The sequence below is a fragment of the Peromyscus leucopus genome, chromosome 7, assembly GCF_004664715.2.
Source record: "Peromyscus leucopus breed LL Stock chromosome 7, UCI_PerLeu_2.1, whole genome shotgun sequence".
NCBI lineage: Eukaryota > Metazoa > Chordata > Mammalia > Rodentia > Cricetidae > Peromyscus > Peromyscus leucopus.
Window position 1 is genome coordinate 70,107,855 of NC_051069.1, and position 288,358 is coordinate 70,396,212.

Genomic DNA, 288,358 nt, shown 5'->3' on the forward strand with positions numbered 1-288,358 from the left:
CCCCAATTCTCCTCTCTCCTTGTCCTGCCTATACTTCCTGTCTGGTCACTGGCAATCAGTGTTTTATTTATATAGAGTGATATTCACAGCAAGGAGTCCAGATGAAGAAAGGGAAGAAGGATTCTATGAGCAAGGGGCATCAAGATCATGATGGGGAAATCTACAGAGACAACCAAACCAAGCTAGTGGGAACTCAGGATCAACAGCCATGGAGCCTACATGGGACTGGACTAGGCCCTCTGCATAAGCAAGACAGTTGTGGAGCTTGGACATTTAGGGGACCCCTGGCAATGGGAGCAGGATCTGTCCCTGGTGCATGAGCTGGCTTTTTGGAGTCCATTACCTGTGGTGGGGCACCTAGCACAGCCTTGATGCAGGGGGAGGGGCTTGGGCCTGTCTCAGTTGAATGTACCAGACTTTGCTGACTCCCTAAGGGACGCCTTACCTTTTCCAAGGAGGAGATAGTGGTGGTTTGGGGTGGAAGGTGAGGAGTAGGGAGAGGGAGGAGGGAAGACTGTGGGATCTGTGGTTGGTATGTAAAATGAATAAAAAGTTTCTTAATGAATAAAAAATAAAATATCATTAAATGTAGGCGATATTTTAGCTTTTGTAGAATTTGGGTAAATTAGTAATAAGGCAATTAATACAATAGATATGAAACACACAATGGAAAAACATAATATGAAAGAAATTTGCTTTCAAGATGATTTGGGAATATAACTCAGAATGCCTGAAACACTAATACTTTGAGTCCTTTGAGCAGAGAAATTGGAGATGAACAGGCCAGGGGTGGGACATGGAATCAGGAAAATGATTTGATGAGAGCTAAAGATGAGGCTGTGTGGTAGTTACTGTTTTGCAAGTTAATTGAGTCTACAGAGAAGGGCTGAAACATAAATTTTATGTATTGAAAACAATGTCTTTTTCGGAAACCATTTCAATAAAAGGGAATGTGAGAATTTGGGACATTGAAGGGTAGAAAAGTGGATGACCAGTGAAGAATTGAACCTAGGAATATAATCCAGTTACTGCGGCTGAGCATAGAGGAAAGAGTATAATAGCTGGAGTGGAGTAATCTATTAAAATGAAATGTGGAAGACAATCACATGTTTAACTGATGCCGATAAGATGTTACCAATTGTGGCAAAATTAAGGACACAGGGATCTTGCTCTTTTCTGCCCTTACCAATATCTGTCTCATTCCCTAAGTTCATTTTAAACAACAAAACTAAAGAAAAGGTTTCCAATACCCTTACCCTAAACATCTTGAGTTAAAGTTACAAAGAAGGACATTATGGTATTGTATTATCATTCCTGCTCACAGAGAATTAAAAACAACCATAAATATACAGTGCAAAGAGTTCTAAATGAACCTGAATATTAAATTCCAAAACAATCCAGTAGCGGCATCCAGGTTCTTTGTCTTGGGGGGTGTTATCAAAAGAAAACTATTGCATTTGATAATAATCTACTTCCAGCCTTTTTTTTTTTACCCTCGATAACATCATTTAATGAATCGTACTGTTCATGTCATTGTTCTTTTTATGCCTTTTTATGACTCTCCCCCTAACTGCCCATACTTGCCAATCCCATTTTCCTCTCTTTTCTGCAGAATTTGTAAACCCTTATTGTACCTAATCAGGTCACAATTCTGCTCCATCCAGTAGTCTGGCAAAACAATAAAAGGAGAGATCACGTCCACCTTTGCTCTTCCAGGACCCATCAACGATCCCAAAAATTCTTCCCCCAGGCTTAATAAATATTTTGAAATGAGTAAATGGTTAGTATTTTGAGAAAACTTTTTCTGTTTTTCCAAAATTGTTACATTTTGCAGGGATTTGTTTTCATCTCTAATATAACTTAAATCCCAGACAAAAATCCCTTAATAAGCTATGTTTATACAGTCAGAAAGCTTAGAGATTACAATGAAGACATTACACATTGAATTCACAAGCCTATAAATTAATTAATTTACTCAGTTTTATAATTGAGAAAAAAACCTAAGGGGAAGTAGCCTGACATTTTGTCAACCAATAAGTGATACAGTTAGAGATTACTAGAGACACAGAAAAATGCCAATATGGTAGCCTTAATTTTCCAGGTTTTAAATGTTGTCTTATTGTTAGGAATTTTAACCATTACCTGCTGATACTTTTAATGTGAGATTGCCTGTAAAGATAGACAAAATCCATCCATGGAGAGGTGGAACCTCTACAACCACACCCTTGAGCCTGGGCTTGTGTCTGTGCATTCGATCAAGAGAATAGAGGAGGAGTACTGCTGCTGTGTCGCTTCAGACTTAACGGCTTCTTCCTCCTGTCTCTCTGAGTTCTGAGCTACTCTTGAAAACTCCAGACTCGGCTGGGGCTGACTGGGGTGATGGCCCACACCTTTTAGTCCAGCATGGAGAGGCAGAGGCAGGTAGACCTCTGAGTTTGAGGCCAGCCAGATCTACAGAATCAGTTCCAAGACAGCCAAGGTTATACAGAAAAACCCTGTCTTGGAAAACAAACAAACAAACAAAAACAAAGAAAAGAAAACTTTAGAGTAGAGAGAAAGGCTGCCTGCATGGGAATCTTCAGGTATGTGAGTGAAGCTATTTTGGACAACTCTACCTGCAAGTGAGACCACAAATGAGATCCCTCCTTTAACTCATGAAACCACAGAATCCTTAGAGGCAGAAATAAACTATTTTTTGAAGTCCTGTTATTTTTATTTTAATACAATTTTTAAATATAGTTGGATCATAGCCTTCCCCTCTCCCAGGTACGTCAGATCCCCTCCTCCTACCCAACTTAAATTTCTTTCTCCAAAACTCAATACAGTAACAAAACCTGCAAAACCTAAAAAACAAAATACAGCAAAAGAAAACAAACAAAGAACCAAAAGGCAAAATACATCAAACTGTAACCAAATAAAACACACACTCAAAATCTGTGGAATCTGTTATTTGTTGGTCAGTTACTCCTGAACATGAGGTCTGTTCTGGAGTAGTTGATATATTCAGTGTCATTCCATTGGAGAAAGTTGATATTTCCTCTCCTGGTAGGTATAAATGACAGTTCCATTGTTAACCCTTACACCCCTGTGGCTAGGTCACTGTTAATTTAGTCATTCATTTTTAAAAAAATGTAAAAAAATAAAATACAACAAGATAAAACAAAAATCATCACATTAAAGATGGACAAGGTAAACCAACAGAAGGAAAAGAGTCCAAGAGAAGGCACAAGAATCAGAGACATACTTGTTTGCTCAACCAGGAATCCCATAAAAGCACTAAACTGGAAGCTGTAATACATACACTGTGAATTTCTTTTCAACCATAGAATTTCATCCATTAAAAGCTACTTTACTTTTAAGAAATGTCTATAATACTATCTTAAAAGTGACGAGAATAATAATATTTTATCAGCTAGAACGATATAAAATTGCCACTATTCAGTGATTTTTACCTACAAAAGTGGAAATTACATTGTATTATATTGGAGGGATACTTTTATTCAAGCCTTTCAGCAACTGCAGGAAGCAAGGCAGGCATAGATACTCTTTCACTGAGGAGAGAAACCTAAATGCTAAGTGACATACTTGCTTTAAAGCTAGAAAGTAACAAGTAGGATTTGGATTCTGGAGTACTAACACTGTGTTTACTAATTTACACCTTGTTTTCTACAGTAACTAAGTATTATTACCTGCCTCATAATCTAAGCTTATCTTCCATTGCTATGGGGTTATTGCAATTAATATGTCACAGTTAATGCTATCAATTAATCTGTTACTTCTAAAAGCTGTTTGGACATAAAAAAGACAGTGACATGAAAGTTCCAGAAGCATAGTATCTGATCAACACTTCTTGTTTTCCTATTCATTGTACTTGTAATCATGTTTTCTCATTAGGTCTGGGTGTCTCCATCTGATAATAGACACACTTGGAAGAAAGCAAGAATTGTAGAAATTAAACACAGGTCAATTTGAGGGAGTTAACAAAAAGCAGTTCATTGGTGAGTTTGTAATTAAGCCAAGAAGACTGAACATCTAATGCAAATTTAGAGAATAAAATTTGGGATATGTGGGGAGGAGGCTTTTCAGTGTAGTGTTTGAACACGGGTCGCTGTCACAATGCTGTGGGTACCTGCAACACTTGTCCCAATTGGCTAGGTATCACAGCCAGTCAAAAGGAGACAAAGAAAAGTACAAGATCCATTTAAAACCTCAAACAGGCGTCTGTGATTGTCACAGGAGGGTTCTCTAGGGGAACTGCTGCTGTAGGAGGTTCCTGCAAGAGTGTACAGTGACGGGGCATTGCTGTTCCATATGAGACGATGTTGAAGACTGGAGCAGAGGGAGCAATGTGGGGAGGAAAAAACTTCCCATCGGTGAGTAATGACAGCAACTGCTAACATTTTTTGATGTTTTCCTAATCTAAGAGATTTATCATCTTTGAATATGACAACACTCAAATGAAGTAGCCCTGATCAGGACCTCTCAGTCAAAGATGATGTGGCTTTATCACACTATGTACTAAAGGCTCATATTCATTCCTATTTCCAGTGTCTGATTTATTTAGTCCCCCTTCATAAGTTGTATCTGCAAGATGCACTTACACAGTGTGCCCAGAAAAATCTTCAAGCTTTCCCATTTGTCCAGGCACTAGAACTCATCAATATCAGAGAAAAGTCTCGATTTGTTTTCTGTCCACCTTCAATTTAGTTGATGTGTCTGTAGTATTCGGAGATTACTGCATTATGGATGGATACTCTCTTCCTCCCTCTTTTCTCTTTTGCATCTAAGATTATTTTGTTCTTTAAAAAATTAATTTAGTCTTTGAAAATATCATATTTGTGACCCCTAAAACAATGCAAGCTGATGCCATTACTCTTGGTTGTCCACCAGAACTTGATGATAAGATTCTATGGTTGAAGATAGCACACATTTTGGTCAATGGACATGGAGAAACCAAGCTGGTACTGACCTGGAAAATTCCTGCTGGTTAGCTAGCTTTTATGGGGCTTGAAGTTACTATGTAGCCTACTAGTTAAGAAAAAGCAACAAGAGTCTTACCCAGATGTTAACTCGGAAAGCTATACTAAGAACCAGCCTGGCAAGATATCCCTACTGGAGCAATGTAGAATGACTGTTAGGGGAGTAACCAACCATGTTCTGATTAGATCTAACTCATGCCTGGTGTTAGCTCCTCTTCCACTGTTGTGAAGAGACACAGTGACCAAGGCAACTTATAAAAGAAAGATTTTTTTTCTTAATTGGAACTTGCTTACAGTTTCAGAGGGTTAGCCCAGAATTATGACAGAAAGCATGGTTGCAGGCAGAACTGGTGCTTGAGCAAAGCTGGGAGTTTACATCTGTAAACTAATGTAAATTACTCCGAAAAGACAGAGGCAAAGGTAGAAAGGGTGAGACTGGTCCTGGTATGGGCTTTGGACACCTCAAAACCTACCCCTGGTGATATAACTACTCCATCAGGGCCATACTCTTAATCCTTCCTAAACAGTTTGCTAACTGAGAACCAGACATTCAAATACTTTAGTCTACGGGGGCTATTTTTATTCAAACCACCATATCTGGCTTTTTAAACCTAGCCCCAAATCCATGGCTTGGGGAGCTCTGGGACTTGGGGAGAACCTATTGTTATTACTTGGGTAAATGGACTTAGTACCAGCTATATTCTAAATACCCATAGGTTTGTGCAGCTCCCAATCCCGTCTAGAGAAGGGTCTTTTTATGTCGTGGTCAGCAGTTAATATAAAGACTCACAACTGGTCAAAGCACAAAGAAAAAGTGAATGGGGAGTGTTTGTCCCATTTCTAAATGTGACTTCCATATTACACACTGTTCCCTACACTTTTCACTCAGGGCTTGTGGTACATCACAGAACTGAGTGTAAAGAGATTATAAGAACAATAGGTTGGGGAAGACTGTTGTGAAATTGTCTTCTTAACAAGACATGCCTGATACAATCATGAGCTCACAGCATCTGTAATTACCTGTATAAACCCTGTATAACATTGGGGCTGTCAACTTTTCATCACTGAAGGGAGGAGAATTCATAAGGACCCACCTTGCCCAGAAGCTCTATCAACTATCAGAAGTTGAAGATTGCTAAAGGAGTGTTTTTTTGTTCAGTGCTGTGCCCACTGATGAGTTACCTATTCTCCAGCAGCAACTTGCCTCCCATGCTCGTATATGAAATCCTATTTAAAACTCGGTAGTCCACATACACTCAACTGATTTTATACAGGAAGGAGACTTGGATTTTATTCAAGAAAGACAGAATGAGACAGGGAAATAGAGGGTTAAACAGACTATATTCATTATAAGGATGTATGAAACTGTAAAATCACACACACACACACACACACACACACACACATACACACACACACATCCAATCCTCCTTTATACTCCCTTAACCCCCTAAAATCTTGACTTTTGGTCTTCAGAATTAGTAAACAAATTTTTCTCTACAATTCTGTAAATTTTAGGAACCTATCCATATTGTGACATTGCTCATCTTTTTCTCCAATTCAGTTTTCCTCCATACCACTGAGCCTCTCTTTACACAGAACACATTTATTCATTTTGCTCCTTGCCTTTTTATGTTCTGGGATTGTTACAATGACAGCTACAGAAGAGTGGATATCTTTGTTTATTCACTACTCTATTATCAATGTCAACATATGGGAAGTCCACAATAAATGTTTGCTTAATCAATCAACACAAGGACTTCTGTTTCTTCACGTGGAAAAATTTAATAATGAAAGTATAGGATACTCTTATTAGCCAAATTGTCTTCATTTGGCCAAGAATGCTTGTTAGTGACTTCCTGGACAATGAAAGCTTGAAGCTCATAGTTTTTCATAGGAGAAAAATATAAGCTGACATCCAATGACCAATAAAACGTCAATAAAATAGTCTTTCATATCTAACAATTCACAAATGAATCTTTCATGACATAAAGCATTCAAACTATGAACTACTAAGTAAAGTCATTGGTGAGGGTGATTATATGCAGCATATAATACTACTTTCAGCTTTCTTTTTCTACTGCAATGAGTGTGCACGCTAATGCAAATAAATAATGAGATAAGGTGTAGAATATAGAAAAGAATCAAATTAAGTTAGAACTTATTGATAGTGTCCTGGGTGCCTGATAGAAGCAAACAGTCATACATGGCAAGATACAGTTCTAGGTAAAGGGTACAGAAGACAGTAGCAATTATACATGATAGATTTAGAAAGATTTAATAAAGCTCATCATCCCATCAAGAGAACAGCAGAGATAGTTACACAGTTGGTATAGTTTCTCAGGACCAGCATCCACACAGATATGTGTGTTGGTTTACAAGTGTATTTAGGGATCGTATTTATTTTGATATTGATTCCTTATAAACCATTTTGCAAGTCACTACAGCAAACAGAAGGTCAGGAATTGAAACGCAAAAGTTTAATTGTACATACATTGAGGATTTTTTTCTTTTTTACCTGGTTTAACTTCCCTCTCCTCCTCCTGGTTGCTCCCCACCACCTCCTCTCCCATCTGTATCTACTCTGTTTCTGTCTCTCAAAAAAAAAGCAGGCTTCTAATGATATTCTGCTATATTCATAGATTGGTGTCTAGCCCAATTATCATCAGAGAGGCTTCCTCTGGCAACTGGTGGGAACAGATGCAGAGACTCATAGCCAAACATTAGGCCAAGCTGGGGGAATCCTGCTGAAGAGAAGGAGGAAGGTTTGTAGGAGCCAGAGGAGTCAAGGACATCACAAGAAAACCTGGCTGGCTCATAAGAGCTCACAAAGACTGAAGAGGCAACTAAGGAGCCTGCATGGAACTGACCTAGGCCCTCTGCAAGTATGTGACAGTTGTATAGCTTAGTCTTCTTGTGTGACTCCAAACAATGGGAGCTGGGACTGTCTCTGACTCTTTTACTGGCTTTTGGGACACGATTCCTCATACTGGGTTGCCTTGCCCAGCCTTGATGCAAGGTGAGGTGGTTAGTCTTACTACAACTTGATATGCCATGTTTTATTGATATCCATAGGAGGCCTGCCTTTTTCTGAATAGAAATGGTGAAGGAGTGGATGGAGGTAGGGCACAAGGAAAGTAGAGGAAGGGACTAAGAGAGAGGAGGGAGGGAAAACTGCAGTCAGAATGGGAAATAAATAATAAATAAATAATAAAATGAAAGAGCAGGCTTCTAGGAGATAACAAAACAAAACAAAATATCATAAGATAAATTAAAAACCATCATACTGAAGTTGGACAACCTAAGCCAACAGAATAATAAAAGAGTCCCAAGAGAAGGCACAAGAACCAGAGACTCATTCATGTACACATTCAGGAGTCCCATAAAAGTACCAAACTGAACTCTATAGTATATATGCAGAGGACCTGGTGCAGACCTGTATAGGCCCTGTGCATGTTGCTACAGTCTCTTTGGGTTCTAATGAGCTTTTCTCAGTTGTTTTAGAGGGCCTTGTTCCCCTGGTGTTCTCCATCTCCTCATTATTTGGAGGCATCATTGGGACTACCTTTGTATATTATAGCAAATTTCAACTGCACTAGGATTCCATATGGCCTTCAAATCCTCCCCAAATGCTCTTTAATTCTAACTGCCTCTTTCCTCATTCCCTCCATCAATTCCATCTTCCCTCCCCCTTCCCACCTGATCCTCCTATTCTTGTCCCTGCTCCAGTTCCAATCTACTCACAAAATCTGTGCTGTTTTCCCCTCCAATGGACATCCATGTGTCTCCTCTAGCCCATTCCTCTATGCCTGCCCTCTCTGGGTCTGCGGATTGTGGCTTTGATGTCATTTATTTAATAGATAATATCCAGATATAAGTGGATACATACCTATTTATCTTTCTGGGTGCGGGTTATCTCACCCAGAATGACTTTTTTTCTAGTTCCATCCATTTGCTTGCAAGTTTCATTATGTCATTTTTTTTCAAGAGCTGAGTAATGCTCCATTGCATAAATGTACATTTTTTTTTACCCATTCTTCTGTTGAGGAACATGTAGATTGTTTACAATTTCTGGCTATTATGAATAGAGTAACAACGAACATGGTTGAGCAACTGTCCCTGTCGTAGGATGAAGTGCCCTTTGAGTATATGCCCCAGAATGGTATAGCTGGATCTTGAGGTAGACCAATTCCCATTTTCTGTGGAACAGAAATATTGATTTCCATAGCGGCTGTACAAATGTGCACCCCATCATCAGTGGAGGAGTGCTTCTTTTGCTCCAAATCCTTGCCAGCATGAACTGTTGCTTATATTATTGATTTTAGATATTCTGACAGGTGTAAGATAGAATCTCTAAGTAGTTTTGATTTGCATTTCCCTGATGGCTAAGAATGCTGAACATTTCTGTAAGTGTTTCACAACCATTTAAGTTTCCCCTATTGAGAATTCTCTGTTTAAATCTGTATCTCATTTTTAATTGTGTTATTTGGTTTTTTGATATCAAGTTTCTTGAGTTCTTATATATTTGGATACCAGCTCTCTATCAGATGTGGGGTTGGTGAAGATCTTGTCCCATTATGTAGGCTGCTGTTTTGTCTTTTTGACAATGCCCTTTGTCTCACAGAAGCTTTTCAGTTCCATGAAGTCCCATTTATTAATTGTCAGTCCTAGTGTCTGCACTATCAGTGTTCTGTTCAGAGTCTTCTCCAGTGCCAATGTGTTCAAGACTATTCTCTACTTTCTCTTCTATCATGTTCAGTGTATCTGGTTTTATGTTGAGGTCTTTGATTCATTTGGAGCTGAGTTTTGTGAAAGGTGATTAGTTTGGATCTATTTGCCTTCTTTCTCTCCCCCACACTGTGAGAGAGTTTCTAGACTGTGTTAACTGAAGTGGGAAGACACATCGAAACTGTGGACAACTTCATCCCATGGGCTGGTGACAATAAAGGAGGAAGCTGTTAATCACACACACACATCTTTACATTTTGATTACAGTTGCTTCACAATCTTGTAATCAGGCCTTCCTCACCTGGATGCACTATATCCACTACCAGTAGAAGCTAAAAATAAATTGACTTTGTCTTTAAGTTGCTTCTGGTCAGGTATTTTGGTCACATCAATGAAAGAAAAGGAACTGTGACTAGCTGCTCTCACTTAGAATAACATCTTCCATTGTTACTTTCTGTGTCTTCCCGTGTTTAAGTGATTAATTGCTTCTTTTGCTACTTTCAAAATCATCTTTGACAATTTATGTTTAGTCTATTTTGGTACAAAATTGCTTGACTATTCCTGTTTGTGAAATCTTTGACTTCCCTTTTCTGAATATCTATTTTTCTCTTAGATTTGGTATCTATATGTCTGTCTGTCTATTATTATTATTATTATTTTCTTCTTCTTCTTCTTCTTCTTCTTCTTCTTCTTCTTCTTCTTCTTCTTCTTCTTCTTCATTAAAATGCTTTCTGTAACTTTATCTTTTTTCCTTCTCTAGTGGATTTGTTTGGCCATATTACATACATACCTTGAGATTTTAATATTTTTGTTCCATATAAATTTCTCGCTGATTTGATAATTTCATATGACTAGTCTTCAAACTTATTTTTTTAATTCAGTTTTTGTATTATTGTATTATATTCTTTGTTCCAGCACTTATATTTGATTCTTTTTAAAGTGTCGATATCTTTGTTAATGTTCTAATTTGAGATATTCTTTTCCTCACTTTTGACTTGTATCTTTGCATTATTTTATAATTCATTAAGCCTTTTAACATAATTATGTAGACCCTTCGTTTTGGGGGTGTTCCATTACCACTTTCGGTTGAGTCATATTTCTTTCATTCTTTGCAGTCCTAGTAGTTTTGAGTTGTTACGTGTACATTTGCACACAGATATCTTCTCCAATATCAGCACACTGAGAAAACTTACATCAAACATACCAAGTACACTGTGATGCCTTCCCAGAAACTCTGTGCTCCATTAAAATATTCCTTATGTGGGTGTGTCTCCTCTAATTTAGAAAAGCCATAGGTCAGGACCTTGGAGAAGTTCTATACCCTTAAGTTCTATGCCTCAACTGATGGTATTGAGCTTAGGTAGGAATGGCAGGGACATTATTTGCTGTGGTAGTATTGTGATCCCCAAAATATTATGCACCCTAATAAACTTACCTGGGGTAAGAGAACAGAACAGCCACTAGATACAGAGGCTAGAAAATGGTAGCACTCACGCCTTTAATCCTAGCATTCCAGGGGCAGAGATCTACCTGGATCTCTGTGTGTTCAAGGATACAGCCAAGCATGGTGACTCATGCCTTTAATCCCAGAAAATGAGTCTTTAATCCCAAGGAGTGATGGTAGAAAGCAGAAAGGTATATAAGGCGTGAAGACCCGAAACTAGAAGCATTTGGCTGGTTAAGCTTTTAGGCTTTCGAGCAGCAGTTCAGCTGAGATCCATTTGGATAAGGACTCAGAAACTTCCAGTCTGAGGAAACAGGATCAACTGAGGAATTGGCAAGGTGAGGTGGCTGTGGCTTGTTCTGTCTCTCTGATCTTTCAGCGTTCACCCAAATATCTGGCTCAGGTTTGTTTTTATTAAGACCTTCTAACAATTCATGCTACAATTTGCTTGTAGCTATCTTCACAAAGTTGTGAAGACTTTTACCAATGCTACAGGTGAAACAAAAATCATAGCAAATGCAGTGCACTGAAAATTGAGACAGAGGGGAACTGCTGAACCACTCCCACATCCCCTAGGGGCAGTAGCCTGGGCTTTTGCATATTTTCTCCAATTTATAGAGCCTTGCTGGCCACAGTAATATTCCCACCTATTTCTCCATTTGAGCCTTGCTGGATACATTAATATTGCCATCTATTTCTGCATTTCTATCTGCCTTAAACCATTTGGTTCAGCCGACACTTGATTTCACTCTTCTACCAAGTCAGAAACGGCAGAAGATTCCCCATCTCCAAGTCTCTAAATCATTAAAAATCATTATGAGAAAAAAAAACACACATATATATTTTTCAGTCATATACTAGATCCCAAAGAAGAATATTAGCATACAGCATCTAATATGTATTAAACTATCATCATGTTAGGTATGTTTCATATATGAAGGAATAGTTCTTTTTAGGAAAAAACACCCTGGTCCAATATCTAGCTCTTCAGAACAAACCTATTGAAATAAATTTCTAATTGATTATTGATACCATAAATACTACCTATCTCTCTCTCTCTCTCTCTCTCTATCTCTCTCTCTCTCTCTCTCTCTCTCTCTCTCTCTCTCTCTCTCTCTCACACACACACACACACACACACACACACACACACAGAGAGAGAGAGAGAGAGAGAGAGAGAGAGAGAGAGAGAGAGAGAGAGTTATTTACCACTAATCTTCAAGGCATAACAGGTAGTGATCCACTCATTGTCTATTGTATATCATCATTTTTCTTGTTTTTCTGTTTGTTTCCTAAGAGAGAATTTGACTGCATATTCAGGCGGCCACTGAATATGCTGTGTAGCCATGCTGTAGACATGATGTACACATCATGTGTGTCATCCCTAGCAGCTTTGCTTTTAAAAAGTTTTGTTTTAAATGACTTTTCATATTAAAAATACTGTGATGAAATTGGGTTACGTTTTCCTACTCATTATTTCACTTGTTATGTGTATGTATGTTTTTGTGCTTGTACATACATGTGTGTACACATGTGAAGGTCAGAGGACAATTTGTGGGAGTAAGTTCTCTCCTTCCACCATGTGAGTTCCAAGGACTGAACAACACAGGGCTCCAGGTTTGGTGGAGAGCATCTTTGCTCCCTCTACCATCTCATTGGTCCCCCTAGTATATTAAATTTCAGATCATACAACCCTGAGGACACTAGGAAAAATGTAAAAAATACTACATAGTAGTAAAGAAAACATGGCTAGAGGTCTAACTTAAAGTCATTGCACATGCCCTGGGACTGATCTTTCTTATGAACAAGTGCAGCTTCGATCTCTCTTGACGATATTAATTTTTTGCTTTTGCTTATTTTGCTCTGTCATTGTTTTTCAGCCTCAAAGAGACATTGGATTACCACAGTGACACTTTTCAAAAGGTTAAAAAATTAAGCCCAACTATGTAACTGTTTAATTTGACTACTTAATTACTCTTTTTGAAATAATAAGTCTCAGGTAAGAAAATTTTTTTAATATAGGCTTTCATTATATAACAGTAGCTGCTCTGGAACTTGCTATGTAGACCAAGTTGGCCTTGATCTTATAAAGATTAACAGCCTGCTCTTCCATGCCTGTCCTCAGATAAATTCCACAGAAGGTAGGGAGGTTAGGGAATGAATATTTCAAATGACAAAAGAAAAGTCTAGAATATGAATACTTCATTTCATTTTAAAAGACTATTTTTTTTCTGTCTTTCAAGTTCTTTGGGTGTAGAAAAACATATTCAAAGATATTAGACTTCTCATATATTTCAGGTAATTATGAAGGAATTGAAATACATGTTAAACAATAATATTAGACATTGAAATTTTAAGTTGTTCTTTAAAATATCTAATTACCAGTGCCATATAAAAGAAAGTATACATATATATGGAAATGACAAAGCATATTGCTGCATAACAGTGGAATGCAAGAATGGATTTTTATTAATTCAGTTTCTAACATTAATAGATCAACCAAGCATGATATGGGAACCTTTCCATTTGGTAGAACTGGAACAAAATTTGAATATTACAGCAGATATTTATACAGAAGACAGATATGAACAACAAAAGGTACTTGTTATTTTGTTTGTGAAAAAGCAATTTAATAAAAATGTGACTAATGAATTAACATTAGATGAATAAAGAATTGATTTCAGTCAATGGTTTTATATACCTCCCACATATGTATTATATATGAGGGTTTGAACTTATTCAGTAGATAACAAAATCAGATAAATACTGCAGATAATTTTTGTTGACCACTGGTAAAATCTGAATCTGACCAATGACAATAGAAGGGAATAAAACAATACAAACAAAATAAACAAAGAAGATATTCACTAACACAAAATGACCTATGCCATTTTATATGTCTTGATTTGTAAATGTTTAATTTTTCTTAAGGATAAACATCATTAAAAGCCATTTTGATACCACTGATTTTTTGTGGGGGTGGATATTTTGTTCTGCAACTATCTCTTTCATCCTCAAAAATCATTGGATCATGGAGGTTATGAAATCTTTAACCATGGCATTGACTGATTATTATTCACAGTGCATCTAATTTTTAGAGAGTGTAGATTCTGACATAAATGCTGGAAGTCTACGTTCTGCTTTCTTATACTGGAGTCTCATGTTGTTTTGTTCCACTTTCCCAAGGTTTGTCGCCTCTAGAATGTACCTTGCCACTGTACAACTGATTAGTTTTTATTCTGGGTTTACATTGAAGAAATATTGTATTGAGTAAGAAAGAATATTCAAATCTGTGAGCTGGAGAATAAAATCACTTCTAGTCAGAATGTGCAGGTGAGCTATGAGACTTGGAGGAGAATGGGGAGAAAAGTATTTCCCACTGGGTGAGATTGGCATAGGCACCCACCCCTGGAGAGCTTAGGGGTTCAGGGACACAGGCTGGCATGTCAGGCCCTGCTTCACATAGGAATGCACGCTTACGTATTTTGATTGCTCAAATAACACATATTTGGTCACAAAAGATATAAGAAGCAGCCAAGGAAGCTACTTACTTATCATCTTAATTGGACATATGTTTTAATCTCCAATTACATCCTTAAATACATTGAAGACAAAAGGGGAGTTTGTCTCCTTCCTGGATAGAAAACAGGACAAATGCAACAAATGGTAAGAGAGCTGTGTTGCAAGCTGAGGTGAAAGGTCGGGTTCTTCAAACCTAAATCCATCAGCGCCTGTGTGAGCCCACTGGAATGGAAGAAGCAGAAAACTGTGTCTTAGCTTCAGTCTTCCTTTTTAGCTCAACCAAATCAGAGCAAGACTGTGAGATTTCCACATGAAATATATATATATATTATATATATTTACATATATACATTCACACACACACATGCACACACACATACACATATATAAGCTGTATATAGAGTAATTAAAGAATCAGGCAGAATGCAAAACTATGGAGGGAGAGAGCTGCTGAGAGCATGGTTCTGCGCACTGCCTGAGGTGTTTCAGTTTGATTTTTCTAAAAAAACACTGCATTTGCCAGAGACATTTTGTGGAACAGCCATATGCAGACTGCTCTACCTTAATTTGAAACCCAACCTTTAGAGATAAATGCAGATCTCCTTATGATCTGCAGCCTAAAACTTATCAAGAAAAGGCAAAAATCAGTTAACTGGGTCCCTGAATCCACATGAATTGTGTGTGTGTGTGTGTGTGTGTGTGTGTGTGTGTGTGGACTCGTGTGTACACACATGCAGAATAGACAAGACATCAGCAACATGGAAAACAACTTTTGAGCCCAGTGATTGCTTTCTCTCAGGCAGTGTTCACATGGCCCTAGATGCCCTCTGCCAGCCTGCTGCACCGTGAAGCCAGGTGACACCCTTAGTTGTTTTGCTCTGTTGCCTGCCTCATTCCCTCACATTTTCCCTTGGTCACCCTCTGGCTCCTGAAACAAGATAATATAGGTAATTTACTTGAGAGAACAGCAGAGGTTAAGTAAGGACACGAGATGATTAAATCTGCCGGTAAAAGCTTGGACCAAAGACTCCCATTTCCATATACCTCTCCATCACTGTTTTCAAACACAATTTAGTCTTCCCCCCTCCCCATGTGCCTGATAGCTTCTTATCACTTTCTAATTGACTGAGTGTCTAGTGAGTTTAGTTTCTGTTCAGACTGAGCCTGCAGCAAAAAAGCAATAAAAGAGAAATGGAAAAACCAAAGCAGAGGCTGGAAGCGGAGGAGACTGCTGTCCTAAGTAGCATCACAATGAAGCAGGAGAAGAATTATGGAAGATGAAAGGACTGATGCCTCCTAACTGAGGCATCAGAAATGGGGCCAGGCAAGGGGACCCGTGGGAGGGTTGTTTTCTGTGACTGATGTCATCCTACTTCTAATACAAGGACAGGAAAGCTCCAGGTGGCTTTGACAACCACGCACCTGTTCATGACCTTTGGTCAATTTTTTTCTTTAATAAATTTACCATTCCTTTTAATGTTTTCAGTCTTTACATACAAGTATGCTTGGTGCCAAATAGGAAAATGGTGTTTTTGTAAAATGCCTGATTTTAATTGTCCATTTTAGAGAACTAAAAAGGAAGTCTAAAGAGCAGCTTCCATTTCACAAAGGAAAGGCAGAGCAGGCCTTGTTGAAGGTGTGTTCAGTAAATGAACAGTCTGTTTTCTCAACCGGTAACGGAAGCACTGGGAGGTAGATGTAGAAAATAATTTATTATAATTAGTCAGTTCTTCATTTAGGGGACAATACAGTGACTGACTGTTTTGTAAGCCCTGCTGACAAAGTATTTGCTGTTGTCTAGTTGCTCCCACTTTATTTCTGCTTCTTTTGTGCAGAGAAGCATTGTGTTAAAAGACATTGTTCTAGGCTGCATTGCCTCAGCATCATGAATAACACAATCCTTGTTTTCAGAGCATGCTTTACCACACCTGGGTATACTATAATTAGAGAAAACGGTATGGCGGTGATGTGGTTAAAGGGCATCACTAAGGTCAGGCGGGATTTTCAGCACCCGAGACTGCAAGATGTTTTTAGAGTATTCCTCATTTACTTTACAGATAAGATCAGAATGAGTCTCTTTGGTTAAAGAATCTCTTAACATAAAAAAAATACTTGGAAAAGTATGACTCTGTACAATGCAAATCAGATCAACATGCAGTTCTTCCCAAAAGAGTGATCATAGGACCTAATTTTTATGACACTATGGTAAGATTAATTTAATAAAAATTAACACACACAATCGGTTTCTCACCTAATTATTTGCCTTTCTTTGTTTGTATTTGCTCTACCTGCCTTTTCCTTGAACATTTTTTTTGTCAGTTGTTATCAGCATTTAATTTGTTACCTGAGATGGACCAGCACTCTGGTTTCTGTACAGACTTACTTCCATGAGTGTGTGAGTGTGTGTGTGTGTGTGTGTGTGTGTGTGTGTGTGATATAAAGTTAAGCAATCTTATAATGTGACAATCTGATTTCAATATTGTTAATACATGTGTTAGATGTGACAAGTTTTATAAGAATGTTTACATACTTAATAAACATAATCAAAATTGTTTTAACTTGAAGTTTTATTTATCTCACCCAGATACATGCCTCTGGGCCTGTAGCATTAATATACTGAATCTTTCTCTCTCTCCCCTTCCCCTCTCACTTTCCCCCTCCTGCTGGGTCCTGGCTTGAGTGGGGGTGCTTTACCATTATACATGCATTTTATTGCTTTAACTAAACATTAATATAGGTGGGAGAAAGCCCTTGTCAATATCCAGAACTATGTGCTGCCTTTTAAAAAACATCCACAGATACCTCTTAGGGAGAAATAGCTTATTTTATCTCCATGCATTCATCCTTATTTCCCTCACATCAGTTCTCAAAAAAGTCTCCACAGAGATGCTACAAGGAAAGGCACATTGGTTCATCAGCTGAAACCCTCAATTGCTGCCCAATATTGCAATTTTAACAGCCTGTATTTCTCCTGTAGCATTCTCTAGGTTCTCTCCCTCCAACCACCTCGTGGGCTCATTCTCTGCAGCATTCACCTTCCCTCAGTCCTTTTTAGCATCACAGACCTCCTCCTTGTCTCCAGATCATAGCACACCCAAATTGCACTGTCTTCACTCATTCATTCATTCATTCATTCATTCATTCATTCATTCATTCACATCTGTTAACTCAGGAAGACCACACTAGCTAAAATTGCACTTTTTTTTTTATTTGACAGATTCTGTGATCTCTATTTCTTGTTTTATTTCTCCTTTTAATATCTTCATGGCTTATTTTCTTAATTATGGTCTTTGCCTTCTGAAAAAAAAAGTATCTATAAGAATGGAGAGTTGCTTATATTATTTACTGTTGTAACCTGATTTCTGAGGAGAATATCCACACAAGAAGAAATAATTTATTTACTAATTAAACTAATATAAATCACCATCTTCTTTCTAATTTAAGTATATATATTTAACCAAAGGATCTAGGCTAAATGATAGATGAAAACAAGACTAAAGCCTGGGAAGGTAAATTAACAATTCAGAGTTCATTCCATATGTGCAAACAGCCCACAAAGGTGGCAATGTATTTATGCCAGTGTTCGACTGTTCACATTAGCAGCTCAGTAGTATTTACTAGAGCATATTCTAGTCCCTATCACAGATGCTGACATCTGACAGTGAGCTCAGTGGGCAAGAAACCTGTCTACTTGAAACTTGTCTTCTAGTTGAGGAAGACAATGAAGTGAAGCCACCAGGTAGGGAACATCATCATAAGCCATGATAGTGTCATATTGCTGTTTGGTCTGAGTATGAGGGGAAGATGCATTTCAAGTTTAGTAGATTATTCTTTGGGGAAAGGAAATGTAGCTCAAGTTCTTCACAGGAAGGGTTTGATAGTCTGCAAAGAATCTGGGCAATGGCCATACAGAAGATAGAAGGAATAGCTAGTATACAGGTTTGTAGTTGGAAGGAGCTTAGAACACTGGAATAATGGAATATATTTGGAACATGACCAAAAGGACTATGTTATGAGACAGGCAGAAGTTAGTCCATGTGTGGTCTTTTAAATCAAGTGACATAGGACTGGATTTTTTTTAAAAAAGTGATTTTCCTGATCAGACTCATTGGGCATACATCATCTCTTTGTTCCCTAGTCTGGGTATTAGGGAGTAATAAGGATTATATTACAGTAGTCAAAGATAATTATGATAATGTTTTAAAGAAGGTATGAGGCAATGGAGATGGAGAAGAGTGTAGTCATCACAGAAACAATTTGAAGTTTGAATTGCCTGGGATTGCTAATATATGAAGAGGGGAAAGGCAATGAAAAATGTAAAGGTAGGACTTGGGTATAAGATTAAGATACTTTGAATGGTGGTGTTATGAAGAACAAAGTGTGGAAGATTGTTAGGAGGAGAAAAGAAAACCTCTGTTTTGATTATGTAAACATTGAAATCCTTCTCTGAAGTCAGTTTTCAAAGATGTTGAACCTATAGGTGAAAATTTGAGTCTCAGCTGATGGACCAATGGGATCTAAGCACCATAGAGATATAAGGAAATCCATGAGAAGGAGTCACTTAGGAAGAAGGGCTAGAAAAGAGATTGAGACAGCAAGAAATACTTATAAATGTATTTAAACCCATAGCCACCAGGGAATATAGATTAAACTTTCAGATTCTATTTCACTCTTGTCAGAATGTCGAATGTGAAGAAACATAATACCAAATGCTGGCAAGGAAGTGGATAAAGAGGAAGCCTTATTTCCTTCATGTGAAATGTGAATTATTGCAGCTATTAAGCAAATCAGTATGGTGGGTCCTCACAAAAATACAATGGAGTTTTACTCAGCCATGAAGAAAAATGAAACCATGACATTTGCAGGAAAATGGATACAATGAGGAAAGATTATGATAGATGATATAGATCAGGGGCTTGAAAGATGGCTCATTGTTTAATAACATGAGTTGCCATTTCAGAGAGCCACATCTGGATTTCCAGAACCAATTTTGGGTGGCTCAAAATTGTCTGTAATTCTAGCTCCAGGAAGATCCAATTCTCTGTCTTCCATAGTCACTTGTACATAAGTGCATACATACACATAATTAAAATAAACAATAAAGTAAATTCCTTAATTCGAAAAAAGAATAGAAATGTCAACTTCGGGGAAACAAATAGCATTTGTTCTAATTTTAATGTGTGTGTGTGGGGGGGGTGGTATAAAATTAGAAAGGGGAACATTTGAGGGGGAAAGAAATCTTAAAGGGATGGTGATGTTAAATCAAGAATAATGGAATGCATATAACATGTAAGTAGAAAAAGTGCTATTGTGGGGGAGGATGGGGACCAGAAAGAAAAAAGTGGGGATGTGAGAGGGGGCTGGGGAAGAAGGACCAATAGAAGCAAAATATAGTTGATAATGCCATAATGAAACTTATTGTTTATATGTTAACTTCAATTAAGAACAAAAGAAAAATAAAAGAGGCCATGAATCTGAAAGAGAACAAGGGAGTTTATATGAGAGAGTTTGGTGGGAGGAAAAGGAAGGGAGAAATGATGGAATTATGTTATAATCCCAAAGACTAAAAAAATTTTTAAAAGAAAATAAAAACAAATTGAAGAATACTGCCTAGGAGACAGAAGTCTTTATATCCAGAGATTAATGTTTAAAATGTGTTAACTGTGAAAATTGAAAAAAATGAATAGACAAATATGAATATATTGGTGTTGTTGGAATAGGGGAAGTGACTCCAGGCGTTTGGGAATTAATGGCTAATGAAACAGCAGGTAAATAAGAAGCATGATGATGTTAGAGTTCATGGGGAAGAAGTGGTTAACTTTAGTGCACATTGCAAGGTGCTCCATGGAAACAAGAAGCCATTATCACTGGGTTTCAGTTGACATGGAAGTAACTGATGACCCTGACAAAAACAGTGGTACTTGGAGTGATAAAGAGAAATCCAACAGCTAGAGATTTGCAAATATCACTTGAAAAACAGTGGCTATTGAAGTTGAAATCTGTTAATAAATCCTATGACTCTGAAATTTGTTTATGGATGTTGTTCTCAGTTTTGTTTTTCCATGGAAATTCAATGTTTGTATTCATAATGCTTTTTAATTATGCATATTTTAGTTGTAAAAACAAACTGGCTTCCTAAAGTAGGAGAAAACATGAAACATAAGTTAAACATTACTTAGCTGTAAAATTCAGAAATAAGAAGCCAATTACATTTGAAAGCAAATCAGATTGAAAGAGGGTTTTTTTTCCTTCTGATGGGTTTCATTAGCACATATGTTGATATGTGTAATGGAATACCAAATAGTTAATTTTAAAGACCCTATGAAGTTATAATATCTGGAGGGAATACTTGTGGTTTACTCTTTCAAAACTTGGCTGATGGCAAATTTCAGCAAATATTTTTGCCTTTCTTCAACAGCATGTTTTTTTTTTTTTTTTTTTTTTTAAATTGAGATCAGATTAAATCTCCCACCTGTTATGATTACAAGGTCCCTCTACTTTCTATGGATAAAGATCAAGGGAAGAGCATCAACAAAATGCACAGTGATGCTCTGAGAAATGAATATTTAGTGTTTAACTGAGGGAAAGACACTCAGGTTTCAAACTCATCCTGGTAGGTCAACACCTCTTTATCAAATGACAAGAGATGAGAGAAAGCCATCATATATTAATTTAGCCGATTAAATCCCTGTGACATACCTATGCACAATAAAACCTGCTGTTGCAAATGTATGCTATATCCTTGCTTGCAGTCTTACATCTGTTTAGGGAAGGCTCTTTAAGCAGAGAAAAAGAATATGTCAGCACACTTTCTGAAAGTTTCCTTTGAAGTCTTGTGGACTGTATAGCGGTATTCAACATAATATATTGGAAACAAGGACTTTATAAACAAACCTCATTTTCTGTTTTTGTCTTTTAAACATCACAGCTTGAAAATGTTCAGAACATAGAGAAATACAGCATAAAGTGCTTTATGGAAATGAATTGTGTAGGTGGCAAAATACCCCTTGCATCATGGGGGGCAGATGACTGCTGAGGACCAGCCAAATATAATTACCATTCATCTCTCAATTATAAATATGTTATTTTTTCTCAAAGGGGATATGTTTGTAATGTGTTTTTAAATATCTTAAGAACAAACACATCTTTTCAATAGTGAACAATGCTTTTCAAAGTGTGAATTATAGCACTAAGCATATAACACAAATTAGAGGGGGACAGACAAACGCTAGTGTTCTACAAGCACAGATTGCACATGCAGTGATTTCTAAACAATTTAATAAGTAATTTCCTTTTTTTCTCCAAATAGAACATGTCGTTATAAAGCAGGGTATGTTTAAATTAATTCCCCAAAGCATCCATGTAAAACTTAGTGTTTAGCTAGCAGAGATTTGTATGCAAAAGCAATTTGCCCACTACAATTACCTTCTTCCTTCCATTTAATTTCTTTTTTTAAGGTACGTTTTATTTTATTTATTATGAGTTGTTTTTTGTGCATGCTCTATGTGTACATGGTGAGTGTCTTTAAGGCTGTAGTCCATGCACATGTGTCAACATGAGGAGGCAGGAAAGGTTGTCAAAGATGTCTTCAGGTACCTTCTTTATCAATTTCTCCTTTATTACCATGAGAAAGGGGTTCTGTGGTAGTTTGAATGTAATTGGCCCCTATAAGCTCATAGGTAATGGCAATATTAGGAGGTGTGGCTTTGTTGGAGTAGGTATGGCCATTTTGGAGGAAGTGTGCTACTGTGGAGGCAGGCTTTGAGGTCTCATATATGCTCACACCATGCCCAGTGTTTCAGTTCTCTTCCTGTTACCTGTGCAAGATGTAGAACTCTTAGCTACCTTTCTCGAGCACCATGTCTGACTGCACATCACCATGTCCCACCATGACAATAACGGACTGAACCTCTGAACTGTAAGCAATACACCACAATTAAATGTTTTTCTTTGTAAGAGTTGCTGTGGTCCTGGTGTCTCTTCACAGCTACAGAAACCCTAACTAAGACAGGTTCTCTCTAAACTGGATTAAATTGGATGCTTGTTATTTCAACTAGTCTGGCTACCCAGGAAGTTTTGGGAATCTAATCATCTCTGTTCCTCATTACTGAGGTGACAGAAGTGCACAGCCCTTCCCATAAAAGTATGCATGTGGCGTTTTGAACTCAAGTCCTCATGGTTGCATAAGAACTCTTAGCCACTAAGCCATGTCCCCAGTCACTCATCCACTTAATTTCTACAAACACTCTCAGAAAGCTATTTGGTAGAACCCTACACTGTCTCTGGGCTAGGTTGCACATATTAAAATTAACAGACAACGCAGGGAAATTTCCTCGGAAGAGCTGTCAGTGTTTCACTGGGATCTATTATTCCTGCCAAACATGCTTATATAATGTAAAAGTTATTGCAAAAAGTATACAAACTATTTCAAAGGCATTTTCAACAGGATGTGACTCTCAAGGGTTTTTTCTTTTTTCTTATCTGTATGTCCCTTTTAGTGTTTTTTTTTCGAAGCTTCTAGCTGTTTGATTGTCTGCAATCTCATTCCCTGATCCTCTCCAGTAGAAGTAGTCCAAAGTAATGAAATAATTAATTATATTTGTTTTCGACACAAAGTGATTCATGAAGTCACACAGTTATGTCTTTTTGAAATGTCACTGTAAAAAGAAAAAAGAAGAGAAAGTTGTGGTTAATTTGTAAACAAATTACATGGATTTGGTAAAATGGAATATACTGAGAATAATGATTTATATCAGCAAAGATAAAAAGTATCCTATGCTAAGGAGAAAAAGAAACCCTAATCCTTTCGTAATGGAAAACCTACAACAATCTTCTGATAATATGAGTGTCTGTCTCAGCATAGAATTGCATTTCCTTAATCCTAAGTTTATTTCTATTTCTTTTAAACAGTTTTCCGTTTGGACATCTATTTAATATATGTGCCACTTGAAGAACAGATTTACAAATTTTCAGTACCCATAATGTCTAGAAATTTTTGAAGATGACCAACCACCTACAATTCTAGGATCAGGGGATCTGACACCCTCTTCTGGCCTCCCCAGACACCTGTACTCATGTGGACATACATAGTCCCATAAGATAAAATAAGCAAGTCCATTTTTTTAAAGAGTAGATCAATATAGAGATTCACCAAAGACTGAAAAGTGCAAAGAAAAAAAGGGCGACCCATTGATGAAGGGCAATGTGGCTTCCTGGTGATGGGATGGGACATAGGAGCCTCCTGCAAAAGATAAACCAGGAGGTCCTGATGGGCTACCTGACAGAGATAGCCACAGGATAAGCCAACTGTTCTGCAAACCCCCAATTCAGATGGAGAGATTATTGAGATATAGATTCCTCCAGTATGAATAAATAGTGAAGAACAAGTATATTTTGTCACGCTCCATGTTTTGTAGGTGTGTGGCTGGGTGCCATTCTGAGAGGGAATCTACCACTAAAGACTTAATTATCCTGTGTTGTGGAATATTACTTTAACTATGTAAAGGTGTGTTACATTTGTTTATGCTATATTTGTTTAATTATGTAAAGGTGTGTTGCTGTTTCATCTTGCCTGCTTAAGGTACCTGATTGGTCTAATAAAAAGTTGAATGGCCAATAGGTAGGCAGTAGAGAGATTGGGGGGAGCTGGTGGGTAAAGAGAATGAGTAGGAGCAGGAATCTAGGAATAAGAGGAAAAGAGAACTAGGAAGAAAGAAAGGGAGATTCCTGGGGTCAGCCAGGCAGCCACTGTCAGCTAGTCAGACATGGAGTAGGACATATAGAATGAAAGGTAAAAAGCTCCAAGGCAAAATAAAAGAAAACAGGTTAAGTTATAAGAGCTAGTGTGACAAGCATAAGATAAGGCTGAGCACCCATAACTAATAATAAGTCTCTGTGTCATAATTTGGGAGCTGGTTGTTGGCCCAAAAGAAAGTCTGCTGCAGCTCTCGGGTCAATTACAGTCAGGGAACCTGGAGTCAGACTCCCCCAGTTCTTGTGTGGCAGGTGATTGAACAAGGCAATTATGGATTAGCAAAAGCACAAATGGAGACATACAACAAAGCTCAGGTGACAAGAAGTTTAGCTGATCAAAGGCTCAGTTGTGATCTCCCCAATCCCCCTCACACCTTTTGCAAGGAGATAGATTACCTTGGAGACTGATGACATTAACTTCAGAGTGTTTTGTAAAACTATTTCTGGGGCCATGTGAACAAACAGTCTACTCATCCCAGATATGGAACCAGTGATAGACCAAAGTAAAGGTACCACCAAAATCTAACTTCACCCAATGCATTTTATCAGAGTAATTTATAGGAATATGGGTGAAGAGTTACTTACAGAAGTAGGAATGACTCAAATACAGCTGCATCATCAAAAGCTAACCCCACGATGGGTATTAGCTCATGAAAGCCAGAAATCTTGAATGTACTGTACATCTACAGGCAGTTCATCAGTTAGACAGTGTCATTTCCAGGTAGCTCAATTGGTCTGAGCCTCTTTCAGATCATCCATTCGGTATCTACTTCAGACAGCTTCGCAGCTCTCTGTTTCTTCCAGGTGACTCAGCTAATCTGCTAAACTATTCCAGCTCTGATCATCTGTATCTGTCTTTCAGCAATCCTTGCATCTTATATTTGCTTGAGTACAGAGGGGGCCTAGTGTATCTGGTCAGTTTCAGGGACTTCCTGAGACCTTTGAGTTGTTCAATTCCCAAGCTTAAGGAATGCTCCTCCAGGACAGAATGTTTCATCTCCCCTTAGAACATCCTGTAGTTTCATCCAATATTCCATGTTTTAATGAGCTCCCATTCAAAGTGGAAGGTTTTAATCTCAGAGAAAACTGCTATACAACACAAAGCCAAAGGTCAGAAGGTAAATTAAACTCCATGAAAAGCCACCAAGTTTTCCCTTCACAGGCATGGCAACACTAAGATCACATCTATTAAACTTTTCTCACAGTCTCCTCCTTCCTTCAAGGTGTTTAATACTGAATAGGATAAGGAAGAACTGAGACAGACCTTTAAATTACAGACCTCATTTTCTGACTGCCTTTCTCAAACCTCAGTATACTTGGGAGACACCCCTTTTAAACTAACAATTGCAAGGTAGAAAATGAGATAGTGTATGGAACAACTGAGAATCTTGTGGGCCCACACAGAGAAGGAAAGACCCCCAAAGTCATTGTAGGACTTTGAGCAACTGAACCGTGACCATTCTGGCCTCAGTCCCACTTTGTAAAGGCTGGAAACAAGTGTATTCTAAACTATTAATCATGATTGCTATATGTAGCAAAGTTGTCATTAAAATTATCACAGAAATAAACATATCTCAAGACTAAGTAGACTAAAGCACAAACTATAATGATTTCTGATTCCTAAGTCTACAGTACTTAAGAAAACATGTAGTTATATTGAGATTGAACTATGCACTCACAAATGACCAGTAGGTCTTTAAAGAATCAGGGAAGAAATGTAAAAATTCTTAGAATTAAATGAAAATCTAAGTACAACTTTTGGAGTATATCAAATGAAGTTGTAACAGGCAAGTTTATAGCTATGAGAGATTATATTAAAAAATTGGAAAGATCCTAAATAAATAACCTAAATGATGCAACTAATAATCCTAGAAAAATAAAAACAAGCCAAATCCCGAAGTGTTACACACAAATAGTAAAGACTGGGATATAGATTAATGAGATAGGAGCTAAAGGGAAATAATTTAAAAACAACAAGAAACAGAGATGGTGATTTGAAAAATAATAATAATATAGCCAAACTTTTTGCAAACTAACCAAATGAAAGATAGACAAAAACAAAATTTAGCCAGGTGGTGGTGGCACACGCCTTTAATCCCAGCACTCGGGAGGCAGAGCCAGGCGAATCTTTGTGAGTTTGAGGCCAGCCTGGGCTACCAAGTGAGTTCCAGGAAAGGTGCAAAGCTACACAGAGAAACCCTGTCTCGAAAAACCAAAAAGAAAAAAAAATTTAGTAAACTAGAGATAAAAAAGTTGTTACAACAAACTTCAATGAAATTTGGAATATTGTGAATGGATACGTTGAAACATGTGGGAGCCCGTTCTCAGGTTCCTCGTGGCTTTACCCAGCAGGTCCACATGGAGGATGATCAGGACCACGGGCCTGAGTGCAGGTGTCTGAGATGGTCTGCACTTGGCTGTGCTGGGGGAGGAGGTCTTTTGCTCCACCCCTTGGCGTCTCTATAAAAACCCTGGGCCAGAGACAGTCAGGGCCCGTTGGAATAGGTTCCAGGCCCTCTCGAGGCCATCCTTTATTTTCTATCTGTTTATCTCCGCAAGATTCTCCACTATAAATCCTTCTATCTAATATTTCCTGCTGCTCGCACTCAAGAAAACTCTGGGAAGCTGTGGGGGTGGTGGGTAAACGCCCCACAGAAACCAAACATCTGAAAATCTTGAAGAAATTTCTCTACTTATATAACTGATAAGAATCTAATCAATATGGTATAAATGACCGAGTCATACCTTCATGAATGAGACAGTACTAAAGAGTTTTCCAAAAAGAAAACCCATGATGAATTCAATGCAGAGTTTTGCCAAATTTTGAAGGAAGGCTTAAACTAAATACTTCTGGAACGCTTTCACAAAAAGAGGGAGGGAAGCACTGCCATCAAACTCATTCTCTGAAACCACGATTATTATATACCACAACCAGATAAAGACACAAGAATGAAAACTGTGGTCCAACACAGATCTGAAATTTCTGAACAAACTACTTGCAATCTGAACTCAAGAGCACATTAGAATCATATATCATGACCGATTTGATTTAGACTTAGAGATGTAAGGTTGTATGCAACATGGAAATCAATGTAATATAACAGAAATAGATTGAAGAGCAGGGAAAAAAATCACATCATCTTCTCAAAGGAAAGAAAAAGGCAATTGACAACACTCAATATTCCTTCATTAAAATAAAGCCTAAAGAAGCTAAGAGCAGACGGATATATACCAACATAATAAAAGCTATAGACAACATTATACTAAATGGAGAAAAACAGAAAATTTCCTATAAAATCTGAAATAAAACAAGGGTACTATTCTCCACACTTTATATAGTATTTGAAGCTTTAGCTATAGCAATAAGGTAAGAGAAACAAATAAAGAAATAGACAGTATACAAATAGAGAAATTATAATTATGCCTAGTTTTAGATGACATTCTTTTAAGTTTAAAAGATCCTCTGGATTCCACTAGAAATTATATCTGTAGCAGGAATCTTAGATGGTTTTATTAATAAAATCAAACCTGAGGCCAAGTATTGGGGTGAACACTGGAAGATCAGAGAGACAGAACAAGCCACAGCTAACCTCATCTGGCCAACTTCTCAGCTGATCTTGTTTCCTCAGACTGGAAGCCTCTGTGTCCTCATATCCGAATGATTCTCAGCTGAACTGTGCTGCTCAAAACCTAAAAGCTTAACCAGTCAAATGCTTCTAGTTTCTGGTCTTCATGCCTTATATATCTTTCCTTTCTGCCATCACTCCCTGAGATTAAAGGCTCACTTTTTGGGATTAAAGGCGTGTGTCACCATGCCTGGCTGTTTCCAATGTGGCCTTGAACTAACAGAGATCCAGAGGGATTTCTACCTCTGGAATGCTAGGATTAAAGGTGTGAGTGCCACCATTTTCTAGCCTTTGTATCTAGTGGCTGTTCTGTCTCTGACTCCAGAAAAGTTTACTAGGGTGCCCAATATTTTGGGGAACACAATGCCACCACATTTCCCCTTATTTTGTCTAAAATAAAAAAAAAATCTTATAACTAATACAAGAAAAACTATCCAATAAGTATATACAATATATACAGTCAAAAATTACATTAACAATGTCTACTCCATTAACATTTGACAGATTAGATTCAGACAAAAAACTCCATTATATACATTCACGATGTCTAGTCCATTAACATTTGACAAATTCAGATAAAAAAATTTTCATTACTTATCCTATGTAAAACAAGTAGTTCCTTTTTAAAAGTATTTTTCTTTTCATAATAGATTCAGTAATCTACCTTTTTTCATTTTTGTATCTTCCCCTTTTTCTTCTTAGAGTGGATTCAATTATCTACCCATTTATCTTATTATTTCTTTATCTTTTTTCTCAGGGTAGATTCAGTGATCTACCTCATATCTATATTCTCTTCTTTATTTTTTCTTTTTTTAAAAAACAAAACCTCTGAATCTAATCTCCATGATCAGTTTTTTTCCTGACCATTAACAATTAACAACTTGTAACCAACTGTCATAAACAATGATAATATTCATAACTCATAAAACAACCAAAAACCTCCCATCCTACCTCTTGGAAATGTGGGTGTTGTTTCCTTAAAATTACTTCCTGCTTTCTAGGGGTGAAGATATCTTTAGGGAATCCTGAAAAGAAAATTTTTGGGTTAATTCTCAAGTCCTTTGTTTAATTCAAAAGTCCATCATTTGTTCAGTCACTGCATAATGAGAAAGTGCAGGACTTGTTTCAAGTCCTTGTTCAAGTAGTCTGTCAGGCTGGATCATCTCAGCTAGTCATCTCAAAATTGTCCTGAGCAGTTTGAGTTCAAAGCAGATCTTTCTGTGGTGTTAATCAGCTTAATGGCTTTACCATAGTCCATGTGGAAATCAACTTTGTGGAGTCCCATCATGCTTTTGAAGATTTCAAACTTGCTGTTAGGCGTAGTCCTGGTTCCCTGCAGATTTTTTTTTTTGTACCTCCTCTGTGGTTTGGAGTAATCACAGTCTGATAAATGTCTGTCTCTCTCGAAACCATGAACGTTCTTCCCTAGAAGAGAAAATCTTCACAGCAATTTCTCCCCACCATTTGTCTTGCCAAACTTTTCTAAACTGACCTTTGCCAATGCTTTTTTGTAACATGATGGTCCTGGCAATTCTTCTCTGAACAAGCAGCAATAAACTCTTCATACCATGAACGAACATTGGCGACAGATGTAGATGTTACCATCTTGTTAAGTAAGAAGCACAGAGCCAATGCAGAGATGAAAGCCCAAGAGGTCACAGCGATAGCTAAGAGCTAAAAACCTTACCCTTCACTGCCGCTACTGTCCTCCTCAGCAAGAGACCTACATCCTGTGTGTTTGTCCTTTTTATTGGCTTTCTATTCTGCCTTCTCATTGGCTGTAAACCCAACCACATGACCTCCTCATCACTGCCCATCTATACAGACCTCCAGGTCTTCTATGGTTGGTATTGAGATTAAAGGCGTGTGTCTCCATGCTGGCTGTATCCTTGAACACACAGAGATCTGCCTACCTCTGCCTCCCAAGTGCTGGGATGAAAGGCATGCACCACCACCGCCCAGCTTTTGCTATGGCTTGCTATGGCTCTGACCCTCAGGCAACTTTATTTATTAACATACAAATAAAATCACATTTCAGTACAAATAAAATATCACCATATATATCTAACAAATATATTTAGAAAAAATGTAAGTTACAATGAAACATACAAAAATCAGTGGCACTTATACATACCAATAATAAACTTTCTGAGATAGAAAAAAAATAAGTGAGAATAAAATATAAAATTCCCATTGAGCCGGGCGGTGGTGGCGCACGCCTTTAATCCCAGCACTCGGGAGGCAGAGCCAGGCGGATCTCTGTGAGTTCGAGGCCAGCCTGGACTACCAAGTGAGTTCCAGGAAAAAGGCGCAAAGCTACACAGAGAAACCCTGTCTCGAAAAACCAAAAATAAAATAAAATAAAATAAAATAAAATAAAATAAAAAATAAATAAAATTCCCATTGAAACTCAAAAGATGCTGAATAACCAAAGCATTATTAAACAGAAAAGAACAATGTCAGAATTATCATATTTCCTGTTCTCATATTATAGTCTGGTACCATGGTGACAAAGACAATATGGTTCTGATATTAATAATAGATGTAGATCAATGGGTAACACTAAAGAAATCATAAAAGAAATCTACACTATGACAGTCACCTAATTTTATTTCTTATAATTTTTTAAAATTTTAGTTAAAATATGATTACATCATTCCCCTCAGTAGTTTTCTGCCCTCCAACTCCTCTCAACCCATCCTTACCCCTTCTCAAATTAATGGCTTTTTTTTTGGTAATTGCTGTATACACACACACACACACACACACACACACACACACACAAGTATGTATGTTATGTTCACACACCCATTCATAACTCACAAAAATATATAAATGCAACTTGCTCAATTTGTTTAGTGTTGCTTGTATGTATATTATTTCAGGCCTGATAACTAATTAGAGGACCTCATCCTTGAGGGGATGAATATTTCACTTTCTCTTGGGGGTCTTTAGTTGCCCTGTAGTTCTTTGTCCAAGGGTTTCTGGCTGGGCGTGGGTTGGGGGTGGAGGGTTGAGATGGACTCCTTTCACATAGATGTGTCTATTAATACTGTGGTTGCTTACCATAGGTAGCTGGTTGGTTTCCAGTACCTGACATAATTTTCCTCTTATTGATCAGGCCTTGAATCCAGTTGGACATCTGTTAGTTACAACCAAGATATGGATGCCACTATTTCACCTTTAGAGGTGTCTTTCCATGGTGGTCATTGTAATGGTTTATAGATATCACAGCTGGGTAGGGATATTTAGTGCTTCCCCACTGGGGCAGCTTACATGGCACTTTCTCATACTAAGAAAGCTAGTCATCAGGTTGGAGGCTTTCAGGTCAGATCCAGCTTGAATTTTCTGAGTTCTATTACAGAAGGATACTTGAAAACCTTAGGGAGACATTTTATATTCTATTTACTTAAAATACACATACACACATATGGCACATGAAGTTCTGCCACTTAGGCTTGCAATATGCCCACCCCTCAAAAGCCAAAGGCCATCTAAACAAATCCAGCAATGAGGCATGTGTTTTTGGTCAGCATGGTTGAAGAGACTCCCAAAAGAGTGTAGCCATTGCTGTTATTCTCTGTTGTCTCAGACATCAAGGTATAGCCATACTCTGCAGTATTAGCAATAGCAAAGCTATGAAACCAGCCCCAACATTTATCAACAGGTGAATGGAGGAAGTAGTATAGATAAACAGTAGAACTTTATTCAGCAGTAAAGAATAAATAAAATTATGACGTTTGAAGGGAAATGGATGCAACTGTAAATTATCATCTTAACTGAAATAAATCAGACTCAGATAAGTATCATTTTTTTTTAATTTGTAAAATATAGATCTCTTTCCATATGCATGTGTGTATGAGAATCTCTTTCTCTTTGTGTGCGTGTGTGTGTGTGTGTGTGTGTGTGTGTGTGTGTGTGTGTGTGTACATATGGCATGGGAGCAGACTCAGACTGTCTGGATAGAGGACGGAAACCATTGAAATGTGTGAGAAGGAGCAGGGTAGAGAGGGAAGAGCAAATATGAGCAAAGTACAACATTCATACATACATATATATGTATATATATGCAAATATCAAATGAAACTCATTGTTTTGTATGCCAACTTGTAGGGTGGTATGGATGTTAGGGATTTTATTACTGTTTTGTTTGTTTGCTTTTGTTTTTGAGTTTTTAGTAACTTTACAGGGATTTGGAGAACTTGGGGTGTATGGACAATTTCAGTCGCTTAGCCTCTCCCGCTCTCAAGGTAGCAGTGGCAACGCTGGGCTCTTCTACTGTCCACATATCATCTATGAGTCTGGAAGACAAAGTCTGTTCCCATGTGTGCAAGAAAGCAAGCTTACAAAGTGAAATTGAGAGTTTATTTTTTTTAAAAAAAAATATTTTTATTTTTGTTGTTGCACCAATTGCTGAGCTTCTGAAAGGAATGGCAATAAAACAACAGTACTGTGGCTGTGCGCTCACACTTTACAGCCATTGTCTCTATTTCCTTTGTGTTTGGCTCCATCTTATAGTATCTTTAAAGGAAACCTTGGGATAATCTCGTATTTAATCACTGTGGAAACTGAATTTTCTTTCTCCCTTTATGGAGGAAAAAAATGCATTGGTTTGCATCCTTCACACTGTAGTCAAGTTCTCATTTAACCCACATAACACAGGGAAGTCAACTACAAGTTGGCTTGTCTTAATAATAAAGGCTTATTATCATTCTCTGTATAACGCTCTTTTTTTTTTTTTGCATCTTGCATCACATGGAGAAATAAGCAGGGTGGGTGTATTTTACTATTCTTAGTGGTGTGACTCACTAATAGACCCTTGAAAGCCTTGCATTTTGAATTCAATGAATCCTCCTCATCTTCCTCAAATACACACACACACACACACACACACACACACACACACACACACACACGAATACACACAGAATATGTCACTTAAGACTGTCACTAAAATACAAATAATATAAGTATTGGAGATTTTTCTTACATAACACTCAGTATATTTTGAGAGCTCAACTGGACTCAAAGGGTCTCAGGAGGACACATAAAACTTGTTAAAAGGAAGGCTCATACTAACTGCACCTTTTATCTTATTCCTTATCATAGTGTACTTGTATCACTTCCCAAGGCTACAAGAACATACTGTTACTGTGACTTTTCTTCAATGATTTCTGTATACTATAATCTACCTACCCACATGTAGGATTTTTCAGGGATGGAAATTTGGGAGAAGATACCTAACACAGTGGAGATTTGCACTCAGCAATCTGTTTATGTTATGAAACTGGTTTTCAGGTTTTGATGTTTCTAAACATACTGAGATTTATCTTTGGCTTTGCCTGCAAAATAAGCAATGCTGACAACAACTTTTTTTTTGATTATGGGATTTTTTTTTTGTCAGACAACTCCTGTGAGATCTGCTAAACAGGAGCAGCTCATTTCTTTTACATATGATCTTGGGAGAAGATCTCATTTAGCTGTCAGAATCCTAGGGATGTGGTAGTGTCGCTGTTCTCTTTTGTTTTTTGTATCAGTAAAATATCACATTAACAAAGCATTCTATTATATTCACTCGAGAGAGAGAGAGAGAGAGAGAGAGAGAGAGAGAGAGAGAGAGAGAGAGAGAGAGAGAGAGAGCTTCAGGTGGCCATGGCATCATTAACAGCTGAGACTGCCAGTTTGTTCTCTGTGAGAAAGAAGGGGCTGGGTCTGTTATGCAGGTCATAGCACAGCTCAGCTGTCTTGATAGAGGGGATGGGATCACTCTACAGGAGTCAGGTTGGTAATGTGATCCACAGCTTAGCTTCCATACTTAGATTTATGAGGATTTACTTTTTATCTCTGTGACTTGCTACATAGGCCAGCATGCTCAAGCTACCGGACTTCTCTAAGTACTGTTGGATGTACACACACATACATACCTGCACACATACCCACCCCCACACATTAAAAACTAAGAGGTCATGTACTCATATGTTTTAATAATTAAAGAACTGTAAAATCATAAAATTTCCCCGGTGGTAGTGGTGGCGCATGCCTTTAATCCCAGCACTCAGGAGGCAGAGCCAGGCGATCTCTGTGAGTTCGAGGCCAGCCTGGTCTACAGATCGAGATCCAGGACAGTCACCAAAACTATACAGAGAAACCTTGTCTCGAACACACACACCCCCAAAAAAATTATAAAATTTAGAAATTGTGTCTTTAACATCCCCTCTCGTTGCATTTAAAACATAATGCTGTATATTTTAGGCTTCCTGTTGCAAACGAATATTCAAATAAATTTTATCTTCCCAGTTTCCTGCTAATGTTATCCAGTTTGATCAGCAGATTGAACAGTCATAATTTTTACTTAAAGTGTCTTTAAAAATGTGATATGGAAGAGTCTGTGACATGGTGAAAAGAATGGTGTAGACTTTAGAGGCTGTATCACACAGGGGCTGATGTTTCCTTCTCATTCTGTGATAAACTGCCCTTGGCCTCATTTGATATATTGAGGAAGCTTAGGACTCTGAATGGAGAGGAACTCAGGGGCTCATCACTGGAGACTTTAGTGGCTGGTAGATGACATTGGTAACGCCAACCTGCCAGTGTTTGAATAAGTCAGATGCAAGTGGCTACCTAACTTGCATGAGTCAAAATGATTTGCTCTTGCTGTTATTTAATGGAGCCGCACTGATCCATTTTTACAGATTGATATGAAAATTAGAAGCAAAGTGAGCATGGTGATTCACCTTTCTCTCTTTCCTAGCTGAAGATTCACTGTGACAAGTTGCCTTTGTTGTGTCTATAAGTGCAATCTCTTGAACCCATTTGGTGTTGATTGTGTGTATATGACTTCATGGCTGACCAGTTTGTATTGGATTACGAATAATGTGACTCATCCATTGTAGAGACTAACCCTCCCTTTCTAAGCAGTTGTCTGTCAATTTTTGTCTAAGTGTTGAGTCCTGTGAAATTTCCCTCTTCCATGTTAGCATGTTTTTTTTTTTTTTTTTTTTTTTGTCAACTTGACACAAACCTAGACATACTGGGAAATGGGAATCTTCCTTGAGAGAATGCCTCAATTCTAAGGCATTCTCAACCACAAGATTGACCTATAGGCAAGCCTGTAGGTTGTTAGGTGGTCCTGGGTATAGAAGAAAAGGAACTGAGTAAGCTAGTAGGAACAAGCCAGTATTAGCATTCCTCTATAGCTTCCAACTCAGTTCTGTCTCTAGGTTCCTGCCTTGAGTTCTTGCCCTGACTTCCCTTCATGAGAGGCTATACTATGATTGGGACACATAAGCTGAAATAAAGACTTTCCTCCCATGTTGTCTTTGATCATGGTGTTTTATCATAGCAATAGAAATACTAAGCCCAACCCACCTCTACCTGCTTGAGACTTGGCCTCTTGGTGCAGACCCAGGGTCTGTCAGTTTATACCTACTGCCCCTTTCAGCTTTTCCATCTAGCACATCTCCATTCCTTTGTGAATCCCACCAACCTGCATAACAGCTCTCTACTTGGGACCTTACAGAAAGCACATTTGACTGGTACCCTGGGACCCCACAAGCACCATACTTGACTGGATCTAAAAATAGGCAAAAGCAGCCAAAGAACAGAACACCTATCTAACAAAGAAAACATCAGTTATCTATACCAGGGAACACTTTAAACACCATAGCTCCCAGTGCCTAGATCTCAGCACAAAAACATAAGCATGAACAGCAAAGACAATATGCCTTCACAAGAACCAGTAACTCTGTTGTGTTAGGCCTTTTGAAAACATTTTAGCTGAAGCATAAGACAAGGATTTCAAAAAAATAAGTTATGAAAATATTCAAAGATCTTAATGAATAAGTGCCTTAATGAAGATCATGAAAACAGTGAAATGAGGAATGAATGAAATAGAGAAAACAACTCAAGATATCCAAACAGTCTTTTGAACCCCCTTTTTACAATGTTCCTGAGCTTTAGGAATTGGGTTGTAGATGTATCTGTTGGGGCTGGCCTCCTAATATCAGTTGATCTCTGATCTCATAAGTGAATAACAGTGTAAATCTCTGTGGTTATAGAATGAGGGTGTGCCATGTCTTTCCCACAGCTATTCTTCATTTGAAAAGCAGCTTCTAATAGTACCTTACTCTTCAACCATGACTTATTTTATAAATATGCCACCTTATCACTTCATCTGGACTGGCTATTAAATAGATTCCCTAGAGTATCAGTCTGCTTATACTCAGAGCAGTACCTAACTTGTGGCTCAGGTATTTGTATAGAATATGTGATAAGAGTGAAGAACTGGCTGTAAAATGTCATTCACACATATTGTATCATTCCTCAGTACCAACATTTTCCTCTTGGTCTCATATTTTACTTTAAATATTAGATCCATATGTACTCCTTATAAAAAGTAAAAGAGGACAAATGAGCAACTAATAAATTATAATGTTTTACATTAATGACCTCTTCTATATTTTTCTTATCAGTACCACATACAGAAGGCAGAGAGGACATTGGATATGGTCTTAGTTACTTTAAATTTTTGTGAAGAAGCAGGTTCACGAAAAACTTACAAAAGAAAGCATTCTTCTTCCACATTAAAATCGTTTAATTTGAATGTGGAAGAAGAAGGCCATCAGAGAAGAAATGGCTATAGCTTCTGGAAATTATTAACATTAAAAAAGGAACCTTCCGGTGCAAGTCCTCCGAGAGACTTCACCCCGGGTACCCGTGTATCTAATAAACCCTCTTGCTTTTGCATCTGATCTGTGGTTTCGGTGTGTTCCTTGGGTTTGGGGTCTCTCCTGAAGGAAGATCTCCCCTGGGGGTCTTTCATTTGGTGGCCTGTATGGGGAAAGAGACCCCTCCCTGGGACCACCGACCCACCGTCAGGAGCCCTACCTTAGAGGCGCACCTCCAAGCCCTCCATTTGGTGCAAAAGACGGTGTGGAAACCCCTGCCTACCGGGAGCAACTGAACCGCCCGGTGGTGCCTCACCCATTCAAGATTGGGGACTCTGTCTGGGTCCGACGCCATCAATCCAGGAACCTAGAGCTGAGATGGAAAGGACCATACACCGTCCTGTTAACTACTCCCACAGCACTCAAGGTTGACGGGATAGCAGCTTGGGTCCACGCGTCACATGTGAAGGCTGCCAAGGAACCCGACGAAGCTGAGAGCACCGAGACATCTAGTTCAACGCTCTCCAAACCCACTAAAGATAAGACTCACCCGGGGGTCCCCTTGATCCCCCTAATAGTCCTCCTGACATTAGGAGGGGCATCATCAGAGAGCCTGTTCCCCTGACGCTGGCCCTGTTACTGGGAGGAATTACCATGGGCAGAATAGCTGCCGGGGTAGGTACAGGGACCGAAGCCCTTATGGAGACCGGCCAATTCAGACAGCTCCAAGTAGCCATGAATACAGACATCAAAGCCCTAGAGGAATCGGTTAGTGCATTAGAAAAATCCTTAACATCCCTATCAGAAGTAGTACTGCAAAATAGGAGAGGGCTGGACATACTCTTCCTGCAAGAGGGCGGGTTATGTGCTGCCCTCAAAGAAGAATGCTGCTTCTATGCAGATCATACTGGAGTAGCCAGGGATAACATGGCTAAATTAAGAGAAAGATTAAAACAGAGACAGCAATTATTTGAGTCTCAACAGGGATGGTTTGAAGAATGGTTCCAAAGGTCACCATGGTTTACGACCCTTGTCTCCACCATTATGGGCCCCCTAATCATCCTCCTGCTCGTTTTATTGTTCGGGCCATGCATCCTCAACAGATTGGTGCAATTCATCAAGGATAGGGTTTCTGTTGTCCAGGCTTTGATCCTCACCCAGCAATATCAGAGGCTCAGACAGTCAGAAATGGAGCTGACCCCTTATTCTCCATCCTAAAATGAAAGATTCCATTTGGTACAAAAGAAAATGGGGGAATGAAAGACCCCCACTCCATTATGAGGACATGGGGCGTTGGGCCGATGAAATGCCCCCCCCCCCCCCCCCCGGTCCCAATAACTTAGCCTAAGAAACGCCATTCTGAAGGAATCAGAAAAACAGGAGTTCACAGCTGTGGCTAGCCATCTGGCCTTGAGAGAGAGATAACTATGGCCAGCCATCCGGCCTTGAGAGAGAGATAACTATGGCCAGCCATCCGGCCTTGGGAGAGAGATAACTGTGGTCGGCGGCCTTGGGAGAAAAACAGTTGAGTCAAATCAGGATATTTTATGGCTGGCCCCCTGGCCTTGAGGAATAAGCAGCTGGGCTGGAAAAACACCCACTATACCCTGGGCAAGGCCAAGTCAGCCACACACATACGACCCCAAGTTCACCCTGGCCTTCTTTGAAACAACCAATAGGGACCCTGTAACTATGCTCCTCACTTCTGTAACCGCGCCTCTGCTCCTGGGATCCCATAAAAAGTTCCCCTTGCCCTAGGAAGGGGCGCAAGTCCTCCGAGAGACTTCGCCCCGGGTACCCATGTATCTAATAAACCCTCTTGCTTTTGCATCTGAAAAAAAAAAAGGAACCTTCCTTTGGAGTCTAAAATGAATGCAACCATTTGGTATATCTTGATTTAGCTTCAAGCAAACTATGATGGAATTCTAACTTACAGGTTTGCTAAAAAAAAAAAAAAAAAAAAAAAAAAAAAAAAAAAAAAAAAAAAAAAAAAAAAAAACCCTAACTTAGGCTCCTGTTTTTCAAGACAGGGTAGCCTAAACTGATAGAAAACTAATTGGTATAGTCCCATTTCCAATAAATGAGCTGACTGTGTTTTTCAGTAGAAACGTTTCTCTTCTAAGGAATATGTACTCCAAACCCACTGGCCCTAGGTTGCAAGGAACAAATACAGATTTGCTCTATCTCTTAGTTCCCAGATCCATGCACTGTAGATTTGAGAGACTAGTGCTTCTCCAGTACTGCCTCTCAGTAGTGTTTTTTGGGTGCTAACTTAAATGGTTCTCTAATTCTATTATATAACGTTTTGGCTTCTCAGTGTTGTTTTCTAGCTGACAACTGATTTCCTTGTGATTCTATTGTTTCTTTTAGCCTAATTGTTTTTAGTATTGGTTCTCACATGACCAGTTAACACTGTAGTCATGAGCCCATGATGAGATTTTCCTCATTATAAAACTATTCTTATTTAGTTGTAACCTTGCCATAGCATGCAAAAGAATTACATAAATATGGAAATGGTGGTGTTGTCATAATATGCTGATGATAAACCAAGGCACTTTCCTGTAAAAGGAACTCAGTTTCATTAACATTTTCTTAAAGTCTCTTGTTATTTTGGACCTGGAATGCCTCCAGAGCAGATGCTCTATAGTGAGTGTCCTTTGCATTGAGTAGCTTTGGCACTTACCAGATTTTATTTTATTTTTTATATGTATGAGTGTTTTGCCTATGTACATGTATGTGTACCACATACAGAGGGCAGAGAGGACATTGGATATGGTCTTAGTTACTTTAAATTGCTGTGAAGACGAAGCAAGTTCATGAAAATCTTACAAAAGAAAGCATTTAGTTGGGGGGTCTTCCTTACAGCTTCCTAAGTGAGTCCATAGTCATCATGTTGGTGAGTGTGGCAGCAGCTTTCATCTCTGCGTGTGTCTACTGATTATCTTGAGACCAGGAGGGAAATGATGGTACTGAGGAATGATACAATATGTGTGAATGACATTTTACAGCCCGTTCTTCACTCTTATCACATACTCTAAACAAATACCTGAGCCACAAGTTAGGTACTGCTCTGAGTATAAGCAGACTGATACTCTAGGGAATCTATTTAATAGCCAGTCCAGATGAAGTGATAAGGTGGCATATTTATAAAATAAGTCATGGTTGAAGAGTAAGGTACTATTAGAAGCTGCTTTTCAAATGAAGAATAGCTGTGGGAAAGACATGGCACAGCCTCATTCTATAACCACAGAGATTTACACTGTTATTCACTTATGAGAACTTAAAGGGTTTTAATAAATGTTATCTGTGCCAGATGCTTTACACACCCCTCTGTCTGTATGGTGTGGGAATTGGAGAAGCTTTCCACAGTAGTCTGTACCTTATTGCCTGTTTTCCCCCAAATAGCTGCCTTATAAGTTATTCAGTAAAGTACCAATATATGAATCTTTTGTTTGCACAATTTGTTTACAGTTTGACAGGCCCTTATAAAAGGTCTTGTGCTTCAGAGGTAGCTGATCATAGTTGTGAGATTATCTAACTTCTAGTCTTAAATTGATATTTTCAGATGTAAAAGTCTATATTTCTAATAGATTTTATAGTAAGAGGTCATTAGAGTTAATATTTAGATGAAATGGGACATTGAGACTATATTGCTATTACTCACATTAGAAGACAAGGCTACAGAATGAGAAAAGAAAGAATTTCCTATGTGTGTATGCATGTGTGTGTGTGTGTGTGTGTGTGTGTGTGTGTGTGTGTGTGTGTGGATGGCTGTGCATGTGGAGGCAAGAAGTCAACAATGACTATCTTCCCTCATCATTTGTCACCTCATTTTTTTGAGAGAGGGCCTCTGGGTGACTCTGGATTTCATTGGCTAGCTAGAAAGTCTGTCCAGTGAGCATCCTGGCATCCTCCTGCCTCTTCCAGCACTGGGATTTCAGGCACATGTTCATGTTCTGCCTTTTATGTGGAGTCCAAACTCAGATCCTCGGGCTTACACACCACCCACTTTGCCCCCAAACCAGCTCCCCACTTTTGTTACATGGCTCCAGTTACCATCATTACCTTAGTACAGTATCGGTTTTTCAGTAGTCAGTTAATTGCCACTTTTATATCCTGTGAACTCGATGACACCGTTCTCTTCAGTTCCCACGGAAATGCAGTCTTGTGCTGGCCTACTGTGCCAGTGATGTAGGTGAAGATGAATTCTTCAGACATCCTTCTGACTCTTCCTTTGAAATAATCACTACTCAGTTGGTTCCGGACTCTTTCTGTTACTAAATGTATCTATTCTCATCAGTAATGTCTAGGGTAATAACACCCGGAATCCTGCAGTTCCACTGAACAGACTCCATCTAATTCCCATAAGCCCTGACCCTGACCTGTATCTTTTGATAGGTTTTTGTTTTCTCTGGATATTAGAATCTGTTCACAGCCAATATCTAATATATCTTAAAAAGTTTGTTTTTACCATCCTGTAATGTTCAGTCACCTTGACAAATATCAGTTTTTTTTTTTTCTGGAGGAAATCCGTAAGAAGCCTTGAAGGATATATATTGCAGAGCCATTCATCAAATAGACATGGCCTCTTTTTCATTAAAGGGGCTTTTGGTTTGTGAACTGTAGAAAACTTCACGAGTCTCAACAATTGCAGCTAAACTTTGATTTCGGTCTTCTGAATTTATATTTGCTCAACTAATTCATTTTTTTTTTGAGAAATGCTTTCACAATCTAGGTTATCTAATAAGTCATTCTTAAGACATTCTGATTATGAGCTATTGCCACAGCTTCAACTATTCTAACTGTTCTGATGACTACTCTCCCTGTATCTCTAGCCAGTGTTTTAGGATATGATGGTGACAACTGTTCTCTGCCATCTGCCATTTTAGGATATTATTACCTTCACTGACATCAAAACCTTTGTTTTCAGGGTACACCCCATTATCACCACCACCACCGTGATCTGTAGTTTATAGATCTCTTCAAAGACCCTGGTGGTCCCTCAGTTATATGTTTCTTAATGTCTTAGCATGGTTAGTGTCTGTGGGCCCTTTGAGAGGGATATGGTTTAGGAGGTGGCTAATTAAATTCACATAATTTATCCATTCTGTTTTCTAAATCTTTGAATTCCCATTCCTGAGATGTTAAGGGAATTATGGCATCTCAGTTGACTGTGAGCTCCACTGAATTCAAATTTCATTCACTCAACACAACAGAACAGTTTATTGACATACTGGGGTCTGGCAATAGCATAGTAAGCTCAGAGTTATAAGGGAGTGTGGTCTAATTCAATATTTTGTCTTTCTTACTCTACTACCTGAGGAATATATTGCTGCAATTATTCTCTATACATCTATTTTTTCACGTTGACAAGTCTTTGGTAATTTTCTTTTCTTATGTTATTTTTAAAGAACTTATCTTGTATATTTCTTTATGCGGTATGGTAGTGTCAAATTCTGTTTATGGACCTGGAAGCATGATATTGAAAGGGAGACTCCTGAGGAGATTAGATATTACCTTAAAGATAAGTTCTCCAAGTGAAATTAGTAAATGCTTTCTTCTCACATGTGGAGGAAGAGCTGTTTTCTCCAGCAAAAACGTGCCATTCTATGCCAAAGAGGCACTGAAAATTAATTTTTTTTGCTGCAACTATGTAATTCCTTTAATAGACACCTGAACTGGGTTCTTCCTATTATTATTGGTAATACATAGTCTGTTAAAGATAATATAGTTTCTCTTGAACTTTTAATTTTGAAATAAGGCTTTACTAAAAAGTTTCACCTTGTGCTTTATAAAGAGCAGTCATGGTGACCAGCTCACCCTCTAGTCTTGACATCGCTATCGTAACCTTCATAAGCTACACCCCAAGTGGTGAGCCACTGCAAGCTTGTGCATTCCACAGATCCCATCGTCTCATTGCTTCCAGAAAACAGTCATCAAAGGCAAGTGCAAAGAAACTCCAGATTACATTTTAACAGCCACTTCTATTTAGTTAGAAGAGCATAAGGAGAGAAATGACACACTCCCAGGTCATTACAATCATATAGGGGGACAATGATCAAATGGTACACTTTATTTTTTATTTGTAAGATGAACACATTCTAGGGAGTTACTGTTTGCATGGATGGCAATTGATATGTTAATTATGTTGTCACAATCATTACAGAGTGTATCCGTATATCAAATCACTGTAGTGGGTAGCCATTCCAGCTTTGGTCTGGAAGTTCCAACTCCCACTGAGGCTTCAGTAACTATCATGCCTACAAGGCATGGCAAAGGGAGGGCTCTGAAGACCCGAGATCGGGATACACCACTCTCTTCCTTCTTGGACGTGGTCGCTAGATGTAGACAGTGGGGAGTTCTCCAGAGAACACCGCCGGACTGCACTGTGTCTTTCACAGAACCCGCAACCTACCTATCCCTTCATTTGTAAGTTACGCCATTAAATAAATCTCCCTTTTAACTACGTGGAGTGGCCTTAATAATTTCACCAATAAATCACCATGTTGTACACCATAAATATGTAAAATATTTGTCAACCCAGTGTTGAAAAATAAAATATACAAAAAGTAAGGAAACAACCAGAAATTAGAATTCATGTAATGGAATCCATTAGCAAACTTTAGCTCAAGTCAAATGGTGGGAAGCTGCTGTGGGAGCTTAATGCCTAGGGAGATTTGTAATTACAGAAAGTCTATCTTAGGTGAAGGCATGCCTTCCATTAGACTATCAAAGAGATACGTACACTAAGTTCTCCCTTCTTAACTGTTGTTTCTAGATATTCCTTTCTAAAGCACTTTATTAGAAACCAGGAGAAAGAAAGCCCAGACAGAACACACACTGTCCAGAACTAGGGAGAGGTTTCTATTCAGTGGGAATGGATGTTGAGCAAAGAATATGAGAATTTTTACTAATCTAAGACACCAATTGAAGGGAACATTCATTTTAGCACCAGACATATGAAAATGGAGAAAAAAGTCTTTTTAAATGTGCCTTTTAAGATTAATGAAGTACAGTAATAAAAACATAGGTAACAAAGTAAAAAAAAAAGTAGGAAGATAAAAGAAATAGAGCAGACCCTTGAGGTAGTTATTTATTTTAATGGAACATTAAATGTAATCTATCTTATGAGAGCAGCCACTGTTCAGTGCTATTGTTTTAAGACAACAAAAGGAAAACTCATGAGTAATAAAAATCTAATTGTTTGATAAAATGTAGCAAACCTATTAATCTAGATTTTTGGCCAATTTCATAAAGACTGTAGCCTATAAATCTTTGTTTCAAACTGTAATAACTCTAGTTCTGATATGAATGAAATTCTTGTACATAGAAATTTAAAGATGGGAATCTTTTCATTAGGAAAATCTTGGTCCTGAGCAGGGTGAGGAAGGGGGTTCTCACTTGTGACTTTACACATTTTCATACAAATAGCGATTGCTTTGCATCTTCATTTTTAAGTCCAGATGAAGAGGAAATTGAGAAGAACCTGTAGTTTATACTTGAGATCCAGCTTTTTCTTTTTTTTTCCTTCAAAATATTCCATAAGTGTATATTCATTGTATAACATGGTAGTTTTCATAAAGATATTCTTATCCAAGTACATCATGTACTTTTGCCTCATCCACTCCAACTATCTACTCCTGTTTCTCCTCTCCAATCCCACAGCTTTTCTTAATTTTGCTTTTCTTCTTTCCACATGACATTTGTATTCAAATGAAAAACAGTAAAAACAAAGGTCGATTTTTACATCAAAATTCAAAACTCCCTAAAAAAATAATAGCAAAAGTACTTTATATATCAAGTAAACATCATATTCTGGCTAAACTCAATTAGTAAAATTAAGAATTTATTTTTAAAAAATGCACTAGTGGACAGCGGTCTAAGCAGATATTCAGTGGGTTACAAAACCCACACCTACTAATAGATGAGTCAAGACATTCATGCTAAACAACTGTCTCACTTATCCAGAGGGCCTAGTCCAGTACCATGGGGGCTCCTCAGCTATTGGTTCATAGTTCATGTGGGAAAAATAATCTTGAACATTTATCAAAAGATGTAAACGAATAATAAATATTTTTAACTCCTTTTTTTAATGTTAATAATTTCCAGAAGCTATAGCCATTTCTTCTCTGATGGCCTTCTTCTTCCACATTCAAATTAAACGATTTCCAGGATCTGTCCTTAGTGCATGAGCCAGCTTTTTGGAACCTAGTGCCTATGCTGAGACAATTTGCTCAGCCTTGGTGCAGGGAGAAGGGACTTGGACCTCCCTCAACTGAATATACCAGGCTGACTCCCCAGGGTGGACCTTGCCTTGGAGGAGGTGGGAATGGGGAGTGGGTTGGGGGGAGGCTGGGGAGTGGGAGGAGGGAGGACAGGGGAATCTATGGTTGATATGTAAAATGAATAGAAAAATCTCTTAATTAAAAGATTATTTTTTCCATTTTAATTAGATTACTTGTATTTTTGTTGGTGATTTTTGGATTTTTTGTTTTTGTTGTTGCACTTTTTATACTCTGAAACTTGGGTCTCTGACAGATGATGATGTTTTCTCTTGCCCTATAGGTTGGTTCTTTATTCTAAATCAGAAGTTTTAATATCTTCATTTCTTTAGTATTATGATATTATCTAAAATACAATTAAGATAGGCAGTTGGGATTCTCATTATTTCTTCAGTGATTGTTTTTCCTTTGTATTGCCAATAAACAGAAATAAGTAACATATACTTTAAATATATATGCATATATACTATTTAGATATATATTAAATTAATACTGATACTTCAAATTTAAATTTGATTATTCATTTTTACTTGAGTCCACTAATTCTTATTTCTATCAAGACATAATATTTTATCAAGATACATACATTATAAGCATTTATTTGTCTCACCAATATATACATTAGATATAATGCAACTTCAAGTATATCATTTTTAGATATGGTCTTCTAGCTTCATGGAAATGATGAAATTAATGGTTATTCTTCTAACCCTTCTTACAGGAAAAGAGGGAATTTGTCATTGGTGTTTTCCTAGGAGAAATTTACCCTTGGTTGCTACCACTGGTCTCATCTGTAAGCCCTGGTGACTTTGGACCAGTGAGATGGAAAAGGCAGACCTTATCCCCAGGTAACTCTTACTACAATGTTATCATTGTTTACTAACTATACTCTTCCCATTCTTCCAACTGCATATTATAATTATTCTGCCTCATTTTGTGTATCAGCCGGTTAACTTGTTACTATTTTTATGGTTAAATCTATAAAAGGAAAAAAAAACTCAAATGTAGTGAAACATTAACAGCAGATTCTAATTGCTTTGCACAGGCAAAGAGTAGAGAGAGACTGGCCTTGATATTTATTAGAAAAATTTCAAGCACAAACTACTGTACTTAGTGTGATGAATTCTATATTAGGTCAGACATAGGAAGAAGTAGGATGTTCTTTTAAGTTTATGATAGCTATAATAGTGAAATGATGATATGTTTCTTAAAATATGAACTAAATGTTTCCTGCAATTAATTCTCAACCCATGGCTTTATTTCCTCAATGCAATATACATCAGAACTGACGAAGCTAGGCAAGATGTTCCATTAAGCTACCCCAGGGCCATTATTTTGATTTTAGGATGGCTTTTCTTTTTGGGTGGTTTTGAATTAGCAATTATACAACCAAGGATAATGATTGCTGTTTAATCTTAGGGGCCATCATTATGAAATTAACAATCTGTTTCACTGCTTTGCTGTTGAACACTCTGCTAAACTTCTTGAGGGAGAAAATAAAATCACAGTGTGCCCAGTACTTTCTTGTCTTCAACATTCTATTTTTCTCTTCATGATAAAGAATAAGTGCATTGGCATAACCTCACTCAATTTTGACTTTCTGGTAATTACACATTTAGTACTGAGCTAAGAATGTTCTTTAGTATTCTTTCATTATGTATGACTTTCCTCATGAGACTCTGGAAACCTGGAGTATCACATGACTACTGTAGGATATAGGAAAATAACAGTAGGTAGACAGTCTTCTTGTTGCCACTGATGATTCTTTTGACCTTATTTTATCAAGTAGAATTGAGCTCTAGATTTTTCTTTGCAGAAGAATGATGGAAGCAGGTTGACTAACTGTATAGGTAAGCTAAAGTATTTCAAATATTTACATTGGTAGTATAGGTAATAACTATTATTCTTCATGACTCCAAAACAGAAATACCCACTATTTCAAAATTAGTAGATCACATTATCTGTCTAGTTCTAAGTAACACCATGAAGTTCTTCAAAACACTGATTTGTTACCCAAAAGACCATAACTTAAAATTAACTCAAAATAATTATCTAGAAGTGGCACTAGAATAGTGAGGGTGCCATACAATGGAATACAAATAGGAAATATTTTCTTTTAGTAGAGGATAAAATTGTATCTAAATGGAATTCTCATTTCGGAATTTAGGACAGACACCTGTAAGTGAGAGTCTACTCAGTTGCCCATTGATGTAATCTCAGTACCAAGGAAAGGTACCTCTTTCTGGGAATGACCGATTTTGGAAAATTTTATCTCATTTAAATAAACATTGTAAAGTATTCTTTGTTTCATTCATTTAAAATAATATGTTAATCAGCTGGATTTAATCACCTTATAATGTACACACATATACAATAAAATCTCACACTGTACCATGAATAGAAACAGTTATTATTTACCAATTAAATTAAAAAATAAGTACATAATAATAAAGAGTAGGGATAAGAAGAAAGTATCCTTCTTGCCCAGGCTTGTGTCACTCTTAGGAATTGAAAGAAAATTTGGTATGAGGATATAACTAATCCATTTTATTAGAAATGTGAAATAATTATTCAACTTTTCTTTCTTCTGCGTGGACACATTTGATGATTTAAATAAAGAAAAATCTTCCTTCAAATAGTTCAGAAGATTGTGGTTAAAGCTCACATGGCTGGTGGGAAAGTTGGTGATGCTGCATGGTGCTTGGAGGTGAAGATAGAGCTGTGGCACCATGTGAAGTAGATCAGATTATGGTCTTTAGAGTACAAGTATGGAGTATGTGATAAGAATGAGGAGATGTGATTTTTTTTTTCTGGACACAAATTTTAGATGAGATGGAGCTATGGAATCTGTTCATGTCAACAGAAACAGAAAAAGCACATTATTGTCCAATGAATGAAAGCATGGAACCCTGGAAAAGAAAGTCAATGTGATCTGTTAGGACAATTCAGAAAATAAAATTGCACTTATATTGAATCAAAAAAAATCTCATGAATTAATTTAAAAAAATACATTGGGATAATTCATAAGTCATACATTGGAAGCTATAAAACACTGAGGACAGAAATTAAAGAAGATTGAAACAAGCCAAAAGACATTTTATGTAAACATCTCAGAATAATTAACATTGCCAGCATGTCCATACTATCTTGTATGACCTATCATGTTTTTTCAACATTTATAACAACCTCAATGACATATTTTTCCACAGAAAGAGAAAAAATAGTTCTAAAATACTTATGGACATTCAAGAGCCCCCAAAACCCTAAGCTTTCATGTGTGAAATGAGCCAAGCTGGACACGATGGTGTCTAATCTCAAACTCTCCAAGGGTCTGTGGAAATCCAAGCATAATGGGCCTAGGACAAAACAAGTTCAGGCCAATGAATCATTACAGACCCAGAAATAAATATACTTGTTTACATACTTCCAACACACAGTGGCATAGAATATACACCCCCATTCCAATAGAGAGGAAGTAGACAAGAGCAAGGACACATTTGATGGGGGGTTACAATTCAGGGACTGTCTCAAATCTCAGAAAGGACTTTAGAGTTTTAGAAATGGTTGATAGTGTGACAGACTATGGAGACTTTTGAAATTGGTTAAATGAATTTTGCATTGTGATATGGTTATGCAACTATGGGGGCCATGGAATAGAACACAGTCATTTGAATAAAAACATCTTTCCTACAGATTCATGTACTTGAACACTTGGACCTGCTTGGGGAAGCTGCAGGGAGGTGCAGTTTTTTTTATTTTATTTAAAAAAAAATTTAAACTTTTTTCTTTTTAAAAATTTTCTATTCATTTTCATACCAACAACAGATTCCCCCTCTCCTCTCTTTTCCCACCCCCAGCCTTTCTCCCCAACGCACCCCCATTCCCACCTCCCCCAAGGCAAGGCCTTCCATAGGGAGGTGCAGTTTTGCTAAAGGAAGTACATCAACGGGACAGACTTTGAGAGTTCATGGCCCTGTCCTGATTCCAGTTCACTCTCTGCTTTCTATATGTGGATGGACATGTGATTTCTAAGCTTCTGGATCCTGCTACCATGACTGCTACTTGCTGCCATACATCCCTGCTATGATGAACTCTTTTATCCCTTGAATCATTTTAGTCAAACTAAACTCTTCCTTTTCTAAGTTACTTTTGTTCATGGTGTTTTGTCACAACAGCAGAATGGTAACTAAGAGAGCAGTTTTTAAGAGAGCAGAGTACATATCGTCATACTTGAAACTGTATAACATTATGCCATATGAAATAAGACAGGCACTGAGTGCTGAACAGTATGTAATTTTACTTATTTATTGCATCTAAGAAACAGTAAACTTGAAATTAGAATGCAGAATGATTAAGGAACTGAAGAGATGGCAAAGTTGGTGAGGATTTTGGTCAAAGAATGTAAAATGTAAGTTACAGGGGAGAAAGAATTTTAAGTGATTCACTGTGTAGCATGAAGGCTGTTCTTAACCACAGTATGCTGTGTACATGGCAGTGCCAAGTAGCATAGTGAAATTATCTTGTTATAGAAAAGTGTCAGGTAATGGACATTCTATTTATGTTGATTTATCCAACCTCCTCTTATATAAGCATTAAAATATATTGTATGCCACAAATATATATAATTTTAAATTGTTAACTAAGGGTTGTATGGTGATATTTTTATCTGTGTACCCCAATAAAGCTTATCTGAGGATCAGAGGAAAAACTCAGCCACTATAGTAAACATAGAAGTCAGGCAATGGTAGCACACACCTTTTAATCCTAGCATTCTGGAGGCTGAGATCCATCCAGAATTCTGTGAGTTCAAGGCCACACTAGGAACAGAGCCAGGCATGGTGGCACACACCTTTAATTCCAACACTAGTTAACCATAAAGGTCTGGAGGTTTGTATAGACAGACAGGAAGTGACAGAGCTGGGCAGAAAGAGGAAGTGATGTAGCTGGGCAGAGAGAGGAAGTCAGATGGCAGGGACAGAAAGGCATATAGGCATGGGCATATAGGAAGGAGGTCTCTTTGGAGGCTGAGGAGTCAGTAAGATAAGGTTGGCTGTGGCTTGTCCTTTTCCTCTGATCTCTCAGTTTTCACCCCAATATCTGGCTCTGGATTTTTTTATTATTATTAATAAGACCATTTAGCAATTTGTCTTACAGGGTTGCTTAAAAGTTATTTATTTGTAAAGATGGAAAAAGCCAAATGTCAAAAATATAAACACCTCTTCTCAGATCTCAGGGAATCCCATGGAGATTGAAAAAGCTGGAGGGGATGGAGGATACCAGAAGAACAAGACCCTCTGAATCCACTAAGCAGGGTACTTATGAGCTCATGGAGACTGAAGCAGCAAGCAGAGGACCTACATGGGTCTGCACCAGGTCTCTGTGTATACATTAGAGCTTGTAACTTAACATTTTTTATGGGAATCCCTACTGGGAGAACAAGTGGGTCTCTGACTCTTGTGCCTGCTCTTGGGACTCTTTTCCTCCTGTTGGGTTGCTGTGTCCAACTTCAATATGAATGTTTTTGCTTCATCTTATTATATTTTATTTTTGTCATGTTTGGGTATTATCTCTCAGAAGACTGTTCTTTTCAAATGAGAGACAGAAAGAGAGTGGACCTGGACAGGAGTATTGGAACTGGGAAAAAGAGAGGGACAGAAAACTGAAACCAGGATATATTATATTAAAAAATCTATTTCAACAAAAAGGGAAAAAAAGTGAAAAAGAAAAATAAAGCACAGCCCTAGAAAAAAGTAGCCAATTTTCAACATAATCAGACTACACAGATATTAGGTCCAAACTGCCATAGTTTGGAATTGTTTGGGTTTTTTTGGGGATGAGTTAAGAGTGAAGGCTTGAAGTTTACTCATGGTGTATGATATACCAGTATTTGAGGTTCAACTGGATGAGAGCTACAAAAGGTTTTTAAAAAGTAAGATTGAGGGCTGGAATGATGGCTCAGAGGTTAAGAGCACTGAGTGCTGTTCCAGAGGTTCTGAGTTTAATTCCTAGCAACCACATGGTGGCTCACAACCATCTGTAATGAGATCTGGTGCCCTCTTCTAGCCTGCAGTCATATATGCTGTATACATAATAAATAAATCTAAAAAAAAGAAAAAGAAAAAAAAAGTAAGATTGAAATCTGTGCAGACATTGATGTAATTTTTTCTGGATGTCTTATTTGGGGACCAGCAGTGTGTCTGAGGGACAGATATGTTTCTTCTTTCAGCAGATTTAAACTATTCATGAAATATTGGATTTGAGAACTAACATTCTCCAAGGAGGCAAATGCTAATATTTGGATTTGAAAGTGGGACAAGAAATATCAAACTTTTATCCTTCTGGAAGTTTCTTCAGTCATCCTAAAATAATCTCTGTTTGTGGGTTGAAGCTAGGTAAATATTCTTTAAACAGAGAACAACGTTGCAATTCACAGTTCAACATTAAAAAATATCCCACCACAGAAACAGTAAAAATACAATTAACATGACAGTAAAGAGATTTTTGTAAATACAGATTGTGTGTGTGTGTGTGTGTGTGTGTGTGTGTGTGTGTGTGTGTGTGTACTTGAATCTTTCACAGCTGGATATGAAATTTGTCTGTGTTTAACCAAGAAATATTGATGGGGCCAGAGAGGAAAAAAAGAAACTGAGAGAACTGTGTCTTCACACATGAGCTGTCTAACACACAGTACCTGCCAAGCCCATGGATATGTTCAAGAAATGTCTGACAGAAGGATGATGCAATAAGGAAGCACAACACTTTTTTTTTTTTTTTTTGCCAAATCCGATGGTTCATTTGTTACTCTGAACAACTTGCTTTTATCTGGACCCGGAAGTAGAAGCTCTCACTAAGAAGAGCCTATATGTCTTTTGGCCATGAGTTCCTCATGTTTTTCTTTGGCTTCTTTCATTCTTTTGCCAAAAGTTTACCACATTCTGTAGCCTCTTTCTTGTTTTTCTTAGTGCATTGTTTATTTGAGAGAAACGTGGGCATTTATGTTGCAGGACAGTGAAATAAGGTGATGCTGGATGATGGCGCTTTAGTCCCAGGTTGCTGACCTTCTTTGTTTCAGGGATTTTTGACAACATATTGACTGACATTATTTTCTTCAGCGAGACTGGAAAATGTGAGGATTCTGAGAGCTCTTCTGGGATCCAACTGCCAGTACACAGTAGAATCTCTCAGTCTAGGAATGTTCATCCATAATGTGTCCCCAAGCTGACCTGCAATTTCTCTCTCCATTTCTCATTGGTCTATAACAAGAATGTCCCTTACTCACCAGCTGACATCCTATGCTGTGGATCACGACATCTTGCTTCATGGGAAAGCCTTGTTTATTGTTTCCACAACTGATTCAGGCCACACAACCCTTCCACCTTTTACCCAGAGCACCAGCAGCAACTTCTGTGGCCATGTGCTTCTCATAAGGAGTATCAAGTTAGCATGTATTGTTCACTTCAATAAGTTTCTGACAGTGTCTGGGAAGGAGATATTTAGCCTCATCTTGATGCAAGCTAATCACCTAGGAAACACAACCAAACAAAAAAAAGCCATGAAACTATTTTTAAATGAAAAAAAAAAAATGGTCTTGGCAATTACGTTAATGCTTTTCTCTTCTTGTCTGTACTAGGAAATGGGGCATCTTTTGCTTCATCTTCTTACTGTTTGTGAAGTCCGTACTCAACATCATCTATGCCAGACAAGTGTCTTTCTTACGATAGGCATTATTTATTACAAATATCTTTTGTTATTTAAATTCATTCAGTTCCTTGATTCACTGGTTCTAGAGTGAATAGTGTGTTCATAACCTGAGGGCAGACATGATGTCTAAAACTATTTGCCTTTCCGGTTTTAGAGTGATGATACTTTAGGCAAAGAAGTTTATCTGAAATTTTATTTGAACCTATTTGGTTCCTTTAAACACATAGTTCAGATACTAAGAAGTTGTAGAGAATGCTTAGCCTCTTTGTCAGAAATGTCCCAAAGCTCATAGCAAGTTTGCCACAGCATTACTTGAAAACATTGAGCTTGGAGCTCAGTTGTATTCTTATCAAATAAAGGCTGAAGTTTATTTAAAAGCATAAAAATGTGCTGCATGGGTTTTCTTACTGTGTGTAAGTGCTTACCAATCTACATGCTGTCTATTCCATCATAAGATTCCAATTCAGCTAAATGCCAAGTTCTGGCTTGTGATGTTTCTGTTTAGCAAGCCACCAGGGACTGACTTCTGTTTTCTGCACCATGGCTGTTACCTTCCTTGCCCATCTTCCCCTGAAAACATTCTGAAAATGTATTTGTGACACAGGAAAAGAAAATAAGAATTCTCAAAAGGCAAGACTATAGCAAAAAGCCATGTATCCAGAGAGGTTAGTGACAGAATTTCAAGCTCACACAAAGGAAATCCTCTTGTCCATAACTTTGCTCTGTTTGTTTTGTGTTCTAGGACTGTTAAGAGTAAAAAGACACAGCTTATGCCCAACTTATCCCTAAAATTTAGACCCTCCACATAAATCCTCATCAGGACTAGTGGTACCCTCTTTGAAAGAGTCCATAAGGAATAAATACCCTTTGTGAAGGTCATGTGTAACCAAAGAAAATTGTAACCTCCATTGAGACAATCTAACTAGAAACTGATTTCTGTGGGGATTTGTATTTAAACCTGAGTCCTCATATTAATCTCCGAGCTCATCAAGACAAAAACCAAAATATTTGAAACATTCAAAGATGAATATCCAGTTAAATATAGGAAACAAGCAACATTTAGATACCTGAACTGCTTCTAAGCCTTAATAACAGATCCAGAAGACTTTGGATTAGCATTTTCAATGTGTGATAGGAAACTAAGTGTTAAACTAGAACAATTTAACTGTAAAGAGGAAGTAAAGGAAGTTTCAGAAAACTCCAAGCTGCAATGGCTTGCTAATATTAGCTTTTCACCAAAAAAGTATTTAATGACACACTCAAGAAGTCTAGACAACTAGCTCACGATCAAGGGAATTCAGCAGATTGCTTGCTAAAGATGACTATATATTTCAGGCCACCTCGATGGCTCAGAGTGTAAAGGCACTTGTCACCAAGCCAACTGTCATGAATTGCATCCCCTAGACTCACCTGACTGAAGGAGAAAACTGACTCTTGCCACTGGTTCCTTGACCTATATACACAGGCCACACGTGTGCTCACCACACAAAAAACAAATGTAACAAAATACAGTTAAAGACTGAACCACTAATCATCATTAAATCTCAGAAGACACTGTCTGCAAACCAAAAAGAAAGTAAATATGATTTTAGAGTAATTTGTAAAATATTTGAGAAAATGTTATATAAGTTAGTATTGAGATGCTACAATCAGCTAATTTGTTTTGGAATAATTAAATATTTTTAACATGTTATGCTAAACATTAAAAATTACTTTGAAGATTGCAAGAGAGGTAAAACTGAATATGAAAAATCATTCTCAATCAAATATAATGAATGGAAAATAGAATGTCTAGGTGTATAAAACCCATACTGCAATGTAGTGGCTCTTCCTCTTGCTGATAATCACCTTGTCCTATATCCTTGGTGCTGGGTTTGGTCTTGCAACTTGCTGTGATAAATGATATGTTAGTATAGTGGTTTTCTGGTTCAGGTAAGTGCCAAGAAGCTCCCTTTCCCTCTGCTGTGAGACTGGTGGAGGATGTTTCTGAGTTCTGCAAGAAAGTGACATGGATGCCAGTATCACCCAACATGAACTTAAAGGATTAGTGAAGAACAGGCTCCTGAGAATTCATATAGTAAATATTTCTAGAAACACAATCAAACGTATCTTTACTGCTATAAAAAATAGGGCTGACATAAAACATGTGGGTAACAGCTATTAGCCTTCTTGAATTTTAATTTTTGTTTCTATGAAAAAGTGGTGTATTATGGAGAAGAAAATCTCCTAAGGACTTAAGGTGAAAAGGCACATCAGAAAGTGCATAAGAGAGAGCACAGAAGAAAACAAACCGAATTGCTCGTTGTACTCATAGTGAAGTGGGGAGAAGATCGAGCAGGGGATATTTACTTTTTATTTTACACAGTAAGTTTTTGGAGTTTTAAAACTGGCTTTTACATGGTCAACCAGAAGTCCAGCCACAAAGTCAATAAAACAGGTAATAGTGAAAAAGAAAGAGAGAAAGGAAAAGGGAATGGCAGAGCGAAGAGGGGGTTGGGGGGGTGGAAGAAGGAAGGGCAGGGGGAACGGGGAAGAGAGAAAGGCTGAAAGAGATAGAGGAGGTATCAGGATAGAGCTTTGAACTTGACATGAAACCAATCTGCAGTCCAAAATGGACAATATCTACTTTTAAAAAGTTCAAGTGCAGCCAGGCCTAGGTGACATGTTGACTTTGAGAAATGTTACCCAAAAGAATGTGCATGGCTATTTCACAAGAGAAGCATATGGCCATTGGGAAGTATTTTGAATGCACCCAAGTCTACAACCATATCAGAGTAAGTCTGTGCTAAGATCATTCGAAATACATAGAAGGATATCCATTCCATAAGAGATTCTCCTTCGTCATCTTTTCCTTAGAAGTATATTAATCTTAATGGAAGAGGCCCCACATAACCACATTATTAATGACAATAATTTGACTTGTGGTCATCCTTAAAAACTCAGCTTCTACTTGATACAAATAAACAAGCAAATGAGCAAAAAACAACAAAACAAAGCAAAAATAGTGATATTTTGTAAATGGATTTAGACCTTCTAAACATACTATAAATTGCAGAGGAAGACACAGAGATTTCATCTCTCTTTTGATAGCATTTTTCCATTAGTGATTTCCATGATCTGAGTCCACTACATGTACCCCTGACTAGTTTATGTAGATACTGATCTTTTTGCATATACTGATCTAAATGAAGAAGAATTGAATGGCCATTGTCTTCTTTCTTTTACCAGTCATAGGTTTCTCAAGCACACCTTAAGATTGAAAAAATCATACTATATTTAGCTTCTTACTTATTAATTCTTCTCGTATTTATTTAACCTTGTGGGGGTCATTGAGTAACAGAAATTTTACATAGCCCAATGAAAAAAAATACTTTCACAAGTTTACATTTGAGATACCTCTCTAATGTCACCATTGATCAAAGCCTTTTAAGAGTCATGACTCACTGGGTACTGTCCCAGAATTTGAGTATTGATGACACAAATTTCTGTGGTGATTGGCAGAAGATGAAAAAGGAAGCCAACATTCAAAATGCATAGACACATAGAAAAATAGTGTGGTTAAAGGGAAGTCATGGTATGACAACTAAGACAGTTTAGCAACTCTGTTACTCTTATCCTCATGAGTCAATGTCATACCTACAGGTCCAGGACCTGAATACAATAAAAACTGTTATCAGATTAGCGTTAAGCACAAGACTGAAAAAGTGTTCCTGGAATTTGTGTAAATGGGAATTATGGAAGAGAGAAGTCATTAAAGGGTACAATGACTGCAAGATCAGAGGGACTGGCAGCAAGGGAGTCCAGAAAATTCTCTCTCCCTCTGTCTTCAGATTTTCTCATCACTCTTCCGCTAGTTAAAAATCAAATGGATGGCAGAGGGAACAGATTTCATTTGGTATGCTCAGTATCTGGGAGTCACAGAGACCCAAGAGGAGGGTGAAGAATGTTACCAGATGTGTTTGTACAGGGCATTAAAAGTGTGGGAGTGTCTGCTTCTCATGATTGGCTACAATTTTAAGTGAGACTGTGTATGTTGAAGTCTTCTGAAAACCATGGTAGATGTAGCAAACTCATATGTGATTCTAACACATGCAACCAGCATCCAAATGTTTTGCGTCCACAGTCATCAGAAGACAGTTGGGACCACTCTTCTGTTTTCTATACTCTATTTTACTTCCTTCCTGAGGTTTTCTTCTTCAAAGCTCCTCTTTAAGATTTTTAAAACACACTTACACTAAAAATATTGACTATGAGAAGGAAAAGATTTGGACCCATCTTAGCCCTGAAACAACCCTAGGTATAAATAAATAGTGAATTACCACAAAATATTCACAAGATATTTATCATTAGCTACATTGTATTTTCTCCATTGTATCTCTGGAAAGAATATTATCCAACAAAATAGCCTCATAATATGTCATCTATTTATCATTGTCTTAGTGGTGGTGTAAGTTCTATTCAGCTTTAAAACATTGACGTGTAATAGCAAGCAGAAAGCTTGGGGGAAACTGTTCCTATTACAGAAGGGTTTTAAATCTTGAGTTCTCTCATGTCAATCACTACAAGTCCATTGCTTTTTTGTGGAATGTGTCACGGCAAACCTTCTGGACACTGCTTGAGCCCTGATTAGTGTCTACTCCCTTCACAGCCATCTCTTGGGCTGCCTTGTAAACAATGTGGCGATCTCAAACACAGTAGGACAATGACTTGTATGCAGAATAAATGTGTCAATAAACTGTCCCATTCCATTGTTGAAAAAGAACAGGAGCTAACATTTTACTTAGATTTTCAGAATTCTGTATGAGCAAACATATTCAAACATAAAGTCACCCTATGGAAAACATTGCCCATTCTAATGTGTTTATGTCTTCTCCCCAAACTCAACCTATGGAATTAAGTTGTGGACCCATAATCTATGCCTGAACTTGCCTCTTAATTTCCCCCATAGAACCCTGGAATGCTTTTAAAATTTTATTTAAAGATTTTCTTTTCACTTGTGTGTGTGTGTGTGTGTGTGTGTGTGTGTGTGTGTGTGTGTGTGTGTGTGTTTGTGTGTGTGCATATGAATGTGGGTATTGCAGGCCAGAAAGGTCAGACCTCCCTGCAGCTGGAGTTACAGGTGAGATGTATTCTTTGAGAACTCAACTCAGGTCCTTTGCAAGAATAGTGTGCATTCTTAAATAATGGACCATTTTCCCATCTCCTGATCCTGGGACTCTTGATTTTGGGTGCTATGCTCAAGTTACAGGAACCAGTTAAAATGCTTGAGGCTGAAAGTACAAATTCCCCAGTTAACAGCAGCTTAAACAATTATGTTAGATAATAAATTCATGAGAAGGTGATTCCAGGGCTTGCTCAATAACCCAGTGAAGTCATTAGAGATCCAAATGTTTTCTGTCTTCCTACTTTGCCATTTGTGTGAATGACAGCTCCCCTGTGTTCACAGATGGCAACAGAAACTTTCAGGGAAGAAAACAATTCTCTCTTTTCTTTCTATCAATAAGGAAAATGTATTATTCTATATACTCTCAGTTGATTTTTTTCCCTTAGGTCTCATAGGCTAAATCTAAGGATCAGATAAGTGGCCCTATTCCACTATGGTGAGGGTTTTGTGGTTTTGAAATGAAACGTGATTTACCTGAGGTTTTCTAGCTTCTGGGAGCACAAGGCTCCAGATTTCCTAGCAAAGGAAATGTAAAGAAGATGGAGTGGCTCCCTGCTGAGTAGACAGACAGAGCTGTAAGACACCAGTACTCCTGTGATGCTTGCTGCCCTGTGGCTTTTTTATTGTCATGATCCCTTTGTCGTGACTTTTTTTTTTCACATTCTATTCTCTGGTCACATAGAACAAGTATCTTCCTGGCTGTTAAAGTGGCCTTTAACATGACAACAGCCATCTGCTGCTCTCAGTGCTTCTGAATATAAATTCTCAGAGAGAGCAGCTGGGAGTGGAAAAAGCACACAGAGAGTGAGGGAGACGAGTCTGTGCTCCTCCAGGTGCTTTTGAGTCCAGCGGTTGGTGCACACTGGGGGCTCCTCCCATTGAATTGTCTGCCTTTGTCTTCTGTATTAGAGCTAACAGTGAATTCGATTTCCATTTGCCAGGGCTGTGAGTAATCACAGGACATATTTCCAGTGAGCAGGTGTGAGCACAAATATCTGTGAACAACTTTCTGAATAGGAAGACAAAACAAGCAGGAGTCTTCCCTTTACCGTCATTCTTGTGCTTTGAATCTGCTCAGATACCAATGCAGGACTGCAGGTCCAGCTGGCAGCTTGCTTACAGGCTGTGGGTGACAAATAGAATGAGCCCCTGAGAAAGGGCAGAGCTTGGGGCTTCTGACAAATGTTCAAAGGAAATGCACAGCAAACAAACAATTGTGTTACCACTTAAGTCATTAGCAGTAGAGCTTATTTGTGCCTAGCTGCTAACTGATATGCTAATAATCTAGTGTATTTGTTTCTGAGCTGGGTCTTCTTTTCAGAAAATGTGTGATTTTATTTTCAAAGATTGGCCTATTATTGCATCTTCCTGGGACCAGGTACAATTAGAGATAGTAAGCCATTCCTGTGCCTAAAATGATCCCAAGACAATTTAGCATCTCAGGTTTCTGACTCGTGGACCACCTGCTTAAGGGGTCAGATTTACCTCTGCCTTCTCCCTACTCAGAAAGCAGCAGCCTATGCTTTTTCTGCTGCTCTTCTCATTGGTTCTCCTTGCGCAGAACATCTTTCAATGTCTTTTATATCTGTTTCCTTTTTTCTATCCTCGTGACCCATTTCAGGTGCTGTCGTCTATATACAAGCCTTTTTTGTGTCTACAGTACATACTGCACAGTAGGTGTCATATTTTCATATGTAATTACTTCCCAGACGAGATGTAAAACTTTCTGAGGATATATTTAACCAACATTACAGATGTTCAGTTGAAAAACTACATTCTACTTTGTCGTGGCTTGGATAGTATCACTATGATGGGTTTTTATTTGGGGAAGAAGATTGAAATAAATTTCCAATGTAGGAATTATTAGCAGGTTGTCCATGATGAGATTAATCTCAAACCATTTTTTACATAAAGGTATATAATTATGCATAATTTCGTCTCTTTGGGTACACCTTTAGGATTCTGTTTCCTTTGACTTTTCCAGTTGCCTGTGGTTCTTTTTCCAGAGTTTTTGTTCTGGGTTATAAAGTGTATCAATTCCAAGGATCTTAGATAGTATTTATTTTGAGGTCAATTTACTGAAATAACAGTGATAACTATGATTAACTCCTGGAACTGGTGGGTTACTTATGGTAAAAAAAATACTGTATTTATTAACTGGCAGTCACATATACATTCATAACAGCACTAATTTGGAGAGTTACTAATGAATTTGTACTTACTAGTCATCAATAACCTAGAGTAAAGACTATAGATTATATTTTAAATGTTTTTAATTTTATTTCCTTGCCTGTGAATGTGTATATGGTACCCAACATACATATTTAATGGAAACCATTTGGGATGACACATTTGTTAATTAATGAGTTGTTTTCTAGGTGGGCATGATGAAACAAACCTGTGATGCCATTACTTAGGAAGCAAAGTTCAAGGCCACGTTGATCTACAGAGTGAGATTCTGTCTCAAGAAACCAAAACAAGGATGAGGGACAAATAACACAAAGGTTGTTTGATACAGCCTCAAGAATTCATACTACTTTGTACTTACCTGAAATTATTCTCTCTCTCTCTCTCTCTCTCTCTCTCTCTCTCTCTCTCTGGTTTGTGTGTGTGTGTGTGTGTGTGTGTGTGTGTGTGTGTGTAAAGGAAGTTAAGCCACTTGGAATGACAGTGTTCCCCACAAGAAACATGGACTTATGCAAACCCCAGCACCAGGCACCATAAACCCTCCTTTTTGAATGGTTGGTCAGAGGAGTCCAAGTGATTCTCAAAACAACATAGAGTACTGACATAACACTTAGTTACCTCTCAGAGATTGAGGGTAGGCCCCTAAAGCTAAAGACACCACACATTTGAGACACAGGAACTGAATGACTTGAATAGGATTTGGCCTGAAAGCCAAGGATAGCAAGATGTACATAAAGGAACAGTAAGTGGTATTCACATGTCAGTGGCAACAAACAGTTGCCTAATTAGACTTAAGACCCACTCAACAGGAGGGAAATTATACCTGGTACTGGAAAAATATCGAACTCCCTGGGGCAAGTAAGAACCTTAGAGAAAAATCTACTAACACCATCTTGCTAGACCAGCATAATTCCATACTACATTCTAGATCTTAGCCTATACTCACAGATAAGTGTAGCTACCAACCCTTAGCAAACAAACCTCTTACCAAAAATGGAGACCATCCAATAAAAACACAACTGGACACAATGCAAAGATTAACATATTGTGGGGATCCAAGCTCCAATAAAAACATATAAACACACATTACAGTTCCTGCTTCTGTGTCACAGAGATGATCACAGAAGAGGGGATGGAAAGATTATAGGAGCCAGAATACCTAGAAGTCTGATGTGAAACAGTCTCTCTTAGAAATGACAGGAAAAACAAAAACAAAAACAAAACAAAACAAAAAACCTGAACAAGCCGGGTGGTGGTGGTGGTGGTGGTGGTGGTGGTGGTGGTGGTGGTGGTGCACACCTTTAATCCCAGCATTCGAGAGGCAGAGTCAGGTGGATCTCTGTGAGTTCAAGGCCAGCCTGGGCTATGGAGTGAGTTCCAGGAAAGGTGCCAAAGCTACACATAGAAACCCTGTCTCGAAAAACCAAAGAAAGAAAAACAAAAACAAAAAACAACAACAACAACACAAAAACCCAAAACCTGACCAATGGCAAGATCAAAAGATCAATAGCATGTTAACATGGAAGAGGTAAAATTATATGGGGACCCACTCCTAACAAAGAATTGCAGGAGATGATGCCTGCTGGGAGAAGGAGAATCAGCATGTCCCAGGGATGATACTATTTGTTCAATGAAGAGTGGTCATCCCTGAAACCATATACACTCAACCAAAAAAATAATTCAGCAAGTTTGTATTGTATTGTATCTATATGCATATTTGTGTGGGTGTAACAATAATAACCAAAGAAAAAGAGACTATTAACTTGAGAGTGGCGTGGACATGGATGGAAGGAATTGGAGGAAGGGGATTAGGCGAGGCTGGTTGGAGGAAAAGGAGGATGGAAAGGGATATAATTCTACTGAAATTTAAACCATATTTCAGAAAAAGAAGGAGGAGAGGAGGAGGAGGAGGAGAAGGAGGAGGAGGAGGAGGAGGAGGAGGAGGAGGAGGAGAAGAAGAAGAAGAAAATGATGACCAAAAACCATAATAAAGAAAACAGCTGTTCTGTATCTCCTGTGATAATAAAACTTACTGTCTTGATTTCATAAATCAATAATGAGGGTGATATCATCACAAAGACAAATATTTACATGGTTTATGGACATGTACATAATAGTCATATGTTTTTTCATTAATACTGTATTCTGTATGTAGCAGAGTGTAAACTCTATGTTGTTTATGTGTAGAGGCACTGACCTAAAAGTTTAGGTTGAGTGACACATACATTTCTTCTTTGTCCTAATAGTATAGCTGGATCACAACATTGGAGGATATTATTACCTGTAAAAACTGGAATCTATTATGAGAGTTGGTGAGGTCTTAAAGCAAGGCCATGCCTTTCCAGAGGGCAGACAAATGCTGTTCTCCAGAAACCTGACCTGGTTTCCTCCTTAGTAGGTTAGAATCCATCGTGATATTCTGTACTCTATTCAGCAGTGCTTAGGTAGCTACTGTCACCCAAAAGCTGTATGGCAAATGTAAACCCCTATACTGATTCAACACCAAATTGAAGTAACCTGAAAGTACCCTTCCAACTTACTTCCTGGCTCTCAGTGACTACCAACAACATCTCCCTCAAAGCCCCCATGTTTACATTCCACTCATTTTGGGATGGGTTTAAGTTCTTTGCAGAGCTCACTGCCATGTGATCCCTCCACTCAGGAATAGAACCTTTGCTTAATCCCATTTTTTTTTTTTTTTTTTTTTTTTTTTGTAAGCCTCCGATTCCTGCTAGTTGCTTTCTAAGGCTTGGTGGCTGGTATTCTTGCTATAATAAGCTCTCCCACACTGTTCCTGCCTCCCACAGGCATTGAGATTTTTTTAAAAAGTGTTCTGGATTTCCAAGTTTACCTAGGTCCCATATTACTTATGAAATACTGACCAAGACTATATCAAACCAGTCATGTTTAGCCTTTATCTGTATCTTTTTCCATCTGTCTCAACTAAGAAAATAATCAGAAATCCAAATACTTTTCTTCCCTATACATTTATTGTGAGACCGTTCTTGTCTGACTTCTGCCTAGTGGCTCTGATGATGCTGGAGAATTTATGGAGATCAATTTCTCTTTCAATTATTTCAGATTTATTTTATTTCTAATTATGTGTATCAGCATATGCAAATGAATGCAAGTGCTTCTGAGTTCCAGGAATTCGATCTCCTGATACTGGAGTTACAGGTCATTTTGAGCTGCCCAGTATGAACAATGGAACCAGACTCACATCTTTTGCCATCTCTTCCTTCCCATGTATGTTTCAGGATTCAAGTTGAAGTAGATACAAAGCATAAAGAAAAGCAGTTATTGAACTCCTGGTCCCTTTCCCCCTAAGAAACATCACCCTTTCTCATTGAATTAGCTGAAAATTCTTAGTAATAAAAAGACCAGAAAAAGGAACAAAAATACTCTCATAGAACAGCAACAATAAAAAATGCCCTATACATTAGCCATATCTATTTTATTAAATTGGAGATCATTAGATACATACTTGGATAGGGGTAAACTAATAAGTTGTATCTCCTTTCAAATTTCTTTGCATAGAATTAGATTATGGGCATAATCTAGTACTCGACAGTTTCTGGTTAAATTTATTTTAGTACAGAGTTAAAGTATGGATCTCTATGAAACTATGACATTTGGGATCTTTGATTCTGTACCAAAGGGTTTATTGAATAGTTCTTCCCATTCATTATGAAGAGGGCAATATTCACTCTCCATATAAACAGATAGACGTATCATCTGTTCATCAGCTTTCTGAGCTTTGTCTAGTTGACATATGGTGCAATAGAATTGTCAGTGCTCAATTATCCCCAGCTTTATACTTTTCGTTGGATATTTTTGTAAATGTGTGATAGCCAAAGGGTCTTCTGGTATGATCCAGCCAAACATTTGATGGTCAATGCTAAGCAGGAAGAACTTGGAGAGCTCTCCAAGATGCTGAAGACATTTTCCCTCCTATTTGTAGACATGATATATACCTAATGGCCTTGATTATGTAGAAAAATATGCTGGAGCCCTCTCTAATTTTATCCTGATGCCAGAATAAATATTGATTGTGGTCAATGAATTATTAGAATTAATGGGATGATTTTCTAATGATTTCTTCTTTCCACATTCTATTCCATCCTCTTTCCTTCCCACATTCCCTCCTTTATGATTCCCTCCCCCTCCTCTACTTTTCCCCTTCCCTTCCTTCCTTTCCATTTATTCTTTCCCCTTCCTCCTTCATTTTTTTCATTTTTAAGTTTAAAGTGAGCCACACTGACACTCAGATATTACTGAAAACATCTTATAATAAAGTTGCCATGACAATACTTTCAACAATAACACAGGTTTTTCTCTATTTCAACTGTCTTTGTCATAAGGTCTTCCCAAAAGTTTAGATTTTTGTCTTTGACAATGTTCTAATGAGAATAATTATATTCATCAAGAGCAACTAAAATCGTGTGGTGATATTGTGTTCCTCAATATATTGTGCCCTTTAATAAACTTATCTGGGGTCAGAGAACAGAACAGCTGCTAGATAAACATAGAGGCCAGAAAATGGTGGCACACACACCTTTAATCCTAGCATTCTTGAAGCAGAGATCCATCTGGATCTCTGTGAGTTCAAAGCCACACTGGCATGATGACACATGCCTTTAATCCCAGGAAGTGATGGCAGGAAGCAGAAAGGTATATAAGGTGTGAGGACCAGGAACTAGAGCCTGGTTAAGCTTTTAGGCATTTGAGCAGTAATTTAGCTGAGATCCATTTGGATGAGGACTCAGAGGCTTCCAGTTTGAGGAAACAGGGTCAGCTGAAGAAATTGTGAGGCGAGGAAGCTGTGGCTTGTTCTGCTTCTCTGATCTTCCAGCATTCACCCTAATACCTGGCTTCAGATTTGTTTTTATTAAGACCCTTTAAGATTCGTGCTACAATCACGGACCTGTATAACTTTTAAAACATGTAAATAAAGGTTATCATTCGTGTCATGGGTTTTCAACCTAGGGATTGTGACCTCTTTGGGGGTCAATGATCCTTTCATAGTGGTCAGATATCAGATACCCTGCATATCAGATATTTACATTATGATTCATAACAGTAGCACAAAATTATAGTTATGAAGTAGCAACAAAAACCATTTTATGATTGGAGGTCACCACAACATGAGGAACTTTACCAAAGAGTCACAGCATTAGGAAGGTTGAGAACCACTGGCTATGGAGCCTCCTGTAATAGTTAATTTCAATTGTTGATTTGATGTGGTCAAGAATGACCTGGGGGGGGCTGGAAAGATGGCTCAGAGGTTAAGAGCACTGACTGCACCTCCAGAGGTCCTGAGTTCAATTCCCAGCAACCACATGGTGGCTCACAGCCATCCATAATGAGATCTGGTGCCCTCTTCTGTCCTACAGGGGTACATGCAGGTAGAACACTGTATACATAATAAATAAATCTTTAAAAAAAAAGAATGACCTGGGTGACAAGTGTGTGGGCATAACTGTGAACAATTATCTTGATTAGGTTAGGTGAGTTGAGAACAGTCATCCACTGTGGGCAATACCATTCCCTGGTTTGGAATCCTGAGCAGTATACAAAGGAGACAATAAGCCAAACACAAGTATTGATCCCTATGCTTTTTCATTATAGATGCAACAGCTGTTGCAAGGTCCTGCTGCTGTGACTGTCCTACCTTGATGAACTATAATCTCAAACTATGATTAAAATTAACCCTTTCTCCCTACTGTTGCTTTTGTCAGAACATTTTGATTGCAGAAAAAGGAAAAGAAATTCACAGAGAGTTTATACTTCATACATAACATATGCTCAAGCAGAAAAAAATCATATTGTTAGTATCTTTATTTATATTAGTAATACATGTTTTACCTAGAAAGAAAATACAGAAGTAAAAGTTCCCCATCGTTCCAGCAGATTTCTGTGTGTTTTCCCATGTTACATTTCTCTAGCTAGCTCTAATTGAATTTCAGATTATGATAACTTAACTAAATTACATATTTTAGCCCAATAATATACTGGAAGCACTTTTCTGTTTTAAATATTTTATGGACTGTAACAATGACAATTTTATTTTATTGAAGTTTTATTTTTACAGAACATATTCTTAGTAAGAAAATTATTCTAAAAAACAAACAATGTGATACATATGTTTATTGAATTTTCCAAAATTTTATACCTGCTTATAATCTTTGCAGTACAACCTCAGACCACATTCTGACAGATCACTCCATATTATTGGGAACTATTGTTTATGATTATCCTGTCTCCAGATAGCATGTCAGACCACACAGACTTCTGTTACAATGAATTGCCTGTGGGTTTATGTTAACAATGGTAGTCAAATAGGTATAGTGGTTTTCTACTTTGATTTTTATTATATCCTGATAGAATTTAAGACTGTGCCTTTTGAACTGAAAGCTGTTATAGGGATGTTCCAATAATGCACAAAAGTTAAAGTCTGCTTGAGGACCTTTATTATGCAAAGGTTAATATATTTACTTTTATCTTGAAGCCAAACCACAGAGCTAGGCTGCTGATGTGACAGCCAGATTAGCACCTATCCTCCTTTGTGCAAGATGGAACTTTGACCTACTTTCAGTCATCCTTATTCTTTTTATCATATGCAAACTCATCTCGGCCAAACTAGTACTTTTAGACTTTTCCAATGAACTTCAACATCACATAGTAGCAGTTGTACAAAGGTTAACTGGAGTAAATTAGTACCCTCAGGTCATTTCTTCCAAGTTCAGGGACTGGTGACTCAGAGGACAATGTCAATCATCAACCGTTGCCTTCTGCAACTGTGAGCTGCCCAATGAAGTTTCAAGTTACCTACCTTCCCTTTCTACTCCCCAAAGACAGGCCAGACAATTAGCTTTCTACTTGCCAAAGACAGAAAAACTCCAAAACATTTTTAAATATTCAGAAGCATTTGTCTGGTATCTGAATTGTCTTAAGGAAAATTTCTGCCACAGCATTTGAAAACTAAAAGAGAAGAAAGAAGAGACCCATTCTCTGACAAATGAAAATAAAACTAATAAAGTTTAGACTTTTGATGCCTGCAAGATTCTTCTCTTGGAAGGTTTGGATCCTTTAGCAAAATTATTTGAATATTATTTTTCTTATTCAGCTGAACAAATGTGATACAGTTATCACAGACTGCACATGATTTTGATTCTCAATCCCAGTTCTCCTGGATAATTGGCCACCTCTTTCTCCTCACCTCTGAGATCCTTCTCTGTGGGTATCTAAGTAGCTCCCCCCTTTCCTAGTTTCCATATCACCAGTCAGATTGTTTGCGGTTTACAAATGGAGGCATCTGGACAGGAGGGGCTTGGATACAATGTCTCCTGAGTTATATAAAGAACACAGCACACAGGGGTGTTTATTCCTCTTTGCTGCCTCCTGTTTTCATTATTTGTTCAGCACAAGAAGTATATTAGTATCCTCCACCTTTCTCCGCATACATATGCTTAAGCTCTCATTTTTGTTCCCTACACATCAAGACTGCTTGAGAAGGCATCTTTTGGTGCTAGAAGCTTTTTCCCATCTCAAATAGACTCGATGTGTTTTGTCCCTTTAATTTTCTGCTGTAACCAAAGCATAAATTCAAACTGAGTGCTTGTTTTGGGTGCTCCTCTCCTTGTTAATGGGATGGTACCCTTTATCCTCTGTTCCACCAGCTGTTCCCACTGGGATGATGTCTGTCCTCTGTCATCTTTTTACTTCTAATTTTTTTTATCCTCTGAGAATACCTGAGATTTTCCTCTATGTTATGAAGAGTATAATCTTGGATCGCACATTCCAAAGGACAGTCCTCTTTGTCACATGGGCAGCCATGTTGACTAACCGTCTGAGAGAATCATTAGCTGTCTGTGAACAGTTCCCCTGGCTCCCCTTTCTTCTGCTGCCTACACCCACAACGTTTTTTCTTCTACTAAGAAAACTTTCATGATTTTTACCACTCTATGTAACATGAATTTCACCCTATAAACTATGCTTAGTCACTATATTATGAATAATAACCTTTATTTAACACTGCATATCCCTAAAGAAGTAGATTACTTGTGGGTACTTGGCATTTTGCTACAACTGCTTGAGGCTTTTTAAAGACTTTAGTTGGAACTGTATGAAAAACATATTTCAGAATCAGGAGAAGCCAAATTGATCTTCATAATGTTTTTCCTATAAGGGTAGGTATATCTGAAACAGTAACCCAGTAATCCCCAGTAATCATCCTTATCCTCAGGTATTTATGTTATTTTCTTTATATGAAGAACAGTGCTAGACAACAAGGAGAAAATAAACCCTACCAGAGTCTGCCTCCCCCCTCTCATCTGTCTATCTGCCTGTCTATCTATTATCTATTATCCAACTGTCTGTCTATCTATCTATCTATCTATCTATCTATCTATCTATCTATCTATCACCTCTCTTTGCTTCCCCTTTTCTCTTTTTCATCTCTTGTGTGTATATACAAAGTATTTCATATATATATGTGAAATATATATATTTCAAAGTTCAAATGCAGTAGCTTCTCCTCGAAGAGAAGGATCTTAATCAATATGCTAAGTGACAAATTTAGGAGTGTGAACTACTAAATGTTTGGCCAATAATTGCAAATTATTTGATATATTAACAAAAGTAGATAGTGTAATCCCCAGTGGTATTGCTAAGAATCATTGTGAGTTATAAGGAGTGCTCCCAGAACAGTCAATTCTCTCTGCACCTTCCAGTCATGGTCCACCATGTCCACTCTTGGTCTGATAGGACAAGTGGCTTACTGGCCATTCTTGTACATACAGTGACTTAGGGGGAAGACATCTTAATAACCCAATATTTACATGATAAGAAGATACTATGACAAACATATGGCCATCTAGACTCACCTTCCTGAGTTATTGATGAAATGTTCCAGAAAGGTGGAATGACTTGTTCAAAAGCATAATGGACTCAGAATCAAATACTGTTTGGTTTATTTTGACTTGAGATGGAGGAGCAGGAAGAAACAAAATACTTAGTTTTTGAAACATGTTACCTGAAGTGTTTGTGGCAGATGTCCAGCTGTTGTCCAGACAATAAGGAAGTGTTCAGTTCCAGGGATGATTTCAGACCTATTGAATTCAGATAAGCATGAAAGAACATCCCTAGGAAGAACAATTCAGTCATAAATATGACTAAAAGGAGACTGTTCCACAAATCATGTGAGCTGTGCCTTGACTATTGCCATCATATCACTTTCTACAAGGTCTGTCCACCCATGTCTGTCTGTCCCACTGCTGTGATCTGAATGTTTACACCTCCCAAACTCCAAAATTGAAACCTAGTCACCAATACGATGGTATTAGAAGGAGGGAGTTTGAAAGGAAATTAGGTCATAAAACTTCCTTATTTGCCTTCATTTGTTCCCATGTGAAAAAATACCCCAGAGAGATAGCTTGTCTCTTCCACCATGTTACGACTTAGATGCATCTATGTGGGAACCAGAGAAGTCTTCCCGACCTGCTCACACCTTGATTTTTGATTTCCCTACCATTGGAACTATGAGGAAAGTATTTCATTACAGCAGACTGAAAAAGTCCCCCATCATCATAAAACACATTCCACAAGGCAGCTTATACCACTCATCTGTTCACCCTTTTAGAGATACTCACTGCCAGATCCTATACATTAGGGAGTAAAATGATGATCAAAGTGAGTAACGTTTCTAGTTTCAGGTAGTTAATGTCAGTATAGAAGACAAATTGAATAATTCCAAGTAGAAAAAAAATTTACAAAGCAGATTCAGAATGTGTTAAATATTCTGAAAAGTATAAAATGCAATGACATGACAAAGGGATCTTGTGTTCACGCCAATACTAAGGAGCCAGGGAAAGTCTCCCTGACAGATATCACTGGCAGTGACACCGGATAGCCTGGAAGAAACATGTTCTAAGCCTAGCAAAAGAAAATGAAAGATCCCAAACTGGTGATGAATATAAACCACGTAAAAGTAGGCTACCAGCTACCATGGAGCCAGTGAGGTAGAGTCAAAGAGACTGATAGGGGCTGAATTTTCGGGGCCCCTCCTACCATGGTTAGAGATTGGGTGATTATTCCATTTACAAAGCAAAACCCCTTGTGATTTAAAGCTATGGAGTGATCCGGTCTGGTTTGCATTTTTAAGATGACTTTGCTACTGAGGTAACAGAGGACTGTAGGCAGCATGAGAGGAAGCACAAAGATCACCTGAAGCCATGGACTATAATCCTGCAGCTACACTGGTCACCTGGGAGATGACAAGAGGTACTGGAATCCAGCTTTGTTTTGGAAGAAGAAGCAGTTCAGTTTCATCAGTTCAGTTAGTGAAAGGGGTTTAGAGAGGCAGATGATGAATGACAGGTATTGAGGGACAATCCTGAAACTTTACTCCAGAAATCTTGTATATAGCAGTGACAGAAATGAAAATGAGAAAGCCTCAGGGTAAGAAGGCCAGGACAGGGTGGTACCCACTGTTTGTGTAATGCTTGTGCTCGCTCTAGACTGTAGAGATGTCAACCAGGCAACTCAAGAACCTTACTGGAGTTTTGGTCTTAAATGCCCCTTACAGCTGATATGATGAAGGCTTTGCCACCAGTATGTGGTACTATTAACAGGTGCTAAAACTGTTAGCAGATGGCATCTAGTAGAAGGAAGGTAGGTCATTGAGGGCAAGGGTACTGGGATAGTAGCCCCTTCCTTTCTGTCTCCTTGCTTGCTAGCAGCTGCTAAGTGAGAAGAATTGTTCCACCACACACCCACCCCTGCCATGATGCTAAAATGTTTTGCCATGAACTAAAATGCTTGAAACTGAAACCCAAGCTGTTTTAATTTCAGAGATTATTTTTTCCCTCAGGTATTTTGTCATTACTGGAAAATCGGGATAACACAAGCCAGCTGTGTGGGAAAATGGTAACAGAAAGTGTCAGAAGCCATGTGGTTGAATGAGCTGTGCTAGGGATCCAGTGCCACCACAAAAACAAACAAACAAACAAACGAACAAACAAAATGATAGGTCAAAGTTTAAGGCTAAAGGAGCAGAGGAAAGCAGAAAGAGCAGACGAACCCTTCACCACTAAAAAAAGATGACATAGATCAATTTTAACATGAGTTATTAACTAGGAGACACGACCATAGATCTTTGACATTTTTTCTTTAAGGGAAAGTTACCCAATATGTCTGTAGAGTGGTTTGCTCTACAGCCATCTAAGGTATCAGCTGTGTAGCTAATTCAATGTATGGACACTTGCACAATATTATGGGCTATAAAGTGTTCTTCTGAAATACCTATGTTGAAATCCTAACCTCCTGGTACCAGAGTATCTGATGATATCCAGGGATGGGGTCTTTACAGATGTATTTGGGTTAAAATGGACTCTGATACAGCATGGTTGCTGTCCTCATTTGGATGGGAGACTAGGACACAGATGTACACACTCACAGACGGAAGCCTTTCTGAGGATGGAGTGAGAAGACAGTCATTTTGGAGGCAGGAAGCCAGAACTTGGGAGAAACTAAGCCTGCTTGCATGAAGGTCTTGGGCTACTAGTCTCTATAGCTAGAAGAATAAACTTTGCGTAGAAATCGCCTGTCTCTGGTATTTGTTATAAAAGGTAGCCATGTTGCTATATGCTTTCTGTCTTCAATTTTCTGCAGCATCTGAAACCAACTATTCATTTAAAAAATGTCAAATTGTGTTAGTTCAGGTATAATTTGAGCTCGAGTCTTAAGATGGCAAAGGTGAGGTAGAAGCGTGTTATACAGAAAAGTCTGCACTTGGTTTGAGGACTAATTGGTTACCCCCTGAGGTGGAGTGCCCAAGTTGGTGCTATCATTTTGTTCTGCTACCTTAGGGACTTTGTTTTATTTACATGGTCCAAAAGATGACCTGAGAACTGGACATCTTGTTGCTCCAACATATTTTAGCCAGGTCTTAGTCATATAGCCATGGTTGCCTTGAGGGAAAACAGACCAACTTACCACCACTTGAAAATGGAGATTCCAGTACTGAAGATAAGAGGAGAATCATTTTCCAGAAAAGCTTATATATAGTACACAGTAAATAGATGAACTTAATATGGTACTTTGATTTTTATCTTATTATTTTCATTTTTATACTTCTAAAATGCTGGGAGTATCTATGGTTTCTAATTTCTAAGGTCATTTGCCTTATACTTTCTATTTTCTTTTTCTTACTTAACTGATGATGATGTTGTGGAAAACAAAATAAGAAGTTTTGTTATTTGTCTATTTTTCACAAAGATTAAAATACATGACTAGATAATTTCTTTTTTACCCTGTATGATAAACACTCTGTGCCTCATGCTATAAATTGTATGCATTCATTTCTGTGTAAGTAACTGAAATGAGGTCCACAAGTGTAGCTGCTATGTATGATAAGCTCTCTGCTGATTATTAAGTCATGTTATCCCTATATTATTCTCCTTTTAAAAGAAAAAGATCAAACATTAGAGTTATGACATTTTCAAGTTTGGTCACACATATTAAACCACAAGGTGGCAGCAGGAGAGAAAATTCTCTGTATTCTCAAGATAAAAAAAGAAGAAAAGAAAAAGAAAAAATAAAGAGACCTGTTTAGAGAAATGGCCCAAGTGGGTAATATTTTTCATCCTTTAATTTCACATACACGTTTTCTCTATCCTTATAGAGAAAGAATGACATGGTATTGGTTTTCATGTACTTACATTTTAAAACAAAGAGAAAGAAAGCTCCCTATATTTGTGTAATTTTTATATCAAATTTAGAATATCTCAATGCTACAGAAATATGCAAAAGTTATAAGCTGATGTTTATGTATTCATAAAAAAACCTTCAAATATTCTCATTTCTAATACTAATGGTTAACACACCTTGATAGTTTAGCAGCCCCAAACTACATCCTTGTTCTTTCCAAATATTGTAGTTTTATAAGCAAGTGGTGACTCCATTTATTATTTCGCCTGAGTTGGAATGATTTTCATAACATATACACAGCATGTATTATAAAGTATAGCGGTAAAATACTTTTTCTTTCAGAGAATTAAAACCATGTTCTTGTTGAGATAAAGCAGAAAAAATAAATTTTTCTTTTCTGTTGTGAAGAAGTGAGCAGTTTCAAGAAGTCTATGACCAAATAGTGACAACTGTGAGACATCAACCAACTTCAAGTTTTGGGGTGTTAATGTTTATATCATATAAATAAGGATTAAAATTTAAGGTGTGTTATGTCATTAACAACATATGCAGTCAAAATATGAGAAAGATGATTTCACTGATAGTTAAAACTGCTCTTGAATGATAAAGAGCTCACTCTCTCACTGCCACCGACTTTCTTTCCACTGTCAGAGGCATGTGTACTCACTGAGTAGGAAATGACTTTGTGATTGCCCAATAAATCTCCATGTGGGCAAACACCCTCACTTCCCATTCTGCTGTGCCGTTGCCTTGGCTGCTAAGTTCTGGACCTCAGTTGCTTTTTGTTTGTTGGTTGGTTGGTTTGGCAAAGAGAGTTACTTAGGAACTGAAGCCTGGTCAGCCAGTGTGCCTTTCCCTGAAATATATGCTCTCTGATGGAGGCATCTGACCACACTGGTGATTGCTTTTATGTGTTATGAACGTGATTCCTGTTCATGATGCTCCCACTTCTGCTGACACAAGATCTTTTCTTTCTCCCCATTAGTGGTTTCTCATTTTCTACTAAAAGGCCCATCCAAATCCATTATTTTGAAGTACCTCCCTCTGGTTTTGAGAGTCACCACTGGTTTTTTTCAGTGTAGGTGAGGAATTACACATCAACTCTCTTTGTGGACACCTTGCAGGAAGAACTAGTATTATTAGGTTCTAAGCAAACTCATTTCTTCAGTTTCACATTTCTAAGGCATATCTGTTGGGATGAAAAGTTATTACCTGACCAGACTTAGGGAGTTCCTACACTAAAACTCTCCTGTGAATGCCAAACACTCACTTCCTCATGTCTTGTAGCTTCTATTCTTCAGTTTCTCTAATGATAATCAGTTATTTGGTTCCCAAATGACCCAAGGGCATCCATTTTTCCATTCTGTTTAACATCTTTGTCCAGCATAGACTTACTTCCCACTTCACATCAAATTTAATGGAAACTGTGCCTTTTCATTTTCCTTTGCAAGACATCCAAGTACATTAAATACATTGCTTTAGTTGCCCATTATTCTATATCAAACCACTTACAGTGGCATTGTCCTATGTTAACATATCAAAGCTGAAAAACTGTATTTCCCACATTGTTCTGGTTGAGTCCATGTGCTAAAAGTTATCTACTTGGGATTGGGGAAGACTGAAGGATGGCAGCCATCACTGTGTTGTCAAGGTTGGCTTCAGGGGCTGCCTGAAGATCACTGTTGTACACTCTCTGCTTCAGCCTCAAGCTCTTGGTGGCAAGGCAGCAGCTGAGTAGCAAAGCTTCATGACAGAGGGCATCATGGTCTCCTACGTTCTACTCACATTTAAAAGGCACAGAAAATATGAATATCTGAAGCAGATTCTAGACTATCCTTGTAGATATCTCATTCAAATATATTCTTGTTTGTTCTCAATCCCCCTCCTCCTTCATCTCTGCTCTAACAAAGCTGTATATGTTTGTCTTTAAACCCATTTGCCCTTCTCAACTTGAGACTCTGTATCTCATGTGCAGAAACAATAAGCATGTATGAAAACTAAGTTCTCACAATAGCAAAAGGCCAACCCTCACAATAAACCCATTATTTCATATCATTTATTATTAATAGCCTTACTTTTGATTGAATACTGACCAATCAATGAACTGATACAACAAAAGAATCCAGAGAAAACTAACATGGAATATGAGCTCTCTGGATTATCTCTTGACCATCTGGAATTAGTTCTCTGAATGGCCAGACTTCATTGCATACATGACATTTTTCTAGTGGGAAAGGTAACAGTGGAGTCTATGTCATGCAATGGAAAATTATGACACTCAATGACCATCTTCAGACACTTGTAGTTGAATACACATACCTGTTTTACGTTAAAGTTAGAACTTTAACTAAGAAGTAAAAGGGTCTTGATAATTGGAAAGGGGTTACATGATTATATTTTGATGAAGCCGATAGCCTTAAACATTTTTTTTTATTTTTCCTTGCTAGAAAAAGAGACCATTTCTTTCCTGTATAAATGTGATAGTCTCCCTTTGGAGAAATCCTTTCCTGAGACAGATGATGCAAGAAACTCCTCCAACTGTCCTACACTCATTGTTTATATTTATATAATTTTTAACTCATTTTAACATATACTAATCATATAAAAAATGGTTTCATTATGAGATTTTCATATATGTATATAATGTACTTCGTTTGTATTTCCCAAATTAATCTTTTACGTTCTTCCACTGATTTTCTTCCTCTCCCCCATTAGCCCTTCTTTTCCATACATACGAAATCTAATTTTGAATTTCTCAATGCTTCTAAACCTATATTTATGCTTGATATCAATGTGTTTCAGAGGATGATGGCCAAGATATGTGTGAAAATAGACAAACACACACAAATACACACATACCACTACTTTTCAATCTTGTTGCATACATGTAGATGAACAGTCTTATTAAATAAGAAACACAGAGCCAATTGCAGAGTTAAAAGCCCAAGAGGTCAGAGCATCAGCTAAGAGATAAAAACCCTTCCTTAGCCTTCACTGCCACTGCTGTCCTTCCCCTCAGTAAGAGACCTACTTCCTGTGTCTGTCCTTTTATCGACTTTCTGTTCTGCCTTCTCATTGGTTGTAAACCCAACCACATGATGTCCTTGTCACTGCCTGTCTATACAAACCTCCAAGTCTTCTATGGTTGGTATTGAGATTAAAGGCATGTGTCTCCATGCTGGCTGTATCCTTGAACACACAGAGATCCGCCTAACTCTTCCTCCCAAGTGCTGGGATGAAAGGCGTATGCCACCACTGCCCAGCTTCTGGTATGGCTTGCTATTACCTCTGACCCCTAGGCAACTTTATTTATTAACATACAAATAAAATCACATTTCAGTACAAATAATATCACCATACATACATTTTATGAGAACAAAAAATGTGAGAATTATCCCAAGTGTATATACTCAAAGAAGGCTACAGAGATGGCTCCATGATGAGGAGCTTTGTTGCTCTTCTGCAGGATCCAGGTTCATTTCTCATCATCCACATGGTGACACACAATCATGTGTAGGTCTACATCTGATCTTCAGCACCCTCTTTTGATCTCCATGGGCACTAGGCATGAACATGTAGGTAAAATGTTCATAGAGATAAGTGAAATTAATAAATCTAAAAATTAAATTTAACCCTAACAAATCAAGGTTGGAAGAAAATTAAATTTGATTCTGCCAACTTCATTAAAATTGTTTCACCAGGAATTTTAAACATTAATTTCATATACTAATTTAAAGAGCTTGGAATTGTTCCCAGTGTTGATACAGTTGCTGGTTTTTGAAACTTGAACTTGTTGGTTTCCTGAACTAACAGAGATCAAAAATCTAGTCTTCCTTGTCATACTGGATAAAGTGATATCCTAAAGCTTAAGAACATTGTGATACTAGATAGATTAATTATACAAGATAAGTTTTCTTTTTCTAAGTATTTCCCTCAGAGCATATCCTTCCCTAAGCCTCTGGGAAATATGTTCTTAAAGATTTATGTGGTAGATATTCTCCACAAGCAAGAAGTAAGAAATATAGCATTGATCTGAATGGGCAAATCGGTGGATGCTGATAATCTGGTTGGCTATGATCTCCTTGGAAGAGGAACAGTTGCACAGCCAACCAAACTCTTCAGTGATTTGTACATACAAAAAAGTTCTGGATCTGGTGATCTGAGTCAGAGCTCCTAGCAAATTTTCAGATTGAGCCAATGAACATTCCCAGAGGTACTGGGTAGACCCCTCACTGAAAGACAGGCCATTTCCTTCTACTTGACATGACAGTGGTTCAGGATCCATGTAAGTTGCAAGAATTTGGGCTATGTGAGCCAATAGACACACATGATAGATAGCAAAATGATTTACAGGAGAGAGAGGTTTGCTTATGACCCTTACCAACACTACAACATGAGGAATGCCCTGTGACCACCTGATTGAAGAAGACCATGCTTCAGCACAATATGGTGTTGGATGGTAGCAGCACTGTAGCGCCTCTGTGTGTTATTAACTATGACATGCTAAGGTTAAGGCAAATATTTAGTGTAGTAAGGAAATTCACACAGTGGACTTTTGCTTCATTTTACCTGAGAGGAAAGCTAGCTAGAAATGTACATAAAAAGGAATTTGTGATCAATAGGTAATGGTTTTGTTCATAGCCACCTGGTCTATTTTCCCTTTCCCTTGCATCTTTTATTAACCTTTCCCTCCTCTCTGTACCCTCACTCCTTTCTGCCTGCTAAAACCATAGCCACATATGACTCCCAGGCCTTAGCATTTTTGTTAAATGTTATCAAACACACTCTCAAAAACCTGTCTGTCCCAACATAGCAAATGACATGCACTAAGACACAGTATAGATGTATATAGAAATGAAAGAAGAACAAAGTTTTGAGTGTTTCTGTCTGTGCTTCCATGTCTGGGAGGTTGGTGGTTTATTTGCAGAATGCTTCTCATACATTCTGAGCTAGACATCCAATAGTTTTAGCTTTGTGATAAAGGTAATAATAATAATAATAATAATAATAATAATAATAATGTTGGGAAATGTTCCTCAATTCTGTCTGAGATGAAGTTATTTCTCAGGTTCCTATGTGTATTGTGGACTCTATGACTTCCTTGGGTTTGCTGATTCACTGTAAAGTTGGAGGAATCAGAAGACAGAAGACACAAGCTTTTTGGGTATCTCCTCTCACTATACTGAGTTACATATATACATATACATGTATATATGTAATTGGTAATTGTGTGTGCCAACCAGGAAGTTCACACAGCATTGATACCAAGAGCTTTTATTATAATCAATCGTAAAAGTAGCAGTACCTAGCTGACTGACTTCAAGTGCTTAATCCTACCTCCCAATTTATCATAAATCATATTGGTCCCCACAAAATATATGGCCAGATTGGTATAGCATGGCCTGAACCTAAGATATACAAAGCCAAGGCAGAACATAACAAGGTCTCATGTTTCAGCTGTCTAGAATCTGTAAGGGCCTGGTTCTGAAAACAGACCTTCCTTGAGAATACGGACATTTGAGGAACGGAGGCTTGGCGAATTAATGCTTTCTGCATGCCATTGATGGACAGATGTTAATAACTAGCTTGAAGGTCTCCTTTGGCAGCAAGAGAGTTCATGAAAAGGAAAATCATTGAACAGGAGGTAAAAGAAAGTGATTAAGAGCTCCAGCTTTGATTCTAGAGATGTATTGTGTCATTTTTTTTTTTCTGCTTAGCTAGGGAGAAATTGCTGGACTTCTCTGATGCTACTTCTATTCTTGTGGAACTGGATAGTTAGGAATATCTATACCAAAGACTTGTTGTAAGGATAAAATGACCTAAGTATGTAAGTATGGTTATGAGCAAGCATTCATCCTTAACAGGAGTGAAAATGACCATGAAGATTAATTACAAACCCACCAGTGCCTTTACCATAGAGTCTGCAATTTTTCACAGCAGGTTGCACAGTGCTTCTGCTCAATGCAATCTAAAGAATGATGTGTGACAAAATGACAGACTTAGGAAACACTGCTCTCCTAAGGATCTCCGTGTCTGTAAATTCAAGGTCTCTACAAGCCCATGTTCAGTCATTATTTTTTTTTTCTGGAATGCCTGTGAACTTTTTATCAGGGTGCTGCATTCCTGATCAACGCCATTGAGAATAGGGAAAAGTGGACATGTACAGTCATCTCAGAGGACAGTTCAACCAACTATCACTGATTGTGGAGTTGGCATGGTTCTATTGAATTGCCTAAGCTGGAGCAAGGGAGGCATGCTTTTGTGCCCTTCAGTGTCAATTCAGTTATTGAATTTTGTCCACTCAAGGAAAGGCCATAGTCTGGATGAGGCAGTTCTTCTCTGCTAAGATCATGATGGCAAGTGATTGACAGGTAGAAGCAGGCTTGCTGATGTACAAGGTCTGAACTTGTTTTTTACTGTCATAACTTACAAAATGTTAATAATATTTGAACAAAAATGCCCCTTACTAATTGTCATTGGAATCCATAAATTCTGTGTCTTGACTATTAGCCATCCGCTGGCAGTACTGACAGTAGCTATGGTTCCAGGGCTTTTTTCATTAAGAGGATTGGATTGTGCAGCTATGTCTTTATGGGAGTAGGGAGTAACATTTGATTAAAAATGTGAGCAAATAAGTAATCAAATAGGACAATTAAACTAATTAGAAAGAAAATTCAATTCTATTATAATACATCAATTTCTGTTTAATTTCCTGGCTTCTTGACAAGTAAAATCTGATCTTTTAGGTTACAATGAACCTGTTTGAATTACTGGGTAGAGCTTAGAACTTCAGCAAACAGGAACAAGAAGTAAAGATTTTGTACATCCTAGAGTCTCTGCTAGGAAGACTGTAGCCTTGAGCTAATCAGTAGTTTGGCTGGAGGTCAGCATCGGAGAAAGCCAACACTGATGTGCCTTTTAATGTTCTTGATGGTCAACTTGCTGGGAACGATTATACATCCCCAAGTATGAGAAGAATACACACAATAAAAGGAATATTCCTCCTTATCAGGAAAGAATGTTTTTTCCAGATTCAACTTTGAATTGAGTTTGACTTTTGATATTTCTGTTTTCCTCAGAATAATTTGCTGAAAAGTGCTACCGATTTAAGATATTAGCTGTGTTGTTCAGCAGAAAGAAACGGGGCAAAAAAAATTCCCCTAAGTCTTTTTTCAGCAAATAAATATTCTGCAACTTGATATATAGAAAACCTACTAAAATATACAAAAGTGGAAATCGTGAACATACCTGTATTTTTATAGTTTCTTGTTTATAATGAGTAAAGATCATGATATAGATGTTTATAATAAGAAAATACCTTTCTTCATTTATACTAAATCCTTTATTTAACATCTGTTTCAAATATGTGTATTTCTTTTTTTTTTTTTTTTTTTTTTTTTTTTTTTTTGTTTTTTGAGACAGGGTTTCTCTGTGTAGCTTTGCGCCTTTCCTGGGACTCACTTGGTAGCCCAGGCTGGCCTCAAACTCACAGAGATCCGCCTAGCTCTGCCTCCCGAGTGCTGGGATTAAAGGCGTGCGCCACCACCGCCCGGCCTTAATATTTGTATTTCTTTCAAGATTGAAACAGAGTTTCTGATTGTATGTGGTATACAAGTGTGTATACATACATGCTTATGTGTGCAGGTACATAAGTGTGTGCTGGTGAATGTTCGTGTGGTGTGTGTGTGTGTGTGTGTGTGTGTGTGTGTGTACACATGTGGAGGCCCAAGGTTGATGTTGGGTGTCTCCATTGATCACTCTTCACCTTATATATTATAGGACAGTTTCTTGTTGAACCCAGAGCTTACCATTCCAGCTAATCAGCTTACTCCTGCCTATTGCTCTATGCCTCTGTGTTCTGGTGCTACAGGTGGCTACCAATTTGACTTTTACATGCATTGAGGGAATCAGAACTCCAGTCCTCAACCTAGCGTAGCAAGCACTTTACCTAGCAAGATGAGTCATCTCCCTAGCCTGAGACAAGGTTTAGATAAATGTTACTAAACAGATTATTTTTATTCTCTCTCTCTCTCTCTCTCTCTCTCTCTCTCTCTCTTATAAAATAATGTAATATGTTAACTGTTTTTAAAAAGACACTTGATGTTAAATAATCATTTGGCATTTGAAAGCAAATGCTAGGTAACTGGTGATATTCTGGCTGGCAAATAATTAGGGATAGAAAATAAAACACAGTACCATGCCTCAGTAGTAAAGCAGATCTGGTCTCTGGGATCAGGATGCATGGACTCAAATCTCAGCCTAAGGGCTGGGGAGATGGGTCAGTGGACAACATGCTTTCATGGGTCTGAATATGCATCCTCAACAGCCATGTAAAAGTCTGAATAATGGTGGGCATCTATAATCTCAGTGTTGGCAGGGCTCCCTAGATATTTAGTCCAGCTAAATTACCAAGCTCCAGGTTAAACTAAAGACCTTGCCTCAGAAGATAAGATGGAGAGAAAGGAAGACATCTGAAAATGGAGTCTAGCTTTCATATGCACATAAATAAGTGTGCACACATGCAAATGCATATACTACAGAATGCATGCACGCACACACACACACACACAGTTTTAAATACAACAAATCTCAGCTCAGTCTCTTTGTGATGCTAACCATTTAATGACCTTTTTCCCCACCCGACCTTGGTTGTCTCTGTATAAGCAAGAATGAGATTTACCTCATGGATATTAAGAGTATAAATTGTTATATAGGCATGAAGGACTCAGAACACTTGGCATAGAATTGCTATATTAGAATATAAAACATTTTCAATGGGATTAAAGGTATTAAACATATATCAGGTACTTTATTCACATAGTTTGTTGAAGTTCAATGACTGTAATATACTCATTGTTATTGTCTCTCAATATATGAGGAAACTGAGAGAATTAGGTACATTGCCTCCAAGTAACACCACTGCAACTCATAATCAATTCTTGAGTGACTCCCATTTGACAAGGAGAGGATCAAGTGCAGCTATCTCAAGAATATTAAATCCCACTCAAGACTCATTAAAGAACAGGAATAATTCTCTCCCTGATCCAGTACTTGAGGTTACATGAGGCAATTATACATTTTTTTTCCCATTGGCATTATGGCCACATATCTCTTTTGGAAAACTGAAAAGTGAGTAAAGGAGGAAGCATTTGTTGATGGTGCCTACCTATTTACATTGCTTTTCATGGAATCACATGATAAGATAGAGATGGAATAAGATAGAAACAACTTGGATCACTGGGCCAAAACCTGGAGGAGAGCTGTCCTAGGAAGATGCTGGAAGCTCTAGTAGACTTTGCAAGAGCAGCAAATGAGGTGGTGTCCAGACACTGAGATGCGGATGCTACTGAAGGATAATTAGTGACTTTGATTAGAATGACCCCCATAGGCTCCTACATTTGAATACTTAGCTCCCAATTGGTGGGACTATTTAGGAAGGATTAGAAAGTGTGGCTTTATCAGAAGAGCTGGGGATGGGTCTTGAGGTGTCAAAAGCCTAAACCATTCTGAGTTGACTCTCTCCGCATTGTGTTTATAAATCAATGTTTAAGTTTTCAGCTACTAACACGGAACCATGACTGCTCGCCTGCTTACCTGCTGCCATGCTGTCTGCCACGATGGTTATAGACTCTAACTCTGTGAAACTGTATGCCCTAAATAAACTCTTTTCTTTCCAAGTTGCCTTGGTTGTTGTATCTTATCACAGAAACTGAATAGTATCCAAAACCTTAACTTTAACTTAGCCCATTTTATCCATAACAGATATGAAATATGATGGAGATTCACAGTTAAAATAATCTAATGCATTTTAGAATCATAGGCTGTTTTCACCAAATATAAGTTAGGAACTTGGATCCATGGTTATTCAAACATATGCATTTTAGTATAAAAATTTAGATCTTTTAAAACTGTTCTAGAGAATGGAGGATGCCTTGTTCAATGTAACACATTTTGTTGGCAGTAGAGACATAAATTCCTAGTATATTCTAATATTCTCCCTACATATTCAGTTTAATTTCTGCCACAATCAACTATACTTCATATCTATATTAGTTTTTTCATCCACAAGTCATGAGGTTGAAAATTCTACCTTCATATAATCTATTAAGTTGAAACTAAACAGCAAATATAAACGTATGATAAGCATTATATTAGGAGAGTAGATAAGTTTGACCATGGATTATTTATTCAGATGAATGAAGTTTTTGATACCAGTGAGACATTTGGTAAAGAGTAACTTCAATAATCATGAGATGAGTCAGAAAATACAAACATTTGCTCCTACAGGAATTTCCTCACAGAGTTTCTTGGAACATACAGAAGATTTGGCAGTAGGAAGGCAACCAAATAGAAACTGATATGGGGAGGACTGTGGCCCTGTTTCGATGGTGGAATACTTGTCAATAATCAACCAGTGACAAGTTGGGAGTGTAGCTCAGTGATACAGTGCTTGCCTAGAATCCATGTGTAAAAGGTATGAGTTGTGCAGATTTGTCAATTATGACTGGCATCCATAACTGTTATCCAATACCAAATAGTCATCCCTGAAAACATATGCATATAAGTAACACAATAGAGACTAAGCAGATTTTGTATATAATCTGTATTTGAGGTGTACATGAGAAGCTTGGATGAAGAAAGGGAAGGGAGGAAATGATGTAACTATATTATTATCTCGAGAATTATTTTAAATAAAAAGATATTGGCCATTGGAGGAGCCTTTGACTAGGATGCCTGAAGCCCTGGTTTTTATCCTTTGTAAACTACAAGAACAAAAGGAAAATCAAGTCACATCAGACATATGGGGTGGGCTAAATTTGGTATGTAAAACGAATAAAAAATTTCATAACTAAAAAAAAAATTTTCATTAAATATGATAGTCAATTTCAAGTGCTGGTAAAAGTTAAATCACCTATAATTAGGTATATAAATTCATTATAGTTGGTTATTACATGCTTATTATTGAATTTCATTACTATATATATAAGAAGTATATTGTATATAAATTGTGTAAAATGATGTTTTCATTTTATTACCAAATTTTTCAAATTTATTTATTTATTTATTTATTTATTTATTTATTTATTTATTTATTTATTTTACATCCTGGCTGCCGTTTCCTGTCTGCCCCCCCTCCCCACACACACACTGCCACACTCACTTCCCTGTTCTCATTCCCCAATCCATTCCCCCTCCATTTCTGTTCAGGAAAGTGCAAGTTTCCTGTGAGTGTCAATTAAACATGGCATATCAAGTTGCAGTAAGACTAAGCACCTCCCCATATATTAAAGATGGACAAAGTAACCTAGTATGAAGAATAGGGTCCCAAAAGCCTGTAAAAGAGAGACAGTCTCTGTTCCCACTGTTAGGAGTCCCACAAGAGGACCAAGCTACACAACTGTAACATGTATCTATAGTGCCTAGGTCAGTCCCATGCAGGCTCCCTTGTTGTCGGTTCAGCCTTTGTGAACATCTATGAGCCCAGGTTAGTTGATTCTGTGAGTTTTCCTGTGGTGTCCTTGACCCCTCTGGATCCTACAATCTCCTCTAATCCCCCTGCTTTCTCACCCTCTTTTGCAAGATTCCCCTTCATGTTTGGCTGTGGCTCTGCATCTGTTTCCATCAGTTGCTGGATGACACCTCTCTGATATGTACAGCAGAATATTGTTAGGCATCATTACATTGACATTTTTCCCCCTCCAATTATGTTTGGTTCTATCCTAGGTGTCTGGGTGATCCAACCTGTGGGTTCTAGTACTCCGGGCAGTTCAGGGGTAGGCTTACTCTCCTGGCATGGGTTTTAGGCTAGACCAGTCATTGGTTGGCCACTCCCTCAATCTCTAGGCCACCCTTACCCTAACACATCCCATAAGCAGGACAGACTGTAAGTTGAAGGTTATGTGGCTGGGTTGGTTTCCCACTTCCTCCACTTAAAGTCTTGCCTGATCACAGAAGATGGACAGTTCAGGCTAGGGTATGCTATAGCTAGGAGTCTTAGCTGGGGTTATCCTTGTAGATTCCTGGAAGATTCTCTTGCACCAGGTTTTTACCTGATCCTGAAATGCCTCCCCCTTCTAGTAGTCTCTTTCAGTGATCTCCCCCTCTATCCCTCCCAATCTGATCACTGATGTTCTCAACTCCACCTACCCTCACTCTTCTTACAAAATCTCTTCTATTTCCCCTTCCCAGGGAGATACAGGCGTTCCCCCATGAACCTCCTTCTCTCTCTCTCTCTCTCTCTCTCTCTCTCTCTCTCTCTCTCTCTCTCTCTCTCTCTCTCTCTCTCTCTCTCTGTGTATGTGCAGTCTTGGAGAGTAAGTTCATGAGACCCTGTCACTTATGTGCCCTTAAGGTGTTCTTAAACTTTTCCTGTAGCTCCCAGGCAGATTTTATACTTGAAATTCTGCCTCTGTTGCTGGAGGGCTTCTCTCCAGGTTCCCCAAGCCCTGTAGTCCCACAATCCATTTATAAAATAATCACTCAGGCCGGGCGTGGTGGCGCACGCCTTTAATCCCAGCACTCGGGAGGCAGAGGCAGGCGGATCTCTGTGAGTTCGAGGCCAGCCTGGGCTACCAAGTGAGCTCCAGGAAAGGCGCAAAGCTACACAGAGAAACCCTGTCTCGAAAAAACCAAAAAAAAAAAAAAAAAAAAAAAAAAAAAAAAAAAAAAAAAAAATCACTCAGACGCTTATATTACTAATAAACTGTATGGCCATGGCAGGCTTTTTGCTAACTGTTCTTATATCTTAAATTAACCTATTTTTATAAATCTATACCTTGCCACGTGGCTTGTGGCTTACCGGCGTCTTTACATGCTGCTTATCCTGGCCGTGGATGCAGTGTCTCCTCCTTCTTCCTGTTTCCCCAATTCTCCTCTCTCTTTGTCCCACCTATACTTCCTGCCTGGTCACTGGCCATCAGTGTTTTATTTATATAGAGTGATATCCACAGCATGCCTCAGTCTTCCAAGTAGCTAGGATTGCAGGTATATGTCTAGGTCTGGTCAGAAGTGGGATTTCTAAGAGAGATTTTCATTTAAAATGAGATTTCATCTGATTCTATTTTTCTATAAATTTGAAAAAAATCTAAATCCTGACAAGAGTCCCTTTGACACCAAATGTAACTGATATTAATCATTTATTTTAAGAAAAATGTGTTGCCAGTTTTTATTGTGTATATATTGATTACATAATCTTTTTTTTCAATTTTTTTTATTTTACAATACTATTCAGTTCTACATAACAGCCACAGATTCCCTTGTTTTCTCCCTTCCTGCCCCCCTCCCCTTCCCCCCAGCCCACCCCCCATTCCCACCTCCTCCAGATCAAGATCTCCCCTCGAGGACTGAGATCGACCTGATAGACTCAGTCCAGGCAGGTTCAGTCCCCTCCTCCCAGATTGAGCCAAGAGTCCCTGCATAAGTCCCAGGTTTCAAACAGCTAACTTATGTAATGAGCCCAGGACCTGGTACCATTACCTAGATGCCTCCCAAACATATCAAGCCAATCGACTGTCTCACCTATTCAGAGGGCCTGATCCAGTTGGGGGCCCCTCAGCCATTGGTTCATAGTTCATGTGTTTCCATTCGTTTGGCTATTTGTCCCTGTGCTTTATCCAACCTTGGTTTCAACAATTCTCACTCATATAAACCCTCCTCTTTCTCACTAATTAGACTCCCAGCACTCCACCCGGGGCCTAGCCGTGGATGTCTGCATCCAGATTCCTCAGTCCTTGGATGGGGTTTCTGGCACAACTATTAGGGTGTTTGGCCATCCCATCACCAGAGTATGTCAGTTCTGGCTGTCTCTCGAATATTGCCAGCAGTCTTTTGTGGGGGTATCTTTGTGGATTTCTGTGGGCCTCTTTAGCACTTTGTTTCTTCCTTTTATCATGTGGTCTTCATTTACCATGGTCTCCTATTCCTTGTTCTCCCTCTCTGTTCTTGATCCAGGTGGGATTTCCCACTCTCTTTTCCTCGACCCTTGCCCTTCATTGCTCCTACTCATGTCCAGGCTGTTCATGTAGATCTCATCCATTTCTCCGTCATTGGGTGATCTCTGCTTCTTTCTTGGGGTCCTGTTTTCCAGGTAGCCTCACTGGTGATGTGAGTAGCAGTCCAGTCATCCTTGTTCCACATCTAGTATCCTCCAACATTTTAAAACCAAGAGCAACTATTTCATTAGCCTCTTTTATATTTACTCACATTCTCCACATGTTTCAATTGTAAATAGTGATTTATCAGTCATGAAGAAATCTTAGCACATAGCTCATCGCTATAGGACATAGTATAACAAAAATTTAGAAAATATTATGTTACAGAAAGTATTATGTTAGCATCAACATTAATTTAAAAAAATATTTGGAGAGAAACATGCTGTTTCTTTTATGTTCCTGAAGGTGGCAGTGAAGACACTATAACTTTCTCAGTCTTGGCAGTGTGTCTGCAAGGGTTAAATCGGTGCGATCTGGCCATTTCCTTTGATTCCAAAGGACAGGACACTATTCTCCAGGTGTGATCTGCTAGAAGTAGAATTTGTAGAAACTGGTCTGATCTGGATTATCTGCCTCTCCATCTCAGCAGCTCGCAAAGTTTTAATTAAACTCTGTGTATAGTGATCCCTTGTACTTAATAAAGCAGTTATTGCATTTCTGATTTCCTCCCAAACCTTTATAAACTCCTACTGCAGGCTGTACCTCAGCAACAAGAATGCTGTCTTGGGAGGTTTTAGAACACACAGCAAACTCTGATAAGCCAGTTTGAAAAAGGAGAAGTCAACAGAAGAAATGGCCGCTTTGAACTGAGCCATGGAGAGTTTCTTTTAAGCAGTTGTAAATGCCTAGCATATGTAGTCAGTATTGTTTATGCTGAAAAAGCATCATTAGCCATTGCCCTTTCATGAGGTGCAGTAGGATAATACAGACACACTTTGCCATTAGATGAGGTCAAGTGAACTGTGAGCTGTATGTCTGCAAGCACTGACATTTGGACTTTGGGATTATTAATTTGACAATTGTTTGTCTAAGTTGTAAAACAAAAATTTTTAAATGACTAAACAAGTAGTCAGATATACAGAGCTTAACGAAAGAAGCTCTCAGAATCTTCTAGAGTTCCTCCCTGAATCAGGTCAATACCTGCCAGTCTTTTCTGGAATACTTTACTGGGAGAACTACTCTTTATAGTCAGTGATGTTTTCAAACTACTTAAAACCTTAAGGAAAACAGTACTTGAAATCTCATAAAAACTTAACATATGATAGAACATGTCTAAAATTCATATCACAACTCTTCTGTTTTTTAAAACACAATGAGACTAAACCTAAGAAACCACAAGGTCATCTTCCTAGGAACAGGACAGTGAGTCACTAGAGAGTAGACATTACGCTTGGTATAGTTCTTGGTACAAATAAGGTACTCAGTAATTACTCACTGAGTATGACTTATCTTGCTGAGTAATAACTTCATGTTTTGCTCAACTCATTCAAATGAAGAGACTGAGAATGGGAGAAACCAAGGAACTGGTCTCAAATCATCCAACTTATTGGTGCTCGAGGTGCGAGTAGCACCCAGCATTGAGCTCCCTGCTTAATACATCATAAGTGCTGAGCATTCTGCCTCATAAACAAGAAAATACCTTTGAACATTTTAAACCATTTTTTGCTGGATACTATGCTAGGTTTTTGGTAGGTTTCACAGGTAATGGAAGATACAATAACTTCATAGTGTTTTATTTCATTTAGCAAGAGAATTTACAAAATCTATAGCAGAAAATTTAAAAAAAAAGACTAGACTCTTTTAGACATTCAGAATCCATAAACAAATGGCCACTTGAGTGAGTTGGGAGTGATGACTAGAGACCTTGGCTGAGCTAAGGAGAAAGGTGAGGCATTTCTGCCCGATGAGCCCTTCCTTGTGAAGCTGAGAAAGTGTATCTGGATGCTGACAATTAACTGGAGGAAATCAAAAGCCTTTCAAGATTTTCTCTGTTCCCATAAGTCACAGCTATCTTGGACAGTAGGGGACTCAGTGGTTGTCATTATGTCCTACAGTAGGAAGGCAAAGGAAAGTTATAATGTTAGCTGAAGCAGTTACTAAGAATGCAGAGATCTCTTGGGGGTACTACACTTTGTGTGTGTCTTCAGAGCCAGCCAGGGGGACTAGTAGGTCCAGAGAGTCATACTTCATCCACTGCTTCTGCTTTTCTTGCCTTCATAGAGCTGCATTCACTCGGTGAGATATTATGTCTCCTTCAGAATCTTAGCTTATGTCTCTGCCTGAACTTTACATAATGACTCAATAGTTTTCAAACTCAAAGTCCATTTTTATGCTTGGAGAGATATATCTGCTGAACGAAGGTAAATTTATAAAAAGATTATTTTTCTCTGAATATATATGTAATAATACATATTTATCATATAATGATTAAAGTTTTAAAACATGAGAGGCATTGACACCTGATATTATTGTCTTCCATTTCCAGTCACTTTATTGGGTAAGTTTTGAGGGACTATCAGAAAAAGAGTAAAAGCATGGACCTTAGCGCCTTTTTGCTTGGGGCCAAATCTGACTTTTACAGGGAATGGAAACCTCAATCTGAATAGTGAAAATTAGCTGAGTTGATGCCCATGGCTGTTGAGAATAGTTAGAAAATAATAAGCAAGTGCAGTTATCTTTTGAGTGTGTTTGAGAGATGGCATTTCACATAAGCTTCCCTTGAACTCACTATATACCTGAGGATGACAATGACATATTTTGAAAATATAGTTTTATTTCATGTTTATGAGTGTTTTTTTTTCTGAATGTTTATTTGTGCATTACTTTCATGCCCCTGGAACTAGAGTTACAGGCAGTTGTGAGCTGCCATGTGGGTGCTGGGAGTTGAACATGGGTCCTCTGGAATGGCAGCCAGTGCTCTTAACCATTGAGCCATCTCTCCAGCTCCGACATTAAACTTTACATCCTAATGTGTCCACCTGCTAAGTGACTGATCTATAGCATAGGCCATGGTGTGTGGTTTATATGGCCGTGGGCTCACACCTTCCTGTGTGATAGGCAAGCACTCTTTCATTTGAACTATATTTTCATCCTCTGCTTATTAGTGTTCATCTTTCTCAGTGGCAGGGCAGAGCAAGAAAGACTATGTAACTATTAATAGAACAGAATTAGTCAAATGCAGGTTATAGGGGGAATGAACTCAATGGCATTTCAAGGAAAAAGACTCCTTTCAATGAAGTTATTGCTATGAGGTAGAAATAGATGACAAAAGAATGACAAGTAATTAACATATTTTCACTGACCATGGCCATATCAATGGATGAGTCAATAGGCCAGCAACGATCAATAAATAGTTGCACTCAGATCCTCAGCATGGTCAATTTCTATTTGGCACTTCAGAGCATCCTCTAAAAGTTGCACTGAAACCATTCTCCAACTCCAGTTCAGACTCTCCAGTCAGACCTGAATAATCATGACCAATTCTACCATTCTTTTCCGTCCACTTTTTCTGTGGACACTCACATGCCTTGTCACTTATTTTTTTTTTTTATGTGTCCTATTGGGATGACCTCCATTTACGATCAGAAGAATGTAAAGTTTGAAGTTGTTTCCTTATTGCTTTGTTCTGCTTACAATTATTTGAATTAAGATTTCTGGAGCTCTATTTTTTAACATGTACATATAATGCTAAGTTTAAATTCCTTTTCAACTTCCAGTTTAAAAAGTTATTGATTGGACTGAGTATATTTCAGTGGTATAGAACTTCAATAGAGTGGATGAAGCTCTGGGTTCTAGTCACAATACTGAAAGCAAAAAAGTATCCCTTTACTTTCTTCCAATATGAACATTGAATATGTCTATTTAACAATCCAGTTCTATGTGAAAGACTAGGATATGAGCAGAGTTGTGGAGGAAGACTAGCAAATGATAGAGGGCAAAGGACAAATGCACAGGAATATCAAAATGTGACACAAAATAAAATCAAAGAATTAATGCATAATATACTGCCAAGACTTGAAGGGCAGTATATTATGGCTTGGCGGGTGGGTGGGTCATACACTTTGAAAGCATGTGTTTTCCGATAACAGTAAATGTTTAGGATGAGGACAAGTGGTTTGTGATCGACAGTGAGGAACAAAAAGGACACTCAGGCCATTTCCAAGCTGAGAGGTACAAAGAGATAAAAGAAACAACTCAATTTCCACTTGACTGAATTTCAGGGAACAATGTCTCCAGGAGACAGCCAGAATTCTGTCAGCAGAAAGGTGAAAAGGATGTCTCCTGAAAACACAGAAAATAGAAGGGGCTTTGATTGGTGATTGACCTTGACTTCTTGGATGAATATAAAAACGTTTTAGGAGATTAGTCATGAAGTATAGAAACACCAAACAGAGTCTGTTGGAAGTTAAGTATGCCCAGTGTTCCTGGTATTGAGCAAGGACGCAGAGGCTCATCCTGAGGAGGAAGGCTAAAAGAGTAATCCAGAGCACAAAGGGTTAGTCTGTCTAGTTATAAGCAGGCAGGCTGCTTCTTCATCTCTGGCATACAAGACTTGAAATGGAATTATGTAAAATAAATATGTAAATTGGAATATTTGTTACTTGAATGCAGTATGTTAGAGTCATATATTTATAAAATCATGATTTACTGTCTATGACTTTTATGCCATTAATTATTTTTTTCACCTATGGATATTAAAAACCTATATATGGGTATAGAGTAAGTTATTTAAATGGCCTCTATTGTTGGAGAGTTGTTTCCATACATTCAGAGTCTATAAATTTTACCAAAGCAATATGTCACTGAAAATTTAAAAATGGTGTTAAGAATGCTGGGGAAGGTGCCAGTATTTACTGTCAATTTAAGCAAGTATGCAAGATTTAAGACTCTTTAGAGGCAAAATGTTGAAATTAGATCTATAGAAGTCAAACTCAAAGTAGCCAAAGGTGAGTCTATTCTTTGACTGTGTTTGGAGCCTAATGTACCTTTGGCTCCAAGAATGATCATTTTAGAGAAAATGAATTCCCAGTTCTGCAAAGATCAGCTAGGGTCACACGTAAGTGCAGATGCTATGAATCAGCATCACTCATACCCAATGGAGTCAGACTTTAGCAGCTTAGCAAGGGTCTGTGAAAAGTATTGAAATTTCATGTCAGGGATGCTTTTATATTACCACCACCCACAACACACACACACACACACACACACACGCACACGCACACGCACACGCACATGCACACGCACACGCACACGCACACACACACAGGGGGGGGGCGAGAGGGGGCAGCAGATGCATGTGTGCTGAAGCCATGAGGTTTAATTAGATTGGAAGCTATCAATGATAGTTTTTCAGATATGTCATCTCTGGAGGACATTGGAACACATTTTCCTGCTTAGAAAGGGATGTGTGCTATGTGTTGCACTCTACTGTCAATGAAAGTTTATCTTTAAGTCTCATTCTCGTAATCCTTACTCTCCACTGTTCCTGGACAGAATTATTCTACTATATGTGAACATTTGCTTGAGTTTGGTGAACATAAATTTTATTGATTGAGTCTGGGTTAGACTTAACTACTGTATATATAAAAATTTAATGTACTGGAATTTAAAAAAAAAAAATCTTACTCAAACATTTTATTAGTAAGCCATTGGTTCTCAGCCAAGGCTGGTTTTGTTTCTTTTCTCCCCAAAAGACATTTTCTAGTGTGTCTTGACATTTTTAGTCATCATAACTTGAGGAAGGTGTTACTGTCACAATTGTCATTTTCTGTGCAAAGGATAGGGTGCTGAATAACACAAGACAGTCCACACAACCCCAAAGTGTCGAGCACCCAATGCCAACAAAACTACAACTTAGAAAGCATGAAATAAGCAGTGGGACAACTGATGATGTAGCAGTTCCTAATGTTTAGTTCATAACATACATTTAAAATATCTTAAGCATTCTTCATAGGTACTTTATGAGGTAGGTGTTACGATGATGTCTTCCTTTAATGTGTTTTATATATTATTCAACACATAATAAACCAGCACTTGCAATGAACCCATTACTGTCAATCATGAGGAAGTTTCCCTCTCCCCAGCATCCTACTTTTACAACGTATTGTCCTGTTTATGTAATCTATTTCAAAGCACAAGGAAGCAAAGGTATAACTCTGCTACAATTTCTAAAACAGACTTTATTTTTTTCTTTACTCTACTAGTAGGTTTTTTTTTTTCCAACTCAAAGAACAGTAGTCCTATTCACATCTGGAAATATGCTTTTCATGGGGATGTCTTTGCTAAGAAATTATGCCAAAGCCTTTCAATGGTAGGAAATAGATAAGATAGAAGAAATAACTCACCTCTATCTGGTAGGGAAGAGAGCAGGCCTAAGATAACACTCATTCTAAATTTTCTTTCCCCTCTCATGTTTTGCTTCTTCTCATCTTCTAGACCTCTTATTGTCCAGATTGGATGGAAATTAATGACAAGTCTAAGCCCAAAGTGCTCAGGATAAAATCTCTAAAGTAGTTCATTACCTGGCCTCTGCTTGAGCTTCATCTCCTCTGGGCACTAATCTCAATTTTAAAGCAGTCGTTTCAAATTTCTCTGAACTTTGAAATAGAGAATGTGTAGGCATTAATGTAAAGACTCCCGAGACCTTGGCTCAGATATTCTGGCTCTAGTATAGACTAGCTGTAGTCATATTTTTTAATGTACTCTCTAGGTAATTATGATTCAACCCCACTAGAATTTGTGACCTATGGCTCAGAAAAACCGGCGGACCTTCCTCTAAATCTTTTGTATTACTGGGATCTGATTCTACACTCCCCTCAGATCCCTGTTCTTTGTGATCTCTGCTGAAAAGATTCAGACAAGACATATAGAGTAGAAGGTAGGAGATAGGTTAAGTTTATCACAGAATAATATGAATGTCTCTCAGGGGTGAGAGTTGGACAATGGACAGGGAGACCACTGCAAAGGGTAATAATTTCATAGGATAAGGGTGGAAACAGTCAAAGAAAATATTGTGCCACCCTACATTTTAAGGTAGGTTTATGGGATAGACAGTGTCTTCTGATGTTTACTCCCCTTTGTACCCAACAGGCCCAATTAAATGAATTCTTAAGGGCAAGGACGGTGGTATATCTGGATTTTTTACCAAAACACGTCTTTGTCTAGATAGCAATCAAAAGACATTTTGTGCAGTTCAGAATGTCCTATCTCCACTCAGAGCCACAAAGAAGAAATAGCACCCATTATTTGACCAGCAATCAAAGTCTTGGGGTTCCATTTTCTGATTTTAACCAGCTCTGATTATGAGGGAGGGGTCTTCCTTATTTAGGGACCTTCAATCCTGCTCCTATGTGGCCTAGTACCTCCTTAGTTTAGCTTGTTCTCTCTACAGGGCTAGTGCCTCTACCTCCCTTTTTGGAGACATATCCAGGCTAGTTCAGGTATTTTCATCTAGGCCCTCCACATTAGTACAACATGGGCATTTTTATTGGAAAACAAATGCTAAGGAAGTGGAATTTTATGTGCCCATCATCTTCCTGTTTATAATTTGAACTTCTTGGGGGTTTACAAGTATTTCTGAAAAGAACCAATAATAAAAAAAATTAAAGTCATACCATCTCCTCCAAATAGAATTCATACAAAAAAGATGCAATAAAATGCTATAAGTTAATGTTTATAACTGCAGAAAAATACACTAAAGCATATTATAAACCTTTAGTCATTTATCAGTTATTTTGACTTTATTTCACAAAAGCTAAGAAATCTTGAACATTAGTTAAAAGAGAACTTAAATGCATGAGGAAAGACATTGTAAATATATAATAATCCATCAACAATAAAAGTAAAGGGAGTTTAAAATGTTATATTCATATGCTCAAATTATTAATCACTGAGATAAGCCATACTAAAACTTCATTGTGAGATTAGAGATAAATTTTGCACATTACAAAGACAACCATAATTATAAAAGGGTTTAAGAGTCCTTCCCTCTCAGTTTGCTTAGAGATTTTTACCTTAGAAAATGTGCAATTGTAAGTACTTTCCCATTTCTTTGAAATGTATATAAACCCCTTGGACTAGTAGTTAGGACTTTTGTTAATTTTGTGATCCATTCAGATCTTTCTCAAGAACCTAGCAAGGCATCTCTTTGAAATGCAAACAGTAAGAGAGTTAGTGTCTTACTCCCAGTTCTGTGGGAGTCTAACATCCCTGGGCACCTTGCTCTTACTTGCAAAGCCAGCTCTTGTCATGTAGAGATGAGGGATGCATTTTCCCTCTGGATAAAACTAATTAGCTAACAGATGGTCACCCACACATATTACCTGGTAAAGTAGTGATGAATCATTTGTAACAAATGGTACTGTGGACTAATTTGGCTGTGATCTCTTGAGAACATGAATGGGATTTTTCCTATCCTCTGGGCTCTATGGAAAGGTGGGTTTGTCTGCGTCTGCAATGTCTCAGCAGTTATACTGCAATACACATATTTTTATTCTGAGCCTATTCGTTGTTATGACTTCTTTTCTTCACTACCTCCATGGAGATCTCTGGATTAAGATATTTTGTTATTAATTACAAATGATCCAATAATTTATCTATTTAATTCAGGCATGCTCTATCATGAACCATTTATGTGAAGTTACAAATTTCCTTAGAATAATTTTGGTTGTCAGACTAGAGCAACTATTTTCTCTTAAAGCCTTGAATTAAAAGACATCAAGAGAAAGAACGTATGATGAACAAGAGAAGGATGGACATTGGGAAGAGGTGAGATCCAAAATAATTACTTAATGTATTTTGTTGAGTGCCAAGTATACTTAATGCATGGTAGTGTAGGAAGAATGAAGAAATTCATGGGGTGTAGATGTAACCAACCGTCTTATTAAATAAGAAACACAGAAAAAATGTAAAAGAGAAAGCCAAGAGGTCAGACAGAGCTCAGAGCTAAAATCTCATCCTTCCTCCTGCTGTGTCCCAGCTTCTCGAAAGAGAGCTATTTCCTGTGTGTAAGTCGTTTTTCTAGTCATTCTGCCTTCTCATTGGTTGTAAACCCAAACACGTGACTGCCTCGTCACTGTCTAAATGTACAGCCCCCTAGGTCTTAAAGGCATATGTCTCCAATGCTGGCTGTATCCCTGAACACACAGAGATCTATGGGATTAAAGGCATGTGCCACCACCGCCACACTCTGTCTATGGCTCTAATAGCTCTGACCCCCGGGCAACTTTATTTATTAACATACAATCAAAATCACATTTCAGTACAATTAGAATACCACCACACTGGGGTCCACTTTAGTTCAGTGCCACATAATATACAATTTAAGATGCAAACTTACACACAAAATGCTGTGCATCTTTGCCATTCTCTATCTTTAAAATGTATTCAAAACCCAAAGTGAAATATTGTGCTTATTCATTTTCCATTCCCTTTCCCCTTAGCAGCAGATAACTGTTAATCTGTATTATTCTGTGGGTTTGCCTATCTTCCATTACCTCATGCAAGTGAAAAAGCAACGTTTGTTCTTTTGTGTGCTTATTTAAACCAATAAGATGTCTTCTAGATTTTTCTATGTTATGTAACTGTAATAGGACATTTCCTGACCTGACCACCAGTCCTAAATAACTGACTCAGAGGCTGAATAAGAATTATAAATGCTTGGCCAATAGCTCAGGCTTGTTACTAACTAACTCTTACACTTTAATTAACCCATATTTCTATTTATACTTTGTTTGGTGGCTCGTGGCTTGTAACCTCGTTTTTTACATGTCTTGGTTGCTCTGCTGTTGGCTGTCATCTCCCTTCACTCTGTCCTCCTTCTTCCCATCATTCTCAGGTTTGGCTAACTTCCTGCCCAGCTACTGGCCTGGCAGCTTTTTATTAAACAACAAGAGTAATAAATATTCATAGTATAGAAATGAATTGTTCCACAGCATATAAGCAGAATTTTATTTCTTTTTATGGCTGAATAAGCACTCACAGACTCTTTCTCCCATTTTTTTAATATCTATTCAATCATTGCTCTTGCAGTTGAATTGTGGCCAACTTTTGGCCATTGTGAATAACACTTCACCAAGCATTTTTGTACTTTTACATACATGCCTATGCTTATGTTAAGCCACATGGAATATAATTGATAAATTCTTATGAGAAATCACCAGTGTTCCATAACAGCTGCACCATTTTACATGCTCACCATTAACAAAGAAAAGTCAGTTTTCCTCATATCTATATCATCATTTCTTATACAACATTGTTTTCCTGTATCCACAGTTGGACATCAAATCAAAAGGACCACATTACCCACTTTTCCATTTCCCTGATTACCAGTTGGAGATGTCCAACTGACTGATCATTTGTGTATCTTTTTTAGTGTAGGATCTAGCCAAGAAACTTGCCAATTTTTGAAATTGTGTTCTTCATTTTCATCTAATACATGTTTTAGATGAATAATTCTTACCAAAACCACAGTGAGGAATCTGAGGATTGTCTTTAGGGACACTGTGGCAGTTTTGTAGGCTAGCCTCTGTCTTTCTGTTGTTCCTAGATTATGATAACCAAGAGTGATTTTCTTATTCATCAAAACTAAACTTCACCTCTTCAATCCCTTCAGATTCCAAACCTTCAACGCAGCACCTTACCTGCTATTTTTGGGTCTTATGACACTTCTCAATTGACAGTCCTTGAGAAGAGTTATAGAGTTGCTTGTTTATGGTAGCTTTTTGCTTTTTAGTTTCTTGGTTCTTCAAATCCTAGATGCTTTGTTAGATCTCTAGTGTTCCAATATTCAAGGACTCTATTTCACAAATCTAAGTGAAACTTTATATTTGATAAAAAAGTATCAGGTTGCTCTCCATGAGTTGACATAGTTTTTGCTTACCAACAACAGGAAGGAGAACTGACTACTCCTTTGAGTGTGTGTGTGTGTGTGTGTGTGTGTGTGTGTGTGTGTGTGTGATTATTATTCTTCGTTCTCATTGGCTTTGTTCTCATTGGTTCCCTCTTCAACTGTCTTCTCCTATGTCCCTGTCCACATCTGGTTCATTCTTTTAGTGCAAGAGATAATACCAACTTCAGGTTGTATCTCACATTTATTTCATTACTCTCTCTGTCCAAAGATTCCCTAAGGTCTTCTCCTCCTGACTCAGAATAAGAACCCAAACAAAAATTCCAGATACAATTTGAAGATAATAATATTTTCCATAAGATAAAAATGAAATACATTTCAACAGTTACATTGTCTTTCTTTGGCAATCAAATGTTTTATTAGCTATATCAATATTATTTTTTATTAATTCCTTAGGACTGTTGCTACAAATGACCACAATTAGGGCTACTTAAAATAACAGAAATATACTACATGACAATTCAGAGGCAAGAAATCTGAGACCTGGTGTCTTCAGCAGAGCCAATTTCTTTCTCCCAGTTCCAGGGCTGTGTAAGATCCTTACCACTCCTAGCTTCCAGTGGCTTCTGCCTTGCCTTCAAAAGTGCACCCTCACTCCAACCTCAGTGTCTGTGGGCACACCACTTTCTTTTCTTGTGTCTTTTCCTTTGTTTCTCTCACTCTGCTTCATTCTTACATGCTATAGGTAAGTGATTTAGGCCTACACAGATCATCCAGGTTAAAACTCATTTCTTCTAATCCTCAACATGATATCTTTTATAGAAGAAGGGACTAGTTACTCTCTCCATATAAGGTCATAGTCATGGATTCTGGAAATTAAGACCAGGAAAAATGTTTTGAGGGGCCACTTGTGCCCTACTACATACATCTTTCCATTTAACTGAAAAGCACTCTATTTCATTTTATTTATGCATTCATATAATTTATTCATTATACACGCATTTAAAAATAATCACCGAAAGCCTGCATGTGGCTGACAATGTAAAGAAGAAACAAAGGGAAGAAAGAGATGACAATTCTGCCTTCACAGTGCTCATGCTTTGACTTAAGAAATAACACAGAGGGCCAGCTGGCAGTAAGGGTCATTGAAAGGCACAAGAGAAGGATGAGAGGAAGCACTGTGGAGAGAGGAGAAGTCTCTAAGGAGATCGTTCACAAAATACTGCAAAAACGGGTATCAGGCTCGTGTAAATGTCGTTCTAATGTAAAGCCTTCCCTAATGCAGTTAAGGATCTATGTTTAAGCAGCTTGTCCTGTAGAGTCTGCATGGGTGCGAAATGGCATAGAAAGGCCTTTGTAATAGAGGCAGGGAATTTCAAACAGGAAGCAAAAGAGACTATATGATTACAGAGGCCAAGGCTGTTGTGACTTGGCTGGTAGTCCAGCTTCAACTAGAAAGCAGAAAAAAACATGGTGGATCCCCCTTTAAACCCATGGAGGGATTTTGGCCTTGCTGCCACCTTGATTTGGGGTCAGAAGAAGAGGAAATGAAATTTTGCTGTTAAGCCACCAAGTTCATAGCAGTTTGCTACAGAAATGAGTATAATGCCTGTAGCACGAATTCCTAAAGGATGGGAGGTACAAGGCAACAGGAAGGGCAGGCCATAGGAAACTTCAGGCTTCACAACTCTGGGGCAGAAGACTGCCTGATGTGACTGAGAAAGCTTTATGGAAGCCTCTGAGGCTGGAATGCTATGGTAAAGAGATTTTAGACAATGAAACCAAGTGGGTTAGAGCGCTCCAGGACTCAGTGATGATGTTCACTTTTTCCCTATGATGTGGTTAAATTGTGGAAGGTTTCAGATAAAGTGATCAAATCTGTGATCAAATCTGCCCCTGGCTCCCAACGACTCTATATTTCTTCTAAAAGGAGTCAGAGTCATTTACCTGTGGTATTGAAGATAGACTTTAGGGGACTAAGGTCACTAACAGGAGACCAAATAGGAGGCTGATTAGCAGTAGCTGGGAAGGAAGGAAGGAGATCACTTCGAAGGAAGGAGATCAGTGTTAGAGAATTACTACTGAGTATCAGAAAATTGGAACTATGCTGTAAAATGTAACTACAGGATAGTAGCGGGTATTAGCATGGTGTCATGCAAAGGGCTGTTAGTTTCACAATAGAGATTACTCTATATTCTATACACACAGGAGATATGGCATTTCATCAAAAGACAGCTATAAGAACCTTAGCTGTCCTCATCTCTGATCAAGTCCAGAGACATTGCAAAAAGATCTTAGATAAGTTTTTTCTGTGGTACATTGGTAGATTTCTAATGTGTACAATGAATATATTTGTAAAATATGGGGAAATTCAGTTGTATTGATTGACATAAACTTTGGTAATCTATATGAATCTCACATCCTGGTTGTGTAACATGGTGAATTCAGGGGAAGTGTTTCACTCTTCACTTATCAGTATGTCATTTGGGTTGTGATTCTGATGTGGTTAGGCCCCACAATATTCTGGATAGTTGTGTCAAATATTAGGCTAATGCCAATTCCACTTCTAAAGTATTGGTTTAGAGATTGGTTTATCACAAAAACATAGATAACAGGCAGGAAATGTCTGTAAATGCTTCTGTGTTTATTATTATTGATAATGGCATAGGTAGAGAACTTAGTCTAAATTTTGCTTTCACAAAAGCTGGTTGTGGGAGAGCAGAACCCCTGCATATTCTTTGGTCCTAGATTGGGTTCAGGGAACATTTAGACAAAGGCTAAGGGTGACACGCCCTCAGTGAGCACACCCACCACTGGGGCACAACAGGTACTTTTCCCTCCAGTTCAAACAAGAAAACTCAAAACTTCTTTTCTGCCCTTTGATGCCCAGGCATTAAATAACATGTCATCTTTTAGATGATTAGAGGATCACTTCAATCACTATCAGGATGGTTCTTCTAAAGGATATGTTGTATAACATTTCAACAAAAGTTGGATTCCTTTTTAGCAAAATATTTTCTTATACAGCACTTTATGGTAAAGAAAATGTTTTAGATCATCTTCCTCATCATATTCAGGAGGGTGGAGTTACAAAAAGAAGAAATAAATCACCAAATTTAAAAATAAATAAACATATTTTAGTGGAAAAGTATTCCATGTCATTTATTCTTCACAGTATGTCATAGGGTCTATCCTGAATGTGGACTAATAATCTAAACACTTGTGAAATAAATATTCCACACTCCAAACATGTGAAATTACTTTGATTTTAGTTTCCAGAAAGGGAACTAACTGGTCACTTCTCCAGTCTCTCTGGGTACATACAAGCTGAAAGAATGTGAAATTCCCAGTGAATGCCCCTATTCATGCTTTAACTAGGAATTCTTTAAAAGTCTAGGTTATTGTAAGTATATTTGTATTTTAATTATATGTTAAGTCAACAATCCCAACAATGAACCTACTTAAATATCAGCACCTTTGTAGACATTGTTTTATTCTTAAGGTCACCCTGAGACTAGGCATTATTTTTCCATATGAGGAAATTCAAGTCAGAACTGGATATAAAGCATTAGTACAGCCAGAACTATAACAAAGCCCTCTCTGAATTAGGCCCCTGTATTTTTCTCATTTAGTCCTATTCCTTGATTGCAATAACCCAAGAGGCAGAGGTGAGTTGTGTTACTAATCCACACACAAATTAAACAGACCATTCTATTCAGTTTCATAATGAGTTCATAGAACAGCTTCACCTGGGCTTCTTTGAGTGGCATTTCTTCCTTTGGGCCATTCAGTACATTAGTTTATGGTGTGCTGTATTTTTTCTTTTTTCTTTCTGGTTTTTTTTTTTTGCCATCTCCAAGCAAGCATTTTGAAGAGGCTTCTCTTTAATTCCCACACCAGAATGCTTATGAATAAAATGTCTTAAATATTGGTTAGATAGGAATGTCTCTTACTCTTTTTATTAATGTTCATTCTCTTACTTGTTTTATTTTCTTAAGATGTACAAATTTGAGAAAATCTATTAGATAAATACATTGACTAACTTCTCTTTAATTCAGTTTCTTAAAGTGAGGATTTTATTGAACAAAGAGGATAAATGGATCTATAAACATTTACTTCCCATCATTGTATATTCTCTAAAAGCATCCTTAACTTAAGGAAATTGGCTTTCAGATGGTTTACTTTTCTTTATATCATCAAGAATAGTTAAGCATATATATTGATCTCTTTTCTAGAGAGCCATCCAATGTAAAAAGCACTTTCCATCTCATTCATAGGATACAAACACAGATGTTTTCTCAAATGCTACCTTATAATGAGATTGAAAACCTCAGTCCAATATCTCATGATTAGGATTGAGTCTCTTGACATTTAGAATTGTACATAAAGTAAACACATTTGGTGTTTAGTTAATGAAAAAGTGAACCAGGAAGAGGGAAAAAATGAGTAGAATAAAAAGTGAAATAGAAGGAAAATAAATTATATATACAAAAGTACTTCTTAATACAATATATATGCTGTGTGTGTGTGTGTGTGTGTGTGTGTGTGTGTGTGTGTGTGTATGTACTCACAGAGGCAGGTATATGCAATTATGTAGGATTTTTTTTCTCTTTGTGTGCCTGCCACCCAGCTCTTAAATAAATACACGGAGTCTTATTCTTACTTATGAATGCACGGCCTTAGCTTGGCTTGTTTTTAACCAGCTTTTCTAACAAATTATCCTGTTTCTCTTCTACATTTTGCCTCAGGACTTTTACCTTCCTTTATTCTATAGGTCTCTTTCCTTCTTACTCTATGGCTGGCTATGTGGCTGGGTTGCTGGTCCCTGGCGTCCTCCTCTTCCTCTTCCTTTCTTGCTCCTCCCTCCTTCTCTCTTCTTTTGAGCCTAGATTTCTCCTCCTATGTATTCTCTCTCCCTGAAAGCCATGGCTATCCTCTCTCTTGCCTAGCTATTGGATGTTCAGCTCGTTATTAGACCAATCAGGTGTTTTAGACAGGCAAAGTAACACAGCTTTACATTTAAACAAATGCAACATGAAAGAATGCTACTCATCCTTGAATCATTAAACAAATGTTCCACAGCATAAACAAATGTAACACATCTTAAACTAATATTAAACAAAATTACATTATATTTTAAATAAAGTAACCGGATATATGTCAATAATATTATATATTTTATATATGAATAATATTACATATTATATATGTCACATACATATCTATAAATGTCAACATACTTTTTTATGCCAAAAAGCAAGATTAGCTGGAAGGCATCTATAATTGTAGAAAGAAAAAAAAATTCTAAAATTGTGGGAATATATTGTGTACCCTAAAACCTTGCCTAAGGATCAGAGGACAGAGCCAGCCACTAGATTAGACATAGAGGTCAGGTAGCAGTGGCACACACCATTAATCCTATCACTTGGGAGGCAGAGATCCATCTGGATCTCTGTGAGTTCAAGACCACACTGGAAACAGAGCCAGGCAGTGATGGCACATAACTTTAATTCCAGTACTGGGAAGCACACATGTCTTTAATCCTAGGAAGTGATGTCTGGGGAGAGAAAGGTATATAAGGCATGTGGAAACAGGAACCCACTCTCTTTAGACTGAGGATTTCATAGAGGTATGAGCTAGTAGCTGGCTGTTCTGCTTCTCTGATCTTTCAGCTTTCATCCTGATATCTGGCTCTGAAGTTTGTATTAAAAGATCATCTAAGAGTTGAACAACATAAAATAGTCCCTAAATTTCTGATCTATATTAGTTTCCTCCCAGTATCTGTAAGATCTTTGAGAAGAATAGAATGCCATTGCTGTGATTCTATTATATTTTGTAGAAATGGTAAAGGGATTTTGTTAATCTGATGAAGGTCCCAGATCATGATTTTAGTGAGTCAGAAAAGGAGATCATCCTAGGTAGGCCTGATTTAACCAGGAAAAATCCTCTAAAATGAGACTAAACAAGCTGGAGAGATGGCTCAGAAGGTGGAGACCTTGATGCTCTTGCATAGGTTCTGGGTTCAGCTCCCAACACCCATAAGGCCACTAGCAACCATTTGTAATTCCAATTCTAGAGGCTCCAATACCCTCTTCTGCATGTGCATGGCAGACAAACATACATAAAGGTAAAATATCTATATGTATGAAATAAAAATAAATAGATCTTTTAAAACAATGGGTGTAGACAGTGCCTGAAAAGAAGAATTATCCTCGTTTTACAGAGATACCATGTTATGAGAGGCTCAAAAGGCAAGCAGCTCACAGCAGCTCTGACCTTCAGTGAAGCAGTGTTAGCCCACAAGTCTATGCAATGGAGTTGAATTCTTGCAACAACTGTCTCCTTTGGTGGGAAACTGCCCTATTCCAGAAGGCAACATGACCCAGCGGACATCTGGTTTGCAGACTCTGTGGTCCTTATCGGATGTCCCAAGGAGACTGTGCCAAAACCACTGACTCATTGAGGGAAAATGAAAATTTTAAGCTGCTATATTTATAGTAACTTATTACATGACAATAAAAAAGTATTTGGATCAAAAATAATGCATGACACAGATTTTTAACTACACAGAAGTTTCTTTAGAACCCAGGATGAAGTAGAAAAATCTTGGAGCCTCTTTCAGTTTTAAAGCTCTGGATTCAGGAGCTTTCAAGGCTCAAGACTAGTGAACTCAACACATGCCAGTTTGGATTGGGTTGGATGATGTGAGCTGGTCCTGAAGCCTCACAGCAGTTGTCTGGCTCCCAGTGCAGCCACTAGAAACTGTGCTACCAGAAATTAAGATCCTGCTGAGGATCCTCCAGGATTAGTTGACAAAGGAATTTTTATATTCCATTGCTATGAAGTAAAATTAACAAAAGGATAGATCTTTTTTTGTAAAGAAACTAAAAATCTAACATATAAATATTTATCAACTGTGTCCTGGGTATTGTCATTGCCCTAGTTACTGGGAATTATGATTTGAATAGGTTCTATTCTCTAGAAATTCAAAATGTATCAGGAGAAGCATACTTAAACAGATTAATATTTAACAAATTAACAATACAGTGTTCAGTCAAGTGAATGAATCAAGGTTCCTTCCTGTCATATGCTCTCTTCATTAGAGAGTCAGGCACTTTGTCTCTGACAAAAAAGTAACTTTACACAGATAAAATGATGTGGTTAGCCATTTGATTTATGGATTACATTCATGTGTTCATGCATTTTGCTCAGAGATATATAAATTCTGAGAGCCTGCTAGCCATTAAAATAGGGATAATGCTGTTAAATGAAAAAAAATGGCTAACATTTTAAACTCTCAATAGATCAGGATTTTATAATTCTATAGCAGCTTTCAGACATTTGGCAAAGAATGAAACAATTACCTCAATTGGAATTAGGAAGCCAATACCCTTAGTACTCAATTAGCAATTTTTTCTATCTCCTAAAATTATGTTTATATTGTTTGGATTCAACTTAAGTGAGGTGGCATCTGTGACTTTTATATATAGCCAACCTGTTCAGTGAAGTTGTTCCAACAGGAATACAATCATTGTGGATTTCAAGCTCTCCTTTTCTTTTCCAAACTGGTTTTGAGAAAAGTATGACATAATAGAGATGCAATTTATTAGCATTAATAATGATTTTCAAATTTTTGATCTGCAGTCCTTAGGAATCATTACAGAGCATTATTCATTTCCCAATATTTAATAAGTACCATATTAATAAGGGCATTGGACTAAGAACTAGGTACTTTGCATGTTAATACATAGATTTTTCTCTTGACTTTCAAGAAATTTCTTTTAAAGGATTATGTTCATACAGGTCCTAGATTTACAGCCCCTTTATGTTGACTATCTTATAACCTTTCTTGATTGCTCTTTCCAAAGGATGTTGGTTCTTCATGAAATATAGTATGGCACACCATCTCCATGTTTCTTCAATAGAAACATATGATAAGAGTTTCCATGAAGTAAATAGATTTTGCATAAAAATGTGTATGAATATGTGGTATATGATTTTCTACTTCTTGATTTATTTACTTTGGGTAAGAAAATGATTGAGAAGGATAAAAGTAAATGAACAAAAAGAAACACAATACATAAGTGTAGATCAATAATCTAGAAGAGTCAAGGAAAAAGAGCAATATAGAAAAAGACAGAAACAGGAAAGTGCAACATATCCCATGCACCCAGGACCACATTCCCCACAGACACTTTGCATCCCCCTCTGGCTTCTTCTGACCTGGATGATATATACAAGAATTCTCTTCTACCCATAGGCTGCACAACTGTTCCATGGTAGTCTTAGTTTATAACTGAGCCCTTGAATAAAGCCTTTCAGTTAGATTTGGGAGAATTAGGCAAAGCCAAGGAAAAACATACCAAAGTCATTTAGATAGCACAAACATGTTTAAAGTGAAGTTAGAAGACGTTTACTAGATCAATATTCATAGATCCAGAGATTGCTGCTACACAGTTGCCCCCTGAGAGCACTTCTGCCTTAATCCTGTCACTAAACACTCAGAATTGGGTAACTATTGGAGACTATCTATACCAAGAAGTGAAGCACTGCTCATTAGCATCACATGAGAGCTGCTAAATACACCAATAAAAGCCAAAGGAACCTATGGATTTTTGAGGATAAATACAGGACCAGTAGTTCACAGAATATCAGGTTGTCCTTCTGTTCATCCACAATTGTATTTCAGTTTTGCAAGTTATCTCTTGAATGAATGCCTGTGTTCATGATTCCTCTTTCTAGAAACTAAATCTTTAAGAAGGTCCCAGGAATATCCCCTGTCAAATAGACCTGTGTAAATATATCAAACACTTAGCAAGGATTTGGAGTATGTCTTACAGGCAAGTTACTAATGACAACAAATAAAATTTTGAATTTTTTATTTAAGATTGTAGTATATGATGATGAATATTTGAGTAGACACAATAAAAAAGATAGCCTTGAGCAATTTGTGTTCTTAGTTTGGAATTACAAATGTGTTAAAAATTTTCCCCTCCCTGATGATACAGTGACTCAGGCTTCTCTTAAAAGTAAGTATATTATTCCTGAAACATGTGAGACTTTCTTATCAGCTCACTTATACTGTTTCCAGATGGATCATTTCTTAAGATTTAGAAACATCATCATTTCTTCTCTGCTATAAAAGAACACTGCTCTTCTTGGGTTCACTGCTACTGTTATTTCCCATATTCCCACACTTCACTAACCCTTTCTGTATCAAATTTATTTTAAAATTACTATTTTTCAGACTCCTCTTACCATTAATCTTCTTCTGAATCTACACAACATGTTACAACTTCACTGAAACTGTTTTTGTAGGTCACCAATGATGGGCAGTGTTACATCCAATGATCTTATTGATGTATCAATATTCACAACAAAGACATCTCCTGAGCATCTTTTCTTCTCCTGGTTTTCAAGGTCCATTCTGTTGTTTCCCTCTCTTACATCATCAACCCTCCTTTTGATTCTTACCTTACCTCTTCTCTGTTTTCTATTTCTGAACATTTTTGTGTCCCAGGTCTTAGTATTAGCTCTCCTGTTTATTCTTTATCGGCACGCCTTAGTCATTGCATCCAATGCCTGGCTTTATAAAGTATTTTCTTCCTGGCAACAATGAAGTTTATATTTCTGAGACTGTCTCTAACTTCAATACCAGCAACCAGCTGTGTGAAAGCTATTTTACCATGATGTGTGCCCATCCAAACTCCAATTTTCCCTTTTGCTCCTGAACACGACTGACCTTCAGTGCACTCAGTCTCTTTAAATGGCAATTCCATTATTTTGGTATCCCATGTTTTAAAGAATATAAAAACAACTCAGAATCTCCTTTGACTCCTAACTTCTTTCCCTTCTTCCACACTCCACAAACACTCTGTCAGTACAAAATTCCCAACATTCCCCAGACATTGAGAATATGGTTACTTAGCCTATCCATAGTCAACTGCTAAAATCCTACAAACCATTGTTTTTTCTTTTTTTTTTTTTTTTAGTTGGTAAACAATACTTTATTTTCCCCCATATAAAGTGTGCACCCAGATTCTGTATTTTATATTTACATTTTAGAGTGAGCAAAATTTTAGTAGATGTTTAAAGCATCATTTGTTGCCATTATATGTCTTTGTTCCCTTAGCCTCCATGGCATTCTTTTGTTTCTATTTTTCTTCATGTCTATTCTTAGTTTGGCAACCAAAGTTCTCTTTGAAAATTTTGATCAAAACACATCTCTCCTTATCTCCAATACCCATACAATGAAAACAAATACCAGATGCACAACTTGCAAGGTCCTCATCTCGGGTCCACTATTCTTTCTTATCCATATACATTCCCATTGGCTCTTTGCTCTTACTCATTATACCAACTATGGTTCCACTTCAAAGCCTTCTACTTACCCTTTCCTCTACCTGGACTATTCTTTCACAGACATTCCTGTGTGTTCAATCCATATTCACTTCTACATTTCATTCAAACATCCCCAGAAAGCCTAGTTACAACTGCTAATAACCAATACCTGAGAACTTCCTTCCTATTCTCCTTTATAATAGCTCTCCTTTCCTAAATTTCATTTTTTTCTAGTAATTATCATCTTCTGATTCATATGCATCTTACTTTTTATCATCTTCAAGTGGAGTGGAAGCTTCATAGGGCATTCATCTTAGTTTATTCATATCTTCTGTATATACCATATAAACTAAAGGTATGAACATTTACTGACATTTTTATAGAGATTAAAAAGTCTTTGTTAATGGACTACAAAATTTATATAATACTATTGTCAATAATCTAATGTATAATAAATTGATGTTATATTTATAAACTGTTAGAATTATTGAGAAGGTAATTTATTTATTTATTTATTTATTTATTTATTTATTTATTTATTTATTTTCCTGAGACAGGGTTTCTCTTTGTAGTTTTGGTGCCTGTCCTGGAGCTCACTCTATAGACCAGGCTGGCCTTGAACTCACAGAGATCTACCTGGCTCTGCCTCCCGAGTGCTAGGATTAAAGGTGTGTGCCAACACCGCCTGGCGAGAAGGTATTTTAAATTATTCTTATTTTATATATTTGGGTATTTATTTGGTTTGTGGTGTGTGTGTGTGTGTGTGTGTGTGTGTGTGTGTGTGTGTGTGTGTGTGTGTATGTGTGTGTGCACACATGCCACAGCAGGTATGTGGAGGTCAGAGAACAGCTTGTGGGCATTTGTCCTCTCATTCTACCATGTGTTTCCCCAGGATCAAATTGAGGTCATGAAGCTTGGCAGCAAGTGACTTTATCCACTAATCTACCTTATGAGCCCAGAATAAGATATTTTATAACATTTACTCTACCTACTGGTTGTACTGGTTGCCTGTAGTGTCTTCCTATTACCTTCATGCTGTCTTTGCGGCTACACAAAAGTGTTGGAAGCTACATAGAAATATGCCAAGTGAAGCTTAAAAAAGATGGAGCCATGTCGTTTGAAGACCATAACTTTCAATTCCTGCTGTGCTTAATTTCAGGACTACAGCTACGATTAAACTTTTAAAGGTGTTTGTCCTTTTATCTGGGGATCTTATTGTAAGGTACTTATTAATTTATTTTTATGTGTGAAAAATTCTCTAAAATCTTTTCATCAAGGTACACACTAGAATCTTGTTTTTGAGAAGTTTTCTAACCTGCCTCCTCCTATCAGCTGAGCACAGTTGGAGAGACGCCATAGCTAAAGAAGCAAGTGGAATATTTTAGGGATGTTTCATTCCCTTGTTCCCAAAGATGCCATCATCTCCCTAGTACCATTTATGAAAGGTCCTGGGACTCAGGGTAGATGATCCTGCTGTAATGTGGCTGCTGGGGACAGCAGGAATGCCTAGAAGCAAGTGTATCTATGTTAATTTACCAGGTGTAAGAGAAGCTGTTACAAGGCTGCTGCTATCAGCATGTTCCTGGGCATTTAATGCAGGTGAGGCTACATTTAGGTCAGAGGGAGGGTTCAGTTTTGCTTGTAGAGTGGAGACATTTATACCCGACTCTGGAAACTCATGTCACTTATTATTGTGTTCAAGGGAGTTTGTATGAGGTAGTGAGGTTGAAAGATGATCTTCATTACATCTCTTCTTTCAAGTACTCAAACCATAATGAGAAACTATGACTTCCTTAAGAACTTTTAACATTTAGTTGAAATCTATATTTTCTGCATGATGGGTCTGAAGAAAATTATTTTTTGGTAGTTTTTCTGATGACTCTTTGCACATAAATAACTCTAAAATCTGCGTAAACAGTTGCAAACTTCACAGATTCACCTACCAAAGAGGTGGGAATAATAAACTGGCACAGTGTTGCAGCACACCAATAACTACATTAAAGTGAAAGACCCTAACCCTTCAGGCTTACACCCCCCAAGCCCCAGGAAAACAAGGAACTAAAAAGAAAACTAGTTCCAAGGGCAAGCTGACTCAGCCATTATTCAACCACCCCTGTAACAATGTAACAATGTAAAAAGATTTCTGTTAAGAGATGTGCTTGACTGTGACTGGGATAGTTGCAAGTGTTCCAGGAAGGACCATTGTGACCTGTGTATAAACTCCACTCCCGCCCTGATACCCCCCCTTGAGGTTTCGAGAAGAATGTACATGCCGACATGACTGTACCCACTCTATGATCTGACCATGATCTTGTGAAACGAAATTGTATGGGAATTGTAATCTTATGGCTTTTGTGGGTTTTTCCTTTAAAAGCCCCCATGTGGCTGCAGTAAGGCGCAACTCTTGCTCTCAGGACAAGAGTAGCCCATCTGTATAGTTGCTTCAATAAAAACTTCATGCTGTTGCATCAACTGGACAGGAGTCTGGGTTCTTGGGGCACCCACTTGAGACCCTAAACTTTGGGGTCTAACATAAGGGAATTCAGACCAAAAATTAATGACCTGCCTAGCCTTATACTTTCAGCTTTATGAAGTGAAAGAACAGAGTTGTGAAAATAACATTTTTTATCAATCTATTTTTAGTTTTTTAATTTGTATTTATTATGGTAATGCATACCACCTTATTTGTATTTGAATGTATTCTTCAGATGTGATGGCTCAGCATGGTTAAGAGCATTACCACAGAACTTGCAGAAATTTCATGAATAATTCAGTAACACTCCCGATGTATAAATTATATGAAAGTATTAGTTTGGGGTTACTAGAACTTCACTGTAAGAGGGTTGTATCATCTAACATGACACACATGGCTATCTGTGGTTTCAAACCATGAGACTTGTTTACGCTCCAAATATTTGTTGAATTGAGGGTATGGTTAACCTTCCAAAATTCTGCTTTAGATATGTGTCAAAGAATGTTTTCAACATTTAAAGACAAGTTTGCAAAAGTGGATGGGTAATATTATGAGGCAAGACTTTATATATTTCTAATAAGATTATACACTCAAAACAGATTCATTTGTTGTCAAAACAAAATAGATTTAGAAAAAGTAAAATTCAAGTTGTGCATTTCTTCTTATAGTAACTTCACCTGGTGAGGACTCAGTCATAAGATAGAGATTACATGAAAAAAATAAATAAAAATGTATGTCTCTGTATCATGAAGCTTTTATTAGAACTACAGACTGCTTCAAGCTTGACACCCTACCTTACAAATGAATTCTTTTTGATAAAGTGGATTTAAATAATTCATTGTTCTTAGGAAAACAGCCAAAATTTGATGCTCTTTTGACTTATTTATATATCATTCAGAAGAAGTTCAACAGTGTTTGATTTTAGATGCATTTCTATATTATAACTCAAATATCCTGGAGTTCATTTTAAAACTCTTAAGTTAATTTGCTCCCTTTATACCTTTTCCATACCATGGAACAAAGTTTCTGTGTTGCTGTTGTTTGAGAATTTCATAATTTAATGTTCTGCAGGTAATTGTTCTTTCAATTAAGACAGTGGAAAACCAATATTAAATGTTCAGTTGTGCTGAAGTCCAACACAAGTAAACTTCATTATGTGGATTCCTTCTTTTGCTAAGACAACCTAGCTGATCTGGTTTACCTAAGACACAACATAGCAATCATAGAACTGACCATCTATCTCAGAACACATATTTGCATCTCCCATGCTTTTAGAACTCAAGACCTACACTCCCTCATCATCTCAAGCTACAGCATCTTAAACACGTATCACCTTTTTTTCCCATTTACTTTCTTTTATTATTTTTGAGAATGATTCTTCCTACATTGCACAGACTGACCCCAAACACAGGATCCTCTTAATTCGGCTTCCTTCAAGTTACAAAGTGTGCCACCACGCCTACTTCTAATGTTTAAAGAATGTAATTTTAGTACGTGGTACACAAATCTTTGTTGAATTTTTTTCTCCACTCTTAACTTACTCTTTTGTGTTGCTTTTTCTCATCTAAGTAACTGAATTTTCATCTCCTTAACTTTTGCCTCTTTTTTACACTCTTGTTTGGTTTTGACACATCATCAAAACTTTAAAGTTGCTTTGAGTTCTCATGTTCCAATGACTTTTCCTTCTAACATGTTTAAGTTAGATTAAGTATATTATTAATGCATGATTAAGTATTTTTAACTAGCCTTCTACCTTGAACCTCTTCTTTCTCCCTTGCTTCCTTGACATTGCCCTTAGTTTGACCTTCATGGTCTTTCATGCATTTCACAATCCAATCTTTAGATTTCCTGATCTCCAGGTGCTTTTAAGTCACAGGCAGCAGCAATTACTCAAGTATTTGGGTTCTGTTCTCAATTTTAAAGGGATAGAGGTCATCAAACTGAGACATTCGTTGTCACAATCATTACTCCTAGAATATTTAAAAATCTCATCATAGTCTATATGTTATGGGAGCCTTGAGGGAGAGGTCTAGGGATCCCACCACTTTGTTTTGTAATTGGGCAAATAATTGTTAATCCTAGAAAGAAGTCTCAGACAGAGGAAGTCAAGGTAACAGGTATTTGAACTTGAAGTTAGAACAAAAAGGGCCACTGACACAGCTATAATCAAAGATCCCACAGGAACTGAGAAACACAAACCACAGAGAACAAAACACAACAAAATGATGAACTTTACTAGAACAGACAAACAGCCTCCATCTGGGTCATGGGAGTGTCCCCCAAAGTGGGGATTTGTTCTGGGGTGAGAGTCGGACTTTTCATCAGCTCCTAGATACCACCCCTCCAGACTTCCTCTCCTTCTACATTATTGGTCTTGCCCTCAGGGTTTCCTCCCTTAGGCAGGCTGTCTGCCCCTGGTGGCAGTTAGCACTTTGTATTGACTTCAACCGAATGCAGTTTCCAAGTCCTCTGATGCTGGACGATGGGATGCTACCCTGGAGCAAGGAGCAGTCCTTCTGAAAGTGATTGGGCCCTGTTGTCCAGATCAACCCAACTTCCCTTGACCTTCCTTCAGACACTCTCAGCTTTCATCCATCTGAGTTTTCTGGGCTTCATGCTGCTTTGATAGAAGCATAGACCCACTATTTCTGAGAGTTGATGGCTCCCAGAGCTGGCAGAAAACGTACCACCGCCATGTTGGGAAGCTGCAGTGGGTGGAGCCAGCAGCCACAGCACTGTTTCAGGCTTAAAAGGCTGCAGTTTAAAGCAATAGGCTCAAGGTAATATAAAAAATAAGCCATGTAAAGATGGCTACCACACAGAGAATCTGGATTATGTTCCTTTTGATATTTGTAACTGAAGAAAAACATTTGATTGCAAAAGCTGTTGAGTTATGCCAAAATGTATATTTTAAAGGTATCTTGACTTCGAAATTTGGATGTAAGGATATGTTGCTTTGGAAAGGAGGCTCTGTTTTTGTTTCTACAGAAAGCCAGAGGCTATGGATTTGTTCCAGATTAAGATACATCAGGTTTGACTAGCCAAGGACACCTGAAAGGTCTCTGATGACACCATGGCCCAGATGATCCAACATCCAGAGTCATTTCAAGGCAACTGGCTCAGACGATACAGTCTCACGGACTACTCTATGATCCTAAAATTTTCTTTGTGTCCCCATAAGATACAGCACCCCCCCCAGCAGGAAGTAGTAAGAGAAGCTACGCCCAAATTCCCAAATATACCAAGCTGGCTTTGGAGATGTGTAAAAGTTAAAACCTTCCTTTTTAAAAAAAAAGAAAAGGGGAAGTGCTGTGGGATGGTCTGTATGTCAAATTGCTCTGATTGGTCAATAAATAAAACACTGATTGGCCAGTGGCCAGGCAGGAAGTAGGTGGGACAAGGAGAGAGGAGAGTACGCCGCATGTGAAGCCACAAGCCACATGGCAAAGTATAGATTTATGGAAATGGATTAATTTAAGATATAAGAACAGTTAGCAAGAAGCCTGCTATGGCCATACAGTTTGTAAGCAATATAAGTCTCTGTGTTTACTTGGTTGGGTCTGAGCAGCTGTGGGACTGGCGGGTGACAAAGACTTGTCCTGACTGTGGGCAAGGCAGGAAAACTCTAGCTACATGATATAGTGTGTGGGTCTTGATTGGGTTTATTGTTGCTGCCAGCTAAAGAATTAAATGGTGGAAAAACCTGAAATGCAACAGGCAGCAGCAGAGAAATCCCAAACACCTCAGACAGAATCAGCAGTGGAAGAAAGATATTTCCTGGGGGGTGACCAAACACACACATGAGCTGGGCAAAGGAAGCTAGTTCCATCCAGTGTCTTCTCTGGGGCTAGGGGTCTTAAAGCCTCTGAAGAGTTTCCTTCCCCTAGTTTAGGGTAGGTGAGTTTGAAGAAAGAGCTAGGGTGGCTGACTGACCTAGAACTGTTGTGTCCTGAGCAGGCCTTGAACTTGTTGAGGGGGTCCATCAGCATGAGGCCTGCTGGTGGTAGACAAAAACCTACAAAGTCTTGGCTTTAAGCTGCTAGGCTTTTGTCTCCAGTGAGGAGGGTAAGGAAGAAGCCTGTCACCTTGGAAACCTGCAACCTTTGTTACCTAACCACAGTCTCTGTCCCAAGCTGTCTGCCTACTAGGGAGTCTTAACTTCTAGACACAAGTAAACACCAACATGTTTCCTCATTCAAACAAGTCAATACTTCTCGGTCACAAAACATTTACCTTTGATGGAATCTGCCTATCACCCTCTGGAGAAAACTTAGGAGCAGAACATGGATAATCTGTGAAAAGTTTCTTAAAGTGGTTATGACTAGAGAAAATTGTGCTTTTTGTGGTTGAAATACCAAGTGTCCTACCTGCTTGTGCTGAGCTTTGAAAGGCAGAAATAGAGAAGGGTGAGGCAAATACCAGGACAGCTTGCCCTAATAACTTAGTTAAAACCTAGGCCTCAGTCCCTGCTCTTGAAACTGGACAAGACAGTTTCTGAGGAAGCCATGAACAAAGGGCAGTTAATCACTGGTGCCCCTGACAACAGGGATGAGGGAGATAAGATGCAGCAAGCCTGGACCACTGAACCAGCCCCCATCATCAACAGTTCAAGGTAATAACCAAGTAAGGACAAAACCTGGGACTTGTCCAGGCCTGCCCCCAAATAGAAAACCATAACTCTGACCAGCCCCTGACTAGCCCTAGCCAATTACAACGTACTAACATGATTGCCACTTGGCTTACGCCAATCATATCCAAAGTGAACTAATTGCCCTAGGAACTACCTACCCTTCAGCTATGCTCAAAAGGAGCCCACTTGTCCTTCTCGGGGTCATTGCCATTTTGCCTTTGTGTAGGATGGACGGCCCCAGTATATTGGAATGATAAGCACTCTTGCTGATTGCATAGGTGGATGATGGTCTTTTGTGGGCCTTCTCCAGGATCCTAACAGAAGTGGTGCCACTTTTTCAGAGCACACTGGGTGGTGGGACAATTAAAAAAGAATCAAAGACAAGGCTTCCGATTTGTACTTTCCCTTCCTCTCCTATTGCCTCTTTTCAAAAATTTACTTTATTCTTAATTTAAAATTTCACATCATTTCCTTTTTCCCACTCTTCCTCTAGCTCCTGATACATTTCCACTGACATGCTGGGCATTGCTCTGGTTCATAGGCACCACAGCTCCATTATGATCACTGATGGCTTTTCTCCCTTGGGTGGAGGACTCTGAGGTAGACTCAGCTGGAATGTGTCAAGTGTTATGTTCTAAGTGTATGGTTTTACCTTCAGTTTCTGGAAGACAATCAAAGGCAACAGTCTGTATTGCTCTGGGAGTCTCTTGGGTTCACCTAACCAACAACTTGAAAGCAGGCTTCTCTGTACCTGCTAATGGATTTGGTTGGTGGTTCATGGCTCTTGTCAGTTGTTCTATCAATCTTAGCCATTCTGAGTGGGGTACAGTGAAATCTCAAAGTTGTTTAATTGGCCTTCACCTGCATATTTTCCAAAGATAATGACCATTTTTCAAGATATTTATTAGTCATTTTACTTCTTATATTGAAAACTCTATTTCTATATTCCTGATATCAGTTCTCTGTCAGATGTATAGCTGGCAAAGCTTCTATCCTGATCTATGGGCTTCTGCTTCATTCAGTTGTTTCCTTAGCTGTGCAGAAGCATTTTAATTTTGTGAGGTCCCGCTTGTTAACTCTTGGCATTAATTCCTGGACAAATGGATTCCTATTAAGAAAGTCCTTTCACACACATATTTTGTAGAAACCGCTTATGTTTTCTTCTTGCTGTTTCTGTGTTTCATTACTTACTTTGAGGTCTTTGATCTATGTGCAGTTTATTTTTATACAGGGTGATAGATACGAGTCTAATTTAATTCTTCTACATGTGGACATCCAGTTTAGTCAACACCATTTATTGGAGATACTGTGTTTTCTACAGTGTATGTTTTTGACATCTTTGTAAAATAGCTAATAGCTGTAGTTAAGTGTTGTGCTAGGTAGTTTTATGTCAACTTGGACACAAGCTAGAGTCATTTGAGAGGAATGAACCTCAATTAAGAAAATGACTCTATAAGATCACTGTACACAAGCCTTTAGGTCATTTACTTAATTAGTGATTGATGGGGGTATGTCCAGCCCATTGTGAGGGGTGCTATCCCTGGGCTGGAGTCTTGGATTCTGTAAGAAAGCATATTAAATAAAGCTATGAAGAGCAAGCCAGGAAGAAGCACCCTCCATGCCCTCTGCATCAGCTCCTGCCTCCAGGTACCTGCCCCCTTTGAGTACCTGTCCTGATATTGCTGTGGAAGTGTGAGCCAAACAAACTCTTTCTTCTCCAAGTTACTTTGGTCATGGTGTTTCATCATGGCAATACGAACCCTAAAACATGTATATCCATGTTTGGTTCTTCTATTTTATTCAATTAGTCCTCTTGTCTGTTTTTTTGCCAGCATCTTACTGGTTTTATTACAGTTAGCTCTATATTAACTTGAATTCTAGAATAGTAAATCCCCTGCATTGTTTGTTCATTTGATTTTTCTCAGAACAACTTTGGTTTTTTGGATCCTTTTTCATTGCCATATAAATTTTAGGAAAATTTTTTCTAGTTCTTAGAAGAATGTGGTGGGGATTTTGATTGGGATTACATTGAATCTATAAATTGCTTTTAGTAGACTTGTCATTTTTACAGCAGTTCTACTAATCCACAAGCATGGGGGTATTTCCATTTTCTAGTGTCCTCTCTCTCTCTCTTTGTTTAAAGATTTGAAGCTTTTATTGTCGAGGTCCTTTGTTTCTTTTCTTAGGCTTATTCCTAGTTTGTTTTCTTTGAGACCATTGTGAATGTGACTATCCACAATCTATTTCTCAGCATGTTCATTGTTGGTATATAGAAAGGATAGTAATTTTACATGTTGATTTTATATCTTGTTGCTTTGCTGAAGTTATTGATAATTTATAAGAGCTTTCTGGTGGGAATTTTGGGATTTCTTATGTATATAACATATCATTCACAAATAGGGAAAATTTGACTTCTTTTTCTATTTTCATATTCCTAATTTCTTTCTCTTGCCTTGGCATTCCAGAAAGTACACTGAACACTCTATTGAAAATGAATAGGGATAGTGGGAAACTCTACCTGATTCCTGGTTTTAATGGGATTGCTTCAATTTTTTCTCCATTTATTACATTTATTACATTGTGGAATGCTCTCTCCTATCTCTAGGACTTTTATCATGAAGGGTTGTTGGATTTTGTTAAATGTTATTTCTGTATTTATTGAGGTGATCACATGACTTTTGTCTTAAAAGCCATTTTTATAATTTATTACTTGTAGTACATTGCTCCAGTCTCTTTTTCTTCCAACTTTTCAACCAAGAAACCAGCTATTATTCTGATGAGCTTTCTTTAATACATGATTTATAATTTTTCTCTTACAGATTTCAATATTCTTTCTTTGTTTGTATATTTAGTGTTTTAACTATGATATGCCGTGGGGAAATTCTTTTCTCGTCTTGTCTATTTGGTGTTGTATGTGCTTTTTATATCTCTGTGGGTATGTGTTTCTTAAGTTTGGGGAACTTGTCTTCTATGATCTTGTTGAAGATAATTGGCCAGGGATTCTCCTCTTCCAACTATTCCTGTAATTAAATGATTTTGTCTATTCACTGTGTCCCACAATTCCTGCATGTTCTTTTCTTGTATTTTTAAATCTTTCCATATTCTTTGTTTGTGTGGTATAATCATTCACTGTATCTTTGAGTTCTGAAATCTTCCTTCTGCTTGATCTAGTCTACTTGTAAGGTTGCCCTACCCCCCACCCTCCCCCTCACTCCCCACCCCCCCACCCCATCCTCCTCCCTGGGACTTCTAAAAGGGTTATTGAGTTTTTCAATTCTATTTTCATTTCAGCTTGAGTTCTTTTTAATATTTCTATCTCTTTATTGAATTGGGTTTTCAAATACTGGATTGTCTTCACCAATTTATTCTGCTTTATATTTGTGTTCTCTTGAGCATTACTCAGTCATTTATTTTCTTCAAGTTTATCCTCTTTAAGTTCATTGAAGTATTTCTTCGTGTATTCTTTACATCCTGTGATTCTTTGATGTTAATTATGATTATTCTTTTAAAATATGTGTTCTGGGTTGTAGCACAAATCTTAAAAGATCTTATTAATAAAAACAAACCTGGAGCCAGGTATTGGGGTGAACGCTGAAAGATCAGAGAAACAGAACAAGCCACATCCAACCTCACCTTGCCAACTTCTCAGCTGATCCTGTTTCATCAGACTGAAAGCCTCTGAGTCCTCATCTGAATGGATCTCACCTGAACTGCTGCTAAAAGCTAAAAGCTAAAAGGGCTCTAGTTCCTGGTCGTCATGTCTTATATACCTTTCTGCTTCCTGCCATCACTTCCTGGGATTAAAGGCATGTGTCACCATGCCTGGCTATTTCCAGTGTGGCTTTGAACTCACAGAGATCCAGATAGATCTCTGTCCCAAGAATGCTAGGATTACAGGCATATACTACTACTGCTGAACCTCTATGTTTAATATAGTGGCTGTTCTTTTCTCCGACCCCCAGGTAAGTTTATTGGGGTGCACAATATATCTATGAACACTGGGGTTCATTTAGTTTTTTTTCTCATTAGAGAACATTTCTATAGGAGTGTGGATTTTTTAGAGTATGGTTTTATTGTCTAGATCTTTTATAATGTTTTTAGATGAGACCTGGGGATGTGGGCTTCTTTTCTTGGTTGTGTGTCTGATATGGTCCCAGTAGCCTGGGATGCTGCACAGGATGTGCCACCCTGCCCAAACATGGAGGTTGGGAAACTGCAAGTTGGACTTACCAGTCTTAGTCAGAAATCTGGTTGTGGGATATTTTGGGGCATTGGAGAGTATACAGGCAGGGTAGGGTCATGAAGCCATACTTACTAAAATAGGCTGAAGCACAGACTCTTTTATCCTTTCTTAGAATATCTGAGAAAAATTTGATAAGACAGAAATACAACTTTTGCTTTGCCTATGTTAAACCTGAGACTTTGGCTAACATCCAAGTACAAATAAAATATAGATGGCTTAAGTCAGAGGAGTCAGTGTTGGACAAAAGGAAGCTAATTATAGATGGCAATGAAGTCCTTGGGAATGGATGATATCACTTAACAATGGGTGGAGAAGAGGAGAGACAAACCACCAAGAGCAGAAGCTACTGACACATAGATGTCTGGAATAGAAAGAACATCAAAGATGGAAACAGCTGCCATTCCTGGATCTGGGAGCAAAGAAAGCTTCATGTAGGAAATTCTTTCAGATCTAGGCCTAAAGTAATGACAGGATTTTTACAGTCATGTTCATAAAATGGATTCAAGGCAACAAGAAGCTGCACAAAATTCTCAAGGGGAGAAGTTTTGGGATGCATTTGCTAGACACATAATTTAACTACCAGACAACTTTGAGTATGCATTACTCTCCAAAATGTGAAACCCAATACCCTTTATTGTTCTTGTGTTTGGCACTGTACTTCACAACTGGTGATATATTTGATCTTCATGTTTTATTTCTTTTCTGTTCCTGGTGTTTTGGTGGCAGTAGATTAGAGTCTATCAACTGTTATTTATTATAGGGGACACAATTTCCTGGTTTCTACTTTTTGGAGAAAATTCTGGGTTTAGCCATGAAATGGCAATGGCAATGATGTGTGGATTATAACTCAAAATAAGTCTATCTGTGGAGAACTCAATGTAAGGTCATCAAGAAGCACTAGATGTTTTCACACAAGAACTTCCACAATTTTCTGTGATTCCTAGTTTATAAGCACAAATTCTTTGTATTCAATGTGAATTTGTCATTGTCCACATCCTTAGCATCTACACTCTAAGTAATGTTATATACATCTGATAATTGTTATTTAATGTTAACTATGTTTTAATTTGTTATATAGCAATTCCTTTGCATTAAAAAATTGTATCCTGGAGGAAGGTCCCTTAAGACTCAGAAAGGAATCAAAATTGCCTGTCTCAGGAAGTAAATAACTTCTAACTCCCAGGAAGCTCCTGAAACTTAGAAGTTTCACAAGGCCTCCAACCCAAGAGTATATAGCTAGTAAAGACTTCTGAGGAGGTGAGATTCTACAAACCTGTGAAGTTATAGCCATTTACAGGGATGTTGCTTTCCCAAGTTGTTATCTATGCTGGGTTGGGCTTTTCTATGATGAAATTATTTATCTTTACATTGTTCATGCTCCTCTAGATAAATCTTCACCCATCATCCCATAAACAAATCAAATAAACTCATTGGTTTACCAAGTTGGACTTCAGTGGGATTGTTATTGTGGGCTGTCATCAGTTTCCTAGATGTTTTCATCTTTATCTCCATGAAAATCCACATAATTCAATATGCCTAGCTATTGATTAATTTTTCCAGTAGTTTTGAACTTTAACTGCTGGTATCATGTTGGTTGAAGCATGCCTTATGGGTACAAATGGAGGTGTAAACCTAAATCTAGTGTATTATGTTGCAGAACCCAACACATTTGCTACTATTTATACATGGGACCTCCAGAGAACAGGCACAAGTAAAGGATGGTGCCTTGCAGCCTTAGTTCACCATCGGCTTATTTCTTTCAATTGAGTTTGCCAAGAAGAAAACCATGCAAACAGCTCATGTCAATCTCTTAATCCAGTTTTCTTAATTACATGCAATTTGAATTAGATATAAACGTAACAGCATTGAGCATAATTTAATTCCAGTATCTAATTACTCGAAGCTATTTTGCTTTTGCCAAGTGATGTCAACACACACACACACACACACACACACACACACAAAAAAAAAAAAAAAAAAAAAAAAAAATCTTCCTATTTTCACTTAGTCTCAGTGCCATCAATTAGATGCTCATGTTTTGCTTTGTTGCTTGGGGCTGTGTTTCCCACATGTCACTCACATTGTACCTATCCTTATGTTTCCATTTTCTTATGTTATTTGTGGAACTCAATGCCATTATTACCATTCTTTCCTATCATTCCCATATGTTCTCTTCCTCTTGCCTTGTTTTAAAATTAATTGCAATTTTATTGTCACTGACTTTTAATAATTATGAAACTATTGTAAAAGAAACTGTGAGTAGAACAAAGCTCACTGAGAATGGGGATAGAGGAAGAAGAGAAGATGAGAGAGGTTAGTAAATAGGCATAATGTCATAATTTGATGAGAGAAATAAGTTATTATATCCATCTTTTCAAAAATAAGAGGAAATTAAATTCACACATAAAATATACAACATTACAAATTTAGTGGGCACCATGTAATGTTTTGATGCATGTATAAATGTATAGTATAAAGTCAAGCTAAACATATCTCATTAGACATTATTTATTTTTTAATTTATGCATCAGTGTGTGTTTCTGTGTAGGTATGTATGCATAAGTGCAATTGCCTAACAAGGTCAGAGGAAGTCATTGGAATTCCTGGACTTGGAGTTAGTTACAGGTTGGTGTGAACCATCTGACATAGATGCAATATTTGATCTTAACATTTATCCCTCTCCAGGCCCTAAACTTCTTTCTCAATGGTGAAAGTTCAAAATTCTTTCCTCTAACTATTTGAAATATCTAGTACATTATTGTCTGTATTTACCCGTCTGTGTAATAGCATTCCAGATTTTATTGGTCCTGTCTGACTATAACTTAGTATCATTTCTTTCTTTATCTTTATCTTTTTCTTTATTCTTCTCTCATATATTAAACCATGACCTCAGCTTCCACCCCCACCAGTGTCCCTCTACCTCCCCTCCCCTCCAGATCCATTGCTCCTTCATTTCCCTTCAGAAAAGAGCAGGGCTTCCAGGAATATCATCCAAACATGACATAACAAAATACAATAAAACTAGGCATAAACCCTCATATCAAAGCTGTACAAGGCAACCCAGTAGGAGGAAAAGGGAACACCTGCCCACAAACAGGCAAAGGACTTAGAGACACCCCCATTCTCCCTGATCTGAATGGCCCAGGGACTTAGGGTAGAACCAAACAGGACTGACAAAAAAAAGTCAATGAAATGATTCCTAATGATTTTCTGCTCTACTATAGGATTGATGCCTAGTCCAATCATCATCAGAGAGACTTCCTCCAGAAGCTTATGGGAGCAGATACAGAGACCATCAGAAAATTGTAGGTGGACCTTGGGGAACCCTGCAAACAAGAAGGAGGAATGATTATAGGAGCCAGAGGGGTCGAGGACACCAGGAGACCACTTCCTGCAGAATCAACTAAGCAGGGCTCATAGAGGTTCACAGAGATTGAAGAGACAATCATGGAGCCTGCATGGGTTTGCACCAAGTCCTCTGCAACATGCTGTGGTTGCTTAGCTTGGGGTTTTTGTTGCACAATGGAGCATTACTCCTCTGTTAGTATCATTTCTTAGTCCTCTCTTGGTCTCTCTTTCTCCACTACTGTCCCCAGACTCTGCTAACAAACATTCTACCCTCAAATTCTATGAGGTTAAATGTATTATGTTTTCTCTATGAGCAATATTATAAGCTGTGTTGTGGAATAATCTTTTTGTATATTCTGAAAATGTGTCTTTGCCGAGGAGCCATCTGATTGCTTTAATAAATAGCTGAATGTCCAATAGCAGGGCAGGAGAGGATAGGAGGGACTTCCAGGGAAAGAGAAGACTGGGAAGAAGAGAGGCAGAGATGCCAGCAAGATATGAAGTCAGACATACAGAATTAAGAAGAGGTAAAAATACCACATAACAGAATATAGATTAATAGAAGCAGATTAAGTTATAAGAGCTAGTGGGAGAAACCTAAGCTAAAGGCCAAGCTTTCATAATTAATAAGAAGTCTCTTTGCTCCAATACTAATTGTTTTCCTGTGTCTGCTTTATTTTATTAAATTTAGAGATTACTTATTCCATCTGTGTTACTACATATGACAATTTCAGCCTTTGTGTGACTGAATAATATTCCATTGTGTGTATGAATTATATTTTCATTATTCATCTGTAGATGAAGAATTAATTTGTTCACATTTCTTGACTATTGTGAGTTATGCTGCAGTAAACATGGGTGTGCAGAGACACTTTGACAACAGGTTTCGTTATCTTTGGATATATATTGAGTAGTGAGAATTCTGGGTCATACAGTAGCTCTGATTTTAATTTATTTTGCGGAAGCTACATGCTGATTTCCATACTGTCTATACTAGTGACAGCATGCAAGTGTTCCATCTTCACATCCTTTCTATCACTTTAAAATCTATATCCTTTTTTACACTAGACTTTGATTCTGCCTCTACGGTTGTGGTTTTGATTTGCATGTTGTTCATGATTAATTCTAGAAAACATTTTTGTAGTGTCTAGCTAGTCATTTGTATTAGCATCTTTTGAAAAATGTTTAACCTTTCACCTTTCTCTTTCTCTTCTCTGTCTCAATTCTTATCATTCTTGAGTCTATGGGTATTTGTGCATTTTTTTTTTTTTAGGTATGAACTTGTATTTATTTTTTACCATTCTGTTGGTCATCTCTGCTGTATTAACAATTTCTTTCATAATAAATAAGATTTATTTTTCATGTCAGTTATTTCTCTACTTTCACTTTGCTTCCTGTGTTTTGGAATTACACTCAAAACATCCTAATTCATTTCACCTGTCTGGAGTGCTTCTCTTGCTTCTTACTTCCAACAAATATACTAGTTTCAGGCAACTAGTCTATCTTTTGTTGGTTTTGTAATTGTTGAGATAGAGGGTTAATATCATTTCTCTATATGTGAATAACTGAGTTTTTAGCACTGTATATGGAAAAGACAGTCTTTTCTATAATAAACATTTTTCCTCTTTCGTTGATACTCACTTTGCTGTGGATAAATGGGTTTATTTTTATGTTCCATTTCTATTACTGTTTTTGTGTCTGGTTTTTATGACAAAACAGTCAGAAGCTGTTGTGATTCCTAAGCTGTCATCTTATATTTTGAAGTTAGACAGTGAAATCTCTCCTGCTTCTTTCTTTTTCCCACAAAACAGTATGATTTCTTTTTTTCCCCATATAGAATGCCATTAATATTTTCGTATGAATTATATCACATCTTTAGGTTACTTCAGTTGGTCCAAATATATTAACAACATTAAATTTTCCATTCCATGAACACAGTGTGTCTTTGCTTTGTATATATGTGTGCATGTATGAGGATTTGTACTTGTATATGTATGCATATGCATGCATGTATGCATGTGTGAATGTGTGTATTTGTATATATATATGTGTGTATGTGTGTATATCTGTGTGTGCACAAGCACATGCATGTTTTTGCTCTTCAGTTTCTTTCACCAATGCCCTATAATTTTCACCAGATCTTTTACTTCTTTTATTTCCAGAATTTTAATGTTTTGAAACTATTGTAAAATGATATTTCTATTTGTATTACTGTTTTAGGAAATTGCTATTAATATGTAAATTGCTAATAATTTTTATATATTAACTTTGTATTTAGAAAGTTTGATTAATCCATTTACTATTTCTAATATATTTATACTGAATTCTTTGGAGGTAGGTTTCTACACATAATGTATCACCTGAAAACTATGATAATTTTGTTTCTTCTTCCAATATTCCTTATCCTTCTTGCCTGTTTTTCTGAATAGGATTTCAAACAATATGCTGAATTAAATATAGTGAAGATTTCCCCCATGAAATATCAAATCGTGGCATCGCAGCAGTCAGTATTCCATCATGAAGAGAAGAAGGGCTCATTAGCCCACCTCTGGATGAGGAACCACAGTATGCTGAGAAAAGATGAGTCCTTTTTTTTTTTTTTTTTTTTTTTTTTTTTTTTATGGACGAGCTCCTTGGCAGCTTACACATGCCTAAATGGTCAACCCTACACATATCCACATGACCTAGCATCCACTTATCTATCATTCTGTCTATCTGTCTACCTATCTATCTGTCTGTCTGGACATGAAGAAAGGGTGTGGGGACATGGGATAAACTAGAGGAGGTGAGGGCAGAGTGGATACAGACAAAAATGCATTGCACTTATGTCTGAAATTCTTAAAAAACAAAAACAGTGGAAGCACAGGTCCTTTTCTGTTTCAGAACTCAAGCAGTTTCAGCTCTACCCCCGTGTGGGCTCAGCTGTTCTTTACTGAATGTGACATGTTCTATTGAAGTAGTTTCCCTCGATACTGAACTTGCTCAATGTATTTTATCATGACTGAATGTAGGGCTCTATCAAATGCTTTTTCCATATCTGTGTAAATTATTGCCTGGTTTTCACCCCTTTGCTGTAGATGTGGGATGTCAGTTTGACTTGTGTATGAAGAAGTGTCCTTGTATCCTTGCAATGACTCTGACTCAAATGTGATTCATTGTCCTGTTTTCTCACTTTCATTTTTCAAAGTGATTTTTTAAGATTTAACATCTGATGAGTTTTTGGAGGAAGATTACTCTGTTTCTTCTTTTTTTTGTTGTCATTCTTAGATCTTGTCTCATTGACAAGGTTCTCTGCTTTCCATAACTGATCCCTGTGATGGAGAGTACAACAGTGGAATGAAGGCTTCAAGTTTAGATAAGAATTCAGCAAGTGGAATTAAGGATGAAGACCAACTATGTAGAAGCAGTGGTAGATGTTTTTGCGTTTTGTAGGAAAGCCAGCCAGCAGTTCCAAAATTAGTAAAAAAAGAAAGGGAAAAAAAACCAAACCTGAAACCTCCCTTTTAAACAGAAGCTGAATGTATAGAGAATTGTAGTATAAACACAGTATCCACTATAGAGATAGGAACTTGGTATCTTGCTTGACCTGTATCCTGTGCTCTCTAAATAGGAGTGCTCCATTTCTACCTTTCACAGCCCAAAGAACCAAAATTCTATGGTGTTTCTATGGGCCTGACATTTCAGCAAGGTTTTTAAGTCAGGCAGTGACTATTTTTCTGGACCAGCTTGTCTTATTTTGGGTCATGTCCATAAGGTTTTCAAAAGTTGCATGTGATATCAGTTTTTGACTTATGACTGAGTGGCATTTCATTCTAAGTATATATCACATTTTCTTTATCCATTTAGCCATAAATGGACATTTGGGTTGTATAGGTCTGCAAAAATATACTCCCAAATACTGCATACGGAATTGCCACTTGTATATGTCAGAAGAGTTGTGTCTAGTAATTTAAACTGAACGTGGTTCAGTATTCTATATTTACAGCAACTCAAAAGATGAACCAGCTACATGAAGGCAAAGCTATGAATGCAAAATGAAACACCTCATTTCCTGGCAACACTGAGATTTCTTCTTTCTCTTTGATTAAGCAAGGGTATTGGATCTCAAATTCTGTTGTATTATAGAATCACTAAGAAAGACAGATATCAAGGCTGTAGTTGTACCCCCACACGAGTAAATCAGTGACTGGGATGATTTTCTTCTTCAACCATAATCTAATTCCATAATGTGTCTCTGTTTTAGAATAAGGTGAGAAGGAATTTCCTTTACTAGGTACACCTGGGTTTTGCTAACTGGTGTAGGATCCTTACTGATTTTACATCATCAGCTACTATTATAAAAGAAGGATGACTCCTTGATTTCATTGTTTTAGGGGTGTGTTGGCAGGCATTCAACCAGTAGTAGTCAGAGCATGCTGTCAGAAGACAAGTTCACAAAGCCTCCAGGCTCTTGTCCTACTATTCTTGATTGTCATGTTTTTCTTGGGGAAAAGAGAGCCACTGGTGTAACAACAGCTAACTATGTTCATTTAAGAAATTTAATATTCTTTAATCTATTTAATCTTCAATTATACAATGGCATAACTTTATTTATTGCCCTTATTTTTCAGAGAAAAAAAAACTTGTGCAAAAAGAATGACATTTAAGGTGATGGATTAATGATTCTAGTAAATTATCACACCTGAGCATATGAGCTGAAAAACACTATACTTTCAATTAAATCAAAATATCTTCCAGTGCTCCTTCTCATCCTCCTCATTCTATCCTGTCTCCCCTTCTATTTGCTTCTTTGACCAGTTCAAAAGGATACAGGCAGCTTGCTGAGCTAGTTCTGACTCTAGGACTCTAGAAAAATACATTTTGAGTTTTAAATTTAAATCCACTAAATTTATAGTAGGTTGTCATAGTAGCAATAGGAAACTAATACACCAGCCCAGAATGTTGGAGATTAATCAAATATATAATAAATATAAAATATATGTACAATAAATAAGTAATGAATATTTACCTGGTTATTAAGATATGCCCATGGTAGTATTGGAATTAATTTTATGGGATTAACCAATTTAAGACCCGTTCCATGAGAGAAAACACATGTCTGGTACTGTTAATCTGTCAAAAACTTTTGATTGGAAAAGTCACAAGCACCAATAGTGAACATACTACTATTCTAAAGATTTAAAAAATACTATTCTTATGTATGTGAGTGTTTTATCTGCATGCATATATACCACATGCATACTTTGTGCCCATAGAGGCCAGAAGGGGGATTCAGATCTCCTAGAACTAGAATACAGATGATTGTCAGCTACCATATGGGTAATAGGAATTGAACTTGGGTCCTCTGGAAGAGAAATCAATGCTCTTAATGGATGAGCTATCTCTCCAGATCAAACCTACAACTATTAGTCTGCTAAATGAACACAGTATCAAACTTCCCCCTAAATGGGTGCCTCTCTGCCCATACATTAGAGCAGACTGAAACCTCATCATAGAAGTTTCTCTTTGTGTATCATGTTTAATACAGAAACTCCTGACTGTTCAAAGCACAAAGAAAAGTGTGAGTGGAATGTCCAACTACAAACATATCATTACTATACCCACCTCCCTAAGTTGCAGGGACCCATTCTGAAAAGGAGGATGAAAATATCACAGGAACCAACGTTTGAGGAACTCTGGGGTGAAACAGTATCTTTTGGACATGCCAGGGCTACTGTTCTTATGCACCCATGAGCTTCCAGTAGCTGTGGTTGCTTGCACAATATCTGCATATACCAAGACAATAAATACACAGTCCATGAGTCTCCACCAGATGCTTACTTAGAGGCTATTGACAGCTGATGGTTTCCGGGAGACAGAGAGTCAGTTTTCTTTAAGTGTGTAGCTCAAAGTAGGTCTGCCATTCTGCTTCGAATGGCCCCATATCTATGTGTATGGGTTACACAAATTGAACTTGGGTTATTATAATAAAGATGACATGAGTTGGGAGGTAGGGGTGAGGAGGGACAAATATAATCAAAAACATTGCATGAAATTTTCAATGAATTAATAAAATAATTTGGCACTGAGAGCCTTGATCTTTATTTCATTTTGTGACAGTAATAGTTTTTAATGGCAATATGTATTTTGGAAATAATGCTATAAAATGGATTTTCTACTATGAAATATTTTATAATAAATTATATAACTTTTAAGAAGAAATATGCTCTGATAAATCAATTATTTTAAAATTTTTAGACATTCTCACTGCCTTTTAAGAGACTGGATCCACTAAAGTGGAGCCTTGGTTTTACTGGAACAATTGGTGCTGGTTAGCTGGAGCTCAGAAATTAATGGTGACTAAGAAACTAACATCACTGAGGTGAAATCTTCTGGGAAGTGTTTCTGTAGGGTCAGCACATAGAATCTGTGGTATGGTGGGGCCAACATTTAGTAAGAAGTGAGGAATAAGTTAGCAAGCAGTGTTCATTTGGTCTTTGCATCAGTTCCTGCCTCCAGGTTACTGCTTTGAATTCCTGCCCTGACTTTCCTCAGTGATGGAAGGTTACCCAGAGGTGTCAAATGAGATAAATCCCTTCCTCCCAGGTTGCTTTGGTCATGGTGATTTATCACAGCAGTAGAACTTAACTCTGACATATATAGTGATCCACACAGCAAAATTGTCTTTTTTTTTTTTTTTTTTTTTTTTTTTCAGTGCTGGGGGTTGAAGCTAGACTTTCACAAACTCTTGGCAGGTGATCTGCCACTGATATATATGTACCCTGAACACTAGGTTTAACCTTTTCATTTTCAGCAATGGTCCCAGGAAATTCCCCAGGTTGGTCTTGAACTTGTTGTGATCCTTCTTCCTCAACCTCCAGTGTAACGGGTTTATAGATATGCAACTACATTTGGTGTTTCTTACATTTTTACAATACATTTTACTAAATTGTTTCAGAGTTCCCTAATAGACTATTTAGAGTTCAATTTTTGCTCTGGCATTCCAGAATAACTCACTTTGGAATAGCTCATTTCAGAAGCAGAGATAACTCAAAACTAAAGGGAATATTTATAATTCAAAAGAAATGAACACTTGTCTTATTTGGGGCCCATCAGTTGTTTGGTGGGTAAACACACTTGCCACCAATGTGTGACCAGAATTCTATTCTTGGGACCCACCTGGTGAAATAGGAGAAACAACCCTTATAACTTGTCTACTGACTTCCACGTGTGCTCTGTGCTGCACACACACATGTCCTCCAATATATACAGACACACACAAATAAAACGAAAGATGAAATTTTTTTTGAGGGGGGCGTTTTGAGACAAGTTTTCTCTGTCTAGCTTTGGAACCTGTCCTGGAACTCACTCTGTAGCCTAGGCTGGCCTCAAACTCATGGAGATCTGCCTGCCTCTTCCTCCCGAGTGCTGGGATTAAAAGCATGCACCACCACCACCCAGCAAAAGATGAATTTTTAAAGCAATTATAAAAGAAGTAGATGCTCATACCAATTACTAACAAAGAGATTTCTGTGTTAAACTACACATACAGGTAGGTTCTTCCTTGAAAGAGAAAGCTTGTGTCTGTCCTGGAACCTAGCATGCTTTTAGCATGCTTATACTACTGCCATATTACCTACACTCCTAAAAATTCCAACATTGGCAGTCTTTCTTTACACATGTATGAAAATCATGGATTTTTTATTAATTAAAATTATGAAATCTGATGATCTCACCATGAATGATGGAGGGCACAGACTAATTAATTAATTATTTTCTTAAGGCTTTCTGGTATGCAAGTGATTCTGTTGGTGCAGGTCACGGTTCTAATGTTTTCCTGACACTATCTGATAAATTTGCAAAAATTCTTCAGATATATTTCCAGGTTTAAAAAAAATACAGAGAGCTTAATATCAACTCCTGGAATTGGGATGACCTGTAGTAACTCATGAAGCATCTGACTTCACTCACTTGTGGAATGGTTACTTTAAGGCAATAATTGTTCAGAGTATGGAACCAGCAGCATGCACATTGTCTGACATCTTGTTGCAAATGCAAATTATTTGGCCAAACTCAAGACCTGCTGAATTAAAATGACCATGTTTTTAGATCAAATAGCTTTTATTAAATTTATTCCTTTGGAACCATGCCAATTTAATTAAGCATGACACTATGTTCCCACCTAGGGTATAAGAACTTCTCAGACATGGGGTTTTTGATTGGTTTTATAGTACCAGGCATGGAATCCCTCCTAGGGAGTAGATCTCAAATACAGTCAGAGAATGGTTGGTTTATTCCATAATACTCATGTCACTATGACCTCAGTGGGTACACCTTACCTGCCAGGTTAGTGTTATGTTGGGGTAGGGTTCCTCCATCACACTACATAGTACATTTTAGCACTATAGAAGCTAGACAAGCTACCCGTCAAGGAGGATGCATCCAGCTCAGTTTCAGGTTTATTTCACTATTTCTTTCAACAAATATGTGTGGTACCATCAGTGATAGGACTGTATCAACTAGTTCTGTGAGACAGCTATGAGGACTGGCAATAGCCAATATTGTTTTGGGGCCTTTGGCCTCTTCATGATCAACAAATCTTATGGAGCTTTAATGGGTCTTCCAAGTTATTCCTTTTCCTCTTTTGCTTTTATAAGATTATACTTGAACATATTATATATTTATGGGTGCTACTTTCACATAAATATTTTATATGATATTGAATAATGTTAATTAGCATATCTATCACTTTAAACACTCATCATAATTTATGGCAAGGCTGTTTTTGCCAGACTCTGGTGCATAATTTAGATGGAGAAGTGGCTCTATTGGAGAGCCAAATGAACCTGTCAGTTCTAAACCGACAGAAATTCCTGCCAGTGATTCTCAGCCTAGAACTCTCACTAGGCCTTTTGGTTCTCACAGATGTATTTTGAGACATTTTCACCTTCCACATAGCTCACATTCAAAAAGACTTTCTGATGCTCAGTATATTTACTAGCTGTTTCTAGAGGTTAAATTGAGAAACGAATCCTTATTTAATGCTTGGTAGATTCAATTATGCCCTATTTTTTTCTATATCATTGCATCATATTGTTTTGTTAAAATATGACAACATTATTCTAGAGGAGATTTTTGTACAGCTACTGGAAATGCAAGATTTTTATTTAGTGTAATGTTCTGTTACTATTTTACATGTATCCTATTATTTGTCATATTATCCCATGTGTATGTTACTCAGAGAAATTATATAATTATTAATTTGCATAGATTCGTTATGTTATGGGCCTCCTGAACAAAGCCTCCTGTGGTGTTTCTTTCAGCATCATGCTAAAAAGTTATATCATATGCTTTCAATAAAGGTTAAAATAGCATAATTTGTGCATAAAAGATAAAGCCAGTTGTTTGGATCAATAATTTAATTAATGAGCTCTAAAATAGATGTCTTATGGTAACAAATTAGAATTTTAGCTTGGAAGGAAAATCTCAATTCTTTTCACTAAGCAAGTATTACAATTTACCAAATCTTTAAAATGCAGTCAGAGCTAAATGTGGTCATGCAAACCTCTAATCCCAACAGAGAAAGACAGAGGAAAGTGGACCAGAGATTTAAAACTCATTCCCATTATAGAGCAAGTTCCAGGTCAGCATGAACTACATAAGACCATGTCTCAAAGCAAACAAAAGCAACCACCACAAAAAGAGTAAAATGTTAGTATTAGAATAAATATTTTGCCTAATAAACATCCAGATTTAAAGATAACAACTAAGAAATGAATTGTTTTAAATGGCAATATGCCATAATCAAGTGAGAAGTCTTTAGAAACAAAATATAACTCAATATTAGTGCATCTTTGAGCAATTCAACCTATTGATAGTATGAAGAAAATAAAACATATGTTCTAAAAGTAAAACAGAGCAATATTTATTAAAGTTTAACATTTTCCCCAGTTTAAACAAATTCGTGTGAGTAATTGTGAAGGACATAATTATCCTATTAAGTTCATAACCAACTCTAGGCTGGATTGATACCAATAGGAGCCATCTCATAAATAAAGTATATGTGTGTGCATCAACATTTTAATAATGCATGCAACCCAACTCAACAATGTCACTACTGAAATTCTCCTCGGTGAGTTGTTATATGAAAATGTGTGCACTGACTTTATTCATACTATATACAGCTACATATAAACCCAAGTTTGTATAGATAAATTTAAGGGTAAATTATAATTTATTTAAAAAGACAAATATTATTTGGCCATTAAAATGATCATTTTGGGCTCCATTTAAGATTGTTATATTAAACATATGTATCCCTTCAGTTGCTTAAGATGTTATGAAAGAAATACGTTTTACAAATTCAGCTACAAGGAGAATGTAGAGGGAAATATAGGAGAGGAAAATCAAATGAAAACTAATAATTGACTGAATATGTTGTAGCCAAGTCAATCCACTGTGGCTTCAGAAGGCTCTTTGTTGAATAGGAAGTATGCTTAACTTGTAGGATCACTGAGAAGTGACAAGTATCATGGAAGCCAAGCATGTGGTTAGAACAGAGCTATTTTGAGTGTGTGTAAAGAGGTATTGAAACACACGACCCCCCTTTTGCCCTGTTTGTTCAGAAAGCTCTAGTCCCTGGTTAACTTTAAGACAGATTTATGAATTGGAATTTAGATTACATCTTACCTTAACTCCAAGAGCCTCAATTAATCAGAATACTCAGTTAAAAATGGAGAAGGAGGCAGGTTAAGTGAAAGTTTGCAACAGCAGAAGCTTCTACAGATTTTAGCATTTAGACATATGCACATGCTTACATAGAAGGCTATGATTTCTGACCAATAATAATGAATAAACTAGTTATTGATTTTTGTGAGCCACTAACAAAAAAGTAGCCAAGTCATGGTATTCTTCTTTAAGACAGGAAGCCCAGCAGATGCAGGGAGGTCGTTCATGTCTATTAGTGTTTCCTCCCAAAAGATAAGCACATGTCTAAGGCTTGGGTACCATTGAAGGAGAAACTTCAGCCTGCTCAGGAAAGATAGAAATAAACCACCCTAGAGTCATGCTTGTAGCTTCATGGTAGAATGCTTGCTTAGCCTGTACAAGGCAGCGATTTGATGCCAACAGAAGGAAAAAGCACAATGAATGAATACTTGTGTATCAGAAGCAAGATGGAAAAATGAGAATGCCCGCCCCCCCCCCCACCAGAGGCTCAGATGTTTGCATGCTTTTATGCCCAGTCAGTGGCTTTTGTAGAGGTTTTAGGAGATGCAGCCTTGTTGGAGTAAATATGTTAGTGGGAAGGGTTTTGAGAGTTTGAAGAGTTGGAGCTGCTTCCAGTTTCTCTCTCTGGTGTGTGCTTGTAGTTCAAGATGTGGGGGAGGGATAGGGGTTGTCACAGAAGCCTTCTGTGGTGGTTTGAAAGAAAATGGTCCCCAAAGAGAGTGGCACTATTAGGAGGTATGGCTTTTTTGAGTAGGTGTGGCCTTGTTGGAAGAAGTGTGTCATTGTGGGGGTGGGCTCTGATGCCCAAGCTATGCCTACTTTACTTCCTGTTGACTGCAAACGCAGATGCGCAGATGGAAAACTCTCAGCTCCTTCTCCAGCATTATGTCTGCCTGCACACTGCCATGTCCTGTCATGATGATAATGGACTAAACCTCTGAAACTGTACGCCATTTCCATTAAATGTTTTTCTTGGTAAGAGTTGCTGTGGTTATGGTTTCTCTTCAAAGCAATAGAAACTCCAAGACATCACCTATGTCCCTGTTTTTCAATGTAAGTCTGCAGTCATGGTGCCACTACAAAAGTAACTTTGTTGTTCTTATAGTCAGCAGGAACACTGATCATGGATTTCCACATGGTATCTGGCAACAGCATGGACCACAGACATCTACATAGTCTCTGGTATTAGCACCTGCCATTAATCCACCTCAGCATGGTCTTTGGTGGCAGTACAGACCATGGACATCAACACAGCCCTCTGCCAGTACTATGGGCCATGGACAACATCATAGCTCTTGGGTGCAGCACAGGCCCAGGGCATTGACATGGTCTACGGGGCAACAAAGGCCAAGGACACCAATATGGTCCTCTTCAGCAACCCAGCATACAGATAGAAACTTGGCCTCAGGTGGCAGCTCAGGCCACTCACATCAACATGGTCCCCACAGCAGCACTGCCCAAAGACATCAACATGACTTCAAGCAGCAACACAGACAATGGATATACTCATGGCCTTGGATGGTGACACAGGTCACAGACATCATCAGGGTCTCCTCAAGGACCCAGGCATGGCCCTCAGCCGCGGCAAAAACCATAGACATTAACATGGCCTCAAGTGTTTTCTTTATTCTATAGCCACTCAACTTTTTCATGATGCTTGTGGCTGGATAAAAATGATGCCTCCCTTGAGCATGATGATGAACATGATGGGATCATTCCTGAAGATGTTCATGAGTATTAAGGGCACAGTCACTCAATGGACAGGTCCCATTTCCTGCTAGTGACACAATGAACTGTATTCCATTCTGGAAAATTAAACATCTAATGTCAATGTTGCTATGACTCTACACAGATCTGCTGGTATAGAGTAGCCAGGATCCCTGGGCAGGGGCAGGGAGGAGAATCTAATCAGTACGTAGTGTGTTAAGTGTTTAAGGAGCAGTGTAACACTCTCCAAGGAAAAAGCTAGATTGCACCCACAATTGCCCAATTATCCCACCAGACTTCAGTTAAAAAATAAGAATATTAAAATACAAAAGGAAAGCAGTATAAACAAAGCATATGATAGCCCACGGGAGCACCAGACCACATGTGAGTGCCTGGTGACAGGTACATGCAATCAGGCTTGTCTGTAAAGATTCCATAAAATCCTAAACCTCCCATGACCACATAGAAAACACTAGGACTCTTTTAATTTCTGCCTTCAAGTATCCAAAGGGTGCTAGAAAGAAGAGTAAACGGCTGGGGAAAGACTTTCCAATCAAATGGACTTAAGAAGCAAGCTGGTATAGCTATCCTAATATCTAACAAAATAGACTTCAAACCAAAATCAATCAAAAGAGATGGAGAAGGACATTACCTACTCATCACAGGAAAGATCCACCAAGATGAAGTTTCAATTTGGAACATCATCATTTCATTAGATGCTGAAAAGGTTTTTGACAAAATCCAATACCCCTTCATGATAAAAATCTTGAAGAGATCAGGAATATAAGGAACATACCTAAACATAATAAATCCAATTCACAGCAAACCAATGGCCAACATCAAATTAAATGGAGAGAAACTCAAAGTGACTCCACTAAAATCAGGAACAAGACAAAGCTGTCCGCTCTCCCCATATTTATTCAATATAGTACTTGAAGTTTTAGTTATAGCAACAAGACAACAAAAGGAGATCAAGGGGATACAAATTGGAAAAGAAGAAATCAAACTTTCACTATTTGCAGATGATATGATAGTATACATAAGTGATCCCAAAAAATTCTACCAGGGAACTCCTACAACTGAAAAACACCTTCAGTAATGTGTGAGGATACAAGATTAACTCCAAAAAATTAGTAGTCCTCCTATATACAAATGATAAATGGGCTGAGAAAGAAATCAGAGAAACATCACCCTTTACAATAGCCACAAATAATATAAAATACCTTGGGGTAACTCTGACTAAGCAAGTGAAAGACCTGAATGACAAGAACTTTAAGTCTCTGAAGAAAGAAATCGAAGAAAATATCAGAAAATAGAAAGATCTCCCATGCTCATGGATAGGTAGAATTAATGTAGTAAAAATGGCAATCTTACCAAAAGTAGTCTACAGATTCAATGCAATCCCCATCAAAATCCCAACACAGTTCTTCACAGACCTGGAAAGAACAATATTCAACTTCATTTGGAAAACAAACAAACAAACAAACAAACAAAAACCCAAAACACAAGATAGCTAAAAGCATCCTATATAATAACGCCACCTCTGGATGCATCACCACTCCTGATATCAAGCTCTACTATAGAATTATAGTAATAAAAACAGCTTGGTATTGGCATAAAAACCAACATGTGTAACAATGGAATCAAATTGAAGACCCTGACATTAACCCACACACCGATGAACACCTGATTTTTGGCAAAGAAGCCAAAATTGTACAATGGAAAAATATAAAGCATCTTCAACAAATGGTGCTGGCATAACTTGAAGTCAACATGTAGAAGACTGCAAATAGATCCATATCTATCAACATGCACAAAACTCAAGTCCAAGTGAATCAAAGACAACATAAATCCAGTTACACTGAATCTGATCGAAGAGAAAGTAGGAAGTAGTCTTGAACATATTGGCACAGGAGACTACTTCCTAAAATTGGCACAGGAGACTACTTCCTAAATATAACACCAGTAGCACAAACACTGAGAGCAACATTTAATAAATGGGACCTCCTGAAAATAATTTTAATTTACAATTCAATGTTTAGTTCAATATAAACCAATGAATATGAAAATGAATAAAAATCTTTCAATTATGAAAGACACAAAGAATTTGCTGTTCACCTTTTCAGGGAGCTTAGAAAAATGTTCTTTATGTAAGAAAAACAGGGAAGGGACCAGAATGGAATTAAGATCCAGAAATAGGCTGGGCATGGTGGCGCATGCCTTTAATCCTAACACTTGGGAGGCAGAGGCAGGCAGATCTCTGTGAGATGAGGCCAGCCTGGTCTACACAGTGAGTTCCAGGACAGGTTCCAAAGCTACACAGAGAAAACCTAGTGTGAACTCCCCCTCCAAAAAAAAAAAAAGACCCAGAAATATCAGAGAACAGCAGACCCCTCAACAGATCACATGTGGTTCCATTGCCATTTCTGGGATGGATACAATAATTGAACTCACAATATACTAGAATATCACTGTTGGGTCATTCAGCTAGGAACAAGGGAACTTCTCTTAGAAATACAAAGTCATAGTTGAGGGGAATATTTTCCTTTGTAAAGGATATATGTTCATGACTGGAAAATAACTTACCAAAGTTTAGAAATGTCTTACCAAAATTGAATTGAAAGGAATTTTGCAAAACTCTTTTTTTTTCAAAATGATACTCGAATACCCTAATTCTAAAACTGTTTCAGCAAAACTGAAAACTATAGATCTAAATCTCTGATAATTATTGATGCAAAAATCCTCAATAAATTACCAACAAACCAGACTCAGTAGCATTGATGGCTCACACACCTGACAAAATGGGACTCATTCCTGGCATTTCAAGATGGTTCAATATACATACATCAATGGATATGATAGACTACATTAACAGAGAAAAGACCAAAAATTCATCATCATTTTAATATATATAGAAAAGACACAAGATTCAACCTCCATTTATATAAAAGCACAGAATACTTCAGCAAAAGGGTTGTAACAAGAACATAGTTCAAAATAATAAGATTACATACAAAAATGTATAATCAATCCCATACTAAATGAGGATAAATCGTTCCTTTAAGAGTAAAACAAAGCTGATCACTGTTAACATTCTTACTTAATGTAGTACTAGAAGTCTTATTGATAGCAGTTGGGCAAGAGAAATAAACAAAGATTATTCCAATTGGAAGGAATGAAGTTATGTTACTTATGGGTTTCACATGGCATATTTCTATACATAGGGAAACCAAAATGTGCCATTAAAATTATGGATGCTATAAAACAACTTAAGTAAGAAGCAGTTTAAAAAATTAACAAAAGCATTTCCATGCACAAAAAATTAAGTTACTGGAAAAAACTATATCCACAATTCCTTTACAAAAATAACATAAATTAATAGTGAAAGTTTAACTGTAAACTCTAAAGCATCTCTGAAAGAAATACACAATAAATAGAGATACTCCATCATAGACAAGAAGAATGAGTATTGTAAAAATTACTATATTTTTATTTTGTATCCTTTGAAATTCCTATCAAAACATTAATGTTTTTCTTCAAAAAAAATTCTTAAATCCACATGGAAGTACAAAAGACCTAGAACAATCAAGGTAATTCTGAGAAAACAAAATAAAACAAAAAAATAAATGAACAACAACAGTAAAAATGAAATCATCACATTACCTAGTTTGGATACATCTACGAAGCTATAGTTAGTAAGATCTAAAACAGTGTGGTACTGGTACTAGGCACGGTGGCACAACCCTGCTTAATATCAGTATGTTGGAGATGGAGAAATGATGATCTTGAGTGCAAGAGCAGCCCAGGGTACCTTTTACAAATTCAAGGTCCACCCTGGCTACATAGTGAGACTTTGCCAAAATACTAAGAACAGAAACTAGAGTTCAGTCATCCAGTATTTACCTGACATGTATCAATCCTTGTTTAGATTTCCAGGACACAGTAAGTAGAAAACAACAAAATCCAGATGGTTCTGACACAAAACAAAGGAAGAGAACCCAGAGTGACAACAGACTCATACAATCAACCAAGTTCAGATAAAACTATGTAAAAACAAGTTCTGGGCAAAGATGGTCTTTTCAGTGAATGGCACTAAGTTGGATGTTTGTATGCAGAGAAATGAAACAGCATTTCATTCTTTGACCATATAAATAAACAATGGAAACAACTCAAGCACACAAATGCTGGAAAGGATGCAGAGAAATGGGAGCTTTGTACAAAATGGATGACTTTTGGGTTCAGGTCCCAGTCCACACATGACAACCTGTGTGGTCCAACACTGTCTTCTGGCCTCCTCAGGTTTCAGCACACATGTGGCAAATATCTGTGCATGCAGGTATACACATATACACACAAAATAAAAATAAATAAATCTTAGAGAAACAAAATAGGAACTCTATACTGTTTGTGGAAATATAAAGTAATATAGGATTGATGGATAACTGTATGGAGTCCCTTAAAGAAAAAACAAAAACTAGAGGAACTAGCATATAATCCAGCAATTATACTACAGTGCTTACAGCCAAGAGAAATAATATCTTTATAACAAATGACATTTGTGTGCAGTTTGTAATAAATACTCCTAATAGCCAAAATTAGAAATGAGCCAGACAACCATCAGCAGACAGATAGATAAGGCAGATGTAATATGTTAAGATAATGGAATAGTACTCAACCATAAAAATGAAACCCTGTGATTTGCAACAGAATGGATAGAACTCAAAAATGTTATTTTTTAGTGAAATGGCCCACATTCTAGGATAGTTCATAGTTCATTTACATGTGTAAACAATAAGTCTGTTTTGGAAGGAATGAGATAGTGGAGTCCGGAGATGAAGAGCGGTTAGGGTAAAGGGAGAATGAAAAGAAATTAAGAGTGGCATCTAGGGCCTGCTCAGAGTGCTGAGGTAAGGGCTTGTCAGATGAAGAAAGGAGGATGCATGTGACTGATGCATGTTGTATATGTGTTTGGAATTATCACAGTGAGAGGCATTATTTTGTACAGTCAATAAATGTTAAAACATAAATCAAAACTCAAATTATGTATGTAGAAAATAAAACAATAGAGATGACTACTTAAAATATATCTATACTAACATAAAATATGTAGCTGTTTAAAAGTAAATATTCAATATTACTGAAAAATAAACTAAAATCACTCAATATTTGGGTTTGGGGTGAATAAATTAATAGTAATCCATGGAAGAACCATATGCAAAACTATAAAATTTTTACACTTTGCTATTCATATTAATACACACACATATATAAATACAAATGTGTGTGTGTGTGCATTTCTGTTTCAGAAAAGCATAATGCTGATACATTCTTTGATAGAGGGAGCTAAGTTGAAGGCAAATAAAGTAGCAAGCCTTTGTTTATATTATTCTACAAACTCTACAGAATAATTATAAACTATCCTTTCAATTATTCTAACCTTTGTTAAATGAAAGAAATTGCTACTTATAATCACTAAGATTTCATTTTTTGATTAATAATTTCCTCAGAATAGGCATTTACATACTTGATAGAAACCAAACGTGTCCACAAAGTCATCATTTTGGACTTGCTGTAAGCCATAATATTCCCCAAATTTCTGCACAGGAAAATCACTATACACTGTTCAGATAAATACAGATAATAATATTATCACCAACAAGGAGAAGACAGATTTTATAGGATATAAAACCCATCAAGAAACTGACAACTCACTGGGTACACGAGACTATACCAATGCAATGCAAAGGTTTGAGGTGTTGGGTAGCCTTTAACTTTTTCCTATATTAGTGAGAGAAAGATTGTAAATAGTGCTGATGTTTCTACTACTAGAAGAATTTTTGTCTTTTACAGTTGCTTTTTTAGTTCTGTACTTTGCAAAATCTCATACATTATAGCAATTCTCTGACCATGCTTTCCATGAGGCATTACTGCATGCAATATGATCACTAACTGATACAGGAGCTTTGTTATAAGTCACATATATTTGATGGCAATAAACTAGAAAATAGTAGGGAGTTGGACAAGTGTGTGACAAGGCTGGGCTAAGGAACTGACGGAAGATCAGCTTTCCTGAGATGAAGCTTTGGTTACTCTAGCTGAGGCATCCTTTATTGCAGTGACATGTCAGATGTGTCTCTGAGAACTGTCACGTAGGATGTGGTCCACATGTCCAAGAAAGATGTAGCTTTACTTACAACATTCCTCTAGGAGAGGGGGTGATGGCTTGCTCTAGTAATCAGTGGAGTGACGCCTCTATTTATATTAAGAAGAAAAAAAGAGATTAAAAAATTACTCAAGATTCAGTAAATAGCTGAGGGCTATCTACTAAAACATGTAGCACCTTGTGTGACTGAAGCTGTCTCCCTTAATAAAACAGTAGCATAAAAAAGTCATTGAATAGAATTCTCCTTGTACAGTGCCCAATTTCCTGCTCCTGCCTTTGCTTTGTTCGTTTTGGTAAAATTTATAAATCAAAGTGACATATTCTGCAGAAGGTGAGTTTGGGAGACGCTGATAGCTTCAGGGTAAGCTTTTATGTCAGTGTCAACTCAGACACCAGAGTCACATTATAAACAACAAACAGTGAGGAATCCTGTCATCAGCGGCACAATTGACCCTACGGAGATTTTGCACCTGTGACACATTGGGGGATTAAAAAAATGTTGTCTATATAATTTAAATATTAGGTTAGATATAAAATTGCTAAAATAGAAAGATTGGAATTTTCCTGGAAAATGTGCCATACGCAATTACTGTTCCTTATCTTTTGCAGACTATTATTAGACTAGTTAAACTTATTATTTTATTTGGTTTATGTGAAAATATATTTAATCATATTTCATCTGTTTCATGAAATTTCACATTTAAATTTATTTATACAATATATTGGTTCATACATAGAATTAAATTACATTTAAGAAGTCTGTAACTCAATATTGAACAAAATTCTCAATGAAGTATATGATGAAAGTACACTTAATTTCTTGTAATTATTTTAACATATAGAAAGCTTTCTTGAAAATAATTTATGGGTATTGACAAAAGTCCAGAAAAAAATCTTTCAGTATACTTATATTTTAACAATGCAAGAAGACAACCTTTCCACAGAGCCTTTTTATGAAAAAGATAAGTGTATGCTGGTTACAGCATAAGTTTGGTACTAGCTACATGCGTCAGACCCCTGAAATTAGGAGAAAGTGAAGAAAAATATGAGCTGGCATTCTGGAAAGCATTACCTATGGTGGGGCATTTTGCACAGCGTTGATGCAGGTGGAGGGTCATGGACCTGCCTCAAATGAATGTATCAGGCTTTGCTGACTCCTCATGGGAGCCTTACTTTTTTGGAGGAGGGAATAGGGGGTAGGTTGAGAGAGAAAGCTTGGGGAGGGGAGTGGGAGGAGGGAAGAGAGGGGAATCCGTTGTTGGCATGTAAAATGAATAAAAAATTTCTTAAGAAAAAAGAAAAACATTATGGTAACCATGTAATTCAGCATCATTAATGCCAATCCTTCAAGGATGATGATAAAGATAACTGAGAGTATGTGAATGCATGTATGCATGTGTTTGTATGTGAACAAGTGTATGTATAACTGTTTGAACGTGTGAGTTGAGGTCAGAGAACTATCATGGGTGCTGTTCCTTGGGTTCTATTATCTGCACTTTTTATTTTTCAAGATAGTATCTTTTACTGACCTGGAACTCCCCAATTAGGCTAGGCTGGTTGGCTAGCAAGCTCAAGGGATCCACCTGTTTCTGCTTCCAAAGTACAAGTTCATATCACCATATCCAGTGTTTTAAAGTGTCATCTAGGAGATTAAACTCAGTTCCTTGTGCTTGAGCAGCAAGCATTTTACACAAAAGATACTCCCACAGCCCAAGTAACAATAATAAAAATTATCAAGAAATCCATCTATGGGGGCCTAAGAAATGGCTCAGTGGTTAAGAACATTTGTTGCTCTTGTAGTGGACTAGAGCTAGGTTCTTAGAACCATGTTGGGTGATTTACAACTGCCTGTAACTCCAGCTCCAGGGGATCCCCATCCCATGCTTCTGGTGCCCGAGTGAACCTGCATTTAGTTTCCCACACAGACACATATGTGAGAATCATACACTTAATTAAAATGAATGTTTCATAATTCTATTTCTTACTATACCATAGTAGCTTTTCAAAGCAACAATTGCCATGAGGAAATGATAAATACTACATTATAAAACAAAGAAGGAGGAGGATGAAGAGAAGAGAGGAGGAGAAGGAGGGGAAAGAGGAGGAGCAGAGGGAAGAGGAGGAGGAGGAGGAGGAGGAGGAGGAAGAAGTGATGAATTTGGAAAGCAAATATGAAGCAGGGTCTGAGAGTTGTTAGGGGAGGAATTGGGGCCTGTATATGATCTAAATAAGTCTGCATATGATATAAATATATTAGATAATTATATGAAATTATCAAAGTTTAAGAAAAGAGACCCAGGGTATGAGACACAAAAGGCACAGACAGATAAGGCCAATTTTCTGCCTTTCTCCACTATGGTTTCCTCCTGTTTTTCTGTAGTATAAAGGAGCAGCCAAATAGAAAGCAGAGATCAGTAAGTTTGTTTTGTTTTGCTTTGTTTGTTTCTCCAGACAGAATTATAACCACAAAATAAAATGTCAGCTAGACAATGGCTCTGGATAAAAAGTGAATCACAGAGTAGACCCAATTGCTGTATTTTTTTACTCTTTTGGGAGGCCCATCACCTAGCTCTGAAATAAATCACACACAGAAGTGTATTCTTAATTATAAATACCTGGCATTAGCTTGGCTTGTTTCTAGCCAGCTTTTCTTAATTTAAATTATCCTCTGTTGTTGGAGGGCTTCTCTCCAGGTTCCCCAAGCCCCGCAGTCCCACAATCCACTTATAAAATAATCACTCAGACGCTTATATCACTTATAAACTGTATGGCCGTGGCAGGCTTCTTGCTAACTGCTCTTTTATCTTAAATTAACCCATTTCTATAAATCTATAGCTTGCCACGTGGCTGGTGGCTTACCGGCGTCTCTACATGCTCTTCTCCTGGTGGTGGCTGCAGTGTCTCTCCTCTAGCCTTCCGCTTCCCAGAATTCTCCTCTCTCCTTGTCCCACCTACCTCCTGCCTGGTCATTGGCCATCAGTGTTTTATTTACATAGAGTGATATCCACAGCACTTCCCCTTTCTTCTTTTTTTTTAAAAAGGAAGGTTTTAACTTTAACATGGTAAAATTACATATAACAAAACAATTACCGAGCAAGAATTATAGTTACAATATTAAAGAAGATGTCCTATCTATCTTATATTTGGGAGTTTAAGGTTTTATATCTAACTTATCTTTTATCATAACTGAGGAAATTACAACTATCTAGTTTTCAACCACATCAAAGACCTGAGAAGGAACATAATGGTACCTGAGAAATGGTAGATGGATGCAAGCAACTTTCGGGAATCTTGGAAGAGTAGACCAAGACAGCTGGCAGCCTGGACAGTCACCTAATGTTTCTCAGCATTGTTGGTGCATTCAAATTGGCTACAGGCCTAGAGTATCTGACAGACCATTTTTAGAAGCAGGAATTTTAAGAGACCATCTTACCCTGTCTTGGCAGAGTACAGTGGTCGCTTTCCTTGTGTCCCGCTTGTCCAGAAAGGACAGCATTGCATTTGTACTGTCAGCCATCAAGGCAAGGGCAGTTCTTTGCCCAGTAGGCCATTTTGTGCCAAAAAGACAAACTTCCAAATGGAAATGTCTTAGAAGCCCAACATTCTCTCGGGATCAATTGGTGCAGCCAGGAGCAATTGTGTCTCACATCAACAGAATTCTAAGTTATTTAAATGCCATATTCTCCAGGTCTATGAAGTGTTTGAAGATTACCTATCTATCTGAAATATATCTATGTATACCTAGAAGACTTAACTAACATGGCTACAGATATGATTATCATAGATGACTAATTATTAATCTATTTTTTAATTATCCATTACAATTTTAAATGAGTTATATAAACACAACACCTCAAACAAGAATAGAAATATATACATATATAGAGAGAGTATAACAAAATTAACTTCAAGTTTGTATCAATGAACCAAAATTTATACCAATGTAAAACATTTTAAACATAAACTAAAATCTATACCAATGTAAAACATTTTAAACAAGTTATTCTTTAAAAGTAGGTTCATTAATCTACCCTTTTATCTTATCATCTCCATATCCTCCTATATATCATATTATATCCCCTTTTCTTTTTTAGAAAGAGATCACATTTATAATCAACCTGTTTTAAATAAAAATATTGGTTTTTCTCTGTCCCACACCAGAGGGCTCTTCTGATTTGGGACACAAGAATCTCTTAACCATTTTTTTTTTTTTTAAAAGCAATATGTCTGGGTTTAGAGGGGGAGTGAGCCAATTCCACCTCTAAAGCCAGCTTGGTATATTTGGGAATTTGGGCGTAGCATCTCTTACTACTTCCTGCTGGAGGGGGTGCTGTATCTTATGGGGACGCAAAGAAAATTTTAGACCTATGGGGTAGTCCGTGAGGCTGTATTGTGTGAACCAGTTGCCTTGAAACCGATCTGGATGTTGGATCATCTGGGCCATGGTGTCATCGGAGTCCTTTCAGGGGGTCTTGGCTGGTGAAACCTGATGTATCTTAATCTGGAACAAGTCCACAGCCTCTGGCTTTCTGTGGAAACAAAAGCAGAACCTCTTTTCCAAAGTAACATATCCTTAAATCCAAATTTTGAAGTCAAGGTAACTTTAAAATATACATTTTGGCATAACTCAACAGCTTTTGTAATCAAATGTTTTTCTTTAGTTATGAATATCAAAGAGAACATAATCCAGATTCTCTGTGTGGTAGCCATCTCTATGTGGCTTATGTTTTATAGTACCTTGAGCCTTGAGCCTATTGCTTTAAACTGTACCATTGTAAGCCTGAAACGGCGCTGTGGCTGCTGGCTCCGCCCACTTCAGCTTCCCAACATGGCAGTGGTACGTTTTCCGCCAGCTCTGGGAGTCATCAAGTCTCAGAAATAGTGGGTCTAAGCTTTTATCAAAGCAGCGTGTAGCCCAGAAACCTTTTTTTTTTTTTTTTAAATAATAGTAAAGACTAAATCTACCACACAGCTTAATTTGCCGCTGGCAGATGCCTCATTTCCGCCATACTGCGGGTCAAACGCACCCGCCAGGAACCCTCCAGTGTCCAAACTTGCGTTTTGCGGCATCTAGCTGCCTGTATGAGACAAGAAGCAGGAACCTGGTTTTGGCTCTGTTTAGAATTGGTTATTAAATATTCTCAGGTGGTGAATTAAACACGCCTTTAATCCCATAGATCTCTGTGTGTTCAGGGATACAGTCAGCATTGGAGACATAAGACTTTAAGACCTGGGGGGCTGTACATACAGACAGTGACGAGGCAGTCACGTGTTTGGGTTTACAACCAATGAGAAGGCAGAACAAATTACTTAAAAAGACGGACAGGAAGAAGGGTGAGGTTTTAGCTCTGAGCTCTGACCTCTCGGCTTTCTCTTTTACATTGTTTCTGTGTTTCTTATTTAATAAGACGGTTGGTTACATCTATAATCCTCTTTATCTTTGCCGCTGGGATTTTTCTTTTTCTTACTTCTGTATATCTTATTTTCACTCTTACTCCATGGCTGGCTGTGTAACTGGGAGGCTGGCCCCTTGAGTCCTCCCTGTCTCTCTGTTCACTTGCTCTTTTTTCTTCTTCTTCTTCCAGATTTCTCCTTCTATTTATTCCCTCTGTCTGACAGCCCCATCTATTTTATTCCTGCCTCACTATTGGCCATTCAGCTTTTTATTAGACCATCAGGTGTTTTAGGCAGGCAAAGTAACACAGCTTCACAGTGATAAACAAATGCAACAGAAAAGAATGTAACACATCTTTGCATCATTAAAACAAATATTTCACAGAATAAACAAATGTAACACATCTTAAAATAATATTCTACAACATCCAGCATTCTGTAGAAATCTGCTAACGCTAACTTTCCCAGAAGCAGGATTACCTTCAACATTTTGATGAATGAGCCTCATGGCCCATGAGGTAGCTGACCAAGAAAGGGCTACTCTTTGGAGTCCCTCAGCAGTGCTGCAAATGGGTTTCTCAATCTCAATTCAGTGTCTCCAGATAAACCATGCTGAGTCTAGGGGAACCGATTGACAATGGATCCTTAAACTGATTTCATCCCTTGTTACCAGTCTATATTATGTCTATGTAATGTAGCGTGTTGATGTGTGTTTTGTTTCACGAGACTCAGGCAGATGGTCGTTTATGAATTTGCTTCATAGATATTAAGAACCTAAAAGGTGAGCAGACAAACCCACCCTGCAAAACAGTGGAGCCAGGAGTGAAAGGGCCAAAAACAATGGAGCTCATTTCCTGATAGTTTCAGTCCCTTATCTTGCTTTTACTCTGCAGGATCAAAGCAATTGCTTCTTTTAGTCTTCACAGAGCTTTGAGTCCTAATCAAGAAATAATGAAATTTCAATTGGCTTTTCACCTTAGAAAGGTTTGAAATGTTTGAAATCACAAACTAGTGTAGACAGGTATAAGCAAACCTCAGAAGGCCACTTCTACAATTTGGAATATTCCTTTCCTCTCTCTCTCAATAAATACAACACAACAGATTAAAACTCACTCTTCATTCAACCAGTTCCAGTAGAACTTTGTAATAGTTCAATATGGAGATCAATTAAATACAGCTTTTGGTTCTAATTTTAATTTGTTTACTTTTCCAACAAAAATGCTGTTGATGAAATGATATTGAAAATTTGAATATCACCATTCAGTGTCAAGCCAATGTCCTCTAAGCTTCCAGCAAACTTATATTTCACACACTATGCCATGTACCATTTCCTCCCTCCTTTCTTTCATCTTCTTTTCCCTCCCTTCCTCCCTCTCTCCCCCTTTCATCTTCACTTTATCTTCCCTTGCTTCATTCCTTCCCTTCCTTCCCTCCTTCTCTCTGTCTCTCCATGTTTTTTTCTTTTTGTAAAACTTTTCATCAGCATTTATTGCTTGGTTGAACAAAAACAGGGTTCCTATAACATTTTGTACATGTATATATTTTGATCACCTTCAATCCTCTCTTATATTCTGCTCTCAGCTTCCTCTGTTAGCCTTCTTCTACCTACAAGGCTTCCTTCTAATTTCATGTATTATCTATATTTTTTCTTTTTCTTTATTATTGTTATATTTATGCATACATATAGATATATGAGTACAACCTTATGAATCCATTTAGTGTTGCACCTATGTTTTTAGGATTGGCCACTTGATGCTGGATAACCAATTAAGCAACTATTCATTGGGGGATATTGATTCTCCTAACTCTCATCAGTCACTAACTGCCTGTGGGCCTTGTGAAATTTCTCCCATCCACATTGGCATGTTAACTAGTGTTTTTGTTTTTCAGGTCTTGTTTAGACTATTATATTGCTGAGATTTCATGCTTCCCACAAAAGCCAGTATCAGGCATGGGAAAACTCTGGGTTGTTGACCAGGGGAGTCCAAGAGAGCTTTCAATATTTAATCAGAATTTTTATCCCAGTGTTTGAAAATGTATAAAGTAAAAATATTTTTATGCAAGAGAAATTTGTAGATATTGATAAATATTTTTCATTAATTTTCACACCTAAATATTTAATTTTTAGCCACATTATCATTTCTTGGTTATTGACCAACTACATCTACAAGGAATTAGAAGTGTTAATTCTAGTTAATACCAATCACAGCAAGTTTAAGGAGTCACTAGAATGGCATTAATCTGTAAATGTTGACTTAAAATCTGACTATGTAGGGGAATTAACAGGTGCGGAAGCATTTTACTGTGGAAGTCATTTCTGGTCTTTGTTTCCATGTAATATTTCCAAAGTGCTTTTCTTTGTCCTGCTGGGAAGAATTTTCTTGAGAAAAAACAAAAGCCTTCTGATTGTGTCAGGTTTATATTATGCCTGATCACTTACATCCTTTCAGTCACAGGAGAGGAGAACTGGTTCTTTGTGTGTGGAAATGGCAGCCCTTACCAGGGGGAGTATAGGCAGAGGAAGCATGTATTATTACTATTTTGATATGATACAGTGGCACAGATGAGAAGTTGCCTACTTGAAGTCTCTAATTAGTCTCTGATTAAACATAGACTGAGTTTATCATCTTATGTGCCTATTTACTTATAGTGTAGGGAGAGAGGAAATGAAGAAGGGAAGGAGAACCTAGCTTATTCTATCACCTTTTAGCAAAGTCCAAACATGTGTTTGAAAGAAAACAGGAAAAGATATTGTTAAGTTATATATAATCACTCCCATTCTTAGCACTTGCATTAGAAAAGACACAGCTGTTATGCCATGAATATTTAAAAAATTCAGTGAGGCTCAGGAGCTTCAGCCTTCCCCAGAATGTAAGTGGTGTATCTGAGAGAAGGAGAAAATGCAATCATTGCTTCAGTGAGGTGTGTGTGCTGTGCGTATCCGTGAACACAGAGCAGTATGGTTTGTCTTTTACTGTTCCCTAATGAATAGCAAACACACTTAGGATAATTTCTTCCATCCTCTTCATTGCAACTGCATTTTATAAATGATAAACATCCTTTTGCATTATGTAGGCTTTTTAAAAAAATTTTTTTTGGTCAATGTAAATTCCTCAAAGTCTAGCATGTGTTAAAAAATCAGAGCAGTTTTACAATAATGACAAATCACCAAATACACCACCGTCCTCTACTTAGTAAGATACAATGACAGTGATGGTAGTATAACACAATAACTGTAAGTTATCTGAATACTTAACCAACATAATTAATATTTTTTTAATCTAAAACATCCCAGCTGTGGAAAACATGTTATTAACACAAATTCAATAATAATTTCCACAATAAAGTTTGAAACTTTGATTTATGTAAATATCCTATTGAATCAATTTTATATATCTGGCTAATTTCTAGGCATATATGGATACCAAAATGGATCACACACAATATCTGTTTTAAAATTATTTTAGAAAGAGAGAGAAAATATAAATATACATGCATAGTACTGAATAATCATATTTTATTTAAATAAATATAAATATACATGCATAGTACTGAATAGTCATATTCGACTTAAATAAAAATTCAGCCTGTCCCTGGAAGAGGTACCACTTTTTTACCATCCATGACGAAGATGACAATTTACAGGAGAGTTCAGAGAATGAGAGAATGCCTGGTATTTAAACAATATTGTCCCCAGTAGGTGGGATACACTGTACCTTGTAAATATTTCCTTGAATATAAGAGCAGTGAAAATGCTCTGAGTAGAACATTAAAATTAAATGCATGGTAGTGATATCATAGTGGGGTCCTTCAAAAATCATCTCTTTCATAAAAGCAGTGAGAACATAGACAAAAAAAGGTCAAAATTAAATTTTTCAGAATTTTAGTAATGAGTAGACTTACAGCAATCCAGAGAATATTCATTTAAAAAATAAATTTGTGGGGGAGTGGGGAGGGAAAGCTGGAGGGTTGGGAGGAGGGAAGAGGTGAACTTGTAATGGGTATTTTTTCAGTCTATAGCAACACAGATGTCCCTGGTTAATCTTGGTGGGTCACAATATACACAAGCAGAGATAGTTTTGTGGGGAGGGAGGTGATTGAGGTTGGAGGAAACTAGAAAGCGAGATTGGCCACTGCAAGGTGTACACATGTGAAATTATAAAACACTAACAGTAATAAAAGTGAAAATTAGATAAAGCCAGTATTAAAAAAAAGAAAGAAAAACAACTGACCAAGTAGTTTCACATTTTAACCACCCTTTTGTTCTGCCCTCAGCCTCAAGGTTGTTTTGAAAACCAGTAGTCTATTGCTTTGATTAACATTAGAAGAGGCAGATGATATTGGGGGATCTGCAAAGCTCCTTGGAGAATGGTCATCACTTAAAGGCTTTTAATTCCATGAAAAATCTCCAGTAAACTATCTTTATTTGACATAATCAGTCAGTTAGTTTTAATAGATTTTTCTTCAATGATTTGTAAAAGTAAAAAAAAAATATCAAAATAATGTCAATCGTGTAACATTATAGTTGTTTGACACAGTAGATAATGTTATAGGACATTAATAACCAATAAATATTGAAAAAGAAAACAACTTGACCATAAGATGTTCACATGGGGACTGAAAGAGATGAACTTTCCTGGATTCTAGAAAGGCATACATAGGTGTCCAGCTCTATGTATGATCATGGTTGTGTGGTTGCTCTGGAAAGAACTGAGCATATTCTAAGTTTTCACTTTTAGTTCTTTAAGTGAGAAATAAAGGCAAAGGCAGATGAAAGCAGAGCCATAATAATGAAGATATACACCGGTGTGTGTGCAGAGTTCCTTGGCAAAAACTAGAAGACACTTAAGGAAACCCATTTCTAATTATTAGCTGATCAATATACTAACAGAACAGAAACTTCGGTGGTCACACCTCATTAGGTATGAAAAAGTAAAGATGTATTAGACAGTGCCTTAATGTTTCAACTAAAATTATACAACTATCAGAAGAAAACAAACAAGATTATTAGCAATGATTTCCTAGTCATGGCATCAGAACTGTAAGTGGTGAATTGTTCTTTAACGGAATTAAAAGATTCTGCACTTCAAAAAGTGCTTATCAGAAAGTGACCAGATTAGCGACAAAATACAACAAAACTACAAAATTAGTAAAGGTCTAGTTTCCACAGTATAGAACTTTCAGAATTCAACAATATGAAAACAAACAACATGGCAGAAATAGGCAAAGGATTTGAATACATATATCTTCAAGGAATAAATGCAAACTATAAGGATGCTCAATATCACTAATCATTAGGGAAATTCAACCCAAAAAACAGCAAGATACCACTTCAAACATATTAGGATGTTGATGAAACAAAGAAAATGACAAGTGTTAGAATGGATTAAGGAAAACTAAGACTTCAGTGAGACTAAGTTGGCACAAGAAAAACATGAATGATGTCAACAATAGAAAGATGAACATATGTCTACACACAAATGTTCATGATTTTTTGTTTATAAAGTAATTATTCATAATAATCCTATTTTGGAAAATCTGCACGTCTATGATCTAATGAAAATACAATCCATACATATATGTATCCATACAATATAATATCACTCAAGCATAATGAGGCACTGAGATTTCTTATAATATGGGTGAACTTTGAAAACATGTTAAAGGAGATCCTGTAATAGCTACTCTTAGACCTTAGCAAGACAAATGTATTGTTAGAGGGACCATTCTGGATGTAAAACCCAGCACATATGTTTTACATTCTACATTGACACCTGTCAATATGGGAACAAAGACATAATCCATCAAAGACCTCGTCCACAGTTCAAGGAAATTTCCTAAATGCACTAACCTTGTTCTTTGGCTTCTGTAGTTCTGCTTCTTGCTGACTGAAGTGTGACAACTAGGATGTATATTTTCTGCATAAAAGACAAAGGGCAATAAAGCTCAGGGCTGCTCATTTTGGACAAATTTTCTATGCAGACACTGACTGGCAATGAAGATTTTCATTTTGGCTTTAAGAGTGCCCATATTGTAGTCGCTGATGGGCTTACCTTGAAACAATCCACCACATAGAAATTCCCTATATTACATGAACATATGATCAGGATATATAACAGTGTGTAATATATGCTACGTATATATTATACAACATTATTACATGGTTATATATTATATATGACATAAGTGTATATATGCTGACTGATTTAGTTGTATACTTTACATGGATGAGTTCTATGGTATGTGAGATATGTTTAAAAATAACAATAGTAAAATGAATATTCAGAGTCTGGAATGACTAAGAGTAGCTTCATGGGAACTTTCTCTGAGAAACAAAATTCAATAAAAACTTTATGAAGCTAGCCACTTAAGAGCAATTCACTGGGGAAGAAGTGGGCCATTGTCTCTGCCTGTGTCTGTAGTAGCCTGGAACCAGATTCTACTGGAGGGGAGGGTGATGGTATAAGAATTTAAAGCTATGAAACTCTGAAAGGACAGAGTAGAAGTTCACTGTACAAAACAACACAGATGGGGTGGGGTGAATAAATAAGAGAATTCCAGTAGATGTATAATATTTACTAGTGACAATATATATTAACAAGATAATAACTCTGAAAATTAGAGAATGAGCCTCCCTAGGTTAGAGAATTTTTAACACTGACAAATCCCAGTCCTTTAAAGAGACTGACTTTAATCAGAACACATTGTGAAACAATTTAGGCTTCAGCATTGTACCAAAGAATGGAGCAATCAGATAGCAATTACTGTATACTAATAGCTGGGCATAATATCTACAGTGGTAGATCAGTCAGAAATATAAGAGGGAGATGACAGAATATACAAAATGAACTCTGCTCAAACCACAGTCATCTCAGGAAGAACCTGTGAATTCCCGACGTTGTCTTCTGAGGTGTGCTGAGAAAGCAGCACACTTCAGGAGACATAAACATAACTGGAAAAAGTCCAATTAAATCACTAAACAAAAATACAATTAGTGAAACAACTAATCCTGAAGAAGTTGGCTTGAGTCCTTAACACACTTGGACTGTATAATATTTACATGTTATTTTTTGAACAAAACATTATGACACATTCAAAGAATTAGGAAGGTGTGACAAAAAGAAAGACAATAGAAACTGTCATTAAGGGAGTCACACAGTGAATTTAGTAACCCAAGATGTCAAAGCAGCTATTACAGACATGTCTGAAGAGTCAAGGGAAACGGTGCTGAAGAATTAAGTCATCTGTGATGACCACATCTTATCACAGACCAGATAGGGCTCAACACGATGTAATAAAAAGGAAATATGGAGTTAGAAAGTATAATAATCAAGGAATTCATGCGGGTAGCTCAACAGAGAATTTGAAAAATTAGGAGGAAGGATTCACAAACTTAGTCATTATATTACAAGATACTTTTGCATTTTGAATAACAAAATGTAAAGGGAATAAAAAAGTTGGAGTTTCACAAAAATGTGGGAATGAACATTTCTTATATTGTTATCACTTTAGTGGTGGGAAAGTGTAATGCCCACATTTTTATGTATTAAAATTAAATAAATAGTCAGTTACTACATTAGCAAAACTGTAATGGTGAACACAAGTTCATTGCTTACAGCTCAAGAAGGCCAGTGACTTAAGGACAAATTGGTATAAAAATATTCATTTAGAAAGTTAGGGTATAAAAAAAATAGACACTGTCACCAACAAAGGCCATCTTGCCTTGGGGTTGCAGCTGCAATGCTTACATAAGAAGCTGTTTGGAGGAATATCACAATGGTAGGCACCAGGACAGTTACAATTCCAGGGTAGTTAAGGGGTTTTGTGGTGAGCTGCTTTTCTGATGTCTGAGACTCAGTTATCCATTGGCCAGATGTTGGGTTTATAGTGAAAAGTTATTGATTGCAAACTCCTAGGACTTAGAACATTTTAGACTTTGCCTGGGAAGTGTTAACTCAGAAATTAGTTATTAGGATACAAAAAGGAGTATGTTTCTCAGAGAACAAGTTAAGTCGGGGAAAGGATCTGGAGGAGATAGAGGAACATGATCTTCACCCAGAAGAGTCAAGAGATAACTGAAAGACTACAGTTTCTTGTAAACAAAGTGAAAAGCAACTCTTTACAGAATAATTTGAACTGTTACCTGGCCTCAGTAAAAAGAATGTTCCTCAGAACCAGAGGGAGACCAGCAATACATTGCTCAGGTGTATGACCTCCAAAATGAATGACTTTAAAAATCAGTAGATAGTAAGCAGAGCTACAAATTTCACCCAGGTCTTCATTCAGTAATATTGCATTTATAATCCTGTGGAATTTATCACTTTCAGCTCTTCCCTCTCTCCCGGGAGGCACAGAAGAAATGGGTTGACACATTTAATAGGCTGAAAACAAAACCTGCCACCCCCAAGTCTTCTATCCAGCAATACTATCTTTAAAAACGAAAGCAAAAGCTATGTTCAGATTAAATGAAATTTAAGAATTTATTTAAAGAAAGCTTGCTTTTCAGCAACAACGGAAGTAATTCCTGAGAGCAATTTGTGTCTGCAGTAAAGTGAACAGGTAAAATTAATTAGTGAAATAAGCAATGTTGCATATTTTTCTTTTTTCCTAATGGATTTGAAAGTATATTTTCAGGGCAATAGAATATGGCAATATTAATCTTATAATAGTGGCAGAAGTTAGTAGGTAAAAAAATTTTTATTGTCACAAGGAAATAACATTCAAATACACAGGAAGAAATGGAAAAAAAACAGCTGTGATAGAATGAAGGTTACAATAAATAAACTGTAATGTACATTTTCTTTCTTCTCAAAATTCAACCACTGTAAAACATGCAATGTGTAAAATACACCAATGGATTTTCAGGGTTTGTAGATATGTTACAATAACACAAGGGTCAATAGGGAATTGAAAGCCAAATCAGAGAAACTTTTGTCTCTTGAGTACTGTTTGATCTTATGTAGAGATCTTGACTGTGAGCCACAGAATAACCAATAAAAATAGTTTCAAAAGATAATGTTGCCTGTATTTAAAAATCACTGCAGAAGTGGCTGTTTGATGTAAAATATTCATTTAGAAGTTATTTGTATAGTGGAAAAGAAGACAATAGAGGAGATATAGAGAAACAAACAAACATTCATAATTGACCTTTTTAGAAAACTTAGCCAGTAAAATGCTTTCTTCATAAGCACAAAGACCTGAGTTTGACCCACAGAACCTACATTTAAAAAAATTGGACATGATGGCACAGGTTCTCTTTTCTGGAAAGGCAGAAATGGATAGATCTGTAGAGACATCATCTCCCAGCTAGACTTATTTGGTGAGTTCCAGGTCAGTGAGAGACTTTATCTTAATAAACATATTTAAAAAGAAGCAAACCAGGTGGCTGATACCTGAGGAACAAAATCTTAGCACCTCAGATTTTTCCTTGGCCTCTATATGTACACATACATATATGTATCTGCTCTCTGAACACACACACATATATGTACCTGCTCTCTTTATCTCTCTCCTCCCTTCCCCTCTCCCTCCTTCCATCTCTTCCTCTTTCTCACACATAGTTGCAAAAGCAAACAAAAATCAAAATAAGAAATACACACATAATTGTACTAATAATATTAAATGTAAATTTATAAAATAATTCAATAAAAGGATAGATTGGCTTAAACCCAGGATTATGCTTCTGAAGCTAAATAATTTGGGGAATATACCTTTGATTCAAATATACATATGCATTCAAACTAGAAGACTGAGAAATTATATATTGTGTGTGCAGCAAGTACAAAGGAGCTTGAATATCAATGCTAAATTTGAATAACTAGCCAAAGCCTAAAGCAAATAAATACTAGAAACCAGTGAATGAATAAACAGTCTGTGATCTAGACATACAATTATGAATGATTGAGTTAAAAGACTGAAAGTAAACAATAAAAAGGAAGGTTATCATAAGATGTCATATATGATTCCTTTATCTGATCTGTTCAGAATTAACAAATATATGTGTGTGTGTGTGTGTGTGTGTGTGTGTGTGTGTGTGTATAGATTCAAGATTGCCTACAGATTCTATTTGTGGAAAAAACAGAATGATTGTTAATGTGACTTAAGCTTTCTTTTGACATGATAAAAATGTTTAACAATTAGATTATGGCATTTTGACATGTTTATAATTTTATAAGTTACCAATACATTATTTATACATTCTAAGTCAATTGTCTAAACAGAATATGAATTATAGCTTGTTCTGTGTCCTAATATAGGGAAGTGAAATATACTAATTTATAGTTGTTTGTTTTTGTTCTTTTGGGGTACCAGTTTGGGGTACCCAACTCCCAAATAAATCACACATAGAGGCTTATTCTTAATTATAAATGCCAGGCCTTTAGCTTGGCTTATTTCTAGCCAGATTTTCTTAGCTTTAAAATATTTCATCTATCTTTTGTCTCTCGGGTTTACCTTTCTCTATTTCTGTATACCTTTTATTACTTCTTACTGGGTGGCTTGCTATGTAGCAAGTAAGGGTGACTGGCCCCTGGAGTCTTCATCCTTTTGGTCTTTCTCTTCCTTTCTCCCATATTTCTCTTTCTTTTTATTCTCTCTGCCTTCCAGCTGCATCTATCATTTTTCCTGTCTTACTATTTGATGTTCAGCTCATTTTTTTTTAGACCATCAGGTGTTTTAGACAGGCATAGTAACACAGCAACATAAAAGAATGCAACATATCTTTGTATCATTAAACAAATGTTCCACAGCATAAACCAATGCAAACCTCTTAAAATAATTTTCTACAACACTCATCATACAAGGAACTGGTGAGAGATCAAAGTATAGAAACCACCAAAGTCCAACTTGGTGAACCCTGAGTTTATCCAGATGACATTCAGGAGTATGGGTGAAGAGTTACTTACAGGACAAGAATGCATCAAACACAACTGAATTAAAAAGGGCCACCCTAGCATGGCTGTCAGCTCATGTAACCTAAAGACCTGGAAGGGACTGTACAACGTGCAGGCAGTTCAACAGCTTGGAGAGTGTCCTATCCTTTTCACGTTATTCGGTTGGTCTGAAACTCTTTTAGGCAGCTCATCTGGTCTCTGCCTCTTCCAAGTGGTTCAGCTGGTCTAAGCCTCTCTTAGGCAGCTTAGCAGGTCTGAGTGTCCCTTGCAGTCCTCAATGGCTATCTCCATACTTGGGGAAGTCAAAGCTTAGTGTATCTGATCAGTTTTATGGACTTCCTGGGTTTTTGAGTTGAGTACTTCCTGAGCCTAAGGATCTTTCCTGCATGATATAGTACTTTATCTTGGAGGAAATTGCCACACACTTCAATAAAGATAAAAACAGATATATGACAAAGACAAATAAATGGAGAGATGTTCTATGTTTACGAAAATGAACACTCCCTAATCAACGTATCAGTTTTTCTAAACTTGGTCTGCAGGTCAAACAGGAGCCAAGCAAAAATCTCCTCAAGTTACTTTGTGGATATCGATGAACATTAAAGGTTATATGGAGAAACAAGTAGATCAGAATAGCCATTTTTATCCTATTGTAAATTTTTTTAACTTCTAAGCCTCTGATTGAATAGTAGGCAGATGAACACACTATAATTCCACAATTCACTTTTTCACTTCCTTATTATTTTATTTGAAATTGATGAATGTTATTCTTCTGTGATCTATTACCCAAATGGATCTTATGCTATGCTCATACAGTATTTAAAAGTATGAATATGATTTTTATATTTTATTGTGTTTTGTGTAATTATTTCTAATGATTGTCTAGTTCTTGTTTCTTGTGTGAGAGACTTTTCTTTGGGAGATGTAACAAACACACACACACACACACACACACACACACACAGAGAGAGAGAGAGAGAGAGAGAGAGAGTTTAGATCACAGACTAAAGTTACAATTGCATCAAACTCCAACTTGGTAAGCCAATGGATTTTATTGGCATTGCATAAAGAGCAGGGATGACTCAGAAGCAGCTTCATCACTGAAAAGCACCCCCAACATTTGTCACAACTCAGGCAAGCTGTATCCTTGGAGCTTTGAATTCCTTGCAGGCAGCTCTACAAGTCTGGGAAACTCTCTGCAACTCTGTGGACCACAGTCTCCCCACCCCCAAGGTTGTTTCCTGCTTCAACAAACTGGGGAGAGAACTGTCAAGTTTCAGCTTCCCTAGCATGTGAAGTCTGTTTACCTCCATTGTCTTATGAGCCTCCTGCCCACCCCGAGACCTCAAGGAATGCTTTAGTTCCATATAACCTGCTACACAACATCAACATGGTTATATTCCTGAAGCATGTCTTTTTCACTCATAGTGTCCCCAAATTACCCTCAAGTGCTCCAGACCATGTCATCAACCTCCTGCATGGTTGTGAAGCTCCTCAGTGCATCAACCTGCTGCTGCTGTTGCCACTGCTGTTTTGCATAGCTGTTCTCTTGGCAGCTCTTCTGCAGTAAGCTTCCCAGGTGATGCCTGTGAACCATCACCATGACACCTTTGAAGCACACTGGCCTGAATTATTTCTAACCGATCTGTTTCTTCATCTTCCAAGGTGATTTTCCTGGGAGCTTCGTGCCAGTGCTCTCTGCAAACTATCCTCATGAACTCCCGATTCATGATTCCCATTGAGCCCCATGGCCTCAGTCATGTGCAGATACTGTTCAGGATGGATTTAGACAGGCAAGACCAAGTAACTTTTGCTGTGTGGGTGCAGGTGTCATATAGTTTTTATGTGTTCATGTCTGTGTTTAGGGCTAAGTTACTCAAAATGACTCTGCTTTGTGGTCAGAGATGTACTCAACCAGCATTTTCATAGGTGACTTACTGAGGCTAGTGTGGGGCTTTAAGAAGATCACACGTGCAGACTGTAATCCCGAAGCAAATCTCTCCGGGTGCTGGAGCAGTGCGTGGAAAGCTTCTGCCATGCTGCTCTGCTCACTTGGATGCTTGGCTTAGAGCTCCTTTGGTGTGTTCCCAAGAAAGAGGCAGAATTTAACATTTGAGTGAGTTTATTCCTTGTAATCCATATCTTAATCTTCCTGTCTTTCTCTAAACCACCTCTTCAGGTTAACCTCTGAGAGAGTCTACACCCCCTCCTCTCTCTCCCCCACTCACCACAAGCAGCTGTACCCTTTGCTGTGGGGCTTCTGGACTGTGAGGATGGTTCCAAAGGGCTTGCTTTCTTAGTCTGAAAGCACTCCACACAATTACAGCTTGAGAGAAATATCACTTCTTAGTATTGAGAATAATCTTACACTGACAATCTGTTTCAGAGGGAGGATAACAAGCCTAATGTGCTAACAGACAGGTGTTCACGCTGAGACTGGCTTGCAATTGCTGATTCACTACACATTCTCCTTCCAGGGGAAGTCAGCATTCATACCTGCTCAAATGTTAAGTTATGTAAAAGCTTGGACAAATCATTAACATTTGTTGTTAGCATCAGTGGGTTAGAATCATGGTGAATTTTAACTAATCCTCCTAACAATATAATGAGTCAGGTGCTGATGACATCCCTAGTTTATACATAGGAATCAGTCCAGGCCAGCTGAAGTCATGTGTTTGTGATACCGCACAAAGCAAGTAATACAAAGTTTGAACACTAATATATTTGGACTTTATTTATATCCTTTATTGAAAAAAAATGAATAAAACAAACACAAAATAGAAATACTCAAAATGTTTTCAGAGACATTATTTGAAAATAATCTTTATGTATAATTGCCATACTTTTAAATGTCATGAATAAAATCTTTGATAAAGAGAAAGGGGGGAGTAGAAAAGAACATAAAGAATGTCCATGAGAAGCACAATCTTATATTTTCAAATTATGTTTCTTATTTGCAAAACAAATTGATAACCTCAGTACAAATTCATGAACAATATTAATGCTGGGAGAAGAGTCCAGGAAAGACCATTTCCTGTTGAGACTAAGTCTAGAGTTCCAGTGAAAAGAACGTTCCTTGTTAGGAAAATAACCAGAATATCAACAAGAGATTCAGGATGACGGGCCAATTACAAAACACATTACTTCAAACCTAAAGGGGATAATCAAACCTATCCTTGCTAGTGAGTTTAAGACGAAAACAGAGAGGAGCTGTGATTTGTGTGTCTGTGTGAAGAAAGTAGGTTGCAGCATAAGCAAGAGAAGCTTGTGCTTAACTGCCTATGGAGGAGAGATTTGAAATAACGGGGCTTTTATGGGCCATTGAGATTGAGCTAGGTTTGGTGGCTCTCTTCCCTGGGAATGCTCTAATTTTACCTCTTTACAGAACATTTGAACCATGTTTGGATGTTGATTCCAAATACTATGATCACATACAATATTTAGAATTCTGGCAAAAAATACATTTTCTTTTTCTTTTTAATTGCATTCAAAATATGGCATGAGATAAGAAAGTAAGTTTTTCTTTCCTATCTTAAATGGTACCATTACCATGTGTTAAATAATCTATTCTTTCTATAATGGTGTTACCATATACCACACGTTGAATACATGTAGATATGCTTCTAGAATATGTGCCCTGTATCAGTGCTTCTAGTATTGACACACATCAACATTTTAATGATTATTTTTAACATTTAATTGGGGAGGACAACTTTTAGCCTTTTGTCGGCACTTTATAAGTTTCTGGATAAATTTTAAAATTATGTTTCAAAATTTAAATAGAACATTTTAATTGATAGTGATAAAAACTCCAGAATACTCAAGGGTATTCAGTGAAGATTTTTCTTCTTGTTTTTGTTTAAAATCTTCTTAGATCTCATGTCAACTCCTCAAACTAATAAAAACTAATAGTTGTTTTGTAAATATCTTTCCAGAGGGTTGTTTTCTTGCACAAAAAGAATGACTTCAATAGGAACATTTGACACATAACAATATACCTAGAAAAGCATTCATTTTAATTTATGAACAACTTTGTAATTTTTTTTTTTGCTGTTGTTTTTGTTTTGTCATGCAGCATTTAACCCAGAGTCCTAGGCATGCTAGGCCAGTGTTCAGAAGTTGACACATCTTCAGGTCCTCCTAGTCCATTTTATGGGTGGGTATGATTTATTTAACCAGTACTCTATGGATGGAGTTTTCTGCTCTCACAGACAATTACATTAAGAAAACCTGTAAGTACACAAATTACCACAAACAATTGCAATTGCCAACTGTCTTAACAGAAATGGAGTCTTTGTGTAAAGATGCAACACAATTGTAGTTGTAGTTCTGATCAAATCACTTTCTATGTGGAGCAGCTTATTTTCAGAATCTTTTGAAATACGTGAAATTGACATGCTTTATTTTCCCTGACTTACCATCATTCTAACAGTATCAAGATTTGATTTTACTAATGTTATTGTGAGGATGGAATCACATTTGCATCTTTCCTTGTGCCAAATGATGTTAGAAAACTTTTCACAGTTTTGAATGTTGTGTGACATTATTTCTGGGGAGATGCAAACCTGAAGTTAAAACAAAAGTAAAAAGGGGGGGATTGTGGAACACAATTCAATGGGTGGGGGAGATTTTCCTGGGTATGGAGGAATGTGGGGAACATGAGGAAGAGGGAAGGAAGAGGGATAAATAAACTAGGGATGTTAGGATAAGCCATAAGGATTTGTATTATTTTATGGTTACTTAAAATTACATTTAATATATAAGCATATATGACTGTATTAATTGAAATGACATGAATTGGAGTTGAAAATGGTCTCCCCCTCAAAAAAAAAGACCATATTGCTTACCAAAAATTCCAGTGCTAGTCATAGGAAACTTTCAAGTTGCTGGTCAGAGCAGTCAATGATACCTTTGAAATAATACAGGCTATTGTTATAGCCCTTGCTGCTTCTAAGAAAAGAAGGCAAGGCCCCATTGCTGAAGATATCACACATATTGGACACATAATTTTGAGGAATCAACCTGGATCTTACCTGGAAACTAGTCCTTCTTACTGATGACTAGTCCTTATTGCTTCAGAAAGAATCACACAAATAGTGGCCAAGTTTTGAGAAAGAGTGAAACAATAAATAGGCCTACCAACTGTAATACTAACAAGCTACAATAATGTCCACTCTGGCAAGATGTTTTGCAATGTGCAGGTGTGCCACTTATATCCTGGAGGTAACTGACAGCCATCTGTTTGGAATTAAGGCCCACTGAATAGGAGAAAGGGAATTCATGCCTTACAGGAAGATAGGGCTCAAACCAGTTGCCAAGGCATGCACATAATATACTTCCTTATGAACCAACCTGGAGTCTTCCTGAGAGCCTAGCAACAGGTGCTATCAGAGGTGCTGATTGTGCCCAACCAATGAAGGGTGACTATGCAATGTCACCAGATTGGGATGCAGCCTGGGTGTTGGGAGGAGGGTATATAAGTCTTTCTTCATTACTGAATAAACAAGTCTGCTGTTTGCCTTTTACCTGACTCCAGGTGTCTGTATCATTGATGCTTCACCTTCTCACCCCATCCCCCAAGGGCCCATTACGACCCAGAAACAATCCCTGGGACTGTAAATTTAGTTAATAACCTATAGTTGGTGAGGCCTTGGAACCTAGAGCAGAGCCTACTACTGCCAATTCCCTAAACCAGTATAATCTGTAACTGCATTCTAAACATCACATTTATATCCATAGATAAGTGTAGTTTTTATTCCTCATCAAAGAAGCTACTTTTTTTGGGTGGGGAGAAGACAGATGGCAACCATTACAAAAACAACAACTTGTCAAAATGCAGAGATCTACCCACTTCAGGATGCCTGCCTCCAATTAATACATATACAAGACAACCCCTCCAGTTAAGGGTTAGGGACCATCTTGGAAGATGGAGTGGAAAGATTGTAAGAACGAGAGGATCAAGACTGCTCTTAAAAATTGTTTCTTCTTTAAAAACAAATGAAGGTATGAAGTGAGGAAGGAGGGGTGGATATGGTAGGATTTGGGGGAATGATCAAGAGACCTTGCATGGAATTCTCTAAAATTAAAAAAATTATAAAAATATACTTTAGAATAATGACTTAATGCTGCTGAAACTTTCTGATGGGAAAAGCATTTTACTAATTTTCACTTATTCAAAAACATGCCTATGCCTTTTAGGAACATTTAAATATGTTCTTTTAAAGGTTTTATACATTTATAGTAACACTCTTTTCCTGGTAATTTATATTTTTGTGACTAATGGAATCATACTTTTTCATGTTAAGTCCAATTGATTATGTATAATTCATTGCTGTCTGTATACTGTTTTTAGCACTGCTAATTTATTAAGTTTTAAGGTGTAATATCTTCAAAAAATATAGTTTTATATTTTGTTGATTATTTTGTAGCTTTACTATATCTTATTTTATTTCTAATAAAAAGTCATATAATTGTAGACAGAAGTTTTCCCGTGTCCCACCTGGACAACAGTCAGGAAAAATCTCTCTCACCTGCTGTTCCACAGCTGCTTATAAAATAGTCACTCAGAGGCTTAATATTATTTGCAGACTGTATAGTCTATGGCAGGCCTCTTGCTAGTTAACTCTTATATTTTAAATTAACCCATAGTTCTTATTTATGTTTAGCCACGTGGCTTGGTACCTTTTCTCAGTTCTGCCTTGTCATCTTCCTTCCTCTGTGTCTGGCTAGCAACACTGACTCTGCCCTTCCTCTTCCCATCTCTCTCCTGGATTTCCTGCCTGGCTATAACCTGACTCACCATAGGCCAGAGCAGCTTCTTTATTAACAAATCATAGCCACACATATTCACATCATACAGAAAGACAGCCCCTTTTCTGTCTAATCATAAAGGAAAATTTTTAACTTTAACATAGTAATATTACATATAATAGAACAGTTATCAAGCAAGAATTACAGTTACACTATCTAGTCTATTTATATTTGGCAAAATTAAAGAAAATACTCTATCATCTATTTTATATTTGTAAGCCTAAAGTTTCATATCTAATTTATCTTTTATCATAACGAAGGAAAATTGTAATCATAACTATTTAGTCTTCAAATACATTAAAGAATCTGGAAAAATATAACATTTCCTAAGTAAATAGGTAGTAAGCATTGTAAGCAACTTCCAAAATTCTAGAATGATAGAGACAGCTGGCTGCCTGGATAATCACTCAAAGTTTCTCTGCAATGTTGAGGCATCCATCTTTAGCCAATAGGTCTAGAGTTTTTTAGTCACTTCTTCCTGTGTATTGCAGAATGTCTGGTAGCCTCCTCTGAAAGACCATCTTGCCTTGTTTTGGCAAAATTTAGTGGTCATTTTCCATGGGTCCTACATGTCCAGTCAATATAAAATTTTGTCAAACAGTCCAGGCAAGAACAGTTTCTTGCCCAAATGGCTATTTTTGCCAAGAAGAAGACAAGCTTCATATGGAGTGTCATCAATGCCCATCGTCTTCCTTGAAGTAATTGGTGCTGCCAGGAGCAGAAGTATCTCATTGTCCAGAAAAGTCTAAGTTTTTAAAACATTTTTAGGTGTTTGAATATTACCTACCTAATTGATATATATCTATATATACCTAGGAAACTTAACTAAAGTGACTATAAGTTTGCTTATCATAGATGACTAATAATCTGTATTTCTTAATCATACATTACAATTTTAAATGATCTGTATAAACATAATACCTTAAACAAGAGTAGAAATATATATACAGTGTAACAAAATTAACTTTAAATTTGTAATAAACTAAAATCTATAGCAATTTTAAACAAATTGTTGCTCTTTAAAAGTAGATTAAATAATCTACCCTTTCATCCTATCATATCTATATCATATAATAACATTTTCCTTTTATTTAGTTAGTAAGTCTTCAAGTGTTTCTCCATCAAGGATTTTATGTCAGAATTTTAATGTATGTTTTTCTCTCTCTCAATCTCATCTCTCTTCCTCTTCCTCTCTGTGTGTGTGTGTGTGTGTGTGTGTGTGTGTGTGTGTGTGTGCATGTGTATGCATGCATATTGTGCTTGGTGAAAATAATTAAGCTATACCTTTCTACACAAATTTTGAAGTAACCCTTAAACCTCTAAATAAATTGTTGTAATTTAAAAGGTTAGTCTCAGGAATGAAATCTTATCATTAAATACACACACCTTCCCATTGGCTTTAGTAAAACTATGTGACTATCTTCAGATGGGCATTTCACTCTGGTGACTTTAGTCCCTGTCATATGCCTGATGTTTGTATTTCAATCATCTTACTGTAATTCTGACCTGACTTAGACACTGCTTTAGATTTTGTCTTACTAAAACGCTGTTTTCTCTCTGATCAATAGCGTCTCTCTTCTCATTTTCTCATGTGCAGGCTCCTGCAACTGCTCTGGAAATTTCTTTTAGCATTACCTCATCTCTAAGCTGAGTACTTACCTGACGCTGCTGGCTAGTTTTTGCCAACTTGTCACCAACTAGAGTCACCTGGAAAGAGGAAACCTCAGTTGAGGTACTGCTTCTATCAGTGTGGCCTGTGGGCACATCAGTGGGGCATTTCTTAATTGCTTGTGGGTGAAGGAGGGCCCAGATCACTGTGGTTAGAACTACCCGTAGGCAGGTGGGCCTGGGCTACAGAAGAAAGGTAGCTCAACATGAGGCTGGAGGAAAGTTGATAATCACCTGTCCTGCATGGAGTCTGCTTAAGTTCCTACCTCCAGTTCTAGCGTAAGTTCTTGCCCCACCTTCCCTCAATAACTGACTGTGATGTAGCAGTTTAAGGTAAATAATCATTTTCATTTCCTAAGTTGGTTTTTACAACATCTTATTGCAGTAACAAAAGGTTAAGTAGGAAGGAAATTACTAATAGGATTTATGCACAGACCCTTTCTCTTCATGTTTCCCACATTTTCAGAATACTGGTCAGATTATTTTTCTTTTATGTATTTTTGTCTATGTAAAATTAATCTGTAGAAGAACCATGTAGAGTAAGACATCAGGCTTGTTTTCCTACATTTTCTGCTTTGAAGTTAATTCGGTAGCATCTCTGTGTGGTATGAGCTCAAAATCTTCCCATGACTTAAGTGTACTTAAATTGCCTTTTAGTGCTTCTACAAACCATGGTATTTCAGTCACTGCCCTCTGTTCTAGACATCTTTCCCAGACACAGGACTTTCTTCTTTAAGGTCTAGCACCCTCCCAGGTCAGCTGCATGACTGCCACCATGAAATCTTCCTTCACAACCAACTCTTCAGTCTGTTCTGTTCCTTGAATATCCTGTGTTCTGAGTTCTATTAATTCTTTTTGTTTGTTTTATCCTTTGAGTTTCTTTCTTAGAAAAGGTTCATTGAAGATAAGACTCTAAGGGATGTATATGTCTGAAAGAGAGTTCTCTGCCACTTTGGAATTTTTGTATGAATTCTGTACAGGACAAAATGCCAACATGGAAGTAATCTTCATTCTTTTAAAAAGTTAAAGATGTTATCACATCTGTTTTGGCTCCTAATCACACTACTACATTATTCAGGGTTATTAATTCTTTTGAGTGAACCTGATCTCATTTTTCTTCTATGTGGGAGACTATTTTCCCCATTGTCTTGAATCTTTGATGGGTCATTTCCTGATCTTGATCCTGGTCAATTTCCTTTCATCATTTTATTATATTTTTTCTAGAATTCTAATAATTCTTTTCAATACATTTCATTTTTCTCCTTTTAACTGTTTCCCAGAACAATATCCTGATTTATCTGCTAATCATTTTGCTTCCTCAATTCAGCAAGCACATTTATGTCTTTCCAAAATTCTTTTTCAGAAATAGTCATTTATCAAAGTGCCTTCTTGTCTCAGGGATGCACATTTTAAATAAATAATACTTTTCTAAATATATTATTTTCTTTATTTACTCATTTGCTTGTTTGTTTGCTTTGGCTACTATTCTTACAATAGGGGATTTTCACAGACATTCTTTACTTGGGACAAAAATACAAGGGAAGCTGAAGGAGATTTCTATGCATGAGTGTCCTTGTGGATTTCATGCAGGCCTTGTCTTTTCAAAATAGGTTCCTGAGAGTGTGTTTTCCCCCCATTTTTCCAAGAAAAATATAAATCTAATAGCGTTCTACATGCAGAGAAGAAAGGTTAATTCTTTGCCTCCAACAGAAGTCTTAATGCTGTAGAGCTTGATTCTCTTGTGATGCTCAGTTTTCAATACTGCTTTCACCTCAATGTATCACTTTTCGTTGCTTTAGACAGATTCCTCAGAACATAATCTTCTGGTCAACTATCTACAGGGTATAAAATAGCATCCTGGGAAGTGTGTGCACAGGCCATATCAGAATGTTCACACTTAAGTCAGTAAAGTGTCCTTGAGGATTCTGTTTGCTAAGTGGTAGACTCTCTTCTCTGACTTTGCCAGTGGTTCCCAGACCAGGTAAAGACTTCAGTCAGTGTCTTAGTTGGAGTTTCTACTGCTTTTAATAAAGTTAAAAGCAACTTGGGGAGGAAAGGGTTTATTTCATTTTATACTTCCAGGTAATAGTCCACCACTGAGGGAAATCAGGGCAGAAAGTCAAGCAGGGCAGGAACCTGGAGGCAGGAACTGATGAGGAAGACATAGGCGAGTGCTGCTTACTGGCCTATCCTTCCTGGCTGGCTCAGTCTGCTTTTTCATACATCCCAGGACCACTGCCTGCTCAGGGTGACCAGACCCACAAGGGCTGGCTATTCTGACAACAGTCACTAAGAAACACACTACAGACTTACAGACAGGCCCATCTTTTGGGGGCATTTTCACAATTGAGAGTCACTCTTCATAAATTACAACCTTGTCCTGAGTTGGCAATAAACTAGCCAGGGCAGTCTGCCTGTGGAGAAAGCTCTGGGGTCACTTCTCCCATGTCTTCAGAAAGGAGATTTAGCCAACTATTGCACTTTACCCAGCCCTCTGCCTTCATGGCATTCCACAGGTCCCTGGATGCCACCCCCTCCCCCCCCCCATGCTCCAGACTTCTGGACTTTCTGTAGCATAGTCAAAGTCCCCACAGCTTGCTTGGCATTCAGCTTTTGGAGACTGCTAACTTACTTAACACTCATCTATTTGGAATATTTTTCTTTCAAATTTTCTTTCTATTCCCTCTTTCTCTACTCTCTTTATTCTTAATGTAAAAACAAAATAAAACAAAGAAGTTCTTACTGTTATTTCAAGGAGTGCAGCAAGGAGTGAAAGAAAGCATTTATTTAATCTGTTACCTACAAGCAGAAAGCTAATCATCTGGACTTCAAATTGCGCTTTAGTGTTCTGCAAGGATAAGGTGGCCTCACTCTTCACTATCATGGGAAGCTGTTCTACATTCATTAATTCTTTTCTGATGAACTCCAAAGTGTCTAAGTATCTGGAGGTTATTAGCAAACTTGCAAATAGGAGAAAAAAACTCTCCTAAAATTATGACTTAAATTTTCAAGAAAACAAATCTGTCACATTTTTATGTCTTCTTGTGAGACTTCTTAGCAGGAAAGTTTTATTTATTTGTTTGTTTCTTACATTCATGTCAAGATAGCCATGCATTATTTTAAATAACAATACAGTTTTAGAAGGTAATAATTTATTACCTTTAATCTTCATGGACTTTTTCTAGAGTATAAATAAATTTAAAAATTTATAAATAAATCTTTAATTTATAAAGATTCAGAAGCTAAATATATTTATTTTTGTTCTAATAGACTTTTCTAGAATTATTTTTATGCCTTAGCAAATAAACACCACAAATAGCAACTTTCTCACTCTTTGCAATATTCATTCTTACTTTTGAATCTCTGAATGAATCTCATTGAGCTGTTTCCTTTTTTTGCCTTGCTCTGATTCAGCTGCTCTTCTACCATCTTACAATATTACTTCATTCAATTATTTTTTTTAACCTATCAATACATGGAGTTATTTTTTGGTTTTGTTTAACATTGACTTCATAATTCACCATTTCTGTGTATAGTAACATTGCTACTGCTTTTTAAATTATCTACAGTTGTTTGGTTGGTTTTAAGCTATTAGTTCATAGGAAAAGAGTTCTTTTTTAAAGCAATTTAGGATACATATTTGAACCTATATTATTACAGTTTCAAATTATTCTGTGGAGTAGGTGTCTTAGACCAGTGGCTGTAGAACTGTATTCCACTCATAGATGCATTATGTTTAGAATCTTGTTATGTCTATGGATGGTTTTTTAAAATGCAATATAGATATGTAGTTGTGGAATTGATTATATCTCTAGAAATTCAGTATTTATTGTGTTTACAAATTTACTTACCCTAAGCAAACGATTTTCCTCTTAAGCCCTAGTTTAGGAAATACATTTGCAGTGACCTCATATTAATACTCACAATTATCTCATACTTATTAGCAAAAACAAACAAACAAACAGAGCTTGATCATGAATAATCAACACATAGTCTTCAAATTTATTTCTAAACAATTCCTTAAAGGCCAAAATTCTATGAATTTATTACAAAACAGTGAACCAAGTACTCTTCTAATGTATCTAACTTTTTATTTAATTATGCAAGATGAAAGAACTGTGATAATAAAAATTCAGTCCCTGGTTTTAAATGCAAGATACAGAAATGAATGTGTTGTGGCAGAGGTAAAACATGAAGGTATCAGAGGAGGTGCCATATAGTTTTTGACAGTCATGTGGTCCCTATGGTAGCTACACAAAAGTGCTGTTTTGTAAAAGAAGCCATGGGAAGCCTGTAAATAATTAAGCATGATTGTCTTACAAAAAGTTTGGTTTTGTTTTTAAGTGACATACTAAAATTTGTCTATGATTCATAGTTTTCCCACCTTTGTACCAAAGTAATTTGTCATGTATCACCTATAGAGATAGAACTCTTAAAAACTCTAAGCCTGGCTAAGAACCTGATTATGTGTTCCAAAATAGCTTTATCTGTACTCTATAATCTGTCCATTTCTCATAGTAACAAAGGATGGAAAATTGTCATAACATGCTTTGACTGTACTATTTATGATCAAATTTTTTGTTCTCCTATTTCACTAGAACTTATGAGTCTTTAAAAATTGCATTTATATATTTAACATATATGTATATTTTGTCTCCATGTGTGTCTGTGCACCATGTATATACCTGGGTACACAGATAGGCCAGAAGTGGAAGTCAGATCCCCCGAAACTGGAATTGTAGATGGCTATGAGCATCCATGTGATTACTGGGAATTGAACCCAAATCCTCTCAAGAGAAGCCAATTCTCTTCACCATTAAGTTGTCTCTTCAACCCCATAGTGCCCTTTTCACCTTATGGTTCTAGAATAAGAGAGATAATGTTCATCTAGTCATTAGTATTTCTCTTCAATTCAAGGGCAAATTAAACTAGGGCTTCTCAGAGAAAGTAAGAAAAAACAAATGCCCCCAATTAAAATGGGCTATGATCTGAAAAGAGAGTTTTCAAAAGAAGGGATGTCTAGAAAGTGTTTGACACCCTTAGAAATGAGGGAAATGCAAATTAAAATGACTTTGAGATTTCATCTTATCCCAGACAGAATGGATAAGATCCAGAGAACAACTAACAACAAATGCTCATGAGGATGAGGACACAGGAAAACTCTCATTCACCTTGGTGCTGGAATGCAAATTACTGCAGCCACTATGGAAATCAAAGTGGATAATTTTTATAAAACTAAAAATATATCTAGCTATATCTCTGGTTGACATATATCCAAAGAATGTGATTATCTACTGCAGAGATGATTGCTCAGCTATGCTCATTGCCCCCCTATCCACTCTTGTCCTGAAATGGAAGCAACCTAGATGTCCAACTGATAGGTGGATAATGGAAATGTGATATGTACACACTGTAGCTGAAGTTTTCCTGTGTCCCATCAAGTCTGCTGCCACTCAGACCCAAGTAAACCTACAGAGGCTTATATTAATTAAAACACTTTGGCCATTATCTCAGGCCTACTGCTGACTAGCTCTTAAACTCAGCCCATTTCTGTTAATCTATACATTGCCATGTGCTCTGTAGCTTTACCTGTGTGCCATTATATGCTGCTCCCTGGATGGCAGACTGGCTGCCATCTCCTGACTCAGTCTTCCTCTTCCCAGAATTCTCCTTGTCTGTTTATCCCGCCTATACTTCCTGCCTGGCTACTTGCCAGTCAGCTTTTTATTATCAACCAATCAGGTTAACACATTCACAGCATGCAGAATATCCTACAGCAACACACATAGAATTTTATTCTTTCATAACGGAAGTGAGATCATGAATTTTCATGTAAATGAACAGAGCTGGAAAATATACTCAGTGAGATAATCCCTACCCAGAAAGACAACTCTACATGTCCTCTCTCCTTTGTAGATCATAGATCCAAATCCTTAGAGTATATTACTTGGAGTAACTGCAGAAGCCATAAAAATAAAGAGGTGATGGGAGAGGAAGAGGAAGCTCTACAGAGGGAGATAATATATTAGAGGAAAGGGACAATGGAATAACTTAACTGAGGAGAGGGAAGTTTGGGTAATGTGAAGAAAGAGGGAAGAAAGAGAGGTAAATAACACAAAGGATGTTTGATAAAGCCATAGGGATATATATTATATAAGGTTACTTAAAGATACATATATGATATATGTATGCTATATACATACATAACATATATTATATACATGTATACACACATACACACACACACACACACACACATATATATGTATATGTATATCTTTGTGCATATGCCATATTAGGTAATAATGTTCTCATCAGCAGCCATAAACTATCTAACCAAAACCCCATTTCCATGCAAAGGAAATCTCCCTTTAACTTACTAGTCAGTTTAGGTTCAAGTGACCCACATAACAATATAGACTATGCTATTGCCCTTGACTGACTCCTAGAACTTGAAGGTAAAACAGTAGTTCACACCCTTCAGACACAGGACTTAAAAGAATCAAACTTGTATGACCTGGAAAACTCTTTTCCAAGTGCTCTCATAGTTTCAGGTGCCACAGGAGAACAGTAATCTATAGTCATACTTAACTACTAAGTCTGTGCACCAGAACAATGAGTGGCTTGGCAAGATCTCTCAAATGGTGCAACACTGGCACTTTAATCTTGGGGATTACCTGTCTATTGGACTTAAAACCCACTGGATATAAGGGAACTGATACCTAGCACTGCTAACCTCGTCAACTATGCATGGGTGGAGACCCTAGAGGAGAAAATATAACTACCGTTTTCTTAAATCAGTATAACTCTAACTGCATTCTAAATACTTAAACTTGTAGATAAATGTATCTTTTATTCATAGGTAGCAAAAATTGTTATAGAAGAAGATATGAATCAGATAGAGAGAGTAGGAAGGAAGGGAAGAAATGGAGGGTGCCCAGGAATGGATGGAGATGATGGAAATGCAGTGTACTCTTTTATGAAAACTTATATTCATGATGATATGATGATGATGGCAGTAAGAGGAGAGTGAAAGCACTCTCCAGGATGCCTCTCTGGGACACTTTTGTTCTCTTCCTTTTGCCTACTAAATTAAGTAATGAAAGTGTTTCCAAGTAGGCTTTATAATTTGTGGGGTTTGAATGAAAATGGCCCTCATAGACTCATAAGGAGTGGTATTATTTGAAAAGAGAACATACGTCCTTCTTGGATTTGTGTGTGGTCTTGTTGGAAGAAGTGTGTCATTAGTGGTGGGCTTGGGGTTTCAGAAACTCAAACCAGGCCCAGTGACCCTCTCTTTTCTTGATGTTTGCTGTTTGGGATGTAGAACTTTTCAGCTGCTTCTCCAGTGCTATGTCTGTCTGCATGCTGCCATGTTTCCTGCCATGATGACAACGGACTAAATCTCTGAAACTATAAGCCAGCCCTAATTAATGTGTTCCTTAATAAGAGTTGCCATGGTCATCATGTCTCTACACAGCAATAGAAACTCTATCTAAGACATAATTATATTTCCTTCAATATTTCTATTTAAAACATTGGTATATTTAGTATGTAACCATTTGTGTTAACATAAAAGAAGCAAGCATATATAAATGTAGTTTTATATGGGTAGACAATATACCTTTATATGAATAGATACACATTTGCATATATCTATTATCTACACATTCATACAAATGCATGCTTAACTTGCATAAAATTTCTCCCAAATTACACAACAAACCAGAAATGTGGAATAAAAGAAGACTTTTTGTTTGACAATTTCATACGAGTACTGTATTTCCCCTCTTCTCATATATTCCCCTAGTAGTGACCTCATATTCTTTGATTAGCATTATTCCATATATTTGCCTATATGTACAATCTGCTGAATTAATTTACTATAACTTCCATGGATATGTGCTTAGGTCTGATCATTTTGTATTGGATAGCCAATTTGGGTACACATCACTGGGGCTTCTCCTCTCAGTCATCATTTATTGCCTTTAGCTCTTCATCTACAGGTGGAGCTTTGTGAGATTCCCCCAGCCATGCTGGCATGTCAGCTGGTAATGTCAGTGTCAATCATTGTTCAGGCTTTGTTTAGGCAGCCATACTATTGAACTGTCATGGGTGTAACTTCCCTGGCACATACAGAAGATACTATCTCATAGCATAGGTCACAACTGGACCTCCTACTCTTACGATCTCTCTGCTCCCTATTCCAAAACGCTTCCTAAAACCTCAAGGTAGGACCTGTGTTATAGATTTATCAGTTGGGGCTGGATATCTATGATCGGTTGTTTTCTGAATATCGACCAGTTGTGGATTTCTGTAATGATCTCCATCTGCTATAAAAAGAAACTTCTTTGATGAGGGTTGAGAACTACAATTATCTGTGAGTATAAGATAGAAAGAAGCTAGATATTATACTTGTATCTATTATTTTGAAGCACCATTATCGCTTAAAAATGTGTAGATCTAACCACCAGCCATATACATATCACTTACAAGCGATTAAGGCATGCATGTATCAAAAAAAGAATATAAAAGAAAAATCCCCCTTAAAAATGTATATTTACCTCAGGAAGCTCTTTTCTGATGTCTCAGTTTTGAAATGTTTTATATACTGTCCTTATGTGGCTTTCATATTCTGTCATTACATATTCTGAATAAACAGTATAGATGTACATATATCTATATAATGTTCATGAGTAATAGAAGTGCACGTATATCTAGGAACCTTCTATTTGCAAATTAAACAGTGTTGGCTGTCCTTTCTTGCAGGCTTAATTCTTTTGAATGCCAAGGATGAGAACTTGTGCTGAGACTTTTTTCCCACAAAAGATGAGAGCAGAAACTTTTTGTTCAGATCTTCCATCTTGTAATCATGTAATTATGGAACAGTTCTGAAATATTGTCACCCTTTTTTAAAAAGTATTCAGATAAGAAGTAAGACAGCAAGGTATTTTTATTCAAAAGAAATGTGAAGATATTTATGCTTATGCTATTGTATAATTGAAGGACTATTATGGAGACTAAAGAGTACTTTCAACTTTTAATAACTAGTAAATAGAGGAGGAGGAGGAAGGAGGAGGACCGAAGGGAAAGAAGATGAGGAGCACAGTTGGCAGTATATGTTGTCTAACTACTGTGTGATGTAATTCTTAGAGCACTATTTTGCAAAGTCATCCACGGCCAGATTTCTAAACACAGACATTTTAATTGAATGGAAAAAATTCCAAAAGACATTTTTGTACACTGAGGTCAAATGAAAATTTCCACCCTGCAGAAATGTGTGCCTGCATCTAATGGATGTCATCTGCCCTTTGCCTTGAACACTGAAAAGCAGGGTTGGAGGCTTAATTAAGAAATTCTAATGAAATATTTATGGTAATAGGAAGTAATCAAATTATCATTATTTGTCTTGGCATTTGGTCTTTCTCATCTTAGATCTTTGATGATGCTCTCCCCTCCTCCTTTTCATACTATGTAAAATGCCTCATAATGCCGAGATAAAAAAAAAGCCTTCCTTCCTTCTTAGGAATATTACTACCTAGAGACAACTTGCCAATGAGGACTGGATATAACAGTTAATAACAATTTTAAAATTTTAGGAATAAGAGCAAAAACAGCACGTGATTCAAGAACACATGTAATACAGACTTAAAATTATACCACAATGTAACTTTCTCATAACACAGAGTGCTACCCTTTCAGCCATTGCTGAGGTTATACAAGCCATTGTTGCTCTGGAAGAATAAAAATTGCTTGCAGATTTTTTTATCTTATTTTATTTTTTTTAGTTACAGGCATTTTCACAGGCACATTACACTGGAAATGATATGGTGACATTGTCAATCTGTATGTAGAGAGATTATTGTGTAATAGATTTTTGAAATAATTGACAGGGGAAATACCATTAGCACTTTGAAAAGTTAGTGAAAACAGCAATCAGTGAGGCTTCATTTTATAAACAGCCTCTTGCAGAATGGCACTCAATCATCAGTGGCCCCCTAGGCTGGGTGAAGATATAATTATGAAATATTCTCCCCGACAGAGAGCATTTACTAAGCAAAAATGTTTAATAACTGTAATCAGAATAAAAACGATTGTATAACTTCATATCTTTAATTCTCGGTGACAGGCGAGTCTATTGATTCCTATTAAAAAAAAAAACCAACTTGTTTTTGGGGTTGAGGATTTAACAGTGGTAGAGTACTTCCCGGCAAGAACAAGGCCTTCATTAGGGAACCCAGGACACCCACACATACACATAAATAAAGTTTTAAAGTGTTGAGAATAAATTTCTCTTGTTTAGCTCCCAACAATGCAGACTTTTGACATTTTTCTTTGTTTGGCCACCAAACTCAATAGCAAGACCTAATTGCTGAAGACACAGTCTATATTTTATTTCATCAAAGAAAGCTTCCCATCACAAAGAAAGCTTCCCATCTAGCTTTCACGCTCCTGGAAGATGCTATGTAGGCTGCTGAAGGAGAAAGCAACTCAATTATCTTACTCAGATGTAAACCCTATGAACTTTGTGATCACCCTGCCAACAAGAGAGGCCCACATGGGCCTACATGGGCAACGGTGGCATGGCTGTTATAGGGGTAACTAACTTCTCTCCAATTAGAGTTCATTCCTATGAGACAGGAAGAAATTTATACCTAGTATGTAAACAAAAATCCATGCTGGGGGAGCTCATAGGCCCTAGGGAAGAACTTACTCTTGTTGTTTTACTAAATTGTCATACTGTAAAACTGCCTTTGAATATTTATGTTTATATCCACTGAAAATTCAGTTCTAAGCCTTAATCAGAGAAGTCTCATTTTGTAGTGATAATATTGATAATATACAGAGAGTCATGGCTGGGCAAGGTGCCGAGTACAAAGAAGTGCTCATACTAAGCAATTCTGCTATTGCTTAGAAAACAACAGCAACAACAACAACATAAAACATGTTGAGTACAATCATTGATGCCCGTATTGTCATGGGGAACCTACCAAGGGACACATTCCTGAAGAAAAATGACTCTCTCTTTTCTAGTAGCTATCACTTGTCAATAGTTCAGCTGTGGCATGCTTTGTGTGGCCCTCTCCTGTCGACACTGGACTATTTACTGACTTGATCTTGTGCAGGTCTTGTGCAGAAACCATGGCTGCAGTGAATCCTTGAGAGTTATGATCGTATCACAATCAGAAGATTGTTTTATAGTAGTCCTTATGGGCGTCTAGGCCTTAAAAAATTTCCAATACCTCCTTGGTAATTTATAAAATTTAGCTCTGATACAAGTCATTTATTGGAAAAATGATTTATTTTTATGCAAGTATTGATAGTGTGCTCAAGTTTTCCTCTACTTTGACAGAGTTTGTTCAATATTTGGCTAGTTCTTTCTCAAATAATAGTACTATTCACCAATGAGGACAGTATTCTTTAGGATGGAATTGCTTTTGTGCAAAGTTTTTTTTTTTTTTTTTTTTTAATTGCAGAATTAATTTCTTTAAAAGTTTGCCTGGACTGAATCTACCAAGTTGAATTCAATCCTCAGGGGAGTCTTTGCCATGGAGGAGATAGGAATGGGGGGTGGGCTTGGAGGAAGGGTGGGCGGGAGGGGGAGAACAAGGGAATCCATGGCTGATATGTAAAATTAAATTAGATTATAAAATAAAATAAAAAAGTTATAGCACAAGGTAGATTTTTCCATATCAGTTATAGTTTATTTTCTAATATTTAAAACATATTGACTATTTAAACTTGGAAGTACTAAGTTGCTCATAATTATCCTTAATATTGTTTTAACATTTCCAGCAGCTTTGGTGACACTCTTGTTTTGATTTATGTCATTGTTCTGTATGTTCTTTCTATATAATCAGAATTTGGTTTACTCTTTGGTTTAATTTAGGCTTCAATGATTCTCAATTGTATATTTGTTTTCTATTTATTTTCTTTACTATTTGTCATTATTACTCCCCCCTTTATATTTATCTATTAAACTTCTTGGAGCTAAATGATAAGATTATGATATCACGAGACTTTTTTCTTCTGACATGTCATGTTGACATTTTATGACATATAATTGCATTTAGTAATATTAATGTATTTGTAAGAAAATTATGTAAGATTATGCTTGGTTTTGTTTCTAACTTGTGATTTTATTTCTGGCTTCTTAAACATTAAATTACAGGTCTTAATTTTCAAGTGGTGGAAATTATTTAGTTATTATTATATTTTGACAATTTAATTGTCATGGTAACAGAAAAGTACTACAACCATATTAATATTTGTGGAAACTTGCTCTGTACTTTAGTGTGTCTTTAATGTTAAAACACTGTTTCACAAGTACTTTTGAATTTTATTTTCATATCCTTTGAGGTAGGTGATCACTATATAACCCAGACTGGCCTTGCACTCACAATCTTCCTGCTCCAACCCCTAAATTCTAGAATTTTAAGGGTGAGCAGGTGTTCGTCACAGATGATGAGATTTTGGTATAGATGTTGTGTTTAGTCTTTATGAAAATTTGTAAATCTTATTGTTAAATACCTTGTGAAGGAATTAAATTGTATTTTCTCTACTCTTTAATTTATAGTAAGATTTTTGAATAATTTTACTTTATCTTTAGTTCTGTCATATTTGTTTTCAATGAGCAATCACATACACACACTAAAATATGCACACCATTGTATGGAATCATAGATATGTTATTTCTGTGTAATTTAGTTCATGCATAGATATTTAGAATTTAGAGCTCCTGTATGTCAGGTGAATAAGATCTTTAATGACATTTTTAGTCACTAATTATCAACAGTGACATTTTTTTGTTTTAAGTGCCTTTATATAGATTAACTTAGTTATATAAGGATATTCTATGTTGATTATTAATGATACTTTTATAGTATTCTATGTTATGTCTTATGTGTTTGTCTTATACAAGGAATTTAATTCTATTTCCAAAACGTAATGCTATTTGTTAACCTATTTCATCGGTTCAAATACATTTTCTTATTAGTGACATTAATGATTACCAAAATAGTAACACTTCCTGTGCCGGTTAGGACTATCTATTTGCCCTGATGGCTTATGATGCATCTGCATTACTTTTGTGAACAAAGGTTCCTGGGAAGAGTAGCGCCTCACACAAATTTTCTACAAGACTGATTACTTGATTAAAACTTTAATGATTGTGGAGATGTTGGCATGTTGCAGGTTCACAGTCTAATTAAAATTTATCTTGGGCTAATTTTAGCCCATTTCATATAGCCATTAATTGCCTACCTCTGTGTCTGACCTATTAAGACCCTTGTAACTAACAGGCCAAAACTGTTGAAAAGTATTAACAAACTACTTGTTTCTGCCAACCAAAAGACTAAGAGTCTTCTCAGCCCATAGCAGAGCATTTCTGCTCTGTTGTAACCGCCTTACTTGATGCTTTTTCCAGTGTTTCTGAAAAGAGCCTTGATTTACGACTTTCACCGAAAAGAAAAGAACAATCTCAACTACAACTTCTTATATTTAAATTCAGTCCTATTTTCTCTTTCTGGGGTGTCAGTTATTTTATCAATATCCTTTAATCATGTCTCTTTTTCTTTCATTTGTCCGTCTTTATTTCCCATGTTCTTTTCTAATTTTCTCCAGAATTTATTTTCTAGTTATAAAATTGTCTTATGGATTCTATAATTACAGTCATCTACTTTTCATTTCTTCAGATGTACTTTCATTTTTGGTAACACACAGTAACTGATGTATAAAAGGTGACTTTCGTGTATGTGTTCTACTGGATCGCAATAGCTGGTGTGTACGTCGTCTCAGGCATTCGTCATTTTTCTGGTGTGGGAAATGTTTCAAGTTCTCTCCACTGGACATTTATAAAATATTCAGTTAATTATTGTCCACCATATCTATTTTATTGTGCTAGTCACTTTTAAAGCTATGGTTTATTTTTCCTTTTTAATCTTCACTGATTTCAGATACCGTAGGCTTACCTTATTTCCTTAATGTGCCAATTACCTTTATCACAAAGTTTACATACACTCACTACATCTCTAGACTCCCTGATTTCATGGTTCCTCTTTTCCTGATTTGGGCAATGTTTTCATAGTTATATCTCATAAGTTTTAAAATTTTTATTAAATATTTTAAAGCCTAATGTCTTCGTTAGTGTTCTGTTGCCATGGTGAAACACCATGACCTAAAAAGTGAGTTGGAGGGGGAAGGGGCTTATTTGTCTTACACTTCCACATCACTGTTCATCACTGAAGTAAGTCAGTACAGGAACAAAAACAGAGCAGGAACATGGAAGCAGGAGCTGATACAGAGGCCATGGAGGGCTTCTGCTTACATGGCTTGCTCATCATGGCTTTCTTATAAAACCTAGGACTATGAGCCCAGAGGTGGCACTGTCCATGATGGGCTGGACCACTCCCTATAAATCACTAATTAAGAAAAATACACTGTAGGGGTCCCTACAGCTTATGGAGGCAACTTCTCAATTGAGGTTCCCCTCATCTCAGATAATTCTGGCTCTGTTAAGTTGACATGAAATTGGCCAGCACACCTAGAGAGGGCAAAATCAACATTATTTTCTTCTAGGGAGAATATCACTTGTGTGGTCTGAGACCACTAATAGTGTGGTTCATTATAATCCAATTTAAATTTTTTTCAGCTATGCCAATTATTGACATACTTGTGGTTTGGGCCAAGATTACTATGCATTAGTTTCACTGCTGTTTCCTGAACACACCATTTGCTCTTCTAACTCTCTGGACAGGACATGTTCTTAGAGCAACTTTCTCGCAATTATTTTGTTCTAGATGCTATCATTTGCCTTTTTGTACTCAATATGCTAAAATATCAGACTCACTTCTTTTCTCATCACAATACCAGTTCTTTGATAACTCCTAGTGGATACTATGACATACACATTTTTCAGATTTTCTTAGTAGGCCATTTGATATCTAGCTCCCATTTACTGAATTTATGTGATTTCTATATCAAATCTGTTCTATTATATTTGTGCTCTAATTCTTTATTGAAGATGCTACACAATAGTGTAGCTAAAATCATATGCTCAAGCTCAAATTGAACTCTAACTCTAAGTGGCTCTTTGAACTTTGATAAATCTCATTTTCTCCCAGTATCTTCATCTGTCATGAGGGGAAGAAACTGTTACATTTGTTAATAATTGTTTACAAATCATTAAAAAAAACCTTATGATTTTAAAAGTCAAATAAGATATTCAACTTAAAGTAGTACATGTTATAAAGTTGCCACTTATTTTGTGATGAATGGAACATGTCACTGTATGCATCTTTCTCAGCAAATTAATCTTTTGGTCAACCTTCCATTACACTTTCATGTATAATGTTGTCCTTCATAATTACTGAAAGTTATCAAGATGATTCTTAAAATTCAGAAGGAAACAGTTGTATTCTTCTCTGGTTTGCTCTATATCTGCACTTACACATACTTAAGTAGTTTTCCCTTTCTGTCATAGGTAAAATCACAGAAGGCTGGAGTTGGATGGGCATTTGAATAAAATGATTCTAGAACATGTCTTTAGCTCCACCAGACTCAGGTAGTAAAGAGTTTTGTGAAAATTATCCCCCAGAACATTTAGATGCATCAAGTAAGGATTTTTTTAGAAGAGCAGAACCCTAAGTATTCTTTTCAATATACTGAATTATACTCCTCTGCCTTAATCCATTTTTATTTATATGGTCCTGAAATCAGTTATTTTTAGAGGCAGAATGCATATCCTTTCTTTATTGTTTGGAAAGAATAATACATGATCATGTTCAGGCTATCATAATTTACTTTTAAAAACTATTGTGCCTAAGATTTTTTTCAGCTGCAAAATGGAGAGAATTTTATTCTAATTGTGTTCTTATGTTTAATATTTTGGTGACTCATTTACTTCCCTCAGTGCTTCCAAACAAAACTTTATAATGAAGTATTTGAGCAATTTGGAATTCTATAAACTATTTTATTTCCATATATAAATACAATCATCACAACACCATGGTTATTAAGAACTTATTTATATATTTTATTATTCATTGTTAGCTTATTTCTGGTCCTTATTTCCATAAAATGTATTTAAGCCAAGATTACAGAAGCATAGTAAACAGAAAAAAATGAATGTATAAACTTGACTTATATGTCAGTCCAGTTAAGTAAGGGTGTGATCCCTAAATGTTGGGTGTGTGCATGTTTGTAATTGTGTGTGTGTGTGTGTGTGTGTGTGTATGTGCATGTGTATTTGTGTGTGTGTATGTATGTACATGTGTGTGCCTATGTACACTGTTTTAATTTTGTTTAGCTATTTTTACTGACACTAAATTTATTCTTAATGAGATAGGAGGAAGTCTCACAAAGTGCTCCAGACAGGTCGTGTCTCTTCCACTTCATTCAATGCCTTTGTCTAGCAGAAACTTCTCTGTAGGACACATATCACACATAAAAATACCTGCATAGGTATTTTTTGTCGTCTCTAAAATATAATAAAAGCTATATGCTGAGGAAAATAGAGGTTTACCATTCTTCCATGGGTCACTTAAACATCAGATATATTGTATTTGTGCAATAAACAATTATTTCAAATAAAAAGTGTTAAAATGAAACATTAATTATGCCTATTTTACAATATAAGGCAATCAATAGTCAACTGAAATAGTTATTAGCCAGAGTTAATGTCTCAGTCCAGCCCTGAACTGTCGAAGTGTTCTTGGAGGGAGGAGTGAGGAACTGAGAAATAATAAGAAGAATTATAGATGTAGATGGATAGAAAGACAAAGATACAGCATAGCTTTGGGAGGGTCCTGGGTCAATACCCAATCACCCTGAATTTATTCATGATGGGCATTTTATACATCAGCAAAGGGAGGAGCAAAGGACCTCCCCCCATTCAAGGTTGAGGTATAAAATAACAACAAGTCTAGACCCTTTAAAAGACACCTGGTAACCACGCCTTTGGCCAAATCATCCTATTATGCAGCCTTGTTGAGTAAAGCAAGCTCAGATTTTCTGACCTTGAGTAAGGCTTTACTATGGAGCCTCTGTGAGTCCCCACAAGTTAAGGTAAATTATTATACACTGTTGTGTTGAATAGTTTTATTGTGAGTGTTACAGCTCTGGAGGGAAAGGTATTCTGACTTGTCAGGAAGTCAGGCTATACCTGATGCTGGGCTGTGGTGGGGGATGGTCTCCCTGCAGGATATAGCAATCCTGCTCCTCTTCTAGAGAGAACATTTACAGCTGTACTCTGCTCAGTTCCCCTAAGGGATCTGCTCTGACCCAAGATTTTACTTCTGCTTTATTGTGCTAAAGGGGAAACCCCTTCAGAAGTACAGCAATCTCCTCAAGCTCTGGCCAAAAAGTTGTTACCTTTTTCTACTCAGTCTCCTAAGGGAATGTTTCAGCAGAAGTTCTTCTGCTCCATGCAGGTGAAAGAAGATCATCACCAAAACTCTTTTAAGAAAGAGATTTATTTGGAGAGGAGTCCAGGAGACTCGCTGTCTGTGCCACGGTGGAAGAGAACAGCCCACAAGTGAACAAGTATAAGGGCTTATATTGGGCTTCTTAGGGGCAGAGTTTCTCCAAGGACAAGATTTTCTGCTCAGGGACTAGTCAGTTTTCCTGCTCAGGAATCGGTTAGTTTAGTTGATCAGGGGCAGAGCTGGCTTTGGTTTCAGGGCCAAAATGTGTTTCTTTCACTGGTTCAGGTTTCAGGGTCAGGGTGTGCTTCCTTCACTGGCTCTGGTTTCAGGGTCAGAGTGCTATATTTCATGCTCAGGGATTGGTTGGTTTCTTTGGTCAGTTAGTTGGGGCCAGAGTTGGCTCTTGTTTCAGAGCCAAGCTATGTTTTTTTTCACTAGGCATTTTAAACCTTTTGGCTCAAGTTTTAGAGCCAGGGCATATTTCTTTCACTGGCTCAGATTCCAGGGACAATGTGTTTCTTTGGCTCTGGTTTTAGAGTCAGGTTGTATTTTCTTTGTTCTGGGTTCAATACTAAAGAGTTTCTTTTACTGGCTATAGTTTCAGAGTCAAGGTGGCTTACTTTCATTGGCTCTGGTTTCAGGGATAGGGGCTTTTCTTTCACTGGCTCTGGTTTCAGGGCCAGGGTAGGTTTCTTTGGTTGGCCCTTTTACCCTATATTTATATCAACTTAATGCAAACTAGAGTCAGTTTGGAAGAGAGAAAGTCAATTGAGAAAATGTCCCCACTAAAGCCTGTGGTCAAGACTGTGATGCATTTTCCTGATTGACAGGATGTGGGAGGTGAAGGAGTCACTGCCAGCCACCACCATGACAAGCAGCATGTGAAGATGCCGGTAAGCCATGAGCCATGTGGTAAGGTATAGATTTATGGAAATAGATTAATTTAAGCTATAAGAACAGTTAGAAAGAAGCCTGCCACGGCCATACAGTTTGTAAGCAATATACGTCTCTGTATTTACTTGGTTGGGTCTGAGTGGCTGTGGGACTGGCAGGTAACAGAGATTTGTCCTGACTGTGTGCAAGTCAGGAAAACTCTAGCTACAAATGGTGCCCAATGTGGGGCAAGAGTTTCCACCTAAAACCTAAGTAAAAAGATACTAAAATAGAACTAAAAACAGTTCCTAGTTGTCTCTTTGAAGCTAGTGGCAGCCTGAGTGTTTGAGCTACCATAGCAGGTTCCTGGCATTCATGTTTGCCCTGCAGTATGGCGGGAATGAGGCCTCTGCAAAGTGGCACATTAAGCTGCGTGGTGGATTTAGCCTTTGCTAGTACAAAACAACAAAAAAAGAGGTTTCTGGACTACACGCTGCTTTGATAGAAGCATAGACCCACTATTTCTGAGAGTTGACGGCTCCCAGAGCTGGCAGAAAACATACCACCACCATGTTGGGAAGCTGAAGTGGGCGGAGCCAGCAACCACAGCTCCATTTCAGTCTTAGAATACTGCAGTTTAAAGTAATAGGCTCAAGGTAATATAAAAAAATAAGCCACCTAAAGATGGCTACCACACGGAGAATCTGGATTATGTTCTCTTTGATATTTTTAACTACAGAGAAACATTTGATTGCAAAAGATGTTGAGTTAAACCAATATATATATATACTTTAAAGGTACCTTGACTTCAAAATTTGGATGTAAGGATACGTTGCTTTGGAAAGGAGGCTCTGCTTTTGTTTCCACAGAAAGCCAGAGGCTATGGATTTGCTCCAGATTAAGATACATCAGGTTTGACCAGCCAAGACCCCCTGAAAGGTCTCCGATGACACCATGACCCAGATGATCCAACATCCAGAACTGTTTCAAGGCAACTGGCTCAGATGATACACCCTCATGGACTACTCCATAATCCTAAAATTTTCTTTGTGTCCCCATAAGATACAGTGCTCCTTTCCAGCAGGAAGTAGTAAGAGAAGCTATGCCCAAATTCCCAAATATACCAAGCTAGCTTTGGAGATGTGTAAAAGTTTTGGAAAAAAAAATAAAAAGGGGAAGTGCTGTGGCTATTGTTCTGTATAAATAAAACACTGATTAGCCAGTGGCCAGGCAGGAAGTATGGGCGGGACAAGGAGAGAGAATTCTGGGAAGTGGAAGGCTGAGTGAAGGAGTCTCTGCCAGCTGCCACCATGACAAGCAGCATGTGAAGATGCAGGTAAGCCAAGAGCCATGTGGCAAGGTATAGATTTATTGAAATGGATTAATTTAAGCTATAAGAACAGTTAGCAAGAAGCCTGCCACGGCCATACAGTTTGTAAGCAATATGTCTCTGTGTTTACTTGGTTGGGTCTGAGCAGCTGTGGAACTGGCGGGTGACAGAGATTTGTCCTGACTGTGTGCAAGGCAGGAAAACTCTAGCTACAGTGTGGGCCCATGGTACTGAGGTTGTTCCATCCCTGGGTAGGTAGTTCTGGTTGCTGTAAGAAAGTTATGAAGAGCAAGCCAGTAAACAGCACTGTTCTATGGCCTCTGCATCGATTTCTGCTTCCAGGTACCTGGACTATTTTAGCTCCTGTCCTCTCTTCTTTCCCTGATGGACTGTGATGTGTATGTAAGTGAAATAAACCCTTTCCTACCTATGTTGCTTTGAATGTAGCTTTTAACAACAGAAAAATTAACTAAAACAACTGTGAATGATTTATGCCTCTGTAAAGATTGCTAATGAATAAAAGTAACTTTCCAAATATCTTCACATAACATCAGGGTTGATTATCTTGCCTATCCATTTATTGTATTTATGAGATCTCAAACATTGTTCCTGACAATAATTAGAAACAATACTAGAACAAAGATAAGCAAATGATTTTGGTTAAAAACAGCCTACATATCAGTCCTTGAATAAACATAAATGCTAAACTTATAAGTAAATAGGCAGCTCAGAATCATTTTTATGCAGTGTCACTAACGCAGACTGGTCCTCTATGCTGATTATCCCATTGTCTATTTATGAAAGCAAGATGTAACTTCTGAGGCTTATAATTAGTCATTAAAGTTGAATAATTAATTTTCTCCTGCAACAGAATCTTTCTGTGGAGAAAGGGTAATGATGCTGCTCAACACAACTAAAATAAGAATTTGATCTGATGTATGCCATTTTGTCACTGAATTTGTGCCCACTGCATAACAGCACAGTATGACAGGAATCAAAGAAAATACATATTTCTATATACACAAAGTATATACGCCTGCATACATATTAGATCTACTTGAAGAGATAAAAACTGTTGTTTCATTTTGTCAGCTATCTAATGGATGCTAACATCTGCTTCTAGAGACATGTTCTTCCTTCTTGAAGGAACTGTTGCCAACACAGGGAAAATAGGATGGTGAAATTATTAAGTAGTATTTCTTTTATACTGATAAATTTCTAAAGGTTTTGTGTGTTTCACATCTTTAACTACTCCTGGTTTCATCTCAGTCATGTGTGGCAGAGAGTGTCATTAACTCTATCAACTGCCCAAAGGGAGGCATGGGAAAGTGAAATGGCTTGCCCTATCTAGTGATATCTAAGAGCAGTGGAGCCAGATTCCAACTTGCAGGTTGTCTGGATTTCACACGACTTTACCCAGGATCACTTGGAACTCTGCCATGTCTCAGCCCACAGAACATCTCCAGCTCATGCTCTCATGGTGTTCTTTGTGCCTCTCTCAGCTAATTTTTCATGTTCTCAATGTTAACATTTAAAGTGTCTTATAACGTAAAAGAAGCAAAAATACATGGATAAGAAGATGCTGAAAATATACTTATAAACCACACTTATATAGCTTTTGTCTTTTAGAGATTCAGTAAATCCTATTAATTTTAAAAAGGTCCTTATTTTTACCTCCCCAGATGCACACTAAGATTTGTTTCCATCAAAACAAACTGTTGAATTTTATCTTCAGTTTTTTAAAAATATTTATCACACAGATGGTATATATCTATAATATGTAATATATAATATAATATATATGTGCACACTTATTGCTGGACATTTATAAATACAGTGTTACTTGGTGGACCTTTGAATATTTTACATATGTTTGTATCAATCTACTAATCACTCTATATCTTTATTTTTATTTGTTTGAGGTACTGGAGATTGGATATAGGGCCACATGCATGCTAGCCAAGAAGAGCCTCTGAACTATATCCTAGTCCCCACCTACCTTTTAAAATTTGAAACAAATTTTCACTAAGTTACTGAGACTGGCCCTTAACTTTCTCTATAGACTCTTTTGTTCCTGTCTTTCAAGCTTTCTACTACTGGTAAAAATACAAATTGGCATAAGCATCTTAAAAGCTGTTACAAACCACGAAGCAACATATACTATCTTCTAAACAAGCAATTTCAACTTTAGGAAAGTATCCAATAGAAATGTGCTTACATAGGGTATTTTTGTTATTTTCACATTTTATTATACCAGTAACACAAATTTTAATATATATCATCTATCAGTCTATCTATCTATCTATCTATCTATCTATCTATCTATCTATCTATCTATAAATAATCAATAGATATTGATATATGGCATGTTATGTAGTGTAATTCATTACTAAGTATGGTCTACTTAGTACATAATCTCAATTAGTAGTTTTCTTTTGGAGGCCAAGAAGATCTTACATATTCTATGTTTAAATCCTATGCCTACTCAGGTTATTATGAAGTGTTATCTAGCAATATCTTGCTATAGCGTATGAAGTCTTTAATTAAATAGAAAAGGTTTTCCATGATGTTATATATTTAACCTGCTTTACTTTCACCGAGGTTCATTTCTGTAGCATCTCTAAATATCCCTTTCAACAACAACATTATGGAGAGATTTTCTTGTTTTCTCTAGTTGCTTTAACTTATTTTTTACACTTATTTGTTTGTGTGGGTGTGTGAGAGTATGTGTGTGTGTTTGTGTGTGTGTGTATGTGTGTGTGTGACACAGAGTGTGTGGAGATCAGAAGACAACCTGTAGGATTTTTCTCTCTCCTTTCACCATATGGATTCCATAGAAGGAACTCAGGTTAACAGTCTTGATAGATGCACCCACTGAACTCTACCTCAGCAGCCCTCACACTTTTATTTTCCAACTGCATGTCTTTGCTATAGTTAAGGAAGAATATTGTTTTATAATTCAGAATAACATTTGTTTCATATAACCTTATTGAGAACTCTATTTTTACTGCATTTTTCATGCATTAATATTTGTCATGACATTAAGACATTGCACAGGATGTGTTTTCATCTTTATCTAAAATGTAGAGGACAAGGGCAAGGACTGGCAGCAGAATGAAGGAATAAGTGGATAATTGGATTGAAGTATAGAGTAAAATATATAAAATTCTGTCTTTCCTAGCTCCGAAGGTATCTTAGCTGTTATGTTCTCCACAATGCTATGAACCAGAGACATAATTGAAGACGCTAATTCCCAGGACACCATTTGCACCGCCATAGGCAGTCCTCCAGGTGCTTCCCTCACTAATTTTCCACTTGGCCTCATGTCGTCCCTTACATCATTCCATCCACTTGATTAAATGAGACAATATGGCAGATTCAAGATTGCTTAATTCAGCCACCACTTAATCAAGCATGTAGAATCTTCAATACTTCTCTGAAATACACGATCTAGTGTCCTCCTAAGCCTTGCTGTCCTTTAGTGACAAGATGGCTGCCTGCTATGATCAGAAGTGCTCTCGTAGGGAGAGGAGTAAATTGGTCCTTCACCTAGTTAGACCATTTGAGCTAGTGCTTCTTCAACAGTACGATGGCTTCCCTAACACACAATGGACATGTTTTCTTTCCCATAACGGTGGAGGGTGTTACTTTCATCTGATATATGGTGGGCAGATACTCCAGAAACCATATTAATGTAAAGGTCAGCCTCTATAGCAAAGAAGTACCTTACTGAAAGTGCCAACCACACTACAGTTAAGAATCCCCAAGTTTATCAAAGCATACCACTGTCTCTGCAGAGAGGTCTCAGTTTCCCCAGGTTTATCAAAGTAAATGTGATCCATACTACTAACTACAAGATACCACCTCATTGGATACCTATCATGCTCCCCACTTGCATCCAGTTTCACTCTTTGCTTCGTTTAGCATTTAAAAAAATTTTCTTTAGTGCAACTGATGCCATTTCCCTATATATTAGTACTTTGCTAATTTTCTTGACAGGAATTCATAACTTCTAGAATTGTATACTTAAACCTTACATATTCCAGACTTATTTTTTCTTCTTAAGATCATAAAATATTGTATTTAGAAGTTCACAAGTGCAATTTCTTTTTTCATTGTAATATAATTATTTTACCACATGGAAAAAAGTAATAAATTTATGATAATGTTTTTCTTTCCTAAAGTATTGGGGATTGAATCAAAGGTTGGTCTTGAACTTGATCTTCCTGCCTCAGACTCCCAAGTAGCTGAGATTATAGGCTTGTGCCACCAGGCCAGCTTATGATCTTTTAATATGTATGTCTCTGCAAGCACACATAAGCATACTTGCACATAGCATTTATATTTATCTACAAACATGTTTATAAATATGCAAACTGTATCATTGCCAAATATGAGATTATTAGAAACTTGCCTTGTTGTTTATAATTTATAGATATTTCTTATTTATTTTTGAGATGCTGTAATATTTTTGTAATCGGGGAAATCAATGGATGGCAATAAAATGAATAGTATCTCAAAATATGTTAAGACACAATCTTAAATATTGCAGCATATAATAAAATCAGATCCAACAAGCTTGAAAATGCCTCTAGGTTAGGCTAGTATTATTTCCAAGAAACTGTTTAAAGTAGATGATCAGAAGGTTGGGGCTGTTCAGCACTCAGTGGGAATAATTGTTCCCATGGCCACAGGCCTCCTGCTCTTTTGTTGTTGCTTTCGTGAAATTATATGTAAGTTCTTGTCAGGACGCATTTCATAACAGTAACATAATTCATCTTTTGGAATCACAAATAACACATGTTTATTCTTTCTATAATTTAATTTAGATGTCTAGTACTTCAGAACCAGTTTACAGCAGATTTTAGAAACAATAATGTTTGCTTTTTATCAAGCAAATTGTTTTAGCAGAAAATGTCCACTGGGGATAATTTTACATGTTTGCTGAAGCAATGCTTAATTTTCGCAGAATATAAGTCATGATACAGTAAAGGCAACTATTCATGGGACATGAGGAATCAGGAAAGACAAAATGGAGAAAAGTCCCAACATTTTGGGTAGTTAAAAGGCTTTTCCAGGAAGGGTGCCTGAACAAATGGAATGAAGGGCGCCAGAAGCTCAGTAAGTTTCAAGCTTGGTTTGGAACTGCAGAGAGGTGTCTTCAATGTCATGGAACATTGTTTGGTTGGTGATGTACCATGCAAGTTTCTTGCCTCTTGCTTCACTTAGTGTTATTTATTATTGCCACCCATCCAAAGGAAGGCTAAGGATTGTCTCAAAGATAATATAGCCAGAAAGGTTCTACTCCTTGATGAGTACCCAACTGGAAATGGAAGAAGCCTGATTTGAATGAAGTCACTTTTGAAAATATTCTCTCAATAATTTTGTCTGTAGTTTGCATGTATGATGGGAATGAAAGAGGAGTTGAAAGCAAGGCCAATGACAGAGAAGATGCACAAAAACCCAAGGGAGCAGAGCATGGCAGAAACCAGGTATACGGTTACCATTTTCAGAGGCTTGACTAGTTTGTGGATATCAGTCTTTTCCCAACTGCTCTCATTTGTTATGGGCAGTGAAAATATTTTTTTTCTTTTTGGCAGATTTGTCTGAAGAATAAACAAGCCAGTACAACCCATGTGGTAATCCTTGTTATTCTTAAAGCATTTCACCCATGGTTTGCAAAGTCTAATACTTCCAGGCCTAGCAGAAATCACTTTCATGCAGCTCAATATTCCCAGGGTCCAAGAACAGATTTTGAAAATCTGAAGTGCTCTTAGAAAGCCAGTGTAATTTTTCCAAGAAGATATGGTGACCTTGGAGGGTAAAGGCATTTCTGTCCCCTGGGTTATTTTCTTAAATTTAAAATCTATCTCAGGCTGCCAGGGGTGAGAAAATGCTTCATTCCACACATTACTTATAAGAAAATGCAAAAAAAAAAAATGCAAAAGCACAAACAAAATAAAATTATCTATGGTTAGCCCTGGAAATCTGTCCACTGACTTCTTCCAGATCCCAGGGAGGCAGTGCCCTTGTAGCATAACACAAAGATGTAAGACCCAGAGAGAGACTGTAGGCTGCCTTCTCAACACAGGGGAATGCAGAGTAAGAAGCCTGAATTGATCCTCTGCTTTACAATGAGGAATTTAGATGAGATATATACTGTTTATCTTGTTCCTGCTATGTTTCTATTATGATCATTTGACTGTAGCATCTTTAATGCAATAAATATTGTAAATATTAAAAATACTACAAATCTTGATTTTTATCCACCATGGAACAAATATTTGTTGAATAACTATTGCCAGACAATATAAGATTATATAAACACTGAAAAAATTAATTTCTGTCTTCATGAAAACTTCTCCCAGTGGGAGACAAAACTGACTGAATGGATAAGGACATCTGTGCCATGATGAATTCTGTGGGAGTGAATAAGAGGTACTTACCTGAGAATCAAAGTCAGGTTTCATAATAGAATGAAAATTATTTAAAATCAAAATTGGCTTTAGTCATCACTATTTCTGTTTCACAATGGTGGAGAATTAAATGAATTTAGTATGTGATGGGCTAGGTTTTAGTTGGTAAAGACTCCTCGGGATTCTACAAAGGTTCCATCATACTATAAGAGAAGTGAGCCGGGCTGTGGTGGTGCATGCCTTTAATCCCAGCACTCAGGAGGCAGAGGCAGGCGGATCTCTGTGAGTTCGAGGCCAGCCTGGGCTACCAAGTGAGTTCCAGGAAAGGCGCAAAGCTACACAGAGAAACCCTGTCTCGAAAAAACCAACCAACCAAACAAACAAACACAAAAATATTTTAAAAACAAAAAAAAAAAGAGAGAGAAGTGTAAACTGAGTAGAGACAGCTTTACTCTTTGTCATGTGTCTTGAAATTGGGTTTTAGCTGAGAAGGGATAATCTACCTAATTTTATACTAAATCATTTAAGAGCATGGTGATTTTAATTTCAGCTTTATAAAGCCCATGTTTTTCTTCAATGTCTGAGTGTGCAGGTACATAATTTACAGTATGAATTATTGAGCTATGGCTGGGTTTATGGTTGCTCTGCTCACTGTCAAGCACTCTACTTGTCCATTCCGCAGCTTCCTTGAGAGACTTTCACCTCTTTCTCTCTCAGTAGAATGGAGTTAGGAAGCACCACAGCTCCAAATAAGGCCATAATGGAAAGGCATTTTGACATTTTAAAATGTGTTTTGACAGACCAGGTAGTGCTTTTGAAGAAAACTTGAGAAACTTATGAATTTTTTATGGCTAAACTGCACACAGCAGGTCTGACTGCCAAGGATAAACATACTTACAGAAAAACCACTGGTAAGATGGGAAAACACCCACCATTTAATGCACACACTTTATATTACCCTCATTATCACTGCAGCAGGGCACACCTATAGTAAAGGTGCATGTGAAATGCAAAACTTCTGGGATAAAAAAACCATAAATAATCTAAGATGGCCCTCCAATTAGTGCTAACTGTATTATATAGCCTACATTACTCAAATGGACAAATCAATTGCCAAGAATAAGCATAGGGGACCTGATGGTTCTGCAGCCAGCCATACAGTGATTTGTCAGATATCTCTGACTCCATTCTTCTGCCCATGCTGGTATCCTTTGGGATGTAGATAGTTGGAAAGTAGGCAGTACACATGTTTTACAATCTTTTCAGTTACACTGTCTTTTCTCTGACAAGTCACACTTCCTCCTCCTTCTATCAGCTACCAGTAGCATACCTCCCCCAAAACATTGTCAACTTTTAGAAAGGACTTAGTTTATTTGGTGTATAGGAGTAAAAGGAAGTGAGTTTGGCTATTTGGAGCTAGTAATAATAACTTTTAAAAAATATCAAAAGGAAACAAAGATAAAACAGCACCATCCATTATTATGGATCTAAAACCTTATCTTTAGTTTCTGAAAAATAAAATGTCCTCATCAGATATTCTTTGAGAGGCAAAACTCATTTTATTCATTGCCATATTCTCATGGTCTGGTAAAGAGTTTAATTTTGAGTAGGATCTCCATAATGTAAATGAATATACAAGGTGGGAGTGGATGGATATAAGGATGGATTGAATGACTAAAGGATAGAAAAGGAAATGGATGGATAGATTATTGGATGGGATCCATGTAGGGCATGATACCTTGACTTGTTTTAGATAAATTTGAGTTTCCATGACATAATGGTAAGGTAAACACATCCATCTTCAGCTAAATATTTCCATTTTCTTTTTTCTTTTTATGTCATTCATTAGTAAACACAAGAGAAACAATGTCATCCCTGTTTTTGTTAATTTACTGTTATATAACAAACCAAGTGGTTTTCCTCAAAAGTTTATTGAGAATTCTTCCACATATCTGGACTGGCTTTGAGTTGGGTTCATTTGTAATCCACCTTGACATATCTCTTTCTTTTAAAGTCAGTTATACAAGTGATGCTTGGGGTATGAGTGTTATAAAGGCTGATGTCCACCTTTCTTTCCTCTCATGGCCAACAATATTACTAGAAAGCTTATGTGTGTATATCCCATGATGCCCAAAGTCTGCTTCTCAAAGGAGATGAAGGGCAGGTGCCATACTCACTGTGCTCTGTGCCTAGAGAAGGACCCCTCAGCTCACCTATTTTCAAAGTAGTCACATACTTCAGATATTGTCTTCATAAGAGACCTATCAGAATCCATATTGTTTCAGTTGCTTTCACACTTGTCAATAGTCTAAATAAAGATAAATATTAAGTGTCAGGTGTGTAACCAGTGATAGTAAGTTATTCAGTCAATATGTTATATTTATTAGGATAATGGCATGCAATAGGTATTATGCTAGATGGGGTTGCTGTGATTTTTCCTTTATTTCCCCTATTTTATACCTTATGTTGTTTTTTTGGAGAATGACTAAAATTCATGATAAATAAGGTAGTTTAAAAGCCTGTCTTCTCTGGGTAGTAGGGACTGACAGCACACCCCTTCAACCCCTGCACTTGAGATCTCTGAGTTTGAGGACAGTCTGGTCTACAGAGCAAGTTCAAGGACAGTCAGGGATTCACAGATAAACCTTGTCTCAAAAAACCAAACCAAACAGACAAACCATCAAAAAACAAAGACAAAAAACGCTTGTCTTCTGTGAGTATTCAGTCCAATAATGGGAGTAGAAAATGACAGTATCCCAATAAATGTAAAATTTAGTATTGCTTAAAATAAAATATTCATGCTAAATCAGTTACAGAATAACGGAGGAGAGGAATACTATTGCTGACAATATTTTTGAGAAGGTTTTTAAGCTGAGACAAGAAACAGAAAGAAGGCCACTGATACTGTTTGGACTGAAATGTCCTCTGAAGGCTTAGCTCCAAGCAAGGTACTATTGTAAAGTGAAAGAACATCTAGGAGATAAGATTTAATGGGAGGTTTTTCAGGTCACCTGAGGTATCATCTTGAAATTGAAACAGACCCAACTTGCTTCTTCTTCATCTCCTTCATGTCCAGCCACAGGCTATGAACTGCTTTCCCATGTACATCCACCATGACAGAGCCAAAGCAAAAAATCCAACCAATTATAACCCCAAACCTCTGAATCTCTGAGCCCAAATCACATTTATTTCTGTCAGTTGATTATGTCAGGTGTGTGTTGAAAGTACTCAGAACTGATTAATACCCCGGCCATGCAAAGGGCCAGAAGCATTTGCATCAATCTTAAAGCAAGTGAAAAGAAGCTGAGACATGATGGATGGTTCCAAGAAAGGAAAGGAGCCAGTGAAGTTGGGAAAACTTTGAGATACAGAAAGCCAGAGAACAGTCTACTCAGATCACATGCTTAGTAGCATATCCATACTAAATGTAGCCAGAAGCCAATCAACTGAAACCAAGTGAGAATGATTTTTTTTTAAAAGTATCCCTCCAGCTGCTTTGTGGAGAATGGGTTCAGGTGGTAAGAAAGGAAGTAATGAAAATTAGAATATTCCCATGATTGCCTAGGAAGGAAATCAGCGAGTGTCAATTGCATGGATGAATGAAAATAGAGAGATAAGCCTGGAAAAAAAATATTGAGGTAAGTTAGATCTCTCTGTGTGTGTGTGTGTGTGTGTGTGTGTGTGTGTGTGTGTGTGTGTGCTTATGGAGGGTAGGGTAGTGTCAATTTCAGGTTTAATTCCTTAGATGTAGACAATAGACAATCTTGCATTTTGAGATAGAGACTTTCATTGGCCTAGAATTGGTGAATCAGGCTGGGATGTCTGCCAGTGATCCTTTGGAATATGCTTGTCTCCACCTTCTGAGCACTGGGATTAAAATGCTGACTCTCATAACATTGGAAGGTTCTGTGCAAGATGCCAGGAAAGAAGAGTAATCAATGGGCCTAGTCAACTATTAAGCCAGTGAGCTATAAAAATTACTGTCATTGTAAGATATTTTAAAGTTGTAGCAATGGCACTTATATCTTGGGGTAACTACAATTCTCTAATTGAACTTATTGTGTGATAAAATTTTCCAAGAGAGATACAACACGCACACATAATGATACAACACACACACACACACACACACACACACACACACACACACACACACACAGAGAGAGAGAGAGAGAGAGAGAGAGAGAGACAGAGAGACAGACAGACAGACAGACAGACAGACAGAGACCACTACACTGCAAGTAGAAGCAGAGAGACAGAGAGACTACTCACTGAAAGTAGAGAGCTCATGATAGACCAAAGTACAGATACACCAAAGTCCAACTTACTGAACCAATGATTTTTATTGAGGTGAGGATTTATTTGCAGGAGCAGAATTAGTTTAAAGACAGATGCTTCACCAAAGCCCACCCCAACATGCTGACTACTCAAAAAAGTTGGAAACCATGAGCATATTGTATATCCTATAGGCAGCTCAACAAATAGTAGAATGTCTTTTCCAGGGGACTCAGTTGGTCTGAGCTTCTTCAGGCTGCACATCTGGTCTTTCATTCTTCTAGCCAGTTAGACCAGACTGTTAGTTTTAGGCTGTTTGATGGTTCCCTACTTCCTTCTTCATTGTAGATTGGCTGAGAGTGACACTATTTTTACTGCTTATATATTACAGTTGGGGAGGGAGAGGCCCTAGTGATTCTTGTCAGTTTCAGGGAGTTCCTGAAGGAGCTCTTTTGAGTTGCTTGTTTTGTGTCTCAATGGTGCTTCCCTCAAGAACAGAATGTTTCATCTCCTTGTAAACATCATGTCCTAAAAATATCTCCTTATTTCACAATCCTTTACAATCCTGGCTTAAGATGTTTTCCTCCAAGAAGGAAGGTTTTAACCTTAAAGGAAACTGCTATACAATAGAACTTAAGGACCAGACTAGTCAATGGTAGGGAATTCATGTCTAACATTGTAAACCTAGCCAACTACCCATGGCTGGAGAGGTCATAAACCTTAGAGGAGAAACTACTATTACAATTTTGATAAATAAATAACAACTTCTAACTGTCAAGTCAAAATACATTATTTAATATCAGAAATTATTAGTACATTGATATTGACAGGTTCATCCATTTCCATGTCTATAAAATTCACCAGGTGAATATTTTCACTCTTTTCTAATTTTAGAAATTTCCAAGTTTGTAAAAATGTTAAAATAATTATGGCAAACAATATTAAAATTATGAAGAGAGTGTTTGCCTCTCAAAGACTCAGAATTGGGTATCTGTGATAAAATGATGAAGAATAAGGGCAGACATAAAAGGGAAAGGAGAAAAAAAGAAAAGGATTATTTTATGGGCCAAGGTTTCAAGGTAGTCTGAGTTTAGAGGGTAGGTGAAGAGAAAAATCAATACTAAAAATTCATAATAAAAGAGAAAACATTCACAAAGCAAGACTTGGGGTTATAAGTAAGGTTGGTTTTAATGTCCTTTCAACCTGTTGATAAGGCTGGCATGGAGTTTAAATTCTTTTAGTGACTGTTTTGAGTATGCTAAATGCAACATCCAATGGAAAGTAGAGTATGCACAGTCCCAGGACATTTGTAAGTTATTATGTTTTTACTTTTTTTTCCCATCTTTAGTAGTTGAACTGAAAGTACAATATTAAAATGTAATTGTGCTCGATGACTCAGAAATCCTGAGAATATGCTTAGTAATCTTTGCAGAAGATACAAGAAATTCACCAACTTGGGATCATTTAAACCTTTTTGAAATCATGAAAACTATCAGGGAAAAATATAATTTTAGCCCCAATATTACTATCTATTACTTCATTTTTCATTATTTGGTAAAATACTGCATATTTCTCTCGCAGATCTGTGTGAAAAACAGAGGTGGCAGTGAAGGAAACTGCAATGAGACAAGATAGTCTGGTGCACAAAGTCTCTGGACTCAAAAAAATCTTAGAGACAGCGTAGTATGATGAAAGGTCTTGGGTAGTGAGATCAATTCATTCCAAAGGTAATAAAGGAAAATTTTGTTTTTAAAGAATTTATCTTTGTTATAATATTGAACAATTTCTAATTGTTGTATTTCATTTTCCTCCTATTACTATGATTGCAAAACAGTATAAAAGAAAACAAAACATTGAAATTTAAATATTTTATATCTGTTGTTTATCGTTATTCCTTCATTTGTCTAATTTTTGCTCTCTCTTTGTGTATATGTGTGTTTAATATTTCAGTTTAGCAATTAAACCAGCAAGTTAAATCAATGGAGAGCGAATTCCCAATTCCATGCCAACAGAATCTGACTTCTCAATGTGAAATTCTTTCTCAAATACTTTCTTGCCCCTCAGAGTCAATTGAGAAACTATTTACTCTCCTGCTTACTTCTAACAGGTAAAAATAATGAAGAGTGGATTTGCCTAGTAAAGTGCACATTGAATTCAACTCATCTAAACAGCTACTTGGGCTTGTCTGTTGTTTGTTATTCTCACTCGTCCTTTTCTTGTAAAAGAAATGCTGCTTTAAATTATTTTCCCAATTTATATAGATGTCTTTGTTCTTAAGATTTCCAGGCCTATGACCAGTTCTCATCCATCAAAGACAGAACTAAAACTAGCAGGCAAAACTATTCACAATGTTAAACCAGTTGCCCTTACAGCCTGAACTCTATGTATGCAGTATCAATAGACAAGGCCTTTACCTCTTATCATGAAGCTCAGATTCAGCAGATCTACAGTGGGAAAACTTCATAGAGCTATACTATGTAAATTCGGCATGAGCATTCCTGAAGGCTAACTCATTTGTATACCCTCTTTCTCCCTTCCTTTTAGTGGTATTTACTGAAAAATCTTGGGTTTACTGTACTTGGCAAAGTAGCAAATAGGTGACATTTCCACCTGCTTATTCCTCCAACTACTGAAAAACTTATGAACATTAAAAGTTTAATAAAATAAAAGGGAAATGATAAAAATGAAATGGTCACATCATAGAATTTTTATGATTCTTCACTAACAGATTTCTGACAGAGTTCAAGGAAATTTATGAGAAAGTATAATTGCAGAAGCCTTCATGTAGAGAAAGTCACTACCTGGAAATTTGTAAAAATCTGTAAGGAATTAATTTTTGCCTTTTTTTCTTGAAAAATGTATCATGCCATGTAGTTCAAGTTGTCCTCAAGCTCAGGATCCTCTAAAGTCAGCCTTCTGAGCACCAGGATTCCAGACACATGCTAACCTGCCCATTTTGAATATCAGTCTTTTTTATTTTATTTTTTTGTTTTATAATTTAATTTAATTTTACATATCAGCCACAGATTCCCTTGTTCTCCCCCCCTACCCCCTGCCTTCACCCCACCCCATTCCCATCTCCTCTAGGGCAAAGACCCCTGAGGATTGAGTTCAACATGATAGATTCAGTCCAGGCAGGTCCAGTCCCCTCCTCCCAGGCTGAGCCAAGTGTCCCTATATAAGCCCCAGGTTTCAGACAGCCAACTCATGCACTAAGGACAGGACCTGGTCCCACTGCCTGGATGCCTCCCAAACAGATAAAGCTAATCAACTGTCTCACTTATCCAGAGAGGGCCTGATCCAGTTGGGGGCTCTTCAGCTATTGGTTCATAGTTCATGTGTTTCCATTCATTTGGCTATTTATCCCTGTGCTTTATCCAACCTTGGTCTCAACAATTCTCGCTTATACAAACCCTCCTCTTTCTCACCAATTGGACTCCTGTAGCTCCACCTGGGGCCTGGCCATGGATCTCTGCATCCGGTTCCCTCATTGAATATCAGTCTTAAGGAGGGAGAGGACCCAGTCCAAGAAAGAAGAAAGACAAAATTGTTGCCAGAAGGGAAAAGAGAGCCTTACCAAATGATAGAACATTCTTAGATTCACTAATTGGAAGATTGAAGCCAAGCATATCTTCAGGGGAACAGTATTAGCAGAATGAAAAATATAGTGAAGGCTTTCTCAAAGTATTATTCACAATGTGATTTAAGAACCTGACATTAAAATAATCTACATCTTTTCCATGCTCTAAGTTAACAAAAAACATGCTAGATTATTATACAGAATGATAAAATATTTGATTTCTTGTAGACTGTCTTTTGCAATGAAATTCAATAATGTTGTTTTTGATGTGACATTGTCCTCATATGATACTACATCCCCCAAGTGAGCAATGCTACTGATGTATTTTGTACAATCCTAAAAGTTTTTTTTTGTCCTAAAATTTCTGGTGCAGACATTTTAATGAGGGCAGAATAATTTTCTTTAGTAAATGTGCTTTTATGCACTGAGATGACTATAAATAAAGAAATGTCTTTGGGGGTTACTGATAAGGCACAGAAAATGCAAGAACTTGGTGTCATTGCAGAGGACCTGAGTTCAGTTCCCAGTATCCACACAGGGAGGCTCACAACTGCATAGAACTCCAGCTATAGCAGATCTGACACCCTATTCTGGCCTCAATAGATGCCTGCACATATATGTAGACACCCACATTAGACAAACAAACTCACATACATGTAAATAAGCAAGATACATTTTAAAAATTAAGCCTTCAAATAATTATTTTTTGCTTAAGCTAGATGCTGATATGTTGACCAACAGATAATTTTTTTCTAAAATATAAATTCATTTTACAGTTGATTATGTAACATTTCCCAAATCTGTACCTAAATTCATCAGAATACAATAAATTATTATCTACTATATGCCATAATTTAATTATGTCTTTGATTATGTCTAAGTGATTTTTGATACCTGACACATACCAACACAAGGTCTTGTGTAGCCTATGTTGGACTCCTACTCACTATGTAGTAAGTAGACTGACACCTTAGACTCCTGACTCTACTATGTACAGCCCACAAGTATTGGAATTATAGACATGCACCATGATTTCAGCAACATAAACTGTGAATATAAGTAGCATGTTAATCTGTTAAGAGTTGTGTATAAGTATATAAGACAAAACGACAGCCTACAGAATAGGAAATGATATTCACCCACCCCACATCTGACAGAGGGATGATCTCCAAAATATATAAATAACTCAAGAAAGTATACATCAAAATACCAAATAATCCATTTAAAAAATGGGCCACAGATCTAAACAGAAAATTCTCAACAGAAGAATCCCAAATAGCTAGAAGACATTTAAGGAATTGCTCAACATCCTTAGTCATCAGGGAAATGCAAGTCAAAATGACTCTGAGATACCATCTTACACCTGTCAGAATGGCTAAGATCAAAAACACTGATGACAGCTTATGTTGGAGAGGATGTGGAACAAAGGGAATACTCCTCCAGTATTGGTGGGAGTGCAAACTTGTACAGCAACTTTGGAAATCAGTATGCCAGTTTCTCAAAAAATTAGGAATCAATCTACCTCAATACCACTCTTGGGCATGTACCCAAGGCATGCTAAATCATTCTACAAGAACACTTGCTCAACCATGTTCATAGAACCATTACTTATAATAGCCAGAACCTGGAAACAACCTAGATGCCCCTCAACTGAAGAATGAATAAATAAAACGTGGTACATTTACATAATGGAGTATTACTCAGCTTTAAAAAAACACTGACACCATGAAATTTGCAGGTGCATGGATGGAAATAGAAAATATCATACTGAGTGAGGTAGCCCTGACTCAGAAAGACAAACATGGTATGGACTCACTCATAAATGGATACTAGATGTAAAGCAAAGGATAATCAGACTACAACACCCAGCTCCAGAGAAGCTAGCTAACAAGGAGGACCCTAGGAAAGACACTTGAATCACTTTGGGAAGAGGAAACAGGAGATCTCCATGAGTAGACTGGGGATGAGGGGGAAGTAGAGAGGAGGGGATTGGGGAATGAGAACATGAGGGAACAGGATGGTTGAGCTGGGGAAGGGTTGGAGAGGGAAAGCAATGAAAGAGATATCTTGATAGAGGGAGACATTATGGGGTAAGAGAGAAACCTGGTGCTAGAGAAATTCCCAGGAATTCACAAGGATGACTACAGATTAGACTACTAGCAATAGCGGAGAGGGTGCCAGAACTGGCCTACTCTGGTAATCAGACTGGTGAATACCCTAACTGTCATCATAGAGCCATCATCCAGTAACTGATGGAAGCAGATGTGAGATCCACAACCAAGCACCAGGCCGATTTCTGGGAGGCCAGTCAATGATAGTGAAGAGGGATTATATAAGCATGGGGGGGTCAAAATCATGATGGGGAAAGCTACAAAGACAACTGAACCAAGCTCCTAGGAACCCACAAACTTTAGACTGACAGCTGTTGAATCTGCATGGGACCCAACTAGATCCTCTGCATATGGGAGACAATTGTGTAGCTGTGTCTGTTTGAGGGACCTCTGGCAATGTGATCAAGATTTATCTTTGGTTCATGAACTAGCATTCTGGATCCCATTACATATGGGCAGAGACCTTGATAACCCTTGGTGCAGAATGGGGGGCTTGGTCCTGCCTCAACTGAGTGTTCTAGGCTTTGCTGTCCTCCCATGGGAGAACTTAACCTTTTTGAAGAGAGAATGAAGGGTAGGTTGAGGGAGGGTTCAGTAGAGGTAGGGAGCAAGAGGAGGGATGAGAGAAGGATCAGTGGGTGGTATGTAAAATGAATAAAAAAATTAAAAGAAGCCCCCGACTTCCCTTCTGGACCAGAGGTAAGAATCTGGGTCCAACCCGGACCCCATCCCTGGGCACCAGCCACTCCGGGAAGACCTGCCCAACTTGGCCACAGGCTCTAGCCACCAGGCGGGTCCCCTTCTACCCCACCGGGAGGGATCCCCTTCTCCAAGCTCCCCGGCAGCCCCTGCAATCTTCGCGCCCTGCCCCCACGCCCATCTGCCCGAGACCCCAGCCACTTCCTGAGACTTAGAGACGGGCCCCCAGCTCCCATCCTGCCCCAGACTTCCCTTCTGGACCAGAGAGAGAGTTGGACAAGAAAACTCCCTTTTGGACAAGAGAGAGAGACTTCCTGAATCTGTCAGCTCTTTCTGAAACAAGTACACTGATAAGACCAAGAAGGAACCACAAGGAGATGGGCAGATGTCAAGGCAGAAGTACATACAACAAAATAAAGAGCAATACAGCATCACCAGAACCTAGCCCACCTCCAACATCTAGACCTGAACACCAAAAATTGGAAGAAGCAGAAGGAAGTTGCCTTATGAGTAACTTCATGAAGAAGGTAGAGGCTTGTGTAGGGGAAAAGACAAGAAAATTAGAAGAACGCTGTAAACAACTAGAGGAAAGGGCAAACAAATTAGAAGAAAACAATAAAGCCCTCCAAGAAAACAATAAAGTCCTGGAAGAAAACAATAAAGCACTGAAAGAAAATCATGAAAAAGCAATGAAACAAACAAAGGAAGCAGTCCAAGAACTGAAAAGGGAAATTGAAAAAAAAAAAAGAAGACACAAACAGAGGGAATGCTGGAAATAGAAAACCTGAGTAAAAGATCGGGAACTTCAGATGCAAGTATAACCAACAGAATGCAAGAGATGGAAGAGAGGATTTCTGGCATTGAAGATACAGTAGAAGAAATAGTTTCATCAGTCGAAGGAAACACTAAAGCTAACAAAGTCATGAACCAAAATGTCCAAGAAATTTGGGACACCATGAAAACACCAAACCTACGAATTATAGGGATAGAAGAAGGTGAAGAATACCAACTCAAGGCACAGAAAATATATTCAACAAAATTATAGAAGAAAACTTTCCCAACTTAAAGAAGGAAATGCCTATGAAGATACAAGAAGCCTATAGAACACCAAACAGACTAGACCCCCCAAAAAAGTCCCCTCGACACATAATAATTAAACAACTAAATGTACAGAATAAAGAAAGAATATTAAGAGCAGCCAAGGAAAAAGGCCAAGTGACCTATAAAGGTAAACCCATCAGAATAACACCCGATTTCTCAATGGAGACTTTGAAAGCCAGAAGGACCTGCACAGATGTAATGCAGACACTAAGAGACCATGGATGTCAGCCCAGACTAATATACCCAGCAAAACTTTCAATCATCATAGACGGAAAGAACAAGACATTCGAAGACAAAGCCAGATTTAAACAATACCTATCCACAAACCCAGCCCTACAGAAAGCACTAGAAGGAAAATTCCAACCGAAGGAAGTCAGATACACACTCGAAAACACAGGCAATAGATAAAGCCACAACAGTAAACCCCAAAGAAGGGAAGTACACACACACTACCACCAAAAATAACAGGGATGAAGAATCACTGGTCATTAATATCCCTTAATATCAGCGGACTTAATTCACCTATAAAAAGACATAGACTTACAGAATGGATACGAAAGCAGGACCCATCTTTCTGCTGCATACAAGAAACACATCTCAAATTCAAAGACAGAAACTACCTAAGAATAAAAGGCTGGGAAAAGACTTTCCAATCAAATGGTCTTAAGAAACAAGCAGGGGTAGCCATCTTGATATCCAACAAAATAGACTTCAAACTAAAATCAATCAAAAGAGATCAAGAAGGACATTACATACTCATCACAGGAAAGATCCACCAAGATGAAGTTTCAATTCTGAACATTTATGCCCCAAACACAAGGGCACCCACATATGTAAAAGAAACATTACTAAAGCTTAAACCACATATAAAACCCCACACATTAATAGTGGGAGATCTCAACACCCCACTTTCACCACTGGACAGGTCTCCCAAATCGAAACTTAACAGAGAAATAAAGGACTTAACTGATGTCATGACCCAATTGGACCTAATAGATATCTACAGAACATTCCATCCTAACAAGAAAGAATATACCTTCTTCTCAGCACCCTATGGAACTTTCACTAAAATCGACCACATACTTGGCCACAAAGCAAATCTCAACAGATACAAAACAATTAGAATAACCTCCTGTGTTCTATCAGACCACCATGGTTTAATGTTAGATTTCAACAACAACAAAAACTACAGAAAACCTACAATCTCATGGAAACTGAATAATGCTCAACTGAATCACCAATGGGTTAAGGAAGAAATAAAGAAAGAAATGAAAGACTTCCTAGAGATCAATGAAAATGAAGACACCACATACCCAAACTTATGGGACACTATGAAAGCAGTGCTAAGAGGGAAATTCATAGCAGTAAATGCCCACATAAGGAAGTTGGAGAAATCCCACACTAGTGACTTAACAGCACACCTGAAAGCTCTAGAACAGGAAGAAGCAAAGTCTCCCAGGAAGAATAGACGCCAGGAAATTATCAAAGTGAGAGGTGAAATTAATAAATTAGAAACTAAGAGAATAATACAAAAAATTAATGAAACAAAGAGTTGGTTCTTTGAGAAAATCAACAAGATAGACAAGCCCTTATCCAAACTAACCAAAAGACAGAGAGAGAGAATCCAAATCAACAAAATCAGAAATGAAAAGGGGGACATAACAACAGACATTGAGGAAATCCAGAGAATCATCAGGTCATATTTCAAAAACCTCTACTCCACAAAACTGGAAAACCTAAAAGAAATGGACATTTTTCTGGATAGGTACCACATACCTAAGTTAAATCAAGACCAGATAAACTATTTAAATAGCCCAATAACCCCTAAGGAAATAGAAACAGTCATTAAAAGTCTCCCAACCAAAAAAAGCCCAGGACCAGATGGTTTCAGCGCAGAATTCTGCCAGATCTTCAAAGAAGAGTTAATACCAACACTCTCTAAATTGTTCCACATAGTAGAAACAGAAGGAACATTACCAAACTCCTTCTATGAGGCTAAATTACCCAGATTCCTAAACCAAACAAGGATGCAACAAAGAAAGAGAACTACAGACCGATCTCCCTCATGAACATTGATGCAAAAATACTCAATAAAATACTGGCAAACAGACTCCAAGAACACATCAGAACAATTATGCACCATGATCAAGTAGGCTTCATCCCAGGGATGCAAGGGTGGTTCAACATACGAAAGTCAATGTAATACACCATTATAAACAAACTCAAAGAAAAAAACCACATGATCATCTCACTAGATGCAGAAAAAGCATTTGACAAAATCCAACACCCTTTCATGATAAAAGTCTTGGAGCGATCAGGAATACAGGGAACATACCTAAACATAATAAAGGCAATATATAGCAAACCAACAGCCAACATCAAATTAAATGAAGAGAAACTCAAAGCAATTCCACTAAAATCAGGAACGAGACAAGGCTGTCCACTCTCCCCATACTTATTCAATATAGTACTTGAAGTTCTAGCCAGAGCAATAAGAAAACATAAGGAGATAAAGGGGATACAAATTGGAAAGGAAGAAGTCAAGCTTTCCCTATTTGCAGATGACATGATAGTATACTTGAGTGACCCCAAAGATTCCACCCAGGAATTGATAAAGCTTATAAACACCTTCAGCAACATAGCAGGATACAAGATCAACTCAAAAAAATCAGTAGCCCTCCTATATACAATGGACAAAGAAGCTGAGAAGGCAATTAGAGATACATCACCCTTTACAATAGCCAAAAATGACATAAAATACCTTGGGGTAACACTAACCAAGCAAGTGAAGGACCTATATGACAAGAACTTTAAGTCCCTGAAAAAAGAAATTGAAGAAGATGTCAGAAAATGGAAAGATCTCCCATGCTCATGGATAGGCAGGGTTAACATAGTAAAAATGGCAATCTTACCAAAAGAAATTTACAGATTCAATGCAATCCCCATCAAAATACCAACACAATTCTTCACAGACCTGGAAAAAATAATACTCAACTTCATATGGAAAAACAAAAAATCCAGGATAGCTAAAAGAAACCTGTACAATAAAACAACTTCTGGAGGCATCACAATCCCTGACTTCAAGCTCTACTATAGAGCTACAGTAATAAAAACAGCTTGGTATTGGCATAAAAACCGACATGTGGACCAATGGAATCGAATTGAAGACCCTGACATTAACCCACACACCTATGGACATATAATTTTTGACAAAGAAGCCAAAAGTGTACAATGGAAAAAAGAAAGCATCTTCAGCAAATGGTGCTGGCATAACTGGATATCAACGTGTAGAAGGCTGCAAATAGATCCATATCTGTCACCGTGCACAAAACTTAAGTCCAAGTGGATCAAAGACCTCAACATAAATCCAGCTACTCTGAACCTGCTAGAAGAGAAAGTAGGAAGTAGTCTTGAACGCATTGGCATAGGAGATCACTTCCTAAATATAACACCAGTAGCGCAGACACTGAGACAAACAATCAATCAATGAGACCTCTTGAAACTGAGAAGCTTTTGTAGAGCAAAGGATACGGTCAACAAGGCAAAGCGACACTCTACAGAATGGGAAAAGATCTTCACCAACCCCACATGTGACAGAGGACTGATATCCAGGATATATAAGGAACTCAAGAAATTAGACATCAAAGCGACCAACAGTCCAATTGAGAAATGGGCTTTAGAACTAAACAGAGAATTCTCAACAGAGGAAACCCAAATGGCTGAAAGACATTTAAGGAATTGCTCAACATCCCTAATCATCAGGTAAATGCAAATCAAAACAACTCTGAGATACCACCTTACGCCTGTCAGAGTGGCTAAGATCAAAAACACTGAAGACACTTTATGCTGGAGAGGATGTGGAACTAGGGGAACTCTCCTCCACTGCTGGTGGGAATGCAAGCTTGTACAACCACTTTGGAAATCAATATGGCACTTTCTTAGAAAATGGGAATCAATCTCCCCCAAGATCCAGCTATACCACTCCTGGGCATATACCCAAGAAATGCTCAATCATACCACAAGAGCACTTGCTCAGCTATGTTCATATCAGCATTGTTTGTAATAGCCAAAACCTGGAAACAACCTAGATGCCCTTCAACTGAAGAATGGATAAATAAATTGTGGCACATATACACAATGGAATACTACTCAGTAGAGAAAAACAATGACATCATATGGTTTGCAGGCAAATGGATGGATCTAGAAAAAATCATCCTGAGTGAGGTAACCCAGACTCAGAAAGACAAATATGGTATGTACTCACTCATAGGAAGATGCTAGATGTGGAACAAGGATGACTGGACTGCTACTCACATCACCAGTGAGGCTACCTGGAAAACGGGACCCATAAAAGACACGGAGAAATGGATGAGATCTACATGAACAGCCTGATCATGAGTGGGAACAATGAAGGGTGACGGTCGAGGGAAAGAGAGTGGGAGATCCTAGCTGGATCAAGAAAAGAGAGGGAGAACAAGGAATAGGAGACCATGGTAAATGAAGACCACATGAGAAGGGGAGGAAGCAGAGAGCTAGGGAGGCCCACGGAGATCCACAAAGATACCCCTGCAAAAGACTGCTGGCAATGGTCGAGAGACGGCAGGAGCTGACCTACTCTGGTGATGGGATGGCCAGACACCCTGATAGTTGTGCCATAAACCCCATCCAAGGACTGAGGAATCTGGATGCAGACATCCATGGCTGGGTCCCTGGTGGAGCACTGGGAGTCTAATTAGTGAGAAAGAAGAGGGTTTATATGAGCGAGAATTGTTGAAGCCAAGGTTGGATAAAGCACAGGGACAAATAACCAAATGAATGGAAGCACAGGATCTTTGAACCAAAGGCTGAGGGGCCCCCAACTGGATCAGGCCCCTGAATGGGTGAGACAGTCATTTGGCTTGATCTGTTTGGGAGGCAGCTGTGCGTTGGTGCCGGGTCCTGGGCTCGTTGCATGAGTTGGCTGTTTGAATCCTGGGACTTATGCAGGGACGCTTCGCTCGGTCTGGGAGGGGGGACTGGACCTGCCTGGACTGAGTCTACCAGGTTGATCCCGGTCCTCAGGGGAGACCTTGATCTGGAGGAGGTGGGAATGGGGGGTGGGCTGGGGGGAGGGGAGGGTGGCGAGAGGGGGAGAACAGGGGAATCTGTGGCTATTATGTTGAACTGAATGGTGTTGTAAAATAAATAAAAAAAATAGAGATTTAAAAAAAAGAAAAAATAAAATAAAATAAAATAAAAAAATTAAAAGAAAGGAGTGTGTAATTATTGATGTTCAATATTTGTGTCTATAAGAAAGTACAATAATCTTAAATGTAATTTAATTTTCAACATTTTAAATGAATGAATATTAAATTGAATATATACTCTTGATGAAAATCTTGGGTCATTGATTAAATATTAATAGAGTATTCATCTTAAAGTTACTCTCAACTCAATAGCATTTAAATTTTTCCTGAAAAAGTGATATAATTTTTGATAATCATACATAAATTTCAAAAACATTTTATATCTGAATTTTCTTTCCAAACACACTAGGGTGTATTGTGAAGTCTACTGACAGTGACATTTCACTTTTAAAATTCAACCAGACTAGGTTATTAAAAACAGTCAGTAAAATTTATCACCATGAAAATATTTGGGCTCTATATTCACGTACTTTATTAGTTGCTATGCACAGCACATTAGAAAGGCATATTCCATCCCTTTGAAGTTTACTACCCAAGTGTAACCATGCTGACATAAGTTCCCTGAGCTAATTCATGTTTAAAAAAAAATAACTCACAACATTAAACAGATTGATAAACAGGTGAAATTTAAACATAATAAAAACAAATTATTCTAGTAGCTGTGAGTTATCTTCTGATTTCCTAGTTTCATTGACTTTCAATAACTCAGTCTCAGATCTGTCTTAGGTTATGTATGAAGGCACAAGAACACACAAAGAATGAAGCTTCTTGACTAGGTAGATTGACTTTAGAAAGTAAAGTATGAGCAGAGTGTAGGCAATTACAGAGATGAAAAGAAATGGACTCTGAGTGACTTAGTGATGAAATTGGATTAGGTCTAAGAATGCCTCCTCTGATTTAAAGAGGAAGTGTTTTGGAATAATCTTTTTGTACACTGTGAAGATGTGTCTTTGTCAAGGTGCCTTCTGTTTGGTTTAATAAAGAGCTAAATGGTCAATAGCGAGGCATGAGTTATAGGCAGGAAAGAGAGGACTCTGGAAAGGAGAGAGACAGAGAAGCCAGCCAGATGTAGAATGAGGTAGACACACAGGATGGGATAGAGGTAAAAGCCACAAGGTAGACTGTATATTAATAAAAATATGGGTTAATTTTAGTTATAAGACCTAGTTAGGAACAAGCCTAGTTAGGAACAGCTGTAGACCAAGCTGTAATAATAAGTAAGAAGTCTCTATGTCATTATTTGGGAGCTGGCTGGTGGGACAGAGAAAGACTAGTTGCACACAGAAATATGTGTCAGATAGGTAGATCGATAAATGATAAATACATAATAAATGATAGTTGATAGATGGAAATAGATGGATGATAAAACAATCTATCTTGCATATAATCTTTCTTGTATGAGAAAGCAGGTTAAGCAAGTCAGAAGGAGCAAGTCAGCAAGTAGCATCCCCCTATGGCCTTTTACTAAGTGTCTGCCTCCAGATTCCAGCTTGACGTTTGGGCCCTGAGTTCCCTGCATGAAAGACTGAAATATGCTAAATACACTCTTTTTTCCCAATTTTTTTTTCTCACAGCAACAGAGGAGTAAATTAGGGCAACTAGGCAAATGAAGAAAGAGTTAAAACTATCCCTGCCAAGTCTGATTATATGCAGGATATCAGTTGGTAAGGATTTACTGCTCATTTTGCTATGAATGTTAATGGGATTCTGTTTAAAACAGACATTGTGTATGTCCTTTGAGGGCACATAATGAAGTATAAAGAGATTAAATGATGTGATGGCTAAAATAAGTAACCAAAAAGAAAAGGAAAACCAGAAAACAAAATAAAATGTTAGGGTTTATTCTGCTGCATTCTGTATGTGTAATTTCTCTTGTTTCTCACTATTTTGTTTCATACTTTGAAGTTCTTCTTAAGAGAACAGTGAAAATGAAGAATGATAATTTTCCCTTGCCCTAGAGTTGTCAGCACCCAAAACTAAAGATCAAGTCTTAATTTGCATGGTTGAAAATGACACATGACTAAGGCAAACCACTTTCTCAACAGAATTGTCAGGCAGTAATTTTTTTCTCAGAGAAAAAAATTACACTAGAAGTAATATTCAAAACATTTCTAACTAGTTTGGTGCAACAGTTAACTCACATAATGGCAATTGTAAACAACTGGTGTGTCCCAGACACACATACTGTGTCCACTTTTACCATCCGCTATTGTAAGGGAAGATCAGGGAGGCAGACAGCACCTTTGTAGAATGCAATTCCTTCTCATCACACTAAGAAGTACATTTATAGCAATGAGATGGAGGTCCCCTTTAATAATAGAATTCTGACTTTGGTTTGCCTATTGACTGGGAATTATCATTTCTGGCTCATGAAAGCAAGATCAAATAAAAAGTAAGCATTGTCATAGAAAAAAATGATATTAAGTTAGAGATCCCTGAAGGACACAGGAGATTCACTATTCATAACCCTGCTATTTGACTGATGGAATGGATGAGATAGGTGAAGTACTTGCCAGTACTGCCACAAAGTGTTTGCCCAAGAAATATATGCAGTAGAGGACAGCCCAGCCCCATCAGTCGGGGCAAAGGCAAGGCACAAAGCTTAGTGGAGCTACACACAAACAAACCTCTTTCTCTTTGGGAAAAGTCCTTTCTGTTTCTAAATCAAAATCAGAAAGAGTAATGCTGGCTTTACCAGAAAACTCTCTGTCCTAAAGCCTCAATCTCCTTGTAGATCTTTAGCTTCAACATCTTCATTCCACCTCACCTTGTCCTTATGTCCTCTTCTTTTTTGCCTTTCACCACATCTGTGTTTCAGCAGCCCAAGCAATCTTGTGTTTTATTGATCTTCTGCATCCTGTTTCTAGTAACATATCCCCTCTCTTGCCCTTTGTTAATGCTTCTGCACATGATAATCCATATATCATATCTTGTGAAAATTATTTATGAATCATTCCTTTCAATTGGAAGTAGTTTTGCTAGTTCATAAATACGCAAATAGAGAATAAGATAAAATTTAGCAATCTTTTCTAGTCTCCTTGGAGTTTAGTACAATGAAAAATAACTTAATCATCACACACAATGTGCATGGCAGAAGAAGATAAAGCAAAACTAACCCACTCAAATAACCTTGATAAGAAACCTTCAAATCCATAAAACAGCCTTCTATAGAAACCATAGTAGAATTTATATTAATCAAAACAAAAATCATTTATTCAATTGCTTGCTAAAATGACTGTTTGAAGATGCTTTTTGGTGATCTCCTTCCAGCAGGTTAATAGCAATATGTCTTAAGTACCAACCCAACTTCAGAAGTCAAAAGATGAGTGAGAGTAGGAGGTGCCTGAGAAAAATTCCTGAGTTTACCACTCTATGCAAGATTATATGTGAATCAGAAAAAAATTGTATTTAAAGTGAGGACTGGCCCCCCACAGTTATAATAAATCCACTTAAATAAGGAAATAAGTTCTGAACTTGGTTTTAGAAACCCTTAAGAGAAAGATCAATTAGCTTCCACATATGAGGCCAGGAGACCACAATTAAAATCCAAGATTATGTTATAAACCAGAGGAATAATTTAGACATGGAAACAAATGTGATTTGGTTGCATTTAGTGAAGTAACGTTAAAAGGTTTGCAACACATATTTTACATTAAGTATACCTTATTTACTAAATGTTCCACCTTAGTAAAATATCCAATTTCTTTGCAGTTTGAGAATTAAGCTTACTCAATAAATACTTGAACTAAAGTGCATGGTGTACCTGCTTGTTAGTGTTTATGCTGATGCAGGGTGATCTCTTGTTTTTCTGGGTCTATTCATCCTTTAACTGGTCATTTATGCAGCAGTTTTGACTGAGATTTTACCATGATGCAATGCTGTTATTTGAATCGACATAGATACCACATTGATGTCAGTGCCTAGTATAGTCATGAATTTTCACACTTCTAGATTCACATGCTTATGTCAGGGGGATCAACTATTTTGCTTGTATTACAAAATCCAAGTGGACAGGCATTATGTAATTTAGAATTAACCACTATCTCATATCTTATGTTTAATTGATTTAATTTAATACTTAATTTACTATTATCTAATTGCTTCCTAAAATTTCTAAGCTGAAGTCCTATCCTCATTTCAGGTAGTCTAGTCCAAATCTATAGAATTTTTAGAATTTGATTTGTTCTTTGGAACTTTGTCCAAGACCATAAACTTGATTTTAACATACAGAATATTTTTGTAGCTCTTCTAGGTGCTTGTCATGGAAATGCCAAAGCAATGGCACATTTTAGTAGAAAATCTATAGTTTTATGTCTGTTTCCTAATTAATCCTTTTCTTTAAAGGAATTTTTATCTCTATCACTGACAGCATATGATGGAGAGAATTCATCCTTCATTGGGCAGTTACAACCTTGATCCCTCTAAATACTCATGTCAGTTTTTCAAATAGAATTTTGAGCATCTACTGACTAAAAGTTCCCAGTGATGAAATTGGAAGTATACTCTGTGGGAGAACATGTTATTTGATAATCACTCCAACCCTTATTCTGTATGTTATTAGATGGTCTCTATACCACACTGTCAAGTTGTCCAGACAAGTGTTTTCTAGGCTGGAAGAATGTGTTACCCTTGGATCATCCTTTATATAATCTCTTCTCTCTGGTTTTTAACTTCCTCTCATCTCCCCAAGTCTCTTGCTTCTCAGCCTTGGTGTTCTTCCAGTTGAAAGTTAGCATGTGGACACCAGTTCTTTGCAAGAAAAGAAAACTGAACACATCACAAGTTCTGGAAGGCTTATTGATTGATGGAAAATACAGTTAATAATACCTTTTTCTAGTAAAATCAAACTCACATTTATGGGAATCTTGTGATTTCTTCTTTAAACACCATGATGTAAATACCATTAACATTAGTTCAGATGGTTGTAGTTCTGTATTACATTGTTTTTCTGTTTAAAAATTAGTAATATCAAGTGTGCAGATTTGACTCAGTGGTTAATAGCACTTGTTGCTCTTGTAGAGATGAAAGTTTGGTTTCTCGCACCCATTTGATGACTTGAGACTGTTTCTAACTCAAGTTACAGGGCATTGATACCCTCTTCTGATCTTCTTAGCCAATATGCATGCAAAATGTAGTGGACACACACACACACACACACACACACACACACACACAAACCCACTCACACATAAAAAAAATCTGAAAAACATAATGAACATAGCAAAAAAAAAATTAACACCATGAAAGGTTCTCTGTGAAGGCTTTACATTTCACAACTCACACCCACTGAGACTATTTTCCTCTGGTGTTCTCTTCTCAGCTGTGTTCTTGGGACAGGCGCTCCTGACAAGCTTTGAAGATGAGCCAGGAGAGGATGTAGATAGCAATGCAGTGGCTGCAATCTGGCACTATGATGACCTTGTATTTTCTGTCTTCTTTTTTTATCCTTTGGTTATCTTGAATATCTAGGTAGACCAAAATTATCTTAAAAGCTCTAATTAATCTCTTGTCAGGAGTGGCTCCCACTGGCTTTTCATGTAAGATTCACAGTCCTCTGGGCATTGTAAAATCAACCTCATCATGTTCACAGAGTCCTGAGTGAGCAGGACAGAATTCCTAACCTCCAGTCTCTTTCAAGATCTTTTCTGTTAACTTGCCTGTGTGACCTAACCTACCCGTGAAGGAGAGAGGCTTTGGGATTCTTTTCCCCCCTGAAGCTGTCAGCTGGATGTGCTGCATTGAGAGTTAGGGGATGTGTTTTTAAGATTTTCTTCCAGTTCTTTTACACTGCAGGGGTGTGCATTGGAGGTTAAAACAAACAATAAATGGAAAATGTTTTGTTTCTTTCTCTTATTTCCTGAAGAATAAGTTATGTCAGTGACAGAACACAAAAGAGAAGCTCATATCACAATGGTGGACCAATTAAAAGGAAGCTTTTTTTGTGTACTACCCATTGAAAAATTGGCAGATTCTTCAGAATAAAAACAGATTTGTACACCAAGTCTTTCAAAGTAACCAGAGCAGTGTGCAAAAGCAGACTTTGACATGTTACTTACATGGCTACAAAAAGCATAGTATCTTTTTAGGTTGCTATGACATTGAGGTGTTGCATTGTATCTGTTCCAGTAACATGTATGCTCAGCAATGTGATCATATATGTATAATTTGTGGATAATTTTATACATTAATAAGGAGATACACAAAGTTGGTTTGCAAAGTCAGATATACATAAAATGTTAGCTTTTAGCCAGTATCAGCCTTTACTAATAATGTCTTACAGCTCAGGAGGTTATGAGTGAGGCATGGATACAGGGAGAAAATTGACTATTTTTGGTCTTCATGCTCCCTTAGTGGGCTGTGATACAGAGGTAACTCAGGAAGCCTCCACACAAGGAACCTAGATGGACACTGTTTATAAAAAGGAATAGTTTAACCATGCTAACGACGTTTTAAATCCTAATATTTATAAAGCCAATATGACATTTTCCATGGAGTCTTTTTTCATAAGTCCAAAGATTCCTGGTTTCTTCTTGTACACATTCCTATAAACACCTGGTACATGCACCTGAAACTATCCCATAGATACAGACTATCCTGCTAGCTACACTAGCAAAAGTCACCAGTGTATTTTCCAGGAAGTCTTCCAGTGACAAGAAGATGTGACTGTGATGTCTCCCCTTCCCTGAGATTAAGAGGAACAGTGAATTGTCAGTCTGCTCCTAACTTTTTGTATCACTGATGCAGTGACAGGCACTGCGACAAAGCTTTCACATGCACTCTTTCACTTATTGTTCACAGCAATCCTGTGACATCTGTCATAGTATTGGCTTGTCTTTTGAATATGAAGAAACTGATGCTTTTAATGAGTCATTAGTTCTCATATGTTCACAGAGATAAAAGGTGTTGCAGTTGGATATCAAACACCCATTTTCTGCTCACAAGTTCACATCCTTGGCCATGTGTTTTCTGATAGTTTTGTCAAGAATGTTTTAGAATTGGCTTCTTGTTCTGCAAAGATGGAGTATATGCACATCCCCTAATTATCAGGATTCCTAAAATCAAGAGCTATGGGCATTATATAAAAAAATAAACATATGGGGCTTTGAGAGATGCTCAGTGGTTAAGAACTGCTTTTTCAGAGGATCTGGCACCTACACTGTGGCTCACAACCAACTCTAACTATAGTCACACAGGATCTGATGCTTTCTTCTGTCCTCTGTGGGCAACACACACACACACACACAGAGAGAGAGAGAGAGAGAGAGAGAGAGAGAGAGAGAGAGAGAGAGAGAGAGAGAGAGAGAGATACAAGCAAAACATATAAAATAAATAAAATTAAAAAAATTGAAGGCCATAAAAGCATCTTCAAAGAAAAAGATAATGTATAGTATCTAGAGATCTCTGGATTAGATGAAAAACATAATGATATTAGATTCCTTGAGTTATTTTGTTTTGAATATTGCCTCATATCTCATATCTCATACTGAGTAATGAAAAGCCATCAGTCTATTAAAGGAGAATGGATTCATACATTCTCTCTCTCTCTCTCTCTCTCTCTCTCTCTCTCTCTCTCTCTCTCTCTCTCTGCCTCAATAAGAAACTGACTTCTTTAGCTTAGCACTAAAATTTGTAAAAATAGCTATTATAACTCCTGTTACAAGATGAGCCCCAATATCAGGTATGCTAGCAAATTCCCAGTAGGCAGACAGAATGGCACACTGTGCTGAAATCAGAGAAGCTTGAAGAGAGAGTCTAAACTGTAGCCTCATCAGAAATGTCTGAAGAAGAAGCCTGTGCTATATCCACACAGAGAAGCCTCAGAAGGAACCTGGACTTTATTCTCATTAGAATGGGGAACATCTGTCCATGGAGACCACATGGAATATCTGCTGTTCTACTCACACAGATAGCAATGGCATCGTTCTTTCATTAAATCAATTAATTAATACTAATCAATTTTATGTGTATGGGTGTTTTGCCTGCATGTTTGTTCACCATGTGCTGCAGGATATTTGATCAATCATGTGAACCCTGAGATTGTGTTATTTACTGGAAAATCCTGTTTCTAGTTCTGGTGTGGTTTAGCCCTAGCATACACCTTTATTTAGTCTAAGAGCTTTCTGCTTGAATATTGTAAACAGGATTAAGTAAAGTCAAGCATTTCCAGGAAGCGATGGCACACACCTTCAATCCCAGCACTCAGGAGGCAAAGCCAGGCAGATCGCTGTGAGTTCGAGGCCATCCTGGTCTACAGAGTGAGATACAGGACAGGCACCAAAACTACATGGAGAAACCCTGTCTTGAAAAAACAAATGAAAACAAAAGTAAAGTCAACTATAGGCCAAGAGGTAGATCAAGTAACCAGTTAACAGATAAAAGACCACAGAGAGCAAGAGGGAGTCAGGAGGATGGATAGAGAGACGCACAAGAAGTAGAAGTGAGGGGCATATAGTTTGAGGAGTTTTGTTTGAGCTGTTATAGGAGAGATTTTTTTCTAGTGTGTCAGCAGAGAAGGTCAGCTGGGTGCTTTCTCTGCCTCTGTGAGCTAGTAGGTTTTCACCACAGCATCTGGCTCCTGAGTTTTTATTGGTAAAATCGAATGATTGAGATTTGTTAAAAACAACAACCATGTTCATGTCTTGTGCTTATAGAAGCCAGAAGAGGGTAATGAATCTCCAGAGACAAAAATTTCAGATAGTTGTATGCAGCCATGGGGGTGCTGGAGATTGAACTTGGGTCCTCTGGAAGAGCAGTCAGTGCTCTCAATCACTGAGATCATTTTTTTTTTGCCACATTTTTATCAGTAGACCACCAATTCATATCCATAGTGCCAGCTGAAATCAATTAAGGAGTCATGACAGAGCACTTCTAATAGTCTCAGCCACTTATTCATAAGAGGGGATTGCTTGGGAGACATAATATTCCTGACCTCAAAGAATAATTTAGAATTCTCAGCTCAAGTATCAATAGTGGGGGAAAGTGGGAGACCTAATTTATAAGACTAGAGAACAATAAAAAAGATACACTGCCAGTTCATCAGTCAGAATAGAGCCAGGAAATGCTGTTAACAAAAAAGTTTAGCAAAAGCTTCAGAGTCTCATAATACAGTATTCATAAATTTCAGGCACACAGAGAAAGCCCTTCATCTTGCTAAGTACCAAGAAGATCTCAAGCACCATTGACAAGGACAAGAAATAAATGGTAACAGAGTTTACAAAGGTTTTAGATTTATCTGAAAAAAATACATTTAAAATCCACTGTAAATCTGCTTCAATAAGCCATTAAGAACACATCTGAAACAGCCAATGGGTGGTGGAGTAACCTGCATTTCCAGTATTGGTGGTACAGAGGCAGGAGGGGCATAAATAAAAGAGAAGCCTGGGTTAAACAGTAATACCCTGTCTTAACAAATGAACAAAAGCAAGCAACAAAATCACACACTTAAAATAATTGAAAAGATAAAAATCTTGCTCTAAAGATATAAAAATGAGCCAAATGGGATTTTTTTTTTAATGAGAAAAGTCTAACAGCTTTAATTTTAAAACTCAAATGAGTAGGGGGAAGGTGAGGTTTCTCAGAGTGTAAAGGCCCTTGCTGCCAAACCTGATGTCTTGAGTTCCTAACATGGAACCCATGTACAGATGAAAGGAAAAACTAATTTCACAAAGTTGTCTTGTGACCTCTACATAAACACATGGCAAGTGTGTCTCCACCCTACACACCATGCAGAGACACTGTATTGTAGCCAGAAGGTTTCTCTGGTCCCACCTGGCCCTGTGGTCCTGCCCAGCCCTTGGTCCTGCAGCTGCTTATAAAATAATCACTTAGAAGCTTAATATTAACTACAAACTGTATGGCCTATGGCAGGCTTCTTGCTGGCTAGCTCTTTCATCTTAAATTAACCTATTTCTATTAATCTATATTTTGCCATGTGGCCATGGCGTTCCTGGTCTGCTGGCATCTTGCTGCTCCTTAGGTGGTAGTTAGACATCTCCTCTTACTCTCCTTTCTCCTTCCACTCTCTCTCTTGAATTTTCTGCCTGGCTCCATCCTACCATGCCATAGGCCGATGCAGCTTTATTTATCAACCAATTAGAGCAACACATATTCACAGCTTACAGAAAGACATCCCACAGCATGGCACAATAAAAATTTAAAGATAAAAATTCTCAATGAATAGTCACAAGAGAAAGGACAGAAATGTGGTTACATTGAAGATAAGTAAATTGTTTAACTTGAATAAGAGGTGAAAGTAGACTCCAGTCCAAACCAAATCAACCAACCAACCAAACAAACAAACAGAAACCTTTACTAGCACCAAGAACCTGGGCCTTCAGCAAATACATCAATTCTAAAAAGAGAAAGTGAGTGTTTAGGGCTGAAAAGTTATTTAAAGTATTAATGGCTTCATGGCTTTCAGATTTAGCTAAAGAAATAATGTATACATTCACAGAGCTGCATGAAGTCAACATAGGAAACATATAAGAAATCAATAGCAGCCAACACTATAGAAGAGCTTAGAAAACTAATGGCAAAGAAAACAATCTTTGAATTTATTTTTAGAATTTTATTTGTGTATAGTGTATTATTCATCCCTTACATCCCCCAACCAAACCCTCCTGTGCTCCCCACCCCTCTCAGCTCCTTCTCAAAAACATGACCTCTTTTTCTTTATTACTGTTGCGCGCGCGTGTGCGCGCGCACACACACACACACACACACACACACACACACACACACACACACACCTGTTTGGTCCATTTAGTGTTGCCCATACATATATGTTTTAGGGATGACCACTTGGTGTCAGATAGCTGACTAGAGAGATCTTCACTGGGAAGGACTGATTTTTCCATTCTCATTAGTCACTAATTTCTTGTTGCTCTTCATCTAGAGGTGTAAACTTGTAAGATTTCCCCATCTATGTTAACATTAAAACTGGTATTGGAATTGTTCAGGTCCTGTTTGGGAAACCATATTGTTAAGAATTTATATGCTCAGCTTCCTTGTTGTTTATAGAAGACACCATCTTGCAGCAGACATCCTGGTCCTCTGGCTTTCACAATCTTTTCCACTCCTTCTTCATCAAAGTTCTCTGAGCCTTATAAATGTATATGTGTTATAAATGTCCCAATTTGGGCTGGGCTCCACACAGCCAGTTGTTCTCTGCATTTTGACTAGTTGTGGCTTTCTGTAATGATCTATCTACATTTGCTGCAAAAAGAATCTTTAATGAGTGGTGAGAGCTTTATCTGTGGGTATAAGGGTAAGTATTAATAATGAAGTTACAGAGGTGGCGCACGCCTTTAATCCCAGCACTCGGGAGGCAGAGGCAGGCGGATCTCTGTGAGTTCGAGGCCAGCCTGGGCTACCAAGTGAGTTCCAGGAAGAGCGCAAAGCTACACAGAGAAACCCTGTCTCGAAAAAAAAAAAAATAATGAAGTTACAGATTATATTTGTTTAGGAAAATGGCAGTAGTAGTTTATCCTGTAGTTGCTATGCCCTCAGTAGCCATGGCTATTTGGCTAGATTTATAGGACCAAGCATGAATTGAGCAGGTCTTGAGTCCAATTAGATAATTGTTGTTTACTCTTAAGATATGAGTGCCACTATTGCTTATTTATGGTTATCTTGCCATGTTGGTTAATGTTGTGATTTTAAGGTATTATAGCTGTGTAGGACTATTAATATTTTTCTCCCTTGGCAGACTACATAGTACCTTCCAGTACCATGAAATCTAATCCTCAAGGAGGAGGCTTTCAGGTTGGATCCAGCTTAATTCCAACAATGTCTCTTTCCAACATGTGATGTCTTTAGCAATAGGAACTTACCTTCAAATTCTGGGATGCAACCAAGAGCAACAATAAATGCTTATGATGTTTCAGGTTATTGGACTCCCTTGATCAATACATGGAAAGAAGATTTCTCATTCTGTGTACTAAGGATTTTGTTAAACACTAAGTGGCTCTTGGGGAGAAGCCTTATCACCATAAGTGATCACATATATTTATATGTATTATATATAATTTTAGATTAATATAAAATGATATGATTCCCAGTGGATTTTTAAATACTCTTAGTATAATTTATCTATCCTCTCTTCCTTCTCTCCAGTTAAAGTCTTCTGCCCATTTTCCCTATTTCTCTCTTATAGTAAATATATGTATCCTACTACATACCCTTCTAGAGATCTCCTCAAATGGTCTCTTTTTATTTTTCTGGTTTCTGTGATTACTCCAGGTTAGATACTAACATCTGAAGATTTGGAGCTAGGGACAACAAATAAAAGAAACTATGCAGTGGTTGTCTTCCTGAGTCTGGGTTACTTCACTCAGCAGAGTTACCTTTTGATTTCATGTTTTTACCTATAAATTATTTCATTTTTCTTAAAAGCTGAATTGTGTACCACATTTTTACTAGCCATTTTTCAACTGAAGGACATTTATATTGTATCTGTTACCTAGTAGCTCTTAGCAGAAACTCAGAAACTACAGTAAATACCATGGAGGAACACTGTTTACTGACTTGCTCCCCATGGCCTTCTCAGTTTCCTTTCTTATACAACCAAGGACTATGAACCCACATGCCATTGCTCACAGTAGGTTGGGCCTTCTCACAGCAGTAATTAAATAAGAAAATGCCCCACAGATATGTCCACAGGCCATTTTTATGGAAGCAATTTCTCAGCAGAGCTTCTCTCTTTCCAAACGATCCCAGCTTGTGTCAAGTTGACAAAAACCTAACCATCACAACTGATTCCATGTCAAATTAAGCCACAAATATATCATTATTAAACCATAACCTTTTCTATTTTATTTGTCCCCAATTACTATTTATAATGTAGTAATGTAATAGTAATGTCCCCATTACTATTAATAGCCACAATATGAAACACAACTTTAAAAGTATGACATTATTTAAAAGTTCAGTTTCTTTAAAGTATCCAAAGTTTCTATAAAAATCCAAAGTCTATTAACTGTGAAATCCTGTAAAATAAAACTTAAGTTACATACTTCAATTCCAAGAGGAAAGAATCTGGGCACAGTTACAATCTAAAAAATAATATGGCAAATATCAAGCAATATAAATCAATTCTCGTAGATCAATATCCTCCGCTTGGGTTTCACTTATGGCCTTCCAAGTTCTAAAGGGCTTGAGCAGCTCTGTCTCTGGCTCTGCCATTCACAGCACACATTTCTTATCTCAGAGACTCAGGCTGACTCCACTTCACAGCTGCTCCTTGTCTTTGTGGTCAACCTAAGGTTCTGGTTTCTACACGATGCACTTTTAGCAAAGGCCTCCTGGTCCCTCTTCAGAGAATCTGACCCTGCTACAATGGTGCCAAACCTCAGTGTCTCTTCATGACTCATTTTATCGTGGAATTCAACTGAAGCTGGGTTCTCACCCGTGGTCTTTCCTGGACTCCCTCATTGTCAAGCTGCAGCTGTTCTCTACAGTCCCTTAACCCTCCATCTCTTATGCTGCCCAAACTAATGGCATGTGGGAAACTCTTACACATTTACCAAATGAGACTGCAAGCCTGGGATGCAGCCTCAGGCTCTTCTGGACCACAGCTTCTGTATTCTGACCCTTAGGAAAGAGTTCTCAGAAAAAAATTGCAACAGCGATGCTAGCCTTCTCTTAATCACAGCTGATTTTTCAGCCTCAGCTAACCAACATTGATTGCCCTAGTAATGCATATGTTTCACTCCAGTGGTTTTGATCTCTTGTTAACCACAGTAGATTGTTTAGCTCCAGGTGACCACAAATCTTACACCCTTAATTCCACATGTCACCCAAAATCACCTAATAAAGTCCTTGAGGGACTTTCCACCTTCACAGACCAGGCCTAGATCATATATATTGGTCTCAACATTGTTTCCCCATGTCCCACAGAATAGTTCACTAGGCTCTGAACACTCAGTGGCTTTTCTACCCTATGACTCCAAATTCCTTCAACAATCCAGTGATTAGGGTGCATCACATAAAGCCTCATAAATACCTAAATGTTTCCAAAAGGCAGTGATAATAAACAAATGGAAATGAAATTATAAGGAAAATGTAAAAGAAGCTACAGAAAAACATGAAAATGGATTCAGAGAATAAAAATAGAATGACCAGAAGACAAAACAAAAATTATAGCATTAAACCATAACAATTCAATAGTATTTTTCATACATCCCCCAAATCTCATACTTTTAAAAAGGCAGAGTAGATTACCAAGCATGATATATATCAAATATAACGAAATAGACAGGAAAAGATACATGATGCAACTACTAAACAAAGAAAACAATGACCATGTTAACATGGGACCAAACATATTTCAGAACAAACGAAATGGGCAGAGAAAGACTAGAACATTATATATCACTGAATAGCTTGGTTCTCTGAGGCAAGAAAAACCTTTGGCATCAAACAACAGACCTGCAAAATGTATGAACCCTCCATGAATAAACATGAACAATGGTAAAAACATAAAAATCAACATTTGGGTTTTAAAGCTTCAACATTCCTCTAGGCAACTGAAAGCCTACTAGACAGTAAAATTATACTAATATAGGAATGTGTGTGTGTGCAAATAAGATACAAAAACTTGAATAGAGAACAGCTAAACACCATCATGCAATAAAATCTGATTGACAATTATCACTGTTTTTACAGCAGTAAGCCCTTAAGGACCACTCAATGTGTAAATTTAAGATACACAGAACTGAGTGAAAAGGCACATAAAATATCAAATTATGTGACACTGTTAAGGCAGTGCTGGGAAGGTTTAGAACATTAAAATAGAAAGATATGGAGAAATTAGAAGAAAGTGTTTCTTAAAAGCTGAAGCTTCGATGGCAAAAGCTTAGTTTTTCTAGCTAGAACGATTTAATAAAATTAAGAGCAGAAATAAAATTGAAACAAAAAATATAAAGTCAGTGAAACAATAATCTTGTTCTTTGAAAACAAAATAAAATTGACAGGTGTCTTGAGACACTGGCAAAGGCGAGACAGAAGATACATAATTCCGTGTTAGAAGTGAAGCACAAGTCACTCCACAGGGTTTGCAGACATCAAACTGGTAGGAAGGACTCCAACAAGAAACTAAATACATAATATGACAATTTAGAAAAAAAAACAGTTCCTCAAGATGTGCAAACTGCCACAAGACATGAAGTATAAAAGTACATGTAGTTTAAGTAACTCTGTAGCTGTAAGTTATTGAATTCATAATTTTAAAACACAATGGAAATATTTATATTGTTTATTTGGAGAATTATATTAAAGCTCATGGAGGGATTTCTTCATAATCTCTTACAAAATAGAAGAGAAAGAAACATTTTAAAGTTGATTTTATGAAGCCAATATTACACAGAGTTTCAAACCAAACAAATACAGTATGGAAAAATGAAGGCTAATTATCTTCCAATAGTATAGTTCTAACGTCCTTAATGGATTTCAGTAAATACAATTTAACAATAGGTAAAATAATTATAAAATATCTTAGGGGGTTCTGAGAATTCAGGCTACTTCTATAATTTAAAAAAAATCATACAAGCCACATGTCAATAAGCAAAATATCAAATATTCAAAAGGTTATATAAATTCATCACAATCTGCATTTCACTTAATTCAATGTTCATTTATGACAAAAACTCATAAAATATGAATAGAATGGCACCTTTCAACTTGATCAAAAGCAGCTGCAATAATACAACAAAGATGGAATGATTTGTTCCTAAAATCAGGAATTCAACACAGTACTGAGGTTTTGGCAAGAGCAAATATCAAGAAAATAAAACAAATGACACAAATACTGGAAAGGAATACATAAAATGACCCTTTACCTGTAGAAAACATGGTGTTCTGCATAGAAAATCCCAATTACTTTAATAAAATTGCTGAAGTATTGCGTTCACCAAGATTACATGATGAAAGCTACAATAGAAACTATATTGAGTCTCTGTAGTCTAGCAATGGATATATATGTACTGAATTTAAAAGTAAAGTATCATTTGCAATTTAATTAAAAGAGAGAACTCATAAAAGCAAAGTGGACTGATGTATTTTTATTAATTAGATTTGATGTTAGGTTCAGCTTTTCAAATGGATTACTTTGGTTCATTAGAAATTTCTATTACTTTGTGGGTTCAATTCAGCAATTTGCATTTCCTAATATAGTTTTTACTTCCAAGAAGTTTGATATGTGTTTACACAAAAGAGTTCATTTTAATAATATACTAATTAAATATTTCAACTGTTTCAATACAGTTTTCTCTATCACATTATTTTTTAAATTTCTTTGTTTCCTTAGTTGATAGGAGTTTCATTAGTTTTGTTATAAGAACAACTTATACCATTACTGGTTAAGTTTTCAAAAGTTGTGTTGCTAAAGACTTGAAGCAAATTAATTATGTCGAAACAAAGTTATAGCCGGGCGGTGGTGGCGCACGCCTTTAATCCCAGCACTCGGGAGGCAGAGGCAGGCGGATCTCTGTGAGTTCGAGGCCAACCTGGGCTACCAAGTGAGTTCCAGGAAAGGCGCAAAGCTACACAGAGAAACCCTGTCTCGAAACCCCCCACAAAAAAAGTTATAAATACAAATAGAATAAGCATATACACATATATACATAAATTTATTTTTATTAATTTCATTGGTGTACATGCATTGTACATAGTGATGGACTTCATAGGGTCTATTTACTTAAGAGTGCATAGTGTTCTTTGGCCTTATTCATCACCATACCATCCCATTTCACATCCATTTTTCCTTTTCTGTCCAGTTTTGTCAGGACCACGTGTTAAAATGGCTATCTTTCCTCCAATACAAGTCTTTAGCTTCTTTATTTAAGATCAGATAGGAGTTGCTATGAACTTAAGGTCAAGGTTCACGTTCTGTTCAGTTCTGTACACACTATCTGTTTTGATTCCAGTCTCATGATGCCTTTCTTTTTTAATTTTTTTTAATTTTAAGATTATAATTAAATTACTACATTTCCCCCTTCTCTTTCCTCCCTCCAAACCCTCTTATATAACCCTCAATGCTCTCCTTCAAACTCCTGGCCTCTTTTTTCAATAATTGTTATCACATGCATATATGTTATGTATGTCTATGTCTATGTATGTATGTCTATGTATGCATATATGTATATACATGTATATTCCTAAATATAACCTGCACAGTCCATGTAATATTACTTGTATGTATGTTTTCATATAAACGACTGACTATTTGGCACTGGAAAATCAATTGGTGTACTCTTCCCTTGGGAAGATATCCTCTCCTGCTCCTAATTTTTTTCAGTTACCTATAAGTTCTTCATGTAGGGTTGTGGTGTCATGGACTTTGCCTGGTCCAGTTTGGTAGGTTCATTGGTGTCATCCTTGCTCAGCTCGTGTTTGGGCGGTGATGTAGATGAGATGTTTTGAAAGGTTATAAGAACCAAAAGATCAAATACTTTGCTGGGAGATTTGTCTCCTAGTAATAACAGAAGCTAAATCTGTGCGGCCTTGCTTCACCACTGTTCTGTGGCATAACTTTAGATTATATAGCATAATACGTCAGATTTGTTCTCTTCTCAGAATTCATTTGGCTACATGGGTTCTTTTGTACCCTTAGCTGGTTACTGGCCTCCTTTTGTCCTGGGTACAGAGCCAGGGTCTGTCCTGACTCAGGACAAGGAATTTGGAGGACCTGCTTGAGTCTGAAACAAGGGGATCCACCTCTTGTTTTATGAATTAGCATTCAATAACGGCAAATGGTACATGACAATTTACCAGTAAATTTATACCACACAGGTGTGCTATATATTACCTAACACAATATTGGGCCTTATTTATAAGATATCCTAGAGAATGTGTAGGGGAATATAAATCTAGGCAATGTTTTAGCTGGGAAGGGAGGAGTGGGGAGCTGTGTGATTGCCGAGATTAGTAGGCTGTGGAAATGGTGTTGCCAGGACAAGCACCAAGCTCATGAATATACCAGCCTTTCCTGGACAACATCCTGGAGGAGATCTCCACTGAATGTTATACTATAACCAGATGCAAGTATTCACTTTTTGCTGAGTTCAACCCCACCCCCCAATCATGGCTGAGAAATGAATAGAGATTTGTGACTTCTGACAGTTCAGCAAATCACTGGAGTTATTCCCCAAACAATTCCTTTTTCAATTTAACAGTTGTTTATTAGCTGATTTACATATATAGGAAAGATGTATAGATGTACTTTAAAGATGGGTAGATGGGTACATCTGTGATCACGTCAAGTTTAAAGTTAAAGTTCATAAAAGATGAGGCATATTTGGGGGTATATTTTAGCTCGAGGCCATGCACAAAACTGAAAGGTTTAAATTGCATACAGCAACACATTTGGGCATTCATAGATTGTTTGACAGACATGGAGGACAGGAAGATCTCTGGAAATGCTCAAACTTTTCCAGATATTTGGTTTGTGAACTATATTTGTATGTAAACTTTGGTTGTGAACTATAGAACCTCAAGGTGCCTGGGACACTTCTCAGCTAGCAATACACAGGGTGGATATGCAATCATCATGCTAATAGGCATATTCTATTCGTGCCCTATCCCTTACCATTCTTTACTGTTGTATTCTGAAAAATAAAGCAAGCTTGGAGTCAGAGGGTGGAGTGAGCCACCAGCCAACCAAAATTAACCACAGGGGTTTTGGAAGACTGGGGCTAGATAGGACAGGATGTAGTAAGGCGGGGTGGACAGGGATCTGGCTCTCTGGAGGAAGGAAGGGAACAGACAGGATGGACTGGTGGCTTTTCTGCTTCTCTGATCTTTCAGGCTCTTACCCAAATATTTTTATTTGGGTAATAAATCCTGAATTTTTATGGATGAAGAATAGAGTAATGCTTCACCTTACTAATAAATTTGATCAATGCAGCCTCTGTGAGTTTGAGGTGTTCAAATCAAAGAGAAATTAGTGTCTAAGAGACAATGTACTCATAACTTTGGTATTCTTGAAAGTTAAATTTAAAAGCATTGTCTTTTAATACCAAAACTGAAATTTATGGCATCATCTGAAGGAGTTTATTCTACCTACCAAAAAATGAAACATGTATTCCTTTACCAAAATGATATATCAAGTTTCTGTTATATATTCAGTTATAACATCTGATCTATTCCTTACATATTGTTGGTGAAATGATAGTTTACAAATGCTTCTAGATTTTTTTTCTATTAAATTAACTGGAGATGATTTTAAGATATTTTTGGTGGGTTTACAAGTATTGTTTTATTTTTCATTTTGAAATTTCACACAACATGAAAGATAAATTTATAGTTTTCATAGTATTCATATATTTCTACAATTTTATTCTCAGGCAGTAAAATTAGCTTACTTGTCAGAAAAAAAATATGGATGAGGATAAGAGTATTTTTCAAAATGCTGATAATTGAAGTTGACTTTGTGACTTTACTTCAGATGTAGTTATAGAGGCCTTAAAAAGGACACAGAGTATTTGGTTCAGACTTGAAATACACAAAACTAAATCATAAGTTATTTTTCAAAATGGATAAGAATCTTTCATGCAGTTATTTAATGCAATGACTTAAAAATCAGTGAAATCAGAACCATGGCTCATTTCCAAATCACTTTATCTTCTGTATCAAAGCAAATATAATTTTATGTTTTATTTAGAATTATATGAGTTGCTTATATCTTTTATTGGCATTGCTTGAAGATTTCTTCTTTGTGAGCTTTTTTTAAAAAATTTTTTGAGCCAAGTATTAACTGAATGTATTGAAGCTCATCTTTAATGTGTACTATAATCACTAATCAGATGGTATCAGTTTAACAAATTTAAAAACAAAATACAGTAAGCCCCTTCCCCTCAAAACAGCATTTCTTTTACACCAGTGTCCCAATGTCGTCCTAGTGAAAAATTCTCTTACCTTCTGCTTTGCAACCGGCATTTCTTACAAATGGTAACTAGAAAGGTGATTCTTTCAGACAGGTCATTAGCTTCAACACAGATAGCACTGTTAGGATAATTTATCCACCATCCATACCCAAGAGAAATGAATACGCTAAGAACAGGAAGATAATTGGGAGTGGGAGGAAGCATTGATGGATATTGATTTGGAAGGTGGAAAATTGATAGGTTTAAAATTCTCAAATTAAAATTAGATGTGAAAATTGTTCCTAAATCAATAGAAAATGAAGGTATAACAGGATCCTTGCATCACTTGGAATGTCTAGAGTGATTCATTATAATAATAGAATGGCAGTCTCCTAATATCCTAATACTGATTGACAATCTGTGGCTAATTCATTTCAATAGAAGTTGTTTATAGGGAAGAATGGAAAATTTTTCAGACTGTTTCTAGTCTAAATTTAATATTTATTTAGAGAAATAAGATCAGCTCCAACTACACAAGCATACGTGTATATGCTCGTGTGTGTGTGTGTGTGTGTGTGTGTGTGTGTGTGTGTGTGTGTGTGTTTGAAAGAGAAAGAGAGGGTGGGGGGAGTCATATGTGTGACATTGCAGAGCTTAGCTTGAGTGATCTTAGGCTGTTGAGTAGCAATTTCCTTCAAACTGGAATAGTCTCTCTTGAAAGGAGAAAGGGGTGCTCATAAAACAAGGAAAGTAAATGTAACTTACAAGTCTGAGAAAGGTTCTGAAAGTTATGAGATCTGCAAAGTTCCTCCCCAAGCTTATAAAAGCAATAAAAATTGCTGGGGAAGGGAGACTCTTAACAGTAGGAGCTACTTTAAGAAGTGAAGCCGCCCTAGGTATGCATCTTCTGTGAATTGTCACCCATACTGTTGCAGGCTTCTCAGTAATGCAGCAACACATGTTACTGTGAGTAACCCATCACCCACAGATCCTTAGGTAACCACAGGAAAACAAGTGTATTCAACTAAATTGGGTGAAATTGTTTCTATGATGCCTTGTTAGTGCCTTATCTGGAATTACAGACAGTTGTTCACTCTTCCACAGGAAAAGTGACATATTGGCTGATAGAATCATGGCAAGGCCATCAGGTGTTCAATCTCTGCACATGCACTGTTCAGAAATTCAGTGCCCTTGGGCTCTGAAGTCACATCAGACTATGGCTAATTGTTTAGCATGTGTGCATAATATGCTTGCTTTTGTCAGGATCTCATTCCTGTCTCATTTTCATATATCACTTATTTGGTTGTTCAGAAAGCTATCGGCTGCAATAGGACAGAATGATCTTCCTTTTCTCAAGGAAACATAAACATTCTTAAGAATGAATGGGCACATTCTTGAAAGCACCATACCTGTAGACACATGTCATAATAGAGGCATAAACTAGGTTTGTTTGCTAGTTTCAACCACAGAAAGAAAGAATCCTTTTGCTTTCTATCAGTTCCCTAGAAAAGCTGGCCTTAGGACATAGAAAGTGATCAATAAAGACATATATGTTATGAATGAATATATATCAATATGTTTTTGAATCTTTACTTTGTGATGACAAGGGTTATTTTCTGCTGATCCCTTTATATTGTCATATAGTTCTTGTCACCAGTTTACACTTAAGTAGGATTAGAGATTTATTTTGTTATCTAGATAGAAGTAAACTCAACATCTTGAAGGACATTTGTCCTCAGTAACAAATTTCAAACAAGTTTTTAGAAGTCACTTTTTAAAGATTTGGGAGAACTAGGAATTTGAAAGGGATTAGTTTTCCTTAAGCTTTACCCTAGAAATAAAATAACAACAAAAACATTGCTGTGGTTGGAATGTATTCTTCAAAAGCATGAGTCAGAATCTTAATTACCATTGTGACTGTGTTAAGAGAGACAATCATACCAAAGGATTAACGACACCATCTAAGCAGTGGGTTTGTTATCACAGGAGTTGATTCCTTATAAAAAAAAAAAAAAAAGAACAGTTTCTTTCTCCCCGTGGCCTGTCCTCCTCTCCAGTCCAGTCCACTCCACTCCCCTCTCTTTCCACTTCATCCTTTCCTTCCATTCCTTCTCTTTCCTACTTGTATTTTTGCAGTGGGATGACTGTGTAATCCTCAGCAGATAGAAGTGACAGTTGAGCAAGCTTGTTGCCCATCATTTGATACCTAGAACAGACCTCAGAAAACTTTCCTCTGGCCTCTGTATGTGCCATAGCTGGCGTATGCCCCCTCCCCCAAATACACAATATACAACACACACATATAGACACACACATACACATACACACACACACACACACACACACACACACACACACACACACACACACACACAGAGAGAGAGAGAGAGAGAGAGAGAGAGAGAAAGAGAGAGAGAGAGAGAGAAAGAAAGAAAATACAAATAAATTTTAAAATGAAATAAAGCAGGCTTTTATCAGATGTTCTTTTTATCTCAGCCTTCTCAGTTCCTAGAACCATGATCCAAACAAGGTTCTGTTCATGGTAAAGTGCTCAGCTTAAGACCTCTGTATGGCACCCCCAAATCGACTTCTCATGACCCAGTGCTAGCACTAGTATTCACGTATGAACAAATGGACAAACTGAAGAGGTTCTCCACAAACACACAGCGGCTGTTTTGTGGGTCCTGCATGTAAACTGAGGGATCTGAGCCAGCATCTGTGTGCTGAGTCACAGTATAGAATTTGTGGAACTACTGCAGAGAGACCAACAGGAGTCCCTGATGAGAACTGGCCCTGAAAGTGACTATGTCCACGTCTGTGGGCCCTTGTTCTGGGATCTTGCATGGCCTACTTTTTAAAAGCCTTGGTCCATAACTCTGGGTTTGTATAGTTTGACTCCTCTTTAGAAACTTGGGGTACTGTATGGTATAAATTTTATACTCTGCATCTGGGTGATTTCTGGACAGATTCTTTGTGTTCGGTTATTAGAAAAAGGTTTCAGGTAGTGTCCAGTCTGTATAACTCAGTGTAATTTGAAATAAGTCTAAAAATAGTCTAGAGGCAGGAGAAACAGTACTAAAAGTATAACAACTTCTAAAGGGATAGATATAGGTGTGTCTGTTGGTAAGAGTCACTGGAGAAGAGAGGAACCACAACTGTGGACACATAAGCAAGACAACAAAGCAGAAAACGGGGGCTCCAACAAGCTAGAAGTTTAAAAAAAACCTGTATGTTCTAAGATGATTTTCTATCCATATCATTTTAAGTATTTACTTTTAGTCTTTATACATGTGTTTTGCTTCAATGTCCCCAGAATCCTGGGTCCATTAACGGGTACAACATGTATCTTTTGAAGAGAGGCATGTGGGTTCTGTTGCTGTTCACGAACCTAAGGAAGGTTGATGTGGGGTATTGGCTCTGGGCTCAGCAGTTGTATTGACTTAGGAACATACTGGAAACCTCAGCAAGAGTTCTCAGAACCCCATTCAGTCTCAACACTGATGCTTCCTATTGCCTTTCCCCACAAGGTTAGATTCACAGAAGTACAATTGCTCCTGCAGAGCAGAGGAAGCTCCTACTTCCCTCAATCTTGATGTGGTGCCCCTGTTGCATGGCAACCTCTCCACAAACAGGCATGTATACAATTACTGAACTGGAGACTAGAGTGGTCTTAAAGGTCCTCCAGAAAGACTCAGTTTTCACGGCTAGACTGGGACTTCGGCCACTGTCAAAGGCTGTCTTAGCATGCCTTAGTTATCTCTCTCACGCCTGCCTCCAGGAGGGTGTTTTCATCTCTGCTTCAGCTGTGATCTCTTGGAAAACTTTCCTCTTAATACACAAAAGTCTATATTTCTATAAATTTTGCTCACCTTGCCAGCCCAGGTTAAATCCTCTGTCATAAAAAAGAATCCTATTTTCTTCTTCAGATATTGAAAAGGATGTATCAGTACCAATTGATAAATATTAATTGAACACCTCTGTGCCAAGGCCTGCAGTGATGACCACAAGCTGAAAAAGAAAACGAGTCTTCCCTAAAGTCTTAGGAGGCTATGCAGAAGTAGGGAAAGTAACTTACCTGCATGGGAAGAGTACCTGTAGTTGTTGTTGTTTTACTCTTTGCTTTTTGGGGGCCTACCACCAGTTCTCAAGTAAATGCACGGAGGCTTATTCTTTTTAATGCCCAGCCTTAGCTTAGCTTGTGTCTAGCTGGCTTTTCTTAACTTAAAGGATCCCATCTACCTTTTGCCTTTCTCTATTCTACATTTACCTTTGTGCCTTTCTCTATTCTACATGTGTTTCTTTACTTCTTACTCTGTTTCTGGCTGTGTGGCTGGCTGGCCCCTGGCACCCACCCTCCTCCTTTTCTCACTTCTCCTTCTTCTCCATCTTCTATTTATTCTCTCTGCCTGGCAGCCCCACCTATTTCTCTCTCCTGCCTTGCTTTTGGCCATTCAGCTCTTTATTAGACCAATCAGATGTTTTAGACAGGCAAAGTAACACAGCTTCACAGAGTTAACCAAATGCAACATAAAAGAATGCAACACATCATTAAATAAATATTTCATAGCATAAATGGTTGTAACACATCTTAAAATAATATTCCACAGTATCTGAGCCTGAACCAACAGCACTGAGTTATGTAGGAAAAGTCAGAGACTTCTAAAAGGATGGCTTGAGCTGAGTAATATTAAGAATATATTTCTAAAAAAAAATAGTCATGCCCTCTCTCTAGGATTATACTAGCTCATTAATTTTGTATCAAACAATATAGCTTGTCCCTTCACCAGCACTACTATTGAAAAGAGTCTTTATATTAGTATATGTATATCTCTTCTAAGGGTTGGAAAAATGAAAGAAATGTGTTAATTTATATATCTGTGGAGTAAACAGTAGAGTGGAGGGCCCATGGGGATAAAATGATACCTGCACTGCATAAAGACATGCATGTTTCCAGTTTCCTATTAATCCTCTGTTTGCATAAGCTATATGGATAGACTAAATTTGACTAGGTCTGCTGTCTGATAGGGACAATTATCCATAAAATTTTTAGAGTAGAGATCCAGAACCCTATGAAATATTTGTGTTGTGATATGAACAAACAAATGTAGAGGTTAATCATTTCACATTAGTCTACCTTTCTGTTACCTTAGTCTATTATTTAACCAATAGTATACTTAGTATGTATATATATATATATATATATATATATATATATATATATATATATAATATGTATACACACATATATATATTTCTGTTGTAGAGACATATCTTCTCATGCTATGCTGGAAAAAGTTATTTTATCAGTCACAATCTAGGATGCCATCATTTGGAATGAGAACCACAAGATGACCTGACCTCCAGCTCTGAGTCTGCTGTTTATAAACATTTTGATCTTGAGAAAAGAGATTTTCTGCATGAGTTCCCTCATCTGTACAAAGTGTCCTGGTGCCTCTCTTGAGCCTTCCTTGGGGACCATGGTGCATGACTCCAATAACATATTTTGTAAATGGTTCATAAACTTAAAAGGGTCACAGTATCACTAGTTATTTTCTCAGTTATGTCTCCCATGTTTGACTTGGATTTTTTGTAGCATCCATCTTTCATGCTTCCTTCAGCAAAGAGGTAAGTGACTTTCTGAACCTATGACTTGTAGTTTTGGTTCTTTTTCATTGAAATTCCTGTATGAATCAACACCCATCACACATATTCTGAACCAGGTATCTATTTCACTTCAAAAAAACAATTTATTTTGTTTGTTTTTTCTCACATGTTTTACAAAGGCATTTTTAATAATTCAGTGATATAAAAATGCCACAAATGAATACCCCAGATTAAACCAACTGGACTGATTATTGTATTTAATTAAAGCCTATCTGTATTTGGTTTAGGGACAGTAAGGGTTCCTTGTCTTATCTCTACTTTAATTCTACACAAGAGAAATAACAGATAAGATTTGGTGTCATTCAGATATACGGGGTTCAATATAGTTACAGAGTATTCTAATAGAAGTGGAATATTGAGCCATTGTTCAGGGATTTAGCATAAATTTATTTTCAATGTCTTTAAGAAGTATTTATTGTTTTTATTATATCATAGATTCCCATTAAGGGACTGGAGTAAATTTATTTCTTGACAGTAGTATTTTATTGAGTTTCCTTTCCTTAAAGGTTTATTTCATGCTTGATCAAAATGGGAATCTATCAGCTGAGACTGTTGTAAAGGTTTGTTTGACACTGAAATGATTCAAGTCAGTGGAGAAGAAAATGTATATTTGATTGGTATGCTCCCTTTTTCATACATGAAGCAGTAGTCTTTATTTTATCATCTTTATTTTTAATGTCCCATAGGGAATATTGTATTAAAGACTAGTAATAAATAATTAGCTATTTAAGTGTCTAATGTCTTATTTGAAATACATCTGAGGAAATAAAATGTTGAAGTTATAGAAATTATTTAAAATAATTATTATCTGTTCAAAGTCCCAGAGTGATGAGTGACATGCCTCATATAGCATAGACAGAGAAGCAGACACTCAAGAGCCTCTGTCTGCCTGTCTTGTTAGAAGGGAGGATTACTCAGGGTTGATCATTTACTTGGCTACCAAATTATTGCATTTGCTAATATTTAAGGCAAGGTGTAAGGAAAAGTTTGTTTTGCAATTCCTAAATTTTAGTAATTTAATGTTTTTCTATTTGAGAACTTTATATAATATACTTTGATCATGTTCTTTTCTCCTTCCTCAACTTTTTCCAATATTCTCTAGGTCTCCCCCCGCCCCATCCTTCCCACCCAACTCCATGTTCTTTTTCTCTCTTACAAGAAAGAAACTAGCAAAAAATCGAGTCCAAATTGTGTAGACCAACTACTCCTAAGCATGGGGCCCACCCTAGAGTGCAGTTGACATAGCCAGTGCCCCTTCATTGGGGGGGACGGATTTTTCCTTTCCTAGTAGCTATTATTTGGAACTAGTTTATTGGGTAGGTGTGGGACTTGGTGTCCACTTGCCCTACTCTATGATGCGATATGTTCTGGATTGAGCTTGCACAGGTCATATGCATGCTGTCACAGTTTCTATGAACTCATTTGTGCATAAGTCCTGTTGTTTCTGGGAAATGATGTTTCCTTGAAGTCATCTACCATCTCTGGGTCTACAATCTTTCTGCCCAATATTCTACATAGATCTTTGGTCCTTGAGAAGGAGAAGTGTGATATGGACATCCCATTAGGGCTGCACATTTCAATCTTTAATTAGCTGCACATTGTTTGTTTGTAAGTTTCTGTGTTAATCACTATCCACTGCAAGAAGAAGCTTCTGTGATGATGACTGGGCAATGTGCTGATCTATGAGTATACCAATATGGCATTGTTAGTCTTTTATTTGCTGTGTTTCTTTAGCAGAATAATAATATGTTTTTCCTTATGGCCCATTAACTATCTAGTCTCAGGTTCTTGCCTCATTAACAGTGTCATTTATGGGTTCTCATGTAATGTGCCTTAAATCCAATAAAAAATGTGGTTGATTATTCCAATAGCATTCATGCCATTATTGCATTAGTGAACATATCTTGCAGGCTGGTAATTCTTGCAGGCTGGTAATTATTGTAGCTTTCAGGGTTTGTAGCTGCATGATATTCATGATTATTTTTATACTCCAGAAGCATTCATAGTACCTTATAGCTCTATAAATTTAATCCATTTGGGGAAAGTTTCCAGTTAAGTAACAGCTATTTTTCTCCATGTTGTATGGCTTAAGTATGTGCTATCTTCCACAATAGAGTCTTACCATCAAGTTGTAGAGGGTAACCAATAAAATTGAAACTAACATGTATTGTTTGAGGGAATCTATGGGACCCCATTTGCCAATAATATAAAAAGGTGTAACTCCTTGGTACTTGAAGTTTTTTCTTTTTTTGATAGTATATGCTGTCTAGTTAGGGTGCCCTTCCTATTATGTGCTAATTATATTTAAATTCCTGTTACACATGTATATTTTGGCTGATTTATATATTAGTAAGTGGGTATATGACTCTTCTGAAAACCTTTTGTGTTAGTTATCCCTTCCCATGCTCCCTTCTCTAATCTGTCCTCCCATTCCACACCCCATTTAATCCTCTTTCTCCAATTTCTTCTTCATCTCATTATAGCACAATTTTCTATTTTTCCTTCTTTTGTAGAACTTCTTCCCCATTCCCTTATGAGCTACCTAACCTTCGTGGGTATTCTAAGTAAAGCATACATTCTAAGGCAAAGAACTAGTATCCACATAAGAGAGGAACATGCAATGTTTGTCTTTCTGGGTCTGGGCTACTTCACTCAGGATGATTGTTTCTTATTCCATCTATTTACCAACAAATTCTATAACTTCAGTTTTCTTGACAGCTGAACCATATCCCATTGTGTAAATGTACCACATTGTCAAGGCAGTTCAAGGAAATATAGGTTGTTTCCATTTTCTGGCTATTATGAGTAGATCAGCAATGAACATGGATAAGAAAGTACCCCTGTAGTAAGATGTAGAGCCCTCCAAGTTTATTCCCAAGAGTGGGGAGCCATATCTTATGATAGATCGATTTTGAGCTTTATGAAGGAACTCCACACTGATTTCCATAGTGGTTGCACCAGTTTATTTTTCTATTAGCAATGGATAATTGTCCTTTTCCATGAATCCACATTTTTATCTCATTAGATGCAGAAAAGGCTTTTGAGAAAATCAAATATCACTTCATGAGAAGTCCTAGTGAGTTTAGGGATATAAATGACATAAGTAAATATATATATATAGGGAGACCATAGTCAACATCCTTTCAAACAGAGAGAAACCTAAGCATTTCCACTAAAATCAGGAGCAAAATAAGGATGTGTACTCTCAATTCCTGTTCAATTTAGTATTTGAAATTTTACATAAATTGATAAGCAAGTAAAGGAAATCAAGGTGATGCAAACAGCAAAGGAAGAAGCCAAAGTATCCTTACGTGTAGAGATATGACTTTTATATATAAATGATCTTAGATACTCTATCAGAAAATTTATACATACATTTAACAAAGTAGTAGGTTGTAAAACTGACACATAGAAATCAGTAGTCTTCCTGTGTATAAATGACAAACATATTGAAAAAGAAATCAGAAAAGAATAGTTCTCACAATAGTCTAAATACAACCTGGAATAACTCTAGCCAAATAAGTGAAAGATTTATGTAATGCAGACTATGGAAGAAAGAAATTGACGAAGACATTAGAAAGTGAAAACAACTCCATACTTATGGATTGCCAGTATAAAAGTTGTGAAAATGGTCATCCCAACAAAACAATCTGCAGATTCAATCCAATCCCCATCAATTTTCTAATACAGAAATTGAAAGAAATAATTTTAAACTTCACATGGAAACACATACACATACACACAGAACTCCAGGATAGATAAAACAATCCTGAACAATTGAAAGAACTGCTAGAAGTATCAATATTCCTAAAATTAAGATATATTACAGAGTTATAGTAATTAAAACAGTATGGTATAGGAATAAAACCAGACATGCTTATCAGTTGAACAGAATTGAAGACCCTGACCTGAGTCCACACATCTACAGAAACCTGATGTCTGACAAAGGAGACAAAATACAAACAGGAAATAAAGACAAGGTATTCAGTAAATGATGTTGAATAAGCTGGGTAGTTGTACCTAGAAGAATGAAACTGAGTCCTTATCCATCACCTTTCACAAAACTCAATTCCAAATGAATCAAGGGCCTCAACATAAGTCCCAATACTCTGCACCTGAAAGAAGAGAAAAGTGGGAATTGGATTTACCTCATTGGCACAAAAGAGAACTTTTTAAACAAGATATCAATATCATAGACATTAAGAATTCGGGGTTTTTTGGCATTTCTGCATGATACCTTTTAAATACTTGTGTATGTTTTTATTCAATAAAATATCAGCAAAAATCTGACAGCCACAGATCCAGACACTAGTGGTATTCTCACAAACAGAATTACCAGTCTTTCTTTCCTCATGAGTTTAGAAAGATTGCTCTTAAGCTATTAACCTCAAATAAGCCATCCTACTGATGAAAGAGGCACAGGGTATGCATTATATGAATTAGGCAGGTTTACTTTCTATATGAGAAAGAATCTTTTCAACACATTTCTTACATTTCATTCATATTTTCTCTGCATGTGAGTGTGGTGGTAATCTAATTGTACTGAAATGTGATTTTGATTGTATGTTAATAAATAAAGTTGCCTGGGGGTCAGAGCTATTAGAGCCATAGCAAGAGTGTGGCGGTGGTGGCACACGCCTTTAATCCCATAGATCTCTGTGTGTTCAGGGATACAGCCAGCATTGGAGACATATGACTTTAAGACCTGGGGGGCTGTACATACAGACAGTGACGAGGCAGTCACGTGTTTGGGTTTACAACCAATGAGAAGGCAGAACAAATTACTTAAAAAGACGGACAGGAAGAAGGGTGAGGTTTTAGCTCTGAGCTCTGACCTCTCGGCTTTCTCTTTTACATTGGTTCTGTGTTTCTTATTTAATAAGACGGTTGGTTACATCTACATCTGGAGCCCAACGTGACAAGAATCCATTAAAAACCACTTGGCTTGGCGGCAGGTCCGCTTTCCCGCAAGGGCGGCTGTAGAGGAATCTTAAAAGTTCTTATTAATAAAATCAAACCCGAGGCCAGTTATCGGGGTCCATGCTGGTAGATCAGAGAGACAGAACAAGCCACAGCTATCTCACCTCGCCGGATCCTCAGCTGGTCTTGTGCTGTGGGATGTTCTGTATGTCCTGTGGGAGCCCTTCTTGGGTTCTTTGTGGCGTTACCCAGCAGGTCCGCATAGAGGATGATTAGGACCATGGGCCTGAGTGCAGGTGTCTGAGATGGTCTGCACTTGGCTGTGCTGGGGGATGGTCTGTATGTCAAGTTGTTCTGATTGATCAATAAATAAAACCTGATCGGCTGTGGCTAGGCAGGAAGGATAGGCGGGACTAACAGAGAGGAGAAATAAAAGGACAGGAAGGCAGAAGGACTGACTGCCAGATGCCGCCAGCACAAGAAGCATGTGAAGATGCTGGTAAGCCACGAGCCACATGGCAAGGTATAGATTTATGGAAATAGACTAATTTAAGCTATAAGCAAAGTTAACAAGAAGCCTGCCACGGCCATACAGTTTGTATGCAATATAAGTCTCTGTGTTTACTTGGTTGGGTCTGAGCAGCTGTGGGACTGGCGGGTGACAAAGATTTGTCCTGACTGTGGGCAAGGCAGGAAAACTCTAGCTACAGTCTTGTCTCCTCAGACTGGAAGCCTCTGAGTCCTCATCCAGAATGGGTCTCAGCTGAATTACTGCTCAAAAGCCTGAATGCTTAACCAGCCAAAATCTAACCAGCCAAATGCCTCTAGTTTCTGGTCCTCATGCCTTATATATCTTTTTGCTTTCTACCACCACTCCCTGGGATTAAAGGCTGGCTTTCTGGGATTAAAGGCGTGTCACCATGCTTGGCTATTTCCAATGTGGCCTTGAACTCACAGAGATCCAGAGGGATTTCTATCTCTGGAATGCTAGGATTAAAGGTGTGAGTGCCACCATTTTCTAGCCTTTGTATCTAGTGGCTGTCTGTTCTCTGACCCCAGATAAATTTATTAGAGTACACAATATTTTGGAGAACACAATACCACCACAGGCAGCAGGCCGGGCGGTCGGCTTCCTAGTCCGAGCTGTGGCTTCTTAGTCCAAGCGGTGGCTTCCTAGTCTGAGCGGCGGCTTCTTCAGACTCTTAATGACTTTCAAAGATTATTTGGAGACATTTCTCATCTACGAACTATTGTTGGGGTAAAAAATGATGAACTGACTAATTTGTTCAAAACCTTAGAAGGTGACAAGGACTTAAATAGTCCAAGAGAATTATCACCTGAACCTGAGAAAGAATTGGCCTTGGTAGAAAAGAAAGTGCATGAAGGACACGTGGATCATATTGATCCAAAGCTGGATTTTTTTTGGTTATTTTACCTTCTAGGCGTTCTCCTACTGGAATATTAATGCAGAGGGAAGATATTATATTGGAATGGATATTTTTACCAAATAAACCAAATAAAAAATTAAAAACTTATGTGGAAAAAATCTCTGACTTGATTTACAAAGGAAAATTGAGACTTCTTCAATTAGCAGGCATAGACCCAGCAGAAATTGTCATACCATTAACTAAGGAGGACATTGAAAAATTATGGACAGAAAGTGAACCTTGGCAAAGAGCTTGCAGTAATTTTTTGGGAGAAATTAACAGCAAATATCCCAAAAGCAATAGAATTGATCTTATAAAGAGAGCTGATTAGATCTTGCCTCAAATTGTATGGCAAAAAACCATATCTGGAGTTCGTACATTTTATACAGATGCCAACAAAGAAGGAAAGGCAGGTTACAAATCAGAAAATTTAAGTAGAGTGATTCAAAGTCCGTATAATTCAGTTCAAAAATCAGAATTGTATGCTATTCTGTTGGTATTAATGGATTTTTCAGAACCTCTCAACATAGTAACTGACTCTCAGTATGCTGAAAGAGTGGTGTTACATATTGAGACTGCAGAATTTATCCCTGACGCTTCAGAATTAACTTCACTATTTATTCAATTACAAGATACAATCAGGAAAAGGAATCATCCTTTATATATAACTCACATTCGATCCCATACTGGTCTGCCAGGCCCTCTAGCACAAGGCAATGATGAGATTGATAAATTATTGATAGAAAAATGTGCTGGAGGTCTCAGAATTTCATAAAAAACATCATGTCAATAGTGAAGGTTTAAAAAAGGATTTTTCCATAACCTGGCAACAAGCCAAAGAAATAGTAAAGAAATGTCCTACTTGTTCCTTCTACAATCAAACGCCATTACCAGCAGGATGTAACCCAAAGGGTACTCAGAGAAATGAAATCTGGCAGATGGACGTGTTTCACTTTGCAGAATTTGGAAAATCGAAATATGTACACCACACCATCGATATTTATTCAGGATTTCAATGGACTCTCTACAATCTGGAATGCCTTTGCCTACTCTATTACCAAAAGGATGGCCTCTCATAGTTATTGATTTAAAAGACTGTTTCTTTTCAATACCCTTACAAGAAAAAGACAAAGAAAGATTTGCTTTTACAGTACCTACTTATAATAATTCTCAACCGGTTAAAAGATTTCAATGGAGGGTCCTCCCACAGGGAATGTTGAATAGCCCAACTCTGTGCCAATACTTTGTACAACAGCCATTGGAAGTGATACGTAAAAAATTTCCTGAATCTATAATTTATCATTATATGGATGATATTTTACTAGCTGACTCAAATGCAGATACTTTAGAAAGAATGTTTGAAGAAATAAAGAAAATTTTGCCTTGCTGGGGATTACAAATTGCTCCTGAAAAAAATACAAAGAGGAAATTCTATTAATTATTTAGGATATAAAATAGAGCTACAAAAAATTAGACCCCAAAAGGTGCAAATTAGGATAGACACTGCAGCCACCGCCAGGACAAGCAGCATGTAAAGACTCTAGTAAGCCACCAGCCACGTGGCAAGGTATAGATTTATAAAAATGGGTTAATTTAAGATAAAAGAACAGTTAGCAAGAAGCCTGCCATGGCCATACAGTTTGTAAGTGATATAAGCGTCTGAGTGATTATTTTATATGTGGATTGTGCGACTGCGGGGCTTGGGGAACCTGGAGAGAAGCCCTCCAGCAACATGTGAGCATGCGTGTATGCACACACATACTCACACAAGCACACACATACACAAATGACACACACTTATTCAAATGACACACACACACGTACAGAAACACACCCAAAGACATACACGGATACAGACACACAACACACACACAGATACAAACACACAAGACACAAATGTTACAAAGACACACAGGCACACAGATGCACTCAGACACATAATACATGCACACAGATACACACAGTGAGAGACACACGCACACACACAAGTCAAAAGACAACCTTCAGAAGTTAGTTCTCTCCTCCCTGAGGGTCCCCTGGGAAGTGCTGTATAAATTGTTTGCTCTGCTCAGTAAGATTAATTCAGCCCCACTCTGTACCAGCTCTCCACAAATACCTAGTTATAAACATAGTTCTTGGGAGAACACAACTAGAACATAAAAATTTTTAAGTAGTGATAACTTCTACTTTTGACAGATTGGTGCAATCAGCAAATTCCCCATATATGAACACACACACACACAGCAATTGTTGAAAAAAGAAGGCCATGAATTTGTAGGAGAGCAAGGAGGGTTGGGTGGAGGAAAGGAAAGGAGAAATAGTGTAATTAAAATACAATCTCAAAAAAAACCCTATTGTGCTTAATATGTACAGTAAGGAAAATGAAAAGAGTGAAATACAACCAGAGAACAATGACAACAAAATAAAAAGTGACCAACTTGTGGTGAGGAACAGATAATGCAGAAAATCTAGAAATGACTTGTATAGCAATTAAAACCCCTGAGAGCAGAGAAACCCATGAAACATGTAAAACAGTAGTGGAAGCCAAACCTCAGTGTTGCTGCAGAATTGAACTGGGGAACGTCTGTGTCTCTGTTTTCCTTCCTTGAACTTGGCCCATCATTGCTGGGCTTAACCTCATCTGAACCTGCCTTTGCAAGAACCTGCTTTGCCTTCAGACCTGAACTTGTTCGCTGAACACATTTGCCTTTCTGTGAATACTTCTCTGAGCGATATCTCTGACAGGTTTCCCCAAAGACTCTGAGACAAGGATATCCCTAGGTGACCAGTGACCATCAGGATTAAAGCAGACCTGTGGGGAACTGCCCTGTTACCTGGGAGGAGGATATCCATACTATATAACTGGACAGGAACGTTTCCTCTTGGTTTGAGCAGAATACCCTGTGGCTGTTGGGATGGGGCACTGTGGCTGACTGCTGGCTGACTGCTGCTACTGTGCACAGTGGTTCAAATGCATTTCGTGCTCTGCTCTGTGTTGTGCTATTTGGAAAGAGCAAATAACTAGGGCCTCTGTGGGAGGTCCTAAGAGGCCAGAAAATAGCAGTTAGAATTATTGCCTAATTTTATAATGTGTACGAGTTAACAATTCTGAGGGGATCTGAGGGCTGTTTGTCCATATTTTCTGCTTTTAGAATACTGTTTATTTCATATAGCCAGAAAGATGTAGGGACATTTTTAAACCGATTCATACATCCAGATTCTAAACTAAGAAACCCAAATTGAATCAGCATAATACTCATTTGATACCTTTTCAATAGTAAAGGGCATTGAAATTAATTTAAAGCTAATTTACTAAGAATGCTATTATAAAGCCAGTGTATTTCAGAAAAGGATAGGTAATTCATCAGTTTACTGTATGTATCTCAAATGACAAATGACAAATTGTTTTTTCATAATGATATTTTTCTTTATGCCATATTTTGGATAGTTCTGACTTAAGAAGGCAAATACACACATAATTTCAATGGGGTTGTATTTTATTATGAATCTCTCTGTTTATATGACTAATAATACATATTTTAATAACCTATTGCAAAGAAACACTGCAGGCTTAAAGTGTCCAAGCAGTTGACAGTTCCCTTATGGAAATATTTCAAATACATGTGATTATGTGCTGGTTACAGAAAGAATGTTTAAAAACTGTCTGCAAGCATTGCTTTAAACGCTGCTGTGTCTCATTTACCTTTTTATTCTATCTCCACTGCAGTCCATCAAGTAACATTTGGCCACTACCAGGCAGTAACACAGCTCAAGGCGAGGTGGATCTAGTACTAGGCCAGAAAGAAATACACATTATTGTCTTCCTTCACATAAGTGTTTGGCTACTGACTCGGCTTTGTGAAGGAATCCTTGGGAAAATGGAGTCCTTTCAAAAGAAGCCACCTGGCACTTTCTCCCCTGCAGGTGGTTTATTCAAACATCAAAGGACTGCCCTTGATCTCTTGTGCTTTTTAAAATCTTCAACTATTTACCTTTATCAAGACATTTAAAAATCATAGCAAAGACTTTTCAGTGTGAGGCACTCCTTCAGTATTGAGAGACCAGCTGTCCAAAGGAAAGATTAAGTCATAATAAAAAATACCTGATAAGGGATGAGGATAACCAAAGAAGAGCGATAAAAAGGAAGACATGCATTTAAAGTTTAAAAAAAGAAACAAAGAAAGCAAAAGACATTTCGAATGGCTGAAGCTTTCCATTCAGTCTGCCTAGAAGTGAGTGACAGGAGCCTTTCCCAAGGGGCATATGAGCCGGACCCAAGATGCCTTCCTATGCCAGTGGTATCTCAGAAGGCACTGCATGATAATATTAAATAGAAAGTTATGTGGGATAAACATTTAATGTCCCTCTAAATCAATTTAAAATAACATTTAAGAATTGTTTCTTTTTGCAATCATAATAAAATTATGTCATACTCCTTGTTGCCTCTCTTCAAAGATAAAAGACCAAGAAAAAAAACTGCTTTAAAAATATCATTTACAGATGGACTGTGTTGTCACCAGGGTCTGTCCTCTCCCACCAACATCTTGGTGCCTCCCAAAGATGAGAGTTCCACACACACAGACTTTCTCTTCAACATAAATGCTAAGATTTTCCTGATAAGAAACTTGTTTCTTAGCTTAAAATGTAATATGCGACTCTCAAGACCAATAGATGAGCCACAGGCCAACATTTTAAATAATGTGTTTTATTTCCCTGAAATCAATTATTCATTGAGCTGTTTTCTAGGAACTTTGAGTTTAATGATATTTTCCTGGAGTTTACCATGTAGACTAAATATTTTTGAAGTGAAAATCATGTGTATACACCCTTTACAAATTACATGTGCTTCATTTTCCCCAAATCATAAAACATAGTTTTATAATTTAGTACTTATTATAAAGTGATATTATTTTAAAATAGATTCTATTATTTTAATTATGTATATGTGTGTATGGGCATGCAGGTGCAGGCGCCTGAGCCGGCCAGAGGTAGTAGGTACCTCTGGAAATGGAGTTACAGGTGGGTGTGAGCCCACTGATGTAGGTGCTGGGAACTGAACTTGCGTCCTCTGCAAGAGAAGTGCCAGGGCTTAACCACAGAGCCACCTCCCCGTACTCTGAGATTTTAAAATCAACAACTAAGTGCTGTGGGATGTTCTGTGTGTCAAGTTGCTCTGATTGGTCAATAAATAAAACCTGATTGGCCCGTGGGTAGGCAGGAAGTATAGGCGGGATTAACAGAGAGGAGAAATAAAAGAACAAGAAGGAAGAAGGAGTCACTGCCTGGAGCTGCCGCCAGGGCAAGGAAGATGTAAAGTACCGGTAAGCCACGAGCCACGTGGCAAGGTATAGATTTATGGTAATGGATTAATTTAAGATATAAGAACAGTTAGCAAGAAGCCTACCATGGCCATACAGTTTGTAAGCAAAATAAGTCTCTGTGTTTACATGGTTAGGTCTGAGCAGCTGTGGGACTGGCAGGTGACAAAGATTTGTCCTGACTGTGGGCAAGGCAGGAAAGCTCTAGCTACAACTAAGACATTCAGATGAAGGTACATGATACCAACCAACAGAGCATTTCAGATTGACTGATGCCATCAAAGGATGGTTGCTTCTTCACCTTCAATTAATTAATTGTGAGTTAGTTTCCTCTTGGAATTCTACTCTCACTATTCAGCTTCTTGATCCATGATGTGTCATTTAAGCTTGATATTTTATAAAGAAAGGAGATTTATTTACTTCACTGCTTTGGAGCATGAAAATCCAAGATGGGACCTATCTGGTAAAGACATCCTTGGCTGAGACCCAGCATGCAGATGGCATCATGATGGTACCATGTGTTCAAAAGGGAGAGGTCACATGGCAAGACAGAATGCCACAAAGAGATATGGGGGTCAAGCATGTTCTTGTATAAAAAGTGGTGTTAATCATACTTGAAGGTAATGTCTCCGATGACATTACCTTTCTTTTTTTTTTCTTTTTCTTTCTTTCTTTTTTTTTAACTAGGCCCCACCTCTTAAAGGTTCCATCCATCAGTTCTTATACATACATGTTGGTAACCAAGTCTCTAGCACACAAATTTTAGGAGGCAGTCTACATCCTGTCATGACACCAAACTTACATTTTACATACCTATCTTCCTTTGTTAAAAGTACTGAAAGGAGAGGAAAATGTGTTGACTAGGAAAATAGTATTGTTCTTGGATTGCAATGTATACAACTCTAAAGAAGGCTTTTGTAAAGAGATATATTACATTGCTGTCCCCTTTGCTGAACCCTTGCCCTTTTGGAGAGTCCTTAACAGGAAAGTTTATATGTAGAACAAAGAAAAGCAGTAAAAGACTGGGGACTAGGGATTGATTTTCCTTACCACATTTCTAGGGGAAAACAAAACACTAGCAATATTTCTGAAAAAGAGACTTCCCAATGTATGTGTATCCTACTAGGACTTATATTTTATTTGCAACAGTCTTAATTTCTTAAAAGAACTCAACCTGGAAGCTTGCAATGTTTTACAAAGTATCAAAGGATCCAGCCTTACTTTGTAAGGATGAAGGAGAAGTGCCTCTTAGGAGTTTCTTGTCAAGCTGTTTTCTGAATTTTCTTAGATAATGTGTCATTTTTAAGTTCTTTGTTAGTTTTCCTTTTTTTGTTTTACTTGTGTATTTTAACTATGTCTTTACTTAATTCACCTAAATTCCTACCATCTCCTTTTATTTCTTTTTGTTCAATTAAGAATTTTAATTACTAGCTGAAATAATAACTTCCCATAATTAGGATATGAATGATTTATTTCTTTCAAAATTCTTACAAAAATAGACCTGTGGGTCCCCAGTGTACTAAGCAAAAAGTGTCAATAAAGACCCTTGAGTGCTCATTTTTGGTGACTTTAGGCAAGTTTTGTAGTCTTCAAATGTCAAAGGTGTTAATTAATTTTACTCTTTCCAAGTGAGAAAATAATGCTTATTGCTTGGAGGTTCGTTGTGTGATGCAATCAATACTGCACATGAATTAATAATAGGAAGAAATTAATCCATACAAGGAAAAGAAAGCTTGTTTAGCTATATTTCTGGGTATGCAGAACAGAAGCCAAATACTATTACTATGAGGCTTTTTAAACCCTCTTCTATGCTTAGAGCTTCATCATAGATAACATTTTTCCTCAAGTTTTTATGTCAGGAAGTTTCTTTCATTTATGTATGCAAAGTCTCTCCTTATTATTTTCCCACTTCTGTGTGTCTCTGCATCCTACCCTGATTCTCTTACCACAGACTGGCAGCCGGTTACACTCTTTCAGTCAAGCCCTGGCCTTGGAGCAGAAATGCTACTATCACAGACAACCTGCATGCCAGAGCATGGCAAGTTCTAGCTCTTAGTGTTCCTTTCAGCTCAGTATAGCTGTCACACTGATGATTGCCTTCAGCTGCAAAGAGAAAAGCACCTATCCATCAGAGATTTCAGCAAATCCGTGGTTTTAACAAAACATCAGTCTTAACCTGTTTGCCCTACTTCCTCAGTCATGTTGCTTCATGGCCACAGTTGACTGCTGGAGTTCTAAGACATTTAAGCCATTATCTCCTTCCACAGTTGCATCTCTTTTACCTGTAACTAATTACCATTAAATTATTGGCATTGTGACTTAAAACACCCTTTTATAAGATTAAAATTGTATCTAAATATACAGCCATAAAATATTGGCAAATGTTGTGATCATTATATTTGATTATATACTTGCCAGAGATGAGTCAGAAAAGTTATGAGGATAAAAAGATATTGCTAGTAATCATGGCTCATTTAAGTGTATGTGTCTGAGGTTTTTGAGACATCAAGATGACTACAGAAATAATTCTAGGGGGTCATTTTTTCTGTTCCTTTTTATTTTATCTTCAACATCTGAAACCTATGGGCAAAGTGCTTTATTAAGAACATGGATAACTACACTGTTTTCCATTGGTGCTATTTCATCAGCATTTGCACCAAATGCATTAGTTTGGCTTCTTTATTATAGTTTATATACTACAAGAAGCCATTTCTTTTTCTGTTAATAGTCCTGGTATTTTTTTATATGGCTTTATTCCTTTTGAGGGATATTTAGCTGCTGGCAACAGGAACAATAACAACAAAGCAAACCAACGAAAATCCACCATTGTTCAGAGTCCCTGTCTGTGAAACTACAGCCACAGACATGTGTGTGCAGATTATCAATCGCTAATGAAAATAGGTGAGTTAAAACACGAGGAAGTAGATTTTTCTTCTTACCATTTATTACAATTGAAAGCTATGAATGTGTTACTCCCTAAACTGAACACAACACACATCTAAAATACTTCTTTTAAAAGAATTTGAACTGCAAGTAGACATATTTCTTTACAGCACATTTACTGAGCATATTGAAACTTAATTTCCTTTGCTATTTTTAAGTACTATCTACATATATTCAACTTGTATCTTTTACCATCCTTTTTTACTTCTATTCAGCTTGTCCCAGATTGACTTAGAAACTTTCTTGTGAGAACTCTTTCACTTCGAAGCACTATTTTGGAACTCTGCTGAGAAGCCTTCTGGGATGAATATGACCCCAAATAGACTGAAAAAGACCAGCAAGGAATTGACAATCCCCACTTAAATAACTATGTGATACATATAGAGTTTTACATTTGTTAACTGCTGATAAAACTGACAGCATTCTTATTATTAACATAATCTCACTTACTGTTGATAATACTTTTGAGTTATCAAACAAGGCATAACTAACAAAGAAGTAAAAACAAAAAATATACGTTAAGTAAAACATGTATTCAGACTTAAGTTTGTCTGCATAGATATTAATAAGATTGTTTCATGGTTTGTGTTTTCCATGTTAGAATTTGTTTTACTTTCCTGCTTTGTCAGTAGAATGTGATTAAGAATCCTAGATGCAGAATATTTCAAAAGACATCAATATTATAACTTTTTTTTTTACATGTTACACTGATTGGTCTTTTCTTTCTGTTTCCCAAAGCAGACTACATATAGTCTGTCACAAACTAAAGTTGTTTAATAACTATAGGAAGAATACTATTTTGTTATGGCTTACTGTGAGTGAACAATTGCCTTAGAAAACAAAATAGTACTTACTTTTATTTATGAGTACATGTGTTTGTCTGTGCAGGTATATGTCATGGATATGCACATATCCATAGAGGCCAGAAGAGGGAGTCAGGTTCCCTAGAGAAGGAGTTTATAGGCTGCCAGCCTTTAGATATGAATGTTGGCCACTGACAAAAAGACCCCCTGGAAGAACAAGATGTGCTTTTAACCACAGAGCCATCTCTAAGATCTCAGCAGCTGCCTTTTGAATGACAACATATAATGAATTCTCACAACAATTGATGTATTATTGTGTCTGGTTGTGTGGCTTGAAAATCCCAAGTACAAATTGATGAAGCAAGGTCTCGTAACTAGTCATGTGAACCCAAAGATTCCAGTTCAGTTCTGGACTTTTAACATATGCTCTGCAGTGTTGACTAATTCCTAAACAATTCTACTAACTGCTTTTAGGAAATTTCAGGTTAAGATCAAAAGGCATTTCCTTAAGGTTAAGATGAAAAGACTTTTTTTTTTTTTGTTGTTTTTGTTTTTCGAGACAGGGTTTCTCTGCATAGCTTTGCGCCTTTCCTGGAGCTCACTTGGTAGCCCAGGCTGGCCTCGAACTCACAGAGATCTGCCTGGGAAAAGACATTTTTAAGGCAGTCATTTATTCATGCTATAGAGGAAGCAGGTATAGAGTTAATTCACAGATATTATATAGGATATAAATGTCTATAATGTCAGAGATGATTTGAGAGCTAATTATAATGCTGGAAAGGATCAAGGGCACTAATGTGGAAACCTGTTAAAACATGACTAGGGCCATAAGTGCGATGGATTAGTACATCAAAATCACGAAAATCTTTGTTAAGTGCAATTTTGCAGTCTTTCCAACTTGCTAAGACTAAAAAAATAAAAAATAAAATAAAAACAAATATACCCTGTCCTGTGCCATTGTTATATTTATGGCACATAGCTGAAAATTCTTGCTCCTAATTCATATCATTTTAGAGAAAGGTATTTCTTCCTATCTACAAATAGAGAGAACTTCGTTATAACTAAAAGTCATGGCCATTTTGTAGTGTTCTACCTATTTTAATGTTTATTTCTGATAGATATGCATGGAGAATGTATCTTGTAGTGGTTGGCTATTCCAGCTTTGACCTGTAGTGAGGCTTCTGGTAACTGCCACACCTACCTATGACCTGCCACAGGGGCAAGGCCGAGACTGGAGCCCTTAACACTGGAGATCCGTATGAGCCAGCTCTTGGTTCCTTGTGATCCTGGATGCTGGATGGCAGACCGAGTCAGAGTTCTCCAGAGAACCCCACTGGAATTCGCCTTACCTCTCCCAGTTTCTGTAACCAATTCCAACTATGTGGAGTTGCCTTGTTAAATTACCACATTACTATCTTTTCAGGGACCTTGTCATACATTAAAATAACAATGTAAAATCCGTGTTACTTTAGATGTTACTTTAGAAAAGGCACTGAGGCACCCTGCAGGTAAGTGAATGGAAGTTATTCCAGTTGATTTAAGGCGGTATATATGGGATGTCTTTAAATTTTTTAGTTTTCCTTCTTCATATCAATCAAAGAAAACACAATAATAACTGTTTCCTTTTTAAATATTTATACGGTGCTTCTGAAGTATCCCAAAGAACAGAGCAAGTTACAGGCAAAGTTCAGAGTCAGCATTCTGAAAATATCCCAAAGCGCCTCATTGTCTGTATAGCATGGAGACATCCCCTGTACTGGGTAAATCAACAAGAATCAAAATAGAAAATGTGGTTTTAGAGATGATTATATACTAGATTTTGTTAAGAAAGTTTGATGATTAGAAATATCCATTAGGCTATGGCTTTTACCCCCACTGAGTCCACAGACATACAGTGGTATGCCAGATATCAGTCTGTTTCTTTCAGTGTGTGACACAGAGTTCTGATTTTTCTGTCAAAGGGACAGTTATGTTTCCTCCTCATCCTTCTCTGTCTTTAGCATTTGGTCTTCTTCCCATATTTTCAGCCTTTCATGGCGATGCCCAGAACTCCTATAACAACTATGTGTACAAAGGTTAAAAGTGAAGCCCAGATCCAGCCCTCTCTATAATGCTACATTACTTAAGCTTCATTGACATCAACACAAGGATAACTCATTAGCTTCCTGACAGCAGCTTATTTGAAATGATCTCACTTCTGCCTAACAAGTTTTCTTCAGTTTTCCTCTGTCTGACAAGCTTTTTCTCAACTTCTGAGGTTCATTGTTGACATTGTCTTAAACTTCTCTCGTATTCTCTTTCTCAGACACAGCCTGCTATATTGTGTCCTTTTTTCTTCTTTGCCTTCTACTACTCTATCCCGAGACAATTAAATTATCTCTGACTCTGTGTAGAATTCTAGTCCAGTATGTGGCTTGTCTGTCCTTCTCAGATATTTAACAATCTCTCTATTGTCCACTATAGTTGAGTTTTCTTGAAGGCTTTGTTGGACAACCCCTTTTACAAAATCTTGGTGATTTTAATCTTCAAGGGACAGTCAAAAGTGTGTGGTGTTACATTCTAGTTTTAAGTTTACACCAAAGCCCTTACATTGAAGGCTTGTCTACCAGTCTAAGATAGAATTGGGAAATGATGAAGGTTTAGGAAAGGGAGATTCTGAAAATAAATTTAGGTCACTAGGGGCTTCAAGTGTTTTGCAGGACCCTAGTTACACTTTCAGTCTCTCTGCTTCCTGATTGTCCTCCTGGAGTCTGTGGTCCTACCCTGATGTTCTACCTCAACACAGGCCCCAGAACATTGAGATCAGCTGGACATGGGCTGAAAAAATGAGCCAAAATAAATTTTACTTTGCTGCACAGGTTTATCTCACACATTTTTATAGTTATAGAAAGCTCTCTGGCCCTGGTGACTGCTCCTTTCAAAACATGGATTTCATTAGTGAAGAAGAGAAATGGGTGAAGACATTGGAAAAATGGCTGGACTTATCTAATTTATTTTAGAAAAGGTAATTTGTGTTTTTCTCTGCATAGAATTTTTGTATGGCTCATTAAAAGTAATTGCATTGAATATTGAATGATATATAGTCATGCTACCATGAAAAAAACCTAAATGTAAATTAATCTAGATTTCAGAGAGGCATTAGTCATTTAATCACTTCTAAAAATTTCCTCAAATTAAAGTAACTAAATGAACATTTTAAAAATCATGGTTATTTTCCTCAGGATGTCATGGAGTACTGTAGTTGTAAATAGAGTGACCAGATGATTATAATTAGTGTATATAGTGAGAAATACAAAATGTCCTCAAATGCAAGGTCTTTTGTGCCACAAAGGAGGAAATTAATCATATATTGGAGAGGCAGTATGTTTGCAAAATATTTCTATAATTCCATGAGGACTGCAGTTACATACCCACATATAGCACTCTATTTAGACATGAAAGACAAGCAAAGAAAGGGAGAGCATAATTTTTTTCCTAGTTCAAATAAATTTTATGCTAATATATGAAAGCATGATTTTAGGATGCTTTAGTGTAAATAGCTTGGACTGGTTAATATACAAATTGGAAATATACACAAATTGAAATTGGAGAGCAGGTAGCAGAAAAATCATGACACAACTTCAATAATAAGCCAAGGTGTGAGACTTCCAACACAATGGAAAACTTAGCTCTATTGCAAAGCTTAGCCAGAATATTGATCAATTTGTTTATTTATTAGGAAGATGTCTCTTAGTGTAGTCAAGAATAAGCTAAAAAGTACTCAGAATAGAATCAGGTAAAGCCTGGAGGGACAGAAACCTGTAAACCAAGCAGCATCAGTAGGACGCTGAACTAATGGAATGGTGCTGTGGAGATGGAGCATCATGCACAGATTTCTGGTGCTTACTCCCCCTGCTTCTCCACTGATCTTCTTCAACACCATAGCTTGTTTTACTTATACGATCTTCCTTTTGCTTTTCCTGCTTCCTTCTCATATCCTGTCTATTTAAATCTCATGCACCTTCCAAGATGCACCCAAGCATTTTTTTTTCTGATTTTTTTCTCTTACCTGCACTAAATTTATGTTACTCTCTACGAACTTCTCAAACATTTTATTTTCCTGTTAGATTTCATGACCATTGAACGTAAGAACGATTCATCAATTTCCCCAGATCCATGAGCAGCTTGAAAAATACCATGAGCAATCAGTCCATTTTTGCAAATGAAGAGGGTGTGATTTCATAGTACGCTTCAGCAGGCAGCACTGCTCTGGGTTTAATACTGATCACTTGCACTTTCTTGACCTTTGTCAGGCAGTTTGCCTTTATGCTATATAGCTGGAGAACATAAGGAGGTCATGATGGTATTTATTCCTCAATTTATTTTTTGTTTAATATTTATCAGACATCTATTATTCATTGTGCTTAGTTTGGGGCAAAACAAATGTAAATATGCCATGGTTTTCACCTTAGGAAGATTAATATGAGAAATGGAAAATAGAAGCAAAGAGCTGAGTGATATGGAAATATAGGATATAGATATGATAGGATAAAAGTGTGGATTGTTGAACCTACTTTTACAGAGCAACTTGTTTAAAATGTTTTACATTGGTATAGATTTTAGTTTATTGATACAAATTTAAAGTTAATTTTGTTATGCTGTATGTATATTTCTACTCTTGTTTAAGGTATTGTGTCTGTACAGCTCATTTAAATTGTAATGGATAATTAAGAAATACAGATTAATAATTAATCTTCTATGATAGTCAAATTTATAGTCATGTTAAGTTTTCTAGGTATACATAGATATAATTAGGTAGATAATCTTCAAACATTTCAAATACCTACAGAATATGGCATTTAAAATGATTTAAAAACTTAGACTTTCCTGGACAGTGAGACACGTCTGCTCCTGGCAGCACTGATTTACTTCAGAGGGAAAGATGGGCATCGAAGACATTCCATATGGAGTTTATCTTCTTCTTGGCAAAAATAGCCACTTGGGCAAGAAACTATTCTGGCCTGGATTGCTTGACAAAATGTCATATAAACTGGACATGCAGGACCCATAGGAAGGCGACCACTGAACTTTTCAAAGTGAGATGGTCCTTCAGGTTCCTGCTTCACAGAAGAAACTGCCAGACATTCTACAGGACACGGAGAGAAAAGTGACTGAGAGTCTAGACCTACAGGCTGAAGAATGGATGCCCCAGTGTTGCAGAGGAACTTTGGATGAATGTCCAGGCAGTCAGCTGCCTCTGTCATTCTAGATTTTTGGACGTTGTTTACAATGCCCTTCCTGTTTACTTAGGCAATATGGTATCCTTCTCGGGTCTTTGATGTAGTTGAAGACTAGATAATTATAATTATAATTTTCCTTGGTTATAATAAAAGATAAACTAGATATGAAACTTTAGATTCACAAATATAGGATAGATAGAATATTTTCTTTAATTTTCCTGAATACAAATAGACTAGATATTATAACTGTAATTCTTGCTAGATAACTGTAATTTTACTATGTTAAAGTTAAATAAAAACCTTTCTTTTTATTTAGACAGGACAGGGGAAATGATGTGGGATAATGCTTTTGTACACTGGTTTAATAAAACACTAATTGGCCAGTAGCAAGGCAGGAAGTATAGGCTGGGTGAGGGGTGAGCAGACTAAAGCAATGCTGGGAAGAGGAAGGGCTGAGTCAGGAGTCACCAGCCAGATACTGAGGAAGCAAGATGACAGCCAAAACGGAGAAAAGGTACCAAGCCACGTGGCTGAACATAGATAAGAATTATGGGTTAAATTATGTGTTAAGAGCTAGTCAGACAAACATGGTTATGCACTCACTCATAAGTAGATATTAGAAGTACAAGTACAGGATAACCAACCTACAGTCCACAGCCCCAGAGATGCTAGATAACAAAGAGGTCCCAAAGAGGGATGCATGGATTTCCCTGGGGAGGGTAAACAGGAGAGATCTCCTGGGTAAACTGGGGAAAAGGGTAGGAATTTAGGGAGCTGGTTGGGTGGACTGGGTGGGGGTTGGAATGGAGGAGAGGGAGAGTAATGAAAGAGTCTTGATGGGGGAGGCATTTCAGGTTTACAGAGAAAACTGGTGCCAGGGAAACTCCCAGTAATCCTGGCAATAGTGGAGAGGGTACCTGAACTGGCCGTCTACTGTGCTCAGATTGGTGACTACCCTTATTGTCATCAGACAGCCTTTATCCAGTCACTGATGGAAGCAGATGAAGAGATCCACAGCCAAGCACTGGGCAGAGCTCTAGGAGTCCTCCTGAAGAAAGGGAGGAGGGATTGTAAGAACCAGGGAGGTCAAGGTTAATAGGTTCTCTGTAACCCAATAAGAGGATTCTCTGCCGAAGCAGTAAGCCAGATCAAGCCAAATTTAAAAAGTAAAGACCAGGTTTATTTTGGGCAATGCAGGTCCCTGATGAGTGCTCCAGCCCCCAGAGATCGAGGCAGGGGAAGAGTCAGGAGAAAAATCGCGTGGTCAAACTAAAGAAGGAAGCTTAAATACCCTTTGGATGAGGGGTAATGATGTGTCCTCCATAAGCCGGGTTTGTGCCCAATTATAACGCTTTAGGTGGGGATTGGGCTGCTGGCAATGTCGGGGGAGGAGCAGCCACAGTTGCCAATAATTCTGAACTGGGCTTTTCAGAGGCTCTTCTTTGTTGCAGATTCTCTGACAGGGCAGGGTTTGGAGAGAGAGAGAGAGAGAGAGAGAGAGAGAGAGAGAGAGAGAGAGAGAGAGAGAGAGAGAGAGAGAGAGAGAGAGAGAGAGAGAAATGGAATTTTCTCAGGAATGAGCTGGAGGTTCCAGTCAAACAAAGGTCATGACAGGGCAATCCACAGAGACAACTGACCTGAGCTTGTGGGAGAACATGGACTCTGGACCAACAGTTTGGGAGCCTAGCCCTCTGCATGTATGTGACAGTTGTGTAGCTTGGTCTGTTTGTAAGGCTCCTAGCAATGAGATTAGGACCTGTCACTGGTGTTTAGCTGGCTTTTGGGAACATGCTCCCCATGCTAGATTGCCTTATCCAGCCTTGATGAATGGGGACTAGCTTGGTCCTATCTCAACTTGATGTGACATGCTTTGTTCAAGCCCATGGAAGGCCCCTTTGTGAATGGAGATGGAGGAGGAGTGGATGGGAGGGTGGTAGATTGGAGTTTGGGGCAGGGAATGGGAGGAGAGGAGGGAGTGGAAACTGTGCTTGGTATGTAAAATAAATGAAAAACATGCTAATTAAATAAAATTAAATTAAAAAGGCTCCTAGGTAAAAGTGAGGGAACTGGGTTTCATCTTTGAATTTTGAGACATGGTTCATAAAGAAGGAATTTATGACATCAGTAACTGAAAGGAGTGGGAAGGGGTTAGAAGCAGAGTTTTGGGATGTTACCAAATTACATCTGTTGTAAGTCAAAGTCAGAGTCCCGTTAACTTAGTTTTAAATGTACTCCTTATTGTGAACATCATGAAAGTAATTTTAGACTATGTATTAAATAAGTTCTAAGATAATTTAAAATAATCAACATAGAAAATCAAATAAATTCAGAAGATGTTGGTATTAATAGAGATGAAACACAGAACGGCCTATCCGTACACAAAACAAGGCAATCAAAGTCAGTTTCTCTTCTCTGGAATCTGTTTTTCTTGTTGGCAAGTATATTAAATTCTCCAATAAAAATCTATGATGACCTTTAAAATTTGATCACATGCATTTTGTGTTGTGATACGGTCATGAGCCTATGGGGCCCCAGAGTGGCACTCAGTGGTCTGAGTAAGAAGGCTCCTCCATTCGTTCTCACATTTGAACAATCAATCCCCAGATGGGGGTGGTGCTGTTGGGGGAAATTATGGAACCTTTAGGAAGTATGGTTTTCCTGGAGGAAGTTCATCACTTGGGATGTACTTTGAGAACTTATTGCTTTACTCCACTGCCAGTGCATTATCTCTGCTTCCTGCATGTGAACAAAAATGTGACCTTTTAGTGTTCTGCTCCTGCTACCATGCCTATTGACTGTCGTTATGTCATCACTACCATTATGGACTCTACACCTCTGGGACCATTAGTAAAAATTAGATTTTCTCAATTTGGCCATCAGCAGAGAATTATCAAATCAACAGAGAACCAACTAATATAGTGGTCTGTGTACCTTGGAGTATCATTAACAAGTACAATGAAATGAAAGTAGAGATCTTTTTTCAATTAATATTGAGATACAGTTATAATGAAGAAAGTTCTGCTATGCTTTGAATGATAGGGTAGTTATAGATAGCAATAATGTACAGTTCATTTCAAAAATGTAGAAAAAAGCAAGGAGGCAGTCTGCAGGTAGGGGGCTTACCTTTTCCTGCTTTGATATGAGGATATGTAGCCTTATTGTAACTTGTCATGCCATGTTCTGTTGAAATGCCTGAGAAGCCTGCTCCTTTTTTTTTGAAGGGAAACGGAAGAGGAGTAGATCTGGAGGAGAGGGGAGTCCAAGGAGGGAATAAGAAGACTGGAGGAAGGGAAACCTATGGTCTGGATGTAATGTATGAGAGAAGAATTCAGGGGAAAAGTGAGTTGCAATTAAATGTGGCACAAATGAAAAAATAAATCTAGAAACACCCAGAAGAGAGTTCAGTTTGGTAAGTGCTTGCCTTATCAGCACAAGGACCTGAATCTAACCCCAGAACCTGCATGAAAGATGCTGGACATGGTGGAACCCCACTGCTTAGAAAGAAGAGATGTCTGAATGCTCAGGACACACTCGCTAGCCAATCTAGAAGACTTGATGAAGTCTAAGTGAGTAAGAGACCCTGTCACAACACAAGACTGAGGTACCTGTGGAAAAAAAATAACTCATGAAATTGTTCCTTGATTTCCATGCACCCTCACATACAAACACACATAAACATAAATACAAATAAAAATACACATAGCCAGAAGAATATATTTTGAAAGTTTGCATCATAAAAAGCAATAAATACTTGAGGAGGTAAATACCTAATTTAGCCTAATTTGAGCATTATAAATTGTATATGTACATTGACATAACATCCCCCACACAATTACTATGAACAATTCTCATTATTTTATAGATCAGCTGAAAGAAAATTGAAGAAAGAATTAATTTAAAAGATTAGAAAAAATTTCATGAATTAAAAAGTATATATTTTATTAGTAATAGGCCAATGAATAGATCACAGGCAAATTACAAACTTTTCTAATCAATTAAAATAAACATATACTAAACTTTGTGGGATGCAGTGAACAGGAAGATAAGGGAGAATTCAACATGTTTTAAAAAGAAGAAAACTCTTAAGTCAACAACTAAAATCTATAACTGAAACACAAAAGGAACAATGAACTAAATCCACAGTTAGTATAGAAGAATGGGTAGAACTTGAATAAACTAGAGAACAGGCATCAAAAGAGGAAAATGAACCAAAGAATTGGTTTTTCAAAAATTCTAACATGACAATCGCTCCCTATACTGACAAAATGTATAAGAGAAAATAATTAAATGACAGAAATGAGAATGAAATATTTCTATTGGTACCATAGAAATAACAAGTGTGATAGAGGAGTATTATAAAACCAGTTAAATGCCCAAAGTTCAACATTGAGGGACAAGAAAATGACTTAGCAGATAAAAGAACTTGTTATGCATTCTTGATTACCTGAGTTCGTATTTCTGGAATCCACATTAAAAAACTGGATGCCGTAGTGTGCTTCTGTAACCCCACACTCCTATGACGGGATGGGATATGGGGAGGCAGGAGAAATGTGTGGAAGCTTTCAGGTAGGCTGACCTCCCATATGCAGTGCAGCAGCAGAAACAAGAGACTGTGCTTCAAAGATAGAACCTGAGAACTGACTATTGAAAGTTGTCCTCTGACCTCCCCAGAGGCACACACACACACCTTTGCACATATATGGACCAAATCTCTCTCTCTTTCACACAGAAATACATAGACTACACACATACACACACACACATACACACACACACACACACACACACACACACACACCAAAACAATTAAAAAAGTTTATACTCTATACAGAATGGACAAAATTATTATGATATAAAACATAAGAATAATGAATCATGAGCAAATTAAAAATTCACATAGACTAAGGATGCTGAAGAGTTTTTGATGTTGAACATTTTTTAATGTTTCTTGGGGACTTGAATGTCATCTGATGAGAACTATCAGAAAGATTGTAAGAGGCAGAGGTAATGTTTGTCTAGAAGGAAACTATTTTCTGTACACAGCAGGGAAGCCACACATATGAACTCATAGAAGATGTGACATCATTCACAAGACTTGTGTAGGGTTAAGACAAACCAAATCCCAGCAGAAAGAGGGAGGTGAATACAAAGTCTCATCCCTAGCTAAGGAGACATTGGAAATTGATAGCTGCCGAGAGAGGGAGAAACAGGTTTCTTTAAAAATGTAGCTCAGAGTTGATCACACTCCAGTGGAAGGTCATGCCGATAAGAAAATACCAGCAGCACAAATTAGACTACATGGGTCTAAGAGAGAAAAAACAAACGAGCAAACAAACAGAAAACGCCAGTGAGGATACAATGTTAAGGGGGTAGGGAAGGGGTGTGTGTCTCTGAGGAAAAGAAGGAGGGATTGAGCGTTATCAAAACACATTGCAGGTAATTCTTAAAGAACTATTAATATGATATTTTTAAAATGTGAGGGAGGGAGAAACAGAGGAGCAGAGTATAGGAGAGATGACTGAAACAGGTGGGCATTTAGGGGGTCATATGGAAACCTGGCACAGTGGAAACTTCCTGGAACCTGTGAGGGTGACCCTAGCAAGGCCTCCTAGTAATGGAGGATATAGAGCCTGAATCGGCCATCTTCTGAAACCAGTGCTAGGACTGGGACACCAACCCAGCCACAAAATCTTTGACCCACAACCTATCTTTCCTGCAGGATGAAGTGGGGTAATGATGGCTCAGAGCTTGTGGGAATGGCCAACCACTGGTCTAACCTGAGGCCCACACCATTAGAGGGAGCCTATGTCTGACTCCCTGGATGGCTCAGAGACAGTAGGCAAGATCCAGACACCTCTGAGAACACAGCTTACAGAATCAACTAAGCAGGGCCATAGGGGTTCACAGAGATTGAAGCAGCAAGCACAGAGCCTGTATGGGTCTGCAGCAAGTACCAAGCCATTTGCGTACATGCTGTGGTTCTTTAGCTTGGGGTTTTTGTTGGACTTCTATAACGGGAGCAGGGGTATCTTTGACTCTTTTCCCTGTTCATGGAACCTATTTCCTCCTACTGGGTTGCCTTGCCCAGCCTTGAAATGAGGGTAGGTGCCTAGTTTTATTGCATCTTGTTATGCTAAATTTTGTTGATATCACTGGGAGGCCTGGTCTTTTCTGAAAAGAAACAGGAATAGCAGATTTGAGGGAGAGGTGAGGTGTGGATGCTTGGGAGGAGGGGACACCGTGGAGGCTGTGTTGTGGTGTACTGTATGAGAGAAGAATAAATTAAATTAATTTTTTTTAAAAAGAAAGAAATGTCCTTTGTTTTCATATGAGATCTTGGACAATCAATTGACATTCTCAAATATCAGTTTATAAATATGAAGGTAAGGAGAACAAAGACCCCAAGATTTTTTTCATTTTTGTTTAATATCCCTACTAAAGAGTTTTTTAAAGATTTATCTAAATATTTGACATAAATATGTCATAAAGAAAGAGGTATCATGGTTAATATGACTTACCCCAAATGTTGAGGGGAAGGGCAAATAATGACATCATGGCTAACAGTGATTGTTGGGTAAACATCTTTTTAAATAGTTTTCTATTTGCCTGTGTGAATCAGAATCACTCATGTGCTCAGTAAAATGGATATGAATCACTGATTTAAGCAAAATTCCCCATAGACTTGGCCCAGATGCTGCATTAGAAGAATACTCAAGAGGATTTTTACATTCTAAACCAAGCAGCTCTAAAAACTATATACACTTGGAAAACTTACTTGAGTTTCATTTTCAGTTTACTCAGTGGTGACAGGGCAGTGCCCCTCTGTACACTGGAGGACTAAAGAAGATATGGTTCAAGAACGGAAAGGAGTGTCTTACACACGCATCATTTTATTAAATATGCACTACTGCTAAGTTCCATATTTGGTACCATTGACTGGGGACTCTCAGTGCATCTTGTTCTGCTGACTTTGGTCTTTTCTGAAGAAAAACAGTGGAGCAGTGGATCTGGAGAAGAGGGAAAATGGGGGAATGGAGTTTGAGGGGAGGGAAGGGAGGATGCGGTTGGGATGTATTGTAGGAGAGAAGAATACATAAAGAAAATTTAAATAAAAAAACTCATCCAAAAATACAGATAGACTCATACCTAGTAAGACATTTAAATAATAATTTTATAATATTCTGGAGAAATGTATCCAGGACTGGCTTCAGTGACAAAGTTTATCAAACATTTAAATAATCAATGTCAATTCTTCAAGACATGGAAGAGAGCATACACCATCTTCTAACATGAGGTCAGCATTACCCTGATACAAAAGCCAGATAATGGCATTAAAAGAAAGAATTATATAGAGCACTGTCTATGATAAATATTGAAATAAAAATAAGGGTGTGGAGTTGGGTGGCTAGGGAGTTGGGGAGAATCTGGGAGGAGATGAGAAAGGGCAAAAGCACAATCAGAACATATTGTATGAAAACATATGTTTTCAATAAAAACATAAAAGAACATATATTAAAAATCATTCTGCACCAAAACCAATTGTGAATTTATTTTCTGCAATGTAAAGATGGTAGAACACATTAAATCCAATCATCTTGCTAAGAGTTGGGGCATGTTAATCTCTTCCTCCTTTGTGCTGAAATGTTTACTGGCTTTCTTTTGAGAAAGTCTGGTGTAGTCAGCCACAGATGCCTTGAGTTCATGAGTTCAACTGCTCTGTCATTTTCAGAAGACACTGCTTCACCCTGGTCCCCCTCTTATCATCTGTTCAACCACACTCCATGATGGTACCTGAGCCTTGGTGGAAGGAGAGGTGATACAGATATCAAATATGTATCTGAGCTCGCCACAGACACTTTTATTCAATGCACTGTAAACAGTGTGTGTGTGTGTGTGTGTGTGTGTGTGTGTGTGTGTGTGTGTGTGTGTGTGTTAGCTGCTATCTACTGCATGAAGAAAATTCTCTGATGAGATCTTAATGCTCCACTAACCTACAGGTATAGACAAATTAATCTAGCAGGAAGCTTGACATAGTGTCCATTTAGAAAAGTAGTAGTAGTAGTAGGTTCACTCCTGGAGCCTATGAATTCCTCAACCATTGGGTTCTGGCTAAATTCACAGTACCAGACATGTCCTCCAGTTGGAGTTAGTTACTGTCATATCAGTTGTGGCAGTATTTCAAATATCGCCATGCTGCTTATTATTGAAACTAACAGGGTGGACTTCCTGATCAGTGTCAACTTGATTTATTGACAGTTGATGACTCCTTGGGGAAGGATCATCAATTTTCTTAAAGGGTATGGCTTCTGGTAAGTTGATGACACTCTGGTGGCTTTCCCTACATTCTTGAATATATGGTCAACACAAATTGAGCTTGATAGGTTACACTAGCAAATAAACAAAAAGGAAGACATGGACTTAGAAAGTACAGATGAGTTAGGGCAGGGGTGGCTCTGGGAGGATTTAGGAAGACAATAGGATAGTGAATATTATCAAAATAAATTATATTCATATATTAAATTATTAAGTAGTTGATTTTATTATATTTAAAATTTATATTAAAAAAGAGCAAAATAATTGATATAACATACTAACAGTAAACACCATGATAGTCTCAATACATTAAGTGAAATGTTTGATAAAATTTAAAGAGTTTTCATGATTAAATAAAAGTAGCAAACGAATTAGAAAGAGATGGGTTTATTTTAATAAAATTGTATCTGAAAGAAATTAAGAAACAACTTCATCCATAGTAATATCAAAAGGAATAAGAATTGTTATATATAATGAAGGAACCACATGGATATTAAAAATCATAGAACATTACTAAAAAACTAAAAGAGTTACAAATAAATGGAGATACTCTATACCTATTAATTTTGTTTTTAAACATTCTTTTTTTAAAGATTTATTTATTATGTATAGTATGTGTTCTGTCTGTAGGCCAGAAGAGGGCACCAGATCTCATTATAGATGGCTGTGAGCCACCATGTGGTTGCTGGGAATTGAACTCAGGACCTCAAGAAGAGCAGGCAATGCTCTTTACTGCTGAGCCATCTTTCTAGCCCTCTCTATACCTATTAATTAGAAGACTTTCTGTTGTTACAAGATATCTGTTTTACCCACATTTTCTACAGATTTAATTTAACCCCTATCAAATTCCTAAAATTCTTTTTAAAGAAATATGAAAAATCCTTGCTAAAGATTATATAGAATTTTAAGGAAATTCAATCAGACAAAAATTATTGAGAAAGTAGAACATAATTGAAAATTTCTGTCTTTTTCATTTCAAAATTGCTGCAAAGTACATGTAATATATTGTGGCATTGTGATAAAACAGCGTTATAGATCAATGAAGTAAATTAGAAAGACCAGTCTTTACAAAAACTATTTGGGGAAATTGAATTTCCACATAAAAATAAGTAGGTTGATCCCTTACCTAACATCATTTGCGAAAATTGACTGAAAATTGATCAAAGACCTAAATGTAAGAGCTAAATGAATAGAAATCTCAGAAGGAAGATTTAAGCAAAGTCATAAGGGAAAGATTCATAACAATGCATCTAAGAGTGCTTTCTTATACCTGACTTCTACAGCACAGGCTGCAAAAGAAAAAAAAAGAACTTTATCTAAATTAATATTTCTGTATTAAAGGACATGGAACAGAAAAAAAGATAATTTACCTAATGAAGAAATATTTGCACATCATATATTTCATAAAGTACCATTATCTAGAATATAAGAGGAGTCTTCACACTCAGCAATCACAATGCTCACTGATCCAAGAGAACAGAAATTGACAGAGCATCTTCCCAAGATGATACACTGATGACAAATAATATACAAGCAGGTCCAGGAATGAATGCACAGACATGTCAGATGCTCCAGAAAAGAATTTCAATCAAAACCACAATGCGATACTATGCTACATTCCTTAAGATGACTATCAATAAGAATGGAAACAGAAACGTATAAACTTAGATATGGCTTAAAAATAAAGTGACACCTTTCTTTATTGCTAGTGGGAACGTAAAATGATGCAACTGCGTTTAAAAAGAAATCAAACATGGAATTGACACATGTTCTGCTGATTCCACTTTCTAGTATATATCCAGACGAATGGAAAGAAAGGAGTGCTGGGGCTTCTGTAGACCTCTGTTTGAAAAAGTATTATTCACAGAAGACAAAAGAAGAACAACCCAAATATTTATCAACAGATAGTAGAAAAATTCCATATATGTGTATTTACCTATAAAGTTATATATGGAGTTATTAAGTCTGTTAAAAAAGAAGGCAAATCTGAAATGTTGAAAAGGGATAGCTACAATATGCATGAACTTTGCTGATGTTAGATGCTAAGTCAGTTGAGCCTGTCTGTAGCAGGAATCTTAAAAGTTCTTATTAATAAAATCAAACCTGAGGCGAGTTATTGGGGTCCATGCTGGTAGATCAGAGAGACAGAACAAGCCACAGCTAACCTCACCTGGTCAACTTCTCAGCTGGTCTTGTCTCTTCAGACTGGAGGCCTCTGAGTCATCATCCAGAATGAATCTCAGCTGAACTGTGTTGCTCCATAGCCTGAAAGCTTAACCAGCCAAATGCTTCTAGTTTCTGGTCCTCACGCCTTATATATCTTTTTGCTTTCTACCACCACTCCCTGGGATTAAAGGTTGGCTTTCTGGGATTAAAGGCGTGTCACCATGCTTGGCTGTTTCCAATGTGGCCTTGAACTCACAGAGATCCAGAGGGATTTCTATCTCTGGAATGCTAGGATTAAAGGTGTGAGTGTCACCATTTTCTAGCCTTTGTATCTAGTGGCTGTCTGTTCTCTGACCCCAGATAAATTTATTAAGGTACACAATATTTTGGGGAACACAATACCACCACACCTGTCATAAAAAATAAGTTCTATATGATTTCGCACATGAACAATATTCATTCCAGAGACAGAAGGTAGAGTGTGGGGGCCAGGAACAGAGGAGTTATTTTCTAATGGGTACAGAGATTCCATGTAGGAAGTTGAGAAGAATTCTGCAGATGACTGGTGGTTATGGTTTCATTGAAAATGTATTCAATGCCACTTATTCAGTTAAAATGGTTACAGTGATAAATTTTATGTTGGTTTATATATTATCAAGGCTTACAAAAGCATATCCTTAAAGCTAGTGATCTTGACTATGACTTTAGCTCTGTTATGCACAGCTGAATCATCATCAACACATCGAGCAATCTTTTCCTCTTGTTCTCCTTTATGTCAGTCAGTGATAACAGTCCTTGTCAATTACTTGGCAGATAATGTGTATAAAAATATAGTAATTACTTATAATGGATTATTGCCCATTGCAATTTCTAAAAAAGGAGTTAAAAGTTAGTATCATTAAATGCATCTTTCAAAAATGCAGGCTTTTTATTTACCTTTATTTAAATTGTATTTATTTAGGTATTTATGAATCAGCATGGGGTCGTCTCTCACTTTTTATTTTCCTGTGCCTCAAGAAAGAACCACATTCTAGATAGAAGCTTTTTCATGTTGTGGGGCATAGACATGGTCAGTGTGCTTCAAAGTAGGCAAAAATTGCAATTTGATGACTTCTTAGAATAACAAAAAAAAAAGCAGGCTAGATAGTATGCAATAGAAATCACTGGGTTGTGTAATTCTGAGTGTCAGTTTTGTTCTGTGAGGTCTTTAATTTAAGGAGTATGAATGCACATACATTTGTGCTGAGATGCGATCAAAATACATTTCTTACTGTGTGTCAGTGTTTTGTTTGTTTTTTTTAAACTATGAAAGTCAAGGTGGTATTTTAAAAGTAAGAAGGAACCATTTTTATTTCTGATGTGTTTTAGAAAATCCAGAAGGATGTGATATATTAACATAATTCAAGACATAAAATAGTTCATTTATTTACGGCAAAGCAGTGTATTTTAATTCAATTAGTCTACCATTTCTTTAATAATGGCACTTACCTCTGAATATTACAAATAGATTTTCTAGCCTCCAAATGTTACACACTTGGTCTCTTGGTCCTCCTCTATGGACAGTTTCCAGAGTCACATACTATGGATCAGAGACAACTGCCTACCGTTTCTTCTTTCAGTAGACATTTTCTTAAATAGCCTGGACTGTCCTTGAATTTGTCCATTAGATGAGGTGCATGCATGGGTGCTAGAAGGCAGTGGCTGACATTTAGGTTTGAAGAGTGAAAACACTTGAGTATTCTACAGTGTTCAAGGCCTTCAGCAGTGAGTGTGGGAAGAAGCTGGCTCTCCCCTTGACCTCTCACTTCTGGCACATCTCATTATTGACACATTGTATTTCACATCCTGATACAGCTTCCAGTGGCCTGGCAGATCTCCCTGCATCCACTCTCCACTTCTTAGTTATTTAGGACATGACTAAATTGTACGAAGCTCTGGGGACAGAATTTAAGGAAGGCATTCAATATGAAGCTGACATAGCAGAAAAAAAAAACTAGAGGACAGCAGTCACCAGTCTGGGCTTAACACCTGTCAAACCCATTTCCCTGTGTGCAGCATGCTGAGAAGATACCGGAGAGCCCCCCCTAACCGAGAGGAAACATTCCACAGGATGGAGATGCAGGCCTCCATGTCTCTGTGACCTAGTTACTTCTTCAGCACGCAGGGCTGGCCGCCTGCGTCTGGAAGCAGAAGCGAAGGACTCTGCTGTGCTTGAGGATAAACACTGAGACTAACTTAGACAGGAGGTGTTCCATTATTTATAGAAACATTCATGGCAAATACACTACCGTCTGAGTTCTGTTCTATTTTTTTTATTTTATAATTTAATTTAATTTTACATATCAGCCACAGATACCCCTGTCCTCCCTCCTCTGCGCCCTCCCATCTCCTCCAGGGCAAGGACTCCCCTGGGGATTCAGCCCAGCCTGGTAAATTCAGTGGAGGCAAATCCAGTCCTTTCCTCCCTTCACCCAGGCTGAGCAAAGTGTCCCTGCATAAGCCCTAGGTTCCAAAAACCAGCTCATGCACTAAGGACAGGTCCAGGTCCTACTGCCTGGGAGTCTCCCAAATAGTTCAAGCTAATCGACTGTCTCACTTATCCAGAGGGCCTGATCCAGTTGGTGGCTTCTCATAGTTCATAGTTCATGTGTTTCCACTAGTTTGGCAATATGTCCTTGTGCTTTTTCCAATCATAGTCTCAACAACTCTCGCTCATACAATCCCTCCTCTTTCTCGCCCCCTGAGTTCTATCACACTGAGAAAGAGGTAGGTTAAGCCTGCAGACAATCTCACAAGGGGGTTGAAGAGCCACAGAGATTTTCAGTTTCATAGAGTAATAGCCAAGAGAGACACAGGTTTACCAAATATGCTGTCCAGGGTTATAGAAGTAGAATTTGAAAAATTCTTTTGTTCTCTTTCTTTTATTAATTACGTTTTGAAAACAGGTCTCATGTTTGGCAGGCTAGATGCTAACTCATTCCATAGCTGATGACTCTGAATTTCTGGGCCTCCTGTTTCTATCTCCTAAGTGCTGGGATGGCAGGTATGTGCTGTAGTGGTTGTTTTGTGCAGTGCTGGGAATCAAACACAGAGTTTTGTGCATGTTGGTCAAACATTCTACCAACCGAGTTCCACCCCCAGGCAGAATTTTGATGTTTTTGTGTAAAACAAGCTCCTGTTTCTAAATCCATTTAAAACCAATATTTATTTCACTATTTTCTTTTGCAAGCAAAGGCCAATGGTACTTAACAAAATGAGTAGAAAGAACAATAAATTATAATTAGTTAAATTGTCTAATTCAGACAAGTCACCACTATATATATAGATGCTTGTCATATATTTCAATTTGTGAAATGTGATATTTTACTCATTGACTAATACATTCCATGATACCTGCCCCTGAGCTGATGCTGTTATTCTGCTTGAACATAATACAATGAGTCAAGTGGATGGCTTTTGCAGTTGTTACAACACCCAATATCTCAAAAATAAAAGCAAATACTGTTCAAACTCTGTTTACCAGATTTGAAGACTAGAGGATTCAAGGAGAGCCAATGGAGGAAGCAAAACTAATGACTCTGCACACCCAGGGGGCAGGGTTGGCGTGACTGCTGATCCTGCCAAATCTGCACGCCATTCATGCTTGGCATGAGTGGATGCACAATAAACACAGGGCTGAATGCATAAGTACCCAGTGATTACAGGTCATAGGATAGTGTCATTTAAAATACATTAAAACACAGTTTACTACATCCTTGGATTTGTAAAGGTCAATTGCCTGGGATGATATTATCTATATGGGTACGCATTTCACGAGCAACATTTAGATATTCATCATGTGTAGCACTTACCATGGTTTAAACTGCAGTGAGTGTCACCTCATCTTTGTAGGTCCCTGCAAGCATTAATCTTCACTATCAATGTGACTCCGTTTAAGACTCACTTAAGAAACAGACCTCTGTATTTACCTGTAACAGCATTTCCAGAAAGGTCTATCTGAGGAATGAAGAAGAGTCATTCTGTGTGGCACCATCCCATGGTCTCTGGAGTTGGGCTTAATGCACATGAGAAGGAAAGTGGGGCTCCAGCATGCATCTATCACGGCTTCCAAAGTGTGAAAGTGATGTGACTGGATGCCTCATTCCTGCCCCACCACCTTCCCTGCCATGATAGACTATATCATCTCAATTTGCAAGGACCATTTCTCTCTTAAAGAGCTTCTTGTCAGGTAATTCTTCACAGTAGTAAAAAAAAAAAAAAGTTACCAAAACAGCCTTTTTATTCATACTATCATTTTAATGGCTTTTCTAACTGTCCAGTGCTTTCCCACGGGAACTACCTAATGGGCACCATACTTAATGTCCTTCAAATCACAAAGCCAAAAGGTGATTTAAAGGAAGAACTCAGGACATGTTCATACAGTTTAGAAAAAAAGTTGAAAACAAACGCCACAACAAAAGGGGAAAAGCTACAATAAAAAATAGATAACAAATATTGAGAATTTAAGGGAAAAATAAAGGTGTAAAAAGGGTGACAGAATTCAGTATGAATTTTATATGTTCTGACAAAGAAGAAACCATGAAAAAGTGGGAAACAAAAGGTTAGGAGGCTAAGACAAATAGTACAGCCAATCTACAATATCTGAGTGCCAGATATCATCAGTTAAACTTGATTTAAGAAAAACAGTTTAAGTTTATGGAATGAAAGCATTATTAAAGGAAGCTGGTAGTAGATACAGGGGAAAAACTGAATCACATACTAACCAATGAAAAGAAGCAAAGATTATCTTGACAAAGGGAAAATACATCATAATGATAAAACATTTACAAATACTTTTCTACTGGGTAATGCAGCGAAAAAGACAAATGATTGAAGAGTAACTATACATGAACATTAATATTATGAAATGCATTTCTTTTCAGTCCCCAAACACGTCAAGTGAACAAAAACAAGGATCTAGAGAAGTGTGCTAGTAACCTGAGAGATACATATTCATCATTGTATCTTAACAACAGATATTTCATCTTTTATTCATCTTCCCCATAAGCTTTCCAGAAAAGAATGGAGTATTTAAATCATAGATTACCTTTCAATAAAATAAAAATGAGGAATAATTTTAAATTTAAAATATTGAAAAAAATTTCCCAAGGATTGTGGAAGTCTTTCTAGCCAAAATAAAAGTCTTTACTTAAAATCATGAACATTGATTCTACTAACATTTATGTGGCTTAAAAAAATTTAAAATGCACATGGCAATATATGTGAAAATAATTGCGATTTTGTCTACATACTAATGGGTTTAAATATACAAGGAATACGCAGTGATTATCTCAAACCATTCCTAGAGAGAGGCAAGGGTATAAATTAGTTAATTTTTACTCTTGTTCTCACTGTCACCTTTTGCCTCCTAACGCTGGGTGCCATTCCTCACTCCTACACACTCTAACTTTTTCAGGGTTGACTTAAAAATTTATAGATTATGTAGATTTATAGATTTATATAGATTGTAGGTCACATGCTTGACAGCCTACAAAAACCCAGAGCTGAAGGTACTGTGGAGCACCTGTTCTGTGTTAACAGGAAAGTTCTTGAAGGCAACAAATTGTAAGTCATCCTAGAACATGGAGAAGGGAGAAGAAAGTAACATGCAATAAGAACACATATGTATCTTCTTCTTGGAATCGGTGAAGATTATGTTCAGGTAGTGGGTTGTACTCCCAGCACAGGGCCTATGAGCTTACCATGTCCAAAGAGTTCAGTGGTAATCCATGCTCACATTTGACAGAACACAATTTCAGGAAAGACAAAGAAGTTATTTTAAAGTACAGATAGAAAATGGACATGCATGGAGTATTAAGAGAATATTTAAATTCATTTAACTCTAAGAAAATTAGGAAGCTAGGAGAGAGGAGAACATTATCGAAATCTGAAGATTATAGAAGTCAATTTGTAGCTGCATATCACAGGCAACTGTGGCAGGGATAAGTAACACCTTGCAGTGTTCAGATAACTTAGAGCTGGTGATATCTACAGCTGAATACAGCTTCCACAGAAACTTTGGATGCATTTACTTCACATTGACGAAACGAAGCCCAGACAAAAGAATTGCAGTAGCACAAAGAATAATATTTATCAACATGCAAGCCAGTTCAAGCAGACATTGAATAATGATTGTAAGGATAAACTTTAGAATTACAAAAGTACTAGAGTACATTTTTTTAACATAGTAGAGATAAAAAATGAGTTATCAAGGTCAAAGGTTTCTAAGCCACTTATTCTATTTGGTAAATAAATTAAGGTAAGGACAAAGCTCAGGGGATTTCCATACATATGAACAAAAATTTTGTAAGGAAAATTTAAAAAAATAAAAAAAAATCCCATTGAGATAGTGGTTATAGGAACAAAAAACACAATTGGGGAGAAACTGAAATTCAACATATGGAAGACTCAGTGAAAATAGAAAAGATGAACAAATGCAGAATTAAAGTAAATAAGTTAACATGAATGCTAATTCAGTAACCACAATTCCTTTGTACCATTTGCCAAAATAAACAATTTCTTACACAAATTGCTTTTAAACCAGGTTTCTGGCAGGTAATTTATATCACCATAAGCCCTCTCTCTAACTCTCCTTGTCTCCATATCTATAGCTCTCTGCCTGTCCTCCCACTCATTGTTACAAGTCTGATGTTTTTATGAATATGTATATAATATTTCACTAGAATTTGAAGTATTGATTTTTTAATTTAAGTATAGGCAGTCATAGTCTTTAAAATACACTAAAGTATTTTCATGTTTTATTTGTTCTTTCTAGTTCTCTAGGAAATTTAGTGACATGTGAAGTAGGGCTCCTTCCATTTTATTCTAGAAGTCCTCAGGATTAAACTGTAATAAAAGGTTAATTATGAGTAGTTTATTCAGGTACTGCAAGCCAATGAATGAAACACAAAGTATGACTTCTCCAAAGTTACGCTGAGAATAAAAAGGAGATCCAGCACCCAGGAGAAGCATAGAAAATAAGTTCCAAGAAAAAAAGTAAAGCACTTACCAACAAAGACATCTGGCTTGACCTCAACTTAAATGTGAACCCAAAGTCTGGGATTAGTAAAAGAAAGTTCTAGTTCTATACTTTAAAATAATTTGTAAATATCAATAACTCTCCTTCAGAATGACCTGAGGACATGTCTGTGAAACCTCTTCTTGATTAAGGATTGATGTGGAAGTGTCCAGCTCACTCTGGGCGGTGCTACCCCTGGGCAGGTGCTCGTGGGTGGTATCAGAAAGCAGGCTGAGTAAGCCATGGGGCACATGGCCTCTGCTGCAGTTCTTACTTTCAGGTTCTTGCTTCCCTTCCTGCCCTGAATTCCCACTGTGATAAGCCAAACAATCCCAACCTCCTTTTGGTTATGTATGGTGTCAATCACAGCAACAGACAACAAACTAGAACACTTCAGTTAAAAAAAAAAAAGATGAAAAACTCCCCTTTTTATTTATTTACAGATTTCTGCAGCAATCCTTTGTTTACTTAGTTATGACAAGAGAGATCGATAATTTGTTATAAAAAAAATAAACCTAGTTTGACTAAGACAACAAAATAAGAATAATGACTAAGAGCCTATTTAGTGATACTCAGGAGTTATTTTTTTTTTTTATTATTTTTTGTTTTTGTTTTTGTTTTTCGAGACAGGGTTTCTCTGTGTAGCTTTGCGCCTTTCCTGGAACTCACTTGGTAGCCCAGGCTGGCCTCGAACTCACAGAGATCCGCCTGGCTCTGCCTCCCAAGTGCTGGGATTAAAGGCCTGCGCCACCACTGCCCGGCAGGAGTTATTATTTTAGAAGACTTGCAAAAGGTATATGAAGAGTTGTAATCAATGCCTTAAGAATTTTAAAACTGGAATCATAGGTTCTAGCAACCAAAGCTGTAAAATCCAGTTCCTCCAGAAATGCTTCCAACGCAGGCTCTGCACAAAAGCCGGGGTCAGCAGCAAGGGAACTGAAAGTAGGAATATAAACTTTATTGAGGGAACATGGTGACTGATTCTAGGGTCCTGTGGGTAGCTCTTGCCTTTGACATCTACTGTGTGTATTCAAGGCAACAACTATTTCCTCTTTTCCTCCATTTTCCTGGAAAATCAAATTCTAAGGAAAAACTCTCAATACAGACATGTGTAATACACATGTAATAGGTCTGTAATGCAAAATATTTCATGACATACTAATATTTTGATGATAAATTGTACAAAAAATTAAAAATAATGTTCAGTTCTATACACATCAACTGTTCTGTGAACACACCTTGAAATACACACTAAAGGAGGATTCATAATTGATTAGTAATCAATTTTCTTATAAGAGATGATGAGAAAGACAAAGGAAATGCAGTTTATCAAGTTTCAGGACAACACAAAAGTAGTTTAAAGAAGTACACAGCTATTTTTTGCTGTATAGTGATCTCAAGGGAAAAGACTACATGCTCTTTGTTTTCTTAATTCAAGCTGCTACAACAGAAATCATTATGTGGAAGTTCCTTCATAGTATTTTTATTTATAAGTTAAATTGAGTTAATTTTCCTTCTGTTTCATTTCTACTTCCTATTTGTGAAAATGCTCTTTTAATGTCCTCATTTTTCTAGAGACTTGTAATTTTTTTCTTACTAATTCATATATGTACATGTTAAGTTAGGAAAAATAGTCTGCCGTGTATCAGCATATGCTTTCCTAGCTCCTCATTCTTTAAGGGAATATTTTTTGACGTTTTACTTTGCTACTTGAATGAATTTAAATTTTCAGAAGCCAGAATTGTCACTTTTGTGATTTTATAACCTAGTTAGGACATAATTCTTTATTTGAAGATGATAACTAAACCCAGCTGTGCTTTTCCTTTTATTTAATTGCTTCACTTCAAATTTACATATCTGAATCAAGAAAGTGGCTTCTAGATACAGAAGGGATGATCCATCTGGCTTTGCTTCATTTTTGCTTCTCTGAGCTTGTGGTCAAGCTGCTCATTCATTTTTAAATTATTTAGCCTACCCACTGCCCTTGTATTCCACTGTTTGTGTATAGCCAACTGCAAAATGATGCTGTTCTGCTACTAGACTTTGTGTTCTGTTTTGGTGCTCTATCAGTTTCCCTAGTAGTAAATTGCTTTATTTTTAAAGCTCTGTTACTTGCTTTGCTATTATATTTTCTTTATTAAAGATTTATTTGTGTTTTAATTTTTATTATGTATATATATGTATATATGTGTGTGTGTGTGTGTGTGTGTGTGTGTGTGTGTGTGTGTGTGTGTGCAGGCACCTTTGGAGGCCACGGGATGTTGTGTAACTACAGTTATAGGTGGTTTTATAAGCCACTTGGAATTGGGGCCTGGGGCTGAACTTGGACTCTCTGCAACAACAGTACCTGCTCTTAACTAAATGCACCATCTCACCAGTCCTGACTAGCAGATTTTCCTAAGGCAGCATTATCTTTTCCTACTTTCTTCTTCTATAATAACAACCTGACTTGGACTTGGTACAGCTGGACTCCTAAGGCTTCCTTCCCAACAGGATTGTGATTCAGTTTCTGTAAGTCTCCTTGTCATAGAATCGGAATATGAAAAGAGATTAGATAAGTATTATAATGGCAATGACAAGATACATGAAGTTCAAAACCTATGTATGTAATAAAACTTCCCCCAATAGCAGCCCTATCGTATCTTTCCCAGTTCTTTGGGTTCACTAGGTTCATACAGGTGTTTTGTTGCTTCGGGTCTTTAGGCAGTTGCAAGTAGATGTTGGATGGAGTTGTTTGAATACTCAACTGGCTTTATCATTAAGATACATCATTGCATGATAGGCAGTCAATTGTTTGTGTTGACCAGAACACACAGTCCACGCAGCCTGATATTTCCAAAGCCTAGCAAGGATTCCTGGGAGGAAGAATCTTGAAAATTTATAATCCTGGAGTTAGAAAGCAAAGTCCTGGAGTTCCGTGTTTCAAATTTAATACAACTTTTATTTCTGCTGTGTTCCAATTATTGACAACTTCAGGGTAAATTCATGGTCATTTTAGTCAGAATGGTTACTATTAAAATCAGCATGGAATTAGTGGCTTAATACTAAACATTTATCTTTCATAATAGTGGAGTTAGAAAGCCAAAGATTTGGTTCTTACTGAAGCCAATCATTTTTTTTTTTTGCCAAGTGGCTGTCATCTTACTGTTGTTTTGATTCTGACTTGCTTTCTTTAAGAACAGGAATCCCACCATAACATACCGTGACTCATGATGTCATATGAACCCAATTACCTCTGGAAGACAATTACCCACCAACAACAACCCAAGGGCAGTTACAGTTCAACATATGAACTTTGGGCAAGCTACAACCATCAGTCAGTTAGAATCAGAGATAGAGAATTCCATGGGTGTAGAAGTGGTAAAGCATGTCACTGAAGAAAATCTCAGTGACTAGGAACTAACGCTACCACCCTCTTTAGACAAAATTATGCAACCATATGGGGTTAAACCACTGGAGATTTTGTATTAGTTTCCAGGGAATTCTTGAAAGTAATCTATTTTTATTTCAAAGATCATATAGGTGAGCTTGTCCCTATTGGTTTTCTGAACTTGTTTTTAAATGTCTTTATTTTATTTTTGATTATATTTATTTATTTGTTTGTTTATTTACTTATTTTTGAGAGTTACAAGCATAAGTAATGAATTTACATGATTTTACTTTTCATTCTTCTTCCTTTAATTGTTCTCATATGTCCCTTATTGCCTTTAATTTCATGATCTCCTTAAATAACTATTGTTACATACTACATGCATGTGTGTATGTGAATGTGTGTATGTGAATGTGTGTGTGTTATTTTGCAATCTACATACAATAAGTTTAATTGATTTAACTATATATTACTTAGATGGTAATCCAAATACAGATTTGTATTACAGATGTTGTAATCCAAATACAGATTTCAGAAATAAATTTTAACATGCCTTGGTTTATAAGTCATTTAATGCTAATGTGTTTACATGGTATTGTAACAAGTCCATACATTATTGTCAGTATGGAATATTTTATTTAAAATGTGTTATGCTTTACAAATAGGTTTCACACAATCATTTTGCTATGGGAATTAGGAGTGATGCACTTCCTGATGCTTGAATTCCAATGTTCTACTATGGTAGAGTTTGTGTATCTTTGTATTGAGGTTCATTGATTATCAATTTTGACTGAACTTTTCATTTGTTTGGTTAGCTTGTAGAACTGGTTCTTCAGCAACAGTTATGCCTCCATCCTTGGGATACAAACAATGACAAATTTTACCAAGAAATGGAGAGAAAGAAATGAAAATTTAATGGTTATGAAAGCTAATCTTCATTATATGTTCTGCTAATTTGTAATATCCTCAAATGAAGAAAGCAGGAGACATTTGTACCTGTGTCCTCATGTGGGAACTGATTATTTGAACAAATACTTCAGAAGAACTGCCTTTATAAAATGCTTTCTGAAAAATGCCCATCATGAGGACAAATAAAGAAATGGTTGCCTGACCTCCTTCACATTGCATTCAAAACAAAACTTAACAAAAGGGAATTTGACAAAAAGAACTGAATGATCTTAAATAAAATTATAGCTCATGTGTGTCTCAACAATTTCACCTTAAACACTAATTTCGATTATTTTATCACTACCCCAGTCAAAATTGTATTTGTATACCTATAGTTTGCAAAAAAATGGAGGTGAAATTTTAGACTATAGCCTTCTATTATTTAAACCACTCTGTTGTACCTGATAAAAATATCAAATTTTCTGAAAAAGAGTTTTATTCCAGTAATAAATAAACTACAGTACATTTAAAATCAGAATCAAGAGTCTTTGTTATGCCATCTAGACATGGATTGTTTTCAATTCAAATGCTTTTATTTTCACATAGTAAAAATTCAATTAGCACAGTCATTCTTTACACATATTTACAAACAAAAAATAGAATGGCTACTCTATTCAGAGGTAGAATACAGACTATTAGTTAACAACAACTTTGACTATGGTTAATATGAGTTAAATATAAAATTTTAAAGTGAAGGTGTTGGTACTCTAGTTGTTGTATTCAAAGGATAAACATCTTATATCAGAAAATAATTTATCTAAAATGATTTCGATATTAATGATTGTCTAGTTGTATCCTGATAGATTAAAATGCCTAAATATATGGAAATTACTAAGTGAAACTTCCATTTGAGACTCAATATTTTTGTTTCATCTATTAATAATTTACTGTATTCTTATTATATACAAGGACCAGATTAAGAACTATTGCTGAAGAGTAAAAGTTAGAAATAAATATTCCTTTATAAGATTTAAGAGACTAAGATTTATTTATGTACAATTTCTTTATTGATTCATTAACATACTCATTCAATTATTCATAAAACAATCAACAGTGACTGATCTATTTCCATACAATATTTTATCAAAGGATATAATTTATAGATATTATTTATTTCTACTTCATTAAACAATTTTTGCTGTTATAGATATCAGAGAGACTTCCAGGAATATTTACTTTTATTTTTGAAAAAATATATAATTTTAGTTCATGTGTTTCCATTCATTTGGTTATTTGTCCCTGTGCTTTATCCAACCTTGGTTTCAACAATTCTCACTCATATAGACCCTCCTCTTGCTCACTAATTAGACTCCCAGCGCTCCACCAGGGGCCTAGCTGTGGATGTCTGCATCCAGATTCCTCAGTCCTTGGATGGGGTTTATGGCACAACTATTAGGGTGTTTGGCCATCCCATCACCAGAGTAGGTCAATCCCGGCTGTCTCTCGACCATTGCCAGCAGTATAATTTTAAACATTTGAAGTAAATCTAAGAACATTAGCAGATTGAAAGAATTGAAGCATATGATGTATTTATAAAAAAGTTAAATGATCAGAAGATTGAGACATTTAAATAAATTATTTGACTGTTTAGTAAGTCAGTTTCATTAGTTGACATTGCTTTAATAGAAGTAAAATATCATTAGGACAATTTTGATTTTAGACAAATAACCTGTAGGCAGAAGCACATAAGAAATAGTAAAAGAAGATGCTTGAAATTAGTCCCCTTTTGAAAAAATGAGGACATTAGCAAAACTTACCATAATTAACATTTTTTATAAGACAGTTTCAAAATGAAGAATTCTTGAAATTGGCCCAAATGTTGCAAAAATCAGAGAGATAATGATTCAGAAAGACTGTAATTTTGTACTGTTTTAAATTGCTTTGTTTTACCCACTACTCTCCAGTGCTTTAAAAACCAACAACCTTATAAATAGTGTAGCTGTCAAGCCTAGCTCTCTAGTAGGCATTAGGGGAACTGAATGAAGTTAGGATCCACTAAAACCTGATCCACAGAAAGCTGTCACTATTGTGTCTGTCTGGAAGCACTATTAAAAATTTCACTCTCAGGGGTTATTTGACATGATTTAAAGCACACACTTCGTGCAAACAGAGTAAATCCAGTGCTGTTCACTGAAAACAATAAGAAGAAATTGCTTAAAATTGCAGCTCCTTGTAGTTCCTCTGAAAGTAGTAAGATTTATTTTTAATTAATCAACTCAAAGCAAATATTTTATTAATAGATGTCTAAAATGATTTTCAGAAGGTTCTAAAATATTATTAGGAACCTAGAAAATCATACATATAACCATGGGCTGTGTATATACTTAAGAAAGACATAAAAACATTTGATCGCTCATGTTACCCTTAAATCTTTGTACAAACAGAAGCAGGATTTTAAGCTAACTGTTAGAATATTGAAAGATACTGCTGCAACATACCCATAGATTCCTTCAATAAAGGAAATTTTCTGTTTTCAAGCATTAAAGAATATTTATTTGTCCAACATCTAGCTTACCAGTAAACTAATCACAAGCAGGTCTTCAGTGTTACTCACAAAAAAGAATCAGTTCTTTTCAGAATCAAGAAAGTCATTATGAAAACAAACTGCATCAGGAAAAACTGTAACAATAAACAAACACAGCATGGAGGAGAATGCTGAGCTCCAGAGATAAAAGAGTATAATTTGAATGTCTGCTTTACACCTCAAAGTTATGAAGCGTGCAATTGAATAGGAAATTTGTATTACTTATACTTAGCTAAAAAGGATCTAATAGATTTTGTATCTAAGGATGTCCAGATGGTGGAATTGCTTGAAGTACATTTAACCAATTATCATTAAGTTCTTGAGAATAAAGAATATCAGGCCCAAATACTAACAAAAGTACGATAACGATATGCCACAAATAGAAAGCGGCTGGGGGCTGTAATGATGTCTGTGGCCCATATTACCACATATTACCACTGAAGGCCATTTGTAGGTCTGTGGGCCATGCTGTTGCAGCCTTAAATCATGTTGATATCCATGGACACTGCTGCTCTCCGGGGCCAGGTTGATATGAGTGGCCTGTGCAGCCACCTGAGGTCATGTTAATGTACATAGTATATACTGCTGCCGAGGGTCATGTGTGGGTCCATGGTCCCAATGCATCTGGGGGCCATGTTGATATCTATGGTCTCTACTGCCTCCAGAGACCGTGCTGTGTAGCTAGAGTTTTCCTGCCTGGCCCACAGTCAGGACAAATCTTTGTCACCCACCAGTCCCACAGCCGCTCAGACCCAACCAAGCAAACACATAGACTTATATTGCTTACAAACTGTATGGCCGTGGCAGGCTTCTAGCTAACTGTTCATATATTTTAAATTAACCCATTTTTATAAATCTATACCTTGCCACATGGCTGGTGGCTTACCAGTCTTTACATGCTGCTTGTCCTGGCGGTGGCTGCTGTGTCTCCTCCTCAGCCTTCTGCTTCCCAGAATTCTCCTCTCTCCTTGTCCCACCTACTTCCTGTCTGGTCACTGGCCATCAGTGTTTTATTTATATAGAGCAATATCCACAGCAGTGCTGAGGTCAGTGGAACATGCTGACTCCAGAGACCATATGGAGGTTGATGGTCCATACTGTTCCCAGAAACCATGCGGAATTCCATGATGTGTGCTCCTGCTGATTATAAGGAACAAGAAAATTACTTTTGTAGAGGTATCCATGACTCTAGACTCATAGTTGAGAAAGAGGGACATAGAAGAGACAATTCCTAACCCCTCCCCTCTCCCCCAAACAAAAGAACAACCTAGACAGAAAGCATTGGAAGAGAACTATTAAAAATTGTGATAAGGATGCTAAAGTGTAGCTTACCATAACTGATGGCTTCTGGCGAGGGTATGGATGGGGAAGGGCTAAATTTTCTTTAAGAGGCTGGCCACTGGAAGTTTGACCATGCTCCAGTGAGTATATGGGCAACACAAACTGGACCTCCTCCTCCTCCTCCTTGTCCTTCTCTTCTTTTGCCTCCTCCTCCTCTTCCTTTTCTTCCTCCTCCTCCTCTTCCTTTTCCTCCTCTTCCTCTTTTTTTCTTCTTCAGAGGGAGGTCTCAATGGTGGCAGGTGTGGGGGGGAGTTCAGACCTAGGAGGACTGGAAATGAGTGTGATAGGGGGGCATGATGTGAAATATACAAATAATCAATGAAAATATTAGGTTGAAAAAAACAAATAAAATAAGAGAAATTCATAAATTTCAAACTTTATAATTTAATTGAAACCTTCACTAAATTGGCTTTAAGACACACATATGTCAGAAAGGAGAGAGAAGAATTGGCAAACAAAGAAATGGGAAATAAAATGTACTTTAAAAGGCTCAGGTGTTGGACTCTGACTTGGTATAATTAGTCACAAAGTACGAACTGGCTTGTAACAGGATGAGCAATATATGCAACCCAAAGTATTAGACTAAATAAAAAAGAGGCAAATGACTATCTGATTAGAGGTAGGAAGAGGCTTTGATGCACTCATTTCAGCATCTTAGAAGTGGGAAGAAATGGTTGTGCTGTTAAACTTATTCCTGAGAAACTCTCACTTAATTTCAAAACAATATATAATTTCTCCCTTTGATCAGGAAGATCGTCAATTATACAGTCTCACCACTTCTCTTTAATATCACATTGCAAACTGTAGTTAAGTCAACTGAATAAAAAAATAAGGAAATATTTGAAAAGAAAAATATATGATTTTTCTGTATGACAGATACACAATTTAATGTGGAAAAAAAACCCCACACAGTCCCCTTAAAAGTTTTGAACTCATAAGTATTTCACTAAGTTCACTGGTCAAAGATCAATACAAAAAAGTCAATTCTATTTCTAAGTAATATCAATGAACAACTTAAAGTGAAATTAAGAAAACAACTCATTTACAAATGTACCAAAATAATACAACAGACATGAACTGAGGACAAGGTTTGAGCATCAAAACCAAATAATTCTAATGAAATAAAGAATGTCTAAGTAAAAAGCCTGATACTTCATGCCTGTGAATCAGAAGTGCTGTACTCTTTAGCTGATCTACAGAATCAACAAACACTCTATTGAAATTTTAGTTATTTTCCCTTTAAATTAACTGCTGAGTCTAAAATTCATGAAGAAATACAAATATTACAATTATCAAGCCAAACTTTACTCACAGACAAAATTGAACTTCTCACATTCTTGATTTCAAAATTTATTATGAAACTGTCACAATCAATTTTTTTGTATCCTGACATAAGAGTAGGCATAATGATCTAAGGAATAGAATTCACACTCAAACTCAAAAAACAAACTCTACTTTCACAGCTGATTGATTTTCAATAACAACATGAAAATAATACATTTCAGGAATTACTAATGTTAGAAAAATTATGCCAAGGATCCAGGGGGATTGCTCAGGTGGTCAGAATGCTTGCTCTCCAAGCAAGAGTACGTGGGTTTGAATCCCCAGCACTCATATAAATGAGAGCTAAGCATGGCTTCACATACATGTAACCTAGCACTGGCAGATAGAGAGAGATTTCTGACCAGCCAAGGGAGCTGAACACATTAAATAAATATAAAGACATATCACATTCAGAGACTATAATATTCATTATAAGTAGGGCAATATCCTCAAATTGATGAACAGTTTCAAAACTATTCTTCCTAAAATCACAGGAAAGGTTTTTATGGCTATAGTCAATTTCATTATGAAATTTATATGAAAAAGGGCATGCAAATAGAACATTGGAGGGTGGACAAGAATAGTCTAACCAACTTCAAGCTTTATTTAATTTAATTTTCTAATTTATTTATTTGATTTTTTCATTTTACATACCAACCACAGTTTTCCCTCCCTCCCCTTCTGCCCCCCATCCCACCATCCATCCACTCTTCAGAGAGGGTAAGACCTCCCTTGCAGAGTCAACAAAGTCTGACATACCAAGTTGAGGCAGGACCAAGCTCCTTCCCCCTGCATCAAGGCTGAAGAAGGTGTCTTACCATAGGGAATGAGCTCCAAAAAGCCAGTTCATGCACCTGAGATAAGTGCTGGTCCCACTGCCAGGGACACCACAAACAGATCAAGCCACATAACTGTCACCCACATGTGGAGGGCCTACTTCGGTCCCATGCAAGTTCCTCAGCTGTCAGTCCAGAGTCCATGACCTCTCAGTAGCTCAGGTGAGCTGTCTCTGTGGATTTTCTTATCATGATCTTGACCACCCCCACCCCCTTGCTCATGTGATTCCTTTTCCCTCTCTTCAAATGAACTCCAGGATCTCAGCCCAGTGCTTGGCTGTGGATCACTGCATCTGCTTCCATCAGTTACTGGATGTAGATTCTATGATGACAATTAGGGTAGTCACTAATCTGATTTTGGGGAAAGGCTAGTTCAGGCACCCTCTCCACAATTGCTAGGAGTCTTAGTTAGGGTCATCCTTATGGATTCCTGGAAATTTTCCTAGCACCAGGTTTCTCCCTAACGCCATAATGGCTACCACTATTCCTTAATTTTCTAATTTTTAAGACTATGAAATAGATTGCTGGTGGTGTAAGCCTCTATCATCAGTACTTAAATAACTGAGGCAGGAGAATCACAAGTCTTAAGCAAACCTGGCTTCCATAATGATTCCTTGTCTCAAAAGAAAAAAGAAAATATAGAATTGAAGATTCTGGTAGAACCAGTGAGAGGAAAAAAAAAAACCCACAAATCTTGACTTGAATGACATGAACTCTTAGCATATTATAAACATATAGAATATAAATAAAAGTATAATATGGCTTGATCACTGCATATATTGTTTTATCTTAACATTACTTTGAAAATTGAAGGTTGAATCATCATTCTTTTGATCAATAGTACTCATTTCTGAACCATTTCAAATAAGAAGACACGGATATAATAAACAAAATCAACAATATTTGGAGTGGATTAATTGGCTGAGATAGCATATGTGAAATGCATTCAGTGAAAATAATTGTCAGGCCTTTGATACAAACTAGGAAATTACTTCTGAATGAAATAGTCATTATACATATTGACCATGGCAGCAATTGGGTTGATACAGTGAAAAAAGCAATTGAGACAATTAACCAAAGGCCACCAACCACAGCAATTATTTGTCAGAACAGAGTATTCATTGCTGGAGAAATGTCAGGATGTCACAGTGAAAACAGAGGATTAAAAAAATGATCAGAGTTAGAAAAGGAGTGAGGTTGTTTTGGAGCAAAATGAAGTGATAAAACATTTAAAGGATGCCCAGATAGCATATACATTTGAAGACTGTCCCTAATTACCAGGCCTATTTTCACTTAGTGTGGGGAAATCCCACACATTTTAAGAATGTTCTAGGGGTGGTTTAGTGAGGTGTGTGTTCACATGGTTTCTGAGAAAAGTGTGTCTCCAAGTAAAGAACGAAAGTATGGAGAATGGGACAATGAAAAATAATGTCACAAACATACCTTGAGGACACTGTGATAGAACAAAATAGTCTGCATTTTGAAGGAGGCACATAAGAAGAGTTGAACCTGTCAAGAGCCACTTCAATGTTACTGAACACACTACTCCAATCAAAGAGTATGGTAGAAGTCTACAATTAGAAGGCAGATGATTCAATATGTTTTTTAAAACTTGAGTAATAAATAGTGCCTAATAAAGAGCTTTGAACTCTTGGTGCCAAAGAGGTCAACAGTTATGCAAGGCAGGTAAGTTAAAGGAAGACTACCAAGTGAACTTAATGCCACTATCCATTAGCTATCTCACGGGTATGACACTTTATAACAAGATGTCTTCCTGAGGATTGTTGCGAGTGACAATGCTCAGGTATGTGCTGCTGTTTAATTTCCTCTAGTATGAGTCATGTACATCATTCCATGAGGGATGAGTAATTGAATAGTAAACAAAATTCTTACTTTCAAAAGTTTGTATTCTAGTTAGAAGACAAATGGGGGGGCATAAAAATTACCAGTATCAAGAAGTACTTTGTATCCATGTCAGTTTTGTATGTACATTTATATCACATACAATCATATACATCTATAGCAATAGAGTATATAGACAGGAATGTTGTGTGAAAGAGCAAGAATATGCTGTATCCCCAGAAGAATTATTCTGGACTTGATAGATGATTTTTAAAAATAATCTTTCTCCATTCATGTTCTAATAACTCAATCAATATTTTGAATGCTTCTAAATTTCTTTTCAAATGCCAGTTTCCCTGGGTTTCTTATTTGTTTTCTAGCCCAAAGCTTTGCTTTGCTGTGTTTAGTAGCAGGTTCTAGGGTTTCCTTCTAGACCTCAATTTTATCCTAAGCCTTTTAATTTTGAAATGGCTTGCAGATGTTTAGCACACATACTAAGAAGTTTGCAATTAATGAATCTTATAATAAATAGTATATTAAATGATATACTTACAAACATGTTCAAATCTATGGTCTTTGTCTTATATACCAAGATTCTTAACTTTGGAATGACATTGAACAGGCATGTATTTGCATAGAAATTTGACTTGTGATTTTTCATAATCAAATAATTAATTCATAGTTCCATAATGTCAATGAAATTTCCAAAACACTCTCCTTAACTCTACCAAGGAAAATAAGGCCAATGATAAATAAATTTAAAAATTCTGTCTTTGCAAAGAAAGCTTAAAGCCTAAGTTATTTATGCTGATAAAGCCCTGAAAAATCACAGATTGAATCAAAAACCCTGGACAAGACCATGTTAGACAACTACCTGCCACTTTGATTTCTGTAATTGTTGTGAAGACATATAAGGGAAGCGTTTGAAGGGAGGGATGATAATATCCTTACTTATAAATTTGATGAAATGATTTCAACATTCATATACCCACTAAAATTCTATGAAAACATTTTCATGTGAATGTGTTTTGAATCTAAGCTGTTCACAGAGGAAAAAAAGAACTTTTATTCTCATCCACATGTAAACATTGGATATTATGTAAAAGCCCAAAATACATGTGTGTGTGTGTGTGTGTGTGTGAGAGAGAGAGAGAGAGAGAGAGAGAGAGAGAGAGAGAGAGAGAGAGAGAGAGAGAGCACATGTGTGTAGATTTATTGTAGAGCATTATGTGGCATCTTATGGAGGGTTAGGAGTTCCACCTTTGTCCTATGCAATATCAGGAAGCTTCTCATCATGTTTGAGTCCAAGTCTGAACCCTATGAGGTATAAGCACTCAGGGTGCTTCTAACTCTTAGTCCAAATATAGAGGAAGTCTGAGAACTCAGCCTTAAACTTCCACTCTTACTCAGCTACTTTGGTCTGTTTTGATGGTGAAATGATGATGACCAAACACACTGAGGAGTGAAAACTGCCTTTCTAGTTACATGGTTCCAAATACATGGCTTTCTAAAATATTCCCACAACATTTCAGAAATAAAATTAACTGGTGTTGGACATCTCATGCCACAGCTAAACTGATATGTGAAATTAATAATCAAACATCTACTTTTAGTATGAAGAATCATCAACACTTTCTATGTTGTCCATCATGGTAGAATTTTATACTGGATGTCACAGATACTAAAGTGACAAGATGATAGAGTATGAGTAGCATCAAAATAGAGCAGTAGTAGTCAAAAATAAAAAAAATGTGATAATTAATAGGTAATTCTGTTAGGCTTCAAATGGGAAGGAGAGCTAAGGAGGAGCAGAGGAACAGTAAGGGGAGCTCAGTCCTTTGCCTATCAATGTCTGATCACTGCTGTTAGGGCCATGATGAAATTTCTGTTCTCTGTACAGCATAAAGCCTTAGCTGTGTTATACAGATTAGGAAGGGATTTCTCACTATTGGTTACATAGTCCTTCAGACACTGTGTAGCCACCACCAACCTAAGACTACATAATTCACACCATCGGGTTTAATTTTTCTAAGTTCTTTCATGAAATGAGTTAATTCAGAAAGTGTTAATACTAATACATTTATTAATGAATATATCTGAAAAGTCTGAAAAATAAATGGTTAGGTTAATAGCTAGAACTTTAGTATTTGACAGATCTACAATTTCAGTAGTGGGAGATCTCACCATTTTTAGGCTTCTTAGGTAGAAATTGAACCATATTTGAAAAGTACACACATTAAATTATTAAGGCATTGCAAGATTTCTGTCAGTTTTGAGGCACATGGGTATCACTGTCAAAATAGAGAAAGGTAAACATTAATCATAAATTTTATAGTGCTATGATCTTAACATACTTTTTATATCAAAATCCTGTTTGTTTCTATGCATACAGAAGGGATATACATTTTATTAATGAAATAAGTTGAGAAAAGTTGGATTTATTTGGGATTTTCTCCATTATAATTTTAGCTAATAGAATTTCTTTTCTTTTCTCATTTCAGCACATACCTGTTGATCAATTAGGAAAGGCCAGATCATCCTGTGTGCTTTCACAATTCTCTGCTGACTTAATCCACCATGACGTATCCTAAGGCAGATGAAATTATAAACAGCTCTTCTTTGTACTGTGGAAGCTGAAACTATACAATTTGAATAGTCTACTGCAGTAGCAACCTGTGATCTGGGAGTGGGCTCTCGCTGGCCACTATTCACAGGATATAGCTGTTGTTACTGCATTTGTCCCATGTCCTTCTTAGTCTTTCTTGATTCTTATTCCTTTAAAACATAATATTTTTACTAGTCTTTTGAGAATTCCATATACACAGATGATCTATTGTGATTACATTCATGCCCCCCCTCCATAAATCCTCTCAAATTCCCTTTCATCCATAGTTGAGGAGCTACTGACATTTGATAGCTTTTAAAGAAAGTGTGGTCTCTGTTAGGTCAGCCATACTTCAGTGTAAGGCCCCAGATTCATGGGTACATGGGAAGCACAAATTAAACTTGGTGTTTTACAAAATTAGACATGAATTTGGAAGAGGTTTGTCGGGGCAGATCTACTTATTCTGTCCTTGTGATAACCAGATTTTTCAAATGCATTCATCAAGCCCTGAGCCAAGACTAGGGTATAAAACACTGAATAGAAGAAATGGCTACAGGTCCTAGGTGACTATGAACTAAGCATATTGCATGCCACCTAATAGAATTATCTGTCTACCTGCGATGGTTTAAACAGCAGTATAATGCGCCTGTAGCAGTACTTGCTAGCCCAGGCAGATCTTTATTTTTTTTTAACAACTTAGGACACAACTAGAATACTGTGTTCAATGATGAATGCCACTGTTCAACTGACCATTTTGGATTCTAACTTCAGTTGGTGCTCAAGCGCTATATTGTGTTAGGTTCAAAAGGCTAAAGTGGATCTACACAGAATAGTTGGGTGAACTGAAAATTTATGAAATTTGGAAATAATAGAAAAGGGCTGCTGAGGATGAAAAAGTTTGGCATGATAGCTG